Source organism: Pelobates fuscus, chromosome 5 (genome assembly GCF_036172605.1).
Source record: "Pelobates fuscus isolate aPelFus1 chromosome 5, aPelFus1.pri, whole genome shotgun sequence".
NCBI lineage: Eukaryota > Metazoa > Chordata > Amphibia > Anura > Pelobatidae > Pelobates > Pelobates fuscus.
Genome location: NC_086321.1, coordinates 175,015,206 through 175,303,563, shown reverse-complemented (window position 1 = coordinate 175,303,563; position 288,358 = coordinate 175,015,206). Strand labels below are relative to the sequence as shown.

At 41.9% G+C, this 288,358-nt stretch overlaps 6 protein-coding genes across 12 annotated transcripts; 3 read left to right on the top strand and 3 right to left on the bottom strand.

Moving 5' to 3' along the window:
- Positions 1 to 48,961: 48,961 nt before the first annotated feature.
- AP1B1 (adaptor related protein complex 1 subunit beta 1) lies at positions 48,962 to 83,555 on the top strand. Its single transcript, XM_063454739.1, has 22 exons — positions 48,962 to 49,100; positions 55,239 to 55,300; positions 55,396 to 55,501; positions 58,202 to 58,337; positions 59,339 to 59,584; positions 60,544 to 60,734; positions 64,977 to 65,198; positions 65,288 to 65,408; positions 67,529 to 67,624; positions 67,727 to 67,842; positions 68,196 to 68,361; positions 69,277 to 69,375; positions 72,850 to 73,109; positions 74,092 to 74,296; positions 75,277 to 75,306; positions 76,042 to 76,176; positions 77,033 to 77,178; positions 77,261 to 77,390; positions 78,610 to 78,694; positions 79,588 to 79,674; positions 80,037 to 80,191; positions 82,105 to 83,555. The coding sequence occupies exons 2-22, from the start codon at positions 55,264 to 55,266 to the stop codon at positions 82,177 to 82,179; spliced, it is 2,844 nt and encodes a 947-aa protein (XP_063310809.1). The 5' UTR covers positions 48,962 to 49,100; positions 55,239 to 55,263; the 3' UTR covers positions 82,180 to 83,555.
- A 27,189-nt stretch (positions 83,556 to 110,744) lies between these two features.
- RASL10A (RAS like family 10 member A) lies at positions 110,745 to 132,623 on the top strand. The gene is made up of 4 exons (XM_063454737.1): positions 110,745 to 110,864; positions 111,943 to 112,268; positions 123,848 to 123,969; positions 129,528 to 132,623. Exons 2-4 carry the CDS (start codon positions 112,053 to 112,055, stop codon positions 129,787 to 129,789), a joined length of 600 nt encoding a protein of 199 aa, XP_063310807.1. The 5' UTR covers positions 110,745 to 110,864; positions 111,943 to 112,052; the 3' UTR covers positions 129,790 to 132,623.
- Positions 130,687 to 154,187, bottom strand: GAS2L1 (growth arrest specific 2 like 1). The gene is made up of 6 exons (XM_063454734.1): positions 153,663 to 154,187; positions 151,528 to 152,183; positions 147,565 to 147,672; positions 145,590 to 145,686; positions 142,974 to 143,223; positions 130,687 to 134,739 (listed from the first exon to the last, which is right to left on the bottom strand). Exons 2-6 carry the CDS (start codon positions 152,149 to 152,151, stop codon positions 133,653 to 133,655), a joined length of 2,166 nt encoding a protein of 721 aa, XP_063310804.1. The 5' UTR covers positions 152,152 to 152,183; positions 153,663 to 154,187; the 3' UTR covers positions 130,687 to 133,652.
- Positions 154,188 to 164,335: 10,148 nt separating this feature from the next.
- On the bottom strand, positions 164,336 to 187,285 carry EWSR1 (EWS RNA binding protein 1). 2 transcript variants are annotated; one of them, XM_063454722.1, is made up of 17 exons: positions 186,947 to 187,285; positions 182,645 to 182,681; positions 182,430 to 182,481; positions 180,742 to 180,865; positions 178,414 to 178,600; positions 176,782 to 176,949; positions 175,596 to 175,882; positions 174,766 to 174,949; positions 171,531 to 171,568; positions 170,841 to 170,873; positions 168,059 to 168,177; positions 167,223 to 167,352; positions 166,176 to 166,298; positions 165,874 to 166,009; positions 165,693 to 165,790; positions 165,118 to 165,361; positions 164,336 to 165,034 (listed from the first exon to the last, which is right to left on the bottom strand). In XM_063454722.1, exons 1-17 carry the CDS (start codon positions 186,957 to 186,959, stop codon positions 164,995 to 164,997), a joined length of 2,013 nt encoding a protein of 670 aa, XP_063310792.1. In that variant the 5' UTR covers positions 186,960 to 187,285; the 3' UTR covers positions 164,336 to 164,994. The 2 variants fall into 2 exon arrangements, with proteins under 2 accessions (XP_063310792.1, XP_063310793.1); XM_063454723.1 differs by having other exon boundaries at positions 171,531 to 171,565; positions 186,947 to 187,284.
- RHBDD3 (rhomboid domain containing 3) lies at positions 187,048 to 221,198 on the top strand. Of its 2 annotated transcripts, none has more exons than XM_063454730.1 (7): positions 187,048 to 187,109; positions 212,801 to 212,879; positions 213,449 to 213,627; positions 217,613 to 217,996; positions 219,044 to 219,212; positions 219,837 to 220,082; positions 220,636 to 221,198. In XM_063454730.1, exons 3-7 carry the CDS (start codon positions 213,483 to 213,485, stop codon positions 220,820 to 220,822), a joined length of 1,131 nt encoding a protein of 376 aa, XP_063310800.1. In that variant the 5' UTR covers positions 187,048 to 187,109; positions 212,801 to 212,879; positions 213,449 to 213,482; the 3' UTR covers positions 220,823 to 221,198. The 2 variants fall into 2 exon arrangements, with proteins under 2 accessions (XP_063310800.1, XP_063310801.1); XM_063454731.1 differs by lacking the exon at positions 187,048 to 187,109 and adding an exon at positions 187,288 to 187,314.
- On the bottom strand, positions 221,159 to 276,756 carry EMID1 (EMI domain containing 1). 5 transcript variants are annotated; one of them, XM_063454729.1, is made up of 17 exons: positions 276,380 to 276,756; positions 270,983 to 271,096; positions 270,537 to 270,640; positions 258,729 to 258,818; positions 254,698 to 254,759; positions 254,483 to 254,603; positions 253,912 to 253,956; positions 253,335 to 253,424; positions 241,636 to 241,755; positions 234,072 to 234,149; positions 233,921 to 233,973; positions 233,224 to 233,277; positions 232,916 to 232,960; positions 232,717 to 232,761; positions 228,385 to 228,469; positions 224,908 to 224,998; positions 221,901 to 221,986 (listed from the first exon to the last, which is right to left on the bottom strand). In XM_063454729.1, exons 1-16 carry the CDS (start codon positions 276,532 to 276,534, stop codon positions 224,943 to 224,945), a joined length of 1,317 nt encoding a protein of 438 aa, XP_063310799.1. In that variant the 5' UTR covers positions 276,535 to 276,756; the 3' UTR covers positions 221,901 to 221,986; positions 224,908 to 224,942. The 5 variants fall into 5 exon arrangements, with proteins under 5 accessions (XP_063310795.1, XP_063310798.1, XP_063310797.1 ...); XM_063454727.1 differs by lacking the exon at positions 224,908 to 224,998 and having other exon boundaries at positions 221,760 to 221,986; XM_063454726.1 differs by lacking the exon at positions 228,385 to 228,469 and having other exon boundaries at positions 221,760 to 221,986.
- Between the last annotated feature and the right edge of the window lie 11,602 nt (positions 276,757 to 288,358).

The window sequence follows — 288,358 nt, the reverse complement described above, 5'->3', positions numbered from 1 at the left end:
GTCAGTGTGTGTTTGTGTGAATATGTCTGTCTGTCAGTGTGTGTGTATGTCTGTCAGTCTGTGTGTGTGTATGTCTGTCAGTCTGTGTGTGTGTGTGTGTGTATGTCTGTCTGTCAGTCTGTGTGTATGTCTGTCAGTGTGTGTGTGTATGTCTCTGTCTGTCAGTGTGTGTGTGTATGTCTCTGTCAGTGTGTGTGTGTATATGTCTGTATGTCAGTGTGTGTGTATGTCTGTCAGTGTGTGTGTGTATGTCTGTCAGTCTGTGTGTGTGTGTGTGTATGTCTGTCTGTCAGTGTGTGTGTATGTCTCTGTCAGTGTGTGTGTGTAATAATTTATGATAATAAATAGTGGACACATAGTCCTACAGATACAACCGGACCAAACTGCTGATGCGGCCCCCGATGAATTTGAGTTTGACACCCCTGCGCCAGAGGATAGATCACAGGCAGGTGACATCCCACAACAAACACAACTGCACAAACGCAGGTCACAAAGTCACATACAGCTCACTTATTTGTATTGCTCGATGTAACCGGTCATTTTACACCCCTGTGTCAGAATGCTTGTGACTATTTTTTTTTTACTTGTTATGTATTACGGCTGTTTCAAAAATAAAGAATTGAAAAAAAAACACATTCTAATGCTTTTTATGTAGGAGAGGCTGCCAACACGCACAATAATTTTGAACAGTATAAAAGTCAGCAACATGGACAGATAATCCAGTTAAATCATGAGTAAAGTGAGATAAAAAAAAAATGCAAGTAATATTTCAAGACATTTTCAATGATTTTGCTATTGTGTGTAAATTGTGAGTAAATTATATGAGATATTTACTATAAGATGTAAATCGCAAGCATTGTATGCGAAACATACACACTCAAAACAGCACACAAAACAGATGGGCTCACTTTCCACTTTCTATGTAAATAGAGCTGTCAGTAAACAGAATGAATTGCAGCTATATTAATTGATACCTGGGTAGGCTTTACTTGAAAAAAATAAATAAATCAATGTATAATTGTATATTCAATAGTTTCCATTCCTACTGCCTGCTATCACTTTAGACCAGAAGAGGGTGCTGAAACAATATATTTGTATTTTTACAATTTTGTAACTTTCAGGGTTTTTTAGGTTTTGATTTTAGTGAGATAATTCCTGTGTACAAAGAACAGGCTTCTTTCCACAATTACAGGAGGATATACTAATCACCTGTAAAGTAATCAGTGTTATTAATGAAAGTTCAGATATAGTCTGATTTTTAACCAAGTTTTAAACGCAAATCTGGTTTAATAGGCACATCTCAATTAGTACCGTATGATGTCTGCTTCAAAATCAGTAATTCTAATAATAAAGGGACAACCCAAGTGGTGACCCAAAGATGTATCATAGAAAAATAGGCTAAATACAATTTGGGCAGGGAATATCTAGTGAAATAGAAAAATAATGAAGAAAGTAATAAATGTAACTCAAGAGCAACAGTACTTTTCAAACAGGAGTGTAGATAATACTCAATATTAAGCCTCACAGATGAAACCGAAGATCCATGGAGGCTACGGACAATATCATGGAAAGAGAATCCTGGTAGAGTCCACTCATGGGCCAGCTCTGGGCATGTTAGGGTGTGTAATTCCTCCCTAACCCTAAGTACCACTAAATCTACAGTGTTGACCCCATGGCTACATATTTTTGCTTGTGGTATGCTGCAGAAGAGCTTTGGTGCTTTCTGGGAAGAGCTTTGGTGTTTTTTGTGTGGGAAAAGGCTGACAAACACTGCTCATCTGTCATGAATTACCAGGCAAAATATAATATAACTGCTTTCAGGCTGGTAGGGCTAGGAGCAAACAGTACATACACACCAAATTATGTTTCCTGGCTAGAGATGTCGCGAACATAAAATTTTCCGTTTGCGAACGGCGAACGCGAACTTCCGCAAATGTTCGCGAACGGGCGAACCGCCATAGACTTCAATAGGCAGGCAAATTTTAAAACCCACAGGGACTCTTTCTGGCCACAATAGTGATGGAAAAGTTGTTTCAAGGGGACTAACACCTGGACTGTGGCATGCCAGAGGGGGATCCATGGCAAAATCCCATGGAAAATTACATAGTTGATGCAGAGTCTGGTTTTAATCCATAAAGGGCATAAATCACCTAACATTCCTAAATTGTTTGGAATAACGTGCTTTAAAACATCAGGTATGATGTTGTATCAATCAGGTAGTGTAAGGGTTACGCCCGCTTTACGGTGACAGACCAAACTCCCCGTTTAACGCACCGCAAACAACCGCAAACAGTCCATTTGCACAACCGCAAACTCCCCATTTGCACAAGGTTGGATACCAAGCTAGCCATGTCCCGTTCCTTGTCCTCACTGATGTCATTGAAGGTCTCTTCCTCCACCCAGCCACGTACAACACCAAGGGTCCCCAAAAGGTGACAACAAGCCCCCTGGGACGCCTGCTGTGTTTGGTCTTCCACCTCCTCAAAGCCACCTTCCTCCTCTGACTCCTCTTCTTCAGACTCCTCTCTCTGCATTGCCTCTCTCTGCGTTATTATAAGGTGTATGAAGTAGTACTATTCCTATCAGTTTAATCCCTGTTACGTCCCCTATCAGGGGACGTGTATATGGAATCGATTTTAGGAACCGGGAGATGGAAAAATATGCTTGGTCGGTCCTCCTACTTCAAATTTGGGGCACTGCGTGTGCAATCTAATGTGCCACCAGATAGGAGTGGTGTGTTTAGTAGTACTATTCTTATCAGTTTAATCCCTGTTACGCCCCCCTCATCAGGCCTTTTTTAGTCTAATGTATCGCCCACTGTCAGTCCCTTCGGGATCCATCCCTCATTCATCTTAATAAAGGTGAGGTAATCTAGACTTTTTTGACCTAGGCAACTCAGCAAAGGAAGCAGCAGCGGGTACAACATCATCATCATCATCACACCGTACGTCCATGTGTGTAATGCTGCCTGACTGAGACATATCCCTGTTATCTACATCCTCTGGCAATAATGGTTGCGCATCACTCATTTCTTCCAACTGATGTGTAAATAACTCCTCTGACAGATCAAGTGAAGCGGCTGTGGTGCTAGTGTTGGTGACGGCGGCAGGCGGGCGAGAGGTGCCCGAAGCTAAGCTGGAGGAGGATGGTGCGTCAAGGTTCCGAGCGGAAGCTGTAGAAGATTGGGTGTCCTGTGTTAGCCAGTCAACTATGTCCTCAGAACTTTTCGAGTTCAGGGTACGTGGCCTCTGAACACTGGGCATTTTTCTAGGGCCAAAGGGAATCACAGCACCACGACCACGACGGCCCCTGCGGGGTGGCCTGCCTCTGCCTGTAATTTTTTCTTTCGATTAGTGGTACTATGCGTGCAAGCTACTGTGACAACAGATATGAGTGGCAATGTGCACTTGCAGTAGTTGGCAGAGTAGACGCTGTAGGCCTGACACACACGCTTGCAGACAACTAACTGCTATTCAATCTATTACAGTCAAAAAAATTTTTTAAATGTACACTACTGTTACACCAGATATGAGTTGCACTGGTGTGACACTGTGCCCTGGCAAGCCCTGAAACGCACACGTGTGAAGGAAACTGACTGCTATTATATTACAGTCAAAAAAGTTATTTTTCTTTTAAATGCAAGCTATTGTGACACCAGATATGAGTGGCGGCACTGGGCAAGTGGGCACAGTATACGCTGTGAGCCTGACACTGTCAGGATCGGGACAGGGATCCAACACGCAGAGTACAAACAGTAGCCAGATACGTATACCGGACCTTAGAATGGCCGGACTAACGTAAGTAGTACCGTATAGAATGGTCAAAGACAAGCCGAGGTCGAGGGTAACAGAAGACAGGTAAGCGAGAGACAAGCCGAATCAAGGGTAACAGAGATAAGCAGAGTAAGGTAAACAAGCCGGGTCAAAACCAAAAGGGATAATAGAATACACAAGCACTGAGTGACTAGAACAAGCTAGAACCACGACAGGGCAATGAGCTAATGAAGGAAGCTCTGTTAAATACCCTGTTCAGAGCAGTAACCACACCTCCGAGACGTCCTGATTGGTCCTGCAGCAATTGACTGACAGGTCGATCCGGGGGAGTGTCCTGATGATGACTTCCTGCCTAGATGGTGTAAAAGGCAGTCACTCCCTCGCGGCCGGCCTTGCATGACCGGATAGACCGCGGGGAAGGGAGTCATCAGACCGTCTGGATGGTGGAACAGCTAAGTCTCTACCTCTTTTGGAGGTAGAGACCACAGGTACCCTGACAGTACCCCCCCTCTCAGATACGCCCACCGGGCGGAATGAACCGGGACGAGATGGGAAGCGAGAGTGATACGCCCTGCGGAGACGGGGAGCATGAACATCCTCCTGAGGTACCCAACTCCTCTCCTCAGGACCATATCCCTTCCAATCAACCAGATATTGTACTCTCCCCCGGGAGATTCGAGAATCAATAATAGAGTTGACCTCATACTCCTCCTGACCCTCCACCAGAATGGAGCGAGGAGGGGCTATTGTGGAGGAAAATCTGTTACATATGAGTGGTTTCAGCAATGAAACGTGAAACGAGTTCGGAATGCGTAAGGTATTAGGAAGAGCTAAACGATACGCAACCGGATTGATACGGGTCAGCACCCTGTAGGGTCCAATATAACGAGGAGCGAACTTCATGGAGGGCACTTTTAAACGGATGTTCCTCGTGCTCAGCCATACCCTATCACCTGGAACAAAGACCGGAGCCGCCCTTCTACGTTTATCAGCGTGTTTCTTGACCAACATAGAGTTGTGCACAAGGATTTGTCGAGTTTGATCCCACAACTTCCTCAAATTGGCAACATGAACATCAACCGACGGCACCCCCTGGGAAGGAGAATCCGAAGGAAGAATAGACGGATGAAAACCATAATTCATGAAGAAGGGGCTTGAATGAGTAGAATCGCAAACGAGATTGTTGTGTGCAAACTCCGCCCAAGGAATCAAACCGACCCAATCATCCTGGTGTTCAGAAACAAAGCATCGTAAATATTGTTCAATTTTCTGGTTGGTACGTTCAGCAGCTCCGTTAGACTGAGGATGATAGGCAGAAGAAAAGTTTAATTTAATACCAAGTTGAGAGCAGAAGGACCTCCAAAAGCGGGAAACAAATTGGGAGCCTCTGTCCGATACAATTTGAGAGGGTATCCCATGTAGGCGACAAATCTCCTTGGCGAATATCTCTGCCAATTCGGGAGAAGACGGAAGTTTAGGCAGGGGAATGAAGTGTGCCATCCTAGTAAACCTGTCAACCACGGTGAGGATAACAGTCTGTCTTTTAGAGATAGGTAGATCGACAATAAAGTCCATGGCCAAACAGGACCATGGTTTCTCTGGAACCTCCAAGGGTTGCAGGAGTCCACATGGAAGCGTATGGGGTTGTTTGGTTTTAGTACAAACTTCACATGCAGCGATGAACTCCTCAACATCCCTCCGTAAAGTAGACCACCAGAAGTCCTTAGAGATCAAGGCGTAAGTTTTGCTTATACCAGGATGTCCCGCAATCTTGCTATTATGTAAACACTGTAAAAGTTCCAGTTGAAAAGCAGGAGGAACGAAATGACGACCCGCAGGGGTCTGTTTAGGTGCGAGATGTTGCAACTTAATGATCTCGGCCAGTAATGGAGAATGAATCCTGAGATTCGTATTAGCAATGATATTGCACTTCGGAACTATAGAAGAAAGAACTGGTTCAGGTACAGTAGAAGGTTCATATTGGCGAGATAATGCATCGGCATTAGAGTTTTTAGAACCAGGTCTGTAAGTCAGTACATAATTGAAGTGAGTCAGGAATAAGGACCAACGAGCTTGTCTAGAGGATAAGCGCTTAGCCTCCCCAATATATGACAAGTTTTTGTGGTCTGTCAAAATCGTAATAGGGTGTAGGGTCCTCTCCAACAAATGTATCCACTCCTTTAAGGCTTTAATGACTGCTAACAGTTCCCTGTCTCCGATGTCATATCTGCTCTCAGCCCCAGAAAGTTTCCTGGAAAAAAAAACACACGGGTGTAATGGTTTATCTACCGCTAATCTTTGTGACAGAACCGCACCTACTCCTGTCTCAGAGGCATCGACCTCGAGTAGAAACGGCAAAGTCGTATCAGGATGGACTAATATTGGAGCAGAAGCAAAAAGTTCTTTGAGCCTCTTGAAAGCAGCGAGAGCTTCAGGAGACCACGTCTTAGTTTCTGCCCCCTGTTTGGTCATATTGGTAATGGGCGCAATAATAGACGAGTAACCCTTAATGAAGCGCCTATAATAATTGGAGAAACCAATAAACCTCTGAATAGCCTTGAGTCCCTTAGGTAATGGCCAATCTAAAATAGACTGGAGTTTGTCAGGGTCCATCTTAAAACCTTCCCCAGAAATCACGTAACCAAGAAAATCTATCTGAGACTGATCAAAGCTGCATTTTTCCAATTTACAGTATAGACCATGTTGCAGAAGTTTCTGTAATACCGCTCTGACCTGTCTATGGTGAGTTTCAATCTCCCTAGAGTGTATCAGTATGTCGTCTAGGTAGACAATGACACAATCATTTTGAAACTCCCTAAGTACCTCATTAATCAGATCCTGAAATACTGCAGGAGCATTGCAAAGTCCAAACGGCATAACTGTGTATTCATAGTGACCGTACCGAGTATTGAACGCCGTCATCCACTCGTGTCCCTGCTGGACTCTCACCAAATTATATGCCCCTCTGAGATCTAACTTGGTGAAGATTTTGGAGCCCTTAAAACGATCAAATAACTCGGTAATAAGTGGAATAGGATAGGCATTTCTGACAGTTATTTTATTCAAGCCTCGGTAATCGATACAAGGTCTCAGCGTGCCATCCTTTTTCTTAACGAAAAAGAACCCAGCCCCGGCCGGGGAAGAAGACCTCCTAATGAATCCCTTTTCTAAATTCTCCAGAATATACTCCTCTAGAACCAAGTTTTCCTGAACAGACAAAGGATATACATGGCCCCTCGGAGGCATAGTCCCAGGTAGAAGCTTAATTTTACAATCAAATGGCCTGTGTGGCGGCAAAGAATCGGCATTCTTCTTGTCAAATACTGCCTTTAAGTCTAGGTAAAGGTCTGGTATCTGTCTTTCTGTGGACTGAATAGGAGTCTCAGGTATGTTAACATTAGCTAATGGAGAAACCTTGCATAAACACCTATCCTGGCAACCCTGGCCCCACGAGAGTATCTCCCCTAACTCCCAATCGATAATAGGGTTATGTTTCTTCAACCATGGGTACCCCAGAACTATGGGAACGGAAGGGGATGAAATGAGCAAAAGAGATAAATTCTCCACGTGTAGGATACCAACATTTAAACTAATGGGTATGGTTTCACGAAAGATAACAGGGTCTAGTAGTGGTCTACCATCTATGGCCTCAACGGCCAAGGGTGTCTCCCTTAGCTGGGATGGGAAATTGTTCTTAATAGCAAAGGCTTGGTCGATAAAATTCTCAGCAGCACCGGAATCTATCAATGCCATAGCCCTTACTACTTCCTTCTCCCAAGTTAAGGAAACTGGTAGCAGAAGCCTGTGATCTTTATAATTAGGAGTAGAGGACAAAATAGAAACACCCAAGGCTTGTCCTCTAGAGAGACTTAGGTGCGAGCGTTTCCCGGACGGTTAGGACAGTTCGAGAGTAAATGACCCTTGGCTCCACAATACATACACAAACCCTCTCTTCTCCTGTACTGTCTTTCCTCCTCAGAGAGGCGGGTATAACCTATCTGCATAGGTTCAGGAAGCAAAGATACCGTGGAGTCAGGACTTGGAAAAGCGGGGGCTAACCTAAAAGAAGGTCTCCGGTTCCTCTCTCGAGTATTCTGTCTCTCTCTTAAACGTTCATCTATACGAGAGATGAACGAAATTAAATCTTCTAAATTCTCAGGGAGTTCTCTGGTAGCAACCTCATCAAGGATTACTTCAGATAGGCCATTCAAAAATACATCCATATACGCCTGCTCATTCCACTTGACTTCTGACGCCAGAGACCTGAACTCTAGTGCATAATCCACCAGTGTTCGGTTCTCCTGTCTCAGGCGCAACAGTAATCTGGCTGCATTAACCTTTCTACCTGGAGGATCAAATGTTCTTCTAAAAGCAGCTACAAATGCGTTATAGTTATACACTAATGGGTTATCGTTCTCCCATAGTGGGTTGGCCCATCTCAGAGCTTTCTCAATAAGTAGGGTGATAATAAATCCTACCTTTGCCCTATCTGTAGGATAAGAGCGGGGTTGCAATTCAAAGTGGATACTAATTTGGTTTAAAAAACCACGACACTTCTCAGGAGCCCCACCATAGCGTACTGGGGGGGGTAATGCGAGAAGAAGCACCCACTGTGGCTACCTCTAGACCTAAACTGACAGGAGAAACAGGGGTATTACGTATCTCCTCTGGTGGGTTATTGGCATGAGATAATAGAGCCTGTAGCGCAAGCGCCATCTGATCCATTCTGTGATCCATGGCTTCAAACCTAGGATCAGGAGAAGCCAGCTGACTGTTTGTACTTGCAGGATCCATTGGCCCTGTCGTAATGTCAGGATCGGGACAGGGATCCAACACGTAGAGTACAAACAGTAGCCAGATACGTATACCGGACCTTAGAATGGCCGGACTAACGTAAGTAGTACCGTATAGAATGGTCAAAGACAAGCCGAGGTCGAGGGTAACAGAAGACAGGTAAGTGAGAGACAAGCCGAATCAAGGGTAACAGAGATAAGCAGAGTAAGGTAAACAAGCCGGGTCAAAACCAAAAGGGATAATAGAATACACAAGCACTGAGTGACTAGAACAAGCTAGAACCACGACAGGGCAATGAGCTAATGAAGGAAGCTCTGTTAAATACCCTGTTCAGAGCAGTAACCACACCTCCGAGACGTCCAGATTGGTCCTGCAGCAATTGACTGACAGGTCGATCCGGGGGAGTGTCCTGATGATGACTTCCTGCCTAGATGGTGTAAAAGGCAGTCACTCCCTCGCGGCCGGCCTTGCATGACCGGATAGACCGCGGGGAAGGGAGTCATCAGACCGTCTGGATGGTGGAACAGCTAAGTCTCTACCTCTTTTGGAGGTAGAGACCACAGGTACCCTGACAGACACACACGCTGGCAGGCAGGCAACTGCAATTAGATTACACAGAAAAAAAAAAGAGCAGACTGATTTTCTAGCCCTAAAAAGGGCTTTTTGGGGTGCTGTCCTTACAGCAGAGATCAGATGAGTCCTTCAGGACTGTAGTGGACACTGAATACACTAGCCTAGCTATTGATTTCCCTATTAAATCAGCAGCAGCTACACTGTCCCTCCTCTCACTAAGAATGCAGCTTCCGGGGGGCGGGGCCTAGCTGTCATGGAGGAAAGACGCACTTCATGTGAGCTCCCTCAATATCTCACTTTAAGCAGCTATCAACAAGCGAATTTCACCCCAGAAGGGGATGACCCAGCAATGTTGCTCCTACCTGACCGACCCGACATGCTTAATAGCGGTCAGCAACTCGACAGAGTCTTACTTACCTCCGCGTGGCAAGTGTGGCCTGGTGCTCACCGGGCGGGAGAGGCGGCCAATCTCCCGATCCTGGGATGCCCAGGAGCAGCTACTTCCCGGCAGGAGCTCCGTTACCCCCCACCCTCGGACCGGTGGGGGTTATCCCGGTCCACCCCTGAGAGGCTGTCTGGAGCTAATGGACGCACAGAGCACAGCCGCACAGGCTGACATACTCATCTGCGACTCTCCCAATATGGCGGCAGCCGCGTGTCCTCCTGGTACCAGCAAAGCATGGCAGGATATTGAGTCTAAGCTGGACAGACTCTTTAATCAATTTTGGAAGCAAATAACAAGCAGGAAGCCCCAACAAGCTCCACCACAGCCCCAACAACTCCACCACAGCTAAGCGAAGCAGTCCCCATTAAAATCCACCATCGCAAAAGGCGTTGAACACGGGACCGGAGGCACAAACAGAAATGCAGAGCCTGCCCCACGTCAAGCACTCACCTCCACCTTAAGCAACCACAATCCCGCACCAGACGGGAAGCACCACCGGGACAGATCCGACCACCCGACAAAACAAGCTTCCACCACCTCAAGCCGCGAACCCGGCACTCAGCCAGAGACTTGCCTTTGTTGTTCCAGGTATCAGGGACTCCCAGGGTCTGCACCTGGCACCCAGAAGGGATCGGATGAGCACAAGCAGTAAACAGCAGGATGCCAAGCGTGTCCCACTATAGCCGATCCTCCACACCATGGTAAAATGGGCCCAGTGGAACATGCGTCCCATCCAAATGAAGTTCCTAAAGGAATTCAAGAAACAAGAGTGCAACTGGGATAAGAAGATTCCTCTCACTCGAAAAACGATGGACGACCTGTGTTGGTGGATGGAAACCAAGAATCTTTGGGTTTTCCTCTGGAAGATCCACCATGGAAAACAGTTACAATAGACGCAAGTCTCCAAGGATGGGGTGCACATTTAGAAGAAAAGTGGATACAAGGTATATGGGAGTCAAAAGAGAGAAGGTTGCACTCAAACCTGAGAGAACTGAGAGCCATATTCAATGCCCTACTGGGATTTCAGCAATGTGTAAAGAATTCTTGGGTGAAAATTCAGACGAGGAAGAACCAGAAGCAAAGCTCTATTACTAGAAATATTTCCGCTGATGGAATTTGCTCAAAACAAGCTACAGGGTCTGAAAGCGGTCTACCTTCCGGGAACAGAAAATGTTCTGGCAGACTATCTGAGCAGAACTACGATTCAATCAGGAGAATGGCAATTGCATCCAGAGGTATTTCAATTGATATCGTTAAAGTGGGGCACACCTCAGATCGTTTGATGGCTTCATACCGGAATGCTCAAGTTCCGAAGTATTTCTCCCTAAAGGCGGAATATCGATCAGCAGGACAAGATGTTTTTTCCCTTCCCTGGGACTTTGATCTGCGGTATGTATTCCCTCCCCTACCTATGATTTACAGGTTGTTGAGGAAAATTCGGAAGGAACAGAAGATAGTTATTGCTATGATTCCGATTTGGCCGAGGAGGCCTTGGTTCCCACTCCTGAACAGAATGTGCCTAGGTCCTCCATGGCCTCTTCCTCAGAGAGCAGTTTTGTTAATCCAAGTTCCAGCGATCCATCCCAATCCAAACCAATTGAAGCTGGGGGTTTGGCTCTTAAAAAGCAGAGACTTTTAGAGCAAAGATTACCAGAGTCTGTGGTGGATACACTGTTAAAATCCAGGAAAAGTTCCACTTCCGCATGTTATCACAGAATATAGGATATCTTTCGCTTATGGACAGAACAGAATTCCAAGAATTTCCTCCATCCTTCGAATATAGATGTTCTTGAATTTCTACATGAAGGGCTGGTAAAGGCTTAAGCTTAAGCACTTTAAAAGTGCAGTCATCAGCCTTGTCTGCTCTGTGTAACACCTCCTGGGCATCAGACCCAATAACTGCGAGGTTCTTTAAGGCAGTGGTAAGCATAAGACCTCCTTCCAGAAATTATGCTCCTCCTTGGGATCTTCCATTGGTTCTGGATGTTCTGTCAGACACCCCCTTTGCTCCGTTGGATGAGTTGGGTATTGTTAATCTGACGTACAAGACCTTGTTCTTGTTGGCAATCACTACGGCTAAATGAATGTCTGAAATTCAAGCCTTCTCCAGTGATTCGAATCACGTTCAGGTTTTCCATGATAGGATTATCTTTAGACCGAGAATGGAATTCCTAAGTGGTTTCACATTTCCACTTGGCACAGGAAGTTGTTCTGCCTTCATTTTACCCAAACCCTTCATCATCGGAAGAAGTTAAGCTCCATCAATTGGATGTGAAGGAATGTGTAAATAAATATTTAGAGGTCACTAATCAATTTAGAAAATCATAGCACCTATTTCTTATTCCTTCTGGCTACAGAAAGGGAGAGGCGGCTTCTACCGCTACATTGAGGCGTTGGGTTTCAAACACCATAAGAATGGCCTATAAAGTCAAGAATCTATCTCCTCCAGAAAAGATAAAGACCCATTTTACTAGAGCATTGGCTACCTCCTGAGCTAACTGGGCAGAGGTTTCTCCTGACAACATATGCAGGGCAGCCACCTGGTCGTCTCCTATAACATTCATCAGACATTACAAGCTAGATGTGGCTTCTTCCTCCTCATCCTTTGGGAGAGGTGTGTTGTCCTCAGTTAACACTCATGAATACATTTATTTTGCAGCAGACTGATGGTATATATTTTTTTCACCCTCCCTTTGTTCTGAGCTTGGGTATTACCCATAAGTGATGCTGCCATGAATGGCCAGGAATACAGAAATATTTCTCCATACTTACCGTAATTTTCTTTTCCTTGCTATAATTCATGGCAGCATCAGCAACCCTCCCATGTTTTTTGTTTTTAAGCTTTGTACTGGACTGTGGGTTAGAGGGAAGAGGGACCTTTTATGCCTACAGTCTGGTTGAAACCCCTTCAGCCACTTACCTTTCTCCAGCGTAGGGCTCCCTCGGTGCTGGTGACCTCTCCTCCTCCTGCCGTCATCAGCGCCGCATGCGCGGCAAGAGCTGCATGCGCATTCAAACCGCCCATAGGAAAGCATTACGTAATGCTTTCCTATGGACGTCAACGTCTTCTAACTGTAATTTTCACAGTGAGAATTGTGGAAGCGGCCTCTAGTGTCTGTCAGGGAGACAGCCACTAGAGGCTGGATCAACCCACAGTGTAAACATAGCAGTTTCTCTCTGAAACGGTTATGTTTTCAGTTGCAGGGTTAAAACTAGAGGGATCTGGCACCCAGACCACTTCATTGAGCTGAAGTGGTCTGGGTGCCTATAGTGCTCCTTTAACCTCAAAATGGCAGTCAGATTTACTTTTGGATTAAGAAGCTGTTATCCCACCTATTAAAAATTATATCCGTGAATATTATGTTTTTGCAAGGTTTCATCCAGCTAATGATTAAACATCAATACAGACTATGATAAAACCACCTCTTCAGGCAGAACATTTTACAGCCTTAGGGAGGTGTCAGGTTTAGACAGTGTAAGCATTACATCATCGGCAAACAGGGTGATCTTGTGTGTTTTCCCCCCTATGTGTATCCCATGGACTTCGTGTGAGTCTCTTATATGTTGGGCTAGAGGTTCTAGTGCCAGTATATAAAGTAAAGGTGAGAGTGGGCAGCCCTGTCTAGACCCATTGGAGATGTGGAATGGTTTGGAGGTAAAGCCTCCATTAGCTATTTTTGCTGTCGGGTTATCGTATAGCGCAGAGACCAGTGTAATAAAGCATGCGGGGAACGCAAATCTCCGCAACACTGCCTCTAGGTATCCCCAGTGTAGCCTGTCAAAAGTCTTCTCTGCGTCCAGTTACGCAGATTTCTGGATCTTGTGTAAGATGTTGATTAGTTTCCTGGTCACATCTGAGCCCTGTCTACCTCGGACGAACCCCACCTGGTCATCCCGTATCAATGTTGGTAGGATGTCTCCCAGCCTATTTGCATAGATTTTCGCCAATATTTTTAGGTCTGTGTTTAGTAGCGATATGGGGCGCAAATTTTGGCATTTATGTGGAGGCTTTCCTGGTTTTGGTAGTGTTGTTATGTGGGCTAGCAGCATGTCTCTAGGTATAGCGCCTGTAGTTAGAATACTGTTGTATAGTTTTTCCAGTTTGGGGATTAGGATATGTGAGAAGGTCTTGTAGTACAAATTCGTAAAGCCATCTGGACCTGGCGATTTCCCTTTTGGGAGGGTTTTGATTGTGTGCGCGATTTCGCTTTGAGTGATGGGTTCTTCTAGTATGGTTCGGTCTACCTGCGAGAGTTGCTGTATTTGAGCTTCTTTTAGGAATGTGTCAATTTCCGTTGCTAGTGGTTGGTGTGTGTGTTCATCATTTGAAGGTTGTACAATGTGTCGTAATAGTCCGTCAGCATGTCGTTTATGTCGTGAGGGTTGTACATTTTGTTTCCTAAAGAGTTTATGAGGAATGGTATTTTCGCATTCTGTCTTTTCTGCCTCAGTAGTGTCGCCAAAGCCTTCCCCGCTCTGTTACCCTGGGTGTATGTTGTTAGTTTCAGCCTATGTGTCATGATGGCTGTATTTCGCAGATGGATGTCATTTAATTTCCCCTTTAGTTGGTCTATACGCTGTTGTGTGGGGGGAGAAGGGTCTAGGATTTGCGCAGACGTTTCGTCCCTAAGTGATCTCAGAAGATCAATACTCTTTATTAGCTCGCCTGTTTAGGTGTGATGCTTGACTAATCAAGAGACCGCGGATGACTGCCTTATGTGCCTGCCAAGTTGTGGCTAGTGAGACATCGGGTGTTTCGTTCAGGATAAAGAATTGGGTTATCTCTTCATTAAGTTTGGTTTTGAATTCAGGGTTGTGTAGGAGAGCGTCATTCAGGCGCCTTGGTGTCTTCCCTCGGGATTGGAATTTGTCTCTTAAAGTTAGTTGTACTAGGGCATGATCGGACCATACTATGTTTCCTATCTCACTGTGTGTAACATTCGTCAACAGATCGCCCGAGACAAATATGAAGTCTATTCTGGTGTATGTTTTATGTACAGAGGAGTAAAATGTAAATTCTCGATCATTTGGATGTCGTGATCTCCATATATCATAGAGATTGTGCTCTGAGAGGAGTTTCATAATGGCTGTGGCCTGTTTGCATAATGTTTTGCGTCTAGGGGACGTGTCTGACAGTGTAGTGTCTAGTCGTGGTTGTAGTATGTGGTTTAGATCCCCACATATGATGTGGGTGGTAGGGAGTTTGTTTAGCACCTTCTGTATGAAATTCCTTTGGTTATTGTTTGGTCCATATATTCCCACTAAAGTATACAGGGTGTCATTGAGTTTGCAGTGTAGTATAAGATATCTGCCCTGTGCGTCTTTTTTGAGGCGCAGGAGTTCGAATGATACTGAAGAGTGTATGAGAAATGAAACGCCTCGTGCTTTAGAGGAGTATGTTGAGTGATATTGCATAGGGTAATCTCTGCCAGCAAAGCAGGGTACACTGTTGTGTACAAAATGTGTCTCTTGTACGCATAGTATGTCTGACTTAGTGCGCCTAGCGTCGTCTACCAAGAGTCTCCTTTTGTGTGGTGTATTCAGTCCGTGTGCATTAATAGTCTGTATTTTCATCATTTGTGTGGGTTGTGTAGTTTAGCTGCTCAGGTCTTATAAGTATACGCCAGTGGTGTTCCCCGTGGTGTGCGAGGGGATTCCGTGTCGCTGCTGTGCAGATTGGGTCAAGTTTTTTGGTGTTGTAGAGTTGCATCATGTGGGCAAGTGGGTGGCGATATAGGTCTAATGTTTTGTAGCTCCTTTGGTGGTTCATGACCGACCATGGGTAATTTTGGATTAGGGAAAAACAACTTGGGGGGGTGTGAACTATATACAGGGTGTCTCTGTCTGAGACTTTATGTGGGCTTGCCACATCTGGGGGGTAGGAGAGAAGGATTTCCTCCATTAATGTGGCTATTGGGCACCTTCATAATCTATTATGTTGCGCTGCATCTTGTATCTAAGCGTGTAGATGCCTGAGAATAGGGACATATTGTGAGTGCTTCGATTTTGGGCGCCGGTTTAGGCCTGGTCGTTTCCACCCTAAGTAGGGATGTGACCGAGGGCTTGCTTACTAATTCGGCCTTTAAGGCCACATTTGTGAATTCTATGGGGATGCCTCTTCTAGTAACTGATGGGAGTGGGCCTGGCACATAAGGGTAGCAATGTAAAATACACTATATACATTTCGTTGTAACCAAGATATACAATGAGCCCTCACCTGGTATGTTTCTGTCCCGTTCCCCCCCGCCCCCCCCATTGCCCCGAAGACCAATTGCAGACCCGGAACCGCTCCGGTTTTCACACATTCAATTTTAGCCCGTGCTGTTGGGTCCTGGTTACCTTGCAGTACATGTCCATAAGGTATATGCGCCCCAAAGTGTCTCGAGGGTTGCAGAGTCACGGGGGTCCGCTTTGGGCCCCAGGCTATGGGGATGTGTCCCGTGTTGCTCTGGCAGTGTGTCCACACTGTATGTCTACGGCAACCGCCGCACAGGCTCCAGTGTCCATAGTCCCATGGGGAGAAGAGGGAGCGCAGAGAGGGAGAGGGAGAAGGACCTCACTGTTTTGGCTTCTTGGCACAGACCACTGCTCTGCTTGCGCCTCGTTACAGGGATGGCGGGAGGCCCTGGTCCAGCGCTGCATTCCCGAGGAGGCCCCCGGTTTGAAGGCCTATGTCCGACTCCAAGGGGAAAATGTCCCGTGTTCCGCGTGTCTAGAAGCGGGCCTCGGTAGGTGATATGTCCTCAGTTTGCGTCCAAGCATTATGTGTGTTCGAATGGGATTTCGCCTGCGAACCAGTATTCCAGCTGGTTTTAATGTTTCTCCTGGGCCTTTTTCCATTTTGGTTGAAGTGACCCTGCTTGTTGTGTGGGCTGTTCAGAGGGTTCCACCGGCATGTTCCATGCTTGCAACTTCCTCAGGCCTTCCTCAGGGGTGTTGATCACCTTCGTGACTCCGTCCTTCGTGACCACCAGTTTCGTAGGGAATCCCCACCGATATCTTATGCCATGTGACCGTAATGTGTTGGTGACTTGGTGGAAGTCCTTTCGCCTCCGTAGTGTAGCAGTCGATAGATCCGCATATATTTTGACCGTGGGGTATTTGGCCGGTGGCTTAGCTCTCATTCTACTTCCACGGAGGATGTGTTCCTTTATGTGGAAGTAGTGGGCTCGTAGTAGTACATCCCTTGGTACCGTTGGTGGGAGGTGACGGGGTTTCGGGATACGGTGTACACGGTCAACTAGCAGCATGTCCGCAGGTATCTCTGAGGCGTGAGCGTGTAGGAGGGTCCGTACATATGCCGGTAAGTCAGCGTTGGCAATATCCTCAGGGACCCCTCTCAGACATTTTTTCTTCTAATGTATTGATCTTTGCCGCCATGCATTCTACATTTGTGGCTAAGTCGTTGTGTGCGGTGGAAAATTCATCACATTTGTCCTCCATCATCACATTTGTCCTCCTGGATGTCCTTCCGCATTGAGTCTGCAGTGTGTTGCCATGTAGTAATTCATTTATTGGAGAGGGCATCCAAGGCCTCCTTAAGGTCAGCTTTTGTAATCTGCGATGTTTCTGATTGTATATCCAGGTCGCTATTATGCATGCCGTCGTCCGATTCAGGATCTCCGGCTGCTGTTGAGGCCTGCGCAGCCAGGGACGCAGGAGTCTGTTTTTGGCTGAAATAATTGAGCTTGTCCGGTTTCGCCGAGCTCTTCTTGCTTCTATGGTGGGACATTGTTGCTCTGTGTGGTTAGATGCAGCTTTAATCGTTAGGATTGTGCTGGATTAGGTGCCCTTGTGCCGGAGCAAGTTTTCATGCGGCCATCTTGCTCCATGGTTAGCCATGCCCCCCCTTCTTTGTGGATGTTCTATGCACACACTAGATTCCTTGTACGCAAACAAATACTACATTCCCCTAAACACACACTCTCTACAACCCCTACACACACTACATCACCTATACACACACACACTACAGCCCATATGCACACACTCGGTACGTCCCCCATACACACTATGCCCCCTATACACACACTCGGTACGTCCCCCATACACACTATGCCCCCTATACACACACTCTCTACAGCACCTAGACACACATACATTACATTACACCACAAACGCAACATGACTAAAACCAACCTATTGTCAGGATTACTAGTTGATCCAGCAAGTAGAATTGTGTCACACAGATGACTAATAGGTAATGTATTACCAGGCCTTAGAATGGCCGGCTTAACGTACCAAAGAGTAGTCAGGATACTTGCCAAGGTCAGGGGATACAGAAAGAGACACAACGATAAGGGAAAGCCAGAAGTCAGGGATACCAGAATACAGGGAAGTCAAAATCAAAGCCAAAGTCAAAAACCAGAAGAAACTTGAATCAGGAACGCGCTCTCGGACAACCACTAGGGAAACCACGACAGGGCACTGAGCAGGATGAGAACTGGGCCTAAATACACCTCCTCTGGATCTGATAGGATGTAATCGGCCTTTGACCCCAAAGGCAGTTATCAGGTTCCCATTTGCATAATTGCTGCTCAGCACAAACCCTCATGTGGATTTGATTGCTGCTCAGACTGCTGCTCAGATTACTGTCAAGACAGTAATGTTGCTCGGCACAACTTTTCCTGTCAGAACAGTAAATGTCATCAATCACATTTTTATATGTGGATGAATACGTGACACCTATTAACACAAAACCACAACACAATCAGCTCACTCTACACACACGCAATCCCATAAGCAGGCTCCAAACACATGCACAGTTCTCTTTCCTGGCATTTTTGTCTCCTGGTATCCCATTTATAGAGACATCAGAGACAAGTTTCAAGCAAACACAACACTAGCATGTTATTAAATTTGCTTGCGCTGTGCAGAACAAATACAGGGACTTTTTCTCATGGTAGAGCTCTTCAGCAGAGCTCTGTGCATGATCTGCCTCAGAAGAGCATTGAACCAACATGCTCACTTTGAGATGGGGCGTGCTCGTCATTGGGGATGACAAAACACACCCTATTTGGCCCCGCACCTTTTTCAGTGGGCAGCTGTAATGAAAAAAGGCCCGGGACAAAAAATGTTCCCAGTCCGGCCCTGGCGTTGGGTCATATAGTAATCGTGACAAACAGAAGCCTGCGGGACACTACTAGCCACTTTTGTCCAGCTTGAAAATTTACCACGAATGACAACTCTCTGTACTCTATCTTTAAGCCAATGTTCTACCCAAGAACAAGAACCTTCATCTAGACCAATTTCTTTCAATTTGAACACTAACCTATTGTGCGCAACCAAATCTAATGCTTTGGCAAAATGACCTAAGTTTCATAAAGTCATGCTGATCACTGTTACTGACAATCAGTCTCTAAATAGGTCCACCTTGAGAAAAAAAAAGGTCTATTTATTTTATTCCAGTGCCAAGTCTCCCTCTGCGGGGCTCACCTCTCCTCCCAAGGTTCCTTCATGAAGGAGTTAAAATAGTGTCAGCAGATCGCTATTTTAATTTACAACAATATTAATTGGTTAATATATATTTTTTTTTTATTTGTGTAGGAGCAACAGAATACAATACAGTAATAAAACTGCAAGACTAAATGTTTAATATGAGATAACCTCTAATGTGTACATTGTAGATAGTAGAAAGTCTAGCAACTGCTTTGATATGAGTATGTCTCCAAAAAAAAGGGGGCTCTAAGATAATATTTTCTCAAAGAACACAGTGTTATAATAAGAGATTAAAACAGACTGCACTAACAAAATGTTTCTTAACATAAACTGCACAGAATAGATAACAGCCAAATTCCGTCTAGCCCAGTCTGTACCAAAAAAAATCGTCACCACCCAGTCCTTTCAGACTTAATTTTTCTTGACTATATATATTTAGGATTTTAAAAATATGAATATACACAGTACAAATCATCTAATCACAGTTCAAAAGATTTTGGGGGGTTAGGAGAAGTGAAGAAAAAGGAGGAGAGAAAGAGGGATAGAAGGGGAGACCGTAAACTAAAAAAATTACTTGCACGTTCTCGGGAGTCAGAGCTAGGGGCAGTGGGCTACTGGGATATTTTCACAGCATACCATTATTTATTTTATATTTTGCAAGTGGTGTGATGGAGAAGCATCAGCTCAGGGGCTTTTGGTATTTTGAACAGGTTGGTCAGATTACCTGGAGAGAACATTTATTTTCAAAGCGTCTATTTTACTAAATTACCTTCTTTTTGTAACTCATGTAGAAATTGACTGGTCCACAACTAGACAGAGTCCTTACATGTTAAATGAATGGCAATTCCACTACTGCAATCTATATGATTAGCAAAGGCAAAACTTTTCCTGATCACATAAAACACCACACTACTTGTCTATTACGACTATTTTTATTATTATCATACTTGAAATATAATCTATAAGTGACTTGCCAAACAATGGGACATAGTGTAGATCACTGTAAAATGCATGCCCAAATAGCCAACTAATAAAAAATAAAAAAATTAAAAAAAACTTTGTTGAACTGATTTCTTTCAACCAGGCTATAGGTTTCATTTTGTCAAGTTACATCAACTGTACATACTGTATAACTATAGCACTTACTCTGCTTCCCCTCAGCACATGACCTGTAATGTGCTAAGTACTCTAAGTACTATAAAAATAATACATCCATATACTTACTTCAATTACTGTACCTTCCCTCTATTGTAATTTGAAATGTTCTAAGTACACCTGTTGTAGGTATATAACTAAAACAAACACACTATGACTTCTGGCATATAATATATCTCCCCTCTAGTGTAATCTGTAAAGTTCTAGTTACACATGTAAATGCTATACAGTTATGTAAATACATTTGTGGTTATTGACTAAAGTGAGAATTATAAAGAATTCAATGTGAATTTCACATTTAATGCCAGTATAGCTGAACTAGAAATTCTCCAAGTCAGCTATGCTTCTAGTTTGCATATATTGGTCTATAATTAGAAATTCACTTAGAACTCACTTCGAATTATTGGCAATCCTCACCATAACAACCAGTGTAACTGCAACCAGGGCTAGCTGAAGACATTATTAATATTATGCTTATTATTATTATCGCCATTTATATAGCGCCAACAGATTCCGTAGCGCTTTACAATATTTTGAGAGGGGGGATGTAACTAAAAATAGGACAATTACAAGAAAATTTACAGGAATGATAGGTTGAAGAAGATCCTGCTCAAACGAGCTTACAGTCTATAGGAGGTGGGGTATAAAACAAATTAGGAAATAGCAATCAAATAGGGTGGGAGTGAAGCAGAGCTGGAGGAGAGAGTAAACTGCTGACCTTTAGGAGAGAGCAAGAGACAGGTGTGTAAGGTAGAGGTTACTATGGGAAGCCATAAGCTTTCTTAAAGAGATGGGTTTTAAGGCACTTTTTAAAGGATTGACGACTAGGGGAGCGTCTTATGGGGGTAGGCAGGCTATTCCATAGGAAGGGAGCCGCCCGTGAGAAGTCCTGCAAGCGCGAATTGGCCATACGGGTGCGAGCAGCGGTCAGGAGGTGGTCATGGGCAGAGCGGAGGGAACAAGAAGGGGCATACCTATGGATCTGTGAAGAGATAAAAGAGGGGCTAGAATTGTTCAGTGCTTTATATGTATAGATTAGCACTTTGAATTTACTCCTATAGGATACAGGAAGCCATTGTAAGGACTGATAGAGGGGTGAGGTATGAGAGTACCGACTAGAGAGGAAAATCAGTCTGGCGGCAGCATTTATTACAGACTGTAGCGGGGTGATACTGCTTTTGGGAAGACCAATCAGGAGAGGGTTACAATAATCAATGCGGGAAATTACCGTATATACTCGAGTATAAGCCGACCCGAATATAAGCCGAGGCCCCTAATTTTATCCCAAAAAACTGGGAAAACTTATTGACTCGAGTATAAGACTAGGGTGGGAAATGCAGCAGCTACTGGTAAATTTCTAAATAAAATTAGATCCTAAAAAAATTTTATTAATTGAATATTTATTTACAGTGTGTGTATAATGAATGCAGTGTGTGCGTATGTGTGTGTGTATGAGTGCAGCGTGTGTGTATGAGTGCAGTGTGTGTGTGCATGAATGCAGTGTGTGTGTGCATGAATGCAGTGTGTGTGTGCATGAATGCAGTGTGTGAATGCAGTGTGTGCAGGGCCGGTGCAAGGATATTTGCCGCCGTAGGCAAAAAAAATTTTGCCGCCCCCTCCCCCCCCATATGTCCTGACTTCCCCTCCTCCTCCCTCAGTGGTCCTTACCTCCCCACCCCCGTGTTCCTTCACTCCCCCCCCCAGTGGTCCTGACTCACCCCTCCCCCAGTGGTCCTTACCCTCCCCTCCCCTAGTGGTCCTTACTTCCCCCTCCCCTCCCATAGTGGTCCTTATCCCACCCCCTCCCTCTCATAGTGGTCCTTATCCCCCTTCTCCCTCCCATAGTGTTCCTTATCCCCCCCCATCCCTCCCATAGTGGTCCATATACCCCCCCCTCCCTCCCATAATGGTCCTTATACCCCCCTCCCTCCCATAGTGGTCCTTATCCCACCCCCTCCCATAGTGGTCCTTATACCCCCCCCTCCCTCCCATAGTGGTCCTTATACCCCCCTCCCTCCAATAGTGGTCCTTATACCCCCCCTCCCTCCCATAGTGGTCCTTATACCCCCCCTCCCTCCCATAGTGGTCCTTATCCCCCCCTCCCTCCCATAGTGGTCCTTATACCCCCCTCCCTCCCATAGTGGTCCTTATCCCCCCCCTCCCTCCCATAGTGGTCCTTACCCCCCCCCTCCCTCCCATAGTGGTCCTTATACCCCCCCCTCCCTCCCATAGCGGTCCTTATACCCCCCTCCCTCCCATAGTGGTCCTTAACCCACCCCTCCCTCCCATAGTGGTCCTTATACCCCCCCCCCCTCCCATAGTGGTCCTTATACCCCCCCCCCCCTCCCATAGTGGTCCTTATACCCCCCCTCCCATAGTGGTCCTTATACCCCCCCCCCTCCCATAGTGGTCCTTATACCCCCCCCCTCCCATAGTGGTCCTTATACCCCCCCCCCCCCCCTCCCATAGTGGTTCTTATACCCCTTTTTTTTTTTTATTATTATTTTTTTTATTATTTTATTTCTTTTTTTTTCGTCCCCCCTCCCTGCTTGATATATGGCAGGGAGGGGGGCTCTCCTTCCCTGGTGGTCCAGTGGCAGTTCAGTGGGGGGAGAGGGGGGCTGGCAGAGCTGTACTTACCTGTTCTGCAGCTCCTGTCAGCTCTCTCCTCCTCTGCGCCGTCCGTGCAGCTCCTTCTGTCAGCTCACAGTGTAAGTCTCGCGAGAGCCGTGGCTCTCGCGAGACTTACACTGGGAGCTGACCGAGGTGCTGAACGGACGGCGCGGAGGAGGAGAGAGCTGACAGGAGCTGCAGAACAGGTAAGTACAGCTCTGCCAGCCCCCCTCTCCCCCCAGTCTGTATTATGGCAATGCAAATTGCCATAATACAGACTCTGACTCGAGTATAAGCCGAGTTGGGGTTTTTCAGCCCAAAAAATGGGCTGAAAAACTCGGCTTATACTCGAGTATATACGGTACTAGAGTATGGACACACTCCTTGGTAGCATCTTGTGGGCTATGTTTTTAAGTTGGAATCTACAGGATTTGGCAACACTCTGGATGTGAGGCTCAAAGGTGAGGCCAGAGTCAAGTATGACGCCAAGACAGTGTGCTCGCAAGGATGAGCTTATGTGGATACCACTGACTTGAAGGGAGAGCGAGAGAGGAGGATCAGTATTAGGAAGAGGTAGGACAAGGAGTTCAGTTTTGGAGAGATTGAGTTTCAGAAAGCGGGAGGACATCCAGTCAGGACGGCAGGGGAGAGGTCCAGGGAGGAGAGATATATTTGGGTGTCATCAGCGTACAGGTGGTAGTGGAATCCAAAAGAAGCAATAAATTTGCCAAGAGAGGCAGTATAAAGCAAAAATAGGGGACCAAGGACAAAGCCATTGTGCTACCTTGGTCCAAGAAGAAGCCCTGCCTCTTCCAACATGTTCCCACTTCTTTTTATGTCATCGTGCAGAGCTTTCTGGGAAAGTAAGAGTCTCTTTATTGCCTGTGCCCTACATATGGTTGCAAAATACTCTAATTTCCGACTTGTACTTTTTAAACAGGAGGGCATACATTACAGTCTCTGCCAATGTTTTGAAGAAGCGAATCAAATCATTATAGGTAACCAGAGTATTCCGATACTGTTTGCATTATCTCTCACATACCGACTTCATTGAGATGTTTGCTACACTCACATCTGTATTGTTGCCATGGATGTATATTTCACAATAGTCTAAATGGGTTTAGTCCTTTCCTGTTTTTAAGTAGCTATTAATAAAGACTTGATTATTTTACCCCATCCACAATCCTGATCATACCTAATTTAGTACAGATCGGATCTGCCTTCAGTTCTAATTTTGCTTAAGGTTTCTCCCTTTTGGCAGGTGGGGTTGCAATCCACCCTGATAGGTCTTTGTCTTTTTTGTTATTTTTCAAGTTGCATTATCTGTAACACACCTGTTTTTCACTGCTGCTGAAGAAAGTAAAGAACGACAAATGCATTACACAAGCCTGTGCGTCTTGTAATTAAACGCCAACAGTTATGGTAACTTCCTCTACTGTAAGGTTACCAGTAAAATTCTGAAAATAAATATACATACAGACATGCATACACACTGTACTCGTTTCATCTCTATAGAAAAGAATTGTGGGCAAGGTGACCCCTAAACAGCTTATGCATTCATTGTTTTTGTATCTTTTTGCATTCTTCAAACACGTTGCCTGTTATTTATTTAATAGGTTACTCCTACAAAAAAACAATGTTTTAAGAAAACACTGGTTTTGTTTAGAGCAGGGGTGCTCAAAAGGTAGATCTTAGCTTTCCTGTTATTTCTTATGTCTAAGTTGCCTTGTGCTTATTGGGGGCACAGGGTGACCGGGAAAATCATACTCCCACAAACTAATTAGCTATGAGGGCTTCATACACCTGACCAGGACAAACACAGAAACTCTGTGGAACTGCGAAGCAGATAGGAAGTTTGGCACAATCTGCTGAAACTCTAATTCGATGTACTCAGACCCCCTATGATAAGTCATGGCACTATTTTACCTGTTAGGGCGCTCGAGGATAATCTCCTCGGGAATACAAAATGTGTGGGGTTTACTAGTGTATAAATGTTTTTGGGGGTCGACTTTCCCCAACAATAAAGGGTATGACACTTGCCAATGAAGAATTTAAAGTCTCAACTTATGCGGACGATGTCCCGCTCACACTCACTAACCCCACCACAACACTGGATGGTCTGTTACAACTATTGAATGAATTGAGCTGTATATCAGCCCACAAAATAAACCTAGATAAGTCAACAGCTGCCCCTAAATGTTTTGGCTGAAGATGCGGTGTTGTTGGAGTCATCTAAAGCCTTAAAATTATGAAAACTTTTATTAACTATCTGTCAGAGCAACTTTTCTGCGTTAATGAAAGTTTTAATTGATTAAGCTGATGGCACAAAAAACATTTCATGGACTGGCAGATTACAATTACAAAGGCCACAGACTGTCCAGACAATTACTATACCGACCTAAAGTGAAGGATGGACTCTGTCTATTTTATCTATATTATCTAGGTGCGCAGTTAACACAGATTGGTTTGTAGCACTCCCAGATGTGCACAGATGAGTGGATTTGGAGTTTACCTTGATGGGACCCGACTTGCCCTAGTTTGGATCTTTGTATCTGGGTGTACAACCTACCCAGCAATTTTCAACTCAATTAGAATTTGGGATATGATAGCCAACAAATTCACAAAAAAAAGTATTACTTCCCCACTAAAGCCATACTTACACAATAAAGAATTTGTCAAGCCAGAAACTATCGTGGTGTAGAGAACTGGTATACAAAGATACATTTGACACTTCCCCCCCCCCCCCCCCCCCCCGACAGATGGGGGTTACCCCCGGTCTACCACAGCAGTAATCCTTACCTGGCTTTACTCTTCTGAGCTCCGTTGCTCGGGCACAGACACCACTGATTCCTGGAAATCTATCTCCTCAAGATGGCAGCTGCCTGCATTGTGATGGCCCCAGAGGACCATGCTGATCTGCCACAATCTTGTAATGATCTCTTAGCCCGCTTTGACCAGCTCTGTGCTAAGCTCTGGCTGCGACTACAGGGGGGCCTGGAAATCTACACCAGCAAGGCGAAATCACAGTGGCCCTCCTCTCTTCATTATAGGCACCCAGCAAGAGCTCCTATGGCGAACCCGACTGGTGTCATTCAGAAACAGGGCAGGGGGGGAAGGAGTTCTCCAGGCTTGAGAAAGCGAAAGAGTGGTCCTCCGCCTGTCCGACGGGGTCACCAAGATGGCAGGAACAAAAAGCAGCATCAAGTTGCTACCCCTGTTGGCCACTCATGGCCCCGCATCTCCACATGGAACCGGAGAGAGAGAGATTGGATCATGGCAGCTAACACACGGCAAAGCGGTACCCAGCCGAGGCTTCTGCTCGGCCCACACTCTGAGTGATTACATCAAGCCCTAAGGGTTGGAATAGGGTGATTGACTGCTCCTGGGACTTGCATTCCCCAAACCTGTTCTTGTGCTGGGCCTGTTTGACTAGATTGTGGCCGAATCTTGCTTCAATTTGATATTCGATGTTTGCATGCCTTACAGTTACATATTTAGCTTTAGTTTTCTACAGTCATGTATGCCCACACTGGGCCCCTATTATTGAGATTATCTGCCTTATACTGAGGGAAACGACATAACTAATGTGTATTAAGATGCTGTGGATCTGCACTAGCCTTTTCGTTATAATCTCTAGCAGTGTGTAGGTCAGGCCTATTTAACAGATACCCTCTCAAGTTAATTTCCCATGCACTGTGTAATGTAATATTTTACTTGTTTTTAAAAAGTGCAGTACTACTAACATGTACAGTATACACTCTTATGGCACACTGTAATGTTATTCTCTGACATGTCTTGTTTAGTTGCAAAACCAGCAATGCACCACTAAAATAAAGAATCTTTAAAAAATAAAGTATAACAGAGAGCCAACAAAAAGGTGTTATGTCCACCTGTTATACCCACCTTGGCAATCCTGACAAAGAGTCAGACAAACCCAGATATTTTGCCCAATGGGAAAGCTATTTGCAACACACACCGAAGGGCGGAGAGTGAGAGGATATCTGGAAGCCATGGAGAAATCCTCTGTGTTAAACATTGTTATAAGACCATTATGAGATGGTATGCAAATCCTGCCAAATTATAGCATATGGGAAAATCCCTGATAGACAAGTGCTGTTGGGGTTGTGGATAAAAAGGCACATACAAACACATGTAGTGGATATGTCCTAAAGTTCAGCTGAACTGGGACGCGTTGATGGAAGTCCTACATTGATATGTAGATAGAGAGCCATGGTATTTCTTACTGGATAAAACAATGAAGGACCTCTCCAGTGTGGAACAAAAACTACTAAATAAAATTATGTGGGCCGAAAGGTGGCCACTAGACCAGGTATGTTTAGGAACACAAATGCTCGCAAAAGACAAAATAACATTGAAAATAAAAGATATTTAATGGGCAAGCTTACGGCCCAAGTTTGTAACTCAACGAAAACTTTTGACAAAGTGTGGAAGTTGTGGAAGGAGTATGACCAGCGGGCTGGATAGGTCTATCACAAGGAAAAGGCTATTAGAGCACAGATGAAGAGCATGGAGGGAATCTTCCCCAGTCTTCTTTAGCATCAAGGCGATGTTTAAATAATGTTTGAGGTCAGTGAAGCTCCAGCGTCAGGTTCTCTAGTGAGGTGTATCGTGAACTGAGGACCTGAGTATCTTCCTCCACCACCCTGACATGCCCCTCAGTAGTATGAATTTCTTCTTGCACGATAGTGAGGTCTGCCGCGAATAGCTGGTGGGTATTGTGGAGTAGAGACTTAATATCCACCTAAGTGCAAGGTAGCTCATTATCCTCATACTAGGAGAAGTGATACAGTACCCCAGTAGTTGAAATATTGCCCAGTACATCTAAGGTATGTTCCTCGGAGGAGACCGAAAAGGAGTCGTCGAAGGATCCAGAGGCTTTGGCAGACCGGATAGAAAAATTTCCAATATTCTTGGTACCTGAAGGCTTTCTGGGGTCCCTGGCGTCTGGTCTTCTTCCCCATGCTCCTTTAACCCCTTAAGGACACAAGACGTGTGTGACATGTCATGATTCCCTTTTATTCCAGAAGTTTGGTCCTTAAGGGGTTAATTTTGTGGTGAGATTAAACATTAATATAGGCTAATAGATACTGTCATATAGACTTTTTAAAATTGTTGTTGCTGTCATGATTAGGTTAAAGGAAGACAGATCCAAAGAGTTGTTTTACCCAAAAACCTACAAACAGTGTACCGTAAGTAATTTTTGCTGCTGGAGCGTCCATAAAAAAAACCAAAAAAACAATAGGAATCAAATCTATCACTGTTACTATACAAACTGGAAAGGAAACACTCTCCCTGACATTATCTCTGGAAATGATGAGTTAGGAGGTCTCTAAAACACATTTCCTGTTCTGTGCAATTATGTAAACATGATAGAATATACTCTGAGTCTTCTAGACTAAATGTTTCTGGGGAAAATGTTTTGGAAGGAAAGTACTTTTTGTTTTTTTTTTTATTCCATAATCCTTTTATCGGGACAGATATGATGAAGGCCTGCTCTGCTCAGCAGATTTCAATACTGGATAGGCAGCACTGAGCCTCCGCCAAATAAGAGACTGGCCCGTACTGGCAGTGCCTCCACTTAGTGTGCTCATTTTGTGAAACATTAGTGAAACCTCTCTATATGAGAAAATATTTTCTATAACAAAAACACACAAGTCTAATTCCAAAAATATATTTATATATAATTATGAGAACATCACAATATTTTATATTCAGGTATTTAATCATCCTGATTCCAAAACATTAATTAATAATCGGGTGGCTATGATAAAAGAGACGTTTACTGCCCCGTTCATATTACCGGTACTTTCCTATAAAATTCCTGGTAAGCATTGGTAGAAAAACAGGCTATAACAAATTGGCATTCTGGCCTGTCAGTGACTGGCAGGAGTTTTTGGGACCAAATGCAAACTTTTGCAATTAACTATTTGCATGTTCCAAAAGGTAAACAAATTTTACAAATAATTAACTAAATAAATAAAGCCTATGTAAGCGATAAAAGAAAACGTCCATGAGCTGCAGGAGGATAGTTTTGTACAGTATTGATACCGGAGAAACTGACGGAAGCCAAGCACAGAGAGATGGACACAGGTTTCTTCAGGAAGGAAGAGATTCTTTATTGGATCACCGATCGGGACTCAGAGGGACTAATGTCACCAAAATACAGCAAGTTCTGAGCCCCAGACAATAGTGCAGGCTCCTTATATAGGCACATAACTCCTCCCATATTAAGCTCCACCCGCACATTCTCTTGACCAATCAATACAAATAAGAATTAACTTCCTGCTTGACCGCATGGCCTGTACAGCACAATGGAGGAGGGGAATACTACATCCTGTATTCTTGCACATGCTCCGTACACTACTGATCGTATCTTGCCTCGTGCAACCAACTGATCGATACGTCAGCATATGCACGTGCACATGCCACGTGGTAATCTCGGCCTACTGAATTTATTTTTACCGAGATTCCACCACATTCCCCCCTTTGATGCCTCTTGATATTTCACAATTACTTGAGGCATCACTTAACCTTGGTTTGCATACACCGCAAGTTACCTTAAACCAGACCAGACTTATCTTATGATGTGAATCTTCAACACTCATCTTCCTGCATTGGTTCTCCCTGATCTAGAGCCTTATATTTATAAATTGCCATTATCTGTGCAGCAGCCTTCCTCTCTGCTATATTTTCTATCAGGCTTTGCACAGACCTAACTACTAAGGGTATAAGACACGGCAGGAGTAGACACAACATTAAAATTAGTAGGACTCCACCTACCACTGCCTTAAGCCCTCCAAACCACTCATACCAGCTACCAAACCAACTACTTGGATTATACCCTTTCCATACCTGAGTAGGCACATGCGCTAGTTTAACCATATGGCTAGTAAGCTCAGCTATTGCTTGCCCTTCGTCATCTATTTGAAGACAGCAATTGCTCAGGTTAAACTTCCCACATACACCTCCCTCTACTGCCAAAAGGTAATCCAAGGCTAATCTATTTTGGTAAACGGCTGTCCTCATCCTGGTATTATGCTTCGCTAGAAGATTGAGCGCTTGTGATGTCTCGTTAGTAATGATCTCAACCACCGCCTGTAATCTTATAATACGGTTGAGCATATAAATTGGGGTTCTATAACCAAAGGTACCGTCCTCTGCCCACGTGGCTGGCCCATAGTAATCTATAATACGCTGGGGAGGCCATTCATTATCTTCCCAGGCGCCTATCTCTATGGGTCCCCTTTTCTTCCTATGATTCACATCATACACTTTAACACCTAAAGTCTCACCTGTTTCAATAGGTAACAAGAAGAAGGATGGCTTGAGCATACCCAACACACATGCCCCTTCCCAGTCCTGTGGCAACTCCGAATAGGCTTTCTTACCACAGATCCAGTACAAATTTGCTGGGGCTCTCCAGGTAGATGTGATGGATAGGTCAAACCACACATCCTTTAAATTGGCGTATCTAGCAAACGGGTTAGATGGTTCTGAGACATTTGAAGCTGACCACAAAGTTGTATTCTTTGTATCATCATCATAAGCTTTTTGCCCTAGACAAGTTAATTCTCCTACAGAAGTATTATACATCATTCCTTTCCTTGCTATGCAAACATAACCTATGATGGAGGTCTTTAATCTCCACTCAGATTTACCTCTAACACTCATATGATAATCGGCTTGTGTAGATATTAATTGGTCAACTGCCTCAGAACCGGACATTACCACCTTTGCTTCCCAAGGCCATTGGTCTCCCATGTTAGTACCTCCACACACATAGCAGTTGGTAACATTAAGACTACCGGCAATACTTTCGGCTAAATCAATAAACAGGTTTTTAGCATTATGGGGGATCTTATTATCTATGCTCATCTCTTCATAAAAGGAATGGTATACTTGATGAGTCTGGGAGGATACCGTATCAGTCTCTATCCCTATAAACAATACTGTCCCAGGATCTAAACCCGTCCCATATATTTGAAACCCAAATAAATTACCATATTTATCTAAGAACTTGTCGGGGTTATTTATAAGTATATGGACTGGATTGCATTCCATAGACTTACAATATGGGCTGGTAGGCAACTTAGTCACAATCATGTCCTTGTCTACTGTCTGTCCCCAAGTTGCCCACCCCACACAAGACCAATATGGGCAAAAGTTATAATCTCTATTTGGGCATCTAGGACTCACATATTTATTTTTACTACTGGGACAAATATATTTATCGTTAGACCCATACGTCCTCTCCCATCTAAGATCCCCACATACATTCAACGGCTTTCTACCACTTGATATCGCCTTACACGCATCAAATAGCAGAACACCCGAAGAATGTACGGATTCTAATACCGTCTTATTAATTAGGGTCCCCTGAGGATCTCCATTCCTGAGAGTCAACCAAATTGTACGAGGTTGATACTCTGGACTGAAGCACTTAGGTTCTCCTACTCCTAAATGGCACACACTATATTCTATATTTAGGTATCTACATCTTGATACATCTCCTTTACACTCGTATTGTGAATGCCAAATTAGGGTTTGGGAAATATGGTTACCTGTTCTTGTAGTCTTAATGCATACCTCACAGCTAGGAGTGTCGGTACCTCTACCTTCCTGAATATAAAAATACACATAAATAAACATTATTAAGAACACATCTTTCGTCGTCATCCTCAGTCTTCGTCCGTGCGAAGGCCCCTCAGCTTCCAGGATGTAAGGGCTGCAGGGAATGGAGTTCTGCTCGTCTTCACAGGGGTCCCTTCGGGACTTTTCCTGGCTTATATACTATACGTCGGTGAGCGGACAGGCTTTATTATGGCCTTGTCACTCACTTACCAAATCCTTGAAACAATAAAATTTTGTAATCCACAAAGTTCCTCGTCACTCCGACTGAGTCGTGCGCTTTAACCGGATCTTGCAGGGATTCTCTGGATCTGCTGTAGCTTGCCAAGAATCGACTGCTGCTGGTTTAACCCTGGAGTGATGTATCCACGGAGTCACTTCGGCTACTTTTATCGCTGTAGGGGTAGACAAAAGAACAACATAAGGACCTCTCCACTTGGGCCCTAACGGTACATTATTCCACTCTTTAATCCACACTTGGTCTCCTGGGTGGTAACTATGAACTGGGGGATAAATATTCACAGGTAATCTATCTTGTACCCATTTCTGTACCTCCTCCATAGTCTTACCCAACTCTACAACCTGCTGCCGGGTAATTCCTTCTCCCAACTGACTCAAATCCCCCCTTAAGTTACCAAGTACGGGAGGTGGTCGCCCATACATGATTTCAAAAGGAGAGAGGCCCATCCTTCTGGTAGGTGTACTGCGGATTCGCAATAGAGCTATGGGTAAGAGAACGTTCCACTTAAGTTGGGTTTCCTGACACATTTTAGCCAACTGATTCTTAATAGTTCTATTCATTCTCTCTACCTTACCAGAACTCTGGGGTCTATATGCCGTATGAAGCCTCCACTTTATACCTAGCATATGAGTCAGTTGTTGTAGGCACTGATGAACAAAAGCTGGACCATTGTCCGATCCTATAGAGCAGGGTAGTCCATATCGGGGTATTATTTCTCGTAGCAGGAATCTCACAACTTCTCCTGCTTTCTCTGTACGAGTAGGACATGCTTCTACCCAGCCTGAATAGGTACACACAACCACCAGCAGGTAGCGATGTCCACCCGATTTAGGCATCACTGTATAGTCAATTTGTAAATCGGACATGGGGAGTCCCCCCATAAACTGGACTCCTGGTGGCTTTACTGGTCCTTGCCTTGCATTATTTTTAGCACACGTTACACATCTTCGTACAATGGCCTGAGTCAAGTTGGACAATCTTGGTATGTAGAAATGTTTTCTGAGAGATTCTTCTGTGCTGTCTCTCCCAGAATGTGTCCCGTTGTGATAGTTTTGGACAATTTCTACCGCTAGTGATGCTGGAATGACTATTCTTCCATCTTCTAACTGATACCATTTGTTCTCCAAATACTTTCCAGGTTCAGTCTTTAACCACTCCTCTTCTTGAGCTGTATAAACTGGAGTCCATTGAGACAGTGGAGTTGGTATGAGAGCAGCTATATGCCCCACATACTCCTGTCTTCCCGATTCAGCGGCACGCTTAGCTGTACTGTCTGCCATCCGATTTCCTTTGGTTATCAACATCTCCTCTCAGATGCGCTCGACAATGAATAATACTGACTTCTCTCGGCTCCCACACTGCTTCCAATAGTTGTAGGATTTCAGCTGATTTCTTTGCCTTCTGAATTCAATAGTCCTCTTTCTTTATACAAAGCTCCGTGGGCATGAGTGGTTAAAAACGCATACTTGGGGGCGGGGCCGGGCCCCGAGCAGAGCGGTCGCAGGGAAGACCAGCTCCCGCAAACAACGACCCTGTAAGCCTGCCAAACTAGAATTTGCCCACCTAACTTACCCATCACTGCGACCCTCGATGGCAGAAGGCTTCCGGAACCGGGGAGAGGCTTGCTCCCCGAGTTTTAGTCCCCCGGAGGGGAGATCTCAGCTACAACTGGCGGGAACTCTCTTGGCGGTGAGTGGAGTGGACGGCCGCCGCTCCGCTATCCCGCTTTCCGATGCCTGAACGACACGCTACACCAGTGCGGACCCGGCCTCGGTCCCCCCCCCCTGTGGGCCGGGGGGGTGATCCCGGCCCTCACCCCAAGGCCGCACGCTGAGACCACGCTGTACCCAGAAGGCCCGAAGCCTGAATCCAAGATGGCGGAGGCAGTGTGTTAAGGAGTCAACTCACGGAGACCGCTGATCCCCGCCGGACAGGCATGCTTAGGGAAAATTCATTGCTTGGGAACGAGGCCTAGTGGGCGTTGTGACGGGGAGAGGCGACCGATCTACAGGCCTGACGTGCACTGACCCGAACTAACATGGAGTTCCAGCCTCGCTGCACACCCCTCATCTCCCCATGCCCCTCCAGCAGTCCCAAGAATGCCACGCATGGCCACAGACCCTAAGATGACCTGCCTCAAGAGATGTGGACGGCACCGGCAGTAACCAAAGCAGCGCATAAGTCTATACACCAGTGCCAACCAAGACAGGGGTCTCCTGGGAGGTCTACAGCTGGAAAACCACAAGCGGCAAAGGGCCTAACAAACCACCAAGGTACTACCTCACTGCCTCGTCTGACTACCGGTCCACCGAATTGCGCCATAGTAAGGGGCTGCATTTTGCCCATGGCAGGCATATGCCGAAAATAGTACAAGAGACTTTGCTTTGTCCCCCCCGGGCCTAATTTCCAGCTGAAGCGACATGTTTCTCATTTGATTTACAATTTTATGTGCAAATCCTGTTTTACTTGTATTTTGTAGTGCTCTGGACTCTCCTATCTCTCTCTCTCCTAGTGCCCTTTCGGGTGGAGCATGTTTTCTCTTATTATATATATCTTTTCCAAAAAAAAATGTGCAAAGTAATTTAGATGCCATACAAATGTCTCTATGCGTTTACTACAAAGCTTGCTCTAGCTGTTGTGGCACTGCAAACCTGTTTGTACCTTCCATGCACAACTAAAATAAAGAATTATAAAAAAAAAAAAAAAAAAAACGCATACTTGGAGTCCGTGTAGATGTTCACTCTTAAACCTTCAGCCAATTGTAATGCTCGTGTCAGTGCTATCAATTCTGCCTTTTGTGCTGATGTTCCTTTTGCCAGTGGCCGAGCTTCTATCACCTTGTCTATCGTTGTTACTGCATATCCTGCATAGCGGATCCCTTCTTTCACATAACTACTGCCGTCGGTGTAATATTGAACATCGGGGTTCTGGATGGGAAAATCACGAAGATCGGGTCTACTTGAAAATACTTCATCCATTACTTCCAAACAATCATGTTGACTTTCAGTAGGTTGTGGCAAAAGGGTAGCTGGATTTAAGGTATTTACAGTCTCTAAATGCACTCTTGGGTTTTCACACAACATTGCTTGATACTTGGTCATACGGCTGTTACTAAACCAATGATTTCCTTTGTAATCCAACAACGTCTGTACTGCATGTGGGACTCGTACATAAAGTTCTTGACCCAGAGTGAGTTTATCGGCTTCAGCTACTAGCAGGGCGGCTGCAGCTACGGCTCTTAGACAAGGTGGAAGTCCGCTGGCCACTGCATCCAGTTGCTTAGACATGTAGGCAACAGGTCTTTGCCATGATCCCAAGTACTGTGTCAATACTTCCACAGCCATTCTTCTTTGTTCGTGTACATACAGGTAGAATGGTCGTGTGTGATCAGGTAGACCTAATGCTGGGGCACTCATCAAAGCCTTCTTCACATCTTCAAATGCCGTTTGCTGTTCTTGAGTCCATAAGAAGGGGTCGTGCTCTGTACCTTTGATAGCTGCATACAGAGGTTTTGCCAGTATCGCGTAGCTGGGAATCCATATCCTACAGAAGCCTGCTGCCCCCAAGAATTCTCGCACTTGTCTTCTATTCTTGGGTATCGGTATTTGGCACACAGCTTCTTTTCTCTCTGGCCCCATAATTCTTTGACCTTCAGAGATATGGAATCCCAGATATTTGACAGTTGGCAAACACAACTGAGCCTTCTTTCTAGACACCTTGTATCCTGCCTTCCAGAGAATGTGTAGTAGATCGTGCGTTGCTTGCTGACATATTTCCTTTGTAACTGCTGCTATCAACAAGTCATCTACATATTGTAACAATACACACTCTCCTGGGATGGACTCGAAATCCAATAAATCTTGACTTAGAGCTGAACCAAATAGGGTAGGTGAATTTTTAAACCCTTGGGGCAGTCTTGTCCAGGTCATTTGGCGTTTTGAGCCCGTTACAGCGTTTTCCCATTGGAAAGCGAAGATACATTGACTTTCTGCGGCAATTCGGAGGCAAAAGAAGGCATCTTTGAGGTCTAAGACTGTAAAATAGGTAGCACCGCCCGGAATTAAAGCAAGCAGGTTATATGGATTGGGCACAACTGGATGTATACTAACAACCGCATCATTGACTGCTCTCAAGTCCTGCACAGGTCGATACTCATCTGTACCGGGCTTTTGAACAGGCAGCAATGGGGTGTTCCAGGGGGAAGTACAGAATTTTAGGATACCATACCGTATGAACTTATCCAGATAAGATTGGATGTTCTTCTTAGCCTTCTGCGGGATTGTCAGGATCGGGACAGGGATCCAACACGCAGAGTACAAACAGTAGCCAGATACGTATACCGGACCTTAGAATGGCCGGACTAACGTAAGTAGTACAGTATAGAATGGTCAAAGACAAGCCGAGGTCGAGGGTAACAGAAGACAGGTAAGCGAGAGACAAGCCGAATCAAGGGTAACAGAGATAAGCAGAGTAAGGTAAACAAGCCGGGTCAAAACCAAAAGGGATAATAGAATACACAAGCACTGAGTGACTAGAACAAGCTAGAACCACGACAGGGCAATGAGCTAATGAAAGAAGCTCTGTTAAATACCCTGTTCAGAGCAATAACCACGCCTCCGAGGCGTCCTGATTGGTCCTGCAGCAATTGACTGACAGGTCGTTCCGGGGGAGTGTCCTGATGACTACTTCCTGCCTAGATGCTGTAAAAGGCAGTCACTCCCTCGCGGCCGGCCTAGCATGACCGGATAGACCGCGGGGAAGGGAGCCATCAGACCGTCTGGATGGAGGAACAGCTAAGTCTCTACCTCTTTCGGAGGTAGAGACCACAGGTACCCTGACAGGGATGTGATATTGTCTTAGGCTCACTGGATAAACCCCAAGTTTTAGTTCGATTTTAATAGGACTAGGACTCTTCTTCCTTTGGTACGGATAATGTCATAATACCTGAAGGTCCATTAAACTTTAAGGATGTTGTTCCATTTGGTAGGAACGTAATCTGTGCTTGTAACTTAGATAGCATATCACGTCCCAGCAATTGGACTGGACATTCAGGCATATAAAGGAATTGATGTTTTACTACGTGGCCTCCCAATGTACAGAGTCGACTTTTAAGAACCGGTTTTGCAGCACTTCTTCCAGTTGCTCCTATTACAGTAATAGTTCTTCCAGATGGAGGAGCAACTAGGTCAGTCACCACCGAATGTTCAGCACCAGTGTCGATCATGAACGCACTCCTTTTTCCCCCTATTGATACATCGACCATAGCCTCCGCTCGACCAAGGGGGATGGAGCCCGGTCGGTATCAATAGTCCTCCATGACCGTGTCAGCCAATCCCACAAAGTCCCTACCTTCTCTATCGCGGGACCTTTGCGCTGCTGGATAGTACCTATCTTCCCTTACACTTCCTCTGTTCCCATTACTCCCTCTATTACCATTGCTCCCTCCGGGGCCTCCTCTACCTCTCGCTCTGCCTCTAAAGTTTCCATAACCTGTCCTAGGTCTCTCTCTCTCATACTGTTCTCTTCGCGGACACTCATTTCTCCAATGCCCTTCTTCCCTACAGTATGCGCACTGATTTCTACTCAGAGGTTCCTCATTCCACTTACTATCGCCTCTATCTGGGCCCCGTCTATCTACACCTGCGATCGCTACCGCTAGCATATCTGCCTTTCTACGCATCTTGCGCTCTTCCTCTTTCTTTGTCTCTGTTTCCCTATTCATGTATACTTTATTTGCTACCTCCATTAGTTGGGTGATAGACATACCTGCAAACCCTTCTAACTTCTGTAGCTTGCGCTTAATATCTCCGTAGGCTTGGCTGACAAAGGCGGAGTTCACCATTCGGGAATTATCTGCGTCTTCCGGATTAAAGGGGGTATACAAGCGGTATGCCTCCAATAATCGGTCATAAAAGACACTGGGCGCTTCATCACTTTTCTGAATCACCTCAACTGTCTTCGACATGTTAATAGCTTTCTTCCCTCCGGCTTTCATGCCAGCAATTATAGCGTCTCTATAGGCTCTGAGTTGAACCATATCTGCGCCATTTACATTCCAGTCGGGATCGGTATTAGGGTAATGTGTTGCGGCCCATGCTGCTGGATTGGCTTGATTCAAAGCACGGGCTCTATCCTCTAGCGCTTTAATGGCCGCTTGATTAATCCTTGTCCTTTCCTCATTATTAAACAAAGTCATTAATAACTGCTGGCAATCAGCCCATGTCGGGTTATGTGTCTGAACTATCGAGGTGAACAGATCGGTCATAGCTTGTGGTTTCTCAGTGTACGAGGAATTGTGGGTCTTCCAATTCAAGAGATCGGTAGTCGTGAACGGGACATATACGAAGACTGGGTCAGCATGTGCCATTTGACCTGCGGCATCAATATAGGCTGACCCGGGATTCAGACGAAGAGGCATCTGATAATGTTTTAATTGTTGGGTACCGGTCAGTTGTCGGGTTAGTATGGGGCTACGTGGAGAGGCGTCAGTTATGGGTTCCAGTCGGGGAGAAATAGGGCATGAGGATGTGGGAGCTTGATTTTGGGAAAAGTTAGTAAATAGAATACTCCCAGCCGAGCTAGAAGAAGCTTGACCGGAAGTTTGAAGTGGCGCCAAATCAGGATATTTAGATCTAACGGGGGTTGGTTCTGGTTCCGGAAGGGGAGGTTTAATACGAGGGGGGGTGGATTCTGTACTAGAGGAGGAAGCGGAAGTGGATGAGGGCAATGAGGGGAGGGGTATAGAACTTCCTGCATTCGCGTTACCTCTTCCTGTAGGGAAGTAAGGGGGCGGCAAAGGGATCTCGGACTCAGGGGGCGTGTCCAAAATGGGCCTAACCACAGTCCTAGTGGACAAACAAGTCCTGGCCACCATGAGGCGACATTGCTCCTCGTGGCATATCTGAATCCATTTTGGCGAGTCGTTTACGGCCTGTCTCCAACAATCAATATAAGGAAACTGTCCGTAAAGTTCAGGCCTACCTGACACAGCCACGTGTACGCGCTGTATCAGGGTTGGATCCAAACTACCACGTGGCGGCCATGCCGCAACCAAAGTAGGCCACTCCCTAGTGCACAAAGTAACCAAACGTACAGGAGACATTTTAACCCCAAAATCACATGTTTTGAATCCCTTTTTAAAATTCTTTACCATACAACCTAAGGGATCCGGAATCGTTGACTCCGACGCGCCCATACTTATCAATGGAACGTCGTTGACAACGAATACTATGCACGCGTACTATTCAACAGTCACACCCGTTTCCTCTGGCAACAGCACCACGTGGTACGGTTACCAAGTGAAACGTACACAATAACACAATAAACACTCAGGGAATTCCCGTACACACACAGCTGTTACACCAGTCACTAGATAATCAATATTATGCCCTTTGGCGAAACTATACAGTCACCCACGCTATAATTCTCTATATATGAATTACCCGTCTATAACACACCCCAGTAACATCGTCTTTTACAAATAGCGGTTACAGTACGGTTAGCATAGGTCAAAGCACAATTTAAGGTCACAATACAATTATTAGTGGTTATGGTGTTAAACATGCAATAGACGACAATGATTAGTACTTATATACAGTGTCAGTAAATATACAGGGTTTATGGTAACGTGCACTATGATACAGCAACACACTATTAACACTCTCGCTAGACGGCTGAGCTCGCGCTATCTAACAAGATATACACTTTACTAACAATCTTTAACACATTTACAATTCCCAACTAAACTATTGGCCAGTACCTTGAATGGACTACCTAAAACTATCTACATCCGTTTTGGTTAGCCACACTGCCCAAGCACCACATATAGCGAGCTAGAAGACCGAATTTACACAGACGCCTCTTAGTCGATTACTATCAAAAATCTAGTGGGTTCCAAATTTACACGCCTTCCGACTTAGCCAAGATAGGTTGAGAGCTAGCGAACCGAATTTACACAGACGCCGCTTAGTCTCCCGGTCCCTCCGACCTAGCGAACAAATTGTACACCCTAGAACGCTAGTCTAGACAAGACACCGGTGTCCGGCTAGGGCTATTTACACCAGAACCCCGCCTGACTAACCAAATCAAACGGTCTTACTAAAGAGCGTTCGATTGAGCGGTGCGCCTTCGCTCCTTCCCTCCGACAGAGGGGGCAGATTCCATACACAATTCAAACCCCTTATGGGCCTACCGCACAATCGGTATACCCCTAGTGGGTCTGCCGTCTAAAACAGCAGTTGTCTTACCTCCTCGTTCCTGAACCTGAGTTCACACTCATCGACGGGGACACCCCAGCACTTCTTACGTAGAGGCCGATGATCTCCTGGACAACAGACCAGTGGCGCCGAGACGAAGGGAGGTCCACGCAGAAGTTCAGGGGTGCAGCCGTAGAGAACGTGGGCAAAGATAGACCGTCTCACGCCTCTGCCTCTCAGCTACCGTTGAACGATGAGCTTCCCGGCCAATGCACCAAATGATACCGGAGAAACTGACGGAAGCCAAGCACAGAGAGATGGACACAGGTTTCTTCAGGAAGGAAGAGATTCTTTATTGGATCACCGATCGGGACTCAGAGGGACTAATGTCACCAAAATACAGCAAGTTCTGAGCCCCGGACAATAGTGCAGGCTCCTTATATAGGCACATAACTCCTCCCATATTAAGCTCCACCCGCACATTCTCTTGACCAATCAATACAAATAAGAATTAACTTCCTGCTTGACCGCATGGCCTGTCCAGCACAATGGAGGAGGGGAATACTACATCCTGTATTCTTGCACATGCTCCGTACACTACTGATCGTATCTTGCCTCGTGCAACCAACTGATCGATACGTCAGCATATGCACGTGCACATGCCACGTGGTAATCTCGGCCTACTGAATTTATATTTACCGAGATTCCACCACAGTATGGTAAACAACATCATAATACCAGGCCATAAAACACTTGCAACAGACAGCCTGGATGGAGGCTGGAGACGGAGAGTTAAAAGGAAATATTCTTTTGCATTGGGTCAATGCTTAATCCGGTATACATACAAGTTGTTCTGATACATTTTAGACAATAGCAAAGTTTGACCTCAAAAGCAAAAATAGAAAAACATATAATAGTGCAGACCGTCCAATAAAACAGCCAAGAAATGTAATAAAGCTGTAATGTGTAGAGGAAATGGCAACTCACATGTACCAGATCCCACAGTCTGGCTCCGGTTTATAAGCAATTGAGACTTAAAGAGACACTATAGTCACCCAGATCACTTCAGCTCAAACTGCAATGATAACCTTGCAAGACTAAGACTGCCTCTAGTGGCTGTCAATAAGATAGCCACAAAAGGCACTTCCTGGATCCTAATGATTTCCTAAATTAAAGGGAAACTCCAGTGCCAGGAAAACGATCCGTTTTCCTGGCACTGGAGGGTCCCTCTCCCTCCCACCCCCCAATCCCCAGTTGCTGAAGGGGTGAAAACCCTTTCAGTGACTTACCAGGGGCAGCGACAGGTCCCACGTCGCTGCTTCCTCCTCCCCCGCCGCTCCTCCTTCTGCATACGTCGGCCGGTGGGCGAGACTGATCTCGCCCGCCGGCCGAGGAGACCTAATGCGCATGCGCGGCAATGCCGCGCATGCGCATTAGCGCACCCCATAGGAAAGCATTGAAAATGAATTTCAATGCTTCCCTATGGGGAATAGAGCGACGCTGGAGGTCCTCACACAGCGTGAGGACGTCCAGCGACGCTCTAGCACAGAAAACCTGTGCTATGAAGCAGGAAGTGTCCTCTAGTGGCTGTCTATTAGACAGCCACTAGGGGAGGACTTAACCCTGCAAGGTAATTATTGCAGTTTAAAAAAAACTGCAATAATTACACTTGCAGGGTTAAGGGTAGTGGGAGTTGGCACCCAGACCACTCCAATGAGCCGAAGTGGTCTGGGTGCCTGGAGTGTCCCTTTAAGCTGGATGTCATTGCGCTCTGCATGAGGATATCCAGCATCAGTGAACTCCCCATAGGAAAGTATTGAGGCAATGCTTTCCTATGGGGAGGGCCTAATGCACTTGAGGCACTCTCTGCACATAAGCCCTCCCGTTGGATGACATTGAAAAAAGTGGAGCCCCGACCCAGTGCAAAGGGACGTCGGTGCTGGAATCGGTAAGTGACGAAATGTTTTTTTTAACCCTTTACATGCTGGACGGTGGCACGAGATAGGGAGGGACCAGAGGGCACTATAGTGTTAGGAATACAACATTGTATTCCTAACACTATAGTATCCCTTCAAATAGGTGACTTCCTCCACTCTTCTTACACACAGGTATCTCATCCCCTTTTCCCCCAGGATTCAGGCAGATGGTATATATGGTAATACAAAAGAAATGTAATAGTGTGAAACCTTAAAAAAAATTATAACAAAATACACCGTACATAATTTCACTCCAGTGTACAGGAGCCTTGAAGATCAGGCTTGCTGAAATGGCTCTGGAGTTTGTTTGCCAGGCAATACCCTCCCCACATGTTGCTTCCAAAGTCTGGTATATAAAATCCACAAATAATAGTCCAACTTGAATGTACTTTATTAAACAAAAAAACAAAAAATAAAGCACAATAAGTGCTAAAAGTCACAAAGCAATCTCTGAAACATGTTTCACCCTTTAAAATAAGGCTTCCTCAGCCACTCAAACGAGATCTTGCCTGGAGACAGGCAAATCCAGTAAAGGAATTCACTTGCTATTTTGCAAATAAAAAGATAGAAACCTGAACTATTTTCCCATTGGCAACACTAGCAGCCAGTTGACAAATAGTAAAAAAAAAAACAACAACCTCTGCAGCATGGTAGCTGCTTAGCTATTTCTTGCCAGCCTTAACAATAATAAAATAAAAGCTTATATATGACCTCCATCTAACTATAGGCAAGTAGGAAAATGTAATACCTCCCTTAGGCCCCAACCCTCCATGCAGCATGCATAGGCATATCCACTAATGATGACCAACCATCAAAATAATGTCCAGATTTTGCAGTTTGAATGCCCCACACAACTATATAGTTTTTTTTCTCTCCATTCCGATGGGGCCTTAGTGAACACATTGGCACATACAAACACACCAATATACACACTGGCACATACAAACACACCAATATACACACTGGCACATACAAACACACCGATACAGACATACTGACATATAGGCACAGAGATACACACACTGGCACATACACGCACATCTTGTCAAATACAGATACACACATTGTCATATACACACTGACATACACATAAACACATTGGCACATGAAAACACACTGATACACACTAGCACACACACACACACACACACACACATACACAGAGATAAACACACATAGTGACACATACACACACTGGCACATACACACACACACAATGGCACATACAAACATATATACACACAGCCTGACATACACACAGTCAGACACAGATACTGCCACATGCACACACTCAGATGCACACAGTGACACATACACACACCTTGACACACAAATACACACATACAAACACTGGCACATACACACACCTTGACACACAGATACACACATTGTCATATACACACTGACACACACATAAACACATTGACACAAGAAAACACTGATACACACTGGCGCACACACACACACACACACACAGATAAACACACACAGTGACACATACACACACTGGCACATACACACACACACACAATCTGACAAACATCCGAGCCACTCTCCTGTTAACTTACCTTGTGATCCTGGTGATGTTGGCTGAGGCTGACTGGAGTGAGCTGCTGCATTCTCACTCCAACCTCTCATCTGCCATGCATGTTGCTCCCTCTCTGGGCTGCCGTATTCAGCCTTCCTCCCTACTGCATGGCAGCAACTCTGTGAAACTGGGAGAAAGTGCTGTCACGTCCTCCCAGCCGGTCAATACTACAGGGGTCCAGTCGTGCTCATAAAGGGACGCGGCACCCAACCGGGCCCCTGTTAAGTGATCAAATCGCAGGGGCCATTTTGCTTGGAAAAATTACGGCGGAACCCCATTTGCAGGGCTGCCATCAGAAATTTTGGGGCCCCTGACAAAGCACAAGGTCTGGGCCCCCCCCCCCGACCCCTCCCTCCCGGGCCCGCCCACGCCCTACCAAGTCCGCTGACAATGATGCGGGACTGAATGTGGTGTGTATAGTGGAAGTGAATTAGAATGTGTGTAATGGATGTAGTGTTTGTGTGTATTAGATACTGTTTGTGCAGTGAATGCAGAGTGTGTTAGTGTAGCGGATGCAGTGTGTATAGTGAACGCAGAGTGTGTTTGAGTAGTGGATGTAGTGTGTGTTTGTGTAGTGGATGTAGTGTTTGTATGTACTAGATGAAATGTGTTTAGTGGATGCAGTGTCTGTAGTTGATGTAGTGTGTGTATTAGACGCAGTGTCTGTGTATAGTGAATGCAGAGTGTTTCAATTTGTGGTGGATGTTGTGTGTGTACTGTGAATACAGGATGTTTGTGTAGTGGATGCTGTGTGTACAGTTAATGCAGAGTGTGTGTCAGTATAGTGAATCCAGAGTGTGTGCATAGTTTAGTGAATGCAGAGTGTGTGTTAGTGTGTAATGAATGCAGAGTGTGTCAGTGTTATGAATGTAGTGTGTGTGTTAGTGCAGTGAATGCAGAGTGTTTGTAAATGTGTAGTGAATGCAGAGTGTGTGTTAATGTGTAGTGAATGCAGAGGGTGTGTTAGTGTGTAGCGGATGCAGAGTGTGTGTTAGTGTAGTGAATGCAGACTGTGTTAGTGTGTAGCGGATGCAGAGTGTGTGTTAGTGTAGTGAATGCAGAGTGTGGTAATGTGTAGCGAATGCAGAGTGTGTGTCAGTATAGTGGATGCAGTGAGTGTGTTAGTGTGTAGTGTATGCAGAGTGCATGTTGTATTAGTGAATGCAGTGTGTGTATTGTATTAGTGTATGCACTGTGTGTGTTAGTGTATGCAGTGTGTGTTGTATTAGTGTATGCAGTGTGTGTTGTATTAGTGTATGCGGTGTGTGTGTTGTGTCAGTGTATGCAGAGTGTGTGTTGTGTCAGTGTATGCAGAGTGTGTGTTGTGTCAGTGTATGCAGAGTGTGTGTTGTGTCAGTGTATGCAGAGTGTGTGCTGTGTTAGTGTATGCAGAGTGTGTGTTGTGTTAGTGTATGCAGTGTGTGTTGTGTCAGTGTATGCAGAGTGTGTTGTGTCAGTGTATGCAGAGTGTGTGTTGTGTTAGTGTATGCAGTGTGTGTTGTGTTGGTATATGCAGTGTGTGTTGTGTTAGTGTATGTAGTGTGTGTGTGTTGTGTCAGTGTATGCAGTGTGTATGTGTGTTGTGTCAGTGTATGTAGTGTGTGTTGTGTCAGTGTATGTAGTGTGTGTGTGTTGTGTCAGTGTATGCAGTGTGTGTGTGTGTGTTGTGTCAGTGTATGTAGTGTGTGTGTTTTGTCAGTGTATGTAGTGTGTGTGTTTTGTCAGTGTATGTAGTGTGTGTGTTTTGTCAGTGTATGTAGTGTGTGTGTGTGTGTTTTGTGTCAGTGTATGCAGTGTGTGTGTTTTGTCAGTGTATGTAGTGTGTGTGTGTGTGTGTTGTGTCAGTGTATGTAGTGTGTGTGTGTGTGTAAATGTCCAATGAGGAGGGGGAGGGGGGGCATTTTAACATTATTAAAAAAAAAAAAAATTAATTAAATTGTTTCTCCCCCCTCCCTGCTTACCTGTGTCTAGGGAGGGGGGAGATTCCATCCCTGGTGGTCCGGTGGCATGATGGTGGGGCCCCCGGCTCCCTGTTACCGCAGAGGGGGCCCAGGCAGCACACTGCTTTTCCTCTTCTCTCCTCCAATAACTCTCGCGAGACCAGCGGAGCGTTGCCATGGCAACCGGGTCTCGCGAGAGTTATTAGCCGGGAGGAGAAGAGGAGAACAGGAAGTGTGCTGCCTGGGCCCCCTCTGCGGTAACAGGGAGCCGGGGGCCCGGGGCTGCACACATAGATCGCGCTATTCGCTATCTATGTGTGCAGGGAGGGAAAGTGGGGCCCAGGACTGCCAGAGCAGTCCGGGCCCCCCAGGGCCGCCGGGCCCGTGACAACTGTCACGGTTGTCACCCCCTGATGGCGGCCCTGCCCATTTGTGTTCACCAATTGGGAAATGCTGATTTAGACAGTAGTCATGAACATAGAACAAGTTGGCATTTTTATGAGGCATTTTGTGTTCAAGGCAATCGATATACCAACAACATAACATAACCAATGTAACGGTAGTTGTTCAGGTTGTTAGAGGTTGGTCGTTGCAAATGGCCCTTATATGGTGTGTAAACAATATGGGTTAACTGGCGTTTAGGACGCGGCCCCGCTTGGTGTTACGGTGGAGGGCTAGGTTATGTAAGAGTTCGGGTGTGTGTAAATATGGCCCTCTTGGAATGCCTTTACTATAGTTCATGTTTTTCACGTTCACCTCATAAGAGTTTGGCTCAGGTCATTGTCCAGAGTGGGAGGCACCGTGGAGACTGAGCCGAGGAGGGGTCATAATTGATAAGAAGTAGTAGAGGAGAAAGAGAAAAGAAACAGGGGGGAGAGAGGAGAATAAGAGGGAGAAGAAAAGAGAAGGAGAAAAGGAAGAGAAACAAAAACATATAACGTCCCCCTCCTTTAAAGAGGGGAAGGTGTGGAAGGTGCATATTTACATTTTTGAAGCATTACTTTATATGGTTGATCAGAGCTTCATGAGCAAATGCTTTCACATATGCCAAGCAGTCTGAGAAAGAAAGCTCCTGAAGGACTCGAGTTTGGTTTTAAGGTATACTCCAAGCATCATACCCAATACAGCCCCCTGAAGTGGTTATGGTGCCATGAGTTCCCTAGAGCCCACCGAGGCTAAACTAAATGATAGTCAAACAATTTGCATATGGTTTGATCAATTACTTGGGATCCACCAGGCTCCTCATCCTCTGCTGCTGTTGGCTGAAGCACTGAGCTAAGATTTTTGATGCAGGGCTTACCTCGTTGGACCAGTCTTGCACCAAATGGCTTAGCTCAGTGGAGCTATTGAAAGCACTGAGCAATAGCTTCCAGCTCCAGAAGATGTTGCAACCAGTGACTGGCAGACCTCAGGTATGTTAACAAACTACTGTATTTGCAAATGGATTGACTACTTTACTACTTACTGTGAGAGGACAATAAGGCACTCTTGACAACATAATAACTAGAGCGGGTAATGGTTATGGTGCTTAGAGTGTTCCTTTAAACTGTTCGAAAATTCGTTAACATTTGAAAGTAATTAGGCACCATCACCAGTTGGCCTCCAAATGGTCTGATCCCCCTCTGATATATCAATAATTAAAAGTAGGGGTGCCCCGAAATATCGGCTGCCGAAATTTTCGGCTGAAAATGGGCCTATCCCGTTTCTGCCAAAAATGGGTCAAATTTAAAAAAAAATGTATTATTATTTTTGGGGGGGGGATGGGGGAAAGAACACTATGGGACAGTTTAGGGGGTAAACAACACTATGGGACAGGGGAGGGGGGGAAGAACACTATGGGACAGGGGAGGGGAAGAAGAACAATATGGGACAGGGGAGGGGGAGAAGAACAATATGGGACAGGGGAGGGGGGGAGAACAATATGGGACAGGGGAGAGGGGGAAGAACACTATGGGACAGGGAGGGGGAGAAGAACAATATGGGACAGGGGAGGGGGGAAGAACAATATGGGACAGGGGAGGGGGGAAGAACAATTTGGAGCAGGGGAGGGGGGAAGAACAATATGGGGCAGTTGAGGGGGAAGAACAATATGGGACAGGGGAGGGGGGAGAACAGGGGAGGGGGAAAGAATACTATAGGACAGGGGAGGAGGGAGAATACCATAGGACAGGGGAGGGAGGAAGAATACTATATGACAGGGGGGGAGAATACTATAGGACAGGTGAAGGGGGAAAACACTATGGGACAGGGGAGGGGGAGAACACTGTGGGACAGGAGGGGGGGAAAGAACACTATGGGACAGGAGAGGGGGGGACAGAACACTATGGGATGGGGGAAAAAACACTGGGCCAGGGTAGGGGAGAAAAGAACACTATGGAACTGGAGAGGAGGGGGGAAAGAACACTAAAAAAGAGGGAGGGGAGAGGAACACTAGAGGGGGAGAGAGGAATATTAAGCGGGGGGACCACTAAAAGAGGAGGGGAAGTTTTTCATATTAGATTAATTACATTCATTAAAAAGTTTAATATTAAAAAAATTATAGGAAAAAAACTTTTTTAAAATCATTTGGGGAAAAAAGTCATTTTCGGTTTCGGTTTTCGGCCAAGGGCATCCTGAATTTTCGGTTTCGGCCCAGAATTTTAATTTCAGTGCACCCCTAATTGAAAGTCTTTATGTTCTGTGTCATCATGTCGACTAAGTGCACGAACAATAGAACACCAATGCTTCTCTTTGAGAAGCATTGGATTAGTTTGAGATTATCATTGTGGATAGTGTTGCGGCAGCGTTGTTGAGATCAGAATTAAAAGTGAGTTTAATTTATTTAGTTTAGATGAAAGTAAATATATTTATAAACATTAGCGTGTTCCGACGGTTAGAGAAAAAGCATTAACCCCTTAACCCCTTAAGGACACATGACGTGTGTGACACGTCATGATTCCCTTTTATTCCAGAAGTTTGGTCCTTAAGGGGTTAAGGACCAAACTTCTGGAATAAAAGGGAATCATGACATGTCAGACATGGCATGTGTCCTTAACCCCTTAAGGACACAGGACATGTGTGACATGTCATGATTCCCTTTTATTCCAGAAGTTTGGTCCTTAAGGGGTTAAGGGGTTAAACTATAGTACCACACAGCAAAGGTGCCAAAAAAAGTATCAGTTACAAACTGACAGAATTTTGTATCAGACTCCGATTACAAATAGGAAGGTAATGAAATGGCCATATTTTCTCCCCTGGCTGCATTTTGCAAAACAAGCCCCCACCTCGGTTGCTTCACATATTATGGGGTTACAACTCCCTAACATGTGCCAATAATAGGGCTAGAATCAAGTTGGGGGTAGAAAAAAAACCTTATTTTTATATATATGTTCTCTATTTGTGGTGATCCTTAATAAATATAATACATCTTTTTCATCACCAAAAGAGAGAACATAAATATAAAAATGTTTTTTTTTTCTGCCCCAACTATTGATTGCTGTCTGTTGCACAAAACCAGCCCGTGTGACAGCGCCCTCTGTAGCCAGTTTCCATGACAACAGCACGCTCAGACGTGTACAGTGAGGACCGGAACTCCCTCTTAGGTGCCGTCACTTCCGGTAGCAGGTGACAGCCATCTTTGCGGTGATTTGCCGGGAGGGGGTGTCTCCGCTATAGACGGTAAACATCTGAGCCATCCGCGGAGCCCGAGCCCAGGGACCGGACAGCGCGTCTTCTACACAGGTAACGCTTCCCGCTGGCGGCGCCATTTGCGGTTTACGTGGGGGGGCTGGGGCGAGGAGGGGGCCGGGTAGGAGCCGGAAGTGGGCGACCAGCTGATGGAAGACAAGTGACAAACTCCTCCCATATGGGGGCCCTGGGGGCCTCACAGCCCGGGGAGGGGGGGTCAATACCGGCCATGACCCAGACCAGCCCCCTAACTGCCGCCAGGACCCTGTAAATCCATAGAGAGCCGGGATCTGTGGCTCCCTGTGACAGCCCGGGCAGCTGTGACCCGGTATCCATTCATCTCCAGGCAGCCATTGCCAGCTGTGCGGTGCACACCATATAACTACACTGAGTCATATGGCACATGGGGCTTGCGGGGGGGGGGGGGGGGGTAGATATCTATATTTATTTCTCCTGTATCATTGTTACTGTACTGTATGGTATTTTTATAGTAATTGTTACCTACATTTACATTAACCTGCGGTAGTTGTGCCCTGCATAATGCCCACCTGTTTGAGTGCAGTGCTAATCCTTAGAGTGTCTCTGACTGGCTGAACGATTCACTCCATGTTTTTATTTTTTTTATTTTATATATATATATATATATATATATCTCTCTCTCTGACTTCAGGCATTGCAACTTCTAATTTGCCTATAGATTTTGAATGGATTAATAGTTAACCCCAATGGATAACATGCTGTTGGCTACACTGCAGTTGCATGTGTAAAATGGTCATTAGTGGTGGGTATATAAGGTCACCATTTTACTTAGGTACTCTTTAAAAAAAATTGCAGTGACACCATACAATTCATTCAAGGTATATTTACATTTTAAATTGCTTATGCAATCTGTACTACTAGTTCTAGTATGACATGGTTTCCATCAGGAGCTTTCTGTTCTGGATTTGCGTATGACCTTGTCTAGAAGAAAAATAACTAATTCTGTCTGTACCAGCAGCCTTTTTATATATATATATATGTGTGTGAAATAGGGATTGACCAATATTGATTTTTTTTTTTTTTGCTGATAATTTACCAATATTCTGTACATTTACCATTTTGAAAAAATAAACAATTTCTAAAGGTAAATGCACAAAATATACATGCCATGTGTAGTGGATACAGTGTGTTTAGACAGTGGAGCTGTCTGTATTTGTGTAGTGTGTGTGTGTGTATAATGAATGCAGAGTGTGTTTGTGTAGTGTGTGTGTATAGTGAATGCTGTGTGTAGTGTGCGTAAAGTGAATGCAGTGTGTGTATATATACTAAATGCAAAATGTGTGTGTTTGTGTAGTGTGTGTGTATAGTGAATGCAGTGTTTGTGTAGTCTGTTTATATACACTGCATTTTATACACACACTGCATTCACTATACAGACACTACACAAACACACACTGCATTATATACACACTACACAAACACACACTGCATTATATACACAGTGTGTTTGTGTAGTGTGTGTGTGTTTGTGTTTGTGTAGTGTGTGTGTTTGTGTAGTGTGTGTGTTTGTGTAGTGTGTGTGTATATAATGAATGCAGAGTGTGTTTGTGTAACGTGCGTAAAGTGAATGCAGTGTGTGTATATATACTAAATGCAAAATGTGTGTGTGTATAGTGAATGCAGTGTTTGTGTAGTGTGTGTGTGTTTATATACATTACACAAACACTGCATTTTATACACACACTGCATTCACTATACAGACACTACACAAACACACTGCATTATATACACACTACACAAACACACACACTGCATTATATACAGTGTGTTTGTGTAGTGTGTTTGTGTAGTGTGTTTTTGTAGTGTGTTTTTGTAGTGTGTTTTTGTAGTGTGTTTTTGTAGTGTGTTTTTGTAGTGTGTTTGTGTAGTGTGTGTGTGTGTAGTGTGTGTGTGTGTGTGTTTCTGTAGGTATGTAATTTGGGGGGAGGGGGCATTTTTTATTTACACATTTTAAAAATGTTTAAGTATTATTATTTTTTTTTTAGTCCCCCATCCCTGCTTGTTGGCTGGCAATGGAGGGGGGATATGCCATTCCCTGGTGGTCCGGTGGCATGGAAAGTACAGAGGGGGCCCGCAGCAAGCGCTTGCTTACCTTCCCAGCAGCTCTCTTCAACTCCCTGTATAAAACTCGCGGCCAGTGTGCCGTGCGGAGTGTTGCCATGGTAACCAGTGGCACCGATCTGACGGCCGCGGGACTCGTGAGATTTACACAGGGAGCTGCTGGGAAGGTAAGTAGGCACTTGCTGCGGCCCCCCTCCCACCGGACTTGTAATAGGTCCGGCGGTCCCGGTATGTATTATTGGCAATATCGGCATCTCTATTGGCCGATAACGAAAATACAGAATATCGGCCAGACCGATAATCGGTCGATCCCTAGTGTGAATATATATTAAATGTGCAAATTGTGAATGAGTATTTCCAGTTCAGTTATTGTGGCCTAAAAGGGACACTGAAGGCACCCAGACCACTTCAGCTCATTGAAGTAGTCTGGGTGCTGTGTCCCTTTTGTACTTAGTGCTGCAATTTAAGACGTAGTTCCAGAGAAACTGCAATGTTTGCATTGCAGCACTAAGTCTGCCCTCTGTGGCTGTCTACCAGACAACCACTGGGGCGCTTCCGGAATCCAAACTAACTTTTGGTCCGTTATCTGACGCTGGACATCCTTGCGCTGCGCATTCAATGCTTTCCTATGGGTAGGTCTAATGTGGATGGAGCCTGACCCAGCGCTGAGGGACATCGGCGCTGGATCTAGGTAAGTGGCTGAAGGGAGGGTTGGGGGGTGGCTATTAACCCTATAATGCCAAGAAAACAGCTTTGCTTTTCTGGCACTATAGGATCCCTTTAATACATCAAAAGAACCACTACAGCTTAATGTAGTGGTTCTGGTGTCTTCAGCATGTTCCTGCATGCTTTACATTGTAATGTGCCTAGTAACCCCTCTGCTGGCAGTCACTCGGATTTCCACTAGAGGTGCTTTCTATCCCTCCATGCATGGTCCACATAGAGATGTATTCATGCAGTCCAATATGAGGAATCACTGATTGGCGCAGCGTTTTGCTGTGCATTCGCAATTGCCTCCCAATGATTTGGCTAAGATCAAGAGATCAAGATTGAGCAAGGGTAAAAGGGACGACAGTAGCATTCCTAAGACTGTGGGATCCGGTGAGGACAGGTAGGACTGAATAGGAGAGTAGATGCGGCCTAGCCACGGAGATTCCCTTCTCACGAAGGACATAACTACCGCATTGAAAACTTCACTCCCCCCCCCCCCCCCCCCCCCCCCCCCCCCCTCTCCCATCTACACTTTACCTCTTCCTGATGCTATATTTTATCTCTATTTTCTTCCTTAGAACTTTCCTTGTTGTTTTCTTTTTTGTTGTGCTTCCCTGTCTTTCAAGGGAAGGATTCTCTCTTTTATAATCTTTTAATTTTTCTTCAATTTATCCCAGGCATGATCAAAATAATGGAGGAATAAGGAAACCCAAGGGCTACTGGGCAGTTGTTAGGATAGGGCTCCTTATGTTTGTCTGAATGCCTGTTTAAAAAACAAACAAACACAAAAACCCTTGATAGGAGACATGTCTCAAAGGAGTAAAGAATTGGTATCAGATGGTTCACCTGAAGCACATTATGTTTTCCATAAAAAATACTTATGTTGGCTTCTGCGTAAGCCTAAAAGTTAATTGTATACTTGTTATTTCTATGGAGTGATAAATAATAATAATAATAAAAAAAATAAAAAATAAAAAGAGATCAAGATTGATCTTAGCCACAGAGGTGGAGCCAGCTACGGCTTTGGGAAAAAAAAGGTGAGTAAAATCACCTTTTCAATGCAATCTGAGCAGGACTAGTCACCTAAACAGCCACATCAGGGCTGTGTCAGGAGTATATGTGTTAATTACAATATAGTATCCCTTTAAATTTTAATTTCACTTTGAGTTCCTGACATTTCTCACATTAGTAAGTAATCCTTTTAGAGAGTACATTTCAATGATCCCTTCTTAAAGGAATGCTTTAAGCACCTTAACCCAGCATGCTGTGTCTGGATGCCCATCTACATATTGTAAGTTAGAATGATGTCTTCTTACCTCTGGGTCTGCTGGGTGCCGTTTCTCACCTCCACAAACTCTCTGCTAAGGAGCTTCTTTTGGCTCTCCTGAGCTAAACCAGGCAGTGTAGGGATTGCTCATTGGCTGAGAGCATCATCTGATTGCTCTTATCCAATGAACTAAGCCCTGTACTGCCGATCATAGCTCAGACAGAAAGCTTTGGGCTCTCTAGTTGATGCAGTGGAGTTGGGTAACTGCATCTGCCATGCTCCCCTGTTAAGATGTAAGTGATTACTGGGGGGAGGGTATGGTGCTTGCAGTGTTTCTTTTATAAAGGGTCATAGAAAAATATTATTAATTTTTCATAATATCCAAATAATATTATTTTTAACATTTCGTCCCCACAATTATCCCTACAGCATTTACATAGTGACTTGTTTCCCATTACATATCAGCAGATCAGCAGAATCTTTATTGCTGGTTGTGATGTTCATTGTGCAAAGACTATTTGAGTACCATGCTCCAGTATTTATTATATAACTGCTTAAAATAGTTTGACAATATACAGGGAAGGTGCACTGCACTGTGATAGTTATAGGTCTTAGAGTTATTCTTCTTTAAATTAATTTCTAGATAAAAGGACAAACAAATCTGAAAAAAAATAAAAATTTGCCTTATGTTACATGCAATATATCTAACCCTCTGAAGACTGTTCTTGATAATTTGGTGCTAAAACACTTTGTCAGCTCCAAGCCTCAAAGGCAGAAGAACAAGTGCCCCCACTGGATATATGGGTCTTACTCAGGGACAGGAACAGTGAGCCAAGAGAGATGATCTGTAAAGGCGAAAAGATTAAAGGGACACTATAGGCACCCAGACCACTTCAGCTCATTGATGAGGTCTGGGTGCAGTGGGGGGATGAAAACCAGTTTTTCGTGTTTCTCTAACGCAGGGTTCGATAAATCCCAGGCGCAATGGCGATTAGGAATTTTCTCCTGGGGATTTGTTAGCCGGTAAATTGCGGCAGCAAGGGAGCATGCAGGCGCAGGCAGATGGACAGCTGAGGAGGAGGAGGCCGGCTATCTGGAACAGAGATAGGGAGGGAGCTGTAATTTTCCTGCTCTGCTTCCTCTCACGCACTACAGTGATGACGGGAGCCAGAATATTATGTCACTACGGCCCATGCATTACTAAAATGTGCGGGAGACAAAACAGAGCAGGGAGGTTACATCAGCCCCACTGAACCCCAGGGAAAGTCTGTCTACTCCAGCATACCCAAAGGTAGGGTAGCTGGGTTGATTTAAATTGAAATAATTAAAAATATATATTTTTATGTTTGTGTGAGTGTCTGTCTGTGAGATTTTGTCTGTCAGTGTGTGTCTCTGTTTAGGTAACCGACCCACCTCTAATTTTACTCCCATTTTTTCCCTCACCATGGCTGGCCCCACCTCCATGGCTGCGATAATCAATGTTGATGATCTCAGCCAAGCCAGTGCTGTCCCTTAGGAAAGCATTGGGAGGCTATTGCTTGTGCTCTAATCAGCATCTCCTCAGAGATGCATTGAATAAAAGCATCTCTACGGGGAACATTCAGTGTCTTCATGCAGTGCGCTGAGACTCTGAACGTCACTGCTGGGCAGCACTGGACTAGGAATCACCTCTAGTGGCCGTCTACATTGCTGCCAAGTAACATCTCTAGTGACAGTCACTCATGAAAAGGCCGTCATGGACAGGCTATAGACAGCAGAAGCATTACATTTAAGCAGCAGTGGTTCTGGTGACTATAGTGTCCCTTTAAGAATTTTTTTTTTTTTTTTTATCGCTGAAAATTAAGCTTTGTTAGTTAACACCTGGCTCCTAGATTCCAAGCAAATTTGTCAAGCTGTGCTTTAATGCATTTTTTTTTTTCACCCAGTAAATGCATTTTGCCAATTGGTTTTCTATGTTTCTCACATTGTGATGCTTTCCCATTCCTCATCCTCTCCCTGCTTATTTTCCTGTTGGAAGGGGGGGAGGCTTTGCTGCTTCTTTCCTTCCTGCAGCCTCTGCTGACAAGTAAAAATATTATCCTTTCACATTCCACCCGTCTTTCCTCTCATTGCAGCTCAGTGTGAAAATCCAGAGCAAAGATGACAGACTCAAAATATTTCACTACCACCAAGAAAGGTGAGGAGAAAAGTGTTATTGTGGATTTTTGACAAATTCGAAAGGGTGTAGAGAAGTTGTAAGTTGGCAATCCTATTTATTTGATGCTTTTTCAGGTGAGATCTTCGAGCTGAAAGCAGAACTAAACAGTGACAAGAAGGAGAAGAAGAAAGAAGCTGTAAAGAAGGTTATAGCTTCCATGACCGTGGGGAAGGATGTCAGGTATGCTGGGTGTATAGGGTTTCCTAGAAAGGGTTGTGTTTCTGTTGTATTTTACCTGTCAGTCTGGGTTTTGTTTGCATTCTGTACCTGATCAGTGGAGCAGAGATGGAAAGGCACACTTTTCCATTTACACAGGATGAATGGAAAGACCTCTATGAATTGTTCATTTGAGCAGCTGTAACATGCTACCTGCTCTGACTGACAGACACAGTCAGCAGTGTGTTCTTCTGCATGCGACATTAAAATGTCGTAAAGGAAGAGTAGTCCATATAAACGTTTGCTGTACTTCCCGATTGAAGTGCGCTGTCCGCGATACTCACAGCTCCAGCATACATGAAGCTCGGATGATCAGCTCACAATATGGTTTGCTGCAGGGGAGATGTCTTGGCAACCTAAGAGCTCCAGTTCTGACTGTAGGTCAATACAGAGTGCACCACTATGGCGTTAGCTCTCCTACTTAATACGTTTTAATGTTATAAAATAAATATCTATTTCAAAGTATAGGGTAGATTGGCATTTATCTGGCACATTTTCTACCCCCACACTTTTATTTTAATTCTTATATTTATTCCTATTCATTATTTAGGCTTAGACAGTAGGTGGCAAATGATTTAGGTAAACTAGAAAAATGGTCAGAGTTGTGGCAACTGACATTTAATGTGGATAAGTGCAAGGTAATGCATTTTGGATGTAAAATCCCAAGGGCAGAGTACAGAATATTTGATAGTCCAAACTTCAATGTCTGAGGAAAGGGATTTAGAGGTAATAATTTCAGATGACTTAAAAGTAGGCAGACGGCATAATAGAGCTGCAGGAAATGCTAGCAGAATGCTTGGTTGTATAGGGAGTGGCATTTATATAGCGCCAACAGATTCTGTAGCGCTTTACAATATTATGAGAGTGGGTATTTATCTATAAATAGGACAATTACAAGAAAACTTACAGGAACGATAGGTTGAAGAGGACCCTGCTCAAACAAGCTCCCAGTCTAAAGGAGGTGGGGTATAAAACACATTGGGACAGGAAATGGGCAATTTAAATAAGGTGGGAGTGAAGCAGAGGTGGAGGAGAGAGTAGAGTGCTGCCCTTTAGGAGAGAGCAAGAGGTAGAAGTTACTCTTGTATGTGAGGCCATAAGCTTTCCTAAAGAGATGGGTTTTAGGGCACTTCTTAATTATTGAAGACTAGGGGAGAGTCTGATGGCAGTAGGCAGGCTATTCCATAGGAAGGGAGCCGCCCACGAGAAGTCCTGAAAGCGTGAGTTGGCCGTATGGGTGCGAGCAGCGGACAAGAGAAGGTCACAGGCAGAGCGGAAAGACTGAGAAGAGGCCTATGGATCTGTGAAGAGATGTAAGAGGGGCTTGAATTGTTCAGTGCTTTATAGGTATGGGTTAGCACTTTGAATTTAATCCTAAAGGATACCAATGTAAGGATTGACAGAGAAAGGAAAATCAGTCTGGCTATGGTATTAGCAGTAGAAAGACGGTAGTTCTCATGCCATTTTATAGAAGACTGTTGAGGCCCCACTTGGAGTATTGTATGCAGTACTGGAGACCGTATCTCCAGAAGGATATTGATAACTTTGGAGAGAGTTCAGAGAAGGGCTACTAAACTGGTTAATGGATTACAGGATAAACTTGCAAGGAAAGGTTAAAGGATCTTAAGATGTATAGCTTAGAGGAAAGACATGACAGGGGGGATATGATAGAAACATTTAAATACATAAAAAGAATCAACACAGTAAAGGAGGATACTATTTAAAAGAAGAAAAACTACCACAACAAGAGGACATAGTGTTAAATTAGTGGGGCAAAGGTATAAAAATTATATCAGGAAGTAATACTTTACTGAGAGGGTAGTGGACGCATGGAATAGCGTTCCAGCTGAAGTGGTAGAGGTTAACACAGTAAGGGAGTTTAAGCATGCGTGGGATAGGCATAAGGCTATCCTAGCTATAAGATAAGGCCAGGGACTAATTAAAGTATTTAAAAAAAAAAAAAAAAAATTGGACAAACTCGATGGGCCAAATGGTTCTTATCTGCCATCTATGTTTCTATGTGATACAAAGGAGTTGACATTAATTTAAAAAAATCATATTACATGTGTCATACCATAATAGATTTCTTACATCAATACATATATCTGTATTTTGCTGTTTAATAAATATTTATGGATTTAGTTCTTGTAATAATCCTACAGCTTAATTGCCTTGTACAATTTCATTAAATGACAAAGTAATTGGTTTTGTTGCCATAACCTTGTCTTTAGATCTATACATTTTTATCTCACTGAAAGTTATTTGCATTATTTATCATATGGCTGCTGTAAAGCCTCCATTTCTTGATCAACATTTTGAACTGACAAAGAATACATGCCTTGATCAGTCTCTGTATTCTACAAACCATGTTCTTCTGCAACCAACATAATTAAAATGTTGTAAAGTAAAAGTGGGCCATGGGAATAGTAATTATAAACTTTTGCTGGACTTTCCCCTTTAAGTGCACTGCCCAATACTCACAGCTCTATTATTTCTGAAACTCTGATGTTCGTAATCATTATGCATTTATTTTCATCAAATATACGGATATGGTATTATAATAATACTTCATTATTTATATTTTATTATCCATTTTGTTCACGTTAATGTATGTGATATCTTGTGTAGTACTAAGTTTGACTCTGTTTTCCATGGCCTTTCTAGTGCCTTGTTTCCAGACGTGGTCAATTGCATGCAGACTGATAATCTGGAACTGAAGAAACTGGTCTATTTGTACTTGATGAACTATGCTAAAAGCCAGCCAGACATGGCTATCATGGCTGTGAACACCTTTGTTAAGGTAAGTTTCTTTCCGTAAAATAAGGCTGAACTCTTTTTTTTTTTTTTTTTTTTTTTTTTTAACCTTTTGATTTATTCCAGGTATTGGTGGCCATTTGCTTTCCAATAATGTCATTTTTATTTTGGTAAAGTTGAATAAGGGAGGGAGGGGGGGGGACAGAAATAAAAAGGGAATGGGGATTGGGTCAAGCAGACAATACATTTTCATTGTTCAGCATTGAGGGTTTACAGTCTTTGCAATAATGTCATTTTTAAGAATGTTTGAGACCTGTGATCTGTTCCAATATTTTGGATTTTCCTATTAATTAACTAATCAGTGCATCGGATGACAAGAGTGTTATGGCTCAGCAAGAATGCATCTTGGTTATCCAGTTTAATCTGGGAATACAAGTTTTTGTTAATGGCCCTTTTGACATATAATTCGCACTTATGATTCTGTAGCTGACTCTAGTCATTTTACGGAGTAAAAATGTATAGGTACCTCAATCCCACTAAACCAGTCAGAATTTATATGGTGAAGTGTTGCTTTTGATGTTTGAACATACTGGATCGCTAGAAAAACCTTGAAGTTAAGGATTTTTTATTTCTTTTTTTATTTCAGCATGCAACCATTAAGTCCATTTTCGTTCAGTGACATCTTCAAACTGTTCTTCTAAATACCCTATGCCAGCATGAAGTACTATATTAAATACTATTAATTTAGCATTGTAAATTCTATTCTGGATGGTTACTTTTGTTAAAAGAGCAGTAGAACATATAATTAAGGATGTATATTATTTTGACAGCAGGGTGTCATTGGTCCTTATGGGTTTGAGGATTTTATTGGATGTTTTATGACTAGTGTGTTTAATGGCTTTTTACACTCTGTACGATGCATCCGTAAATATTTTTATATTGCTTTACTTAGTAATAATGACCATTTCATCTTTCCATAAATAAAATATAATCTTCTCCCATCTAGTCATACATTGTGAGCTAATGAATATTTTCCTTTTCCTTCAGGACTGTGAGGACCCTAACCCACTGATCCGTGCACTGGCTGTGCGCACTATGGGCTGCATCCGTGTGGACAAAATCACAGAGTACTTATGTGAGCCACTGCGTAAGTGCCTGAAGGATGAAGACCCGTATGTGCGTAAGACTGCTGCTGTCTGTGTGGCCAAACTACATGATATCAATGCTCAGCTGGTGGAAGATCAGGGTTTCCTGGACACCTTAAAAGATCTCATCTCGGATTCCAACCCAATGGTAATTGCACTTTAAGTATTTCAAGTGCATCACACTGTTGGTATTTATTGTAAAAGCACTTTCTTCTTAAGGATTATTGTTAGTTGTGTATTATTAATTTAATTCTAAATCTCCAACTCAGTCAAGCATTTTGTAATTTTCAGACATAAAATACTAGTGGCACAGGTGATAAGGACCATGTTGTGTTTACAGTCTAGTTAAAGGAACACTATAGTGTCAGAAATAAAAATACAGTTAAGACTTCCAGCCCCCCTTTGCTTTTTTAAAAAAAGGCATGAAACTTACCTTTATTCCAACTCTGTGTGGGTCTTGCCACAGCTGGCTCCGTCTTCTTGGCTGAGATCATAAAAATTTACAATCTCATCCAATCCAATGCTTTCCCATAGGAAAGCATTAAGAGGCTATTGCGTATGCGCAATAACATGCTGCACTGCGTCAATCAGCATCTCCTTATAGAGATGCATTGAATCAATGCATCTCTATGGGGAACGTTTACATTAAAATGCCTGCAGGGACAAGCTATAGACACCAGAACAACTACATTAAGCTGTAGTTGTTCTAGTGACTATAGTGTTCCTTTAAGTGATGGCAAGCCTTGACATTGCACCATGCTCTTACATACAATAGAATGTGCAAAATAAGTAATGCATTCCACATTCATCTGCTGTCAAGGTTTGATACCATTGGTCAGCATGATGTAATGTATGCCATATTCAACGTACCAGTGAACAAAACTCCATATAATAAAGAGGTTAGAAGAAAAAAAAACATAAACATTTTAATGGGAAAATCTTTGAAGCAGTCTCCATTTGAAAATACATAATGGAGCATATCACTGTAGGTAAATAAGATTTTGTAATCCGCACCGTTTTGTCCCTTTAATTCAGTATTGCTATAAAAGTGAGTCTTTCATCCAATTCTGCTGCTTATTTTTATTTTCCTTTATTATTCCTCACCAGGTTGTGGCTAATGCAGTAGCAGCTTTATCAGAGATTGCAGAGTCCCACCCAAGCAGCAATCTCTTGGACTTGAATCCTCAGTCCATCAATAAGCTATTGACAGCCTTAAATGAATGTACTGAGTGGGGTCAGATTTTCATCTTGGATTGTCTTGCTAACTATGCTCCTAAAGATGACCGTGAAGCACAGAGGTATGAAATATTTATTATTGATTACCCTGGATGGCAATAACCGTTTCAGTTCATTGAGCAGAGCGGAATTTGAATGTGGGGATACATGCCATGTGACTTCATAAAGAAATACCATGACCTTGTTTTTGCCAAAGCCTTTAGATATTTGTTTGGCTTTTAGAAGAGTAGTTATTGTCTTATTTTTAGAGTTGCAGAGAAAGCGTATATGTTCTTCAATTGTCTTTTTGAGTTAAGCAAATTACCATATTAAAGGGACACTATAGTCCCCAAAACCACCACAGCTTAATGTAGTGGTTCTGGAGGTCACTAGAGCTGCTTTTTAGTCTAGTGCCGCACAGTGTACAGCGTTTCTGCAAAGAGGCGCTGACAGCTCCTCACAGAGATGGATTGATTCAATACATTTCTTTGAGGGTACAGATTGGCGTAGTGTGGTTTCCAAATAGTTTCCAATGGAAAAGCATTGGATTGGCTCAGAAAAGGTACATTTAATTTCACTGCACGTAGAGGGGAACTGTTCACCTAAACAGCTACTCCAATAGCCTTAGGAATACATTTTTGTATTGCTAACACTTTAGTGTTTCTTTAAAATCCGTATATAATTGGGGGCGGGGCTAAGCCAGCGAGCCGAGCGGTCGCATGTAAGCTGGGCTCCCGTCTAATGGCCCACACTACTGCTGATCCTTGCCAAATCCGAGTCGAAAACCAAACCGGTAGGCGCTGACTTAGATAAGCGAGACCTGGTGACAAGCCTGATACCCGTTCTAAGATCCTCGGAGACCGAGAGGCTATGCTCGCCGGATGCGGCCTAGAGGTGAGGGGACTGGGGGGAGGCGGCCGCTCTCCCCGGCCCTGCATCGGAAGGGCAGCTGTCCAATCACCCTGTGCCCCCCGGACCGGTGGGGGTTATCCCGGTCAAAGCTTGACAGAATATCTACCTGCTAAAATCCCAAAAAGGGAGCTCCATCGACGGCGGGAAGAGGCGAACTCCGGCAAAATGGCCGCCGTCACACACGCCCAACCTATGGAGGGGACTGACTTCCTTGCCAAACTAGATACGCTATTTGCAAAATTCTGGGAGAAGATGGCACTCAGGGAGCAGCAAGCCCAGGCACACAAATCTAATCTCCACCCTCTCACAGCGGAGCTAGCAGGCATCCAACAAGATCGCACACCTCCCATGGCAACCAAGGCCCAAAAAGCCGAGACTGCCCGACAATCCTGAAGCGACGAAAGCCGCAGAGACTACCTTACCGGCTGAATAGGCGTGCAGCAGACAGACATCTCGCCCATCACACCAGCGCAAACACGAGCCCTCAAAAGCAGACTTACCTAAAGCACCTCGTCCAGCTACAACCGCTAAGCGAATCCCTACAACATCGCTGAAAACAAAGAGACCTGCTGAATACAGCCAGCTAAGCCACACCTGGCAATACAGAGCACGAGCACTGAGAAGACCCAGAGACCATGGTCCGGTAACTGGACTATGCCACTATGCAGCCAGAGCAAAGCGGGAGCGCACAGGCATTTGGGGCTGGTGGCTTCCTTCCATACAAAAAGGTGGACTTGGGGTTCCAGTCTTAGCAGCTTGCCATTGGGCATAGGGTGAGCAGCCACAGCTTGTTTTCACTGCTGCATGGGTTAGAATTAAGGCTCTGTGACAGGCAACAACTCCCCTGGAACATTCTTACACTCCCTTTTTTTTTCTCTAATCTTAGCCCTACCAGCTACACATACTCTGTGACTAGCCTAGGATCAACTTGCCTTACACCTGTTCAAAGCCTTGATAAGACAGTGCCGTGGTATAACAATGACCTAATGTGTTTGTTTGTATGCCAGTTAAGTTAATACAAAATGCTATCTTTTTAATGCACATAGATATCTCATGGCAAGCATAATATATTACCAGTGTGAGACTGATCAGTTAACATGATGTTTAGCCGCCCTCTCTGACAATGTTAATGTCTGCCTACCCAATATGCCTTGATAACACGGTCTTCCCAGATAATCTCTCTCCTGATGCCCATAGCAATTTGTAACGTGCCCCCTGTACCTAACCGCAGAGTTTAAGCTACCGTATTATTCTTATTATTTAAAGGAGCTCTACGTTAACATTTTGTGTTACTCATCATTATTTTATGCGTAACGGGACTTTTCAGACGCAACTAAATGGTTAAAGCTTGTTTAAACATTAATATAAAAAAATGTGCATGTTCCTCAAATGTCACATCCAGTTTTAAACGTATATTATTGAAGCCTGTTTACGATGCTGTGACCTATAGAACGCTTGTATGTAATTTTCATAAATGCACAACCAAAATAAAGAATTCAATAAAAAAAAATTAAAAAATTCATATATAGTTTACGTACAGGTATAGTTTTTATTTAAAGTGTACCTAAAATGCAACCCATCCCCGCTTCTATCCATCTAAAATTGACTGACAAAGTAGAACATGAAAACCTTTCTACAGTTGGTTCAGTTGCTCTCCAGCACAGCAAACACAGTACATACAAACGATTATTAAAAAATAACTGCCCACTAAAGAGCAGAGCATTACAAAAAGGAGTGATTAAGCTCAGCCTATGCCCTTCATACAGTGTACAATGATCTGGTAAGAGTGTGTACTTCAGTCCCGCTTATCTGCACGCTACCAGCCCCTGGCCAAGGTACAGTCCAATGTACCGGTCCCACAAGTCCCTAGTCATGCTGCAAATGGGACTTGATATAGAGGCCCTCAGCCAGGCTTATTGATATCATGATGAGTAAGGGCCACCCGAGGATGTGAGTGGTAATTAAGGGGTTGACCAATGTTGGACTGTGGCCCAGGAAGGGAGCGGTCTACAACAGGACTGAGCCGTTGGCTTTGAAGCATTTTCTGAGGCCTTGGCTTCACCTCCAGTCATGGTCTCGACCAGTAGGCTGGAGTATAGCTGTAACGACAGACCTCTTCGTTCTTCATCCGATTATACTCCAGAATTGCGCCCATGTGTTCAAAGGCCCTAGTGAGATGTTTCTCCTGTGATGCACAAGTCATGGGAGTTTGTAGTGCTGGAGACATCGCATTGGCGACCATCTTCGTTTGCAACTCGCAGGGAGACAACTCCGTGTGAACTGTCAGATCTGGTCGAGGTGAGTGGGTGGTATCATCCCAGCAGGACTGGAATAACCCCCACCAGTCCATGGGGGAGAGGGGTGGTTAGGAGCATGCTTGGTTTGTACGAGCGCGAGAAAGCGGCCGTCTCAGCCGCCCACAGGCCGCAAGTTTGTTCCACCATGCAACCTCCGGCTGCATTATTGCAAGTGTGTTGCACAATTAGGCAAAATTTAGCTGTTCTTGAAACATTCTCCAACTCTGCTCTAGTCACTGCTTGGTTATTGAAGCCTGTTTTTTTTTTTCTCAATTTGATTTTAATTTATTAAGATTGAGTTTGGTGAAGAAACGTGCCAGCCTTGTGTGGGAAATAGAACTAATGGTAGTAATATTGTATGGTAAATTATAGAGAGAATAGGATACATAGTAGTGAAGCCTGCAGTAGGGAAACATTATAAACCACAATACTAGAGAACGAGTTTCTTTTATGAATGTCTCTAGAACCACAAGATGGCGCTGTTCTTTTCTAATACATGTTTCAACAGTGTTCTGTATTGTTACACTTTTTTCTTTTTTCAATTAGGTTAAGATTCCTTTTACTCTTACTGTAGCACTTTAAAGATAGGTGGGAGGTACACTCCAGCTTAGTTCAACCCTTCTCGTTCTCTTGCTTACATACTGGGAGAAGAGCTTGAGTGAAAGTTCAATTCTCTCTTCTCACCTCCTCTAGCATCATAATTAAAGGAAGTTTAATTAACGGCGGCAACCACAAAGCTATTGCCTGGGATTGTGACTCTGAATTTGATATGTATATCACAGGGTTGAATTAAGATGGGGCAGTCTAAATGTTGAAATAAAATTTTATATTTTCAGCTGGAATTGACATGCATGGCACTTTGTCTTGTCCATTTTTCTGTAGCTTGAAACTATAATTTTAGATGTAGTATACTGTATTTGCTTTTTCTTCCTTTTCTATCGTACTTTGTTGGTTAAGATTAAGGAGTTTGTAATTCCTGAGAAAATTCTATTCGTTTGTGCTCTAGTTTTTTTATTTTTTTTATTTTTTTTTTAATTGTATTTTTTTGCACCAAACCAAGTCTTTACATGGAGCAATTTGTAATTTTCAATCTTATGATTCTTGTTGCCTCCATAGTATATGCGAAAGAGTGACACCACGGCTCTCACATGCAAATTCAGCTGTTGTTCTCTCTGCTGTGAAAGTTCTGATGAAATTCATGGAGCTCCTGTCCAAAGACCTGGACTACTATGGAACACTACTGAAAAAGCTAGCCCCTCCACTAGTTACCCTCCTCTCTGCGGAACCTGAGCTGCAATATGTTGCACTACGCAACATCAACCTGATTGTGCAAAAACGGTGAGAATAGCACCAATTGTTTCTTTACATTAAACACCTTTTTAGACGTTCTCATAATGTGTAACTTCCCATTCTGTGCTTTCTTGCAGACCAGAGATATTAAAACATGAAATGAAGGTGTTCTTTGTGAAATATAATGACCCAATATATGTGAAACTGGAGAAGTTAGATATTATGATACGCCTAGCGTCTCCTGCAAACATTGCACAGGTCAGTATGTATACTTTACCTTCCAATATATTTAGGCAAACTACATTGTCAATTAAGAGCAGCTGATAAACCATGATGATTAATGGATCTTCAATTGTTTGTGCATATCATATGACTCTAGGTAATGCATTATATCGTGTAGAATACAGCAAATAACACATAATAAATAAAACTGGCACTGGATATGCGAACTGTATGTTGTGTGAACACGTGTGTAGATCTATACAGTTTTGTGCAAAAGTTGTAGTCCTCAATAATTTAAAATCAAATAAGAACCCTCCAACACACACTAAATTTGTACATTTATCCAAAAACACATTATTGTTGGTTGACTAATGCAGAACAGTGTTATATATGGCCGACCATATGGCAGTCAAGTAATGTTAAAACATAATTCATTCAATGGTATATTTGTGTCTAAAAGTAGATTATCCACTTTTAAACAATATTTTGCCGTTTATTCCAAATAACTGATGGTACAGGTAGAATTATTGAATTTTGAAAACTGATTGTGTTCGTTTCTCGCAATAAATAGTATAGATCAGTCATCGCAAACCTATGGCACGCCGGGCCCTCTCTGTGGGCACGCGGCCAAAGGTCGCCGGGGGAGGGGGCTGCTGGCTGTCTGCATCAATTCAGAGTAGGCACCTGCCTGCCCAGAACGGCAGACTCCTACTCTGCTTCCGTGTCGGGAGGACCAGGAAGCAGGGGGAGAGATCTAGGAAGCGGCTCTCCTGTCCTCCCGTGAGCAATCTATGTGGAGCGTTGCTGTGCATTACCATGGCAATGCTCCACACCGCATCGCGTGGGAGGACTGGAGAGCTGCTTCCTAGATCTCTCCCCCTGCTTCCTGGCCCTCCCGACACGGAAGCAGAGAAGGTGCCTTGACCCCTGGGTCTGTTCAGCACTGCCATGCTGTGTCTCCACCCTCTTCATTGAGACAGTAAACTGTCCTCATAGATTCAATGCATTTCTTTGAGAAGATCCTGATTGACCGGGGCTATGTTTGGCTTGTGCTTTCTCTACCCCTGATCCTGCTTTCTTGACAAGCTCAGCCAATCTAATGCTTTCCTATGTGAAAGCATCGTGATTGGCTCAGAACACCACTTCTGATGTCAGCCAAGCAGGCATATTGGGGGCAGAGCCAGCAGCTGCAGACTGGAATAAAGGCAAGATGTTGCTACATTTAGGGGGAAATGGGTGTGGAGGGGGGAGCAGGAGAGCAAGATTGTGGTTTTAACACTATAGGGTCAGGAACACAAACAGGTATTCCTGACCCTAGAGTGTTCCTTTAAAATTTAATTAGAAGAATTTTTTTTAACTCTCAATGTTTTAAAAATAAATAAATGGTTGATTACAACCATGTTCTTCCTCCAGAATCCTCCGTGTTTTAGGTTATTTATATCCAGACAGACTTTTCATGCTGGAAACAAAAATCTGATTGGCTTTGGAGAGATTAATATATTTTGTCATCCATTTCTATAGACACACAAAGGAATGTGTGCAGGGTGTAGCACAAATCATAATTGGTAAAAGACAACAAAATTGCACTTACAGGGGCACTATAGGCTTCTAGACCACTTCATCTCATTGAAGTGATTAGGGTGTAGTGTACCTGTCCCCATTAGCCCTGCAATGTAAAACATTGCAGTGTTAAGACTTCCTCTCGTGGCTGTCTGGTAAGAGCTTCCTAGTTTTACAGAGTTTTACTCAGTGAAACAACGCTGGATGTCCTCAAGCTTTGCATTAGGACATCAAGCAGATTGAAAACCCCTATATGAAAGCATTGAGTCAATGCTTTCCTATGTGTAAGATCGAATGAGCGGCGCTCGATGCACACTAGGTACCCCCCATCGGCTGACATTGGCAGAGGAGGAGCCAGACCCAGCACCGGGCGACATCGGAGGTGAAATCAGGTTAGTTTAAAGTTTTTTTTTGTTTGTTTGTTTTTTTAACCCTTTTGTGGACTGGGCAGTGGGACTTTTAGTGTCAGGTATACATCTTTGAACTCCACCTATGGCAGCGTCACTGGGGCATCATTAGTCAGCCTGAAACTAGAGTTCTGGATGACTAATTTTTATTCTGTATTGTGTACTTATTTTATTCATCTCAACATTCAGGTTCTAGCAGAACTTAAGGAATATGCCACAGAGGTTGACGTTGATTTTGTCCGAAAAGCTGTGAGAGCCATTGGGCGCTGTGCGATTAAAGTGGAGGTAAGGGATGCCAGTCTATTACATTTTAAGCTCCAGTCTAGTAATTTATACCGTGAAGAAAAATACATTGTGATAACCAGCATGCTCCTCTTCTCCCTACAGCAATCTGCTGAGCGTTGTGTTAGCACTCTACTGGACCTTATCCAAACCAAAGTGAATTATGTTGTACAGGAAGCCATTGTTGTTATTAAGGACATTTTCAGGAAGTACCCTAACAAGTAGGAGTTCTTTTCTACCTCAATTTCCTCAAGCAATTTTTTTTTCCTTTAACTATAGGCTCTAGAATGTTTAACCTAATTCTGATTGTAACTATATTTTTTAGCATGTAATGCTGGGAAGTAATATTTTAGTTGGGCGTATCACATTGTTCTGCTTTGAGTCTAGTCACCTCACCTGTAGCTTTTGTAAAAAGTACACAATTTGTTTTAAATACATTTACATAGCAAAAATATTTCAAGGCTCGTCTTGAAAGTATATGGGGATTTATTCAAACATGGCATTATTGTGGTTAGCCCACCACTTCAACATGATAGCCTTTAAACTGACCAGTTCATCCTCCCTGTCCTTTAAGGTATGAGAGTGTCATTTCAACATTGTGTGAGAATCTGGACTCACTTGATGAGCCCGAAGCCAGGGCTGCCATGATCTGGATTGTTGGGGAGTATGCAGAGCGTATTGACAATGCTGATGAGCTGCTTGAGAGCTTCCTGGAGGGTTTCCACGATGAGAGCACACAGGTGAGTTATGTAACTGCCGTCCATATATGGAAGCATAAACGCAGTACATAGTGGGTGATGGTTTTTGAATGTGTACATGTGTATCATCTGCTCTCCTGGTTATAAACACTGTATATCTGCAAAGATTAATATGTTTAAGTTGTTGTGCTGGAGCATTTCAGTTATGAAGAAAGGTTAACAAATGTAAATCTGTTTAATTTAGAAAAATGGCACCTCAGAGGGGTATGATGTAATTATTCAAATATATTCAGGGCCAATACAAACCATTGTGTGGAAATCTTTTCATAAACTGGACTATACATTGAACACAAGGTCATGCATTTAGACTGGAAGAAAGGAGATTTAGTGTAAGGCATAGGAAAATGTTTTTTAGAGTAAGGACAAGACGTTCAATAAATTCTGATAGCCGAAAGGAATGCCCAACCATGAAAATTGACCAGGTTTATAGAATGTTTATAAACCTTTATTACATGCCATTCATTGTTTTTTTTTTTTTTTTTTCTTGTTTTATTTTGGTTTGTATATTTGGTTAAAAGTGTTTACTTGCTGGTTTAAAAAAAAAAAAAAAGATATATATTTTGTCAAGTGATGCCCTTTTAGTGCATAGTTGCTAGAATAAACCTTCTGTTATATAAAGAATGCCCTGGATGTGTACCTGACTTTGTTCATTATTGTATTCTACAATCCCATTTCTAACTCTTGCAGGTGTAGCATATATATAAATATGTGTGTGTGTATTTGTAAATATATTATTTTATTATATAAGATTTTCAGTATGTTAGAGGAAATTGCACTCTTATAAAAAGCTAGGTAAAACTTTGATTGTGTGTGCAGTGTATGCCATATATTGAGTAGGTTGGAATCATTAGAATTTACAGTTGAACATAATTTTTCTTTCTTTTTTTTCTTTTCCAGGTTCAGTTGCAACTTCTGACAGCTATTGTGAAGCTATTCTTGAAGAAACCAACCGAAACACAGGAATTGGTGCAACAAGTGCTAAGCTTGGCAACACAGGTGTGTATGAAAAATCTTAATTATGTGTCCGTGTCTTTCGATGACAAAGTGGGTTATATGTAACTGATCGACGGAGGCCGAAAATAGGTAGAACTACATCTTTGTGTCCTGTATCAATTTTCAGTATGTTAGGGATAATTGCACTCCTATGGATAGCTGGATAAAACTTGGAAATATGTGTTTTTATGTGCTTTTAGACTCCCTGCACTAATTTATGAGTTTAACCCCTTCAGGACCGCTGACGGTTCAGGACCGTCAGCGGTAAAACGTGCGTTTGGACCGCTGACGGTCCTGAACCGTCATAACGGTCTGGGGCTACTTACCTGATCGCCGTCGGTCCCACGGCGGCGATCAGTGCTCCACCCGGTCCAGGGGGACTGCCTGTCTGCCCGGGCAGTCCCCCCTCGGCAGATCAGGACCCCACGGCCATGTGATCACTCGATCACATGACCGCAATAGGGGTCTGTGTATCTGCCTGCAGGGGGACTGTCTGTGCTGACAGGCAGTCTCCCTGCAAGTAAAAAATCCAAAAAATAAAGTAAAAAAAAAAAAGAGTGTAAAATCAGTGTAAAAATAAATAAATAATATGTGTATATATATATATGATATATATACACATGTATTATATCTATATATAATATATGTATATGTATCATATATATAATGTCATATTAAGTGTATTTTTATATTTATATATACGTATATTAATATAAAAATACACTTATATTTAAATTACACACGAATATATACAATATATATATAATTGCTATATATATGGTATATATATATTATTATAAAATACAAATAATATGTTAATAAAAATAAATAACAAAAAATAAAAATAATTTTTAATAATTACATAGTTACATAGTTAGATAGCTGAAAAGAGACTTGCGTCCATCAAGTTCAGCCTTCCTCACACCTGTTTTTTGCTGTTGATCCAAAAGAAAAGAAGAAAAAAAAAAAAAAAAAAAAAAAAGAAAAAAACCCAGTTTGAAGCACAATTTTGCAACAAGCTAGGACAAAAAATTCCTTCTTGACCCCAGAATGGCAGTCAGATTTATCCTTGAATCAAGCAGTTATTACCCTACATTGAAAGATTATATCCTTGAATATTCTGTCTTTGCAAGTATGCATCTAGTAGCTGTTTGAACATCTGTATGGACTCTGATAAAACCACTTCTTCAGGCAGAGAATTCCACATCCTGATTGTTCTTACAGTAAAAAAACCTTTATATATGCAATTTTATTCTAACAGTATTTTGATATATATATATATATATATATTTATATCAAAATATACTTAGAATGTAATGATATATATATCTATGTATAAATAAATAAATAAAAACAATACGAAATATACATATGTCCATATACATAATTACATAAATAATTTCATAAATATACACGTAGACGTCAAATATATAAATATGTATATATATTAAAATTCTACATGTGTATTTATGTAATATTTTTACCTAATTAAGTAATTTTAATGATTGCAATTTGAGGGACCTGCCTGCCAACCCAGGCCGAAAGTCCAGATAATTTAATTTGCTAGCACTGTGTTTAACCCTGTAACTTTCTATGACACCCTAAAACCTGTACATGGGGGTACTGTTTTACTCGGGAGACTTCGCTGAACACAAATATTAGTGTTTCAAAACAGTAAAACATATCACAGCGATGATATTGTCAGTGAAAGTGAAGTTTTTTGCATTAATCACACACAAACAGCACTTTCACTGAGGATATTATTGCTGTGATACATTTTACTGTTCTGATACACTAATATTTGTGTTCAGCGAAGTCTCCTGAGTATAACAGTACCCCACATGTAGAGGTTTTATAGTGTTTGTGAAAGTTACAGGGTCAAATATAAGGCTTGATTTTACTTTTTTTTTAATTGAAATTTGTCGGATTGGTTAGGTTGCCTTTGAGAGCGTATGGTAGCCAAGGAATGAGAATTAGCCCCATGATGGCATACCATTTGCAAAAGAAGACAACCCAAGGTATTGCAAATGGGGTATGTTCAGCCTTTTTTAGTAGCCACTTAGTCACAAACACCGGCCAAAGTTAGCGTTTCTTGCATTTTTAACACACAAACAAATATAAATGCTAACTTTGGCCAGTGTTTGTGACTAAGTGGCTACTAATAAAAACTGGACATACCCTATTTTGAATACCCTGGGTTGTCTACTTTAAAAAAATATGTACATGTTAGGTGTGTTTCAGGGATTTATGACAGATAACGGTGTTACAAGGTCACTATTGATACATTTAAAATATATATATATTGAAACAGCAATTTCCTACTTGTATTTATAGGCCTATAACTGGCAAAAAAAGCAATAAAGCATGTAAACACTGGGTGTTTTTAAACTCGGGACAAAATTTTGAATCTATTTAGCAGTTTTTTTCATTAGCTTTTGTAGATAAGTAAAAGATTTTTCAAGTAAAAGTCCAAAAACATGATTTTTTTTTTTTTAATTTTTCACCATATTTTATTATTTTTTTTAAATACAATATTGGACATAATACAAATAATGGTATGTAAAGAAAGCCCCTTTTGTCCTGAAAAAAACAATATATAACTTGTATGGGAACCGTAAATGAGAGAGCGGAAAATTACAGCTAAACACAAACACCACAAAAGTGTTAAAACTGCTCTGGTCCTTAACGTACAAACATCGCAAAAACAGGCCGGTCCTGAAGGGGTTAAGAGAAAGTAGATAATAAAATAATAAGTAGCACTGCATGGATTTACCAAGGTATGTCATTGTGGGATAAATTATTGTGAATCCTGACAGTTAAGGTATTCTATAGTGCCAGGAAAACAAAGCTGTTACAATGAGACATTTCTGGTAGTAATAGTATCTCAACCAGAAGGTTTTCAATAATGTTATTGTAATAGCTTTCCAGTTTTTTTTTTTGTTTTTTTTTTTTTTAGAAATCAGTTCCTAGAGGTACTGAGGCTTAATGAGTTGTAGTTACTGATTTTATTTTAACTATTTTTTTATATAGTTGGCATTCTGGTGCATTTTTTTTTCTTTAAGAAACATATTCTCAGTACAAAGCCAAACAAGTTTAATACATAATCCATTTACAAATGACTACTATACAAAACAGAAAAGGAAAAGTATGGAGTAGGGAGACCTTGCTGTGATGTACCCAGTTTGTCCTACATGCAAAGATAACGTGATCAACTGGGGATGTAATTTGGCCAAGAATCCCAGGTTCTAAAAAAAAAATATTCCATACTTTTGCTGTCAGATTATCCATCAGATAATTATCTTCCATTTTAGCAAACACAAATAATAATGATCAGCCAGCCTGCTATTAATTCCTCAGATTACTAGTACATTTTTCATTAAATAGTGATTGATGGTTCTCTCCCCCCCCCCCTTATAATCTAAATTGTTGATGCTTGATATGCAAGCAGTTCATTGTTTTTTTTTTTGTCTTCTACAGGATTCAGATAATCCAGATCTTCGTGACCGTGGCTACATTTACTGGAGGTTGCTCTCAACAGACCCAGTTGCTGCAAAGGAAGTCGTACTGGCAGAGAAACCACTGATCTCTGAAGAGACAGACCTCATCGAGCCCACTCTTCTTGAGGAGCTGATCTGTTACATTGGGACGCTGGCATCCGTTTATCACAAGCCTCCAAGCGCCTTTGTGGAGGGGAGTCGAGGAATTGTTCCGAAGAGATTACCTCCACGGACAGGCTCGTGAGTATTTTGCTGAAAGATTACTTACTTGCACTACTTATTATGCTTCTTACATGCAGGCATTCTCTCTGTACATGGCAGCATTAGTGGTCCATTCTTCTTTTTAGAAGTGATACAGTTTTCTGTCTTGGACATTCTAATGACATATTATTATTTTAATTCAAGAATGCTACAGTTGGATGGTATTTTCTATATTTGCTTTAGGTATTGTGTGTTGCCTCTTCTTGCTACTGGAAACTCTTTTGGTTTGATGTTTGTGTATTCTGTCTAGGACAAGTTATTTATTATTAACGTGTAGTAAATCCGATATCTGTAATCTGTCTAAATGTAATGTATAGTTAAAATGATTGAGAGAACCTGGGGATTTCCAAAACCAGTATCCCAAGTACTGTGGCTCCTTTTTATCAGATGGTCTATGGGGTGCCCAGTCACTCTGCATCTGATGATTAGTGTTCCACTAAAGAGTGTAAGAGCAGTGAGCACGGAATCCCCTAGTCGCAAAGCATAGTGTTAAAAAAAAAAAAAAAAACTCTCTTTGTCACAGTAAACCAATACAGAAATCTGCATTAAGACTATAACCTACTTACCCACTGTTGATAACTATATAAACCCTTTGGGGAAATGCCTTTGGGATAATACTTATTCTCTTCTTCCTATGAAGGTAGACTACAAAAATATGCTAGTGGAAATTATGAACCCTGACTTGTATGCTTTTACATTTTATCTTTGTTGTGCCCTGTTGATGGCTGTATATGAACTGAATAAAGCACTCTTGCCGTTTGCAGTTATCCTAAAGTAATATGTCAATATTTTAAGTAGGTGCCCAAAGCTACACATTGGAAACATTCCTCTTCATATTTTGAAATTGTCTTTAGATGTTACTGAGAAAGATATTTGCCTCTATTTGTATAGAATTAATAATTTTCTATTGCTCCCCCTTTTTCAATATTTGCCAACTGTATAATTTTTACCTTTCCCACAGCAGTGAGAGTCCAGAGAGCCCAGAAGTTGTCCCTGTAGGAGCTCCACCTACTGAGACACATGCTTCTGTTATCCCATCACAGGGTGATTTGTTGGGTGATCTCTTAAACCTGGATCTTGCTCCACCCATCACCGGACCACCAATAACCACAAGCACTGTGCCGTTGGCAGGTGTAGATCTCTTAAGTGGTGGCCTCGACAGTCTGGTATGTAATATGTGTAGATCCGTGTTAATGTGCTTGAGTAGAGAATGGGGCATGGTTGAACTTTGTTTTCGATAACCACGAAGGGAAGAGAAGGGCTAAGAAACAACGGGGTAGAACTTAAAGCAAACAACCTATAAGGTGGGAAGCCTTCATATTACCATCAAACTAACAACATGAAAATAACAAAATGTAGTTGCTCCAAAAGAAACAAGTGGTAAATGCAACAAAATATAGTGATGAACAGTCTGTAATAAATAACTAGACATAGGTTCCTCAATTGAATTATCTTTGGTGTAAACAGATGGGCTTATTTAGATAAAGCAACAAATGTGTATGTGTGTGTCTGTACAAATGTGTGCAGTAATATTTCCATGGTGGAAACATGCATCATCTCTTAACATCTTAGTTTATTGTTCTTTGTTTTTAATTTATACCATCAATTTATTATGAAGTATGGAACTACATGGTATTGAACTTTTTTTTTTTTTTTTTTTTCCCCCTTCCTGCTTTCAAATAAGGCTTAATATCTATTATTAGTGCATCTCTCCTTTAATCTTCCCTTGCTGTTCCCCTTACTTCCCTTTACTTTTTCTTTTTCCCCCTCTCTCAATGTTCTTTCTTGCGCTGTCGCTGGCTGTCTCCTACTGCGGCTTTTGTGTATGTCTCACTTGCTTCAAGATTGTGGAAGATACAGAAGGGGTATGCCACGGGTGACTTTTATTAAAAATTGCATGGTTTCTGGGGGTTTCAGTCCTCTATTACGGACACATCTTTTGAGAGCTTCATCAGACTGGTAATCACAGTTATTAACATTACATTCATTAGTGATCTTCACTCAACAAATATACCTATCAGGTAGCAATGTGAACCAAAGCTAAAGTCTTATTTTTAAAATGACCTATTGAACAGCTCCTCCTCACCTCTACATATTATGCTCTTCCTTCCTTTCTTTTTCTTTTTTTTTTTTTATATCTCTACAGTTGGGAGGAGACACAAGTGCTGGCTTACCTGTAAGTATCTGTCATGTACCCAACTCCTACAGTGATTATTTGGCGGGTCACTGCATCTAATGTTCTGTTAATATTCCAATGATCTTATTTCTTCTTCTTCTTAAACTCAGTTGATTCCATGTTGACATAATTAGAAAAATAAATGAGACAATGTTTCTTTTCATACAGATGAAAGAAAAGGCAGGCGATTATATATTATTAGGTGCATGTCATTCTACTTAAATGATCATTTGGGGACATCTCCATCAAAATTGATCATATAAGACAAAAAAGCACTTTGTACGCCCTCAGTAAGCCAATGGTGTGAGCATTATTCCAGCCATATCCCATCTAAAAACTATTTTGCAAAGTAGTGTTCATCTCCACATTTATAACACCTTTTGTTTTGACAAGTTAGCTTTTCGTTTTACCAACCTAAGATTGTAATACAGAGGTTTTGCTGAACTGTAGATCTAAAAAAAAAATGGGGAAAAACTCTAAAATACCATTAGAGCTTTATTCGTTCAACAGCTAAGAACAATGGGAAAACTGTCACTGTTTATAAATATATAATATACAGCACAATTGAATGTTGCTTATAAGCCAGTGCCTTACTTGTCGTGTTAACCAAGCTTTCCAAGTATGTTTCCTTTAGATTTGTATAATCCCTTGCATGAATCTTGTATCTTGTAATGAATATAATCAATGTATCTACATACATGTCGCTCTTGACTCATTGCATTCTTCCTTGTTCAGATCAATTCTGGTTTTGCTGCACCCTTGGTGGGTCCTGCTAGCCTTGCCCCTCCTATCTCTGGAGGTCTTGGTGATCTCTTTGATTTGGGCCCTGGAACGGGTATGGTGACCGGATCCTTTGTGCCTCCAAAATCTGTAAGTGTCTATGCCTTCGTATTTTCATATATACTATTCAGTGCCTAGTTTCAACTGGATGTAACCATTTAAGGAGTCCTATTTCCTAATAGTTTATTTTTAGACTACAACTAGATTGTATATGTTTAATCATGTACTTCACATTGTTATACCTTAACAATTCTTAGTTGTTTAAACTTTACTTGGCCTTGAAACATACTTTTTATCTGTGTTGGACATACTGAGTTTGATTGATAGAGACTTGACTAATGGCTCAGATCAATAAAACACTAATTACTGTAGAGGTTACGGCATCCAAGAAATACATAGTACGGATGTTTGAACTATACCTTCTCTTAAAACCTGCTTGTGGTCTGCTTTTTCGTCACCAATTGGTAAAGACTACATTTCACTAAAACTTCCAAAATAAGGGATGAAGTTACAGGACTGGGGGCTATAAATAATTAAGCAACAGTGAGGTAGAGAGCAATGCATAAATGCTCAGACAAAAAAATACGACACTGCTTGATCTGTCGTAATATTGCTGTAATATTAATAAAGTGGATCTAAATTTTATTGACAAAACGGGGATTTGACTGTCACAATATCAGGGTATAATCGCTTATACTGAAAAGGCTATCTGCAGTCTCTAAAGTTAGTACAGTTACAGCAAGAAAGGGCATCAACATATTTCATCCTTGTAAAAGATTTCCTTTTGATTTCACCCTGAAACAATATGAGCCTGGGTTATAAACTGAAATAAAGGTGAGGCATTCCTGTATTACGTATGTTAAATGTGTTGAGTATATCTGGTTACAAACCGTTTACTCCAGACTAAAATGTTATTCTAAGCATATTACTGATGTTTCTATCCAAGGTATGGCTGCATGCAATGAAGGGGAAAGGCCTGGAAATTAGCGGCACATTTGCACGAAGATCTGGATCTGTTTTCATGGATCTGCAGTTCACCAATCGCGCACTTCAAGTTATGAGTGATTTTGCCATTCAATTCAACCGTAACAGGTACATAATGGACCATACCACAATCTAGTAAAACAGAATTACTTGTTTTTCTTATCCTTTAATGATGTATTAATCTTGGCAGTTTTGGTCTGGCGCCTGCTGCTCCACTTCAGATACCTACTCCCTTAGCACCCAACCAGTCCACAGACATCTCCCTCCCTCTAAACACTATTGGGTCTGTCATGAAAATGGAACCTCTAAACAACCTGCAGGTACAAAGTGTTTGTTTTGTTACTATTTATGTCCATAGGATATTTATATACATTTATGTTCATATCTCTCTATATTCTGCAATATATATGCCTATCTTTGTAACTTTATGCTTTGGTATACTATATAATTTGACCTTTTAGGCTCACAATAGCGTTTTAGGACCTTTAGCTGATATTGTGATATTTCAAAGCAATCCAAATCTAAATTTTGTCAACCACTTAAAAGCCTCCAACAGTCCCAAAGTGTAAAACTTCTAAAAGGAACACTATATGGGCAGGAATGCAAAAGTGTATTCCTGACAATATAGTGCTAAAAGCACTATTTAGTATACCATTTTGGTATGAATTATTATTTTTTATTTTTTTTAAATTTCCAATCCTTTTAGGAATTAAATTTGCCAAGTGCTCAATGGCCCTTTGAAAGTGTTAACTCATCTTCATAATGGCAATGATTTGCAAAATTTGAGTGTTTAACATATAGGGCCCTTTTTCACAAATCCAATAAGTGGTAAAGTGATCTTGAAAAGTATGAGATTTGTGGAATTGTGATCACTTTGAAATCATTATCTGCTTATATGCTGCTGTTAATGTGTCAATTTCATTTTAAGTGTATGGACATGAGCTGTTCAGTTGTTTCTTACATAATAGAATCGCATGATCACTATCTATTATGTAAATAGCATCTTTTAGCAATGGTCTCCTTCTCTGTGGATTTAGCACTAATATTAAAGCTAAAATTTCTAACCTACCTTTTTTTTTGTTGTTGCCATTTTTGTGTCATTATGGCTTATTGGCATACTAACCAGTCAGATAAGATTCACTCAAATTAGCTTTGTATCTTCCTTTATTAGTGCAGATTATTCCAGTGATGGATGCTGTAACCCAATCAGTTGGCCTTTATCTTTGCTTATCGTATTAAAAAATAATCTTTGCCAAGTAACTGGAAGAGTAGCCTTTGTATTGTTTTGCAATTTATCTTCCGTTCTATCATATTCATACATTTTCCATTATTCCATAGCATCATCTCTAAATACACTAGTCTAACATTGTCATCTCTTTAATTTGACATCAACATCCATCTCTTAGATTCACTTACCCACTCCATTCTTGTTAATTATACTTTTTAAATCTGCAGGTTGTTTATCAGCATCCAAGCATCATATAATAACTTCTTTACTAACTAACTCGTATGTATATGCCTTGTGATTATCCTCTGCAGGTTGCAGTGAAAAACAATATTGACGTTTTCTACTTTAGTGTTGTGTATCCTCTACACATCCTGTTTGCTGAAGATGGGAAAATGGGTGAGTGTGGTTTTATCATACTTGTATAGGCTGAAAAAAACTTATGTCCATCAGGTTCAACCTGTTTTTGTTATTGATCCAAAAGAAAGCAAAAAACTCGGTTTGAAGTGACTTCCACTTTTGCAACAAACTAGGAAAAGTTCATTCTTGAACCCAGAATGCAGATCAGATCAGATCTCTCCTTGGATCAAGATGCTGTTACTTGACATATTAAAAATGATATCCCTGAATAGTATTTTTTTTTTCTTTCAAGTATTCATCTAGCTGCTATTTAAACATCTGTACAGACGCTGAACAAAAACACCTTCAGCAGAGAATTCCACATCCTTATAGTTCTTACTGTAAAAAAAACAACTTTCCTTTGCATTAGATTACATCTCCATTCTTCCCGTCTAAATGCATGGCCTTGTGTCATATGTATAGTCCTGTCTATAAATAGATTTCCAGACAATGGTTTGCATTGGTCCCAAATATTCTTATATAATACTATAATGTACCCTTCGAGGTGCTGTTTTTCCCCAAAATAAAGCCAAGGGCAGAGTATAGAATGTTTGATAAAGTACTAACCTCAACTTCTGAGGAAATGTATTTAGGGGTAATTTCAGAAGATTTAAAGGTGGGCAGACCATGTAATAGAGCAGTAGCATTTATCTACATTCAATTTAATCTGCCATTTGAGTGCTCCGTCCCATAATCCATCTATATCCTTCCGCAGCAAAGTCATGTGATGCATCATTCCACACCTATCTTCCCATAAGATGAGGTGTGCAGTATCAATATGTTACATCTGTGTGGTTGAGTAATTGTTCACTTTCTCATATAAAGTGCTACTGTGAATTATTATTTTTAATGCTCTGCTTTTCATTTCTTTTTGAATTTCTATTCTCTTCCAGAGCGACAAATGTTTTTGGCCACTTGGAAGGAGATTCCTAATGAAAATGAAGCTCAGTTTCAAGTTAGGGACTGTCCTCTAAACTCGGGTAAGTCTATATTTACAGTGTGTCTAGTACAGATATAGGTATTGTTTAGCCATGCTGTGACACATCAAGAGGAAAGGACAATAAACACACTCTTGTGCATGTTCGTTTTTTTTTTTCTTTTTTTCATTGGTTATACAATTTAGTTGACTGAGAGAATCTGAATATTATTTATATAGTGCCAACAAATTCTGCAGCGCTGTACAAGAACAGCAATTGGTATAATTTTTGTGATCTATAACAAATATCACATTGTATTCTATATTTTAGCATTTGCAGATGAAAGTTTGCCTTAAAATATATGTATAACTTTAATTATTTGTTATAATTTATTATGGATTGGGATTTCTTTATTCATACCACAGATGCTGTCAGTAATAAGCTGCAAGCCAGTGACATCTTCACAGTGGCCCGACGCACAGTGGAAGGGCAAGACATGTTGTATCAATCCATAAAACTCACAAATGGTATCTGGGTATTGGCGGAGCTGCGAATGCAATCTGGAAGCTCTAACTTAGCAGTAAGATTGTTTCTTTCCGTTACTTATATAGCAACCCAGTATCTTGTCTTAATAGAAATGTCGAGAAAGAGAGATTCTGAAACCTTGTTTTATAGACTAGACCAGCGGTTCCCAAACTGTGTGGCAAAATGTTTCTCCAGTGCTATGATCGCACTGGAAAACATTTCTGCTTAACAGGGGCCGTGTCGTGGGCCGTGTCCCTTTTAAGATATAATCTTTCAATGTAGGGTAATAACTGCTTGATTCAAGGATAAATCTGACTGCCATTCTGGGGTCAAGAAGGAATTTTTTGTCCTAGCTTGTTGCAAAATTGTGCTTCAAACTGGGTTTTTTTTTTTTTTTTTTTCTTTTCTTTTGGATCAACAGCAAAAAACAGGTGTGAGGAAGGCTGAACTTGATGGACGCAAGTCTCTTTTCAGCTATCTAACTATGTAAAAAAAAAGACTGCAGCCAAACCCCTGTAGTGTCGACAGGCTGGGAGGAAGTGACAGCCTGTCTCTTCCTTCCAGCTTTGTGCTGGTAGGGAGGGAGAGGAGGCAGCATGAGGGGGGGAGAGGAGAAGGAGCACAAAGAGCCGCTCCAGACATCTCGCACCCACCAGCCAGCAGCCTAAACAGAACTACAAGCAAGCCACCCTCCTGAACACACAAGGCAAGCTAATAGGAAGGAGTCTTAAAAATATCACAAATATGCTTGTGTTTGTGTGTATATAGTGTGTGTGTATATGTCAATATGTGCATCTGTGTCCGTGTGTATGCGAACACCTCTGTGTGTCAGGATGTAAATCTGTGTATATGTATGTCAGTGTATGTAACTGTTTGTCATGGGGGGGGGGGGGGGGGGGGGGGTGTGTATATATATTTTGTTGTATGTGTAGGTGTCCGTATGAATTTGTGTGTATGTGCCAGGGTATTTGTGTTAATGTTTATGTATATCTGTGTGGCAGTGCATGTGCATAAATCCAAGCAATCAAACACCAGCACAACATACAAACACACTCCTGCAATCTAACACAAATATTATATACAAATACACCCTTCACTCATACCAATACAACACACAAATGTACATCCATATTTAAAATCGAACATTACATTCAAACGCACCTGCAATCAAACGCAAACATTACATATAAACACACCCCTGTATTAAAGCACTAAAATTATATACAAGCACCCCTTCAATCAAACACCAACTCTATTCATTATACAAGAGTGCCAGTATATGCTGCACTCTACAGTTACACAACTTTTAAATATTTTTTTGAAATTTTCAATATTAGAGGTGCCTTGAACCTAAAATGTTTGGGAACCACTGGGCTAGACAATGTTTTGTAGCATTGAGAGTTTCGATGCATCTGTTACATCCTGGATGTACTGCTCAGCTATATTGATGGCAAACATAGCCATATAGTATTTCAAAGTAAGTTTAAATTGTAGGCCAAAATACCCAAACTCGAAGCTTAGCTGCCTTGGGCCTCAATTTGATATTGTTGGATAACCTGTCCAAAACTGTTAAGATTATTGGATTAACTTTTAAAACATTTCCGTATATATTTTTATGTTTTATGATATATTTTAATGTGTTGAAAACAACATTTTAAAAGTTTATCTTAAAATGTTCAATTCTTTGGAAAGCTTATCCAACAATATTAAACCAGGTCCTTGATTTGAAAACTTAGCTAGAACTCATTTGCCATTGCTGGCAGTTCATGCTTTACTAAATAAAGGGTTATTCAAATTCCAGTCCAAAATGTAACTATAGGGTCTTACAATTTCCTGGAAATCACTTGGAATTGCTGTAGGTTCACGGTTTAGTGAAAAACTCTGATTGTGTTTCAGTGATCTCTTATTATTGGTCTTCTATAAACGTGTTTACTTAAATCTAAGCTTCAATTTCTCTTTTCCAAACAGCTCTCTATACGATGTCGTGCTCCTGAAGTATCCCAATTCGTCTTCCAAGCGTATGAGATAATCCTGAAGAACTAAGATCTTCCTTTGTGTTCTGGCTTCCAGCCATAGTGAAGATCACTATCCTTCTGCCAGAGGTTGGCCATGAAGAAAGGCGGCCACATGTGCATGTCTGTGCAACCTTTCTAGACAAGAAAAACAAACATGGACCAAATAATGAAAAGTGTTGATTTTATGCTCTTATTCCAAAACTTTCCCAAATGTAACATCTTCATTGAAACTATTGACAGTGAAGTGGTTACGCAATGTCTTTTTCTGTTTGGTAAGTTTGGTATATAGTTAGGCTCTTTTACCTTTCAACAGATCTTGGATTAAAATGTGTAAATATATATAAAAAAAAAAAAAACAACCTCTTCCAATTTTGAGTTTGACCATATTTTTGTAAATGAAGATCTTTCTCACTCTATTGATTGCCGGCAGAAGTATTGCATTTTAAGGCTGCCGAAATAGTCTCATTAGCCAGTTGAGATGCTTCAACTGTGGTTACAACAAAAGCAGGTCTCCATTTTAATTTAATTCTGTTAAAGATCATACTTTAGTTAGAAGGTTGAATTAACTTACTAACCAATGCAAATGAAGGTCTTCAAATTCAACGTCGTAAAAAAACAAACATTTTTCAGATTTCCTTTCTTTTTGTTACACTAAATTGTGCTGAAATAATTTGTAAAGGAAAAAATAATCAACCCCCTTTTTTCTAGTTGATTATCTATCACATTAATACATGGCACAATCATCTCAAAACTATTTTTTCATAAACCGCTTAAATGGAAACATAAACGTTGTAAACTCTTTTGGCTAATGCAGTGTTTTGCTGACATTATTTCTTGCATAAACCTTTGAATTGCTCTCAGCCAGTGCACCTATACATGGCTAGCAAATCTCAGAGTACCCTTTTTCTCACAGTACTTTTTTCTTTCTTTCATATTTTTAAAGGTGTTTTAAATACTGGCTTTTGTACTCTTGTGGTTTTTGCTCTGCAGTCCTTCAAAATTCTCACTGTTTAATAGTTGGGTTTCTTTTTTTGTTAAACTTGCAATCAGAAAGATGGGCACTTTTCCATCTGTGAATCATGAAAAAGAGGGCATTTTCCTCCATACTCCACTTCTGTTCTGAGTAATGATTAATATATACATATATAAATAAAAAAAAATATATTGTAAGTCTTCTCTGTGTAAGATGATGAAATTAAATAAAAGTTGTAGATGGTGTTCAAAACAGTACTTTTAATCAGATATATTTGAAACTCAGTTTGACATAGTCTTCTTATTAAGGAAAGTAGCTAGTACAGAGTTTAGGAGCATAGAGAGGACATCTGTGAACTCATTTTTCCTTTATTGGTTTAGAGATTTGCTGCCTAAAAAAATTAAAGCAATTTTCTATGTTTATGCCTTTTACTGGTTTGTATGTGTCTCCTTACCTGTATGTGTCATTCACTAAGTTTCAATTAGGCTTAAGCCTGATACCGTTGCTTCCATGCTTAAATTGGTATTAACAAAAATGGTGCAAGGGCTTGGAGCCCTCTAAATTGATTCTTAACACTGCAGCTCAACGATAGCTACAGGTCCAGACCAGGAAAAATTGTAATGAGCCCTGTCATTCATCCATAGAGGTGCAAGGGGGATACAAAGCAACCCGAAAATTATACTGTACACCATAAAATTAGCAAACCATGCACACTATAATTTTCACCAAGTATTTATTTGACAAATTATTTTCTGCATGAATGCATACTCTCAGGGGAAGAGAAAAACCATGTTACACATCATGGACTCTGGTACACAGAAAACAGGAAAAAGAGCATGTCAAAAAAAAAAAGTAAAAAAAGAAATTCAGAGGAGACTGTCCGTGAAGTACGATCTAAAAAAAAATAATTAATATCCTGGGTTACAAAACTTCACCAGTCAAATTGTAACAATGCCAATAAATGTTGGGGGGCCTTCTTTAAGGTCCAAAATTGCATCCAGGTGCAGCAATCACATCAGTTGTAGAAAATAAAGTCTGCAATGGTGGCATTCTCTAGTGCATGCACTGACCTCCAGTGTGTAGCAGCAATATTATCATCATAAGCAGCTAAAGAAGACAAATTAACAAGAATCGCACAAAGCGGTACGATATGCAAAAAATTATGCAGAGGCCAGCCTGGCAAAAAAAAAAAAAATATGAACCAAAAAAAGGGAGAAAAATACAAAAGGAAAGGTCCCCTTTTAATGATATACTTGCAGTTGGAAATAGTATGGAATCAATGGAATGGAATGGGACATTTGTTGGTGTAACAGAGCAGACGTGCACCCGCAGAGTTCTGGGCCAGACTTTGAATAATTGGCATTAATCTGCTCTTCATACGGTAGCTCCTGCTTGTTGTGTTTCCCCCAACAGAGACCATTATGGGGCATAAACACCAAAAAATTTGCCCACCAGAGACCCTGAGATTACCAAATATACGGCTTTCTTTTGAGAGTCCCGCTTCTTCAACTGCCTCCAAGATTGCTCATGCAGTCCGAAGTGAGGAGGAAGCATCCCGAGACGAGGGGGGAGATACCTACCTGGAAGAGGCGACGTATACCAAGACTCCCTCAGATGCAGCATCAAGTCCAGTCACAAAAGTAGAGAGAAAGTACCTCCTGCTAGACCTGCAAAAGCTCTAGAAATCAGATCTTCGAGAAACACAATCGGAGTTGGAAGTCCTCCACCAGAACATCACTGAGGTGGAAAAGAGGGCCAGTTACAAAACACCCATAGTCATGTAGACCAGCGTTTCCCAACTTGTGTTCCGCAAGAACAAAATTGGGGTTCCACAGCGATTTCCCCATCAGGTAGCCCATGCATGCAGGTATCGCTGAACAGTGGCCCGGTCAGACGCCATGGCCGTTTAAGAGTGGGAAGGGAGAGCATCACTCCAGCCCCTAGCAGCAGCTGGCAGCACTCCAAACAAGTAACGCTCCTACAGATAAAAGGTAACCTTAAAGTAGAGTAACTGCAAATATAAACATTGACGTGTGTGTGTGTTTTAAGGTGTGCATGTGTCAGTGTGTATATCTGTGTCCCAGGGTGGGAGCATGAGTTTGTGTATGTGTTGTTGAGCGGATGCTAGCCTTTCAGAGCTTTAAAGGACCGTGCGATGATACTCTCTGCAGGTAGGGTCCGCAAGGCAGTAACTGCTCCTCAGGGTGTGCCTAGAGACACAATAGCTGTAACTAGAGACACTGCAGCTCGATCCGCTATCGTGAACAGATCCCCAGAGAGCTTTGCACTATCCAGTTGGAAGGCTGCTCAGTAGCGTTATATGGGGACCTTCCATTTAAAAAGCAATCAGATACCATTGGGAGATGTTGGGTCCCTAATAGTTCCACAAATGTTGCATTTAATTTTATGCTTATCATTCATTTATTTTCATAGTCAGTCCTTTTTACAGTTATGTGGCACTAAGGCTGCTTAATGCATTTTCTGCTTAACCCCTTAAAGGAACACTATAGTCACCTAAATTACTTTAGTTAAATAAAGCAGTTTTAGTGTATAGATCATTCCCCTGCAATTTCACTGCTCAATTCACTGACATTTAGGAGTTAAATCACTTTGTTTCTGTTTATGCAGCCCTAGCCACACCTCCCCTGGCTATGATTGACAGAGCCTGCATGAAAAAAAAATGGTTTCACTTTCAAACAGATGTAATTTACCTTAACTAATTGTATCTCAATCTCTAAATTGAACTTTAATCACATACAGGAGGCTCTTGCAGGGTCTAGCAAGCTATTAACATAGCATGGGATAAGAAAATCTTAATTAAACAGAACTTGCAATAAAGAAAGCCTAAATAGGGCTCTCTATACAGGAAGTGTTTATGGAAGGCTGTGCAAGTCACATGCAGGGAGGTGTGACTAGGGTTCATAAACAAAGGGATTTAACTCCTAAATGGCAGAGGATTGAGCAGTGAGGCTGCAGGTGCATGTTCTATACACCAAAAATGCTTCATTAAGCTAAAGTTGTTCAGGTGACTATAGTGTCCCTTTAAGGACCAAACTTCTGGAATAAAAGGGAATCATGACATGTCACACGTCATGTGTCCTTAAGGGGTTAACTCTTAGACCTTATTTTTTTGCATTGTCACCTTAAGATCTGTTAACTGCTTATAACCATGCTTGTTGCAGAATGTTCTGTCTTTGTACTATTTTTTTCATATGTTTTAAGTGGTAATTTGAGTGAAAAAATCTCTAATAAAATACAATTTACAAAAAAAAGTTCTCATCCAAATCGTTCTTGGTAAGTGGTAAAACAGTTTGAAAGGAGGTATCCTGGCTGTAGTAGTTTAACCCCTTAAGGACACATGATGTGTGACATGTCATGATTCCCTTTTATTCCAGAAGTTTGGTCCTTATGGGGTTAAGTGCTTGAATGCAGTATCTAAATATTATCAACAAGTTCTGGAAGCTTATGTCCCACAATAAGTGAAGAAACTGGAGCTTAAAATGGGTTATATTTCCAAGTCAATAACACCTCAAAATACATAATAAACTATAAAATATTAACATTTTGAAATGACCACCATTTCTGAGACTCAAATATTATTGATAACGTGTAGGTTCTTAAACACCCAGTGCATGAGGGGACAACCTTAAAATATTTATAAAGTAGAAGAATTCTGTAAAGAAGGGTGGGGAAACGTCCTAAAGTGGTAATAGGAAGACTGGTTGGTGACCACATGTAGAGGGTGTGATTTCTGCAAAAAGTGGTTTTGCGTACTATTGATGGACAGCTATTGGCAAAAGACACTTTATTGAATAACAGAAACCTAGAATATTGTAAAATGCTGAGGAAACAGCTGACTGTTCTTACTAAAAACATTGAAAATGAGTCCTTAGATGGCCTAGTAATCCTATCCATTTGCATGGATTTACTTGTTTTTTTCCGCACCTCCTTCAGATTTTTATACCTATATTTAAATAGTTGCAACCGCTGAGGATTGTGAAACGTTGTTAATCTCGACAGCCATCTTAGAGTAGTCATAAAGTCCACTATTTTACATTAACTGCGAATGTGTCTGTTCAGCAGTTGCTATGTGGTCCACAACTGTTGTACTTTTCTGCTTTCATGAATGCAATTTCAAGATAACGTATACCTATTGAAGATTGTACGCTGATTTGAGCAGGGTCCTCGTCAAGTTATAGTTAGTGTAACATTTTGTAATTTTCTCATTTATTGTTATATTTTACCCTTTGTAATATTGTAAAACGCTGAGGAATAAGTTGGCACTATATAAACGTCAATAATAGTATTAATTGTTCCAGCACTGATCTTGTGGATTACATTTACATTTGTTTGACAGTTCTCAATTCTGATTTAGTGAATATATACTCAAAAACATTTCTGTTGTTGCTGTTTAGGAGTACAGGTCATGCCCCTGCTGCCTCATGGCTCAATTCTCTACCATTTAGGCGTTAAACCACTTTTGTTTCTGTTTCTGTTTGCCCTGGATACACCTCCTCTGGCTGTGACACATGCAGCTTTACTTAAATTGTTGTTTTTTTTGTTTTGTTTTTTAATCAAATCTTAAAGTTTGACAGCACAATGTGTTTACTTTAGACGTTATTTCCGTCCCTAGCTCTAGGGTATTAGAAGAGCAGGAACTAAATCCTAAATTAATACACTACTCCAGAAATTATGTTTTGGGGGTTGTGTTTTTTTTTTTTTGTTTTTTTTTTAAACATAAGATAGTAGTTGTCAGACACATAAAACATATTTACTAACTATAGTAAAATTAATTTTATTTTAAAATATACATAGCGATGACACAGTTAACAATTATATAACAATAGATACAACAGAAAAATTGACAAAAATATCCAAATTTGTGAACCCTATATGTCTACTTTAGATCCTCCTCTTTAAAACAAAATTAAAAGTTGTCTTTCAAAATACCTAACAAGCCTGTTTACCATGCCAAATACCCCAAATTCCATTTATTTTCTAACTTGAAAATCAGGCTTTTCCAGATGTAATCATTGTGTAGCAAAAGCAAGTATCAAATAACTTTAATGAAACAACTCTGATCGTCTCAAAGATTAAATAGATTTACATAACCAACTTTTTTTTAACATGCAACAAAACCCAAAAGAAAAACCAATCCGTATACACATGATGCCGTTTAGGCTATGCTACAATCTGTACAAATGCAGAAAGATAAGTCCTTCGCTCACTCCCATCACTGGGCGGCTGCAATGACTACAGCACACATCAGCCCCAATATATAGTAAAAAAACAAAGTTTTCTTTGGTTTTTAGTATATATTGGGGCTGATGTGTACTGTAGTCATTGCAGCCGCCCAGTGATGGGAGTGAGTGCAGGACTTATCTATCTGCATTTGTATCCATTTTTTGTATCACTCGGCCTTATTACAATGCAGCCGCCCATCCCATGTGTTCCCTATTAAGGGTTAATAATACATAGGGGTGTATATTAAAAAAAACACCCCTTTCTGTCTCAGTAGAGATTTTTGCCAGAGGCTCAAGGAAGCAAGGTGAATGGTTAGAGTTAGGACCCACCTAGGGGGGGTCTGCCTTGACGTTGGCCATTGGAGGTAACTAAAAAAAACTCCATTTGTTTAAAAATACATAGTGATTAAGGAGAGAGCGCAGGTAACTTGTTTTTCTTTGGTTTATGCTGCAATCTGTGCCTATACAATTTCTGCTAATTGGCAACTATACATAATTTTAGGGACTCTGTAGGCACTGTAACTGCTTTAGCTCATTCAAGCGGTTGTAGTGTCTGGAGTCCCCAGATGCCATTCATTGTTAAACTGTTTTAATGGTATGCTGCTAAATGAGTGTCCCCAGCTGCTCGTTCCCTCTGTTATGCTTGGACTAATGAAGTATTATAACCAAATAAAAAAATAACAATTACTAAAATTCCTACTTACTATTGGCATACACTTTCACTCAGCCGTTCATTGCACCAATAAAAAGAAAACAGTGTAATCTGGATCAATCTCTTAATATGACAACAGTGGTTCAGTGATGTACACTGACCAGATAGAGAGCCAAATAGATCTGGCTCTGAGAATTGAACAGCTGGTGTTGTTAAAGCGGCACTGTCATGCCGAACTTACCTTTCCTCAATCTCTTACTAATCTGTTCTTCTTTTCTTCCTTTCTGCAAACCTTGCTGGCGGGTGGGGCCTTTGTTCCCCCAGCCCCCAACCAGTGCTGGTGGATGGGGGGACCTATTGCCCCCCTCACCACCCCCCTCAAATCACTTAAGACCCCCACCTGCTGCTAATGGGTAGGGATTGGGGTGATTCCTCTTTTAGTTTAATAGCCCACACTCGTGGAGTATGGGTGAGGGCAGGAGGGGACCATATTTAGATAGGTGCCCTACAATGGGAGCATGGCGGACCTGTGCCAGTTCACTGTTTAGTAGACATGCCCCTACTTGCAGCATAGCAATTGGGGATAGTAAGGAGGTTTTTACCTCCCTAAAATTAATATGGGGTCATATTGACCCCCATCGTGTGAATGGAGCATAGGGGGATTTAGGTAGTCTCCCCACCACTATTTTTACATATTACAAGGAGGGTAGCTTTGGACCTAGATTCGGGCAAGAAATATAAAGGTAAAAAAGGGTAAAATGGTGGATTTTGAGGCATTTGGGAATGACTAGGAGGACAATGAAATGTAGTGGAGTCGGGAGGGTGGTTAAAAAAAACAAAGGGGGGCGGGGCCTGACAACTGAATGGAGCGGTCGCAGGTTGCGGGAGCTCCCGAGCAACAAGACAAACTTGACCATACCTACCTGAACCAAGGCAGCTTTAAGGTCCATGGGGGCCACCAACTGCCAGGGAAATTCGAGACAAACCTGCAGACACCAAGCATGTCGGGGTCCCGGACCGCGCGACCCACTAACCTCCTGAAGCCACGAGGCACGGGCACCATGGGAGAGACGGCGCAAGACTTCTCTTTTTGTATTTGTATTTACTTTGTATCACACAGCCTGGTTACAATGCTGCTGCCCATCCCATGTGTTCCCTATTAAGGGTTAATAAGTATAGGGGTGTATATAAAAAATACCCCTTTCTGTCTCATTAGAGATATCTTTGCCAGAAGCTCAAGGAAGCAGGCTGAAGGGTCAGTGTTAGGACCCGCTTAGGGGGGTCTGCCTTGACGTTGGCAGGCGGGCATTCCCTCCAATGGCCATTGGAGCAACTAAATGACCTCCATTTGTCTAAATATACATAGGGATTAAGGAGAAAGCGCAGGTAACATTTTCTTTTCTTTGGTTTTTACTATATATTTGGGCTGATGTGTATTGTAGTCGTTGCTGCTGGCCCAGTAGTAATGGGACTAAGCGCAGGACTTCTCTTTTTGTATTAATACGTATCTATGTCTCACTATAAAAACTATTGCGTTAATTGTGTAATTCAGATGTTGGATCGCTTACTTGATATAAAATGAGGCTGCTATTCATAGGAGTTGTCAAAATGTGTTAGCATGTACCCAATCTGTATATCTACCGTACACTCCCTCCTTTCCATTCTGTATCCCTAATAACGTTTGCCTCAATAAAAGAAAGATTGACAAAAAACAAAACAAAAACAAATGCAGCTATGACTGTGCAGCTTTAAGGTGAAATCACACCTCCTGATTCACCGGACTGTATTCTTATGGGGAAATTCTCAAAGAGAATGTACAGAAAATTCCCAATAGTGTAATCTGTTAGACATATATAATCTGTATACAATAAAATAAAGATATACACTCACATGAGGTATAGCCTTTTAAACTAGCTCAAAGTACAGCGTCATCATGTTATTAAAGTGTCATACCTCCCAGTAATATTAGAACTCGAGGCAGTGAGAATTTTATTTCTCATGTCGGTAGGTATACTATACAGAATATTATTACATTAAAGAAAAAAGCACAATATTGATCTAATGCTCTCTGGAGTGGCCAATCACAGTTCCCCCTTATTTAGCGTTAAAGTGCTTGAAACCAGTTTAACAATTAATGGAGGGACAGTGCAGGGGACTATAAAAGAATCACAGAGATTAAATGAATATAGTGCCTACTGTGTCATGTATTTCTTATTTGCAAGACTATTTTTACCGACAGTTTTGTTGTTAGGATTTAATTTGTTAACATTTGTTGTTAAGCAGAAGACCCTGCTAGTATAATCTCACTTTTTAAGTCCGCTTTCACTTTGCTGAGCGTGCTGAACCAGACCAAGAGTCCTATCAGCATGTATATCTATGCTTTCTTCTACACAATAGCAAGAATGTCACTACCTGTAAAATGCACCAGCTGACCGGCAAGGCGTTGTTAACACAAATTCATATATTACAAGATTTAAAAAAAAAAAAAGGCAAACCATTTTATTGCAAAATATTTTACCAATTATACCCCTTCCCTGACAGCCTGGATGGGTACCAATGGCCAGCAATCTTATATGCACTTGTCCAAATATGTCAAAGTGTTACACTACTAGAGGGTCAATAGAGAGAGATAAAAAAAACTGATAAAGATATGTTTTTCATAAAATATCCACCATTATTGCCATTTCCATTATTAAATAAACATTCAGGAGCAAAGCTGCCGTCAAGCCCTATTCTTGTTAGATACTTTGTATGAAAGTGTATTGTGCTGAACTGTATATCACCCAGCTTTGGTCCTCAATTCCCAATGTATTTCTCTTTACACAATGAACAAAATTATAAAACGCAACACTTTTGTTTTTGCCCCCATTTTTCATGAGCTGAACGCAAAGATCTAAGACTTTTTCTATCAAAACAGCTTGAATGGCAAAGGTAAATAGGGGGGTAGGGTTTATTTATATAGGGTCTTAACTCCTCCCACAAATTCAGGCCAAATGGCCTTCCAACATATATATTGTACACGTATATACATTGAACAACATTATAAACACAACACTTTTGTTTTTGCCCCCATTTTCCATGAGCTGAACTCAAAGAGCTAAGACTTTTTCTATGTACACAAAAGGCCTATTTCTCTTAAATATTGTTCACAAATCTGTCTAAATCTGTGTTAGTGAGCACTTCTCCTTTGCCGAGATAATCCATCCACCTCACAGGTGTGGCATATCAAGATGCTGATTAGACAGCATGATTATTGCAAAGGTGAGCCTTAGGCTGGCCACAATAAAAGACCACTCTAAAATGTGCAGTTTTATCACACAGCACAATGCCACAGATGTCGCAAGTTTTGAGGGAGCGTTCAATTGGCATGCTGACAGGCCACCAGAGCTGTTGCCTGTGAATTGAATGTTCATTTCTCTACCATACCATAAGCTGTCTCCAGAGAATTTGACAGTACATCCAACTGGCCTCACAACCGCAGAAAACGTGTAACCACACCAGCCCAGGACCTCCACATCCAGCATCTTCACCTCCAAGATCGTCTGAGACCAGCCACCTGGACAGCTGCTGCAACAATCGGTTTGCATAACCAAAGAATTTCTGCACAAACTGTCAGAAACCGTCTCAGGGAGGCTCATTTGCATGCTCGTCGTCCTCATTGGGGTCTCGACCTGACTGCAGTTCGTCGTCGTAACCGACTTGAGTGACTCACATTCGATGACGTCTGGCACTTTGGAGAGGTGTTCTCTTCACGGATGAATCCAGGTTTTAACTGTACAGGGCAGATGGCAGACATCGTGTATGGCGTTGTGTGAGTGAGCAGTTTGCTGATGTCAATGTTGTGGATCGAGTGGCACATGGTGGCGGTGGAGTTATGTTATGGGCAGGCTAATGTTATGGACAACGAACACAGGTGCATTTTATTGAGGGTATTTTGAATGCACAGAGATACTGTGACGAGATCCTAAAGCCCATTGTTGTGCCATTATCCACGACCATCACCTCATGTTGCAGCATGATAATTCATCACAATCTACGCTGGGATAAAGATATGTTGACATAGACACAATGTACGCTGAGATTAAGGTATGTTGAGGAAGACACAATCTACTCCAGGATTGAAAGATCACTATAGGGTCAGGAACACAAACATGTATTCCTGACCCTATAGTGTTAAAACCACCATCTAGCCCCCCTGGGCCCCTCATGCCTCCATAAATATAGTGAAATCTGACTGTATTCAAGCCAGAAGCTGTAGATGTGCATGCTGTTAGCTTAAAAAAAACAAGTAGTCTGCTGACATCATCAGAAGTAGTAGCCTGATCCAATCACAATGCTTCCCCATAGTATTGGTTGAGACTGACAAAGAGGCAGATCAGGGGCAGAGCCAGCCCAGTTCAAACACAGCCCTGGCCAATCAGCATCTCCTCATAGAGATGAATTGAATCAATGAATATCTATGAGGAAAGTTCAATGTCTGCATGCAGAGGGAGGAGATACTGAATGTTTGGATGCATTTTAGGCAGCCATGACCCAGGAAGGATCTCTAACAGCTATCCGAGGAGTGGCCAGTGAAGTTATCACTAGGCTGTAATGTAAACACTGCATTTTCTCTGAAAAGACAGTGTTTACAGCAAAAAGCCTGAAGGTAATGATTCTACACACCAGAACAAATTCAATAAACTGTAGTTGTTCTGGTGACTATAGTGTCCCTTTAAGGTATATTGACAGCGACACAATCTACACTGGGATTAAGGTATGTTGACGAAGACACAATCTACACCAGGATTAGGGTATGTTGACAGAGACACAATCTACGCTAGGATTAAGTGTTGACGGAGACACAATCTATGCTGGGATTAAGGTATTTTGATGCAGACACAATCTATGCTCAGATTAAGGTATGTTGACAGAGACACGTTCCATGTTGGGATTAAGGTATGTTGACGGAAACACAATCTATGCTGGGATTAAGATATGTTGATTGAGACACAATCTACGCTCGGATTAAGGTATGTTGACAGAGACACAATCTATAATTGTTCACAGGGCCGTCTTTAATATTGATTGGGCCCTGGGCAAGAATTTACTTGGGCCCCCTGGATCCCGCCTTCCCACACCCTAGCATGCAATCACGCCCTCCACACACACACATACCAAAAAAAAACACACAACTCGTAGAGTAGTAAACTTTAATAATGTAAACATAAAGAACTAGTTCACAAATAAGTCCTTAGCTTGACCTACTTGCCACCTGTAGCTTCTTTTAACCTCGGTCTTATAGTATATTTTTAATAACAGTTATATGTTGTTGGAAGAACAAGCATAATAACAATATCTTTCAGTAACAGTGCAAATCAACATTAGTATGTTTAAATTATAAAATAAATAACCATGTTGGCTAGCAATATCACAAAAAAAAGTAATAAATAAAATACAACAATTAACAATGCAATTAAATAAACAATATTAAACCTTTGTATAATCATACATAAACATTGTATAATCCAAGTGCACGTTTCCCATTCCAATATGGAGAATAGGGAATCAAGTACCAGTGTTAAATGGTCAACCTTATTATAATTCCTGTTAGGCACCAACTGCTGCAGTAGCAGACTATTATAAAATAATACGTAGTTTAACAACCATTAACGTAAAGTGCAGAGAACTTTTACATAAAATAGTAAATAAATATTTTAGTGCAATTTTTAAACAATGAGTCTACGCGCTTTCTGAGCAGCAAAGGTCTTTGTAATGTTTGAAAAATCAAGACCACGAAGTATATCAGATTCAGCAGACATTATAGATAGTTTGGTGAGACGGCTCTGGCTCATGGTTGTGCGTTGTAAGTTTTTTATCAATTTCATTTTTGAAAAAGATCGTTCACCTGAACTGTTAGAGATCATTAAAGTAAGGTAGATTTTTAAAGCAATTTCCGTGTTCGGAAAAGTATCTCTTACATCCTTGTCATTAATTGTACTGTACATGAATTGCTCTATGCTGCAATCGTCTGGTTTTTCATCCAGGAAAAGAGAAAGGAATGACTGAAATTGAATTAGTTCATCACCAAATGTTGTGCCCAGATCATGCTTGTAGAAAGCAGACAACTTTTCTGCTGCAATGTTAATGGATTCAGAGTCCATCGCTGGAAAGTTTATAAAGAAACCAAATAAATCACACACTTCACTGTAGGCTCCTAGGCGATGTTCCAGACACATTAAAAGTTTGTCAACACATGGGAGAAAGGCCTTAGCATAAAAGGCCTCCTTTGGCGTTAATTGAGCTTCTTCACTGTGTCCATAGTCAAGTGGCTGCTGACGGACATTCCGACGTTTAAGACGGCGGTGTTCCACAATATACTCCTCAGTATCTGTTAGACGCTTGCCAGCTTCTTCAAATGCATCAAATTTAGTACGCTGTTCATTAATAAAATCTTTTAACGATTTCAAAACACCAACAGCAGCATTTAGGTTCAGCTGAACAGACTGCAGAGTTTTGCTGCTGCTGTTGAAACGCTGCAAAACAGTGTTCCAGAATTCTGCAAAAATCCCTGTCTCAAGTTTGCTTATTTGATCAAATAATCCCTTTGCGGTATTACGGCACTCAGATTTTTCTTCAATGTCAGTTGCAAATTCAAACAAAATGTCCATTATATTGTCATAGCCATGGACTAATGCTTGACAAGCATCTGCACGACATGACCAGCGTGTGTCACTTAGCTTTTTTGGCATGGACACAGAGAGGCCTCTCTCATCAAGCTGGTCTTTAAGCTTCTTGTAGCGCCGAGTTGAACCACTAAAGAATGTATAAAGAGCTTGTACAAAATTAAAAAATCTTACAGCCTCACTACACGAATTTGCAGCATCCTTTCCGACAAGATTTAATGAGTGTCCAAAAGAAGGTATGTACTTAGCATATTTATTCATGTTAAGAATTCTTGCTTGCATACCCTTGTAGTGGCCAGACATGTTGCTTGCATTGTCGTAACTTTGTCCCCGGCATTCTTGTATGGTAAGTCCAACGCTATTAAGAAATGCTAGGAGCGCATCTGCCATTTCTTCTCCTTTATGCCCTGTTGAGGGTAAAAAAGTAACAAAACGCTCCACAGGTCGATTTTCTTCTAAGTATCGAAAAATCACAGTGAGTTGGTCAGTATGAGAAGAATCCTCCGCTGAATCCACAGAAACAGAGTAGTATTTTGCCATTTTAATTCGGTTGATGACAACTTCTAAGATTTTATCCCCAGTAATTTGTATGAGTTCCTCACAGACATTTGCTGATAAATAACTTGTACATCCTTTGCCTTTGTTTGCCTTTGTTTGGATGTGTTGTGCTAGGAAAGCATCATACTCTGACAGTAATCCCAAAATACCGAGATAGTTGCCATTATGTGGGGATCCAATAGTCTGATCATCACCTCTAAAAGCCAATCCTCTCTCAGCAAGAAAAACGATGACACTAAGCAAACGTTTTACTAGGTTTTGCCCATAGGTGGTCAGCTCTTCAATTTGCTGTTGCGTTTTATAGTCAATCCGACCTTCCAGTTTTGAAAATTTGGCTGTATCAATCACAGCGCGTATATGATGTTGAGACTGTTCATGGGATGACATTCGTTCACTGGCATGTTTCCAGTCGCTGAAGCCATCACTGGAAAATGCATTTGTTGATGAACTAAATAATTTGCAGTCAAAACAGTATATTCAGCCTCTGTTATTTGAGTAACAAAGCCACTTCCTTTCAACTTTGTCCCCATTGGGACAGTTACGAAGAAACATATCTGCTGTACAGCAACGTCCATCTTTAAATGATTTTAGAAATCCTTCATTGCGCAGTTTTTCCAGAGGTTTCCTTACTGACGAATTTCCATTTTTGGACCAATACTCCCGCATCTCAAGAGTAGATGAGTTGGGCCACAAACCAATGTCAGTTAGGAAACCTGACTTTTCCATGGATTTTGGCAGTATATCAACTGTTTCAGCAGTTGAGTCTTGTATTTCAACAGTATGGAAGCTAGGTTTCTCAACTTCCATGGGAACTGGAGTGGTTTCTAGTGACATGGGCTGATCAGAGGAATCCACTGTGTTGACTTCAGAGCCATATTCTGATACACTTTGAGGAGGAATCTCTTCCTGAGAACATGTACTAGCATGTTCTTTAGAAGATCCACACGCAGAAGGCTGTGCAGAAGATCCACTTGTAGGTAAAAGAAAACCAGTTATTTTTGGAATTCTACATATTTTTTCCTCCAACTCCTGCTTCTTCTTCCGCTTCTGAGCACCACTCAGAGATTTGGACATGTTGAGGGCAGTCAGGCTCCTGAATAAATAAACGCGATTGACACTTCCATAAACAAAAGTCAATAGAGTGAAAATGCATATCTTTTAATAGGATTTTTGCATATTTAAAATGTTGATGTTACAGCCAAGCATGCTGTTTAACTTACTACAGATGCAAAGTTCCCACAGAAGGCATCTAACGAGAGCATGCGCCACACCAATCCCCTTCCTCCTCTCGCTGTTCTTCCATGCTTTGTCTGCTCTTCCCTTCTGTAGCTGTGCTCATGACTGTTGCATGGATCTTCTCCAGACTCCAGTGCATGCATGTATACACGCAAGAGTAAATGTGCACGCCAGTGAAGCTTCCTCTTCTTTCATCAAACGATTTCGTCCAACATTAAAGGACCACTATAAGCACCCAGACCACTTCAGCGCAATGAAGTGGTCTGGGTGCCAGGTCCATCTAAGGTTAACCCTGCAACTGTAGACATAGCAGTTTCAGATAAACTAGTATGTTTACAATAGGGTTAATCCAGCCTCTAGTGGCTGTCTCATTGTCAGCCACTAGAGGCACTTCCACGCTTCTCACTGTGAAAATCACAGTGAGAAGACACTAAAGTCCATAGGAAAGCATTGAGAAATGCTTTCCTATGGACTGATTGAACGTGCGCGCGTCTCTTGCAGCGCATGTGCATTCAGCGTTGACGTCGGAAGAGGGAGGAGAGTTCCCCAGCACCGAGGGAGCCCGGCGCTGGAGAAAGGTAAGAGTTTAACCGCTTCCTCCCCTTCAGCCCGGCGAGAGAGGGACCCTGAGGGTAGAGGGGACCTAAAGACGCTATAGTGCTAGGAAAATGAGTTTGTTTTCCTAGCCTTATAGTGGTCCTTTAATACAACTCACAGTAATGTGAAGTGTGTCCGTGTATCGCACGGCTCCACAGCAATACAACTCACAGTAATGTGCGATGTGCAAGTACATCACAGATCACCTTAGAATAAAATGCATAGAAAAGTGGAGTGTGTGAGTATCACAAGCTCTACAGCAATATAACTCACAGGAACGTACAATTTGTGAGTGTATTACAGATCACCTTTTTAATACAATGCACATGAATGTCACATGTCACATATATGCACATGTATATCATAACCAACCCACTGCTTTCCCATAGAGAAGCATTGGGAGGCTATTGCGCATGCGTTGTCTCATAGAGATGCTTTGAATCAATGCATTTCTATGAGGAGTGTTTAGCGCGAATGCCAGTTTTGCACGTTGTGCAACACTGGATTAGGAAGCACCTCTAGTGGCCGTCTGATGAGTGGCCACTAGAGGTATTCCTCAACAGTAATGTAAATACAGCCTTTTTTTCTGAAAAGGCAGTGTTTACATTAAAAAGCCTGCAGAGACATGCTATAGACACCAGAACTACTACGTTTAGCTGTTGTGGTTCTGGTGACTATGATGTGGGATTATTTAAAAATCCTTATTGTACTTGTATTCAATTATTGCACTAACTCCATTTTAACCTCATACTGTGAATCCTCCATTTTGTCCTCCTAACCTGACTTCTTCATTCCTCCATTTTGTCCTCATAACCTAACTTGTTCATTTTAAAACTACCTTACATGACAGAATTTCCCAGCACATCTAATACAATAGACAAAGACTGTATTTAGTATAAAGACATGATTAACACAGAAATTGCTGACTTTCCCTTAACTTGCAACATAGTATAACTTGAAGGCCATGAGAACACAGTAGTAATGAAATGTTCTATTCATAAGAGACCTTGCACCTGGCCACGAGGCCTGAGATCACCGACCGTGTAAAATGACGCTCAAGACCCCCTTGTCCCCACCCGTGTCCAGAACAATCCCACCTCTTGGTGGGTGGGCACGGGACTAACCACTTAGTTTTTGAGCCAATTAATAATATTGATAGGTGGACACTAATCCCGACATTTAACAATTAATCCAATTAATGATGTTTATTTGCTGATATTCTAATAATCAATGATGACGTAAAATGCCTCTTAAAAGGGCCTGCGCGCCCGCTTTTTAATCACTTGCCAATAAATTTTCTCGAAGTTATTTTAACCTGAACCTTGTGTGTCAGACTTAATTACTTCAGCGTATATACGCAATTCAATTTTATTAATTTGGACAGGAACAGATAGACATTTAAACATTTTGGTTTACTGCTAAAAAGTACCATGACGCTCAAGACCCCCTTGTCCCCACCCGTGTCCAGAACAATCCCACCTCTTGGTGGGTGGGCACGGGACTAACCACTTAGTTTTTGAGCCAATTAATAATATTGATAGGTGGACACTAATCCCGACATTTAACAATTAATCCAATTAATGATGTTTATTTGCTGATATTCTAATAATCAATGATGACGTAAAATGCCTCTTAAAAGGGCCTGCGCGCCCGCTTTTTAATCACTTGCCAATAAATTTTCTCGAAGTTATTTTAACCTGAACCTTGTGTGTCAGACTTAATTACTTCAGCGTATATACGCAATTCAATTTTATTAATTTGGACAGGAACAGATAGACATTTAAACATTTTGGTTTACTGCTAAAAAGTACCATAACAACTTCTGGTAGAAAACAGAGAGGGTGAGGAGATGGTTAAAGGTGTTGAAAAGATTGCAAAAGTATGTAAAATTGCTGTACCGACATGTGGAAGATTGCAACCAGAAAGTTGGCGCAAGTTACTGACAGAAATGAAAGGCAAGCTTACAAATAATGATTTATTAAAGACTGCAGAAGCATGGTATAGAGTAGCAAAGGCTATTCAGTTAGAAGGTTGGGTTGAGGAAGAAATAAATCACAAAGGTGTGAGATTGTTTGTGTATCATAATAATTGTGTTGCTGGGGTTTACCCTCAGCCAGCGCCCCAAAATGGCGCCCAGGGGATGTCTATCCCCAAGGTTCAGTCAGCAATAGGTGATAACCAGCTGACTATGCTCCCCACTCCCAATCCTCCCGGATCCCATCCCATCACCTCCCCTGTCTGCCCGGTCCTGAATTCTGATGGATCTTTCTTTACCCCTTCCCCGTCTCTAACCTTCCCATCATCCCCATCCATCCCTACGCTACCTTCCGTACCTAATCCTAACATTTCAGCTGCCATTTCCTCCCTGCATTCTCTCTCCGTTAATAATCCCCTCCCCTCTTCATCCGCCCAACTAACTACTTCCTCCACCCTTGCTCCGGCTCCTCCTTCTGCACCCACCTCTACCAATCCCTCTACGTCCCCTCCCGTCTCCACCCCAGTCCAATACCCCACCTCCTTGAATGTAAATACCCACCCTACGCTCCTCCCCTCCCCTCCCCAGCCTGGCCCTACCCCTTCCCATATCCCATGGCCCTGCCCTATCCCGGCTACCCACAACCCCTTCCCAAAGCCACTCCCCAGGTTCCGGTCATGCCCAGTCCGACTCAGTCTGCCCCGGATGTGCCCACATCCAACATGGCCGCCACTTCTTCCCTTAATCCTAATGCAGTTCCTTTTCCGGCCACCAATATGGTGGCCCCCAGTACAGCCCTGATGCCAGTAATTCCCGGTGACTACCTATCTGGTCATGACCCGCTAGCCACCCCTGCATCTGGGACCCCCTCTCATCCCCCGGTCCTGTCACCTCACCCGGGCCCTGCACGCAGGAGAGCCCAGCTCGTAGAGATAGATGAGGAAGAGGAGGATGGGATATCCCAGGACTCATTGGAGGCTGCGGGAGCCGCAGCCTCAGCTCATCGTTCTATCGATTATCCATTTGGACACAAGGGTCGGGGAGAACGGGCCCCTCCCAAGTATGTTGCTTTTAACCCCACTCAAGCTAGTGCATTAATGAAATCGCTCCCCGACCCAGAAAAACAGCCTATGCCTTTTTACCGAGGGATAGTTCAGATTCAAAAGACTTATTCCGCCGCATGGCGTGATCTACTGAGCATTTGTGCTATTAAAGCAGGGGATGCATATTGGCCAAGCATGGCCCGTCACCTCAGTACAGATCTGCTTTCCAGTGATGTTGATTACCCCTCCGGGGTAACCTTTTGCAACCAATTAAGGGAATGGGCTAAGGACAAACTTGCAGATCAAGCTGCTGGCCTCACTGATGTTATACAAGATAAAGGAGAATCAGTGGAGAGGTTTCATGCAAGACTGTATCAAATGTTCACAGATTTGGGGTTTGATCTTACTGACAAGATTCATTCACAAATGCTGTCCGGTGCTTTTGTCCAAGGTGTTAAAGACCCAATACGCAAGGGAATTATCGCTGCCCGCCCTGAATATAAGGTTGTTCCCCTGGATACTTTACTCCTAGTTGCTAGGGGCCTAGAGTCTGCCCAGACCCCCAGAAGGCCAAGCTCTGCTCCTCTTATGGTGTCACGCACTACCCCCATTCCCAAGGGCACCAGACCAGAGGATGGTATTTGTTTTAATTGCAAGGCTAAAGGGCATTTTAAAAGTGATTGCCCGGAACCCAAGAGAGAGCCGAGAAAGCCATCCAGGCCTGCCCCGGCCACCAAGACCGAGAAACAGGTTCCAATAATTGAGGAACCCGATGAATAGGAGATTGGCAAGCCTTTGTCCGTAACCCCTGTCATGGCAGTGTCTACAGGGGATAAGGGGGGGCCACTTGCCACAGTGACTTTGCCCATTGAAGGCCACCCCACTACATTTCTAGTTGACACAGGTGCAGCCCGTAGTGTTCTGCGAGAACAAGACCTGCCAGACCCATCCTTCCTGTCCAATATTGATGTCTCTTGTGTTGGAGTGGATGGCCAGCCAAGACATAGCCCTTTAACAACTCCACTACGAGTTGGCTCTAGCCTGCTTGCTCGCTTTGTGGTATCCTCCACATGCCCAATTAACCTGTTAGGCGCTGATGTTCTCTCACGCCTGCAAGCATCCATCACCTTCACCCCAGATGGGCAGGTAGAAATGTCTACACCTCTATCTGAATCAGACACCTCAGCCTTGTGCTCCTTGCCTCTGATGCTGCATTTAGAAAAGCCCCGTGAGGAAGCAGCAGAATTAAGGTCCAATTTCCCAGAGGTATTAAAAACACAGGTGCCCGCCAAGTTATGGTCCTCAGGCCCAGAGGACATAGGTCACCTAAATGTTCCCCCTGTGGTGGTAAAGCTTATTCCAGGAGCTAAGTTACCAAGAAAGCCACAATATCCATTAAAACCAGCACAGGCTGCTGCCATTTCTATCCACATCAAGGCACTCCTAGAGAAGGGTGCCCTGGTAAAATGTAAATCTGAATGCAACACCCCACTATTTCCTGTGAAAAAGAAAACTCCAAAAGGTGAGCCAGAGAAGTACAGGATGGTTCAGGATCTCCGTGCTGTCAATGAAGCTACCGTCCTGGACACCCCTCTTGTACCAAATCCCCATACTCTGCTCTCTGGAGTCCCACCATCTGCAAAATTTTTCACAGTCATTGACCTGGCCAATGCCTTTTTCAGTGTCCCACTGGACCCTTCCTGTCAATACCTGTTTGCTTTCACTCATGAGATGCAACAGTATACCTGGACTGTCATGCCCCAAGGGGCACAAAATTCTCCAAGTCAATTTGCAAAGGCCATGGGTACCATCCTTGACCCATGGCAAGCTGAGCACCCAGAAGTTGTTTTGCTTCAGTATGTGGATGATTTACTGCTCTGTGGAGATGATATACCCACTACTGAAAAGTGTTCAATTAGTCTTCTTTCCTATTTGGCAGAACAAGGATGCAAAGCTTCACTCATCAAGCTGCAATTCTGCCAATCTTCAGTGATTTTCCTTGGACATTGTCTATCTCAAGGCACCAGACATCTTACTCGGGACCGGGTAAGAGCCGTACTGGACATTCCACCTCCAAGGACTTCAAAGTCTCTTCATGCCTTCCTAGGCCTCATTTCCTATTGCAGAGCATGGATCCCAGAAGCCTCTCTGCTTATGCAACCTCTCTATGATGCACTTAAGTCTGACCCATTCTGTTTGACCAATGAAGCTCTGGACAATTTCAATGCTCTCAAACGAGCCATTGCTTCTGCTCCTGCCTTGGGCCTACCTGACTACACCAAACCTTTCAAATTATTTGTCTCTGAAAGACAAGGCCATGCAACAGGAGTTCTCACCCAAACTAATGACTTAAGAGGCCGCCAGAGGCCTATTGGATATTTCTCATGTCAACTGGACATTGTGGCCAGAGGGACCCCTTCCTGTCTCAGGGCCGTTTTTGCTGCAAGAGAGCTCATAGAGAGAACCTCAGACCTGGTCCTTGGCCACCCTCTGGTTGTTTTGGCCCCTCATGACATTTCTGCCATCGTCAACCAAGTCCAGCTCAAGCATGTGTCTCCAGCCAGACACCTGCGCCTACAGTGTCATCTTCTTTTGCCTGACAACATTTCCATCCAGAGATGTCAAGTGCTTAATCCATCCACTCTTCTTCCACTCCCTGAGGGGGGTATCTACTATGGATTCATCACGGATGAGACCTACATTTACCTGCTCTGTGGGTGTATCAAGAAAATCATGCACCCACATTTGACATTTCAAGAAAATGAGAATCCTCTCTGTGAAGGCCCAGATTACGCCTTCTGTACCATGTGGTACAAACCAAACATTACTCCCGAACCTTGCTATGAAGATGAGCTTTACCACTGGACTGATGTGAAGCTCACTGCTCAAGATTTCTATTGTGATTCTGAAGGCAATAGCATGGTCTTGGTCCAACTACCTCAACAACTTAACTACCTCTACCGCCATTGGGATACCGCTATCCCACATATTCCTGTTACCAAGTTGAAGACAAGGTCATGGAATGATCTTGGGCCTATGGCAAAGCTATGGGCCACCATGGATGAAGAACAGCTACAGGAAAATGGTATTGCCAAATACCCAACAACTGACCTTCTAGAAGTATGGCCACGCCATTTCCTGGAAAAGGAATTTCAAGATCTGGTCATAATGAATGATTATGACCCAGAAACACTTCATGACTGTTTCGAACAGATGAAAATGGAAACAGTGCACTTACCAACTGTACATGAGAATCCATTACCAGATCCAGATTTTACCCTGTTTGTGGACGGTTCAAGATATGCTGATGAAGAAGGAAGATACCATACAGGATATGCCGTAACCACAACAGATGAAGTTATCAAATCATCATCTTTACCACCAGCAATGTCTGCGCAAGAAGCTGAATTACAGGCTCTGACTTCAGCATGCAAAATTTCCGAAGGAAAACGTGCCAACATCTATACAGATTCAAGATATGCTCTGGGTGTGGCACATGACTTCGGCCTAATTTGGAAGACAAGAGGATTTCTTACCACCGCCGGTACACCAGTCAAACACAGCACTGCAATCAAGGAGCTAATGGATGCCCTCCTACTCCCTAAAGAAGTGGCCGTTTTGAAAGTCAAGGCCCATGGGAAATTGGATACAGATGAAGCAAAGGGCAACCATTTAGCTGATCAGGCTGCTAAGCTAGCGGCCAGGGATCTGCAGGAAGTGGATGAAGAAGTGTCCGGACAAGAAGAAGAAGAAGTTCCTATTTTTGCTCTGCAAACTCTTCCTACTGATTTGCGAATTTTGCGAGAACAACAAGCTGCAGTCACTCCTGAAGAAATCCAGAAATGGAAAAAGAAAGGAGCTGTCCAAAAGGACGGAGTATATTACAACAACTTCAAATTTTGTCTTCCCAGAAAATTATATCCAGCAGTTGTCCAATGGGCACATGGGCCTGCACACCTGTCAAAAGAATTGATGGCCGCCCTCATACAGAAGTATTATGAAGCACCTGGAATTACAACATTGATCAATAGCTTCTGCAAGGCCTGTGTCATTTGTGCAAAATGCAATCCAGGAAAACCAATCAAGGTGCCTGCAAAACACCTGGCGAAGTCCATGTACCCCTTTCAGAGAATTCAAATTGACCACATCCAAATGCCCAAGAGTGGCCCCCATGAATATGTACTAGTCATAGTGGACATGTTCTCAGGCTGGCCAGAAGCCTACCCAGTGGCCAATATCACTGCAAAGACAACCGCAAGACGCCTACTTACGGAGATAGTATGTAGGTTCGGACTCCCAGAAGTCATTGAAAGTGATCAAGGCCCAGCTTTTACAGCAACAGTGACTAAAGAAATTTGGACTGCTCTAGGGGTGACTCTAGCCTTCCACACCCCTTACCACCCACAAAGTAGTGGTAAAGTAGAGCGCATGAATGGCACTCTAAAAACCAGAATGTTAAAAATGTCACAAGAAACAAAAATGCCCTGGCCAGAAAGCCTGTCAATAGCTTTATTTAGTGTTAGGCACACACCTAGAGGGAAGCATTCACTGTCCCCATATGAGATTCTATTTGGGACAGCACCCAGACTAGGTTGTTATTATCCGCAGCAGTTACAGCTCCAATCAGATGTTTTAGTAGACTATGTAACTGAACTTGCAAGTGCCTTAAACAAAATACATGCCCAAGTTTTCTCTTCAATTCCAGATCCCGATTTGGATACAGGTACCCATAACCTGCTTCCCGGAGATTGGGTTCTGGTCAAGAAGTTTGTGCGGAAAAATACCCTGGAACCAAGATTTGACGGTCCATTCCAAGTTCTCCTGATTACCGCAACCTCCGTCAAACTGGCCGGTAGGCCAAATTGGATCCACGCTTCCCACTGCAAGAAGTCCCCTGCCCCAGAGGAAGCAGATACCGCACAAGCATGTACCTCTGGTACACCTTCTCCTTAATTAGCCTCATAAAGGCCCAGCAAGTAGCCATCACCAAAGATATTAGTGGGTATACCTTCTGGTACAATTCATCATGCACCCATGTGGCTACTTATACCTTTGATTACTGTGATATTGTAGAATGCCCATTTCCCACGTCACAAATCCAGAGTATCTATAGAGATATCCCTCATTCAAAAGACCCATATGTTTGTGTAGTTGACAAGCAATGGGGGCACAATTGTGACCATTGGGGGGCGGCGGGATGGAATGCCGGGCCTGCCTGGGGTTACAAACCAAAAAGTGCCTTATCTAAAGTAGATGATCATGGTAGATCCCTTCTCCAGAGAATGACTTTGAGAAAGCCTGGGGGGGGTACACCAATGAAATTAATCCTTAACATTGAGCATCCAAGCCCCACGGATGCAGACCAGTATGTGATGGGAATGTATTGGAAAAAGGGTTCCTACCGTAAATTAGGGCATTTCTACCTCAAAGATATGTGCAACTCTTCTGAGTGGCAAGGGGCCACCCATATGGTCCCTAACCCATTGAAACCTCATATCCAGACCTTTCAAGACATGATGGCCATTGCTAACCCCACCTTTGAAGATACCATGGCCGCTGAAACAGGTTTTAATGATGTAAATTTATGGTTAGAATGGATGAAATATAATGCTAATAAGCATAACAAGACCGCATGCTATGTGTGTGGCGGTGCCCGGCCTCACCTGGGTACTGTGCCTTTAATCCTGCCAGTAGATATAGAAGAATGTGTTTTAAGCCTTTTTGCCTATCACTATGATTTTAACAGGTCCATATGTATAGCATGGACAAAGGAGTATCCTCTCCTGACCAAGGATGTCAAACCCCCAGATGGTATTACCGTGTATAAAGGTAATTACACTTGTTATGCTAATTATGATGGAATTGGTAAATTCTTGGGTAACTTCTCTAAGGGGTATTGTGCTACCTACAGAAATGTCTCTATGAACTTGTTGCAGTTTCACACCAGGTCATTAGGGGATATTTACTGGTTGTGTGGGGATTTACAGCTAAGATCCAGAATGGACAAAGAGTGGTGGGGGGAGTGTACTCTGGCTAAAGCCATTATGCCTATACATATCATCTCTGACACACACCTCGTCACCCATGAGTCCAGGCACACTAAGGTTAAGCGTGACGCCCCAGTGAAAGGAAGTTTTGATCCTCATGTTTATATTGATGCCATTGGAGTGCCTAGGGGGGTGCCCAATGAGTTTAAAGCAAGAGATGAAGTTGCTGCAGGATTTGAATCACTTTTTGCCATAGTTACCACAAACAAGAATTTAAATTGGATAAATTACATTTATTATAATCAACAGCGTTTTGTTAATTATACCAGAGATGCCCTCCAGGGGTTGGCCGAACAGTTGCAGGCCACATCCCAAATGGCTTTCCAGAATAGAATGGCCTTAGATATGATCTTAGCCGAAAAAGGAGGGGTTTGTAAAATTTTGCCCGACACCGTGACATGTTGTACCTACATCCCAGAAAACACAGGCCCTAATGGTAAAGTTACATTAGCCATAGAAAAATTAAATGACCTGTCTGAAGAGTTAAAAAGGAATTCTGGGATAAAAGATCCCTGGGAAAGATGGTTTGGTTGGATGACAGGATGGCAAAAGGCTTTAATGCATATTGGTATGGCTATACTAATTTTTCTTTTTATCTTTGCTCTTCTCTTTTGTTGTATCCTCCCATGTCTGAGAAAATCCCTCATGAAGACTGTTGACCAAGCGGCACCCACTTTTACCCATCTCGAAGTTGATGACCAAGATTTCCAAGATATCAACTCACCCTGTTTGCCGCTACACACAATCCCTTTTGTTGATAAAGTGCAGGAATTCTAGCAAGGGACTAGCTTAGGGACAGCATCTGTCAGTGAATGGTAAAGGCCCCGTGTGGAGAAGTGGTGGGTTAGCTGCCATGGGACACCCATGGGTGTGAAGTATTCGAGAGCCATGCTGACGGATGAGTTAGCCTATCAGGGTCAGATCTAGGGACAGTCTTGCACTTTGCATTAACACCTAGCTAGCGGCCACGGGGTTTCTGTGCCTTTGGGTTAACACGTCTTCCTGGTACTAACTTAATAAAGTTTTATCTCTTAGAATCTAACATTTCATAGGGGGGACTGATGTGGGATTATTTAAAAATCCTTATTGTACTTGTATTCAATTATTGCACTAACTCCATTTTAACCTCATACTGTGAATCCTCCATTTTGTCCTCCTAACCTGACTTCTTCATTCCTCCATTTTGTCCTCATAACCTAACTTGTTCATTTTAAAACTACCTTACATGACAGAATTTCCCAGCACATCTAATACAATAGACAAAGACTGTATTTAGTATAAAGACATGATTAACACAGAAATTGCTGACTTTCCCTTAACTTGCAACATAGTATAACTTGAAGGCCATGAGAACACAGTAGTAATGAAATGTTCTATTCATAAGAGACCTTGCACCTGGCCACGAGGCCTGAGATCACCGACCGTGTAAAATGACGCTCAAGACCCCCTTGTCCCCACCCGTGTCCAGAACAATCCCACCTCTTGGTGGTTGGGCACGGGACTAACCACTTAGTTTTTGAGCCAATTAATAATATTGATAGGTGGACACTAATCCCGACACTTAACAATTAATCCAATTAATGATGTTTATTTGCTGATATTCTAATAATCAATGATGACGTAAAATGCCTCTTAAAAGGGCCTGCGCGCCCGCTTTTTAATCACTTGCCAATAAATTTTCTCGAAGTTATTTTAACCTGAACCTTGTGTGTCAGACTTAATTACTTCAGCGTATATACGCAATTCAATTTTATTAATTTGGACAGGAACAGATAGACATTTAAACATTTTGGTTTACTGCTAAAAAGTACCATAACAACTATAGTGTCCCTTGAATATAGAGAGGAAAAAAAGGATCAGCACAAAAGTATTAAATAAAATGGTTGTATCATTATTATAAAAATCAAAAAAGCACAACTTGACACAAATATATAGTATTTAAAAGATTACTTTATTTTTAACAATGTGATAGTACTGTACTACTAACTAACCCCTCCATCCACCCCTCCCCCTCACAACACCCCTCCCCCTCCCCCCTAAACACCCCTCACCACCCCTCACCACTAAACACCCCTCACCACCCCTCCCCCCTCCCCTCTAAACACCCCTCACCACCCCTCCCCCTCCCCTCTAAACACCCCTCACCACCCCTCCCCTCTAAACACCCCTCACCACTAAACACCCCTCACCACCCCTCCCCCTCCCCCCTCCCCTCTAAACACCCCTCACCACCCCTCCCCCTCCCCTCTAAACACCCCTCCCCTCTAAACACCCCTCACCCTCCATAAAACTATTTATATTACTGTAATTTAATACTTACAGTTCTAAAGACTCCAGCAGGCTCAGGATCAGTTGGGCAGCTGGGCTCAAGGCTGGAGTGGGTGCCGCGCTCTGCCGTTCAGAATGGTGCCGCTCTGCATTTCCGGAAGGCGCCGCGCTGCAGTTCGGGAAGGAGGCGGAGTCACGGCAACGCTCACCCTAGCGTTGCCGTGACTCCGCCTCCGCGTGACGTCACAGTGCGCGGCACACGCAAAGGGCAGGGGAGGTCGGGAGGCGGAGCAACAAGTAAGTCCTTCACTATGCAGCAATGCCGCTCGCTCGCATAGTGAAGGTGAAGAATTAGATCGGGGGAAAGGAATTTGTGGGCAGTGGCCAGCGGGGCTCAAGAGGCAGCTGCCTTGGGCCCCCCAGGAGCAACTGGGCCCGGGGCAGCTGCCCCTTTTGCCCCGCGTTAAAGACGGCCCTGATTGTTCATGGATTGCAGGATAAAACTTACCAGGAAAGGTTAAAGGATCTTAACATGTATAGCTTGGAGGAAAGACGAGACAGGGGGGATATGATAGAAACATTTAAATACATAAAGGGAATCAACACAGTAAAGGAGGAGACTATACTTAAAAGGAGAAAAACTACCACAACAAGAGGACAGTCTTAAATTAGAGGGGCAAAGGTTTAAAAATAATATCAGGAGGTATTACTTTACTGAGAGGGTAGTGGATGCATGGAATAGCCTTCCAGCTGAAGTGGTAGAGGTTAACACAGTGAGGGAGTTTAAGCATGCGTGGGATAGGCATAAGGCTATCCTAACTATAAGATAAGGCCAGGGACTAATGAAAGTATTTAGAAAATTGGGCAGACTAGATGGGCTGAATGGTTCTTATCTGCCTTCACATTCTGTGTTTCTATGTTCCTATATGCTGGGGTTAAGATATATTGACAGAGACACAATCTATGCTTGAATTAAGGTATGTTGAGAGAGACACAATCTACTCCAGGATTAAGGTATGTTGACGGAGACACAATCTATGCTGGGATTAAGATATGTTGACAGAGACACAATCAATGCAAGGATTAAGGAATGGTGTTCTCAAAACAATGTTCAGACAGTGAATATTGTATTTCTTTACAGTTAGTGCCATGTTTATAGATTCACTGTATGTTACTTGGATAAAATCTCTCCTTGGAATGTGTATGCAAGCCATGTCTTTCGGACGGAGCATTGCTGAGGACTTGTGAGACAAGCATCATCTTGTAATGTAAAGCTAGGGGGGTTAATGCTCATTTGTATTCTACAGCATGTGCCCCTGAATCCTGCTGTGCTCAGCAGCAATGAGCAGGAGTGCATGGGGGAGGGGGTTATAAATGGATAGAGGGCTGGATGTGTTGTTGCTGTCCATGGTGCTGAAGGTTGAATTTGAGGATTGGGTACAAGGAGGCAGAAGTGGTAAGTATATGATCTCTATATGTTTATCTAAATTCACAATAAAACTCATTCAAGGCAATTGCTTATGCAGGAATTTTAGGGATCTCAAAAGATCAGATCTGTTTTATGTGAAGATGAAGTAATGCAAAGTACTGTTATCCCATGATGTCATGTGTACCTTATCTGCATCCAGTGCTGCTAATGGGATTTATTTAAGGTGACACAATATATGAATGCATACATTTTTTTTCTTGGTCCTCATGAAAAATCTTTTTTTGTTATCTGTTTGCTTTGCCGTGTGAATAACATCATCCATCCAGTCAATACGACCTTGTTTTATGACCTTTGTTGTTTTGTTTTTTTTTATCTGCAGAATATGGCTTGATCTTCAGTTTGGTAGAATGTTGCTAGAATGTTTAATTTGTTAGAATGGAATCTTCTTTTCTATTTTGTTTTCCTTTTCTGATTCATGCTTATCGTTGTTATTTATAGAGCTAGAGAGGAGGTGGATTTGCACAGGTCTACCAAATCTTTATTTGCTGAAAACATAAAAGTAATAAGCCATTCAATAAAATAACACTACCCCTCCTAACAAGAATGTATCATTTATCCCTGGGGGTCAACTGCCTTAGCCTATCAGTAAGAGAACAGTAAGCTATGCTTTGTGCTGCATTTTCTTACATCATTGACAGAGTTAAATGACCTTGCCTTATCCCTGAGGTGTAACATTGGTTAAATCATAAATATTTGTAAGCTTCTTTCATATACCAGGTCTGACTTATGAGCAATTGTGTTATTGTACATCTTATTATAAAACATCACATTTGGATAGCAGATAGTATTCTGTTTGTTATATGCGTTCCTGTACTATATATCAGAATACATTGTGTCGAAAAGAGCAATAGTTGTCAATTACATTAATTGATTGTGTCATTGTGATTTTAAAGTATCCCTTGGTCTCACAAAGCCTCTGTTTGTTATCATGCATGCTTGCCCTGGTCAATATTCTTGTCCTGTATTCAATTATTTTGAGTGACCTACTTTCTCTTGGCTACTTTGTTCATACCTACCTTTGTAACACATCTTTCTTCCATTCTAGAATCCATAATGTGGGCTGCACTATAACTTCCTGATGTTAGGTAAAAGTGGCACCAGGTTTAAATGATTTGGCAATGCTGAGTCGCAGACTTTGGAAAAGCTCTGGTAATCATGGTGCAGACAGTGCAGGTGGCAGTGCTGGGGGCACCAGCGGTTGGCAAAACCTCCATCATCCGACAATTTGTGGCACATGAATTCCATGAGGGATACATTCCGACTGAGCACCGGGAGTTGCACCGTGCCACAGCAGTCCTAAGTGAGAGGATGTATGAGCTAATAATTTTGGATCTTCCCAATATGCCCTGCTACCCAGGCACTGCAGGACAGGTGAAGTATTTGACTATAGCAAGTCTAGCTGATTGTATGTGGGGATGAACTATGGCCCAACAATGCTAATGCAAATATGAATTTGCCAAATAAACAAACAGAATCATGATATTATTGTGTATCCCATAAATTACTGCATGAGTTTGTTCCGTTCTTCCCAACAAAAATCTTTCCAAGATAGAGATTTTGTTTAGAACAACAGACATTCAACAATGGCGGGTCGGTTTGCATGAAATTTGGTAATGAAAACCAATTTGGCCAATACGAACACCTCGGCTACCAAGGTTTAATCATTTGGCACTGGCAAACCAGCCATAACATTAACACATTTAAAGGGACACTGTAGGCACCAAGACCACATCATCTCAATACAGTGATCTGGGTGCAGTGTCCCTTTTCCCTAATCCTGCAATGTTAAATATTGTGAAACAGAAACTGAAATGTTGACATTGCAGTGTTAAGAGTGCCTTTAGTGACTCCATGAAATGATGCTGGACGTTCATGCTGTGCATGAGGACATCCAGCGTTTTAAAAAAAATGCATAGGAAAGCATTGATTCAATGCTATCCTAAAGGGGAAGGTCTAATGTGCACAATGCATTAAGTTCCTGGATCACCATGATGTTGCAAGAGGAGGAGTCCGACCCAGCACTGAGAGGTATTGGTGCTGGAATCAGGTAAGTGGAAAAAAGTTATTTTAATCCTTTATATGTTGTGGGGTGGAGGCATAGGGGGCAGAGAAACACTATAATATTAGGAAAACAGGTTTTTATTCCAAAATTATAGTTTTCCTCTAATACAAAAAGGCTTCTGAAAGGCCATTATGACCACCACATTAGTACAAGGGATATTTTATACTTCCCCAATGTCGCCACTTGCCTTGTTGTGAGTGGTGGCATGTCTGAAAAAAAAAACAAAAAACAGCGACGGGGTAGCTATTGCTGCCCAGTCAATAATAATGCAGAACCTGCAAGGGGAGGCATGGATGTCTCCTCTACCACTTCCTCCTTTCCTGTGATAGACCTCCTTGCCTACCTAATGAGTGCACTTTATATATATTTCCCTCCTCACTCCCTGCCTGTCTCCCTCCCTCGCCTTGTTGGCCCAGAGCATGTGCATGCACCCTGAGCCGGTTAAATGGTCCAATCTGTGGATTCTTCTAGAGAAGTCTTTGATTGGACCTTGCGCGGCTGCTGTAATGTCATAACTAGCTGCGCTGGGAGCTTCGCACAGAATTGGATTTCAGGTAAATGAAACTTCTTCAAAAACTAATTTGTAACAATCGGGGCGAGGATGACCTAAAGAATAGTGCTCAATAGGCCATCATTCATTAAAATCAATAAAGCATTGAAAAGGGTTGGAGTAACCCTTTTTGGATGGGCTGCAAGTCTGTGATGTTATGTATTTGGTCGTAATGCCAACACAGTGATTTGAAATAATATATTTATTTAATCAGTTCCATGTTATTGACAAACATTTCATCTTGCCCTGAACTATGCGGTCTGAATATCTAATATAGGCATCATAAGCATGTACTACTTACTGTATATAGTTCTTGATAACATTAAATGCTGCAACTTTCATACATGTGAGAATTGAAAGGAATTCAACATGAATTAAAAATGGATTTCAAATGTAAAGCTAAAATTGGCATTTTTCAAGTCAGTTATGCTTCCGGTTTGGCCTTTTCCATTTTCTCGGTCCAAAACAGTCACACTCTGCTTTGATCTCAGTAAATTACAAGGGAGCATGGACGCCCTGGGACATTCACTACAAATAATACCCAGGTATCAAAACTGTGAATAATTATCTGATTGTACTCTGCTAGTTCTCAGTACCTTTACTGTATCTTCAGGATTCTCCGTTCTATACTTTAGTCAACACAGAGAATCTCATTTTGTGGAAAAGAAAATAACAGAAGGCATTCTGACTGAGATGATTGTCAAGATGTTGAACAAGCATGCCGACTGGTTGACCATCATGAGAGCTTCAGCTCAAAGTGGGATAGCTGTAGTTACCTATCCCTTTACTTAAAAAAACTCACACAAAAAACAAAACACTTATAGAAACACTCCAAGCATCATAACTACTACAATGTGTGGTAGTGGTTATAGTGCTTGGAGTGTTCCTTTAATAATATAAATTTGTTTTTTGTTTTTTTATTAAATTAAAACCACTTGGGCTTTTGAGAAAACTTTGTAAGGTCTGCTGATCACTAAATGTGCAGAATGTACAGAGGGGTTGAAGATGTTCAATACACTAAGAGGTATATTATATGGACACCCTGAAGACAAAGCTTAATGAATGCTCCTTCAAGGTTACCGCAAGTTACTTTCAGAAAACTTTCCTAACTTCACAGAAGACAGAAAAGTAACACGTGACTTGCCTCCTTTAGTATTATTTTTAGCCTACAAGATGGAACATATGGGATCCTTAAAAGAGATAAAAATCAAAGTGCACACAAACACCATAAAGACTGCTCGATCACCATATGTAGGGCGATACATCCCCTCCTACAGTTCAAACAGCCAACTCCTTCCATAAACCAGTGTGCAGATGGAGCTCCTATGTGTAGTCTCCAGTGTGTAGATTAAATCCAATGGAACAACAAAGAAGGAATAAAATACACGTTATCAATCCATTCAGGTAGTCAAGGCTTCTTCAAACACTCCGGTCAATTCAACAGAGTGTCATATGAATTTTTGGGTTAGCTGTCAAGTATTGGTTCTAAGCCGTCAACATCAAAAAGTCAACTAACTACGGCCAATTAAAACCAAGATTGCTGTAACCAACAATGGAAGCCCAAATAGTCGAATGTAAAAATAAATTAGTGAAATATAAACAAAACAAAAAACAACAAATAAGTGAAATCACACTAAAAACAATGTTTGCCTCCTGCCTCCCACACCATGTTTATCCTGGAATTTCTACTAATCAATGGGAACCTAGTACCTGGTACCCACATTGTCACACCCCCTTGAAAACCTGTGAGATATGGGATATGGGATAGTGGATAATACATTAATTGCGGTAGTGCAACATTAAAGTATGAAGCAGAGTGTTCCATTTGCCTGGCCAATAAACACCTCCATTAACTATAGAATTGGATGGATTCCCAATTATGCAGGTAGTACATAGTACTTTTTCCTGCATGAGAAGGATGAATCGACCTTCAGGTGCTGAAATGTGCCAAACAAAGCCTTTCACAAAATATGGTATTTTGGCAAGCTAGTTGCAGTAGTATGGGGTCCACTCCTGGGAATAGTTCAAGGTTAGCGGTGTCGAACCAATGCTCTTCAGCTGTTTTTGGACTGTTATGCAGGCTGGCTGATAAATGTGGGCGTTGTAGACCAACACGAGGGCCAGGATTGGACTCTAGACAAAATACTTAACATTTACTTAAGTGGTTTTATACTCACATTTGCAATGCCAGGTAGCTGCTAAGTCATCTGACATTTAGTCTTTTATTTTTATTCTTTATTTTCCAGTGCAAGAATTATAACATATACCTTGAATCTCCACAACAGCCATGACACAGTGTTCAACATTCCAACTTGGTACATATATATACAGTTTGCACGTTTTTATATCTTTTGGTTGGTCTGATAGGTGGTAACGAAAAGTGGTGAATCATTATTAAGAGTGAAAAACACTCTGAGGTTGCTGACAACGCTGTCAGGGTCTGGTGTTGGTAAAGCTAGGTGGACAAAGGGTCTAACTGGGTTGACCTCGACAGTTATGACTGGCTCTTCCACTGTGGTATGTTTGTGGTTGGCACCCCGTGGATGAGAGTGGTTGACCATCTGTGTCTAGGTAGTCGCTTAGGGTTGTAAAGCACAGCTAGTTTGTTCAGGTCTGAGGGTTGTGGACCTTGTGTATGCATGTGCGGTCTAGCTAGGTGGTCGGCTGAATTGTTGAGGTATCAATGGACAGACCGGTGTAGTGCTTGTAACAGGGAAGCTCCAAGGATTGCGATGCCGCTGTACCCTGGGGCCAGAAAGGGAAGGGAGGGTGAAGGATTTTGCACCGGAACAGAGATATATGTTCTCTGGATGCCTCACTCACATCCTATTGACCATGTGTTGGCTTTGTTAGCTGGCCCACATGAGCTAGGCAGAACTAGAGATTCTTGAAAAAAGAATAAAATCAAACCATTTAAATAACATAAAGTGTCCCAACAGGTAAACGAAATATAGTAGCGGTGAGCTTGTAGTCAAGTCCTGGCGCCTAGTTTCCCTCTGGGTGTGGAGACTTCTATGCCCTCCGTGTTCTGTGGTTGAGGGCGAGGGGTTACGGCCGCAGGTTGGTTAGACAGTCCCAATGTAGCCAACAGGGCTGGGCCGTCCTTGGGGTCTGAGGCCTTGTAGTTCTGTCCCTCATTGGAGACCCAGAGGGTCTTCGGTGTCGCCCACCTGTAAGTAATCCCTGCTTCCTGCAGTTGTGTGGTTAGTGGCCGCATTGATTTACGCCATAGGAGTGTGTTTCTACTTAAGTCCTGATGAGGGATAGTTGGCATGTCTCAAAGTTATATGGGGTCTTCCATCGGAATGCAGCTAGTAGTCCCAACTTGTCTGTCATTGTGCAGCAGCGTGAGACAGGGCCGGACTGGCCCACCGGGACACCGGGAAATTTCCCGGTGGGCCGGCACACTAGGTGGCCGGTGCGCGGCCGCCTAGTGTGCACCAGCCCAGGCCGCAATTACAGGGTGACCGGCAGGAGGGGATGCGCTCCCCTCCTGCCGGTCACAGAATGTAGCGTGGCCGGGCTGGCAGACCGGGTTGGGGCAGTGGCACTGGGCCAGCCTCTTCTCCTGGGGGCCCCCCCGAGGCTGGGCCCCCCGGCGGGCAGGCAGGCTGGCCGGTGCGCGAGGGAGCACTCTCCCCTGAGTGCTTCCTCTTCAGCTCCCTCGCGCACCGCACTGATACCGGAGCCGGAAGGTCATCTTCCGGCGCCGGTATCAGTACGCGGCGCGCGAGGGAGCTGAAGAGGAAGCACTCAGGGGAGAGTGCTCCCTCGCGCACCGGCCAGCCTGCCTGCCCGCCGGGTGACCGGCCCCCCTGGAGCCCAGCAGCACCACTGGACCCCAGGGAATCCCCTCAGCACTCCAAAAGGTAAGGAGGCTGGGGGGATTAAATTAAAAAAAAAAAGTGTTAGTGTGTGTGTGTTAGTGTTACTGTGAGTGTTAGTGTGTGTGTGTGTGTGTGTTAGTGTTACTGCGAGTGTTAGTGTGTGTGTGTGTGTTAGTGTTACTGTGAGTGTTAGTGTTACTGTGAGTGTTAGTGTTACTGTGAGTGTTAGTGTTACTGTGAGTGTTAGTGTGTGTGTGTGTGTGTTAATGTTACTGTGAGTGTGTGTGTGTTGGTGTTACTATGAGTGTTAGTGTGTGTGTGTGTTGGTGTTACTATGAGTGTTAGTGTGTGTGTGTTAGTGTTACTCTGAATGTTAGTATGTGTGTGTGTGTTACTGTGAGTGTTACTATGAGTGTTACTATGAGTGTTAGTGTGTGTGTTACTGTGTGTGTTAGTGTTACTGTGAGTGTTACTATGAGTGTTACTATGAGTGTTAGTGTTAGTGTCAGTGAGTGTGTGTCTGCTAGTGAGTGTCAGTGAGTCTGTTACTGAGTGTGTTTGTGTTAGTGAGTCTGTTTGATGTCTGTTAGTGAGTGTGTGTTTGTCAGTGAGAGTGTATGTTTTGTAAGTGAGTGTGTATGTATGCCTGTCGCTGAGTGTGTCTCTGTTAGTAAATGTGTGTGTCTGTTAGCTAGTGTGTATGCGTCTGTTCGTGAGAGTGTATGTGTGTCTTCAGCACTTACCTTTCTCCAGCGCCGGACTCCCTTGGCGCTGGGGATCCCTCCGCCGCTCAGCTCCGAATGCGCATGCACGGCAAGAGCCGTGCGCGCATTCAAACCGCCCATAGGAAAGCATTACTCAATGCTTTCCTATGGACGTTCAGTGTCTTAGAATCGCGGAAGCTCCTCTAGCGGCTGTCAGTGAGACAGCCGCTAGAGGCTGGATTAACCCTCAGTGAAACATAGCAGTTTCTCTGAAACTGCTATGCTTTTAGCTGCAGGGTTAAAACTAGAGGGACCTGACACCCAGACCACTTCATTGAGCTGATGTGATCTGGGTGTCTGTAGTGGTCCTTTAACCCCTTAAGGACATGTCATGATTCCCTTTTATTACAGAAGTTTGGTCCTTAAGGGGCTAAGTGTGTGTGCATCTGCATGCACTGGTGTACATACCGCGGTCGCAGGGGTCGCAACCCCTGCGACCAGGTGCCCGCCGCCATGTGTTGCGGCCCCGGCCTGCGCAGAGTAAGCATGCGGGGGGGGGGGGCCCAGGGATCAATTTTCGCACCGGGGCCCCATAGGTCATGTGTATGCCACTGGGTAGGGGAGCATCTGTTCCCCTACCCGGTCTGACAGGAACCTGCAAGCTAGAACGCTCCTCCCGCGAGCACGCAGGTTGGAGCGTTGCCGTGCGTTAACATGGCGACGCTCCGACCTGCCTGCCGTTCTCGCGGGAGAAGAGCGAAGTCAGCCTGCAGCCAGAGGAGCTGCAGGCTGAACAGCACGCACCACCACTGGACCACCAGGGATTGAAAAGTTCCCCCTCTCCCCTGGGCCCTGACCAAAGGTAAAGGGGGAGGGGATTAAAAAAAGGGTTTTTTATATAAATATATCAATGCTATAACCCCCCCATACACACACTACACTCCTCCCCCCACCAACAGCACCCCTCCACACACACAGAACCCCCCCACACACAGAACACCTTCACACCTTCACGCACACAGAACTCCTTCATGCACGCAGAACCCCTCCACACATAAAAAGCACCCCTTCACGCACACAGCACCTCTTTACGCACACAGCACCCCTTCACGCACACAGCACCCCTCCATGCACAAACGATTTCTTTCATGTTTGAGTGCTAGTTTTCAGTTTTTTTCCCGCTTCCATATCTGCGCACTATGCTGGCGCGATGCATTACGGGGCTGGTATGGAATTTTTTTCCAGGGCTGCTTTTCATTCCCAGTCCGGCCCTGTTCCTACACCTGGTACTAGGAGAAGCTACCACCATCAGGCCTTGTCAGTCATCCTGCCACACCACTGACGACTGCAGGGAAATTAGCTCTATCTATGGAGGATTCCACGGTCTTGCGGGATCCTCCATAGTTATTGTTGTACTGGTCAAGAGTACAACAATGATATAGACTCATGTCAGATGAAGAAACAGAAGAGGACTGGCAGGAAGATGATGGCAGCACCCACATGGGACAGGTTCAGGTAAGTAAAATTCACCTTTGCTTGCTGTCTGGCCTATGTCACCGTCATGGGTCTTTGCAAATTATACAAATTCCACTTTAGGTCTAGTTAGGATCTAGCATTATGTCTTGAAGCCAGAGCTGACCCTGGGTGAATGCACCAGGTAGCTGAGGCAGAAGGGGAGGAACCAGGTCTCCAGCCTGCATATGCATGTGTGTGGTGTAGCAGGAGCGGGATCAAGGTCACGGCCAGAGCCTGCTGAGGGTTGCCCTGCTCCAGTGGCATCCTTATCATCATGTGACCATGACGCATTTGCTAGCACCGTCATCTTGGTGTGGAGGGAGTCGGGAGGTAGCACAGGGTGCGCTGAGAGGTGGCCACTGCCACAGTATCTACCTCCACCATGTCCACTGAGAACCAGGAGAGCAAGGCGTTGATGGATAACACTTACGAGAAGGTGAGCCTGGAGACATACAGGGGTCCCCAGACTGCAATATGGAGGGTACTGGCTTCCATGATTGTACATCATGGTTTAATGATAAGGAAAAGGCGACTAACAGTACTGGATGCAGGCCTTGTACTAGTATCTGAGCATGGCCTCATGTCTTAGTGGCCTTATTGCTATCTCTCCATGTAAAACTATCCTGGTTATAGATGGAGAGGTGAAATTGTTGCCATAGAAACATGCATGTTTGGACTGGGCATTTGTATTGGGAGGAATTAGTAAGATGACAAGACCCACCTGAAACGCAAAAAAACAATTCTGTAACCAGGCATTTTTGACCCTAGGATCTGCCCTGCTTAACCCCTTAAGGACACATGACATGTGTGGCATGTCATGATTCCCTTTTATTCCAGAAGTTTGGTCCTTAAGGGGTTAAAGCTCCTTGTCATTTGGTTTTACACTGCATGCAGGAGAATCTCTGCCCTCCGACCCATCAAGGAGACTCACAATGTAGCAAGCAGGAAAGTAACATCAGAATATTTTATGGGTTGACTTACATGTCATTTAAAATCCATAAATTAAAATAAATTTGAGATGTTGAAATGGTTAGAGTAAGAACAGAATGAGTGGTTCTTAATTTTAAAGGTTTTGGTGTCTATAAACTGGTGCTGGTGTCCCTGCAGGCTAAATATTATAAAGGCAGTGTTTACATTGCTGCCTAGGGACGCCTCCAGTGATAGTCACTCAGAGGCCACTAGATGTGTTTTCTATCTCAGGGTTGCAGAACTTGCATCACCTATGTTCAGCATCTCCACGCTCTGCACAGAGGCACTGAACGCTCCCCATAGAGATGCAATGATTCAATACGTCTGTATTAGGAGATGCAGATTGGCACACTGTTTCACTGTGCATGCAAAATATCCTCCCATTGCTTTCCTATGGAAAATAACTGGATTGACTGAGATCATCAAAACTGATGATCTCAGCCATGGAGACTGGTGCAATGAGAGTGGAAAGGTAAGTTTAAATATCTTTTATTTCCCAGCTGAGGTAGACCAGGGACCTAAACAGCCACTTAGTATACTTAGCCACTTAGTTCAAATATAGTGGAACAGCACTATAATGTTAGAAAACATGTTAGTATTCCTCACACTACAGTGTTCCTTTAATGGTGGCATCTGCCAATAGCAATGCTGCCTGGGAATTTAACTCCCACTAATTTTAAGCAGAAGTGGACATCCCTAATATACCCATTGCCAGGGCCGGATTAAGAGCACACTGGGCCTGGTGCTGACAATTATGATGGGCCTAATTACAGAATCTTATTGACCAAAAACACTAAAACAGTCATACCTCCCAAAAAGGGGGCATGTCTGTCCAAAGAATTTGAAGGACAGCCTGGCATGAATGCATGTCAGGCTGCCAGCCAATCCTGCAGGCTGTCCAACTAAGGGCATACTATGCAGGCAGCACCCTGAGCTTGACATAAATGCATCTAATGATGCGCTCACTCCATGCTTTCTAAGGACTGCCCCCTAGCACTCACATGTCCACTTGTCTCCTTACCTTATTACTAGCAGGCAGAAGTTCCTGGTATATAGTCTGAGACAGAGAAAAGGTGTATGTAGTGAGTGTAAAAGAAAGGGGACATGCCACAGTGTTACAGAGACCAGCGTCTGCATTACCTAAACTAATTTTATTGTCAGCCAGTCCACACAAGTTTTGTTCCCATACATCCCTCTTAAGCTTCCAAACGTAAAGGGACACTATAGTCACCATAACAACTACAGCTTATTGTATTTGTTCTGGTAAGTAGAATCATTCCATTCAGGCCTTTTGCAGTAAACTGTCTTTTCAGAGAAAATAACTCCACTGGCCACTCCACTTCCACCACCACTTCTGATTATGTCAGCAGACAGTCAGTTCAGAGGCAGAGCCAGCAGCTGCAGACTTGAATACAAGTTATATTTTACTATACTTAAGGAGGCAAGAAGGGGCCAGGGTGGTGGTTTTAACATAATAGGGTCAGAAATACATGATTGTGTTCCTGACCCTATAGTGCTCCTTTAAACAAGAGTATGTGAAGAGTAGTTAGGGTTGCCACCTTTTGTTGGAAAAAAATACCAGCCTTAATCATTTGTATAATCACAAGGACTGACATCAGAGAAAATTCTGTAAAATCACCAGACTACTCACAGTTTGATTCTGCTGTATAGATGGATTGCTCCCAGTGTCTCAGTCTCGCAAGTCACCCAGTGTCTCAGTGTCCCTATGTATCACAGTGTCAGTGTCCCCATGTCACCCAGTCCCCTAGTCTCTCAGTGTCTCAGTGTCCCCATTTCTCCCAGTGTACCAATGTCTCAGTGTGTCCCCATGTCACTAGGATACTGGGGACACTGAGAGACCCGGGGACACTGAGAGACATGGGGACACTGAAACATTTGTGGACACTAAGACACTAGGGACACAGAGACATGGGAACACAGACACTGGGAGACTAGGGGAAACTGGGAGACTAGGGGACACTGGCTGGAAGACAGACACTTGGGGACACTGGGAGACATGGGGATAGTTGTGGACATAGACATGGGGACACTGGGACATATAGGGACACTGGGAGACATGGGGACACTAGGCACACTGAGACACTATGAACACAGACACTGGGAGACATGGGGACACTGAAACATTTGGGGACACTAAGACACTAGGGACACAGAGACATGGGGACACCGGGAGACTATGGGACACTGGCTGGGAGACAGACACTTGGGGACACTGGGAGACATGGGGACAGTTGTGGACATAGACATGGGGACACTGGGACAAATAGGGACACTGGGACACATGGGGACACTAGGCACACTGAGAGACATGGGACACAGATACTGGGAGACTTGGGGACACTGAGACACTGGATGGGGGACATGGGGACACTGGGAGAAATGGGGACATAGTGTCTCTGTGTCCCAGTGTCTCCCAATGTCCCTATGTTTCACAGCATCCCCATGTGTCTCAGCATCCCCATGTGTTCCAGTGCCCCCTAGTGTCTCAGTGTCCCCATGTTTTCCAGTGTCTCCAAGTGTCTCAGTGTTTCCAGGTCTCCCAGCGTCTGTGTCCCCAGGTCTCCCAGCGTCTGTGTCCCCAGGTCTCCCAGCGTCTGTGTCCCCATGTGTCCTAGTGTCTCAGTGTCCCCTAGTGTCTGTGTCCCCATTTGTCCCCTAGTGTCTGTTTCCCCTAGTGTCTCAGTGTCCCCTAGTGTCTCAGTGTCCCCATGCGTCCCTGCTGCCTTTCTCCCCATCCCTCTCTTACCTGAGCTGTAGAGCTGCTGTCTGGACTCTGTGCTGTATTGCTGCTCCCCCACGGATCAGTAAGTAGTAGAGAGAGGCAGGGATATGCTGTAACTTCCTATCCCTGCCTCTCTCCACACACAGTGACCCCTACTGGCCGGTGCTGGTATTGCAGAGTAATCTCCATTTATTCTGAGAAAAATACCTGCATTTGTATTGCTGGTAGTACTGCAATACTGGCACGGCCAGGCAGCCTCAAATACCAGTCAGGTGATAAACCAGTAAAATACCAGTCAGACGGCAAAGCTAAGAGTAGTGTGTAAAAAAAAAAAATTTTTTTTTTTTTTTTAAATGGGCCTATTCCATGGGCCTGGGCCTGGAGCTGCAGCTCCATCAGCCCCTATGTTAATCCGGCCCTGCCCATTGCTTCCCACACAATTCTAGCAGGACGAATCAAATTAGTCTTCAATGTATTCAGAAGCAAGATACAAATGAAGATTGCAATGTAGACACCATGTATAATACATTCAGAGATGATGTAATTATGTTATTTTAACTCTGCTTCCTCCTTCTACCAGGATTGTTTAGATCCACAGTTCTGGGGCCTCAGAAACACTAAAGTCTTCATCTTGGTCTTTGATATCTGCAATCCAGAGAGTTTCCACCACGTCAAACAGCTAAGGCAGCAGATCTTAGACAGGTCAGGTGATTTCCAAGCAATTCTATTTTTGTACTTTACACGTTTACATCAGTGGGGAAAAAAAAATACTGTCCAAAAACGTGAATATTAATGTAAACAAGCACAATGTAACTAGGTTATTTTGAGCTGTCCACAGAACACTATTTAATAGATAGCAGGATTAATAATGGATATTGATTGGTAGTTTTGGTAATGTTACATTAGCAGTTAATTGTATCCTCTTTAACATAGCAGTGTGGATGGAGACACAAAGGGGTTTATGTGAGGGGGCTGGGGGATCTGTAAGTAATAAAAGTGTAAAGTCATACCTGTTTACTCTTCCTTTTTCAGTTCTGGATGACTGATGCAGATGGAGGCGGTTTCTCCATAATAAGCACTTAATGATTTAAAGTTACAGACAAATTAGTTTTAAACTTTAGACCACAATAACAAATGGCAAAAAAATAATACTTTAAGCCATAAACACTACAATTGTAGTATGGTATCCCTCCTTCACTTTTCTTAAAATTTAGACTTGCGCACCGAGAGAAAATTTAGCTTGTCCAAATTCAGTTTTTTGGGGGGCACCGGGATGTCGTTATGGTTCTGCAGAATTTAAGTACTGTAAAACCCAGTTTGGTAACCAAATCAGATGACACAAAACTGGGACAATCGGTGAACTGAAAAATATATGCATAATTACCGACTGGGTTCCGTTCTTATGACTCGGTCTTAAAGCGGATTGGTCGGTAAGTGAGGATGCGCTAGAGAGCAGGTCTAAGTTCAGGGGAATTACCTCGGGAGATAGACCAGTTCACTAGTGGAGGGAATCCTGCAGATGTATGTTCGGGGAAAATTCCCTGAACATAGACCAAATATCAACGTAGGGAATCCCTCGCTAGAGAGCTGGTCGTAAGTCCGAGCAGTCGTTTAACAGGTAGGTCATAAAATGAGGACCACCTGTAGAGGGAAAATCAGGGGGAACAGAAAAAAAAAATCTATATATATATATATATTTAATATAGAGAGATTGATTTTTACTGCTCCTTCTCATTTTCCCTCTATTGTTCACTTCTCACTTGATCTGTGCATAATATCAACATTTAGTGACTGCCCCCCTAACTCTCAATAATTCCCCCCCCCCCCCAATCAATCAGCCCTTTTTTTTTTTTTTGGCCCCCTCCGCAGAATTCAGAATCATAAATCAAAACGAGCATGCTCGGCCATAGCATGTTTTGTTTGTTTCATTACATTTTGGCTCAGAGTTCAGTAATTTAACCGATCACCTGTCAGCCAAATTTCTGAGTAATTGTAGTTCACACTGAAACAAACCTCAAAGTCTACAGTTGACCCTCTTTAATGTTTGGCTGCTGACTACAATTATAAGAAATCCATATGCTTCAAAGAACCTTTAGGCCCTAAAAATCTGTTCACTTTGTTACTTGGATTTGGTGTCCCCAAAACACTTGTATGCTGCCATGCATGGAAAGGTGAGGAGCTGATGTCATTTGTCATCAGAGAATAGGAACAAAGTTTAGTTAACATTACTCGGAGTAACTCACTGCACTAATCATTTTGATTTGAGACTACGACTGGTCACTATGTGTATCAGGAAAGTGTGTCCTCATCAATAAAATGGAGAACCCATGTCCTAACACAAATGTATGACATGATTTCTATAATGTGAACAGACCGTGACAAAACACATTAAAGGGAACTGCATGCCTCCCTTTAAATTGAAGGGCAATGCTTACAATATGGCTATTCACATTGCATTCACTTCAAATTCCAAACAATTTTTATTTTAGTGAATAACCCTGTTTGTATTCCAGCAGACATGAGATGATATCTGCATACCTCTCAACTCTGGCATCCTCTGAATTAGGATACTGGTGGGAGGGCAGGAAAGGGGGCAAGTCAGTGATGCAATTGTGTCACTGGCGCTACCCAAAGTGAGCAGAGCTGCACAGAAAGGGGACAATTGTCAGGCAGGCTACCTGTCCATTATCCAGGCTGGCCCACTAAGAGCAGACCCTGCAAAGACACTGTTTCAGTGCTAGTACCCTGAGTATAGCGCAAGAGAGTGTAATGATGCATCCACCCTATGCTTGTTGGGGACAGTCTCCAAAAGAGGGAAAAGTCTGAAAAATCAGGACTGTTCCACCAAAACTAAGATAGTTGGGAGGTCTGTATCTGCTGCTTCTGCGTTGTTTTATTTAAGTCTCTTATAGGGACTCACTGTGGATGTGACATAACGACTTGATGTTGTGGGTAACATTATCACACTGTCCGGTGCATGTAATATTAGAATGTGTAGAGTGTACTAATAGAAAATCCTGTTTCTATTAGCAAACAAGTGCACCCTATAATTCCAAGTATGCAGGAAAGGGTGTGCCAGAATTCTCCTGAAGGAAAAAAAAACAACACAGGCTGCAGACAGGACACAGGGACCATCTAATGAGTGCTTGAATACAATGAGAGATGGCTGGGGTGGGAGACCAGGGATACAGCAGACAAAGTAATAATAAAAGACAGCTGTTTTAACTGTACTGCTTACATCATTTTAGCTTTCAATTAATTGAAATAAAAAGAGTAAAACAGGATTTTCAATTTAAAGAGGAACTATAATTGTTTTCCAATAGTGATTTCTTATTCTCACCCCATATACTATTACTGAAGTGTTTATTAGGGTCATTGTGTGCTCAGAAAGTTAGTTAAAAACATATTGCCAATATATTCTACATGCACTTACAGACTTGGCATCCCCCCAGAGAATTATGATATATGTAGTATTTGTGCCAGTATAATTCATTCAATAGAAATCTAAAAATCATAATAAGAGAAGCATTTAGTAACCAAAAGGCAAACCAATAGCTAACCTTTTGTTAGCTATTTGAATGTCCTATTGCCCCCAATGTTCCTTATTAAAGTAATTTAAAGGGACGCCCCAAGCACTAAAACCAATGCAGCCTTTTTTAGTGAGAACAGTTTGACAACTTACCTTTGGTCTGCCAGGTGCCGGTGACCTCCTTCTTTGGAGTCCAAATGTCAGTTCTGCACTCTCAGCCAAAAAGCTGAGTCCTATATCATTGGGCTAGCTCGGTGTAGGGAGCTTCTGGCCTGCAGAGGAGGAAGTGACTGGTTCCCAGTAAGCCCCATGTAAGTTGTTAAACCACCATATCTTCTACAGCGTGTTTGGCAGTGTTCCTGTTGCTTTACTTTCCTATCTTCACATTTAAAGGGAAACTATAGTGCCAGGAAAACAAACTTGTGTCAAGTGGTGCAGAAGGTGTTGATAACCCCTTCTGTCACTTAACTGGTTCCAGCGCAGATGTACCTCGGCGCTGGCTCAACTCCGCCCATGCTCCTCTCCAATGGCCGCGCTTGCATTAGGTTCTCCCGATAGGAAAGCATTATTCAGTGCTTTCCTATGGGGATTCCAGTGACGCTGGAAGTCTTCATACATAGCGTGAGGACGTCCAGTGTCGTTTGGATGACCAAAAGTCGTCTAAAATACCGGAAGTCCCTCTAGGACTTAACCCTAGCAGGTAATTATTACAGTTTATAAAAAGTGCAATAACTACATGCTCAGAGTTAAGGGTGATGATGGGAATTTCCATGCAGACCACTTCAATGAGCTGAAGTGGTCTGGGTGCCTAAAGTGTCCCTTTAACAGAACTATCTGTTGTTTTGTAATTAAATCACTTTGTTTATGCAGCCCAGCCACACCTCCCCTGACTGTGCTTCACACAGTCTCCATGATATAACATGTTTCATTTGTATTGCACAGCTTACTTTAAACGTTTTTATCTCCTGCTCTGTTGATAGAACTTTAAATGCACACAGAAGGCGGCTATAGGATCTAGCAGCAGGCAACTGACCGAGCAGGCAATAAGAAATTCTATAGTAAACACATTGTGCTATAAAGGAGGTTAAAAAAAAATCTGTAGCACAACACACATACCACAAGACTGAAGGAGCTCCAACCACCAAGACAAGAAGGGCCACACCACCGAGCCTCCAAAAAGACACACACGAGACCAGAGAGGACTACAACCCTGAGAACCCACGGGACACACGTATCACAATTTCACAATCCCGCCACGAGGGCACACACACGAGAAGACATACATGACCTGATCCTAGTATCCCCACCACAAATGCAAGACCACCTCCAAGCAACCATCAATGTCACGGCAGGACTCCACCCCACACGATAGACAATACATGCACAATGAAATGAAGTGAAGACAATGCCTGCCGCAACTGAATGGACGCGGTCTCGACCCAACCACCCTGACACACACACACACCAACACAGGACGGATCAAGGTGCCCGCACCTTATTGTTTACGTCACTTGTACTCCGGCATACGACTGCAGACACGATTAGGGACCGCATAGCGGCTGTAATCAAACAAACTCGATATGTTAAGCAACATACCGGTACTATTGTATTAGAATAGAATGTTTTTTATGTTCTCATGCTATGGGTTAGCCAACTAGGCTGTTTGGAGACCTGCGTGTCTCATTCTATACTCTTATCTCGGAAACCTGCGCATCTCACATGACCAAATATTACACAGCAGGTTGGAGATCTGCGCGTTTCCACCAACCCACTCGCATGATATGTTATGAAAAAACTTGACAAATTTTCAATAAAAAAACAAAACAAAAAACAGCAACACATGAGACATAGGCACTCCCAGTTGACTGCCTATAATACATGGGACCTGCAAGTCCACATAAGTTATAAGGGCCTGCAAGCCCAAATGCAAATTATTAACATAGTCGCTTCCAGGGACCTGCGAGTCCAACTCTTCTTTGTTGAAAACAAACAAATAAAAATCATATTTACAAAAAAAAAATTAAAAATCTGAGCTTGTTCTGGAAGTTTGTAGGGTGGGTGTGCATAATAGCCAGAGCAGGTGTGGCTTGGGCTGCATAAACAATATAATTTAACTCCTAGATGGCAAAGAATTGAGCAGTGAGACTGCAGAAGCATGATCTATATACACTAAAACCAAAAATGGCAAGAGGAGTGCGAAAACACTTAGTACCTTGATGAATTATTTTATGCAAACCAGTATGCCCTTATGTAGAGTTTGTTTCGTAAGAACAAAAACATAAATAATACAATATAGTCAGCAATGCAGCACGTCATGGCAGCCATCTTTAGCAAACTAACCAGGCGGCTGACATGCGCAGTGGGGACACTAACCTCTCCCTGGTTAGTTCGCCTCACGGTGCAAGAAACAGCTGCTGTGGGCCCTTGTACGTTATGGGGTCCACGGTAGTTGCCCCTTTTGCCCTGCGATAAAGAAGGGCCTGAATATAGTGTAGTATTAAATATAGCCTGATGTAATATACATATTCACTAGAATTACATCTCTAAACATTGTTTAATCAATGCTAAAGAATCATACATTTCACACCCAGTGCTAACATTTTCTGTGCCACATATGTAAGATTGTCTGGCAGAAATGTCTTCTATATTGTAGAAGTAATGGAATGGTTAGTATTGGCAATACAAGCAGCCAATAGCTAATATGGTGCCCCTCCCCCTTTTGTCTCCACAGTGCCAGTAAGCCCCCACTGATAGTTGTGGTTGGTAATAAGAGAGACCAGCAGAAACATCGCTTTGCCCTTCGCCATGGTTTGTCGGTGCTGGTGAAAAAGAACTGGAAATGTGGTTATTTAGAGTGCTCAGCTCGGAACAACTGGCATATCCTCCTGCTCTTCAAGGAGCTGCTGATCAGCATGTCTGCCAGAGGGAGGCGCACTACCAGCAGCATCTGCCTACAAGGAGCTCTGCACAGGGAACGATGCAGCATCATGTGATGCAAGTTTTGTAACCCACTTTTGATGGTTAAAGTCCCCCCTCTGTCAGTGTCACACACACAGGAATGGGTCTCCTTCAGTCAGCCTGTTAAAAACACTTAGGAATGAGACTCCTTCAGTCTGTCTGTTGAACACCCTTGGGGATCTATCAGCCTCATTTACATAAAAAGAGAACCCCTTCATTCTAGTCTACATTCATTGCCACATACACGAGCTAAAGGGCTAGTTACGTCTGTCAGTGTCATGCACAAGTTATGGTGGCTGCTTCATATACAAGAAGAGTTTCCTCAGTCTGTCACTTAGTGCCACACACAACAGAGGGATCGTTTGGTCTATCAGTGTCATACACCACAATAAGGGCTACTTTATGATAGGCTGACAGAGAAATGTGTGTATCTAACACACAAATTGAGTGAGCCTTTCTGTTGTGTGATCTGAAGAGACTGAACCCTTAGAGTGGATTTGTGACACAGAGATTGTCACATAGGCACACTCAGTGAATACTCTCTCTTGTCTGTAACATGGACAGATTATTGCTATAATTATTTATAAAGTGGCAACATATTCCGTAGCGCTGTACAATAGTTATGTCAGTGTCATTCACACACAAACAGGAGAAGGGCTTTCACAGTTTTCCCTAACCACAATGGAAGTGGCATCTCACATAGTCACCCTCACGGTTCTCTAAGTCTGACAGTACCACACACAGAGGACAAGGGCTACCTCAATCTGTCAGTAACACAGACACTTCCAAAAAGGGCTCCCTCCGACTGTCTGAGATTTAAAAACCTTGATCGATGTAACAACTACACAATGACGGTTCTGCTATAAATGTGCACACAGATTAGAGTGTTTCATTTAGTGTGCATTTGTCATAGTCATACATTCACAGAGATGTCAGAATTTTGAAATTAGTTTAATCAGCAGCAACAAAAAAAAAAATTACACACATTTATACTTGTCATGTTTAAGCAGACCTCTCTACTTAACACATATACGCATGAAACCCAAACCCATTTCTGTATACACATATACACAGGTCAGCAAATACTTTCAGTGTGCACAGAAACGTCCAAGAACATGTAAACAACCACAAACACTTTCAATCTACTTACACACCTCTCTCCCTCTGTAGAACTTTCCCATGAAATGCAAAGCTCAGTAATGTTTCTGCAGGGCAAAGCTAAGAGGGATGACAGTAGTTGGACCTGTAGTTAGACCTGTGCAGTCAATGCTACCATGTATTACAGAAGTTATTTTTTTTTTATAATATGTGTAGCATGCAATATGTCTAAAAATAAAACAGACTATCTGATTTCCCCATTGCCCACAATAATTAGAATATGTCTCATGTCCAGGCTCTTAAGAGGAACCATAAAACAATTATTTTTGACTCACAAACATTTAATCATCCTGCACTCCCACCCACTCTGTAAACAACAGATTTTATCCTGTCTCAATAAATAGAACTTTACTCTTAAACAAGCAACCAGGAAACACAGGATTTGTTAATCAAGATTGCTTGAAAATATAAAAATATACAGTCTGTAGCAGATAAGTACTCTGAGACGCGGACTTTCGCAGTTCCCAGTGTTCTATTCTACATGTCAAACACCTGGGGACAGTCTTTAATAGGTTCCTTGGCAGTCTATGACCTGTCATCTCCCGTTGATTAGGCTCTCATGGGCCAGCAATACCAGAAGCATACTGCCTGAGTGGAGTCCAGACTGGCAATAAGGCTGGCCAGATTGACATGCAGTCATCCGTCTATCGCTAACTTTAATTATAAATAAACTATAAATTAAGTCAGATCACCACTGCATTAACAGACATGCAAGTTATAACTGTATTACCACTCCCGCACCAATCAATATTTTACAGATGATTGTTATTGTAAAATGTCTGTTCTTTTATAGAACTATTGCTCAGTATTACATATACTTGCTATAAAGTCCCCCATCCTGTTCTATACAATCTGTACCTACTAATTCACCATGTTTTTTCCTATAATAATTCATAATGATCTTCATCAAGACTTCTCCCTATAAATCATTCTATTTCTCCATCCATACGTTCTAACACAACCGTTTCTCGTATAACCTCCCTCTGCAATTACCATATTGCTCCATTCATTCTTCTCTAACTATCAATCCAAATAACCTCTCCTAATATCTTCTATTGTTCCATAACACCTTTTCTCAATAACTCCTCCTATTGCCCATGTAACCGTACCAAATAATTCCTCCTTATTGCTCTGTAATACCTTACCATATAATTGCTCTTACAGCTCCATGTTACCTCTCCCATTAGTTCCTCCTATTGCTTCAAAGATTCCTCCATATAATGTTTCCAAATAAATCCTGCAAGTGTGCCAACAAAATCCTTCCGACAAATCTTTCTATTGCTCTAAATAACATCTCCCAGTAAATCCAGGTTCCGATCCATACAGTCCGTTCAATAACCCCTTTCCTGTGTCACTTAACTCTCAAATACTTCCTTCTGCTGTCTCTCAGCAAAAACATCTCCTATTCCAATACATCATTAAAACGGATCTGATTTATATTTTCCATATATTCACTCTACTAACAAGTGAAGTTCTTCCTATTATCTTATTTATAGAAAGCATTTTGAAAAAGGCAATAAATGGAAAATCGACTGATGTAATGCTTTTATCCTATCTAGAATTACTAAAGTGAATTTCTCGTTTGTCTTTATATATGCTGTTCTTGCCAAGGGCTCCACCTTTATTACCCTTTGTTTTTTTCCATGGCTCATTTATTCTGTACTATGGATATTTGTACTGCCTTTAAAAATAAAGCAATATGACAACAGAACCGAAACACTTGTCTAATTTTGTAGCACGTCGTGGTCATCATCAAGACAAGATTAACACTACAGATAAAGCTAGGTGAGCAGTCTTTCATACAGGTCAACACAAACTATCACACTGATAACCCAGTTAGTGTAAGGCAGCTACACATCACGGTACTGGAATGTTATAAAAGGCTTGCATATTTTAAATATGGTGTAGCAAAGGCCAAGTCAAGCATCTTACCTGTTAATTATTATTGACAACTGCCTTAGCAATGCATTTGGCTCTTTGGTACAGCAACAAGAAATGAAATGATATTCACCACGTAGTGGTGGTTAGTTACATCTTTTTCAGTTAGGGAACGTATCCGGATTTTGGATAAAATACTTATCCTGTGCACTGTACATTTCTACATTTGCAAGAACATTCCACACTATCTTTATGAGCCATCAATTTTTTTTCTGGTAAAAACAAAAATAAACAAAGATCATTATTGATTTTCAATCATTTGTGATGGCTGGATTATCATGTAGTGATACTGGACTTTTCTCAACATTCACTTTGAAATATTTAAATCCAATACATGGATTGTCAAAAACAAAGACTAAATAAATGTAAAAGGACTAGAATAACTGTTAGATGGAAGCACATAAAAAAAACTGACATACTAAATTGTGTAGTGAATTTCTGTAGTTAATAATCCCCTGATTAAATAGTATGGCATTTTAATTAGTAGTGACATGAACACCATACTATGTTCTAGGATGATTTACTTCTTTAACAGTGTCATCATGCTGCACTACGGAATGAGCATGCGTGCCTCTTCGTGCTCCCATATAGCTTAGGATTCATGCCCTGAGTGTAGAGTTATAATTCAAGGATTCTGCATAGCTTTTTCAAAAGTCATCCACTCTTAATCCCCTTTGTCACGAAAGATGGATTTCAGAGCTTAAAAAGTATATTCTGAGACTCTGGCAAATAATGGGGGTTCGGAGCTGAGAAATGAATATTAATTCTCATTATCAAGTCTCCCGTAATCCTCGATACTGCTTCATCCGCAGGGATGCTCTGCCTGTACTCCTGAATCAGAGAAGAAGACAGCTTGTTTAGCTCTCCATGTGCGCCGGTTGGGGTTAGCTTTAGGAGGCGAGCCAGCAGTTCTATAATTAAGTGGGGTAGGGATGCGGGTAGGTAATTTATCTGGCTGTATGTCAGTTCGAGGACGTATTTTAGGACGCAGCTTCAGTTTATAAATGGAAGGTACTCTGTCTGGGCGCTTTTGACTTTTCTTGGGTCTCAGAACAACTCCTCCAGTTTCAGTATCAAGATCAGGGGAGTCATAAGAATCTTCATTCTCATCTTCGTTCTCAGCCAGTTCCTGCAGTTCCTCTGGAGCAGGCGGACAGGAGCTGTCATCTGAAGAACTGGATAATGCTGGAAGCCGCCTCCAGGCTGATGTAGGCAATGTTACTGGGTTTCCATCACCTATTTGCTCCCTGCATCCTCCACCACCCCCACCTGTGATGTAGAAGTTGAGTGAGGAGGATGAAGAGCTGGAGGAGCAGTATGCAGAGTCTACTGCAGCTGGCTCAGATGAAGGAGGACTCACAAGAATACCAGCTCCGTGTTGAGGCCCAAATGACTCGGCAGTTCTCAAAAGACGTGTATTTTCCAGGAATTCCTTTTCAAGATTACGATAAATTTGCTGCTCTTGGCGCACATCCAAAGGTTCAGGTGTGTAATTTAGTTGCCTGCGAGTGTGTGTTTGGTGAGGTTCTGTTTGGGTGCGAGGATTAGGGGGCTTGGAAGTGGTTGCAGATGTCCAAGAGTGCTGGCCCTCTTTGTCTCGTGTTATGAGAAGAACTGTCTTCTTGTTACTAGGGGGACCCTGACTACGGGCCCTACGATTTTGAGGACCACCTGAGGAAGAGCCGTGTGTTCTGCCACGATCAGTAAGCGGAGACTGGGAAGCCTGTGTTCTGCAGGGAAGAGGGCCCCGGTCCTGGGACTGGCTGCGTGTTACAGAAGCACGAGGTCCAAGTCTCATGTTCTCTACCGACTTTCTTCCTCCAGGGGCACTCTGAACAGAGGAGGCAGAAGAATCACTATCACCAGAGTAGCGGCGTAAGCGAGGAGGCCTGAGAGAAGAAATTGAAAAAAAAAGTTTGAAAAGACAGGAAGCCAGAAGAATTGACTAAAAAAAAAACAACTAATAAATACAAAAAAGAACGGCAGATTATTGCAGTTGGAGGTATAGTGAGGGAAAGTAAGAAAACAATATTGGTATTGAGATTAATCCCACCTCCACTGTTCTAGAGATCAAAGAAGTCTATCACAACGCATTTTAGAGCTCCAATCAGAAGACAAATTCTGCCTGCCTTAGTTGTGAATGCAACGATACAGTATTTTAAATAGAAGTTGATCTGTCTGGTTGGAAACATCTGTGTCTTTCTAATGTCTCTAGGAAAACTGTCCTAGTAATTGTAATGTTATGTTTACTTATCCTTGTATTTAACAAGGATGTATTTGTGAGGTGTGAAACATCAAATTAAATGTTTGCATGTATTCTGTATACAGAAACTGGACGCCTCAATCTTAATTCCCTGCAATCATAATTAAATTCTGAACTTTGCACTTGACAATAAACATGGGGAAAACATACAGTTGCAAGAAAAAGTATGTGAACCCTTTGGAATGATATGGATTTCTGCACAAATTGGTCATAAAATGTGATCTGATCATCATCTAAGTCACAACAATAGACAATCACAGTTTGCTTAAACTAATAACACACAAAGAATGAAATGTTGCCATGTTTTTATTGAACACAATCAAACAACAAAAAGGACAGATGTGGTCAGATTCAAGAAATCAAATGAAACTAACCGCATCTCTGGAAATAACTATAGCGGCAGTGTCTAGGATTATAATGCTGGCTGTCGGTAACAGGTGTAGCTGTGAACCGCTAAGGGTGTCACTATAGACCCATGAGCAGAAAAAATGCTATTAAATACCAAAATGAAGTATATACAAAAAGTTACTGCTAAATGCAAAAAATAAATAAAGTATATACAGTGGTACTAGGATTCCACGCCTGTCAATAGAAGGATATGTATAGGTAGGGATATAATGAGCCAAATGGCAACAGCAACTCACCCCTAATTATCAGCTTTAATATAGTGCACTATAAGGAGATGAGAAAAAATCCCCAAGTCCCAACCATAAATACCTCCTATAGAGATAGTAGTAGATACAGGGTAAACAGAGGCTCCAAATGAGGCTAGTACAGGGGTGAAGGGAGATTGAGGAGGGTATGCAGTGTTAATAGCAGTCAAATTCGGACTGCTAGTTTTAAATTTAAACAACCTCTCTCCCTGTAAATCCTGTACAAAAAGGATTATAGGTCCCCAAATCACAACCATAAATACCTCTTACAAAAAAATACTAATGATAGGTAACAGGTGTAGCTGTGAACCGCTAAGGGTGTCACTATGGACCCATGAGCAGAAAAAATGCTACTAAATACCAAAATGAAGTATATACAAAAAGTTACTGCTAAATGCAAAAAATAATAAATAAAGTATATACAGTGGTACTAGGATTCCACGCCTGTCAATAGAAGGATATGTATAGGTAGGGATATAATGAGCCAAATGGCAACAGCAACTCACCCCTAATTATCAGCTTTAATATAGTGCACTATAAGGAGATGAGAAAAATCCCCAAGTCCCAACCATAAATACCTCCTATAGAGATAGTAGTAGATACAGGGTAAACAGAGGCTCCAAATGAGGCTAGTACAGGGGTGAAGGGAGATTGAGGAGGGTATGCAGTGTTAATAGCAGTCAAATTCGGACTGCTAGTTTTAAATTTAAACAACCTCTCTCCCTGTAAATCCTGTACAAAAAGGATTATAGGTCCCCAAATCACAACCATAAATACCTCTTACAAAAAAATACTAATGATAGATACAGAGTAGACAGAGGCTCCAATTGGAGCTAGTACAGAGGTAAAGGGAGATTGAGGACGGTAGACAGTCATAATAACAGTCACATTCGGACTGCTGGTTTAATTTATAAAGCCTCTCTCCCTGTTAATCTAGCTAGACAGGCATAGAAAAGAAAGAGTAAATCAAATATACATTAAGTGAATAACATGGTGCTAAAACCACCAGTGCCCAGTGCTCATATCCGTGATATGAGGAAAAAACAAATTGCCCAACGTACGTTTCGGTGCTAAAAAGGAGCACCTTCGTCAGGGGCTAACATTAGACTGTTAATGAGTCTCTTTTATATGTGATGTGCCAGGAGGCATGAGTACCTTTGACCAATAGGAGCAGGGGGAGTGTGATATCAGCTGTACTACATTCACTCTAATCTCCAGGGTAACATGACAGGGTAACAGTTCAGAAGGAGAAGGTATTAACACAAACCCCAGATAACCAAATAATCAACTTATCCTCTTACACTCCCACCAAAAATGAAATACAAATCTTGAGGCGGGTTATGTCCTTTGTTCCAGTGTCTAACTTTGATAAGTTCAACTGGACAAAGGACATACACCTCTTTGCAAGGAAACTGGCCCTTCACAAAATCCACCGCATTAAAGATGAAAAAAGGGCAAAAGACTTAGGGCTACAAGTTTCTGATATAGATGCACTGGATACTCTAGTGGATCTCCTTGTATGCAATGATGAGTCTATACAAAAACAACCCCCTTTCACACATCTGAAAAAGAAGAGCCGGTTCACTCCACATATGGCTGATTTTAAATATATAGACTTATTCGTGGAGCTAACATGCAAAGAAATCGATAAGATCAATCCGAAAGAACTCCCTAGTCAACCTAATAGCAATATTTCCCCACAAGAAAACATCGCATTGGGTAAACTAAGGGAAATGGATGAGGTGATCTTTAAACCTTCCGATAAGGGAGGCAACACTGTCATCCTAAATAAATCTGATTACATATCCATGGTATATAGATTAATCGATGACAGCGAGACATATGAGGTATTGACATGTGACCCTACACAGAAGTATCTAACCGAATTAAAAACAATCTTGGATTCGGCACTGTCACTATCACTCATATCTAAGGACGAATACAACTTTATGTTTGTTAAAAGGCTGGTTACTGCCACTTTTTACGCACTCCCGAAGGTACATAAGCAACAACCAATATTAAAGGGACGACCCATTGTCTCTGGCAGAGGTAATCTGACCCAGAATATAAGTTTATATGTGGATCAGATATTAAGAAAAGTAGTGTTTGAACTCCCCTCACATCTAAGGGACACCAAGCATACTTTAAATACCATCGAAGGAATTAAGATCAATGGCCACGCTATTTTGTGTAGTCTCGACGTGGAGAGCCTTTACAGCTCAATACCACACGAGGTGGGTCTAAGACATCTTAGAGCAATACTTGATAGCAAACCTCCTGTCTCACTTAGACATAATGAACTGGTCCAAGACTTGATGTCCTTCATTCTGACACATAACTATTTTATCTTCCAGGGTAAACACTACCACCAGGTGAGAGGCACTGCTATGGGGACGGCTTGTGCCCCCTCATATGCTAACCTCCACCTGGGGTGGTGGGAGAGTACAATGGTATTTAATGAACACATGACAAAATACACAGTGTATAAAAATATGGAAACGCTACATCGACGATGTGTTGATCATATGACCTCTTTCTAGAATTTGTAAACATTCTGAACTCTAACTCCATCAATCTGAGACTGACAAGTGAGTTAGGTGGTAACCAAATCAATTTTCTTGATTTAACTATCTGTCTGTCAGACAAGGGGGTACTCACATCTACCCTCTTCCGGAAACCCACGTCAACCAACAGCTTATTGGAGTGGACAAGTCACCATCCACCCTCCCTTAAAAAAGGTATCCCAATAGGGCAGTATTTGCGTTTAAGATGCAACTGCACCACTATAGAAGATTTTAAATTGAAGGCAAAAACCTTACAGCTTCAATTTAAACAAAAAGGATACCCAAACAGATGCCTTAAATCCGCATATAAACGTGCACTGTTGGTAGACCGTAAAGACCTCCTAACTGATAAAAACGTCCAGTCTAATCAAGAAACCATAAGATGCATAGGGAATTATGATGCAGGCTGGCATCAAATTATGAGTATCCTGGATAGATACTGGCCCCTATTGCACCAAGACCCACACCTACAGAAGGTGATCACAACTAAGGCGTCTGTAACAGCACGCAGAGGACGAAACATTAGGGACATCCTAGTCCCAAGTCACCTGAAATCGAACACCCAGAAAATTTCTTGGTTAAAGTCTCCAGTCCTAGGCACATATCAATGTGGAAAGTGTAAGGCGTGCAAATTCATACGCCGTCCTTCGAAAACCTTTCCAGACTCCCTAGGGACACAAGAATTTAAAGTTCGCCACTTTTTCAATTGCCAATCTAAAGGTCTTGTATACCTACTCTCATGCTCATGCAACAAATTATACGTGGGAAAAACTTCCCGTATGTTTAAACTGAGGATAAGGGAGCACGTGACCTCTATTAACCCAAAAAGATTAATTGACACCCCAGTTTCAAAACATTTGAAACTCCATCATGGGGGGTCTTCTGAGGGGATAAGATTTTGCGGAATTGAAAGTGTCACCCTGGGTCCAAGAAGGGGAGATTTAGACAAAAAACTACTCCAAAGGGAGAGTTTTTGGATTTATAAACTTAAAACATTGTCACCATCTGGACTCAACGAGGGTTTTTCATACACACCCTTCATCGAAGATTGAGTGCAACAGACTGGATACTATGTCCCCACACCCCCATTGATCTCTGACATATTTGCAATTTATATCTAATTAAGCTTATTTTTGCCTGATACACTTGTACATTTTGTAATATAGCGTGTAGTGTTTAGTGTAGATTTGTATATATTTCTTTACTTATTTATTTTTTATTTTTTACTCTGTCATGTTTTTCATCTTTATTATTAATTTTTTGTCATGAATACCTTACATAGGACCATAGGGATGCAGAATTGACTGTACCAGGTCCGGATATATCGGAACATTCATTTTCTGCATTTCTGCAGTGTTTTACATCCAGGGTTTGTGAGTTTTTAGAGCTGTCACAGTAATATATGGGGTTAAATGGGGGTTTGGCCGGCCCATCTCATCTCACGACCCGCCCACTAACTTCAGATGGATAGGGTCTGACACGTCGGACCATGTGACCGGCATCAAGCCCCGCCCCCAATAACATCTCATGTTACCCTGGAGATTAGAGTGAATGTAGTACAGCTGATATCACACTCCCCCTGCTCCTATTGGTCAAAGGTACTCATGCCTCCTGGCACATCACATATAAAAGAGACTCATTAACAGTCTAATGTTAGCCCCTGACGAAGGTGCTCCTTTTTAGCACCGAAACGTACGTTGGGCAGTTTGTTTTTTCCTCATATCACGGATATGAGCACTGGGCACTGGTGGTTTTAGCACCATGTTAATCACTTAATGTATATTTGATTTACTCTTTCTTTTCTATGCCTGTCTAGCTAGATTAACAGGGAGAGAGGCTTTATAAATTAAACCAGCAGTCCGAATTTGACTGTTATTATGACTGTCTACCGTCCTCAATCTCCCTTTACCTCTGTACTAGCTCCAATTGGAGCCTCTGTCTACTCTGTATCTATCATTAGTATTTTTTTGTAAGAGGTATTTATGGTTGTGATTTGGGGACCTATAATCCTTTTTGTACAGGATTTACAGGGAGAGAGGTTGTTTAAATTTAAAACTAGCAGTCCGAATTTGACTGCTATTAACACTGCATACCCTCCTCAATCTCCCTTCACCCCTGTACTAGCCTCATTTGGAGCCTCTGTTTACCCTGTATCTACTACTATCTCTATAGGAGGTATTTATGGTTGGGACTTGGGGATTTTTCTCATCTCCTTATAGTGCACTATATTAAAGCTGATAATTAGGGGTGAGTTGCTGTTGCCATTTGGCTCATTATATCCCTACCTATACATATCCTTCTATTGACAGGCGTGGAATCCTAGTACCACTGTATATACTTTATTTATTATTTTTTGCATTTAGCAGTAACTTTTTGTATATACTTCATTTTGGTATTTAGTAGCATTTTTTCTGCTCATGGGTCTATAGTGACACCCTTAGCGGTTCACAGCTACACCTGTTACCTATCATTAGTATTTTTTTGTAAGAGGTATTTATGGTTGTGATTTGGGGACCTATAATCCTTTTTGTACAGGATTTACAGGGAGAGAGGTTGTTTAAATTTAAAACTAGCAGTCCGAATTTGACTGCTATTAACACTGCATACCCTCCTCAATCTCCCTTCACCCCTGTACTAGCCTCATTTGGAGCCTCTGTTTACCCTGTATCTACTACTATCTCTATAGGAGGTATTTATGGTTGGGACTTGGGGATTTTTTCTCATCTCCTTATAGTGCACTATATTAAAGCTGATAATTAGGGGTGAGTTGCTGTTGCCATTTGGCTCATTATATCCCTACCTATACATATCCTTCTATTGACAGGCGTGGAATCCTAGTACCACTGTATATACTTTATTTATTTTTTGCATTTAGCAGTAACTTTTTGTATATACTTCATTTTGGTATTTAATAGCATTTTTTCTGCTCATGGGTCTATAGTGACACCCTTAGCGGTTCACAGCTACACCTGTTACCGACAGCCAGCATTATAATCCTAGACACTGCCGCTATAGTTATTTCCAGAGATGCGGTTAGTTTCATTTGATTTCTTGAATCTGACCACATCTGTCCTTTTTGTTGTTTGATTTTGTATATATGGGGTTATGCCCCTTTTTGAGACATCTGGAGTCTCTAATTGGTACACCAGTCTCTGAGTAGACACTCGGCATTACTTCCTCGGGTTATCCGGGGTTGTCGGCACAGGTGTACACCCAGAGACACTGAACTTTTTGTTCTCTGTTTTCCTTTTATTGAACACACCATTAAGTTCATTAACAGTTCTGAACCCCTATAATCTATTATGAAAACAATGGCCTTTAATCTATCAAAGCCCTTTCTTTGAGATGCACGACTGCAGCCAAATATTCTTCTCGCTTGACAACAATTAAACATGTCAAAGATCAGAAATTATACATGTTTTAGACGAAATGGTGCAATGCGGCCGGTAACATTCCATAAATATGTAAAATGTAGGAGACTAGCTTGTTATCCATTTTACTGTAGCAAAATTTTCTGCAGATTTTAAAAAAAATAAATAAAAAAAAAGATCTTGACATTTGCAGGGATAAGGAATGGAAACAAAAATAATAAAAGTTGTGCTCTGATTGGCTGTGTTGTGTTTTTCAATCATAATTGAAATCATGATCAGTGACAGGAAGATACTTAAGTGGGAATGAATGAAATACACACTTTCTGAAATAATCAAAGTAAAAGTAGGAATGATCCATAATTCTACAAACATATTCAAACTTCTCTAATCATCTTATTTTACCTAAGATCAACTTATCTCTATGTATTATTGACTTTATAGAGTAGAAGAAGTAGCGCATGTAACCAGGGTCATATTTGAACACAATCAGCCGTTACACCTTATTCAGTTATAATATCAGAGAATTGTAGGGGGAGATAATATATTTTTTAGGTATTCATTGGGTTGGCTGTAAATGTGACATAGATACAGATCCAAGTAAGTCTCTCTGAAGTGAATACAACTGTGATCCCTTATTAAATGAATGAGATTGAAAGCAAAACTGAGTTTTACAGAGTATCACTGCTTTATGGAAAATTTTCAGAAAGTTTTTAAAGAAACCATCTGGCCCCAGTTTTATCCCCCTTGGCAACAGCCTTTTCTCTTTGTCAAGTTGTTTCTGCAGCAGAGGTGTTAAGCATCTGCATATCTTGACAAATATGAGCATCATGTCACGCAAGTGAGATAAAACTGTTCCAAACTGATTAATTGCAAAAAAAAAGATAGCAAGGGAAACTTTCCATTGACAGTGTACCAGTGAGAAGGTATACTGAAAAAACAACAAAAAAAAACATACTGAGAGAAAGTGAAACAGCTATATAAAACAGGATATAGTAATGTTAACAAACAAGTACCGTATTTTCTTTTAAATACAGGGCGCAGTTTCTTACCCCAAACATACTGCATTAACTATACACACATACACACTACATCCCCTGGATACACACTCCATCCCATACGCACACACTGCATCCATGATACACTATAAGCTGACGTTTGCTGTAAATATGGTACAGGTTGTTTTATTATTTTTTTAGCTAAAATATATAGGTTAGTCTGATATTCCAAAAGAAATGGTAATTAATTCAATAAGCTGATGATTAGCAGAGGCACCTGAATGAGTTGATATTTTGTGCTCCAGGTCGCTCTCTGTTTGGAAGTGAATTCCGGGGCATATTGTGCCGTTGTGGTGTAGGTGCAGGAGTAAAACGATTCGATTTTCCCTGGGACTGTGGCTGTTGAATGTTTCTAGATGTTGCATCAGATCTTCGCACCTGAGAAGGGCTGGAGATGGGCTGTGGAGTAACACTGGATCCACGCTGAGGAGAGAAGTTTACGGGACGTGATGTCTGTACGCGATGTGCTGTATAGAGCAATTAGTAATGTTTTAAAAAGATAGGCAGCTCAGGGCAATTATATAACTATACATTATAAAATGCATTCAATTTCTACTTGCACATATTAGCTTTCTTTTCAACGAGTGTCACAATCTTCACTCAAGGGTATCTGCCAAGGAAGTAAGGTTTGCTCCAACATTAACTAAACTTTACGTCGCTTGGAGCGTCCACATTTTTGGATATGTGAACCACTTTTTGCAACTGAGTCCTTTGTATTGGTGATACAATCACACCTGGCTTAGCATTTACTAATACTAAACTAATAAAGACGATGTATGAAAGGGTGATATAAACAGGTTAAAGATTAGCAAAAGATAAAGACATGGAGTGCCCTTCTGCCCAATAAACCAACAACACAACAGTAAAGTTGTTAACTCTGACAACTAAAATAGAGATTGTCAAGAAAATCACTAGTTCATCACAAACTACATTAGTCAGTATCACTCTGTAGTAAATAATATCTAGAAACATAGATGAAAACAAGCAAAAACAAACAAAACTAATAAGCAGCTCCGAATGTAAACTGTAAATGTAAGGTTAAAGGAACACCCTGGGCATCTACATGGGTTTTGGCATCATATTAATGGATTGATCTCACTATTCAATGCTCTCATGCTACAGCTAGGAAATGCTGCCGTTGCTGATAACACTGTGATTGGTGCTGGGCAGCTGGCAAACGCCAGCACTGATGACAATCGTCAGGAGGGCAAGCAATGCAGCCTGTAATTCACCACAGCACTTTGAGCATTGCATACAGCTCAGTTGTCAGCCAGGACCACTACATATGTCCTCAGCTGACAGAGGGGATCCCCTGGTATTGATTGGTACCTGGGCCTCCCTAGAGTGAGCAGGGATGTTAGGACATGCTAACCTTGCTAAAGCCTGGGTTTTGTAGAATGTAATGACATGTCCTAACACTGTTTCTGGGTTAACAAAACTAAACTAAACGTGAAAATACAACATGAATATGGGGCCGAACACATCGAACATGCTGAAGTTGTGTTAGTGCCTGGAGTGTCCTTTTAAATATTTGCAAACAAGAACCGAAACTCTGTGCTCTGTTCTTTCTCCCAGTCTGGTAAAGTACAGTTCAGATTTTTTTGCAGGGAAGAAGATGAGATTGCATTCAAATGCATGTTTAAATGTGGTACATTTTCAACTGTTAACTGGTTAAAAAATAATTAACTATAGAAAACGTTATCTCCTACCTTACAAAATGGCCAAACAGAAGGAACAGAGCTTCTTTATCACATCTCCAAAACTAACATAATACAGTGTTTGCATCCACCCTTTGCAGAACAGGCTGCCTGCCTCTCCCCTTCTTTAAGTGTTGGTTCTGAAAGTTCCACTAACAGTATTTATTATTTTTATTAAAATGTATTTTTAATGTAGCTGCTTTTAAATGTATATTTGTAGCCGGTGACATAAGCCGTAATAATGTAAGTAGAAGTAAGCACAAGTTGGTTGTGGTGTGCCGGATCCAACGTCTAGGGTACGCCTGTAATAAAAGAGGGCCCACCCATTAAATTTTAATAAAGGGGAGAGGTGGGAGGGATGAACCCAGCAGTGACAGTCCGGTATTGGAGGGGGCCTGAGTTTTTATAGTCAGGTAACCCCTCCCACAATTGCAGGCTTCGCCTTCATATGTTTCACTAAGATGTGAAAATCAATAATGTAATCCAGTATATCAAGTGGAATTGCTCTCAAATAGATTTATCCATCTGTTTAAATATACCCACCTGTTATAATTCAGTTAAATTTTTTATGTTTAGAGAGTGACTTGATTTCCCAATCTTTGCAATTAGGGCAGTGTTTTTTTTTGACAACACAAATTATGTTAACTTCAATAGCTTGACCAACCATTACTCAATTTTAAACTGGATCAAGTAAGCCATATAAGTATGCCTTCACTGTGCTGGACAAGGCAGTGTTGTTGCACTAGATAATATTGTCTAGGCGGTTACCTATAGCCCTATAAAAATGACATGTCCAGTTGAGACTCACTAAAAACAGGCTTCCCCAAACTCCGGCCCTCCAGATGTTGCTAAACTACAACTCCCATGATTCTATGAATGAAATAGATAGGCTGAGAATCATGGGAGTTGTAGTTCAGCAACATCTGGCGGGACGGAGTTTGGGGAAGCCTGCACTAAAACAACAGATGCTCCCTCTGGATTAGCTAGTGATTTGCAGTGTTGATAGATGTGTATTACAGAGTATAGTCAGAGTTAAGTATATTAGGAGTATACCAATGATGTTAATCCACTGTATATGCTGTACGTGCAGTTTATTGAGCTCACTTTCACAAGCTTTCCGCAGGGCACATACTTACATACAGCCTGACATCTGCAAGGATCATGCTTGTCCAAATAATGCTCTAATGTGTCCCAGCCACCCCCAACTCGCACCATGACATGACTGCGCAGAACCTGCAGGACACATTGGGCGGGGATTAGAGGTATTGCATTGATTAACACAAGGATGTTGGAATGAGGGAAAAGATAAAAAGATGAACACAAAATTCCATCCAGGATAACAAGCAGTGTATGGAAAAATCTGCAAATTATATTTAAACATCAAAGACATGGTTTACCAACATCTATAAACATGTTATAACCAGAAAATGTCCAGGCCACCAATAAATGGGAATGCCACTGAATGAGAAAAAAGGTGACATTTGAGAGTACGGCAGGAGAGATGGAGGAATCTGTCACTACTCTTACATAATATATAACCTTGTATCTCTTGTTACACAAACCTGAATCTACTCATTACCATTCCTTTACAAGACTAACATGAGGGATGGAAACTAGCTATTAACTATTTCATTACAGCATATTGTGCAGGACTTCCTACAAGCACAGTACTGATTTATGTAAAGTAACAGTACAATAATAATATATATATACACACATCTACATTGAACAACATTATAAACACACTTTTGTTTCTGCCCCCATTTTTCATGAGCTGAACCCAAAGATCTAAGACTTTTTCTATGAACACAAAAGGCCTATTTCTCTCAAATATTGTTCACAAATCTGTCTAAATCTGTGTAAGTGAGCACTTCTCCTTTGCCGAGATAATCCATCCACCTCACAGGTGTGGCATATCAAGATGCTGATTAGACAGCATGATTATTGCACAGGTGTGCCTTAGGCTGGCCACAATAAAAGGCCACTCTAAAATGTGCAGTTTTATCACACAGCACAATGCCACAGGTATCGCAAGTTATGAGGGAGCGTGCAATTGGCATGCTGACTGCAGGAATGTCCATCTGCATCGGGTCTTCTACTGCAGGAGAATCTGGGAAGCACTATATGAACGCAGCCTTTCTAGAGACTTCCAGCTTCTCCTGCAGGATAAGACTTGATGAGAGACCAGAGTAAGCTGTCAAACTGTACAACAACAGTGTGCCTACTTACTGTGGGACAGTGCCAGTACTGTGGCACACCTGGCACCATAACCACTACAGCAGTCTGCAGTGTCTCATATTAAAGAGGTCTTATTGTAGCCTTAATGCAGAGTCACCATTTGGCATAGTTGGAAAAGCCCATCCTCCATAAAAGACGATACACATGTTTTCGTAATAGAAAAATGATGAATGTATTTTGGAATGTTCATTTTGGTGTCCATTCCTCAAACAGGATTATTTACCAAAGTGAGAATTGTTGGGTAATTCAAAGAGAATTCAAAGTGTGTTTCACATTTAGGATCACAATAGCCAAACTGGAAGCATAGAGGACTTTTTGAATTTTTACAATTCTGCTATTTTGACCTGAAAGGAACACTATTTAGATCCCTAGCCCGCCCTTGCCCCCTTAGCTGAGATAGTAAATTCTGATTACCTCAGCCAAGAAGGTGGGATGGAGGCAGGCCCGACACAGCCCTGGCCAATCAGCATCTCCATATAGAATCAATGCATCTCTATGGGGAATGTTCAGCGCCACACTGAATGTAAGTGCAGCACTGACCCAGGAACACCTCTTGTGGCTGTCTGGGTGACTGCCACTGGAGGTGTGCCTAGGAAACAATGTAAACAATGCCTTTTCTCTGAAAATGCAGTGTTTACAGCAAACTGCCTGCTATTACCGACTATACTCACCAGAACAACTACATTAAGCTGCAGTTGTTCTGGTGACTATAGTGTCCCTTTAAATTTGAGATTCCCTTTGAATTACTGACAATTCTCTTTTAATCTGTCAAGGTATATCACAATACCACCTTCGCTATCTATCCCTTGGTAATTTAAGGAGGCATGGCATCAGAAATCATGGCTTTAATTAAATATGCACACAAAATCTTACCCGTACAAAAATGAGGGCATTACTGTCTCCAACCTGATATTTGCCCTCTGAGATTTTTATCATTGGAAATTGAGATGGACATCGGCAGCAGCCTAATATTTCACGGACCTGGAGAGGGAGAGAGAAAAGATCTGTCAATAATCTGACACACAAAACATGGGGCCTTTATTCTGTTATCCTCACACAGGAAAGTAGGTCACTGTCTCTCTAGTGCACATGTTCCTATTCGCAAGTCAGTATCTCAGCCAGGGCTTTGCATCTGAATGCTACTGTTATGAACAAAATATGGAAAGGTTTCTCAATATCACATAGCTAGTAAGGTTCGACCAATTCAAATATATGAGAAAGTGTTCACTCAATATCTCTTAAAGGACCACTATAGTGCCAGGAAAACAATCTTGTTTTCCTGGCACTATAGGGTGATTAGGTCCCCCCTACCCTCATGTCCCCCCTCCCGCTGGGCTGAAGGGGTTAAAACCCCTTCAGCCACTTACCTTTCTCCAGTGCCGGGCTCCCTCGGCGCTGAAGAACTCTTCTCCTCATGCCGACCTCAGCGTCGAATGCGCATGCGCGGCAAGAGCCGCGCACATTCAAACCGCCCATAGGAAAGCATTAGTCAGCTTCTTCTCACTGTGATTTTCACAGTGAGAATCGCGGAAGCAGCCTCTAGTGGCTGTCAGTGAGACAGCCACTAGAGGCTGAATTAACCCTCAGTGTAAACATAGCAGTTTCTCTAAAACTGCTATATTTACAGCTGCAGGGTTAAAACTAGAGGGACCTGGCACCCAGACCATTGAAGTAGTCTTGGTGCTGGGACCCCTGTGTCCTGAACCATCCAAAGTAAAATATTGCAGTTTCTGGGTTAACTTCACCTCTAATCGCTGTCTACTTGAAGTGCTTCTTGGTCCCTAACAGAGTTTTACGCCATGAAGCGACGTTGGATGTCCTCATGCTTAGCATGAATACATATAAAGTCTTCAATATCACATAGCTAGTAATGTTCGACCAATTCAAATATATGAGAAAGTGTTTACTCAATATCTCTTAAAGGACCACTATAGTGCCAGGAAATTTGAAATCCATTTTCAGTTATCACTTTGGTGAATAAGCCTGTCAATCTTTTAGTGTCTCTTATAGGAAATTAGCTCAGTCAGTCTGCTACTGTCTCTTGCAGTGGAAAAGCCCACAAATAGTTTGTTGCAGCCTCTTACACGGGAATAGCTAATTCAGGCTGTCACAGTCTCACAGTGTTTTATAGGGGAATAATTCAGCCTGTCACTGCATTACAAGGAGTAAATTATTCAGTCTGTCACTGTCTCACTGTCTCTTTAAGGGGAATAGGACACTTAGTCTGTCACTGTCTCATACAGGATAATAAGTGACTCAGCTCTCATTGCCACACTGCATCTTACAGGGGGATAGCTCATTCAGTCTATGATTGTCACGCTGCATTTTACAGGAAAAAAAAACACTCAGGCTGTTTGTGCGTCTTACAAAGGAAGGCTCACTCATTCTGTTACATCTCTTAAGCATACAATGACTTGTTCTACTGGTCACATCCCTTTCTTCCCCCCGCATAAACAAACAGCCAGTCACACATGATGGCGCTGGGTGTAGTTAATAACAGGCATAGAGATATGTAGCTCCCATGTAGGGAGGTACATAGTGAGCTCACTACAAAGAGGGAGATAAAGGAACAACCAAAACTCAATAAAACTAATGGAATTTTATATTCCTATAGACTACAATCCAAAACATCTTTTCTAACATACAAATATATGAAAATATTAAAAAAAAAATACTGCCTGCTAAATAAGGTCTGTAGGCCATATATAGGTCAAATAATCACCATGGAAACAAAACAGTGTATGGGAAATGTATTGAGTGAACATGATTTTGACAGACCTGCAGCAACAACAATTTAAATCACAGTTTCCTTTACCCTTGAGTGCCAAAAAGATAAGCTGTATACCAGCTCGGTCCCACCACTGATGAAACACATGCAAAACCCTATGGTAAACAAATTAAGAAAAAAAATTCCCTTCAAGATACTTCGACATTTCAGCACAAGGAGAAAGACCAAAACTCTCCACATTACTTTTATAGTCTAGTTCTATCTCTAAGATAAGGCAGTGTTCTTGTTTCTGTGAATTGTGTGGTTAATGTGGAAGTCCCCTGCCTGGGTAAGTAAGGGCCTTTTTGTAGTGTAAATACTTTATTGTATGCATTACTGGGATAGTCCTCTGTTTATAGCACTACCCCAAGACATTCACAGTCCACTTCAAGACAAAAGACATTCAAACTAAACAACCTTTACAACGCAATTCAGTATTTTGAGTAGGATGCAACTAGGGATGCACCAAAATGAAAATTCTGGGCCGAAACCAAAAATTCAGGATGCCCTTGGCTGAACACCGAAACGGAAAATGACTTTTTCCCCCCCAAAATGATTTGTAAAAAGTTTTTTTCCTGTAATTTTATTAATATTAGACTTTTTAATGAATTTAATTAATCTAATATGAAGAACTTCCCTTCTCCCTTCTCTTTGTGTGGTCCCCCCAATTAATGTTCCTCTCTCCCCCCTCTAGTGTTCTTCTCCCCTCCCTCTTTTTTAGTGTTCTTTCCTCCCTCCTCCCCTGTCCCATAATGTTCTTTTCTTTCCTCTTCTGTCCCCTAGTGTTAGATGCAACCTAGACTGTGGAACTGAAAGTAACCTTGAACCTTTCAATGTATAAAAAAACTATAACAATGAAAATCAATGCATTCTAAAATACTGGTAGCAGAGTCCTCACAGACCAGGAACATGCTAAAACTTGACATTATGGTCTAAGAAGGGGTCTAATCTTAGACCATAATGCTGTTTTACACTATAAATCCCTGTCCCCATCTAGCCCTCAGTGACAAATCCATTCATCACATCCAATGAGTGGAGCTGATGGCTGCTGTATTTTAGCTGGAATTAGTATACAGACACCCCCATTCACAGTTTTATGGATAAGGATGTGCACAGAGCTTTACTGAGCCAATGACCACGAAGAGAGCCGTACAGGGGAGGTAAGGACTAACACATATTGCAAATGCTATACCAATATTTGTACAGTCAAGAAAGATTTAGATTCCTTGTTTGATGTAAGAGGGAAAAGGGGCGGGCTCACTGCAAATGGCCGCAGTTATAAGCAACTATGTGCTTTATATTACAATCACAGGTTACTACCCTGTTTGGCATGCCCCTTAGAGGAAAGAGTATACCACCTAGTATAAACACTGCTTTTAAGTTAGTAAAAACTTAACAATTTAGTCTCTAGAGAGTGTGTTGAAAAAATAAATCTTACTTTATTTTGGTGACTATTTCTTCAAAAGTTGAAGCTTGACCTATATTTCACAAACTAGTTAACAACTCAACACAACTCACCAAAATAAACCATTATATGTGGGGATGTCAAATGAATAAAAAAAACAAAACAAAACTGGACCATTGCCTCAAATATATATGTAAGGGTGAAAAACTAAATCAGAACAGACCACATTTAAATTTTAAAAAGTTAAATTGAAATCTTGAAGTTAATATGTATACTAATTAATTTTGCACGGCAGGAAATTGGCAGACGTGAAAGAACATTATTATATAGTTTGAGGTCCGCGTGACCATCAGCTTGTTACTGCCAAGAAGGCAAACACAAAACAAACAACACGAGAATAACTTCAGGGTTTTTGTGAACTTTCAATTCAAATATAAATCCTCCGGGATACTAAACTAAGGCATAATTAGGTCTACACTTACTGCCTAAAAAAGTTTAACTCTATCTAGGTACAGAAAAACTAAAATTATGATGAAGCAAACAAAAAATTGCTTCTGTCTTACAGAATGGGATAATTAAATAACAAGTATCTTGTATCTTGTTGGTGCCAATATTTATCTAGGGCAGTATAGAAAGGCTTGGGGTGTGCACAGTAAGATCTCACCAACTCATCAAGGTTCTTGAGATCACACAGTGTGCGGGGAGGCCGGGCAGGCATTTTGACTGGGGGATACCCTCTTTGCTCAGTACTTCTTCTCCCACGATTCAGTTCTTCTTCAATCTCCTCTTCCATCTGGATAAGCGTTGGTGCAGGCATTCCAAAACGTGCACCTCTTCGGGCTACCTCCAGTAAACACAAGATAAAGCTCTTTTCTCCCTTCCTTAGCACCAGATCATTTGTCTCGAACATCAGCACCTCTGGTATTCCAAGCTCCTGCCGACACCAGCTAATGAAGTTGGACACATTATCCCTGGCCAGGAATGAACCAGGAAGTGCCCCTTTCACCTGGAATGTCACATCTTTTCGTGGGAGCCTCATGTTTTTAGCAGCTTCAACGTACTGTTCTCGGAACTCTTGTGCCAAGCGGTTGAGGTTGTTAGCATGTTGGCACAGAGTGTAGCCTGTCTCTAGAGCCTCCATGAAGGTGGAAGGCGCCATGTCAAGGTCATACAACATGTTGAGCCAGTCAGTGAGATCTTCTTTCATGGCCTCCAGGTATTCCTCGCTGGAGCGGAATGGCCGGATGCTTTTGGAAGCAGATGACTGAATTTGGCTCTGATCTGCCATCTCTCTTCACTCTTCGCCTCAATCACCTTAATCTGTGCAATACATAATAAAAGGGTGCGACTCATTACAGTGATATTCTATGAACCAACAAAGCTTGCCCTTGCTGTATGCAGAGCTCAAAATGTTATGTCCTATGCTATTAGTCAGTACTAAAAGTTACTTGCCGCTGCAGGAGTAAACGTTCTACTTACCAGGGCTTTATTTAAAATAGCCAGTGGTTATTGAACAGTGTACATTTAAATAAAAAAAATAAAAAAATTATATATATATTATTATTATTATTTGATTTAGCTAGTCAAATTTCACATTTGTCTGTAGTATAGGACAGTGACAATGCATCACTTGAAAAGCAGAGTAATCTGAATTTACCTTCCCTGATTAAATACTTTGTTATTATTATTATTATTTGTTTGTTTACACAGCACACAGGATCACCTCATACTAAATGTCCTAAATATGGATAGATATAAATAAATAACTACAAGTCACAGCACGCTATAGTTTAACCCCTTAAGGACACATGACGTGTGTGACATGTCATAATTCCCTTTTATTCCAGAAGTTTGGTCCTTAAGGGGTTAAGGGTACATACAAAAACATGCACAGTAATGGTATTCTCAAAGCATTTCAATTACTTTTTTTTTTTGCAATATGCTGCTGAAAATAACTAACACAATAAGGACAGGCTTAAATTACTCTAAAACAGCTGTGTGAATCCATGTTTCAACTATAGGAATGTAAAGTTGGCTGTACATATGTTTTTCTTGAAACAAGGTATATTTCTGTACCAATGTTTTACATGCTCATTGTTCTGAATTTTACTGCAATATCTAATATAAATCGAAACCATATGTAGGATGCTCTAAAGTGCTTCAGTATTACACCGCGCAAAATAACGTCACAATTAAGATCCTTTTGTAATTATATTAATCATGCAAACATCATTCAAATATTATAAGTATTCAACTTGCTGACCGCTTCATCTAAAATATCTTTACATACGTTATTTACACTGTTCAGTATATGCATGTGACAAGTAATGGATCATGTACAATGTGAATGGTCCTATATACAACCATGTGTATTCTTCTAATCTATATAACTGTAACATATGGAATCAGCAGTCATACATTATGGTATCCATCCCTAAAGCTATACATTTTAAGGTATAGCATTATACTAAAGTGTGCATCATGGTATATAACTATGAGAAGAACATTCATTGTTCAGCATGTTCTTGTGTAACACATCTGAGCTATGTATAATCTACCTCCTAGATATGTTGGAACTTGAGCGAGTGTGGGGTGTGTGATGTTGGCAGCCTATGCAATATACATGATGGTAAGGACTCTGGAATTATCCTTTAAGTAAAACAATACAGTGGTATCTACGTGAGAATGTTGCATTGCTGTAGTAGTTATTGTTTTGAGCAGGTTGTCAGTGCAGGGTTAATTAATACAGAGAGGAAGGAGACAGGACCAGACAGTCTTTTTATAGACACTTTCACTCACCTGCAATTCAGCCTGTTTCAGTGATGGATGTATGGGGCCCCTGGGGGCCTGTAGTTATTCTACACCCCCATCTTCTCCCAGGCTGATCAGTCCATCTAGCCCTCTCCAAAAGTCACCCACACTCCTTGCCATGTTCTTCAGTCCCTCTGAAGCTGGTGATGTCAGATCCTATCCCAGTCCATATCTGGCTCCATGTGGCAGTCAGTCCTTCTCCTGGAAGTTAAGCTGTGACGTGGGGGAGCTGAGTGATCTCTCCAGTCGGGCAGGGCACCGCCAGCCGGGGGGAGGTGGGGGGGAGGAGGGAGACACTGAGCCTCGCCCTCTGCACAAGGTTAATAAGGCTGTCTAATCCTCAGTGCAGCCAGTACTCTCCCAGGCTCTCCCTCTCTGTATGCTGGCAGTATGAGTGGTCACTCAGCACCCTGTGTCTGCTGTCCCCGACTGTCTCCTTTCTTCCTTGTCAGTGAGTGTCAGAATTAGATGGGCCATGCCCCCCGCCCAGCCCTAGCTGGGAGCTCTGGGAGGGACAGCCAGCATCTAGAAGAAGAGATGTTCATTACAACTTCCTGCCAGCCTGGGGACTCCATTCATTTAGGAAAAGATGAGGGAGGGGAGAAACGGGGGGAAACTTGGGAGAAGGAAGAGGCAAAGAAAAGGAGCTGGCTCAACTTTCTGAAAGATTTGCTGTGTCCCACTAATGCATGGCATTTTATTCTCACAATGCATGGCTGGCAGCTGACGGTGAACCTTTCCTCCTGGGTGGCTGCTGATAGGGAACACTGGCTGCTGATGGGGAACACTGGCTGCTAGAAGGCATAGCTGGCTGCTGATGGGGAACACTGGTTTCTGATGTGGACACTAGCTGCCAGTAGAAATGGCTGGCTGCTGATGGGGAACACTGGCTATCAGAAGGCATGGCTGGCTGCTGATGGGGATCACTGGTTTCTGATGTGGAATGGCTGGCTGCTGATGGGGATCACTGGCTGCCAGAAGGCATGGCTGGCTGCTGATGGGGAACACTGGCTGCCAGAAGGCAGGGCTGGCTGCTGATGGGGAACACTGGTTTCTGATGTGGAACACTAACTGCCAGTAGAAATGGCTGGCTGCTGATGGGGAGCAGTGGCTGTCTGATAACATGGCTGGCTGCTTATGGGGAACACTGTCTTCTAGCCGTCTCTCAGACTGTATGCCTCTGACACATGGTGTTTGTTAAGGTGAAATTAAAGGGCACATAACCCTTCATTTAATATAAAGAATGACTTACACAACATTGTGTATAAAGTTTTGGTTTACCCTTTCAGTGTTGTCTCGATGTGCACTTGCCTGTCTGTCACTGACAATGTACACCCACTTAACATGTGCTCAGATTGCAGGTTACATACATTTTACATGTATGATGTGAAACATGGGAAAGTGCGCCAGTTTCTAACGATACCAGTGAGAAAAAGGGGTCCTACATTTATATAAAATAATAGACGCTCAGTAAAAGTGATGTCCCCTGCTCACAGCTATTTAAAGTGAGAGCAGTCAATGTGATTCATTCACTAAACTCCGAACTGTGATGAATTGACACGCAAATTGCACAATTTTAGGCAAACACGGCTATCTTTGGATGTGTTAGGGGATGTTTTCCCCTATTCAGCTATAGTTGCCTTTAATTTACTAATGGGTGTTGTGTCCCTTTAAGGATGATCTCACACAGCAGGCCAGGGAGGGCGAGGCTGGCTTGGATCAGGACTCCAGACTGTTTGGCTCTGATCCCAAGTTTAAATATTTTAACGTCTTAGCCAATGCGGAAAAAAAGGAGAATGACTGGGCTTTCAGCTGCTCACTGGCTGCAGAGGGGAATGCAGGAGATAACTTTGTATTAAAATGAATGATACACGGGATATGGACACCGAGGTGGGGATGGAGTGGATGCTAAAGAGATACTGGAGCAAGGGATTATTTTAATCCTTAAATACCAATAATACACTTGCTATCATCACAATCTGGTCCCTAAAGACCTCATGCCCTATTTATAAAGCTTTGGCAACACAAAGCCTTGCTAACATTAAGAGATTTAATTATGGAATATTTGGGGAAATGTAGCAACGTTTTCTATTTTAAAATGTGGTCTCAATACATTTGTGACTACTCCCCATTTACATTTTCCAACACTTTTTAAAAACAGAACACTTTGATAAATGTACCCCAGAATCCTTAAAGGATATATGTGGTGGTATAAATCTATCACAAATGGTAAATCATTGATCCTTAAATAGACATTTAAACACCCAATCTTAATATAGTTAATATAATGTACTGGAAGGTTTGTTCATGTCCATGACATGTTTCTGTTTACATCTGTCTGAGAACAAGCCTCCTCTAGTGCATGTCAGACTGCCAGGCATTACCACCTCATTGTAGCCAATGTTTGTGGATGCATTGTGGGTGTTGTGAGGAGACCAACAATCAAAGTGAATTTAAAATTTTAAGGGATGCCCAAAGCACCAACCAACCGGGGCTAGTTCAAGGTTAATATATCTTATCCCTTTTGTCCTCTTTTCTAACCCACCTTTGTGGTCATCTTCTTCCTCTCTTTAACGTGTCTAAATATATATATATATATATTTTTTTTTAAATACAAAATTTCTCACCCCTCCAAGGTGGTGTATATTTTTGTGTATTCCTCATTCTCAGGTCCTCTACCAGAATCCTGGGAGTCTGAGGGTTCTGCGCAGTATCTTAGCTGTTCCTGGAACTGAACTCTTTTGGACAGCGATCTCAGCTTGCATGTCACAGCCCCAAGTGCTCCAATCACAACTGGGCCTTCTACTGCCTTTACTTTTCACATCCTTTCAGCGCCTTTCAGTCCTTGGTATTTGTCCACTCTCATGTTCCTTCTTCCTGATGTTATATTCACGTGGTATTGCCACATTCACCACCACGGCAGTCTTATGTTCCTTGTCTGCTACCACGATGTCAGGTTGGTTGCCCACTATTTGCTTGTCTGTCTTGATATGAAAATCTCAAGAGGATCTTAGCCTTGTCATTGTCAACTACCCTTTATGCTATCTACCAACTAGAATTAGGCAGGTCCAGACCATATTCTGTGCTGATATCTTTGTTCACATTCTCAGAAACTTGGTTGTGCCTCTCAGTGTATGCTGTCCCTGCTAACATCTGTTAGTGCAGTGGTAAAGTCACTGTCTTGGAACCAGGAACTCCATCTTTGAGATTTACCAGTAAGTGTTCCTGGGCAAGACACCTAACAATACATACCCTACCCAAACCAATAATGAGAGTAACAGGAACCAAGAGAGTAACAAGGTCCCTATCAGATGCTAGGGAACCAGGGCAATCTGATGCCCAGTGCGCTACTGGGACAAACTATTCTTGGACACGAAGTGAGAACCTAGACCTGCTTGACTGCTACTACAACAGCAGACCCAATGAGAGAGGCTACATGAAACATATGAGGGAACTATGGAAGTAAAGGAGACCTTCATTTCCGCCAACACTAAAACAGTTAGTTACACAATGTTTGAACATTGTCAAGAGGTGTCACAACTGGATATATATAAACAATTAAAAAAAAAACTAATTTTTAATGGAAAAAAAATAGCTCACTGACCCATACTCACTTTTTACTAATCTATACACATACATACATACACATACAGGCTGTGTTTAACACTATGCCTCCCCCACACTCCCTGTGCTAGGTTCCCCTTTAATGTCTGCTCAGTGTTAAGTAGACATGCCCCATACTTGCGGCATAGCGAGAAGGGGCAGAAGGGAGAATGTAACTTCATAGATAGAGGGGGTTATGGAAGGGAATTGGGAAGTGACCCGCAGGGCCTTTATCTGGCAACACTAAGATGGTGGCACCTAGGACAAGAAATAAACAATAAAAAAAAGTGAAATGGGGGACCTTGGAGCATTTTAGGGTGACAAAATTTAAAGTGTAGTGGAGTCGGGAGGGGGTGGGGGCAAAACAAACAGATGCTGCCATAACCGTGCAGCTTTAAGTGAACAACCTCTAAAATTGTAGTGTATTTAATGTTCAATGATAATAGAATACATCAACTGAACAGTCATTTAACATTGCCACCTGCTGGCTCTGTGAAGCCACACATTTGTAAAAATAAATGGGTATTAATTACTAAAACTTTTTGGAGGAAAATTATTTTATTGCTGTCATGGTAAAACATGTACAATACATACTTCATACTAGAAATGTTACACAACTCTGATAGCCACATTAAATGCCTGTTTGTCAGTTTCCTTTGCTAGCAGACATAAAATAGGTTGAACGTTTCAGGGGTGTGCACAGACATTTGGTTGATCTCTAGATATCTCCATCAACACTTGGACTCACGCCTAAATCATCTTGTAGACTCCTTTGAAGTCTCTAAAAAGTAATAAATATTAAAGCGGTAATCATTCAGCCACAGTTGAGTGGCTCAGGTGGAAAATGTATGCGATCACTTGCTCAGCAGTCATTGGGATGGGCAGTAACTGGAAGGAAGTGTGCTGAGTGCAGACATCTGGTTTGGGATGTAGGACCATTTCCATTACTTAAGGGCGCCTATTCAGAGAGCCCATATTAATCAGGTACTACCATCTTGGTCGGATTCCAGAGCCTTCACAATAAAGGAGAACACTATTTAAAAAAAAAAAAATCCTTCATATGGCATTCATGTGAAGTTTATTGTTTTATTCTCAATGAAAAGTGCAATTTCATAATTTAATAAAGGTTGTGGGTGTGTGTGTGTGTGTGGGTGGGTGAGGGAGGGATCACAAGCGTCACTTTTTTTGTCTACTTTCTCAGGTAATTTGGACAGTTTCCTAAACAAAGTCACAGTGCTTGCACATTCACTGAGATTTTATTACTATTTTGTTATATAAAAACACAAAGAAATCTGTTGTGCTGTACCTTATAAAATTACATGATAATTCATACCTTCCAACATTTCTCATGAAGAAAGAGGAACATTTTAATTAGATACTTGTATTTGCTGCTGGATTTAATAGTGAACATGTCTGTAGTAAGCATGTATGTCTGTCAGTGAGCATGTCTGTAGTGAGCATATTTGTGTGTGTGCTAATGAGCACGTCTGTAATAAGCATGTATGTGTGTCAGTAAGGACGTCTGTAGTGAGCATGTATGTGTGTCAGTGAGCATGTCTATAGTGAGCATGTATGTGTGATGTAGAATTATTAAAAACCTGTATTGAACCTGTGTTGAATGTTTGCACTAACTCCATTTTAACCCACATTACCTGACAGATCCTCCATTTTAAACTACATTACATAACAGAATTTCCCAGCAACATTTAGTGTAATGAATAGAGACTGTATTTTCTATAAAGACATAGCTGACTCCGGAATTATTGAATCTCCTGTAACATGCAACAAAGTATAACCAAGGCCAAGGCCAAGGCCATGTGAAGCAGGCCTAATGAAATGTTCTATTCATAAAAGAACCCTGCACCTGACCACGAGTCTGACATCACTAACTGCCCAAAATGACGCTCAAGCCCCCCTTCCCACCGAGTAAGCCTCATGCTGGGAGAGATGGCGCTTGAGCCATCTGTCCACACCTAGCTAACCACTTAGTTCTTGATCCAATTAATAATATTGATGGGTGGACACTGACATAGTCACTTAACATTTAATCCAATTAATGATGTTTATTTGTTATTATCTGATATTCAATGATGATGTCATTTTGGTCTTATAAGGGCTTGCAAGCCTGTTTTTTGCCAGATGCCATTAAATTTTCTCGAAGTTATTTTAACCTGATCTCCGTGTGTCAGTGTGAATTTACTTCTGCGTATACGCAATTTAATCATCTCAGATTTGGACAGGAACAGATAGATTTCTAAACATATTTGTTTATTTCTAAATTAATCTACATCATGTGTGTGTCAGTGAGCATGTCTGTAGTGAGCATGTATGTGTGTGTGTGTGTGTGTGTGTGTGTCAGTGAGCACGTCTGTAGTAAGCATCTATGTGTCAGTGAGCATGCGTGTCAGTGAGCACGTCTGTGGTAAGCATCTGTGGTGAGCATGTATGTGTGTCAGTGAGCGTGTGTGCGTCAGTGAGCGCGCGCGCGCGTGTGTGTGTGTGTCAGTGAGCGCGCGTGTTTTTTTTTTTTAATTATTTATTTTTGCCGTGCAAATGAGATAATAACACGCATGAGGTACCCCAAAGGCAATCCTCACGCTTTTTCATAAACATTTGAAAACAGAATGGGGTATGTTAATGCATGCACAATTTTATAAGTAATATTTAGTTTGGTATGATTATTCACGCTCTGGTATCTCCTGACTGTTAAGCTGTAGTATAACATATGCAACTCAGGTAAGTAATGCTTGGACGGGGATGTTTATGTCTAGATTACTAGATGTGACTGAGCTAGTTGCACTTGAAATTATAAATACGTAATGGAAACAGTTGCTGGCATTTGAGGGTACTGCACATTTTGTTAGAGTATATCTTACATAAGGTTATGATTTGTCCTGAACTTGTCGAACTGCTTACAACTAATAAAATTCAACAGAAAGCTTTTGGCTAGGCTGTGCTTTAATGAGGTGTCTCGTTTGTGGACCTGCCCACTGTGCATTAGGTGCTTCAGCTGTGTGCTTATAGTAAACAGGCATTGTAAGAGTTAATGCTCCTGTCCCTGAACATGGAGTCTAGTCAGCTTTAAGTATGAATCCGTGTAGTTGGTGCATGCTAGTGAGTGGTTAGGGGTAGTACCAGAGCTTTAAACTAGATAGGCTATAACAAACGATTAGTTGTTGGATGATAGTAAATAATAAGAAAAATAAACAGTCCAGTTTGGGGTTGATACATATCAGTCTGTGGAGTAACAGCAAGGCACTAACTGAGATGTGCACATCAGGCTGCGTGTAGTTGGAGTTTCACCCTATCCCCTGGCTTGGCTTCTGCCCACTTCAATTTGTAAAAGTCTCAGTGGCCCCGAGCCCGTTGTTCCGTCTGCCCCAGGTTTTTGTTGGAACCCGGTTCCTGCTGATCCAGTTGCGTGTTGCTCCTTCGCCGGTATCCCGGTGGGGTTCAGTGTTAGTGTGATCCCGAAGTTTCCCCCTCCGGAGGTGTGAGTCGTGCTCTCGTGGGCTCCCCTTTGCGGCTCTCTGCCCAGGATTGCGGTGAGGAGTTTTGGTCACCTCGTGGCTCCGGTAAGTGCCAGGGGGTCGATCAGATCGTCTCCGTTGGTGCCAAGTGCGCGGCGTAGAGATTTTATGCCTAGTGAGGTGAGGCATGGGTCGGCAAGTGTTAGCGGGTAAGCCTTGCAATTAGGTGTCGCTCTTCTCTTTCTCTTCCCTTTGTTTGTGCCTGTCAGTTTGGGCCCAGGGTTAGCAGAGATTTTGTCTGGGTGCCTCTTAGCTGCCATCACCGGGTGCAGTTCGTGGCTCGGTTGCGCTTTTCGGAGCCGGTTTAGCTGGTGGGTTGCTGAGAGACCATTTGGGCTGCTCGCATCTGTGGCATTTTGGCCCACAGCTGTGTCCAAAAGTGGTCGAAGCCTTCTGCTATGCAGTCTGCGTGGGGGATCCCACTCACATGTCGCGCTTGTAGAGGCTGGGTGAGAGCAGGCCCAGGAGCGTGGTCACTAGCCGCCATCTTGGTCACAAGGTGCAGAATGCTAGCGGTCGCAGAAGTTTGTAGGAGCTTGTGGCCCAGTGTGGTGTGGACCGGGATGACCCCCGCCGGTCCATATGGGGGGGGGGGGGGGAACACGGGACAACGACGCGGGCTCTGCATTGCGTCAGCTGAGTATGAAAACGGCGGGAGAGTGCCCATCTCTCCCGTGAGTAGGCCGCATGTTGGTGCCGAGCACTTGAGGTATCCTTGTGTAGGTTTCAGTTTTCTCTGCCTATATCCAGCTTCCAATTGCCCGATTTAGGTGTCTGTGTTGGCAGATGTAGCTTAGAGTGTCGGTTGGCACAGGAGCTGTTGCTGCCTGCGTCCGTTCAGCTCAGCGGTCAGGCCCCGCCCCTCGTCAGTAAGCATGTTTATGTCAGTGAGCATGTCTGTAGTGAGCATGTGTGCGTCAGTGAGCTTATCTGTAGTGACGTGTGTATCAGTGAGCTTGTCTGTAGTAAGCATCTTGGTGTATACCAGTGTTTGTCTGTAGTTAGCTTGTGCGTCAGATTGTCTGTACTAAGTTTGTGTGTACCTGTAAGGTTGTCTGTGTTTGTCAATGATTAAAAAAAGGAACATATATCCTTTAGTGAGAATGTTAAATATCCCTTTATAACATTTAAAATATGGCTACATCTTGCTACCCCAGATTGAGTAATTCTAATTCATAAACATAGATTTTAAATATATTAAGGCCTGTGGGAGGGGCTTGAATTCCCTTTAAAAGGGCTGCCAATCCTCTACCACTTTACCATTGTTGGTCTGGCGAGTTGAGAGGATTACTTCCGGTCAAGTCGCCATCTTTTTTCATCCCCGCTTTCCCTTCTGGTTCTGGTTCCTTTTTTCCCCCACTTACCTGACAGCTCACCAAAAGTTACAAACCCGCTGCCTCCTTCAGTCTTCCTCTGAGCCCGGTCTTGGCTAGTGGTTCCAACTGTAAGTCAAGACCCTTACCGTAAGGCAGCGGTTACATCCGTTATATACCTCATCGCGGTAGGGGTCTATTCATGTTTCTTACGTTCGTTTGATTCATTGCATTTGTTTGTTTTAGGCGCTTAGGCATGATTTAGTGAGCATTGGGGTATATTTATGGTTTCAGTTCTTTGCAAACGCACAAACGCAGTCATTTCGTTTTCGTTTCCCTCCATTTGTGCGTTTAGTCAGTCACCTACTTCATACGAACCTTTCCTTTGATGTCGGTATGAAACAGACGAACTATTATTGTGAAAGCATTTATTCTGTTCGGGAGATTTCCCCTATTCGGCAGATGTTTGCTGGATTTATTTAGTTCACGAATGCAGTCGATTAGCCTTTCTATTTTATATTCCCCTACTGGTTAGACTAGTTATTACAGCTTTACACTTACTGGATATTATTTGTTGCTATTTAGATGATCGACAGGCTGTATCTTCAGGTTTTCATTTAGATGAACATTTGTCAGCATGATGTTCCCACAGGTTTCGATGCAGGAAGTTAAGCTTAAGAATTGTGACAACTTTGTCAATACTTGGCCTTATTAGTGAGAATACAAAAGGTATAAGGTTAAGCAGTTAGGAGCAAGGTGCTACAATCACCTATGTGAAGTCACTTAATCACATCAAACATACAATATTAAAAAAAAGGGTGGGTGGTGAGAGCACACTAATAGATATTGCACATTTCCCTTAATTACACGTAGAATTTTGGTAAAAAAGTGCTTATGGTCAATCCGAATTCCACAGACCAGTGGTGTATATATGCCTGTAAGTTAAAACAGGGAAAACCACAAAAAAAGTGTAATAACGTAGGAGCCACTTTACAATAAAAATTTCAAAGGTTCCACTCACATGGTCATGAGCCACTTTATAAAAGCTGGCTCAGACTAAAAGTAAATCAGGTGAAAGCACGTGGACATCAGGTACTAAGCCATTTTTCCCTCTGTGGTCTTGCAAGTTGTTTGTTGCTTAAGAATATTCCAGGATGCAGGAAATCTTGCAAACAAATTTATTAACACTTAAAGGTAGCTTGAAAAAACAACAAATAAAATAGAATGAATCTATAAAGTCCACGATATTCCCCGTGGTGGTGGTCTCTCCCTCCCCCCGTGGTGGTGGTCTCCCTCCCCCCCCTCTCCCTCCCTTTGTGGTGGTGGTGGTCTCCCTCCCGCCCACTCCCTCCCTTTGTGGTGGTGGTCTCCCTCCCCCCCACTCCCTCCCTAGAACTTAATAAATTCAAAAGGCCCATTTACAGAAGATTGGATTTATAGAATATGAAAATTGGTGCCATATTGTGACCGCTTTGATGGGATATATTGTTTCATAAGCAATCTACCTTTACATTTCATAACAGATTTGTTTTAGTCTGGAATATAATTTGGGGAAAATTTGTCAGACAGGAGGGATACAGGGCCAAATTTTGTAGAGCCTGTGAAACAATGGGTCATTCCTAAGGGGAACACCGGGTATTATTGGGAAAATTGAGAAATCGCATTTGCTCGTAGTGATACCTCTTCATAATGCCCATTACCAGGGTTAGAGTACAATTTTTTTTTTTTTAGAATTTCTGCGACATAAACATCACATGTTTTTTCTACTGTTAATGTAACCCAGAATTTGCAAAAATATACTGGCTGGCAAACTTGTTTCTTTGCTCAATCATCAGCTCAAATTAGGTTGTCTGACAAAGGCTAAAATAACTAATTGGCTCACAAACCTCTACATTTGTGACGCCACTTGTAACCATAAATGGGGGTGTTTCTGCGGGGTACCCCAAGTGCCTTCTTGTAAATGGTGGTGCATATATAATGTTAGAAAACAACCAAATAGTAGGGAGTGCAGCTTCAGCTAGAAATTCCTCAGATTTTTAATGCCCTTTACAATAATAAAATAAAAAACCTCACTGGAGCATTATTTGCAATGCTAATTCTTCAAACTGGGCAAACAAAAACAAAAACCTTTACAATCTATGAAAAACGTTCAACATTTGCCTAAAGTAAATATTGAAGAGAAACAAATTAAGAAAAGTAATTTAAATCTGTGAAATTTGGTTTTAAACAGTATTTTATTGTGGTGTTGTGTTGAACAAGTTTGTACAAGCCAGAGTATAAAACAAGACCCCTCTCTCCCTCCCTCCCCCACACCTAGTTTTTCCTCTTTTCCAGAAAATGGACATGGAATGCCATTACCTCAATTTCTGTCACAACAGAAGAAAAATAAACCTATCCAAGAAGGGGGAGGGGACATTTGGCGACCCTCAAAAAAGGGTCCAATACAATGATACAAGAGGAGTGCTAAGACACTACAGTGCTTTACCCTTACTCCTCTCCTGGCAAAATGTTTACCAACAATATACTCCACATGCTTACAAAGCCACTGCAGCAATACCTTGAAACCTTCAGAGAAAACATCTAAAAACAGAACAAACAACTTTGTGGTGGACCCTCAGGAAGTTAAGAAAAGGAGAAAAAAAAATATAAAAATAAAAAGGGAAGAGGCTGCAAAAAAAATAAAAAGGGACAATGGTACTACCATTAAACTTCCATTTTAATATCTCCACAAATTGTGAATACTAAAGTTACAGACAAAGTATATTCATAATGTGACCGAGTATAGACTCAATGCCAACATTATAAATATGGAATTATAAATTTAAAACATTTGTTTAAAAAATAAATCTGGTAGTAAATGAGGCTTTTGAACTTCTAGTAGGGTCTCTCTCTGCGCTCCTGGCGGTGCTCACCCCTAAAGAGAAAGAAGAGAGATGTAAATAATGCACATATAGAGGGGAGGGGGGTGGGGGGATGGACACATCAACATGTACATACTTTTCCATTTTACCAGGTCCACCACGTCTGCCGCCACCACCTCTGCCTCCTCCAATTGGCTCCATGAGAGGTCCTGGGGGCCCAGGAGGACCACCTCTCCTTCCTCCACCAAAACCTCTATCCATACCACGGCCTCTGAAACCCCTGTCGCCTCCACGGCCACCTCTAAACATTCCAGGTCCTCCTCGGTCCATCATTCCACGACCACCTCTCATGCCTGGTCCTCCCCTTCCTCTTTCACCACCTGCAAATATTTATATAACCAAATGCTAGTAATCAAATAGAATGATTTACCATCCCTAAATCAGGTCAATCCTGTAAGGCCAATTTATTGCACAACTTCCTACATATGTGAAGATCGAACAAAGGGTTATTTAAGACAAAAATAAAGGCAAAAGCTAATCCTGGTACTCTAATCAAACACAAATCCAAGTCGTCCACAACTTCTGCTGTGTTTCCAGTCAAAGGAAACATCCACAGGCAAATACTGGATTCCTGGATGTTTCAATTGACAAACTGCATTTACATGAAAGAACATTGATAGTTTAAAGAACAAAAACTGTTACCAAGTTTACCTGGTGGTGGAAATGGAGGAGGAATAAAGCCCTCGGGTTTTGGAGCCTTGCATTGGTTGCATTCTGTTCTCCACGCAAAGTTTTGGTTTCCACAGCCACTGATGATAGAAATATAAGATAAATTGAGCAACGCACATATAGCAGAAGATTGCAGAAAAGATACTCCAGTTTGCATACGTACGGGTTTGGACACTGCCAGTCTCCAGCTCTGTGTTGTACATTTGGACCACCAACTGGACTTCCACGTGGCCCTCTAGGACCTCTAGGCATAAATCCTCCACGTTCCCCTCCTCTACCTCCCATTCGCCCCATGGGACCTAAGAAAGCATTTATTAAAATAGAAACAAAGGTTTACAAATGGGATACAACAAATATCAAGCAAGCCAACATAATTACATTTGAACATGAAACATAGGGAATATGTGTAACAAAAAAAATAAATAATTAAAAGCTATACACAAAAAATATAAAGTTACATCTTACCTCCCCGTAAAAGTGGTGGTTGTCCACGACCATCACGCGAAAGCATGCCACCTCTCATACCCAGCAACGATGTTTTTTTGCGAGCCATTGACACCTTCAGTTTATTACTTTGAAATTCTTTTCCTAAAGCGTGACATTTCAAATACCAAGTTTTATATTAACAAAAACCACAAAAAAAAAAGTGTATAATATATACACATTTTTTTACACCATGCAGGTTGTTGGTGCCTGTTAAAGGATCACCAGGTGTACAATAGTTTCAGTTGAGCCAAAGTTTTGAAGTACTAAAGAGCTGTACTACAGAATACATCTAAAATGTTCTGACTAAGGACGGCAAAGGCGTATCCGAGGGAACAACTTTGAATGGACGCAGAAATTGGCACACAAAAACAGATCTATTAAGTCTCCTATTAACAATGGATAATCAATTCATAGCTTGTAAATCACACGTAAAATTATATGCAGCAGTAAAGATAGAATGAACAGATCATTTATTAGAGATCTGAATAAACAGCCTGCATGCAGTTTCATAAGCAGTTTTTTTTTTTTTTACACTATGGCAAAAGCAATGGGCAATTAAGCACAATATAACCTGTGTGTGAAGACATACAAAATACATTTACTATTAGACATAGAAATCTATGTGCTGATAGGTCTAAAATAAAAAAAATTGACCTTAATGCCTTTACAGCACAGCAATATACTCTAATGTTTTCAATACAAATCGAGAGCGGGAAAAAATAAAAATAAAATAAACCACGACATTCCAAATGATTTATCTACAGAAATTCCAACAGACTAATGGCATATTCTGCAGATAAGTAATTTGTAAAGTTTCTCCCAACATTGAATCATTCGGAACGCTTATTAAATTGAGACCTAAGCTAGTGAACCTTTAAACATCTGTGCCAAGTGCATATAAGCAAAAACAAACATTGAACATTTTCAAGCACAATTTATAGAAGACCATATGTTTCAGTGATCATGCCATTTGTTCCGATTACATGTGCTCTAAACCAACATTTTAAGACAAATTACAACACTCACCATCACATAATTCTACAGCAGTCTTAGCTGATGGTGGATCTTCAAAAGAAACCGTTCCATCTCCCTTTGGTTTTCCAGTCTCTTTGTCTGTAAAAATGTTCACAAGCGGAAGGCCATTCCTCTTGTTTATCTATATACACCAGAATAAAACTAGGTATCAGTAAGCATCAGTGATACAATACACACAAGCCAAAGGGGGAGGGAAAAAAAAAAGGGAAAAAGTGATGTCAAAGAAAGAAGATAATATAAAAGGGTGTAGGCAGTATTAAGCTGGAGTTTCAAATAATATGTTCATTGTGCATGCTTTTCCCCGCTTGTTTGACACTTTCTATTAATTATTCTGAACCATATACCTTTTTGCCTCAATAAAACAGATTGACAAAAAAAAAATACACACAAGCCAAAGCAGTTCAACAAGGCGCTCCATCAGCAGTGTACATCAACATACAGATTTTGAATCTGCATGGCATAAACAAATGCATGTTGCTGCATATAACCAATAATACCCTTGCTTCTCAAACATACTAGCTTTATTTATCCAAAAAAAAAAAAAAAAAAAGGTACTTTAATGCAATGAATAGAAAGGAGCCTTGTGTTGAGGTTTTATACATAAGCTGTTTTAACATAATATGGAGTATGATTTTAAGATGCTCAATGATGATACTTGTAATTTCTGGGGTATAAAGGAACAGGTAGAGTTCAAGTTACCAAGACAAGCAAAAGTCATGGAGAGAATGCTGACTAAAATCCATAAAAGTGACAGCTCTCCCAAGGCAAAACGAACTGGAAGGAAAATTAGGTTTACGCTCTATAACTTCCCCAGGAATGCCACTTACCTTTACTTCGCCACAGTGCTTGAAGAAGTCTATTATTTCATCAACTGTCACATTTTCATTCAGGCCTTGCACATAGATTGTGTTGTTCTCTGGTTCTTCTTCAGGCTCCATAGGGGGTCCTATGAGAAGGTATTCATTATTAAAACCAAGATGGCTTTAGGATGTTCTAGTTAATTATTGTATTTATATAAGCAGCTGTATATCAGTGTGGGATAATTTGCTGCGCTTCAATCCTATACCATGGTTTGCACAGAGGATCTCGTGGATTTTACAAAAATAGGCTCCTACTTAAAATATGTAGTTCATTACCAATGCCTAAAAAAAAAGATTGTGGAAACTCCGGTAAAAACATGTTTAACCCCTTAAGACCGGAGGGCGTACTATTACGTCCTTTTAAAAGCGGCTCTAAACGCCGCCGGATGTAATAGTACGCCCTCCGGTTTTTAGTAACTTACCCGGTCGCTGGCGGTCCCACGCCGGCGATCGCGGTTCGGGGGACTCCCAGGGAGCCCCCCGCGGCACGTCCGCCCTCCAGGAGCCCTCCCGGCCATGTGAGAGTGAGGTCCTTGCGAGGACCTCACAATCACATGGCCGGTATAGCTGCCTGCTGCATTGCCAGCAGGGGGACCAACTGTAATGACAGTTGGTCCCCCTGCTGGCTGAAAATCAAATAAAAAAATGATAAAACAGTGTAAAAATAAATAAATTATATACTTAGATCATATATATACACATTATATATATATGATCTAAGTATATATATACACATATACACACATACACATACACCGTCTAGGTGTATTTTAATATTAATATATATATAATTATATATATATTAATATCAAATTACACGTAGACTGATACTGATTAAATATATATAATTATTGTTATATATATATTTATAAATAATATAAAAAAAAATATGTAAATACGTAAAAAAATTAAATAAAAAAATTAAAAAATATACAGATGTGTTTTATTTCGTTCTAACTGTATTCTGATATTAATATATATATTTATATCAAAATACACTTATAACGAAATAATATATATATCTATATACATAAATATATACGTATATATCACTATATATATACCTATATATAAATAAAAATATATATATATACACATATGTATATATATACATATATTAATTCTACACATATATTTATGTAATAATTTTACATAATTAGGTATCCTAATTAATTACAATTAGCGGGACCTGCCTGACCACCCATGCCGAAAGTATAGGGAATTTAATTTGCTAGCACTATATTTAACCCTATAACTTTTGAAAACACCATAAAACCTGTACATGGGGGGTACTGTTTTACTCGGGAGACTTCGCTGAACACAAATATTAGTGTTTCAAAACAGTAAAATGTATTACAACCATGATATCGCCAGTAAAAGTGACGTTTTTTGCATTTTTCACGCACAAACAGCACTTACAGGGACGATATTATTGCTGCAATACTTTTTACTGTTTTGAAACACAAATATTTGTGTTCAGCGAAGTCTCCTGAGTACAACAGTACCCCTCATGTACAGGTTTTATGGTGTTTTCAAAAATTACAGCGTCAAATATAAGGCGTGTGTTTAATTTTTTTCACATTAAAATTCGCCAGATTGCTTACGTTGCCTTTATGACCCTATGGTAGCCCAAGAATGAAAATTACCCCTATGATGGCATACCATTTGCAATAGTAGACAACCAAAGGTATTGCAAATGGGGTATGTCCAGTCTTTTTTAGTAGCCACTTAGTCACAAACACTGGCCAAAATTGGCGTTTTTTGCATTTTTCACACACAAACAAATACAAACGCTAACTTTGGCCAGTGTTTGTGACCAAATGGCTACTAAAAAAGACTGGACATCGCTTATTTGCAATACCTTGGGTCGTCTACTATTGCAAATGGTATGCCATTATGGGTGTAAATTTATTTCCTGGGCTACTATACAGTCTCAAAGGCAACGTAACCAATCTGGCGAATTTCAATTTCAAATGTAACACGCTATATTTGACCCTGTAACTTCCCAAAACACCATAAAACCTGTACATAGGGGGTACTGTTTTACACGTGAGACTTTGCTGAATACAAATATGTGTATTTTATTGCAGTAAAAGCAAACAGTATTATGACATTGACAGTTAAAATGTCATGAAGAACGAAAAAAATAAAAAAATCTTATTTTCTCCCATTTTTTTCATATTAAATTATGTTTCATAGCTAAATATTTGATATTAAATGAAAGACCTGTTTCCCCTGAATAAAATGATATATAATAAGGGGGGGTGCATTTAATATGAATTACGGTTGGACAGACATAGCGCAAATGCCAGGTTTTGTTCACGTTTTGTTTCGTTCACAACTTGTACATTTGGCTGCGGTGTTAAGGGGTTAAGGACACATGACATGTCATAATTCCCTTTTATTCCAGAAGTTTGGTCCTTAAGGGGTTAATGATCGTTTGTTTTTGATTTTAAGGTGATAAATATTTGTAATGGTGTTCTGACCCAAACTAGAATGACGACACCACTGGTTTAATTTCCCAAACCATTAAAACAGCCATTCACATCTTAAGTAAAAAAAATAAATAAAAACCTAACACAGAAGTCCCAAAACAGAAGGCTACATGAGAAGCAGACTCATAGCACAAGACAATTTTTTGGGGGGGGGAGGTGATGAACCCTTATAAAAGAACAAACCTAAATATTTCTAATAGTTGAACTATCCTTATAAAGAAGCATCACTATTCACTACCACATAAACTACCCACCTAAGTCAATGTCTGGTCCGTCGTCCATAAGTCCTGGCAGATTGAAAGTACAAAAAGAGAAGTTAGTTTACAGGATCGCCATGCTCCTACGAAACACAAACATTAACATCAAAGCTACTTAATACCACCATGTTAAGAAGGGGCATCCAGGGCACAGTTTGTGGGCATGGGAACCATTTGGGGCAGACTTGTTCTGTATTTATACACACCTTTAAATTGCCACAGGTGTAAAGAAGCCCTCAAAAAAATGAGAGGGGCACCTTCATTACTACCCACTAAAAAGTAGTATGGTAGCAGTGAAGAAATTAAATCTTTTAAGGCACAGGGCAGGGCAGATTATTAATAACATGTACAGTATCGCCGCTGGTAAACAGTAATAGGTGCTCCAGTTTGCACTTTCAACCTCTAGCGGACAGATATACCAAAATCAGGTATAACAAAAAACCTTTTCCCCAGATTACACACACCTCTGCATAGTTTTGAATTTTTTTTCCACTGTGTAACCATTTAAGCATCCATACCCCTACAGAATGCCGGCCAGACCATTAAAAACTTCTGCACACAGGGAATTACACACCATGATAAGAAGGTGAGCAAAAACAAAATTTATATAAAATTTACACAAAAAAGGGTGGAGGATAAGGGAAATTGCTTTGTTATGCTACCCATTTGTAATACTCAAAAACTTACCACCAGGCTTACTGAAGCCAGCTCGCTCTCCACCGCTGCTGGGAGAATAAAGGTGAAGAAATGAAGGCCTTTTCCCATTAAAGAGCCATTTAGCATTCTGGGCCTCGAAGGGGGTTCAAGGGTACAGAGCCGGCAGTGGCTTAACATCTCCATACAAAGCATCTGTCTCAGCGTGGCACTAATCTTCAAGGGCGTTTGTATGTTTTTGTTTCATTTACACTTAACATACAGATCTGCATATACCTTTATGCTCTGCTTCAGGAGGTCTAACTCCATCAACAGAAGTATTAAGCGTGCAATGCTTCATGGACTAAAGTGCATAAAGTGGTCATATTCTTCTCAGATGTAAAAGGCACAAGAACAATGTACCAATAGCAAGTTCACTTTTTAAATAATTTATTTTCTCACAACCACCACAAAAATATAAAATGTGTGAGAAATGGCAGATGCGCAAGTGTGGCAGCCACTACAAGAATAACCATCAACTGGAACATTCCACTCCTTTAACTGCCAACATTTAGGATGCAGAATATTCAATGCTGGCATATAGTAGTGATAACCACAAAGAATGTAATTGGTCTGTAAGTGTGTTTAACTGCAAAGCAGTCCTGTCACTATCAAAGCAGAAATTTAGCCTATTGTGCTGCAACACTTCTATGGATTATGCAACTTATTGGTGATATTGATTAAAATAACTAGGAATTACCCGAGTGACTAAATCAAGTGGTGGTCTTCAAAGAAGAAAAAAAAAAAAGCATTGCACCTTTAATACAAAATATTTAACACATTTAAGCTGTCACTTGCAGCTTACAACCCATTTGACAATGTACAAATAAATGTCTACAAGAATAGAACAAAAAAAACAAAAAACAAATTGTTACACAATGTATTAAATTTGACACCTCTTTACACATATCAGCTATTTTAACTAACAATAACTAATACAAAGTTCTGATCTAGTTTTAGATTATTTTTGGCCTGATAAATTATGATTTTTTTTCCTCTCCATTTAGACACCGAGTCCCACTTTTCATTATGCTGCCGGCTGAGTGGGCACTTTTTAGAACTGAAGTGTATACAACGCTCTCACTTTGTAACCTGTGGCATATAAATTTGACAAAGCATGTTAAAATAAGGGATTTTCACGTACAACCAAAAAGAGCATTACACATATCCAGATATATAGAAAAATGCATACATCTTCGGAATAAAAAGGAAGCAAAATTAAATAATTAAACATTAAAATATATATACTACAACCAGGACTTACCTGAGAACTCTGAAAAACCTGCCTCTTTGAGACTAGTCACATTATGCGTGTCTGACCACTAAATAGTCACGAATGATAATGCAGGTTTACATGTAACCATCAAAAAATGGATGGAAAATTAGGAAAAATAATAAATAAGTGTTATGGGGATTTACTCCCAGGGAACACAAAGACCATGTGCTGTGCACAGAGAAAGACGCAGAGATTTTATTTTCTATAAATCACATGTAACTTTATGTACCGAACCATGTGGGCAAAAACATGAGGTAGAAATGGCAATAAAAATCTAGATTTGGCTTGAACCTACAAATACTGCAGCTTCTGACAATATGGCAAGGTCTGCTTTTTAGGAACACTATATGGTGCACAATCGCACATATTTTAACCCCTTAAGGACACATGACATGTCATGATTCCCTTTTATTCCATAAGTTTGGTCCTTAAGGGGTTAAGTTAGTGTCAATATACTTTAACATTCCGATAAACATATCTTACCATAAGGTTGTCTAGGCATACAACTGCTCAGCACCATGCAATTTTATTTAAATCAACAAAAGTGCAATGGTTAACAAAGCAGTTAGGGAGTGTGTACACTGGAAGTGGTACATTCCCACAGAAAGATACAACATTTATATAGTGAGACAGCAAATGGTATTAAAAAAAAAAAAAATCATAAATGAACAGTGTGAAGAGTAGAAATTCAAGGTACAGAGAAAGTAAGACTGCATGCACTGAAAAATTAGGGGTGGGATGCCGGTCATGTATAACTGAGCACCTCAAGCGTTAGACTAAAAGTTGAAGTTAAGTGGGTATGATTAAATCCATACAAAATCAGAATGCACACTCCAATAGCTACTAAAATCCAATGCTTTATTCAAAAATGTTAAAAACAATATAGATACCCTTGAGTAAGGCAGCCAGAGAGGTGCTAAAATGTTGAGGGGATTTTGTGGCTCGTGTCCTGTCAGGCTATTCATATGCATGCTAATGACTTTGGTATATTTACTTTAGCCTTTATACACAGTCTTTGATAGCTTTAAATATTATATGGTTGTTATGAACTTTTTTGAAAGAAGTTTTGGATTTTAGTAGCTATTGGAGTGTGCATCATGATTTTTGAAGGATTTTGTTTTTCAGGGCATTTTAGGGAGTGCATATCTAGCATCGCACCTTATTGTACAAGTAATCATATAGTATACCCTTCATGTGATACTATTGTGAAGCCGGTATGATTAGGCACTATCACGGTAATTTGTACCATTTGGAATTATCAAGGGTGCCAATACATTCAGCCTATTAAGAGAAGTTACAACCTGTTCCTGATGCAGTCTCAATTGAAGTCAGTTTCTGGATTGAATACTGCAAATTTATAAAACCAAGTACAGAGTACTTATGAAACCGGTATGCTGGCAGGTTTTCCAGAGCTTATATAAAACCAGATATCTACTATTTTCGGCATCAAAAAAAATTTGTGTTAAACACGTGTTATTCAATGGTGATTCCACAGCAGCTTTACAGGTGTAAACATTTTTTAAAATCCCAAATGAGCACAAAAAGCTGTTTTAAATTGAATCTGGAAAGATCATGCACAAGTTAATATGCCCATTAGTTGCCAATTTTGTTGTACCGATAGGTTAAGTGAAAAGGCACGAGGGAATCCAGAAACAAATGTGCTTGTAAAATAAAAATGCAGCTAAATGCTTCTTTATGATCATGGGATCTTTTTTCATACAACTGAAAATTAATGTTTATATAGTTGAGTGATATATATGAATAAAGGGCTTACCACTGAAAAGAAGGCAACTGAGGGCTTGACTAAATGCTTTGGAAGGAACAACATTTTAAAACTACATTAGATGCTATTCCTTATCTGGCCCTTAAAGTACTTGAATGAATTGCAGCTCCAGTTAAAATACTGGGTGGGGAACCTTTGGTTAATTTATAGATAAAAAGCTTTTCTCTTACCCCATGCCTCCACGGCCTCCCCTCCCACCACGGCTCATGCCGCCTCTGTCAAACATGCCCCTGCTCCTGATGCGAGAGTCAGAGCCTCCAGAGCCACGGTTCTCACTGGAGCCTCCATAGCCTTGGTGCGGTTCCTGTTGACTATAGGATCCCTTGCTGCCTGGATGGTCTTGACGATAGCCACCTAATAAAATATTAAATCCCATATAGCATTTCAAGAGGGGGAATCTTTGCAAACAGTCACCTAAAACCTATGTCAAATTATAACGCAATGGTTTTTTTTTTTCAAGTAATTTTCACATTAAAACTGACAAATACAACTGGGATATAAAGTAGGCATGGTCAGCAATCATGTATCAACAGTTTCCAGTTGGATTGTAAACATTCCAAAGACACCTTCCATGCTAAGAAGGCATACATGTACTCCCCCCCCCCCCCCCATGGAAGAGAGATGGATTTTCTTTTAGCTTTATAGTAAAACATTAGCAGGTGAAATCCCAAACCTGCTCAATTGCCCTGAAAGGGACTACTTTGGAGATACACAATATTCGAAAAAACCCTTGTATCTCTGAAAGGTCACATGTACACAAGAATACATTAATGCAGTTTAGAAAGTAAAACTGAACAATGGTTTAATATCTATTTGGCATCTTCAACTGCAATATTCATTTCAGTGTATGCCTTCTATATGCCTACCTATATTTACGGATAATCACATGATGCAAAATAGAATTTATTTGTACCACTGAAGGTTATTTGTTCTAAAAAAATAAAATAAAGGCTGTTGCAAAATGTACAAATCCTACTTTATGTAAACAAAGAACACTTACTCTGCTGTCCATAGCCACTAGTCTGTTGGCCATACTGGCCAGATGACTGACTGCCATAGGAAGAAGATGGAGGTGGGTAACTGGTGGGTGGTGGTTGCTGCTGCTGCTGCTGTTGTTGGTAGCTGCTTGGCTGTCCATATCCACTCTGCTGTCCATAGCTGCTTGGCTGACCATAAGAGCTCTGCTGTGAGTAAGAGCTTTGCTGCCCATAACTACCTTGCTGGGTATAAGAACTGGGCTGAGAATATGAGCTCTGATCATAGCTAGTTGGTTGAGAGCTAGAATAGCTAAACAGAGGGGGGGAAAAGCAAGCATATGTAATCCTCAATGTAACATAATTAGTCTTTTTAGGTTTTCACCTCACAATTCAGTCACCTTGTTAATGGCAAGAGTCTAGTTTACAGAAAACTCCAAATCATACAGCTATATTTTGTTATCCAAAGAGGACAATACAGGAGAGGAATGCAAGGCACATTACTTGTCAATAACTTCAGTCACCCTAAAGTGCAACAAATGCAAATTGATTTCTAGTTAAACTCATGAATGCACCCTACTCCAGTAACCTTTCTAAAAGAAAAATCACTTGGAGGAGTAAAATCAGTCACCAACTATAGCAGGGAAAGCTACAAACAGGATGAACCAAATTTCTCCAATTGTGACCCGAACAACTGCCCAAAACAGTATTAATATAACAAGGAGGGTCAAGCATGCCTTCAGCGATGTCCAATAACGGGTAACATTTCAGTCTGCTCCAAAAGATCACAAGTTTTTGATAAAAAAAAGATTCTGTAGTGATCCTGCATGGATCTATTTGTTCAGGAGTGTATTAAAAGGATTTTTATTCAGACAAACCACCTCAACTTTGGAGGAGACCGAAATGTTACTTGTTTTTGAATCAAAGGAATACTGCTTGAAAGAGTACTGGACTATCTTCTTAATTCTACCAGCTAGAATAGGACATGTTACCCCCTCCACACACTCAAATGAACTTTGAAGATCAAGTCACAATTTGACTAAACAAAACTAAAAAGGGTTGTTAACGACCAGCGGCTTGCCATCCACAATGCAAATTAACTTGTGTACACAGAGCTACAATACTAAAAAGAAAAATACAAAATGTGATTTGCTTTCAAAGCTACCCTGCAGAGTAAAGGAAAAAAGCATTAAAAACAAAAGTACACATTACCTGGCAGGTGGGTAGGATGGGGGAGCGCTCACTTGCTGCATTGGGTAGCTGGCTGGAACCTGAGGATAGCTGTAGCTACTCTGGCTGTAGCCCATACTGGGTTGAGCATAGGTGGCAGCACTCTGAGGTGGTTGGCTGGTATCTGCAGGCTTGCCTCCATCTTGAGGTCTAGTAAGACAAATGTGACATTTAAGCAAGTCTTACATTTAAATGTTGGCAGCGTAATGTTTACATAAAGAGGGCCCCAGATATCCCCACATGGATAACTCCATGAACATAATTGCCTTAAAAGACCACTAAAGCCTCCCAGACAATTTAATTTCACTGCAGTGATCTACCAGGTGTTTCTGCTGAGTCATTTTTGGAAACAGGGAGAAAATAAAAATGGGGGTGGGGACACACCTAAGACATGCATTCTAAATTGGTGTGCTGCTGTAAAGACAAAAAAAATACATACACAATACAGATTAAGGAGCAGCACACAGTTTTAAATTTTACAAGGTTTCACCTAAGCAACAAAATATGGGGATTCGGTTACACCAAACTGACAATGCCCCAATATCGGTGGGTACACTACACTAATGTTAACATGGGATATTAACATTAAAATGCAATACTTACTGCTTAAACAGTTTCCAGAGTCTCATATCAATTTATGCCATTATATGGTTGGCTCCAAAGGATCAGACTCCTATTAGGCAGAGAACCCCACTCATTCACTGTTGGTGCACCTTTGGAGGTGACCACAGGAAAGCATAAAACGAGAAGAGTGTAGGATCCGCCAATATTTGTGGTACTGTGATTTAGTGGTGGGCTTAAAAAAATATTGTAAAACATTGTGTGCACGCATGCTTTCCCTTAATCTGTATCTTCAGTCTTGGTAACTAGCTTCCAATTATTAGTGCAGCGCTGCCATGCATGAGCTTTTAGTTCTCAAGGATCCTCTACAAGGAGCATTTGACTGAGCGGTTAGTGTCACGGGAGGCAGGATGAGAAGCTAAAAACTTAATATTAGTGCTGGAAAAGTTAAAGGACCACTATAGTAACAGGAAAACAAACGCTTATTCCTGGCTCTATAGTGTTAATAGGTCCCCGCCACCCTCAGGGTCCCACTCCCGCTGGGCTGAAGGGGTTAAACACTTACCTTTCTCCAGCACTGGGGAACTCTCCTTCTGCCGATGTCAGCACCGAATGCGCGGCAAGAGCCGCGCGCATTCAATCAGTCCATAGGAAAGCATTTCTCAATGCTTTCCTATTGACGTCAGCGTCTTCACTGTGATTTTCACAGTGAGAAGCGCCTCTAGCGGCTGTCAGTGAGACAGCCACTAGAAGCTAGATTAACCCTAGTGTAAACATAGCAGTTTCTCTGAAACTGCTGTGCTTACAGCAGGCAGGGTTAATGATGGACCTGGCACCCAGACCTCTTTATTGAGCTGAAGTGGTCTGGGTGCCTATAGTGGTCCTTTAATCTACATCGGATATTCTACACTTCATGTACATTAACAAAGTACCAATCAAACTGTAGTTAACCTACTGCCTGAAAATACTGTTCAATCCTTCCCCTGTTAAGCAGATTAGATGGAAAATGGGCAATTTAAGCTGGATATGCATGGTAAATGTAAATATAACTACCTTGCAGGAGCAGTGGTGGCAGTCTGCTGTCCATAAGAAGGGTATGCCGGCTGTGATCCATAGGCAGATGGTGCTGCATAGGAAGTCTGAGTGGTGGTGGTGGTTGCAGCGGTGCTATCATATCCTGTCGATCCATAGGCTTGCACAGGCTGACTGTAAGCTTGAGGAGCAGCTGGAGCAGTGTATCCTGTTAACATAAATAACTTTTATAAGTGACACGCTGTGGGAGCCATACTATAAAGAAGTGAAACAGCAAAACACGAGATAACTAGGTATTGTATGCCAAATAGATACAGACGAACGGTAGACACATTAATATGTGCTTTAGCATGTGATATGCAATATAAAGACCCACCATAAAATATTTAAAAATAGCATCTAAAATCCTGACCCCCAATTTATAAATACAAAATGCTTACAGGGACATGCTTGGCACTAGCCATTTCACTCAATTGGTGCAGTCTCAATTCTGTGTTAAAGTAACACTAGTGTCAGGAATACAAACATGTACTTTAGTGCTTTAGTGGCTGTTTAGGTGACAGGCCTTCAGATCACATTGAAAATGTGTTTTTATTCACATATTCTCAACCCTCTTGGCTCTGCCTACATGGCTGAGATGAAACTTGATCTCTGCCAATCCAATGTTTAAAAAAAAAAAAAACAACAACAAAAAAAAAACATTGGAAGGTTACTGTGCATGAACTGCAAAACACCACACTGCGCCAATCAGCATCTCCTAAGATTCATTGAATGAATGCATCTCTAGTTGGGTGGCAAACGTGATGAAGGGCATGTTAAAATACTAAATCAGATTAGCAGATTACTTACAGAGCAGTTTCAGACATGCACAGGTCATGCATTTTTATTGAAAATTAAAGAATACCCAAAATAATGAAGTGTGAAATCCCACCTCCCAATTAGAACATCACATTCAAATACATGGGATCTGATCTTGGTGGTCAAGAGACAAATCTGAGAAATCTATCAGAGCCTGCTGTCTGTAAAGGACATGATCCAAATCAGTGGTAATACATAGCCCCCAAGTGTTGATGTAAAATTTTACTTGCCATTAAAGGAACGCTTAAGTGCTACATATTTGTATTTCGAATGCTACAGTGCCTTCTAGCCGTTAAGCTTAGCTCCCTGCCCTACCTTTTCACCCAGGTCAGGGTGCCCTTTCCACAGCTGGTCTTTCTTCCATGGCTGACCGAGAGATCAATGAAAAGCCTGGAAAGCTTTGGGATACTAGAGTGCATTCACAGCAATATACTATGCAGTGCCAGATGTCTGAAGCCAACTGATAGAAATAGGCATAATTTACACTGCTTTTCAGTAGGACAGCCACGCATTTAGACACTGCACTGTAACCATTGCCGTACCTTCAGAATGTTCAGTTGCAGTGTTGAAACTAAAGGGACATGGCACCCAGACAACCTCATTGAGAAAGGCAAGCACAAAAACCACACATTTGATTTAGGTGCAATCTCCTTTGGTTTTCTCATCTGTTGGAAACTGCATGAATCCGCTTGCAAATGCATATTGATCTATACTTCGCTGAAGCTTCTGCTGATTCAATTAGTGCCCCCCCCTCTAGGTTTTCTTGATTCACAGATTTACAGGGAGCAATATAAAAACAGATCAGAAAGTGTATTTTTGGAGACAGCTGCTTAAGATGGCTCATATTAATGAACCCTGTTTTTTTACATTACAAAAATCCCACAATGCTAATCATGTAGTCACATAAGGAATTGTGAGAGGGAACCAATAATAAGCATCTAATTATGTAGTATTTTATAGTACAATTTAGAAAAAGATTATGTAATAGCCGGGCACAATGTATTATAAATAAAAAAAAGTCTTTGTGCAAGACACCTTACAGTAACATTCTAAAAGACAAGCCAATTCTAACTTTTAGATGGAGACAAGAGAGTACCCAGTTATACAACTTAATTTAATGGTGAATGTTCAGCTACAATAGCTAGGACAGTGAGATTTCATGAGATCACACAAGACTGCAATCTGTTTGCACGGTTGCTTTAAAGATGGCATGCTAAAACAAGAAAGTAGAGAGAACCCAAGGCTTAAACTCATGCATGAAGCAAACCTGTGCTGGTCCTTTCTACTGTAAGCACAATGCAGAAAAGGAAATCCAGAGGGCAAATTACAACTGTACACAAATGTAACAGGTCCTCCTATGACTTAAATTTAAAAAAAAGTGTTCTAAATAATAAAAATGTCAGATTAATATTTTCAATGTTACAGAAAGTGAGTTCCACTAACTTGAATACCTAATTAACACATATCAATAGTTAGCTGCTACCATCTTACCAGCTGGTGGTTGACCATATGATGCTGCATAAGACTGGCCATATGCTGCTGTTGCTTGTGCCTGTGTGTAGCTGGAGTCAGTGGGTTGGGCATAGGTTCCATAACTTTGCTGCCCATAGCTTGCCTGGAAATAGGAAACAACCACTATAAAAACACAATTGTAGTAACTTTACAAAATGATATACAATGAAACCCATAAGTAGCACATACACAAATGCAAATAGGAAACATGTCAAGACAAAAAGCATCCAAGTGCCAAGAAAGGGGTATTGGTAATTCCCAAAAACTACATATGGTATTCTGAAAGGAGTCCAGTCTGTCTTTAGGTTTTCATTATGTTCCCTGTAATCTTTATTATAACCCCATTCCTTAACACCTGCCTTTATTTCCTTGTGCTGTATTGCAGCCATGTTCTACTCTGCCTAGTATGAATGTTTGTCCTTCTGTTGGATTGCTTTTATTGATTAATTGTGGGTATATTTTATTTGCAAGTAAGACAGACCCTTACTTTAAACTCCACACATTTTTAACTTGTCAACTTGACTGCTATACGGAAGAAAAAAAAAAAATTGTTCCTACGTTGTGTTTTATCAAGACTATAGCACTCCACAAAAAAAAAAAATGTTCAAACAGATTTAGAGACACGGAGCTTTATAAAAGTATACTGCACTTCAGCCACTTGGAAGTACTCTTTGGTTGTCCAACAATTTGTCTATTTAAATGGACACTATAGGCACCCAGACAACTTCATCTCACTGAGGTAGTATGGGTGCCATGACCTTGTGGTGTAAAATACTGCCATTCTGCAGAAAAGCAACGTTACATAGGTTTAAATGTCTCTAGTGGCTGTCACTCAGATCTACCAAAAGTGCTCCAGACAAAAAAAAATATATAGTGTTTCACAGAGACCATCTGATTGGTGTAGCATGGTCTTTTGCTGCGTATTCGCACTACCCAATGCTTTTGGGGGCTGTCCTTTAAACAGTAACTAGGCATTTGTATTCTTAAGGCTATGGCATTCCTTTAATTATGCAACAATAAATTTGATATAACCATAATCAACACTTTCTATTTTAAGCTTTTGCAGCAAACACTATTTTCAGAGAAAATGCAGTGTTTACATTATAGCCTAGGGATAACTCCACTGGCCACTGCTCATATGGCTTCTAGAGGTGCTTCCTGGGGCAGTGCTGCACAGTGAGCATCACTGCCATTTGGTGTCTCCACCCACTGCATGTAGACACTGAACTTTCCTCATAGAGATGCATTGATTTAATGCAGCTCTATGAGGAGATGCTGATTGCCCAAGGTTGTGCTGGCTCTGCCCCTGATCTACCTCTTTGACAGTCTAATCAAATCCTATGGGAAAGCGCTGTGATTGGCTCAGAACAGCACTTCTGATGTTAGCCAAGCAGGCAGATCCAGCAGGTGCAGATGAACAAAAGTAAGATTTTACTAAGTTTACTGGGGGTAAGGGTGTGGGGGGATGGTGATTTTAACACTATAGGGTCAGGAATGCATTTGTGTACCTGACCCTATATTGTTCCTTTAACTATCTCAAATATCCCCGCAATGTAACAGGGAAGAGAATTTTTTAACCTGAAAACCCTCACATAAATGGTTAATTCATAACCAAACTATGTTTTGGGACTTATAACATGTTTTGTTTAAATGCTTGAAAAACTTACCTGGGCAGTCTGTGTGTATCCTTGCGCTGGCTGGGCAGCATATGCAGCATAACTGTACGTAGAGAAGGGAAATTAAAAAAAATATATATATATATATAAATTAATAAAAAAAACTTTAATAAAAGGGAACATAATCTACCACAGGTCCAATCTGACAATATAGCAAACTTGTAACTAAAAACGTTTCAATGTCTTATGACAAATGTACATCTCACCTTTGCTGGGCTCCAGCCTGGCTGTAGGTGCTGTAATCTAAAAAGAAAAGAAAAATTAAAACATGACATTTTAAAAATTAAATGTTACATTTGATATATTAAAGGAGCATGCTTTAACATTCATAAAATACATATTTTCTGTTTTAATTCATGAATATTAAAAGACTTTACAGAAATTCCTTTTCTACCTTTCACACTTGCCTTCAGCACCCAGGGTCAGAATGTCAGTTATTTGACCCCCATGCTCACCATTTTGCAACTGCTTTTCAAAATAATATGCACTGCATGTAGTATTGCCTGCCAGGCGATTTTGAAAAGCAATGTACAGTCACACAATAGTAAGCATTGGGTCAGATAACTGAAAGTCTAGCCATGGAAAAGGCAACATTTGTCACACTAGATGCTGTGGACCAAATCTCCCATAATGCTTTTTACAGCCATAGTTGGCAAATCATCAGTGGAGATTTAGTTCATAACATCCGGAGTGCTGAAAGTTGCTTACCCCTGAAACCAATGCTGCATTTAACTCAAAAAGGAAAACTAAAGAATAAAGTTATATGCCAATATCAAGGTGTTGTGGTTATTGACCATGTCACTTAAACAGCTGCTAAAATTGATATAGGGTTGTTTATCTACATCAATACAACCTCACACCAGCTACACGTATGGGGAGGGGGGGGGGGGGGGAAGGATTAAAATAAGAGGGAAAACACACAAATCACTTGTCAACCTGCAGGATATGGTCTTTAATTGGATGACACTGCTGCTTTCTTAGGAAAATGATGAAGGCTGTGTTCCTATTGAAGTCAAACCATTGGCAATTTTGTACATGCGATAAAGACCATTAGAAGCCCTTCCCACTGACAAGAGCTATAATTATACAAGATCTCTCGGAACAAGAAGCATTTCATGTTGAAAATCTGCATAGACCAGATCCATGCTCCGTAATAACAAAGTTAAGGGATTAGAGCAATCACTAAAAGGATATACCACAAAACACAATCTATATAGTGCACTACAAAAACATTTTCTTACAGAACCATAAATATTAACCTGTCAGCATCTAATCAATTTTTGCAAGTCGTCAGACTTCTGCTAAGAATCAAGGATCAGGAAGGGCAAGAGAAATATCCTACAGAAATTGCTATGGCTCTCCATCAGAGCATTTGGTACTGTAGTTGCTGCTATATTTCATCAAGTGTCTTTCAGATGTCAGTTCTGAAGACTTGCAGGCAACTTTTCAGAGTCATGGAGAAGAGAGCCTGCTTCAGAAACTGTACCATGCACGGCTAACAGATGTGGGCAGCAGGTAGGGGGACCGGATACACTGTCATCATCATCATATATGATGCCAATAGCGCACAATGCAATGAATATGCCACGACAGGGTTCCTTAAGCCTACACAAACTGTCATCCAACAAAACTACAAAGAACACATGAAAACTAGCAGTTTGAGTTACAGTGGTGTACTCTCTGGAACAAAACCCTTTCTTTTCAGTTGGTCAGTTAACCTTTGAACTTTAAGAAAAACAACAAAAAACGCTGACTATTAAAATTGCTGACCAACATTGAGTGTGCAAAAAAAAAGTAAAGAAAAATGATGGGGGTGGGGGAGATGCAGTTTTGTAAAGGCTTTATTGGAAAAAAAAAATGCACACTAATAAAATACATAGTCATTAGTGGCAAGCAAAATGTTCATATTTCTGAATTCGAACCATTCGTTCTCTAGAAGTTATTCACAAAGCAAATTTCAATACTGCTATACAAGAGTCACTCCATGGAAAGCAGGCATCTTAACATTTGGACAGATTCCTGTCCTCACGTGTCTTATACCCCACCTCCTATAGACTGTAAGCTCGTTTGAGCAGGGTCCTCTTCAACCTATTGTTCCTGTAAGTTTATTTGTAATTGTCCTATTTATAGTTACATCCCCCATCTCATGATATTGTAAAGCGCCACAGAATCTGTTGGCGCTATATAAAAATGGCAATAATAATCATCTTCCTTGACCACTTTGCTGCAAAGGCTTCCATACTTCCTCTCCTAATATTCCATCCCTAATTCTCAGGGACTTCAACATTCCCATTAACCCACCCCTTGACCTCGGTAGCCTCAAAACTACTTTTGATTACTTCCTCACTTGTGGTTTATTGTATATGTGGGAGGTTCCATCGTTAGTCTGTGCATAGTTGCTTGTAACTTCAATTAGATGAATTGGTCTGGGTGCCTATAGTGTCCCCTTTAATCACAGAGCCTCTCTAGGGGACCTTGTGCTGAACAATGAATACATAGATTTGCACAGGCAAAGAGACATTATTTGTAGGGACAGTTACAGGTGTTGACATTTTTACAGTTAAAAGCAACTATGCACAAAGATTATGAAACCTCCCACATATATAATAAATCTATGTTATGATGTGTCAGACTCACCATTGCATTAACCACAAGGGTAAAGGAAGAGTGGATGCAGACGTGTTGAACGTTAGGACAACAACATCTGAATTAAACCATTGGAATCTGTTTATGCCCTGAAGGCAACGTGCTCAGACACTGCTGCCCCATAAATTCAATGAATACACCAAATCTGGCCGAGCAAAACTGCCTGATGAATCTCACTAATCTTTAGTTGAAAGACATCAATAAGTATTAGTAGTAGCAAATGACCCAGGGCACTAACTGAAAATGACATGGTTTCATGCTTATATCTCATAATGCATTATTGATGTAACGCATAAAGAGCTGGCACATCCCCCTTAAGTTGTGTCCAATACCAATGAATAGCCCAAGAATGATTTGCTGTTTTCAGCACACAGCAAGTGTGTGAACAGAATGCATGTACGTTTGATCACAACAAAGCAAATCTAATTGTTGTGTAAAGTGTGCGCGTACATATATATCTATATCTATCTTTTTATTTCCAGTACCCCACACTCCATCAATTCACAATAACTGCCTGATGAAAGTTTTGCTGTTAAATATGAGCAGTTGGCGATTTTATTTGATCAAAAAAGCCAAGTAAAATACTTCCGCTGGTGAAAAGTGTGTGTGCGTGAAAATATGAATAATATATATATTTATTCACACACACAAAAACTTAAGCATGTTCAGATAAATCAAACGAATTTTATGTTTCATAGTAGATACAAACTGAACTCAACTATCTCTACTTCGGTATCTAGCCACATAAAATAGATCACTCACTCCTGGTTGGAAGAAGGTAGAAAAACAAAAACACATCAAGGGTTAGCAGCATATAAACGTTATACAATTCACTAAACATCTGTATAACAGATTCTTCCTCTCTAAAAATATATTCAACGGTATAACAGTCCACAATCTGTTTGCCACTTTGGAGTCTAGTCGTATATCCCCCCCACCCCCCCTTAGGACAAAGTTAGAAATTGCATCAATGTGTGTGTTCTTCGGGATCATCAGCAATAAGACTTATATGTGAATTTCTGAAATAGTCTTTTTCAGCATACATGGCTATCAACATGAAATACTGTTTAATAAAAGTTGCAATTACGGTTCTGTCTGGGTAAAATAAGAATACCAGCCAGAAGAAACACTCACGCAACAACAACAACAAAAATTACGTATCCAGACTAAAAGTCAAGGGACACAAAATAGTATTTTAGGACTCATCCTGCCACGATGAATACCTTGCACCTTCATCTACATTTTGATGCTAAATGGGATTAAGGCAGGATTCAAGTGGTTTTCTTCCAAGACATATATCAGGCCTGAACATCGCTGCCTCAATGGTTGGTTTCAGAGGAACAATTTCAAAATGGCAGGCTAGGCATAAGAGGAAACATCCAACACGTGCAGCCCCCAAGGTTACGGATTACTAGCCTCTAACAGCCTTCAATATCTCTCACTATAAACAGTGAGTGAGCACGTGTGGCTCCCGGAGTCCGTGTCCTCCAGCCTGCAATACGCAGATACTGCCATTGTGTGCCAATACAATACCTGGGTTGTATGCGGACTGCTCCATGTTAGCCGGCCGGATTCCCCTACACGTGCTAAATATTACAGGATATACAGTCACACAGCGCTACCCCCGGTAACCGCGGCCCTAATACCGTGTTGGACCCTGCGCTCAGTCTGAATGGGATCGTGCTGAGGCCTAGCACACAGGATGTGACCGGAGACAGAGCGAGTTGGAAACAGGGGAACTAATAATAAAATAAATACCAAGCACCCAAACCGCCCAACATCAAGACCGTAAAAACCTGGTCACAGCCTGATAGAGACTGGGGGATATTAATGTAACTCAGGGCAGAGAGTCCGTTACTCACCGGTGGAAGCCATTTTGTGTACCTCACCCGCTCTAACGTCTTAGTGAGGAGAGCGCGCTGCGCATGCGCAGTAATCACCCCAAGCGGACCGTACCACTCTCAATACAGGAAGGGGGGGGAGTCGATTCCAATTGAAGGACCAGGCGTATTTTGCAGGAGACCGGTGAGTAAAAGTTCGCTGTATATAGGTTATAGTTTATCAGCGCAGTGTGAATTGCTGTATATGTGAATTGAGACAGAGGGGGGAAAAATACCACTCCACCCCCCCTATACAGGTGCTTGTGGTGGAGTGATCCGGTGGTGTTAGATTGTTCAGGAACATCAATGGGAGGGGAGGGGGCGTCACGATGGCCAAATGGGCAGACAAGGTGCGTTCCTTTTGGGGTTGGGTTGCGATGATTGCAGGGGGCGCGCGCTGGCCGTTATTGTGTTTCCGTCACCGAGACGTTGAATCGCGTGCTGGAGCTGTTCCGGCATGCATTGCGCTGCACGTGTTACCAGCTGTGCTGGCAGTGCATCCATATGTTAGTGTAATGCAGTCCAATGTATATGGTTATGGTTATAAGGGCATGCTGTGACTGTAACTGAGTTGGAGAATTGGGATTTTGGGTAGAGCAGCACTTGTGTTTGTCTGCTTCTCCCCCCATTTAACAAATAAAATAAAGCGAAAACTCACCTTAATCCATGGCCAAGGTCTCCCTGCAGCCCACCTCAACGGTGGGAGCTGGCGTCGGTCGACAAACACGCACGCTGTATGTACATGCAGCTCCGAATATTTAAAATCAGTGAAGTGGTCATGGTGCTTACAGTAATCCTGCAATGGATTTTAATTAACTAGAATTAAGATTTTAATTTTTTTTTTTAAATTTTTACATTTATATATATATATATTTTTTTTTTTATGGAAGATTTCATACAGGTTAGTGGCTGTCTCCCTGACAGCCGCTAGAGGCGCTTCCGCGATAAAAAAAAAATCAGTTAGAAGACGCTGGATGTCCATAGGAAAGCATCTGGCTGCGCATGCGCATTCGGATCTGACGTCGGCAGGGGGTGGAGAATTCCCCAGTACAGAGGGAGCCCGGCGCTGGAGAAATGTAAGTGGCTGAAGGGGTTTTAACCAAGGAAAATCAAGAATTGATGCGCAAACAAGCCATCATAGAGATTCTGACCCATACCCCGGGTTATGTCAATCTCTTCATAGAACCCAAAAAAGGTGAAGGGGTGAGACCAGTCATAAACTTTAAAACAGTTGAACGGTTATGTGTCCTACCACGATTTCAAGATGGAAGGCCTACATTGTCTACGCAACTTACTCCAGCCAGCGGACTAGATAGCCAAATGAGACAGGACGCTTATCTCACAGTCCCTATAGCAGATCAACATCAAAATTTTCTCCAGTTCACATGGTAAGGATGGAAATGGAGATTCAGGTGCCTCCCATTCGGCCTGTTTTTGGCGCCGTGGTGTTTCACCAAGATCATGAAACCCCAAGGAGTCGGGGCATTCGGATTTTCATCTATCTGGACGATATACTCATTCTAGCTCAGTCAAGCATCCTTCTCCACACACACCTGATGTGGACTCTGATGTTGTTACAAAACCTGGGTTTCCTTATCAATTAGGAAAAATCCATTATGGCACCTTCTCAACGTATTGAATTCCTGGTATTATAAATAGATTTAAAGGACCACTCTAGTGCCAGGAAAACATACTCGTTTTCCTGGCACTAGAGTGCCCTGAGGGTGCCCCCACCCTCAGGGACCCCCTCCCGCCCGGTTCTGGAAAGGGGAAAGGGGTAAAAACTTACCTTTTTCCAGCGGTGGGCGGAGAGCTCTCCTCCTCCGATCCTCCTCTTCTCCCCGTCGGCTGAATGCGCACGCGCTGCAAGAGCTGCGCGCGCATTCAGCCGGTCACATAGGAAAGCATTCATAATGCTTTCCTATGGACGCTTGCGTGCTCTCACTGTGATTTTCACAGTGAGAATCACGCAAGCGCCTCTAGCGGCTGTCAGTGAGACAGCCACTAGAGGAAATAGGGGAAGGCTTAACCCATTCACAAACATAGCAGTTTCTCTGAAACTGCTATGTTTATGAAAAAATGGGTTAACCCTAGAAGGACCTGGCACCCAGACCACTTCATTAAGCTGAAGTGGTCTGGGTGCCTAGAGTGGTCCTTTAACTCTTCAGCCTCTACATCTACCAGCATCAAAACTGCTAAATATCAAAAAGGAAATCAGACACACATTGACTGTTTCGCAGCTCTCCCTCAAACACTTGGCAAAAGTCATCGGGCTCCTAGCGGCTTCAATCCATGCCATATTCCCGGGTCCTCTCCATTACTGGGGTCTTTAATGGCTACCAGCCTCTTACTTCAAAGGCGGGGCATCTTACGAAGACATGGTGAAGTTAGCCAAAGAAGTGAAAGACGAGCTTCATTGGTGGCTTCTTCACATGGAAGCCTGGACTGGACACGCTATATATTCGGAACAACCCCAGACCTGATCATTAAATCGGATGCAAGTGTACTAGATTAATTTAAGTAAACCAATAAGTTTGAATGACTATCTGTTCCTGTCCAAATTAGAGATGATTAAATTGCGTATACTCAGAAGTAAATTCACACTGACACACGAGGTTCAGGTTAAATGAAAGAACTTCGAGAAAATTTAATGGCATCTGTTAAAAAGCGGGTGCGTAGACCCTTATAAAGGCAAAATTACATCATCATAGAATATCAAGATAACAACAAATAAACATTATTAATTGGATTAGGTGTTAAGTGGTTAAGTCAATACCCTCCCATCAATATTATTAATTGGTCTAGGTGTTAAATGGCTAGTTAAATGTCCTCCCATCGAGAGGTGTCGTCATCTTGGACACGGGTGTGGACTTGATGGCTCGGGCGCCATTTTGAGTAGCACGAGGCTTACTTGATGGGAAGGAACTCTGTCGGACATTTTGAGTGGTTAATACTGTTATATCCAAGGTTATGTTCAAGGCTTTTAGTAAATAGACATTTTATTAGTGCAATTCTCATGATCTCATTATGGTATACAATGTTTCATACTACAGGAACTTGACTGTTCCGGTTCTGCTCATAACCTTCTAGAAAAGCATTCTTTTCCTAATATTCTAAATGCTGTTAGGTAAATCAATGTTTTAGGAGTTTAATGGGAAGTTTTAATAAGGATTTAAGGACTTTAATAATTCTATAACAGTCCCCCCTATAAAATGTTAGATACTAAAAGATAAAACTTTATTTGTTAGTTCCAGAAGACTGTTAGCCCAAAGGCACAGAAACCCCATGACCGCTAGCTAGGTGTTATTGCAAAGTGCAAATCTGTCCCTTCCTGTCCCTAATAGGCTACAGCTCATCCGTCAGTACGGCTCAGGAACTCTCTTCACTCCGCTGGTATCCCGCAGTGGCTTGCCCACTACATCTCCGCACGGCAGTCTAACCATAAAGACGGACGCTGTCCCTGAGCTGGTTCCCTTCCTAAAACTCTTGCACTTTATCGGTAAAAGGGATAGTTTGCAGCGGTATACAGGGTGAGGTAAGATCTTGGTCATCAACTGTCAGATGTGCAAAAGTTGGTGCCGTTTGGTCTGCAGTCTTCTGTAGGAATTTTCTCAGGCAGGGGAGGACACAACAAACGAGAAGAGCGAGAACAAAAAGGAAAATTAGTAGAGCCATTCCAATGTGAATTGAAGCTTTTTGCCACCCTGTCATCCAACCAAACCACCTTTCCCAGGGATCCTTTACCCCAGAATTCCTTTTCAACTCTTCAGAGAGTTTATTTAATTTTTCTATGGCCATGGTGACTTTACCATTCGGACCTGTGTTCTCTGGGATATAGGTGCAACAGGTCATGGTGTCGGGTAGTATTTTACATACACCCCCCTTTTCAGCTAGAATCATATCTAAGGCCATTCTGTTCTGGAAAGTCATCTGGGATGTGGCCTGCAATTGTTCGGCCAGGCCCTGGAGGGCATCTCTGGTATAGTTGACAAAGCGTTGTTGGTTGTAATAAATGTAATTAATCCAATTAAAATTCTTATTGGCTGTAACTATGGTGAAGAGAGATTCAAACCCCGCAGCTACTTCATCTCTTGCTTTAAATTCATTAGGTACCCCCCTAGGCACCCCAATGGCATCAATATAAATGTGGGGGTCAAAACTGCCTTTTACTGGGGCTTCGCGCTTGACTTTGGCTGGTGTGTGTGTGTAGGTTCATGTATGTCAGGGTGAGTGTCAGAGATAATGTGTATGGGCATGATGGCTTTAGTCAGAGTACACTCTCCCCACCACTCCATGTCCATTCTGGATCTTAGCTGTAAATCCCCACACAACCAGTAAATATCCCCCAATGACCTAGTATGGTGCTGCAATAGGTACAAAGGGACAGTTCTGTAGTTGGCACAATAACCTTTGGAAAAGTTACCTATGAACTTACCAATTCCATCATAATTGGCATAGCAGGTGTAATTTCCTTTATAGATCGTAACACCATCTGGGGGTTTGACATTCTCGATCAGGAGGGGGTATTCTACTGCCCATGCTTTGCAGAGGGACCTATTAAAGTTGTAGTGGTAGGCAAAAAGACTTAAGAAGCAATTTTTCATTTCTAAAGGCAAAGTCAAGGGCACGGTGCCGAGATGAGGCCGGGCACCACCACACACATAGCATGCGGTTCTATTATGTTTGTTGGCGTTATATTTCATCCATTCCAGCCATAAATTAACATAATTTAAACCTGTTTCAGCGGCCATGGTATCTTCAAAGGTGGGGTTAGCAATGGTCATCATATCTCTAAAGGACTGGATGTGCGGTTTCAATGGGTTCAGGACCATGTGGGTAGCCCCTTGCCACTCTGGAGAGTGGCACATATCCTTTAGGTAGAAGTGCCCCAATTTGTTATAGGAACCTCTTTTCCAATACATTCCCATTACATACTGATCTGCATCTTTTGGACTGGGATGTTCAATATTTAAAATCAATTTTATGGGTGTACCTCCTCCAGGCTTCCTTAAAGTCATTCTTTGGAGGAGGGATCTACCATGATCATCTACTTTAGATAAGGCACTTTTGGGTTTGTAACCCCAGGCAGGCCCGGCATTCCACCCTGCAGCCCCCCAATGGTTACAGTTGTGCCCCCATTGCTTGTCAACTACACAAACATAGGGGTCCTTTGCATGTGGTATATCTTTATAAATGGTTTGAATTTGTGACGTAGGGAAGGGGCATTCTACAATGTCACAATAGTCAAAGGTATATGTAGCCACACGGGTACATGATGAATTGTACCAGAAGGTGTACCCGCTGGCATCTTTAGTAATGGCTACTTGTTGGGCCTTAAGAAGGCTAATCAAGGTAGTGATGTACCAGAGATACATGGTTGTGCAGGATCCGCTTGTTCTGGTGCAGGAGTCTTTTTACAATGGGAAGCGTGAATCCAATGTGGCTTCCCAGCCAACTTAACGGAGGTGGGGGTGATCAGAAGAACTTGGAAGGGTCCGTCAAATCTTGGTTCCAGGGTGTGTTTCCGCACAAATTTCTTGACTAGGACCCAATCTCCGGGAAGCAGGCTGTGAGTGCTTGTGTCAGAATCGGGATCTGGAATTGAAGAGAAAACTTGGGCATGGATTTTGTTCAAAGCACTTGCAAGTTTAGTTACATAATTTACCAAAACATCAGTTTGAAGCTGTAGCTGTTGGGGAAAATAGCAGCCTAGCCTGGGTGCAGTTCCAAAAAGAATCTCATATGGGGATATTGAATGTTTCCCTCTGGGTGTGTGTCTGACACTAAACAGAGCTATTGACAAGCTTTCTGGCCAGGGCATCTTTGTCTCCTGTGACATTTTTAACATTCTAGCTTTTAGGGTACCATTCATGCGTTCCACTTTACCACTGCTTTGTGGGTGATAAGGGGTGTGGAAAGCTAGGGTCACCCCCAGAGCAGTCCAAATTTCTTTAGCTACTGATGCTGTGAAAGCCGGGCCCTGGTCACTTTCAATAACTTCTGGGAGTCCGAATCTACATACAATTTCTGTAAGTAGACGCTTTGCTGTTGTCTTGGCGGTGATATTTGATGTCGGATAGGCTTCTGGCCAGCCTGAGAACATATCCACTATTACTAGTGCATATTCATGGGGACCACTCTTTGGCATTTGAAGGTGGTCTATCTGAATCCTCTGGAATGGGTACATAGGCTTAGCCAGGTGCTTTTGAGGTGTTTTGGTTGGCTTCCCTGGATTACACTTTGCGCAAATGACACAGGCCTTGCAGTAGTTGTTGGCCAGTGTAGTAATTCCTGGTGCTTTGTAATATTTCTGTATAAGAGCAGTCATTAGATCTTTCGATAGATGTGCTGGCCCATGAGCCCACTGCACAACTGCCGGATATAGACTTCTGGGGAGGCAGAATGTAAGATTGTTGGAATACACCCCATCCTTCAGAACTGCTCCTTTCTTTTTCCATTTCTGTATTTCCTCAGGGGCAACTGTGGCTTGTTGTTCCCGTAGGATTCTTAGGTCAGTTGGAAGAGTCTGTAAAGTAAAAATAGGAATTTCTTCTTTTCCGGACACTCCTTCATCCACTTCCTGCAATTCTCTTGCTGCTTGCTTAGCAGCCTGATCAGCCAAATGGTTGCCCTTTGCCTCATCTGTATCCAATTTCCCATGTGCCTTTACCTTCAAAATGGCCACTTCTTCTGGGAGTAAGAGGGCATCCATTAGCTCTTTGATTGCAGAACCGTGCTTGACTGGCGTACCGGCAGTGGTAAGAAATCCTCTTGTTTTCCAAATTAATACGAAGTCATGAGCCACGCCCAGTGCATATCTTGAATCCGTGTAGATATTGGCGCGCTTTCCTTCAGAGATTTTGCATGCTGAAGTCAGAGCTTGCAATTCAGCTTCTTGTGCAGACATTGTTGATGGTAAAGATGATGACTTGATAATTTCATCTGTTGTGGTTACGGCATATCCTGTGTGGTATCTTCCTTCTTCATCAGCATACCTTGAGCCGTCCACGGACAGAGTGAGATCTGGATTTACCAATGGGTCCTCATGCACGGTTGGTAAATGTGTTGTTTCCATTTTCATCTGTTCAAAACAGTCATGAGGTGTTTCTGGGTCGTAGTCATTTACTACGACTAAATCTTGAAATTCATTTTCCAGGAAATGACGTGGCCATGCTTCTAGGTGGTCGGTTGCTGGATATTTGACGCCTTTTTCCTGTAGCTGTGATTCGTTCATGGTGGCCCATAGTTTTGCCATGGGCCCAAGATCATCCCATGATTTTGTCTTTAGCTTGGTAACAGGGACATGTGGAATGGCAATGTCCCAATGATGATACAAATGTTTGAGTTCTGGAGGTAGATGAATCAAGACCATACTGTTGCCTTCAGAGTCACCGTAGAAGTCTTGTGAGGTAAGTTTCACCTCAACCAAATGATAGAGTTCATCTTCATAGCAGGGTTCAGGGGTGATGGTTGGTTTGTACCACATGGTACAGAAGGCGTATCCTGCTCCATCACAAAGAGGTACTTGTTCATCATGAAAGGATAAGTTGGGATGCATTCTCTTGATGGTGCCAGCGAGAAGAAAAATATAGGTTTCGTCCATGATAAATCCATAGTATATACCCCCCTCAGGGAGTGGCAGAAGAGTGGACGGATTGAGAACCTGACACCTTTGAAGGGTGATGTTGTCAGGTAACAGAAGATGACATTGAAGACGAAGATGTCTGGCAGGAGTGACATGTTTAATTTGGACTTGGTTGACTATGGCAGAAATGTCATGAGGGGCCAAGACAACCAGAGGGTGGCCAAGGACTAGGTCTCCAGTTCTTTCAATGAGTTCCCTAGCTGCAAAAACGGCCCGTAGGCAAGAAGGGGTCCCTCTGGCCACTATATCCAATTGACACGAGAAAAATCCAATAGGCCTTTGGCGGCCTCCAGGTCCATGGGCTTGAGTAAGTACTCCTGTAGCATGGCCTTGTCTTTCAGAGACAAATAGTTTGAAGGGTTTGGTATAGTCTGGTAGGCCAAGGGCAGGAGCAGAAGCAATAGCACGTTTGAGAGTACAGAAGTTGTCATGGGCTTCTATGGTCAAGCAGAATGGGTCTGACTTAAGTGCATCATAGAGGGGTTGCATGAGTAGTGAGGCCTCTGGGATCCATGCTCGACAATAGGAAATGAGGCCTAGGAAGGCATGTAGAGACTTTGAGGTTCTTGGAGGTGGAATATCCAGTACTGCTCTAACTCGGTCGCTTGTGAGATGTCTAGTACCCTGAGATAGACAATGGCCAAGGAAGATAACAGTAGGTTGACAGAATTGAAGCTTGAGGCGTGAAGCTTTACATCCTTGTTCTGCTAAATAGCAAAGGAGATTAATTGAGCATTGCTCAGTTATGGGTAGGTCATCTCCACATAGCAGTAAATCATCCACATATTGAAGCAGGACGACCTCAGGATGGTCAGATTGCCATGGATCAAGAATAGAGCACATGGCCTTTGCAAATTGACTTGGTGAATTTTGTGCCCCTTGGGGCATAACAGTCCATGTGTACTGTTGTTTTTCATGTGTGAAAGCAAACAGATATTGACAAGTTGGATCCAGAGGTACACTGAAGAAGGCATTAGCTAGATCAATGACTGTGAAGTACTTTGCAGAGGGTGGAACGCCTGAGAGGAGAGTATGTGGGTTTGGCACAACTGGAGTGTCCAAAACTGTGGCTTCATTTACTGCTCTGAGGTCCTGGACCATTCTGTACTTCTCTGGTTCACCTTTAGGTGTGTCTTCTTCTTGACGTGAAACAACGGAGTGTTGCATGGTGATTCACATTTGACCAGAGCACCCCTCTCCAGGAGTGCTTGAATTTGAATTGTGATAGCTGCAGCTTGCGATGGTTTCAAAGGGTACTGTGATTTCCTTGGTAATTTTGCTCCTGGGATGAGTTTTACCATCCTCTGGGCCTGTGGACCACAGATTTGCAGGAACATCTGTCTTTAGTGAATCAGGAAAATTACTCCTCAGTTCTCTTGAATCCCCATGGGGTTCTTCAAGATGTAGCATCAGGGGTAGGGAGCACAAAGCTGAGGTGTCTGAATCAGATAGAGGGGTGGATAATTCCACTTGTCCATCTGGAGTGAAGGTGATAGATGCCTGTAGGCGTGAAAGAACATCAGCCTCTAACAGGTTAATGGGACATGTGGAAGACACCACAAAGCGAGCAAGCAAGCTAGGGTAGTTGCCAACCCGTAAAGGAGTTGTTAGAGGACTTTGTCTTGGTAGGCCATCCACTCCTACACAAGAGACATCAATATTTGATAGAAATGATGAGTCTGGCAGGTCTTTTTCTCGCAGAACACTTCGGGCTGCACCTGTGTCAACAAGAAATGTAGTAGGTTGTCCTTCAATGGGCAGAGTCACAGTGGCAAGTGCCCCCCCCCCTCCCCTTGATCCCCTGTAGACACTGCCATCACAGGGGTTAATGACACAGGCTTGCCAATTTCCTAATCTTCCGGCTCCTGTACTATTGGAAGTGCTTTTGGCGTTTTGGGGGCAGGAGCAGACTTGGTCACTTTCTTGGGTTCGGGACATTCACTTCGGAAGTGGCCCCTAACACACAATTAAAGCAAACTCCATCTTCGGGCCTGGTGCCTCTTGGTATAGGTCCAGGGCGAGACACCATGAGAGGAGCTGAGTTGGGTTTTCTAGGATTCTGTGCAGACTCCAGACCTCTGGCCACTAGGAGTAGTTTATCCAATGGAACAACTCTATATTCAGGGCGTGCTGCAATGATACCCTTGCGTATAGAGTCCTTGATGCCCAGGACAAAGGCACCAGAAAGCATTTGAGAATGAATCTTATTTGTAAGATCAAATCCCAAATCTGAGAACACTTGAAACAGTCTAGCATGAAACCTTTCCACTGATTCTCCTTTTTCCTGTACAATATCAGTGAGGCCAGCAGCCTGATCTGCAAGCTTGTCCTTAGCCCAGGCCTTTAGCTGGTTACAGAATGATATCCCAGAAGCATAATCTGTATCAGTTTCAAGCAAATCTGTGCTGAGGTGGCGGGCGATGCTAGGCCAATAAGCATCCCCGGCTTTTATGGCACAAATGCTTAGTAAATCTCGCCAAGCGGCGGAATAAGTCTTCTGGATCTGAACTAACCCTCGGTAAAAAGGCATTGGTTGTTTCTCTGGGTCTGGGAGTGATTTCATTAAAGCACTAGCTTGAGTGGGATTAAAAGAGACATATTTTATGGGAGACTTTTCTCCCCGACCCATATATCCAAAAGGATCATTGAGGGAACTTCGAGGCTGGGGCTCTGCGGCATCTTGTGGAAATCGAACACTAGGATTACTATCCGCATCATACTCATCCTCATATGAGACTTGGGGCCCCGTGGGAGGGGGAGCCGTTTGAGGCATCAGGACCGGGGGATATGAGGGGATCCCGGACGCTGGGGTGGCCATTGGGTTATGAGCATGCGGTGAAAAATCATTAGGGAGTACGGGCATTAAGGGCGCTGGGTGACTGGGGGCCGCCATATTGGAGGCCTAGAAGGAAGCTGCGTTAGGGTTAAGGGAAGTAGTGGCGGCCATGTTGGATGTGGGCACATCCGGGACGGACTGAGTTGGGGTGGGCGTGAGTGGGGCCTGGGGTGTGGTTAAGGAAGGGGAGTAGGGATTGATTGGATAGGGCAGGGCCGTGGGATAGGGGTAAGGGTATGGCCAGACCATCTGGGCAGGATTTGGAGCGGAACCGGGGAAGAGTGGGATAGTTGGATGGGGATTGGGTACGTAGGCAGGATATCCGGAATATGGATGTGGAGGTGAAGAGGCGGATGTCTGGGCAGCGGGAGGAGTAGGCGGAGAAGGTGTAGTAGGAGGAGGGATGGGTGGAGTGAGAGGAACGGAAGCAGGTATAGTAGGAGGGACTGGGGCGGGTGTAGTAGGAAGGGTGAAAGCAAGAGAGGAGGGGTTAGTGGACGGGGCAGGAGCAAGTGGGAGGGAAGGGGAACAGGCGGAGTGAGAGCGTAGAGAAGAAATGGCGGATGAAAGAGATGGATTAGAAAGGGAAGATAGAGTAGGAATGGATGAAGGTGATGATAGTTGTAGAGATGAGGGGGGGGAGAATAGGGATCCATCAAAATTCAGGACTGGGTAGACAGAGGCGATGACAGGGTGGGGGTCGGGAGGGTTAGGGGTGGGGGCCATGGTCAGTTGAACGTCATTCATTGCTGGATGAACCATGGGAGTGGACATCCTCTGGGCGCCATGACAGGGCGCTGGCTGAGGGAACCCCCCATCCACATAATTGTTATGATATACATACAGTTTTAAACCTTTGTGATCAATTTCTTCCTCAACCCATCCCTCTTGCTGAATAGCTCTCGCTACTCTGTACCAAGCTTCTGCTGTACGTAGCAAATTATGGTCTAACAGCTTGCCTTTCTTTTCTGTCAATAACCTACGCCAGCTCTCTGGCTGCAATCTACCACATGAACTTCGAGAAAATTTAATGGCATCTGTTAAAAAGCGGGTGCGCAGACCCTTATAAAGGCAAAATTACATCATCATAGAATATCAAGATAACAACAAATAAACTATATTAATTGGATTAGGTGTTAAGTGGTTAAGTCAATACCCTCCCATCAATATTATTAATTGGTCTAGGTGTTAAATGGCTAGTTAAATGTCCTCCCATCGAGAGGTGTCGTCATCTTGGACACGGGTGTGGACTTGATGGCTCGGGCGCCATTTTGAGTAGCACGAGGCTTACTTGATGGGAAGGAACTCTGTCGGCCATTTTGAGTGGTTAATACTGTTATATCCAAGGTTATGTTCAAGGCTTTTAGTAAATAGACATTTTATTAGTGCAATTCTCATGATCTCATTATGGTATACAATGTTTCATACTACAGGAACTTGACTGTTCCGGTGCTGCTCATAACCTTCTAGAAAAGCATTCTTTTCCTAATATTCTAAATGCTGTTAGGTAAATCAATGTTTTAGGAGTTTAATGGGAAGTTTTAATAAGGATTTAAGGACTTTAATAATTCTATAACACAAGCTTACAAGGTTGGGGTGCACGTTGTAGAGATACCTCCACAGGAAGCAGATGATCAGACCTAGAATGAACGCCACATATCAATTGCCTCGCCTTCTCCATTGTGAGATTCTCTCCTCCAAGACCCGGACAAACCATTTAACCCACTAATCCTCCGCTAAATCTGCGACTTATGGTTTTGGCTGATTTCAGGGAACTTTGGTCAATCTCTGGTGTTCCGCATTCAACTCTCAGACCTCTCGAGAATGCATGGGCACCCAGCATGAGACAAGCTTATAAATCTGCTTGAAATGCATGGAATGGTTGGTGCCTGGGAAGAGATCTCTTATCGGTTCCTTTTAACATCCATGTTGCATTTATTTACTTTTTTTTTTTTAGGCAGGGAAAGTGTATCGCATGGTTAACCTTTCTGAAGGACACCTGGGCGTCTATGGTGTCCCTATGGGACGACACCCCTTTGTCTGTTGAATCCTATGCGGGTTTCTTTTTTTATCACCCACCTTTACCACGTTATTCTTCACTTTTTCACGTTTCTCTTGTCCTCAAATTTCTGGAGTCAGGGCCAGATAATGTTTCGTTATCCCTCAAACAACTTTCTGCAAAAGTAGTCATGCTTTTTTGTCTCATCTCATGCAAAAGAGTCTCTGATGTACGAGCTCTTGACACGGGCGCTCTTTCCCGGAAGGCATTCTCTTTGACATCTCTAGAAGGACCAAGACCTCTTACAAGTCTGTACTCTACCTGGCTTTTCTAGAGAGACCCCTACTTTGCCTATGGGAATACACATTTTGTACAGCTTCATTACGGAATCCTCTGATGCCTCAACTGCTTGTCCTTTTCCTTTTTTGGCCAAATGGGTCAGATGGATTATGACATTAACCAGCATTGATCCTTATGTATTCTCACCACATTCGGTGTGGTGCTATAGCTTCTAAAGCTTCTGCAGTCAGCTGCCGACTAGATGATATTTTACGAGCTGCTGACTGGTCATCGGAATCTACATTTCGAGATTTTTATTTTAAACTGATTCAACATTTTGCAGGAGCGGTCATTTCACAGCTTTAAACTAGCATACTAGGAGCCACCGCTTCTAAATAAAATTTCCAGATTTTACTATTTACATTACTTAAAGTCATGGTTTTATTAATGACATGGAAGCAAGTATTATCCCTCCCTTCCATTCCCAGATGATTTTCTGACTGGGTACGTTTCTTCATGGTAAGTGTGAATATACATTATCGTATGTGGGCTAATCTTCAAGTTTACAGAAATAAGAATTTGTGTGTTTTCAAGGCGCTTTCAGTTAATAATTGAATAGAATGATAGCAGCTACCACACAAATAGGGACTCTCTACCCTATAGATTAGTACAAAAAAGATGAAGTGCACACTCAGTATTGGAAATTAATAATAAAAACCACCACTGGTGTTGTAAGTGCTCCACATGCACACCAGTGGTGGTTTTTATTATTAATTTCCAATACTGGTGTGAGAGAGAACAGTTCAGTAGTCAATAGAACCAGGTAAAACCAGAACGTAGAAATAATTCACTTGATCTTTCCAATAGAATGAAGGAGACGTATAGGAGAAAATCCAACCGGACCAGATGTCAAATGCTTCACACTGAAAAGAACAGAAACACGTGTAAGGTGAGCGTAATGGTGTCTTGTCAACATAAACGTAATTTTACCACATGGCAGGAGGCTTTATATTTTGCATGTTAATTCTAACGAAGTAAAGCAAAGAAAGTATGAGAAGTAGGTCAAAAGTAAAAGAATTGAAAAGTATATTTATGCGACCAGTTGGTGGAACACATAATATCAGCCAACGAGGCACCTAACGAAAAAACCAGCACCACAGTGGCGCCCCTAATCAAGTGCGCTCTGAAGCAACAGTCTATCCTGGCTAATGATAAAAACCATCTAACCCATCTCACAAGGGTCATAGGGGAGACCTGTTTATGTGGTTGCACATACAAGATGAGAAGTTGGCTAGTCGGATTACTCCTAGTGGAGTAACATCAAAACTATTCAGATATGTAGATCCAATGGACCAAACGGATGAAAAAAAACTTAGTTTAAGTTGTTTTAGTCCGATGCAAGATAGTAAACAAAACCCCTTCTGGTGAAATGAGATGCCTTTAATATCAAAGGCCCAAATGTCCGAGACGAAAAGAGACTAGGCAAAGTAGGAGGGTCCGCTTTGCAGAGAGTGCCGCAAAGACAACGATGGATTATCCGGCCAATCTAGAAGAAAACAAAAAAACACATACACGTCCCAGAGTCAAGAGTATTTCGGAGCGGATGGACGTGATAACCGATTACTCCAAAGAAGTTGACAGACAAACTAGCGGATTCTGCCCTACCAGCAAACCTAGAACCGGAACATGCACGGCACAAATGGCCAAATGTGTAACATTAATGGAAAGTTCAGTATGGTTGGAAGAGGTGCAGTAAAAGGATCGGAGTCCCTCTCCACACACCAGCTAGTCCATTTGTTCCTGACAGCGAGATAACTCCTTCTAGTGCTGGGAGTCCATGAGTCCCACAATAGGTCTTTAGTGGCTTGCGATAAGCCGTCAACATTACAAGACCCCCTGAAACCACCCAAGCCATGAGTTCCAGGCAAACCTGTAGGATGAGAGGATGTGGTTCCCCCATGGGGTTGGACAATAGGAGCGGAAACATCAGTAGTGCTTAGAAGCAATTGATGTATTGGATGGCTGAAATGTTGTCCATGCGGAGCAGTATGCAGCAGTCAGACTTGTGTTTCGCTAGACTACGCATCGCAAATGAGCCTGCGATCAGTTTTTGGCAATTAGTGTGTAATCCTGTTTCCTCCATTGAGCATGGACCCCCAGTGGACGAGTCCGCTTTGGAGAGTATGAACAACACCGACAGATAAACGTCCTTCAAGTCGAGGCGTGTGAACCTATTGTCCTGTAGGAGCAGATCTCGTAAGAGATGGATACCTTCATCTTTAAATAACGTCATACCACTAAAAGGATGTTGCTGAATATAAACCGGATGAGTCATTTTTATTCCTGTATGGAACAAAACTTGTTTTCTGTTTATTTTATTGTATTTTGTTTTGTACATTTTAATATATTGTATTGACAAAATCAAAGCAGTGTTTGGTGAATACTACCCTGAGTCCTTGAGAACATCTTTGGTGGGGAGTCAACCACTGAATTGGGGTCAGTGTCATGTGTGCCCAAGGCTCATTGATGCATGTGGGGAGCCTCTCACTCAGAAGAACTACTGTAGCTCAAATTGCTAAGTATGGGGCGCAGACCAGCCAAAGTGCCCATGATGACCCCCGTCCACTGCCGAAAGTGCCCTCAGTGGGGAGGTGAGCGTAGGAACTGAACCATGGAGCAATGGAAGAAGGTTGTCTTTTAGGTAAGGTATATGACCAGGTTCGTGTGCATCACTTACCTGAGGACGAGATGGCAGCAGGATCCACTGTGGGAAGAAGGCAGGTTGACATATATAGTGTTATGCTCTGAGCAATGTTTTACTAGGAAACCTTGGATCCTGGCATTCATGTGGATGTTACTTTGATACATACCACCTACCTATAGACTGTTGCAGACCACGTGCACCTACATGGCAATGGTGTTCCCTGGTGGCTGTGGCCTCTCTCAGCTGGATAATGCACCCTGCCACACTGCAAAAATTGTTCAGGAATGGTTTGAGGAACATGACAGAGTTCAAGCTGTTTACTTGCCTGCCTAATTACCCAGATCTCAATCCAATTGAGCATCTGTGAGATGTGCTAGAACAACAAATCCGATCCATTGGCCCAAGCCAGCTCTGAGGGACATCGGCGCTGGACTGAGGGAAGTGAAAGAAGTGGTTTTAAATGATTATTTGATTGCTAGACAGGGGGTGTAACCACATTAATTTATTAAACTGACCATTTATTTTGAAACCTGTACTTGTAAAATGAAAAAATAGGACAAACTCTTCTAAACACTCAAAAACTTGTTCGGCACGTAATGATGGTTTCAGGCTGACATTTTACAACCCAATAATGATGCTGGAGGTGGAGTAACACCTCCAGCCACAGAGGGGTTAATCTTTGAATGTTCAGTGTTTAATACTCAACACTGCACAGACAGACTCCAGGCGTTCATGGTAATTGCAGTAACTCTTAACTGCATCTCAAAGAAATCCTTTGTGTGCCCATAAAGGACAACTTATGTGATGTTGTTTGCATTATTTTTTAGCCTATTATTTGCATAATTTAAATTTTTTATATATATGATGCTTTAAAACAATATGTGACTAAGAAAATTAAATTGAAATAATAATGATCCCAAGGCACACCAAGGTTTTGCACATAAAAAAGCGTTTATTCATGCATAAAGAATACATCAAAATATCTTGACAGAAAGAAAGTGCATAACCAATTTATAGAACCAAAACCACAGTAATAATAAAGTGCTACATACAAACAACCATTAGAAAGGTATACTGACCAAGAGCAGGAGAAATGAAAACCCCAACGTGTCGGCTATGCAGCCTTCATCTGGGGGACCTCTCACTGACTGATCTATATTCCCACTTATATATCCTATAAATTAAAAGTAATTAACTTAAAATCAATGAGCTGGATAAAGGGAGGTACTTGCTAATTATATAATGTGTGTAATCCTCTGCACAATACCGGGAGTTACTTCCGGGGTTCGATGACATCATGACGCACGTGCGTCAAGTGACGTAATTGCGTATGGGCGTGGCCACATGTTCTGGTGGTGCAGAGTAACTACAGGAGAATGAAGTGGCCAAAATTATTATAAATCAAAGGGGAAAATCCTTCTAGTGCATAACGGCTATTTGAAGATTTATCAAACGAATGGTACATTCCATATCAACTGTAGCACACCATATGGGCATTGTGTATATGCAGAATGTCAGCTATATATAAAAATGATGCAGTCTAAACCAGATTACCCCAGAATGTCTGCAAACACTATTATACAAAATACCCCACATTATAATAAATCCATAGTACACAGTGTAGGACAATATACATACATAACATAATTTCAGCAAATTACATATTATACATCTTCCATAATACACCATTACAGGAAATAGTGGAATAAACAATATTAGCATGTAATAATATATAAATAATTCACATATTATACATAGTGAACATATAGGGCCCCACATAAAAAGAAATAAGAATAAAAATAATAAGAAAATATAATGATAAAAAAATAAATATAAAATATGAAAAGAAAAATAATAATAGCAAAGGAGAGTGTGGGATACCAGACCCATGGGTTCCGGGGAAATTCCCCAAGATCCATGGATGTGTGCATCAACACCCTCAAAAATAGAAAAAAGAGAAAATACAGACCAAAAATAAAAAATACAATATCGATGTAAATTTGATGACCGTTGTTTTATAACCTCATACACTGGGTGTGCAACTCAAATGCCCTGTTGGAGTGCTTTTCTCATCTGTATAGTATTTCATTGCTGTGCTTAAGGGATAAGAGGACAGTGATTGTCTGTGAGGCAGAGCTATGTCAGCAAGTTATAATGACCTCACTGGATGAACTAACGTATTCTCAATATATCCATTAAAGCGGCTCTGTCACTGTCTAAGGTCTTGCATAATTTGACCACTGATGGTGACATCACCATCTGGGCTCTGGTAGCCATAGAGGGCAGGGAAAGGTAGCTTTACTTTCCTGAACCTGTCCCTTCTTGCACCACCATCCTTTTCAGTCCAGTCCTCTTAAGGGCTTTTCAGCTCCTGTCACTTCAGCTCTCAGGAGTCAACAACAGCTCTGTACAATCACCCATGAACGAGTGTGGATTTATGGAGGGTCCCATGAGGCCACAGGATCTTCTGTAGACAGAGATTGTTTTTCCCTACAACCATCACTGGTGACGTCTGGGGGAAATGGAAAGCTTGACAAGCTTTGTCAGGCGGAGGAAAAATACTGAGACAAAGTAGTCCCTACTTTGTCTTAGTATATCTTTTGACTGAGGAGAGGATGACAGAGCTGTTTGTTAAAAGATGGAGTGTAGCTAAAGGGGTAGAGTTACACAGCAGAAAGCTGCAAAACTTTTTCTTTTTTTTAACAAAATTAAAAAAAAAAATAATATGGAAAAATAATACAGCATGAATAGGAGGCCAAAACCCATCAAATGCAATTCAGTTGTTTTGGTGACCATAGTGCTTCCTTTTAAACTGTGATTCTTTTAGCAGTTTCTGTGAAAGTGTATCGGCTACATATTATAACCTAGAAAAAGTAATTCTACCAGACAGTCACTAGAAGTGCTTCCCGCTGTTTAATGGAGTATGACTCCAAGAAACGATGCTGGACGTCCTCACGCTTTACATTTGGACATCCATCGTCTTCAAATTCCCCATATGAAAGCTTTGAATCAATGCATGCTCATAAGGTTCTCCCTCGGCACTGATGGAGGCGGAGATGGAGCCAGCACCAAAGGACCTCAAGGAATAAGGTGAGTGTAAAAAAATAAATAAAAAAAGTTTCTAATCCTTCATTTGCCGGCATAGAGGAAGGGGGCAGAGGAACACTAATGTTAGGTATACAGTTTTCTTACACCTCCCCTGGCTGTGACTTACATTGTCTGCATGAAAATAAAAATGGTTTCATTTTCAGTCAGATGCAACATACATAATGTTTTTCTCTCCTGTTCTGTAAATTGAACTTAAATCACACACAGGAGGCTCCTGCAGGATCTGGCGAGCTATTAGAGCAGGGAATAAGAAATTCTAAATTATTCAGAATTTAATTTGCAATAAAGGAAGTGTAAACTTTAGATGACCCTTTACAGGAAGTGTTTAGGAAGGCTAAGTACGTCACATGCAGGGAGATGTGTCTAGGGCTGTATAAACAAAGTGATTTAATTTCTAAATTGCAGGGATTGCAGACTGCAGGAATATGATCTATACACCATAACTGCTAAACTTATTTTGGTGACTGTAATGTCCCTTTAAGCTGTATTTGTTCATGTGACAATAGTGTACCTTTAAGTTGTTGTAGTGACGATAGTGTCCCTTTAATATTGTTAAAATTTTTTTAAATAAATGTCTATTGGAAGCAATGTTTAGGTTTATTTTGCCTTACTAAAGTTGCATTGATATCATGCCCTGCATGTCTTCTAAATCAGTGAAAATGTAAGTAGGTTAAAAGGATTTTTAGAATTTCATAAATAATTCATTAGATTGAAAAAAGATTCAAGGGACACTTCAAGCTGAAAACCATACATAAAATTTGAATACATTATGCATCCATACTTATTCTATAGACGCAGGCTCTCATTATAGTAACCATCCCATTTTGCCTTATCTGACCATTACCCTATGTTTAATATGTTTTTTTTATCAAAGCAATATAACAATATTAACTTTGTATTATTGCACATAGTTTGACAACTTACCTGAGGTCTGCCGGGCACCTGTTCCTTTGTCTCCTGAAGCACCTACAGGGCTGGATTGTCCCATCGGGATACTGGGAAATTTGCTGGTGGGACAGCATATATTTGGGTTGGTGAATGGCCACCCAGGGCACACCGGCCCAGAGAGCGCTATACAGCACCACGTTCCTCCTCCTGCTAAACATGTCTTGTAGCATGGCTGAACGTACTTCAGGTAGAGGATCTTCTGTATTCTCTAACCAGCCTGACAGGAAGTGCTCACTGAGATCAACAAACAACTTCCTGTCAGTTCTCTACTTGCAGTACGCTCAGCCATGCTACATGGAAGTCAGCAGGCACAGAAGGGGAGGGGGGTGGGGGAGAGACACAGAGGGTCTTGAATGAATGAAATTCCGATCCGATTCATTCCGCGGCTGCAGCCGCTTAATAGATAGCTCTCTAATTCCCACATTAATCTTTTGCCCCTACTCACTATGCCGCGAGTAGGGGCATGTATACTAAACAATGAGCTGCCTGTGGCTGTTCACTGTTGAAAAGAAAAAACAAAAGACTCCCCCACTCCAAAAATGTGCCCCATGGTGGGGCACCTATTCAGGTAATTAACACAGTGTCCCCTGCAAGCCTTAACCTGTGCCCTGCGAGTGGGGGCTACTAAACTAATTGGGGGATCTACCTAAAAATACCCCCCCCCCCCAGGTGACTATGGGTCCCTAAGCACCTAGTCACCCCTTACCCCCAAATAAAATAAAACCCTACCTACCAACTCACCTCAACACGGAGGGGGGGAAGCAATAAGCTAAATACCTATAAATAAAAATAATAAAAATCATACTTGGCACTAGATGTCTTATTTTTTCAGCCCCCAAAAAAGGCCAAATAAAAATCCATAAATCACAACGCTCTGACAGGTAAATCTCGAGCCTTACCTGCAAGGTTTAAGACTTAGCTGTCAGTGCACTCTGGTTGGTCTGATAGTTCGCCTCCCCCCCTTTTGTCACTGAGGGCACCCACCCACCGCTTATTGGTGGGGAGGCGGGACAATAGATGTCGTCCCCCACCCTCCCCCTTTGTTACTTAGGGCCAACAGCCGCCGCTTATGGGTGGGGGTCCAGGGGAGGAAGCAGTTGGTCCCCTCCTTTTGTTACTTAGGGGCCCCACCGACCGCTCATGGGTGGGGGGTGGGGGAAGGCAGTAGGTCCCCTGTTTAGGTGAATAGCCACCACTCACAGGGCATAGGCGGAGGTGGGGGCTGGGGGAAAACACTATTTCCTCCTTTTTTATTATTTTAATAGATGCCCCACCATGGGGACATGGGGAACCTGTGCTGGGTGCCCTTTATTGAACTCCAGGGGTGAGGGTCAGCCACTGGCTGCTTACTGTTTAGTAGACATGCCCCTGCTCACGGCATAGCGAGTATTGGCATTTGGGAGATTTTAATCTCTCTTATGCTGATATGGTGGTCATATTGACCCTCATAGAATGATGGGGGCATGAGCATTCTATTTTGAAATATTACAAGAAGGGAGCCTCGAGCCGGTATCTCCCTCCTTGTAATAAACGCAATGAACGAAGAGGTCTTCTTCGTTTGTTTGAAATTTCTATTCATTCGTCTTTCTGATGAATGAATAGCCGAAATTCCCGTCTGAATTTCGGACAGTATCGAATGTCCAAGTGTTCTAGTGTGGGCAGATGACGTGCCCCACAGGGCCTTCATCTGTTCATCTGCCCACACGGGGACGGCAGCGCCGGGGACCTAAGTCCTGGCATAAAATAAAGATCTTAAAAAAGGTAAAATGGGAAGTCTAGGGTCATTTGGGGATGGCTAGGGGGACAATAAAATGTATTGCAGTCGGGAGGGGGTTAAAAAAAAAAAGGATGCGGCCATGATAGTGCCGCTTTAAATGTAAAATTCACTTTGAATTCACCTTGAATTCTCACTTTAGTAAATAACCTTATGTGTGTCTGTTGAAGCATACTAAATGTGGAACGTAATCCAGGCACTCCAAAGTGTTCCAAAATTGGAGATCCTGGATTACTTTCCACATTTAAACTCTACAATTGGTTCTTGTAGTACTGGGACCGATTTCGGTCAGCACCCAAGGATTCCTGGGAGAAGGGTTTGAGTGCAGTTCCACTAACCTGTATATGGTGAAGCATACTGTCAGACTATCCCATATTTCCAGGTACAGCTCCATTATTATATTGTCCTGTATCCTCAAGTCTTTTTTTTTTTGCATTGATAATTGTTACAATTTCATATTTTAGCATCATTTATTGTGTCAGAGCAGCAATAGTTAACCTAAGCAATTTCCTGCACGATAAGTAATAAACCTAAGCAATTTCCCTTCTATAACCAGGCTTATTCACTAAAATCCGAATAGTCCTATATGTAGCCGGATGGTTTTGCCCCATTCGAGGCCATTTGGACTTTAGTGAATAACCCTGTTTGTATTAGGGAAACCTCTTAGGTTTATTACTGCAACATATTGACATTGTTTATAGAATTCATCAATGCAGATTGTGTAAATCAGTCTCTGAATGGGCCTGAATTTGATCCAGTTTTCAGCTGGACAGAATGCAGCTGGACGGCTGAAATCTGGACATAATTAATTAAATCTGGGCCTAGATTTAAATACAATCCAAACTGTTTGGCCACTGGCAGATCTATAAAAAACAAACAAACCGTAAAACCGTCGGCAGTGTAATATTTTCTTTGTGCAAAGAGAGCAGGAACAAGCACCACTGCACAGTAGGTACCCAGAGCAGTTCTGTTTTCATCTCCAATACAATCAAGAAGGAAACAACCGGATAACCAAAACTACATTTAAAATGGCCACTGACCATAGAGTTCCCCCACAAACAGTTCCAGTGGTCCTTTTTAAAGTAGCAGTATAGTAACTCCCTCCCTTTAACATACAACGTTGCCTAATAATTGAGAAGCTATAAAAATATGGTTTGATGGTTAGTTATACTTTATCCTATGTCCTATGACATAATCTTTCAGTTTCTCAGGACAGCATATCACCCTTCCAGTTTATGATATTTTGCATCCAGCTTCTGCAAACTCTGTAGGGACCAGGTCTCCTTCTGAATTAGTTACTTCAGTCTCTGAATCTGAAGTTAGTGTGATTGTTGACTCTGCTCCTCTTTCAATTACAAGAAATTTTGGGGTCCGGGGCTTTAACCCCTTAAGGACACATGACGTGTCTGACACGTCATGATTCTCTTTTATTCCAGAAGTTTGGTCCTTAAGGGGTTAAGGGTATGTCCAGCTTCTGAAGCTGTGTCCTTAAGGGGTTAATGCTGCAGCCACAACTGGTATCTTGGTTCTTAGTATCTGACCCATCAAAAGTTGTACTGGGGAATATCATTCCAGTGTTTGAAGTGTTGTGCAGCTCCACGAGCCATATTTGAGGATCTTTCCCGTAATTCTCATGTTTGGAGCATGAGTTTAACAATTCTTACTGTTCTTTCTGCCAGTCCATTGATTGGGAGTAGCAAGGACTAGAAGGAGTAAACTATATACCCCATTTTACAGCAACTGTCTTCATCTCAGCGTTGGCAAAGGGTACATTGTCAACGACTTCTGTTGGGATGCCATGTCTCCTAAAGGTTGCTTTCAGTTTGCCAATCACTGTCATTGCAGATCTATCTGATACGTTTAATACTTCAGGGTACTACTAAAATTAGTTACCTATTACAAGGCATGAGCACCCTTTCCACTCAAAAATGTCAAAATACCAGCTTTTGACAAGGAAGGTGAGGAATTTTGTGTGAGAGTAACGGTTCCTTTTGATTTACTGGTATGTGACTAGCACAAATCTTGTACAAATCTGCAATATTTCACAGGCCCTATGCTCATGGGATTGGGCCTTTGGTAGCGTCACTAGTTTTAAAAATTTAGTAGATATGCCATCAGGCAGGTGGAAGCATATGGAGCTTTACAACATCCATTATAGTAATATATCCATTATACCCCCATAGGATTTTTTTTTTTTTTTCAAATGGCCACATAATTAACTCTTGCGCTGCTGAGGATTTTCAACTATTTGCCCACTGGCTGTTAGCGCTACCAGTGGGCAAATAGTTCTTCAAATGATCAATTCACTTGTAAGTGAATTCTAATTTCCGAATATACATTTTGCCGGATGCATTCGGTTTATCTTCATTTGCCATGCAGTTGTTGACAAATCTCCGATTGCAGATCCATCTTTAGTAACTTGTAAGGAAAAGGGACTACCCCATCGGTAAGAAACACTATTCTCCATAAAAGTGCCAGTGACTGGACGGAGAGAGCGTCACTGCAGAGTAGCTCAAGATAAATTGGAGTAGAAGGTAAGCGTGTTTGATTCAAATTCACAGGTAAAGGAGCTTAGAACCGTCATTTTGTCTAAAGATGACACAAATTGTACAATGAGATCCCTTGTGCATCCTGGCCTCGGGATGCAGTAACAGCCATCTAGGTCTAGGATAATAGCCTTGGCTCTATTAGACGGTAGCAGGTTGAAAAACAGGTGGCATAAGTAGTGAGGCAGTTCGGCTGCAACCAATTGAACCCCATATTTTAACACTGTTGCATCGGTTCCTGTCCTTCTGCTCTGCTAATTTTACGGTTATGCCTTCTTGGGCTTGTAATACCATCGTTTGGGAATCTTGTATTGTGGCCTGCATGGTCTTAATCTCTGTTGTGGTTATTGTGCTTATAGTGTTCCTTCAGTTCTGGAAGGTTCATCCATATTGTGAAGTTATTATGCCTTAGCTTGGTGGATATCACAGTATTCACATGCCACCTACTGTTGGAAGGATCAAATAGCAGTATAGACCTGAAATATTAACATGCATTTAATGTTTTGCTATATTTTTTGCATGCTCAAATCTTTGCTCAAATTGTTGCAACAAGAAAAAAGGTTTGCAGAATACTGCTTCATAAACCTGCCTTCTCATACAGGGAAGAGAAAAGGCATAAAGAATGTGGGTCCATCCAGCAAAAGAATTGATCCACCAATCAAAGGGAGCAGGTCTGTCCATCAATGGGCTGAGCTTGCCCCACCTATCAAGGATGACCATGCTGTCTGATGCCTGCAGACCATGCATGCAGTGCCCCTCCAGCAGACCATGCATGCAGTGCTGCTGAAGCTCTTTGTGCATGTTCCTACTGCCCAGTCCCAATCGCAGATTTTAAAATGTGGTACCTATATAGGTGCCTGGGATCCCTGGACAGGATCCCAAAATGCGTTACTGTCCCAGCAACTTGGGAAATGTTTGCATCTATGATTCTTAGCCGTGCCTTATCGGTGTATGTTCACTACTTAGCCTCTGAGAGTACTGAGTTAGCAGAATTGCTATGAGACTAGCAGCCGACATTAGCAGGAAAGCATACACACAAACAGACAGATAGCAGGTATGTAAGTATAGACAGGTGGATAGGGCACCTTAACAGATAGAGAGTGCGAGGAAGCAGAGAGAAACGTTCATTACATCTGTCGCCAGCACACCGTGCTTGTGACAACGAATGTAATTTTTGCACGAAATTGATATTAGGCAGCCTGGAATCGAGAACTGAGCTGCCAAAGTCATCTTTGCCAGAGGTGCAACCATATCGTCTAAATTTTCAAATGGACATAGAGGGACACTTTAATTTTAGGACTGTGGTGTGTGGCCATGTGCAGACTGTTATGACAAATTTTATGTGACTCGCTAATAAGAATTTATGCAAGTAAAATGTAATGTTGAACCATAACAACCAATTTTTAAACACTATTTATTGTTGTTTAAAGTCATATTACTGCCCTTATCCTCCCCTTGCATTTCTACACTCTTGATTTTTATCACCTACAGCCCTCCCCCAGCCACTCCCAGGTTTCCATTCCCTCTTTACTGACTTCTCTCATCTGTCAACTATCCTTTTTTGGTTCACATATGCCATTTGGAAGTGAGGTTGAGAAGTATGACTACATAAGCTTATGCTATCACCGATTGACTTGTGCACAACGTTACAATACATATCCATCTATGGTTAGTTCTGTTTGGATGTATACTATCCACTACTTGTACTGCAAAGTCTATATCTCCAACTGCCTTTCTGTCACTTACCTTGAGATACCAGTAATGTTTTTATGTCTCAATAAACATTAAATATATAACTTTTGCGTATTATTTTATTGCTATTGTTCTTTATTGTTATGTTCTACATTGTTATTAACATATTTTTTCATCAACATTGTTGAATAAAAATAATTGGAAAAGAAAAAGTATGTTAACGCAATACTGTTTGTTATTGTTGCTGTGGAGTTATGCTAAACATTTAGACACACCTACAATATGGCCTTTTTTTTTTTTTTTAGAAAAGAGGTACATGTTAAAAGTACATAGGAACACAGGGATTTGGGCCCAAAATGAGTGCAACTAGCCCCTAGCACAAAGGTGAATATGTCATGATATGCTTAGCGTTTGAAGCAGAAGTGGTCATTGTGGTTGGAATAACCCTTTAATTGGAACCGAATGCATATTATTATTATTATTATTATTTTATTATGTATATAGCGCCATCAGATTCCGTAGCACTGTACAATGGGTGGACTAACAGACATGTAATAGTAACCAGACAACTGGACGTACGGGAACAGAGGGGTGGAGGGCCCTGCTCAATGAGCTTACATTCATATGCTGTGTATCAAGTTTTACATTATGGTAGTACGACTTTAACATATAACCTTCACCTTCCCTGTTATAAAATAAATGAAACTTTTTTATATTGTTTCAGATTGTGTGTTCCTATGTAAAGTTGTGTGTACATTTTTTTTATAGCACTTTTAGATGGGCATTCTTGCATTTGAACATCAAAGCTAATGTAAAATATGAGGGAACAGAAAATAAAAAGCAGAATATGAGAATTCATACTCTGGAGAGGAAGTTATTGCTTGAATTATTTCCTCATTTCTAGTGAGGTGATGCACAGGACATATATCTAAAAAATATATTTTTTTGTATAGGTAATAGTGGGAACTAACGATTTCAAGTCCCCTTATGGACATATTGAGATGGCTGCCGATGGGACGAATGCCTCCTTTAGGCTGCTGCCTCTTAATATTGGTGATGACTTGTGGGGGACTATTGACAACATGCAAACAAGTGGAGCTACATCTGGATAGTATTCAAGATGTTTGGGATGGTGAGTACATCTTCTGTTTCATACATTCCTAATTCCCTTCCGACATCCAAATACCATAGTCCAAGAATTACAAACTCAAAGCCTAACTCGGGCCAAATAAACAAAGTTTAGGTCTATGTGGGCCGCCAAAAAAAAAAGCGTTCTCATGCAAACAATATGTAATCCTGGGTACATATATATATATATATATATATATATATATATAATCCACTCAAAAGCTTCACCTTAAGGTACTTACTATCTCAGTAGTAATGCCACTATCTGGAGCGTACGCTCCTCTCGCTCCCTTAGTCCCTCTGCAAACTGCTGTTTCAGCCAGGTAGGTAGCTGCACGGGCCGCTCTGTTCGCTCCCTAGTCCCTCTGCAATCTCCAGGCAGAGTACTGTGTGGCTGCACACTCCATTCTGCTCGCTTTTACCCCCCTTCCATCCATGTCTCTGTTCCCCTCCCTTCCATCCATGTCTCTGTTCCCCTCCCTTCCATCCATGTCTCTGTTCCCCTCCCGTCCATCCATGTCTCTGTTCCCCTCCCGTCCATCCATGTCTCTGTTCCCCTCCCGTCCATCCATGTCTCTGTTCCCCTCCCGTCCATCCATGTCTCTGTTCCCCTCCCGTCCATCCATGTCTCTGTTCCCCTCCTGTCCATCTATGTCTCTGTTCCCCTCCCGTCCATCCATGTCTCTGTTCCCCTCCCGTCCATCCATGTCTCTGTTCCCCTCCCGTCCATCCATGTCTCTGTTCCCCTCCCGTCCATCCATGTCTCTGTTCCCCTCCCGTCCATCCATGTCTCTGTTCCCCTCCCTTCCATCCATGTCTCTGTTCCCCTCCCTTCCATCCATGTCTCTGTTCCCCTCCCGACCATCCATGTCTATGTGTGTTTCCCTCCATGTCTCCCTCCTTTCCATCTCTCCCTCCCTTCCATATCTCTCCCCCCACATCTCTCCCTTCCATATCTCCCCCACATATTTCCCTTCCATATCTCTCTCCACATATTTCCCTTCCATATCTCTCTCCACATCTTTCTCTTCCATATGTCTCTCCACATCTTTCCCTTCCTTATCTCCCCCACATCTCTCCCTCAATTCCATATAATTTGTTTTGTGTCTAAACATTTTAGCAAACGTTACGAATTCCTTCGTCCTGTATACTGCCAATTATAGCGTTAATATAGTATTGTTAGATACGTTTTTCAAATTATTTAATATGTTTGGATAAACTGCTACTCATTGCAAAATGTAAATATTTTTCATGATATTAAATCATTTTACAATTTTATAAAAAAATATTAAATGTGGCATAACATGTTAAAACATTATAAGCAGCATCAAATCTATAAAGAGTACTTACTCCTCTGGCATACAACTGTCTGGCCCTTCTCATGAAAAACGCATAGTAAAAGGTGTATACCCAGAACCATAGTTTTCACTTGAATACAGTTAAAAATGTTGCCTATAATATACCACTCAGGGGCGGACTGAGAACCCTCAGGGCCCCGGGCAAAATAAATCAAGGGCCCCCTTACAGGCCCCACCCATACTCCGCAGCAAGCGCCACCCATGTCCCGCCTCCATGCACCGCCTCCAGCCACACCCTACACAATCTTTAGACACAAGGAACAAAAGTGCAATAATCCCTTCAAGGCCCCAGTAGAGACTACAATTGAGGGCTAATGGGCCATGGAGGGGGGTCTTTCTAGCAGAGGCTATCTCAGTGTCCTTTAGAGAGTGTGTTAGAAAGAATCCCCTCCAGGCCCTATTAGAGACTACAATGGAGTCTAATAGGCTTGGAAGGGGGTCTTTCTAACAGAGGCCATCTCAGTGTCCCTGCTGGAAACAGTCGCCTCCAGGCCCCAGTAGAGACTACAATTGAGGGCTAATGGGCCATGGAGGAGGGGGGGGGGGGAGTATTCTAGCAGAGGCTATCTCAGTGTCCTTTAGAGAGTGTGTTAGAAAGAATTTCCTCCAGGTCCCATTAGAGACTACAATGGAGTCTAATGGGGCCTGGAGGGGGTCTCTCCAACACTCTGGTTCCTATTCACAATATAGCAACACAACATAGCTCGCTGATACCTAGGCCAAGTTGGCTCCTCTTACCTTAATTACTGTTGTTGGCTGGCAGTCTGTGGGCTTGCTGAAAGGCTGTGGGCTTACTGGCTGCGGCTAGCAGGCTGTCGGCTTGCTGGCTGTGGCTTGCTGGCTGGCCGGCTGTGGCGTGCTGGCTGCGGTTGGCAGGCTGTGGGCTTGCTGGCTGTAAGCCTAACTGGTGGCCTGTGGGCTGGCTGGCTTGCTGGCTACTGGGGCACTTGGAGATTATTTAAAGAAATAATCCATGCACAATAACCACTACTGCTCTGTGTAGTCGTTATGGTGCAAGGAGGGCCGGGCCCCCCTCCCAGAGTAAGTAGTCAAACCGTTTAAGAACAGTTTGACAACTTACCTGGGGTCTGCTGGGATATGAGGCTGTTGTAGGGTATAGGAGCAGTGGTGCAATGTGTAAGGGGTGCAGTGTGTGTGTGAAAGGTTCAGTGTGTGTGTGAGGGGGTGTAGTGTGTGAATGTGTAGGGTGTGTGGGGCAATGTGTGTATGAGGGGGCTGTGTATGTGTGTGGCAATGTTAGTATGGGGGGCTGTGTGTGTATGGGTGGGCAGTGTATGTGTGTGTGTGTGAGGCAATGTGTGTAAATGTGTATGGTGTGTGTGGGGGCAGTGTGTGTGTATGGGGGGCAGTGCAGCTTGGTCACGCTACAGGGGAGGTGAGAAGCTGCAGCCGCCTGAGGCTCTTAAGAGAGCGCTCAGGCGGCTGCAGCATTTAAAGGGGCAGCCGGGCCCCCTGATGGCAGGCCCCCCTCCCGGCCGGGCCCTCGGACCATGTCCGAAGAAGTGCCCGACCGGTCAGTCCGCCCCTGAATTACCACTTTATTTAAAAACCCACCGGATAAAGTAATATTGTATTCTAAGACACAAGTTCACTTTGTAATACTATTCATATGGATGTCAAGTTGTATAATGTATGCCAAAAGGGGATGTGTCTGTTGTACCTTTTTAATAAATTATCTTGTATTTGTGAACATGTCAAGTCCATATCCGGAAACCAAATCAATAAAAATTAGCAAAAAATAAATATATATATATTGTATAGACACTACAATTATATGCAGGAGAATCAGGTATACAATGTCAATTAAAACCAGCAAAGCGGTTCATGTTGCAAAGTTCTAAAAGTTAGTCCATAGCTAACTTTTCTGTAAGTTGTCATTTTGTGCAAAAATCTGACATCGGAACGTTCCGCATTATACAAGACAAAGTTAACGAAAATTACATTTTTGTAGAATCTACTCATTGCAGACAAGAGTTAAAACTGGTGGTAGTGACATACATAAGAGATCACTATATAAGCCTTATGGAGCTTATGTTATTGATTTACCTAAGTGAATGTGTGACTGCATGACCCTTAGGGCTTTATGTATCACATTTTAACATGGTCCAGGTGTGCTGTACGCTGGGATGGCAGCTGGAAGAAATTAGAGTTGATGTAAATATACCAATTTCTTTTTCTGTCAAACGTATTACGTTCTCATAAGCATTAAATAGAAATATGTTTTCCCACAGCTGAACAAGAGCCTGAGTAGGTGACACTCTTACACTTCTATACCTTGTATACCGTCTTTAAGCAGTGTCATTTGGCTGGTGACACTGCACTCCCTTGTTTAAGAATTTTCAGAATTTTCAATAAACGGAACTCTTTCCTAATTGATATCAAAACTGCTGTATGGCACTGAAACTCTGATCTGACTGATGACTTACTTGATGATTTATTTCCCAGATTTGTATTGTGATTTGCCTGGGTTAGCAGAGCTACTTGTACCAATCCTGTTATACCTTTCCCCATCATTTTCCATATTTATTACTTATGTTATGACTAATAAACAGATTATTGTGAAATATTACAATACCCTAATCTTATGTTTGTTCATTTTCCTAAACTCAGGTCATCGGCTGCTTACACACATTTTGTGTGCATCCGACATCAGTCTTTTCCTCGTCTCCCTGTTTATTATCCTCCTGCTGTGTTGGCAACTGGAGGAGCAACTGGGCACGCTGTGCTACCTGTATGTGTCCTGCATGTGTACTCTGTGCTGTGCCACGCTTTATCTACTGATGTCCTGGTTGCTATCTTTGTCACCTGCACCCGCTTTCGGCTACCTTGGCACACAGTTGGCTCTGTTGATGGTGCAACATCCACGACTGCCATGTCGCTTTGGCAGACAGATGACATTTTTCCTGCCTTGTGGTATTCTGATTGTTACCCATATTTTGAGCCCACAATCTCCTCTACTTTTTCACACAGGTGGGGTAATCAGTGGCCTAATCTGTATCCTTACACATGAGGTGCCATGAGGACAGTCATTGTTATCCACATCTCAATATGACCTGTGTCATTATTAATTGCAGTCAGTGCCAGGAGAGTTCTATTTAATATCTGGAGTGTGCATCCAAATGAACGATCTTAGTTGTTTGTTTATTTTTACCTAGTATTACATGTGTGGATAAAATGCATTTTAAAAAGCCTAGATATTATAGTCCTCTTTCTCAATATTATAATCCTTTTATCAAGTTTTAAAAGGAAATAGGTTTTGTAAATGAAATGTATGTAAAAAGAAGATACACATTAACCTACATATATTAGAGGTAGGTATGGGTTATTATAATTATTTTTTTTTACATGTTATTTGTTAAAAAATTATCTATTAAAAGCACATACTAGACTGGGGACCAACAGTGCAGCATGAACTACACAATGTTAAATTAAGACATATTTTCAGAAAGAGGTTGTAATTTTGTTGCTATTACATTTGCCTTTCTAAATTCCGCTAGTACATAATGTGGTCTAAGTTTCTCAGTTGATCTAAATCTTCAGTTTGTGCTATTGATCAGTCTCTTGCACTTTTCACATAGTTTCTATAGAGTACCACAGGGAAGTGAGATGTTCCTTATATCTCCAGCTCATCACTCCTGTAACTCATTAGATCAGAATCCAGTTTCATATTCAGGATTTTCCAAAGCTGTACATCACCAGCGGAGCACAGCGTTTACCAGTGCAGTTGGCAATTACAATGTTATCTCAATGTTTGTTCAATTTATCCCTCTGCATGCATTTATCTTCAGTCTCTGTGTTGATTTTAGGAAAGACAACTGGAAAAACCAAAGTGCCCTAGCAGCTCGCAGATTCCAGTATACTAGTACCTTCTATGAATCTGTAAACTTAGCCAAGAGTAGTCTATCCAAATACATTCTACACTCTTAGTTGTGAATCTGTGTGACTCTGCTTTCAAAACCAATCAGCAATACTTGTAGGTCTGTGTCTGTGTCTTAGTAAAACAAAATTTGCAGTTGGTGTTCCTTTACCTACAATTTGTAGCCCGATCAGTACTGCTCTCAAGTGTAGAGTGGTTAGAACCTTGGAGACGCACATTGGAGAGAAGTCGTCTATGTGGTACTCTTCAGTCTGTTGCTCTTGCATCGTTCATACCATCGGGAAACAGACAAACCGTGCCACCAGGTACAGATGAAAGAGAAAAAGTAGAAAGGTGAGTGATAAATGTTATTAACCCCATACCCCAAATAAACTCTGTTAGTCAGAAACAATGCAAATCATGGGGACAGATATGAATCAACTGGCTTATCTCATGTGCACTTTATTCTCCGATCTATTTTACTTTACTCATAAGGTCTTGTGGAAAGCCTTATATATATCCCAATCTATTTTACATTTCTTTGCTAATTTAGCATTTGCTTCCTCAATTGAAATGTTGCAGACATCTATGTAAGAAGTAGCATTCCCCCACCATTACTTTTAAACATTGTCCCTTTTTTTTCGAAAAATACTGTATTTACAAATAATTCCTTCCTCAACTGTATCTCTTATTGTACTTGGGTTTTTAATTTTGTCCCTTCTCTACTTAATGAACATTCATTTTAAAAAGAAATATGAATGGTTTTCACGATTCTCTTTACAAAGCTTGTCAAGTAGCCATTGTTGTGTCTAACGTTTTTATCTATTTTGAAACATTTAGTTTAGATTATTACAACACAATGTGACACTAATAGAATGGGAAAAATACTTCCGCAAGCCACTGTGCATTACAAATCGCTGCAAAAGGCAAATGGGCAAGGCAAATTTATAATAGTTTGTGCATTGTATTCCTTCTCAGGCTTCCATTCTTCAGTAGGGATGTGTCTGAGACAGTTTTCCATCCAGATGTGCCTTTGGTGAACGTTTCTATCCATGCTCCACTCTTTGCTGAACATAGAGATATTCCTTTATCTGTTCTGTTTGAGGATCCAGAACAACTGGAAAATGAAATGCTGAAAGCTGGGATCCAGGCATCTCTACAGGACTATGAGCAGCAGAGGATGAGTGAACCCACTCTGCACAAGTCCAGCGTTTCTACATTCAGGTGCGCAAGTGGCTGCCAGTAAATTATTGGAAATGCGCAAACCAACTATGACAAAATCAAACCCTGCATTAGTCTCTAACTTAATTACTCCTCAAAATTAGATATTTTAAAAGTAGAACCATTGGGATTGTCATATTTAAGACAGTATAGCAGATAAATAAATTGCAGATTATGGTATATCGATATTGCTATCCTTGTTAAAATTTCCATAACTTCTGTCTAGTAGAAACTGTGGCTGGCTCAAATACAATCTTGTATGACAGCAATTTGTAAAATGCTCTCTCCATGAGTACCAAACACTGGAAAACTGCATGAAGTTAGAAGATTGCTGAAAATAATAAAAAAAAAAAAAAAAAAAAATTGGTTGCCATTAGCAAGTTCCCAGGAACAATATTGCTAAAACAGTGACCTGCCCCTAATATCTGTTTGGCTATGTTATTTGTGACATGTTATACACTTTGTCTGCACATTATTTGTATCTCTCTTTCACCATCTTCATGTTTCCTGTTTAGTTTTGACATAAAATTTATTCCATTTTCTTTTTTCCCCCCAGGCTTCAGCAATTGGAGCGAATGGGATTCCCTACAGGTCCTGCAGTGGTGGCATTAGCAGCAACTGGCAAGGTGGACACAGCAGTGTCCCTGCTTGTAGAGGGGAGGGTCGGGGAAGACATGAAGGTAACCAGTGAAAGACAAGGTGACTCGTTGAAAAGAGAAACAACGGCCCTGAAACCAGAGTGAGCCATTTACACATCTTGCCTGTGTTGTAAAATTAGGATCTACTCTGCTAACAAGACTTTATCCAACCCAAGACAAAAGGGGTGATTGGATGGGACACTTATTTTTAATAACTTGGTTAGAGTAATGTTTAACTTTGGCACAGAACAGATCCATTCAAAGACTCAAGTCTGAGGTGAGATCTAGGTTTTTAGATAAGCCTTGGTACCTTCTGTTACCTCATTTTAAACAAAGCATTGGCTTTTTCATTCCCACTATTATCCCAGCCTCAGACACCAACATTAAGAAACAACATATTTAGTACAAATTAATCTTGGGGAAAAAAAGAATTAACAAAGATTTCAATTTAAAAAGAAAAAATCTTTTTATTTATACAAAGTGTTTTTGGTCCTCACACAGAGGATTCATATAATAAGACATGTACAAACAAATAATACAGTTACATATCCTCTTATGATAACCACACCAACTCATCAGCTATCATCTTTTACTGGCGCTAATGTGTTTTAAATCCCAGTCCCACAACTGAGCAGGGGTTATAGCAGCAATCTCCTTCTGCTGCCATTTTAAGTGCTCACAACTGCCAGAAATGAATTGCGGGATGCCCATACTTTGCAGTGATTAACATTACGTCTTACATATTACTCATACAGATGGCATTGGAATGTCCACTAATTAGGAATGTGGCCATACTGAGTCTAAGTTTACAGTGCAGCACCTGTACTACAAATGACATTATCACTACCTTTTTATAAGAAAAACATGAACACAAGAGGGGGGTATCAAATCCATGTTAAATAAGATCATATCTCCATAATAAAACCAATACTTTTATAGAACAAACCGTCATGTAAACATTTCTTTTGCCAGTGGGAGGTTTCAATTAAAGAGGTTACTGTGAAAAGATTAATCTATTCCAACAACCCACTTGGCAATCTTTGATGCTTGGTAGTTAGAGTAACAAGGCACACATATGTGAAGACTGGGTACAGCCAAATTTGTTTGGACAATGGCTTTTTGCTGGGAATCATCAGAAGCTCTCATCTTCCTCATCCTCATTGTGCTGTGATTGTACAACTCTGTAAGGTGAAGGACCTTGGCGCCTTCCACGATAGAATCCAGTGGAACTTGTTGGGGAGGGTCCACTTCCTGAGCCAGAGTCCGCTTCTGAAATCCAAATAGTTGTAAATATGTTAGATATTTAACTCAAATACTGTCAATATAGTACTAAGGATGAACATAGCCATACGCATCATTGGTCCCTTCAACCCATCTAACCCCTGCCAACAATCCTAAATTATTCATAATCCCCATTTACATTATATTTACTATATTAAACCTGGTGAACTCTTGGAAACACCCTTCCTATTACATCTAACAATTCATATTAAGCATGCCACACAATCTGCAGACCAAGTGTCCAAAGTTAAATGAACTAACTGGAAATAATCATTTGTAAGGTTAAGTTTTTTTTTTTTAGTATGTTCTAAATCTGTGTGTCTAAAATTATATAATCCATTTTCTATGTACGTCACCCAACAATGCATTTCAGATGGGAAATAGTAACTAAACAAGAAATAAGCAGAGAACATTATATTATCAGAACTATGGATAGGTCTTCCTTCTATACACCACTAACTCAATATTTTTAAATCGTCCCACTTCAAGAATCATTTTATAGCACAGATGTCTTCCTTGAGTTTCTAGTCTAAACAAGTAAAAAGGAAAAGTACTGAATGTGCTGTAGCAACTTCAGCTGAATGTCAGAGTTTCCAAGGAAATCCCTGATCCAGACGTGGTGTAATGGATTTATGGAATTTTAAAGACAGGGAGGCTGGAGGATGGCAATTTGATTGTGGTTGTTTTAAAACTGCCAATGGGTTCGTAGTTAGGTTAGGGAATAGAGGAGGAAGTTAGGGTTAGGAACAGGGTAAGTAACAGGGTAAGTAGTAAGGGTGAGAAATGGAGTTCTATAATGGTTAGCATGAGGAGTTAAAGTTAGGAAAAAGGTGAAGGCTTAAGGTCAGCATAAGAATTTATGATTAAGTGTTGACAATATGGTGTGGGTTAAGGTTAGGAATAGAGTAAAAGTTAGAGGTAAAGTGTAGACTGTCGTTACATTTAGGGATAGGGAATAAAGTTAGGCATTAAGGTCAGAGGTTATGATTAGGTAATAGAGTAAAATGGTACGGTTGGGGTAGGTTGCTTAAAGGGACTCTCCAGTGCCAGGAAAACAATCCGTTTTCCTGGCACTGCAGGTCCCCTCTCCCTCCCACCTATCATCCCCGGTTGCTGAAGGGGTGAAAACCCCTTCAGTGACTTACCAGAGGCAGCGACGATGTCCCTCGTCGCTGCTTCTTCCTCCGCCCATGCTCCTCCCCGTCACCACGTCAGCCGGCGGGGGAGACCTAATGCGCATGCGCTGCAATGCCGCGCACGCGCATTAGACCTCTCCATAGGAAAGCATTGAAAATGCTTTCCTATGGGGATTTTAGCAACGCTGGAGGTCCTCACACAGCGTGAGGACGTCCAGCGACGCTATAGCACAGAAAACCTGTGCTATGAAGCAGGAAGTGCCCTCTAGTGGCTGTCTAGTAGACAGACACTAAAGGAGGAGTTAACCCTGGAAGGTAATTAGTTGGCACCCAGACCACTCCAATGGGGAGAAGTGGTCTGGGTGCCTGGAGTGTCTCTTTAAAAACGTTATACTATAGAAGAATGGAAAAGAGCCAGCCCCCCAAATAAATCCTTTAGAGAATGCTTTGGAATGCAGCCTCCCATCCAGCAAAGTCCCTAATGTCTACATGTGTCCTTTCATCAAACTCATTGAATGAGATCAAATGATCCAAAAACAGAATTCAAGCAAATCTGGTGCAGTCAGTTTGTAATATTTGTTTTCTAGAAGACTACCTAGTACTTACATGTTTGTTATATTCATAATGTATAGAAGAGAAAATTCAACCAATGATTGCAGTTTTTTAAAAAACCACAATCATAGACAAAGACAACGTGCAGTTCTCTCTACAAATTCATGCCTCGTGCACATTTGCTGTTCATGCACCACTAATGCACAGGTAGCATGCACACTTTTACATCTAGCTTCTAGCTTGGAGAGGACTTTATAAGGGCTATAAAGGTAACATGTTCTAGTCCTATTGTTATAGTGGGATTCAAAGGCATTAAACAATGAATGAATGATGATATGGAGCCTCAAAGATGTCACATTATACAGTGCATTCATCCCAGTAAACACTTTTTTTCCAGAATTTTTTTTGAAGCATGGAACAATATAAAGCGGTTCAACTTAAAATTAATGATTGAACCGAGCAGTGCTTATAATAAGCAGTCTAATGTGCCCACAATTCCTCTTTTTTCCCCATAAAATGGTGTCAGCAAGATTGTAAGGTTGCCAGAGATGAGGTGAGCAACAGACTTAAAATTGTCAGAAATGTAAATTTTACTGGATGTAGCCGAATGTTCATTTACCAATAATACAGTTTAACTGTGCAGGAAATTTAAGGCGATTTGCCTTAATCAACACATCTGTCATTTCAGAAAGAAGATGGGATGTCAAAAGTAAAATGAATCAAATAAATGAAACACAGACATGTGTAAAGATAACATGACTAATAGTTACCGTTTTTTTTTTCCCCGAATGGATTACAAAATGCATATTAAATGTGACAACTCTTTAAAGCAGTAATGATAGTCCATTCCACACACAGCCTTTGGGTTAAAGCTGCAGGAGGGTTAAGGTCTTTAATATGTACATTAATATTGCCAAAACCCTGGACCATAAGTAATTACTCTATAGGTAATAATTTGGCCAGATTTAATACATTAAGTGGTAAATCTTCATGAGGTATTGGTTGTTCCTATAATCTTAACTGTGCAAGACCAATAGGATTTAAAGTGTATCTGATTACAGTTGTAACTATATAACAGAACAAAGTGTTTTGGCCTTCTCCCATAGAGCTGTTTACTTGGTGCTGTTGGGAACATGTTACATTCACAGCCCTGTGGGTACAGGGGATTGCTAGAGAAGCCTTGCTTTTGGACAGGATGAAGCAGTGTAAGACTATTGTTACCTGGCCACATAATGTACTCAAGCAGAGTGACCCTTCTAACCAGCAGCTCCAGCTGTTCTTGAAGCTGGAGAAAGGAGGCTAAGCTGACCACCTGCCAGACCGAAAATAGCAGAATGGGACAGTGGACCAAAGGGAATGGAATGAAGGGCGTGATGGCAAAAACAAAATGGACAACAATTAGGATAAGAAATGAAGGATGGGGGGGTTGTAAAAAGAAAATTCATAGGTAAGTAGTACAAAAGACATGGAAATACTGAAGGAAGATAAATATATGCGAAGGACAATATACAGTCAATACATAGGAAGATACCTTAAGAAAAAGGAAAAGAAAGAAATGGAAACCTAGGAATTTGCCAAAAATAAATAATATAAACATTGTTCTCAATTCCATTCTTTATATTAGACAATGTGATACTGAGCAACAGACATGATCATGGTAAAAAAATAATAATATCACTTCCATTTGATGCTCCAATATGTCCTGCACTTCAAGGGGAAACCTTAAAATAACAGTATAATAATTTAGAATGTAATGTGCACTCATTTCACTAGAGGGCACTGCAACAAAAGTGTTGATTTCGGTACTAGCTCACCAGCCAGTGGAGTTGCTAACCTCGTGCAAAAATTTACCAGTTCATTGTTGCATGCCCTCTAGAGGAATGAGTGCAGATTACATTCTAAACTCATCCCTTTTCCAGTATTTCTTAATATTTAAGCAATGTTTAAATATATTTTTGTTTCAGAATACATACATAGCACATTATTTATTCCTGAATAGTAGCAGAGTATTGCAGTATGCAACAATACCTTTTTTATTGGACTAACATAATACATTAATACTTGAAAGACAAGCGTAAGACCTTAAGAAGAGGGGAAAGCTTTTTTTTTTTTTTTTTAAGTATTAAAGTATTATGTTAGTCCAATAAAAAGGTAGCACTGCATACTGCAATACTCTGGGATTTTGTCTACTGGACTAATACAATCTATATGCTGCCATATTACCAAGACATTTGGTGTGGTGAGGCTGTATTTCTTACCATAACTACGGTAACTGCTGGGGAGGGGGTGCTGGTTTACTGGCGAAATAATGAAACCGTGGCATGCAGGGCTGATCCTGGGCAGGTACACGGGGTGTACTGCACCTAGGTTCAAGAAGGTGCGGAACATCAAGAGGAGTGGGCCAATGGTCTATCACAGAGGGCCCAGGATAGGGCTGGCTGGCCACCTTATGGCGCTCCTGAAGCGCTGCAGGGTTTCAATGTAAATGCTGCCTTTTCAGAGAAAATGTAGTGTTTACATTGCTGCCTAGGAACACCTCTAGGACTCACTGCTCACGCTTCCTGTCTCAGTGCTTCCTACGTTTCCCATAGAGATGCATTGATTCAGTGCATCTCTATAAGGAAAAGCTGTGCTGAATGGCGCAGCATGGTGTTTTGACACGTATTCACAATATCCTCCCAATGCTTTCCTATGGGACTACATTGGATTGGATCATTAAGATTGTAAACTCACCTTCTAACACCACAGACGGGGTATCATTGATTACATTCACAACATGAGACAAATAAGTAATATCAATAGGAAAGAAAGACACATTTACCATTTGAAGGATTTTTTATTCCTTAAAAAAAAAAAAAAAAATAACAACAACAACAACAAAACACTCCTGGGTGACACCAGTTTCCAAAACAACTTAATCTCCATGAAGTTGTTATGGAGGCTAGTGTCACTAGGCTAAACATCAAGGTATAAACCATTTTGAATGGTTTAACACCGGCACTGCCTCCTGTCACAGGATGATTTGCCTAGGCTGCTGGAGGAGGATCAAGGGAGGCAGTGCTGGCAGCGCCAGGAGACCAACTTCACTCCTGCCAACATAACTTCAATGAGATGAAGTTATTATGGGGCGGACACATTCCTTTAACCCCTTAAGGACACATGACATATCTGACATGTCATGATTCCCTTTTATTCCAGAAGTTTGGTCCTTAAGGGGTTAAACAAAAAGGAAGACCATGGATACTGCTTATCTGTGTCAGAAAATCCACCACTCTGGCAGTAGCAAAAATATGGCAAATAAAATAAAAAGCTCACTCTTGCACCTCCTTTTTTTTTTTATACATAGGGAGCATCACATTTGTGAACTGAAAAAGAACCAATTTGGAACAAGAGAATAAAATGAAGATAAGCAGTAAGGAATATATTGGACCAAATAATGGAATAAATTGGCAAAAACAGCACCAGAAAATGCATAACTCCCAATGTGTCCTATCTTACTCATTTGCATTGTGTGTCCTATCTGTAACTGGACTGAACTGGATTGTGATATCTATCGCTAAAACTGGAATATACATGTTTAAAAAACAAAACATGGGATCACATAAAAGTAACATAATAACAAAGGGAATTTCAATGTTTTATTCAGCGGTACAATTCCAAGGAAAGTGGCAGTTACTCTTTTAAAAAAAATACTTGTGTGAAGCTGACTGCTGGATACAAGCAGTTTTGTGCCTATCCTTTTGTATAATTCCTCTTGAAACCGACTTTTCCTGTGCTGTGAAGCTCATTAGTTTAGCCCAGTGGAGTGTACTGTTAGGTACAGTAGGGAAAATAACTGACCAGCACAAAAGCTTAAAGATAAAATTACTATTATAATAATTAGCATTACCAAATAAGCCTCTGTCATGATTGTCATGGAAACGTCTTATTAAAGGACCACTGTAAGCAGCATAATCTCTACACTTAGGTCAATTAATTTGAGTCACACTTGATAATGTGTTATGCTGAAGAGGGGGTGGCTCATAGATCCAAAACACCTTGCAAACAGGGGACTGGACCCCTCGACATATAGCACAGCGACAATGACCATTACAATGGTAGGTAATGATTATGGTATTTAAGAGTGTTCCTTTAAATATCTATCTATGATTTTACTATGGATTATCTTTTGTTTACACTTTTTCATAGCTGTACTGATCTATTAGTCTCTTGTCAACACTCACAGTGATAGATATGTAACCCAGTAGCTATTGCTATACAAAACCATCACGCTTTGGAGCAATATCATAATAGCAAGGATTACTGCCAGGGAACAAAAAGCTGACAGAATTATCACTTTACTAGTCATGCCCCATAGTGTATCATCTTAGAATGGATGATGGTTTACATGTATAGTATTGTGAACTCATAGAATGCAGATTTAGCAATGCTCTCATTACTGCTAGCACTGAATTCAAAATTTTACTCCAACAATGCACATGTGTATATCTATGGCTGACACACACCTTCATATATCTCCACGTATTCTCTAAAACTTAGCTATAATTTATTCTAATTGCTTGTCTTGATTCCCCCCACATCTCTGCCTTACCCAGTATTATCATCCATATTTGCCTGATGGCAATCAAATAATTCTGCTTAATTACTGCACCACTCCCCCACTTTTCTCTACATTCCCAATCTCTCCTTGATACGTACCATGTATTCCAATCATTGTCTCCAATATTAAAACTCTTTCTGCTAAAATCTTCAGTGCTTCTCTGATCTGCAGCATTCTCTCCCCCTGTTCAAGCAAGAGACAGACACAGCTGTAAGGGATTAACCCCCTCCCACCCTCATAGAACCCATCAGGGGTTAACACATCTTGAAGCTGACATACTAAGAGTTAACAGGTCAGTTGTAAAGGATTCATGCATAAGGTTGATATGAGATCAACTTCATTTAGAATTAATTATAGTAATCCCATTGATGTTGAGTAAATTAAAACAATGTTTAAAGAAAAAAGTGTAATTAATAACTCTACCGTTCTGGTTTTATAATTGTGCTTTTTATGTGAGTAGTACTAGTGAATACGCTGATTTTAACAGTATCATCTGAATCTCATAGGGACACAAGCACAAGGTGGTTTATTCGCTAACCCAGGGATTGAGGAAAATTGACACAGCAATTACAAAATGTATTTCTGAATAGACTAATTTCCCAGAGTTAGCTATATATTTTTGTTCATTATTAGTTAATTAATTTCACTAGAGGTTAACCCCCACTCAGGAGATAAGCAACAGCATACCTTCTATCTTTATGTTTACAGAGTTAGCTATATTTCCATCTCAGCTATCTTGTGCTAAAATTTGCAATTCCCTTTTGCAGTTCTCTAGCTATAGAGCAGCGTTTCCCAATTGGTGTAGGGGTTCTGCCAAAATGTTTCAAAATAAAATGGCCGCGGGCGGCGAGGGAGCGGTGAGCAGTGATATCCCTGCTCAGCTCCCTCACCCGCACAGCAGTGATGCTGGAGCCGGAATATGACGTCACTCTGGCTCCGGTTTTACTAAGAGGCGCGCTAGGGAGCTGAGCAGGGAGATCACTGCTCCCTTGTCGCCCGCACGCCAGCCACCTCACTGGATCCCAGGGACCACTCGCCAGCCGCCCAGCCGCCCAGCAGCCCCACTGGACCTCAGGTACTCCATGCCAGCACTCCTAAAGGTAGGGGGGCTGGGTGGAGTAAAATGTAAAAAAAAAATGTATATGTGTCTGTTAGGGAGTTTGTATGTCTGTCAAAGAGTATATGTGTTTTTGTCAGTGAGAGTGAACGTGTGCTTGTCAGTGAGTGTGTGAGAGTGTATCTATTATTGTCAGTGAAAGTGTATATGTGTTTGTATGTGTGTCTGTAAAAGAGTATGTGTGTTTGTCAGTGAGTGTATGTGTGTCTGTCAAAGAGTGTGTGTTTGTCAGAGTGTATGTTTGTCTGTCAAAAAGTATGTGTGTTTGTCAGTGAGAGTGTGTGTGTTTGTCAAAGAGTATGTGTGTCTGTCAAAAAGTATGTATGTTTGTCAGTGAGTGTATGTGTGTCTGTTAAAGAGTATGTGTGTTTGTCAGTGAGAGTGCATGTGTGTCTGTCAAAGAGTATGTGTGTCTGAGCGTGCCAGTGTGTGTATCTGTGTGTCAAGGTTTGTGTATGTGTCACTGTGTGTATCTGTGTGTGCCAGTGTGTATCAGTGTGTTTGTATGTGCCTGTGTGTGTGTATCTGAGTGTGTCAGTGTGTTTATCTGTGGGTGCAAGTGTGTGTATGTCACTGTGTGTATATGAGTGTGTGTATTTGTGAGTCAAGATGTGTGTGTCAGTGTGTATCTGTGTGCCAGTGTGTGTGTGTATATCTGTGTGTCAGAAAAATACACACACACACACACAGATACACACTGACACAGAGATACACACATGCAAAATAGGAGATAGTGAGTAGGCGCTTCTCAAAATGAAGCAAAGGTGAATATAGAACAGTGATTGATACAGCAGTGTTTCCCAGACACTAAATCAGAGTAAATATTGGTAAAGAGTGGGCTATCCAAATATTTGATTGTTTTTTATATTTGTTTTATATTACTCCTATGGTTAATACTGTTCGGGTAAGTGGATACCCCCTTTTTTTTATTACTTACATTTGGGTTCCACCCCCTTATAACCAGGAGTTTGCTTATTTTACCTTTATTTAAATAAATATATACTTTTTTCACTACGGAATTTTTCCATTCATTCCTTGGAGTTTCGTTAGCCTGAATTGGCACCTTTGAGCCTGCTATACAGAGCCTGGTACGGCTCTGTTAAATGTGAGTGGTAGTCCATTTTTATTCAGTACATATATGTATTACACAGTATACACTATGTTATGTTTTATATTTATATCTTGTAGATAAGATTCTGCCATCTGCCTACGTTCAGGTTGTATTTTATGGTTGTTTACTACCACTACACTTGTTTTTGGGACTATCCCTCCCTATGTGGTTTTGATACACACTCTTTACCAATATTTACAGAGATACACACACTGGCGCATACAAACACAGATTTACACATCTTGACACACACCGGCACATACAAACACAGATACACACACTTTAAAACATTGATACACACACCTTGACACACAGATACACAATGTATCTGTGTCAGTGTGTGTATCTGTGTGTCACTATCTGCCAGTGTGTGTATCTGTGTGTCAGATTCATACACACTGGCACATACAAACACAGATAGACACACCTTGATACACAGACACATACAAACACAGATACATACACACACACACAGGTTCCACGATGTTGACACACTATGTCAAAGGGTTCCACGGGAAAAACTAATTGGGAACCCCTGCTATAGAGTAACAAAGGCCAAGTGCACAGACGTATCTATGATGTTATTAAGATACGATGTATTAAGGCACTGTTTAAATAAATATATTCACCATTGAAAGGAAAATTCACACAAGAAAAACCTATATATAATAGAGCACATTAAAACATATCTTTGTTATTTTCGAATTGGGATAAACCCCAATGACTTGTCTAGATTAAAACCTTTTAATCAGATCACAAAAAATATCAGATTTTGGAACTGCCATTCATCAACAGATTTATTTTCCATACACACAGGAAATTGCCACTTTGAATATCCCAGTGTGTTTCATTCTTTGTTTTAATGTGTATCTCTGTCTTTTTCTATATACATTTTGTATTGTTGCCTCTCCATCCCATAACTGTGCTGGTGAGGAAAGTTTGAGTTCAGTCTGGGATGTAGATATTCCTACTGATACACAGTCAAGGAGTGAGTAGGGAGAGCTCTTTTTATCAGAGCTCTGCAGGGGAATGAATAAAGTTGTCTAACATGTTGTCACATCTGGTGAATGTATTTTGGAGGCCTGTGAGGAAAAAAGATGAGGTCTTGCTCTTCCCCAACAGTAAATCACCTTGATCACCACGAAAGGGAGTTTCAGGGGACACAGTACCACCAAACCTATGGAACTTGGTGTTTTTAAATTCTATCTAATTCATGTCCAATCCTTACTGAAGGCAGAACCATCCCATACCAGACTTTTTAATATGATGCCTACATCTAAAACGGCACTACAAGAGTACATGCTAATAGTGATAACCTACTAATCCCATCTAATTCAGAAGAGTATTTTTTTTGTTAAACATCTGTGTTCTCAGAGTTAATAATATTAACATGCTGCTGCTTATTAAGAAAAGGGTTACATGGTAAGGTCTGAAGAACATAGAAAGTGTTAAATAGGAGGCTGTGGGGAGGAAGAAGAGGGTGAGACGGAGAAAATCCCCACAGCTGTATCAGTCCATACTTCAAAGACCTATTAACCACATCATTTATGGGATCTACCCCAAACATTAGATTTCACATCAACCAGTTAATAAAAGTAATAGCAAGGTAAACAGACACTATTGTGTACTGGGAGTGTAAAGTTTTTCCTGAGAGGGTGTTTGTAGCTTAGTACTTGGGGTCATGATGTGAGGAAAGCAAGATAAAAGATACAAGAGAGAAATGGGGAGAAACACTGAAGAGAAAAACAGTAGGCATTTACAAAGAACGTGATTCGGGTAGTCGAACTTAAAAAGAACTAAACAGATAGAAAAGGCATAGAGCTAAGACATAGGAAAGGATGGGAAAATAGAATATGTTTAGACTGTCTGAAGGTGGATGCAGGTATCATCTAGAACTGAACTGTCCAGCCTGCACCCTCTATCTGCTGTTGGAGAACAATTCCACAAAGACTGTGTTAATAAGTGACTGGCAGTGATATGGAGCTTAACAGCAACTGGATGGTAAAGATGGCATGCATCTTTGGTGTACAAAGACAAAGCCATGGCATAGGCTTGTATTCCTCTGTTAGACATTACTGTATACTGTTACAGTTCATGAGAAGCTGGGTTGAGGTAAAGGCATAGGTTGAAGTTATCCCAAGGTGTTACTGGTTTTGTAGTGGGGGCGGGTGTCATGTACCAGGAAATAGTCTTTATACTTACAGGTTCTCCTCTCTCTCCTTGTTCACCTTTTTGTCCAGGAGATCCCTGGCAATCGAAAGAGCATACATTAAAAGAAAATGAGGAGGGTAAATTATAGCAAGGATACAAAAATGTAAATAAGAAAGTGAAAACAGAAAATATCAGGACAGACAGAGATAAGAAGAGTATGATGTATGTATATTACATCAAACACACTTACCATTTCCCCTTTTGCCCCAGGTTCCCCAGGATGACCTATTGGGCCCTATAATGCAAAACACAGCCTTTGTTTTACACTTTGTATCATTACAAAAAACACTGTGGGCCTTACAAACCTTGTTATACATTGCAAAATACTATCTGTTATTCCACCAACTGATATACAGTGGAAAATATGTAATTGTAATATGGTGTAACATTGGGATGGCAATGTAAAATAATTATTTTTAAACACTGCAAGATAACAGCTGTGATTTGTGCTACACTATTATTAAACATTATAAGGTCATAGTCTAATATATCACTCACGCTGTCTCCTTTCTCTCCTGGGATGCCATCTTTGCCAGGAGGGCCCGGCAAACCCTGTGCGAGAGAAAAAATATTGGAAAACAATCCAAACAACGACAATGCATCACAGCTGTGTGGGAAAACATAGCTAGAAAACATGACAAAGCAAACTGTTTACAATCCATCACTTGCTGCAATTTCTCAATATGTGACAGCTGAGAAAACAAAAAAATGGATAAAGAACAGGGATGTTCATCTGCAGGTCCATGTATATTTTTTAGACAGTGGAGATACTGGGTACCTCACTAGCTACAAAAACCTACAATGATTGAAAAGAATAATTAATAATTCTGAGATTAAGCGATTGTTCCATCTCTGATATGAATGTTAAGGCTGAAAAGCTCACAGAGACATAGATTAGAGAGTGGATAATTGCCTATTTATTAGCTTGGACAATTTGACCAATTTCCAATTTATCTTAAATAATTTTGCAGATTGAAAAGAGCTTCTCACACCCACTTCACTATTAAGCCAATTTCAAGGCATATTAAAATTGCACTGATTTCAGTTCAAATCCTGAGATCATTGTGACGTTATCTACTGCAGCAAGGAATAATTACATCTGGTTGAAATAAATGGCTGCTGGATTAACATCTAATAACATTGTAGTTTGGAGTAGATTACAAAACAGGACTGTGAGATCATGGAACAAACATACATTTTGTCCTTTGAGTCCTGGAGGCCCAGGTTGCCCTTGAAGTCCAGGTGGTCCTAAAGAAACAACCGGTATATATTAATATAATTAAGAACTTTAAAAATGGTAATTCACCAGAGATGTTATAATGCTCATGAATTATTTTGCAACTTACCCATTGGTCCCGGGGGACCCTGAGGTCCCTGAATTTGGTGTCCCCCGTTTTCAGCAAACCGATTTGAATTAAATATGTCTGCAAAAAAAGGTATGGTTAAGAAATAAAAATAAACAAAAAAGGTGAACAGTGCTAGAAAATGGTAACAATATACAAACGAAGAAAGGACCAACTTCTAGTTTGTATATCTTAAAAACAAAACGAGACAAATAATGGTGCAATACAATAAATATTTTTCTAATACTTTTAACAAGTCTTTTGAGTACTTACCTATATCCAGTTCCTGCTATTTATCTCGTTCTTGCATTCATCCTCAGGTTAGGATTGTTCCACCTAAAGTTCTTCATACTAGAACAGGTTCTTGCTCTAAGTTATGTAAGTAGGATATTATCCTTTTTTTAAATTAATTTTTATATACATACCATACCACTGGATTTTTTTATGTTTCTCTTTTTATATGATGGCCACATCCACTTGAAAATAAGCTCTGCTGACCTGCACTATATCCATAGACGGGGAATTTACCATCCAGGCCTACAAATATAGAGCTTATATTGCTCTATAAAGTGTGAGTGTTCCATTGACTCTTATCCATCACTATTTCTATTTATTTACTGTATTGCACCATTATTTGTCTCTTGTTTTCAGTTGGTCCTTTTTTTGTATGTATATTGTTACCAGTTTCTAGCGCTGTTCACCTTTTTTTGTTTATTTTGGTTTATATGTCACAAGGGTGAGGGAACTCATTGTTGGTGATGTGCTGCTACATTTATTAATAGTGAGCGCCTACCTCTATATTATTTTGTATTATGGTTAAGAAATGGCTATTCTGCTAAACACAGGATTAGTAACAAAAATATTTTATAAGGCAATCCAAGGTACATTAACCCAAATTTTGGTATTTGTAATTTGTATTTCTGGGCACAGTAAGAAAGCAGTCTACAACTATGTACATGCACAAGATTTAGCAAGTAGCACTCATAAATCTAAAATAATAAGTGGACAATCACATCATTTGAACTCTCAGTCATAACATTTGATAAGGGCTTGATTTCTTATCAAACCTGTGATACCTATAAAGAAAGGAATCCTATAACACAAGGCAGCAATTCTTCTAAAGCAATATACATTTTATATGTTTTGCTAAAGCAATCTATTCACCCGATTGTATGGATCATTAAAGATGTTGAATGGAATGAATGGAAGATAGGAGAGTGAGTGCCGTCTGCCTAGTGCTCCATTAGGTGACTCATTCAATATTTTAACAATTGGAAAAGTTTTGTTTTTTTTTGTGATGAAACCTGCAATGTTAAAGTAAAAAACACAATAATATGCTAGAATTCACATACTTTTTCATTTATAATCACCAAGGAAGGCAATGTATCAGCCAAGATAAGTTGCATTTTTAAAAATAGCTATGAATTATGATAAAATAAGACTGGCACACATAGCAGAAAGTCATATATGTTATTTATTTACTGGTGGCCTACTACTTTTTAATTTTGTTGATAAATTAGGCAGTTTTTAGAGCAAATAAAAGTCTGGGTATTTTCGTTTCACAATGATTTGCGGGTCATCACCCTACAATACCCCATAAAGAACAGCATGCAGCCACCATATAAATGGCAAAGTGCTTAAATACATCACATTGGCAATGAATCATTAAACTATAATGGGTCACAGGTGATACTGTACTCACTAGCTGTAGTCTGTACAATAGTTTTAAAGGGTCTCTTAACTGACCAAATACAAAATAAATAGAAATCACTGTTTAATAGATATTCCCCAAATGAAAATTTGCACACATTTAACAATGCACTTTTTAATTGGGGTATATCTAAAAATAGTTCTGTCTGCAGCCTTTACAATACCTTCCCTTTTAACACCGCCCAGACTTTGTGTGGCTGTCCAATCACAGACTTCCCAATGCAGCTCAATGAGAAGCCTTTGCAAGACAGGTGATTTGGGCAGTTACTGCCTCTTGAGTTTAGCTCCACTGAGCAAAACAACCAGGAAGTAAGAGACCAGTTGTCTGATTTACTGCCTGGGGGGGGGGGGGGGGGTGTAACCAAGTTAATTTATAAAAGTTTCAATTTCTATTAAAATCTGCACTTTAAAAAAAATGAAAATAATAAGCAAGCTAATAATAATAATATCAAGCTAAAGTACGTTAGGGATCTAAAGTGGCCCTTTAATCTCATCTCCTCCCTTGTCTTTTACTTACATCTCAAATAATTGCAGAGTCTGTTCTGTTTAACCCCTTAAGGACCAAACTTCTGGAATAAAAGGGAATCATGACATGTCACACATGTCATGTGTCCTTAAGGGGTTAAATTGGTTAGAAACCTCACTTCATAAAGACAAATGTAAAAAAGTTTTTTTTAATTTGTTTTTGCTAAATGGTATAATTGTCTCACTTTAATGCGTACTTACCTCATGGGATCCAAAACAGACAATGGGCCTCATTTTAACGTACTGAATGATTCCCATTGAAACATCTTCTACCACATACAGGAATCAAGGAAGAAAACATGCCTCTCTCTATTAACACATTTGGATATTATGGCTCTAACACAAGAGGATAGATAACAACCCCCTATGGTGAGTATATATTCTAAGGGTGACCTTCCATAATTGCATTATTCTTTTCTGGTAGACTGATATATAATGTACAATACCATACTGTCTTATTGTTGTAAGAAGTGGGATTTTAAAGTGAATTCAAAATGAATAGCAAATTTAGGTCCAAAGTAGAAAAACTGGAAGCATAGTTGACTTAGAGAATTTTTCTATTTGCTACTTTGACCTTAAATTTGAAATTCCCTTTGAATTTTCACTTTAGTAAATAAACCTATTAATGTTCTTTTTTCCCCCAAATGTGTGTAAGCTACCATATGAAATATACATTTTATGTACGCCTTGATTTTATTGAACCTTCTCTAATTGTATTTTGTATTTATTGGTCTATTTATGTCTTTACCCTGTATTGTAAAAAAAATAAAAAGTACAAGAAACCCAAAGTATAGTAAAAGAAACCCACAAGAAGTCCTTACTTCATCCAACAGGAAAAGCTCCACAAATGACACATCATTTAGCTTGTTTTTATAACTAGTGACACTTCCCCTTTAAATCAACCCAATGAAAGAAAAAAGAAAAAACTATTCATGGTCAAGACTCAAGTGATTTTACTTCCTATTCATTTCAATTGTTTGACCTAATAGTTCTTTTAATCATTGGCTTCCAGTTAATAATTGTTTTGAAATGAAACAATTGCATAGCTTTACAAAACTGTCTTAATGCAAACACTTTGACAATAATGTCGTGACCGAAAATGAAAAGGTTATCAAAAGGACACTCCAAGCACCATGAAGAACTTACGTCCCTTACTGTGGTTATGGTACAAGGAGCTCCCGTGTACCTGTCTGTGCTTTCTGTTCTTACAGCTGCGTTTGATACATTTTAAGAATTGCAAAATACAATTTCAGACCTTGGCACAATACAAGATAACAAAAATTGTATGTTTTTCGGTAAACTTGGTTGAAGCATTCCTACATTACACTTCTATTTTATGTTCTTCCTCTGCATTTACAAGCCGGAGGATGCTGTGACATGACAGGAAATGAAGTGTGCAGAGGAAATTGCTTTCCCTGGCCCTACAAAAAAAAATGAATCACATGCAATTTGAAATATGTGCCAGTATTGGAGTTTCCATGTAAAAATAAATAAATAACCAAACTGGTTTAAATTATAAGAGCAAACTGTGTCACTATAGTTTCCTTAGAAGACGTACAATTTCCCATCCTCATTTATAACAAAAGTAGGAAATGGCATAAAGGAAGCAGAAAGAACTGGATTACATTGCCTACGGGAATATTCTCTGTATATTACCACAATGATTTACAGCCTTTGCAGAATACATAGAAAACAAACAGTGGTACCATTTATCCCAAGTAATCGAGTCCAGCTTGAAATGGCCAAATTAAAAAAAAGGGCTGCATTTATTACCTGAGATAGGTTTACACATAATTACACAGTTAAACCACAAACGTACACCATGTTCACCATTTACACAAGTGTCTTTATTCTTGAACTATAAAAAGGAATAAATATATATTCTCTATATATTCATTTTCATATGCATATATACAATATTATATCCAGAAGCAAAGATTTTTGTTTTCTTTGCAACAACTGTATTTGATCATTATTTTACTGTATATACCCTTTTCTATAAACATATACAATCCTTTATATAGGGTATTGTGGAATCTGCCAGAACAATTGCTTTTACATTATAATATTTATCTGTCTGTCTATTGATCTATTTGTCTAATTCTATTCTGGTTTAATATACAGTTGCAAGAAAAAGTATGTGAACCCTTTGGAATGATATGGATTTCTGCACAAATTGGTCATAAAATGTGATCTGATCATCATCTAAGTCACAACAATAGACAATCACAGTCTGCTTAAACTAATAACACACAAGGAATGAAATGTTGCCATGTTTTTATTGAACACACCATGTCAACATTCACAGTGCAGGTGGAAAAAGTATGTGAACCCTTGGATTTAATAACTGGTTGAACCTCCTTTGGCAGCAATAACTTCAACCAAACGTTTCCTGTAGTTGCAGATCAGACGTGCACAATGGTCAGGAGTAATTCTTGACCATTCCTCTTTACAGAACTGTTTCAGTTCAGCAATATTCTTGGGATGTCTGGTGTGAATCGCTTTCTTGAGGTCATGCCACAGCATCTCAATCGGGTTGAGGTCAGGACTCTGACTGGGCCACTTCAGAAGGCGTATTTTCTTCTGTTTAAGCCATTCTGTTGTTGATTTACTTCTATGCTTTGGGTCATTGTCCTGTTGCAACACCCATCTTCTGTTGAGCTTCAGCTGGTAGACAGAGGGCCTTAAGTTATCCTGCAAAATGTCTTGCTAAACTTGGGAATTCATTTTTCCTTCGATGATAGCAATCCATCCAGGCCCTGACGCAGCAAAGCAGCCCCAAACCATGATGCCCCCACCACCATACTTCACAGTTGGGATGAGGTTTTGATGTTGGTGTGCTGTGCCTCTTTTTCGCCACACATAGTGTTGTGTGTTTCTTCCAAACAACTCAACTTTGGTTTCATCTGTCCACAGAATATTTTGCCAGTACTGATGTGGAACATCCAGGTGCTCTTGTGCAAACTGTAAACGTGCAGCAATGTTTTGTTTGGACAGCAGTCGTTTCCTCTGTGGTATCCTCCCATGAAATCCATTCTTGTTTAGTGTTTTACGTATTGTAGATTCGCTAACAGGGATGTTAGCATTTGCCAGTGACTTTTGTAAGTCTTTAGCTGACACTCTAGGATTCTTCTTCACCTCATTGAGCAGTCTGCGCTGTGCTCTTGCAGTCATCTTTACATGATGGCCACTCCTAGGGAGAGTAGCAGCAGTGCTGAACTTTCTCCATTTATAGACAATTTGTCTTACCGTGGACTGATGAAATGCAAGGCTTTTGGAGATACTTTTATAACCCTTTCCAGCTTTATGCAAGTAAACAATTCTTAATCGTAGGTCTCGTTTGTGCGCGGCATCATTCACATCAGGCAATGCTTCTTGTGAAAAGCAGGGCAGCTGTAAACAACACCTCCAATCTCATCTCATTAATTGGACTCCAGTTGGCTCTCACTCCAATTAGCTCTTGGAGATGTCATTAGTCTAGGGATTCACATACTTTTTCCACCAGCACTGTGAATGTTTACATGGTGTGTTCAATAAAAACATGGGAACATTTAATTCTTTGTGTGTTATTAGTTTAAGCAGACTGTGATTGTCTATTGTTGTGACTTAGATGTTGATCAGATCACATTTTATGACCAATTTGTGCAGAAATCCATATCATTGCAAAGGGTTCACATATTTTTTCTTGCAACTGTATGTCTCATAAACATGACCTGTCCCTTTAGCCCTGTTGTAGTTTTACAGAAAATGCAATGTCTCCTGACAGCCACTAGAGGTGCTTCCTGCAGTCGTCTTCTTCTTATTATTGGTATTTATATAGCGCCAAATTATTCTGCAGCGCTATATTAATAATAAATGAGACGTTCACGAAATGATACAGAAACAATAGGTAGATGAGGACCCTGCCAAAACGAGCTTACAGTCTACAGTTTGACTCTGTACATCCTCAAGCTTTGCATGAAGATGTCCAGTGTGTAACCCCAGTGGAAAGCAACAAGTCAATGCTTTGCTATAGGCAAGGCCTAATGCGTGTGCGACACTTGCTGCATGTGCATTAGTCTCCCCCATTGGCTGATGCCAAAGGAGGAGGAGCCTAACTCAGCATAAAGCGACTTTGGTTTATTAGTGTTTAAAGGGTTATTAACTCTTTATCTTCCAACGGGGGTAGGAGAGTGCGAGGGAGGGAGAGAAGAGGGACACTACAGTGTATACAGCTTTGTATTCCTAACACTACAGTGTTCCTTTAAATTGTTTTGTCAGACACATGTAAGAGTTATGGGGGAAAAAAACATATAGGTAAGCCGTACATACTTGGTAAACCCTTTATGTGGTTAAATGTGCAAAAAATACATACGTATATATAATCTTGAAATTCTTCAGCTATGATTGTTATGCATAGACTGAGTTTCAAAATGAGAAGGTACAACGTAATGTTATCATACCAAAACACTTTGAACCAAGATGGATTTTTTTCCGGCAAATTGCAGCTGCTGACCAAGAGTGTAACTACCAACATTTTAATACTTGCAGGCATGTATGCGCCAGTGCTGCCACTAGATAAAAGGAACTAAAAAAAAAAAATCACAGCATGTGAATAATACATAGAACTTAAGGAGCTAAAAACATAAGATCTTTGGGGATCAAAATCATAGTTTGCTTCACCTATCCTTGAGTTAAAAATTGGCTACCATGCCACTTTAAAGGGACACTATAGGCACTCAGACCACATTATCTCAATAATGTGGTCTGTGTGCAGTGTCCCTGTCTGTTTAACCCTGCAATGTAAAACACTGCCATTCTGCAGGAACACCAATGTTTAAATGCCTCTAGCTTCATCTGAAAAAGTAAAACTCGATTATTTCTATCAGATGGTCTCTTTCCTATTGGAGGCGGGACGGCAGCACAGAGACCTGTGCTGCGAGGGAGAAAAGGTCAGTCAAAGTCCTTAATTTCCTTCAGACAGAGGAAGGGACCAGGCACCTATACTGCTAACATGGCACTCTAGCATTAGGAATGTACATTTGAGCTCCTAATGCTATAGTGTTCCTTTAAGTAAACGCAAAATATTATTTTTCATCATATACAAATAATCATAATACAGCAGTAATTGATAATTATAATACTACAAGCTCACACTGCGATTCTACATCTGCCACTGTGGAAATGATCATGTCATGTAAACAAGTCTAATGTTAAAAATTGAAATAAGCAGACTGTAATGATTTTAACTGCTTTGGCAAAGGGTAACCAGTTACTGAACTCAGCTTTGACATTTACATAAGCAATACTAATAATGATATCTGTAATTACTTCGTGCATCAGCTGCGCTCACCTTGATCTAACAGTCTTTGCATCACGGGTGCGGGCAGACTTGAGGGACCAGGAGGACCTCTTTCACCAGGTGGTCCCACAGTTCCATCTTTGCCAGGGGGGCCTGGAGACCCAGGAGGACCTATAGGAAGAGGCAAAAACAGTGAGAAGGCATCACAAAGAATGAAAGGGAACATACCTGACGTAAAATAGGAAACTTAAGATAATCCAGATACCCATGGAGGAAAATGGCAATAAGGAATGTGAGAGAGATACTGGTGAAGGAAACAAAATAAATGGTGTTAAAAAAACAACACTTTTTCAGAAACCTGCAATGCTTGTATCAACTCATAGTAGAAAGGAAAAGCCACACCCACATTTCTTATACTCTGTAAATTGGTTCATTTTAATAGAATAAGCCAAACAAAAAATAAATAAAAATCTGACATGATCAACAAACATAATCAAGTTTAAATAGCAAGGCACAGTATAGCGCTAGTAATTGTGCACTTTTCTTTGTTAAAGAATACACGCATGAGCCATCCTGTAGCTTACTATGACAAATTTGGAGGAGAAGAGGAGACGTACTATATGGCATGGTGTTGAAAATACATATGAAGTCTATTGTAACGGTGACAAATGATATGTGGAATGGTATGTCAGATTGCCATATATCGTAATGTATTGGAAATATCATTAATGCAATGATTAAGACGAGTAACTCTTATTGATCACTGTGAAACCTAAAATAAAAGAATGGGCCAACCAGTGGTTTATTCAGGGGAATAAAGGCCCCAGTGCTCTTTTAAAGAAAAGTTAATGAGGTATTTTTCTTATTAGGATGTTTACACAAACTCTGTTTAATAAAAAGAATATACTTATTTAGAATCACTTTACTCTATGCGGATACTGAACATCAATTCATGGCATTAAATAGGATTTTGTCACCAGAAGAAGGCATTAAATTCCCCAGCTGATATACGTATCTAGAGAACCGCTCCACATCCTAAAATCAGATACTTGTTGGAAGAAACATTTTATTGCAGTGACGCATACAGCAACACCTGAGATTTACACTCTATGGTACAGCAGCCTATCCTGGGTGGACAGATAGATTGTGTTGTAACATCTACATAAAAGACAATTTGAAAAAAGTGTGAAGTAGCTCTGAAAGACCGCGTTGCCAGACTTCCATTTACAGTGAGCTGCTTTATAACACACATCTGATTATTGCAGGGCATAGTTTAGGATTTCATGGAAGCAATGCCAGCTGTGGACAGCTGTTCCACTCTTTTGGACTCTTTTTCATTGTACTGGCCTAGGCTCAGTGTTGGAATTCTGTCTGAAAGCATCAAGCTAAGTGTTAATGGTCTTCTTGGTAGATCAAAAGGTGACAACAACTCCCTACTGAAACATCTACATATAACATGACACATTTAAAGAAACAGCCCCTAGGTGTAGCTAATATAGAAAATAGAAAACAAAGACAAAAAAACAAACGCTGTTTAAACAGTATATCTATAATGGTGCCCTATTAAACAATTGGATTTTATAAAAGAAAATAAAAAATCAGAACAATGACTTCCCATTAGCAAGAAGACAGAAATCTTCCCATGGCAAGTTTAAAGAAACGCTGGGAATAGCAGATAATTGACAAGGAAATTACATATTTTAGGCCAAAATAACCAAACCAGAAAAGAGCTGAGTTGGATATATTTTACTATTAGGCTATTTTAGACTAAAATTTGCAGCCCTACTTGTAAATTATCTACAATTAATTCCCCAATCTGTCTGCCATTAGCCATGCAGTGGGAAAGGCAACTCTGTCTGCCATTAGCCATGCAGTGGGAAAGGCAATTATGCCTGCCATTAGCCATGCAGTGGGAAAGGCAATTCTGTCTGCCATTAGCCATGCAGTGGGAAAGGCAATTCTGTCTGCCATTAGCCATGCAGTGGGAAAGGCAATTCTGTCTGCCATTAGCCATGCAGTGGGAAAGGCAATTCTGTCTGCCATTAGCCATGCAGTGGGAAAGGCAATTCTGTCTGCCATTAGCCATGCAGTGGGAAAGGCAATTCTGTCTGCCATTAGCCATGCAGTGGGAAAGGCAATTATGCCTGCCATTAGCCATGCAGTGGGAAAGGCAATTCTGTCTGCCATTAGCCATGCAGTGGGAAAGGCAATTCTGTCTGCCATTAGCCATGCAGTGGGAAAGGCAACTCTGTCTGCCATTAGCCATGCAGTGGGAAAGGCAATTCTGTCTGCCATTAGCCATGCAGTGGGAAAGGCAATTCTGTCTGCCATTAGCCATGCAGTGGGAAAGGCAATTCTGTCTGCCATTAGCCATGCAGTGGGAAAGGCAATTCTGTCTGCCATTAGCCATGCAGTGGGAAAGGCAATTATGCCTGCCATTAGCCATGCAGTGGGAAAGGCAATTCTGTCTGCCATTAGCCATGCAGTGGGAAAGGCAATTATGCCTGCCATTAGCCATGCAGTGGGAAAGGCAATTCTGTCTGCCATTAGCCATGCAGTGGGAAAGGCAATTCTGTCTGCCATTAGCCATGCAGTGGGAAAGGCAATTATGCCTGCCATTAGCCATGCAGTGGGAAAGGCAATTCTGTCTGCCATTAGCCATGCAGTGGGAAAGGCAATTCTGTCTGCCATTAGCCATGCAGTGGGAAAGGCAACTCTGTCTGCCATTAGCCATGCAGTGGGAAAGGCAATTATGCCTGCCATTAGCCATGCAGTGGGAAAGGCAATTCTGTCTGCCATTAGCCATGCAGTGGGAAAGGCAATTATGCCTGCCATTAGCCATGCAGTGGGAAAGGCAATTCTGTCTGCCATTAGCCATGCAGTGGGAAAGGCAATTCTGTCTGCCATTAGCCATGCAGTGGGAAAGGCAATTCTGTCTGCCATTAGCCATGCAGTGGGAAAGGCAATTATGCCTGCCATTAGCCATGCAGTGGGAAAGGCAACTCTGTCTGCCATTAGCCATGCAGTGGGAAAGGCAATTCTGTCTGCCATTAGCCATGCAGTGGGAAAGGCAATTCTGTCTGCCATTAGCCATGCAGTGGGAAAGGCAATTCTGTCTGCCATTAGCCATGCAGTGGGAAAGGCAATTCTGTCTGCCATTAGCCATGCAGTGGGAAAGGCAATTCTGTCTGCCATTAGCCATGCAGTGGGAAAGGCAATTCTGTCTGCCATTAGCCATGCAGTGGGAAAGGCAATTCTGTCTGCCATTAGCCATGCAGTGGGAAAGGCAACTCTGTCTGCCATTAGCCATGCAGTGGGAAAGGCAATTCTGTCTGCCATTAGCCATGCAGTGGGAAAGGCAATTCTGTCTGCCATTAGCCATGCAGTGGGAAAGGCAACTCTGTCTGCCATTAGCCATGCAGTGGGAAAGGCAATTCTGTCTGCCATTAGCCATGCAGTGGGAAAGGCAATTCTGTCTGCCATTAGCCATGCAGTGGGAAAGGCAACTCTGTCTGCCATTAGCCATGCAGTGGGAAAGGCAATTCTGTCTGCCATTAGCCATGCAGTGGGAAAGGCAATTATGCCTGCCATTAGCCATGCAGTGGGAAAGGCAACTCTGTCTGCCATTAGCCATGCAGTGGGAAAGGCAATTCTGTCTGCCATTAGCCATGCAGTGGGAAAGGCAATTCTGTCTGCCATTAGCCATGCAGTGGGAAAGGCAATTCTGTCTGCCATTAGCCATGCAGTGGGAAAGGCAACTCTGTCTGCCATTAGCCATGCAGTGGGAAAGGCAATTATGCCTGCCATTAGCCATGCAGTGGGAAAGGCAACTCTGTCTGCCATTAGCCATGCAGTGGGAAAGGCAATTCTGTCTGCCATTAGCCATGCAGTGGGAAAGGCAATTCTGTCTGCCATTAGCCATGCAGTGGGAAAGGCAACTCTGTCTGCCATTAGCCATGCAGTGGGAAAGGCAATTATGCCTGCCATTAGCCATGCAGTGGGAAAGGCAATTATGCCTGCCATTAGCCATGCAGTGGGAAAGGCAATTGATGTTACTTTACACAAGAGAAAGCCTGGTAACCTGGAAACTTGAGATGGCAAGAGAGGCGATAAAAGACATACTGTTTGAGACTAGGAACAAGATTTATAGGAAAAAAGACAAGCACTTAGAAGAAATCGTATCCATAGTACATCTAAATAAACAGATCAAAGAGAGATCTGATACTCCTGTATCTGATTGACCACTACTGGAAAACTAAACTGTTCTCACAAATGACTACATTAGCCTTTTTTACAGCCTGGTGTGTGGAATTAATATCACCTGATGCCCAGGGACGTTTTAGCCGTGAGGCAAACAAGGTATTTGCCTTGAGCGGCATTTTCCAGGGGGCGGCAAAAACCGCCGCCCCCAAATGCCCAGGGCAAATGTCTTGTTAGCCTTGCGGCTAACAGACATGCTGGGCGGGCTGGTTGCAGGGCGGGCTGCTGGGCTGGCGGGCGGCACTGGCGAGGGAGCTCTTCCTCTGAGCTCTCTGCTCAGCTCCCTCGCGCGCCGCCCGCAGAGTGAGGCTGGGAGCCGGAATATGACGTCATATTCCGGCTCCCAGCCTCACTCTGCGGGCGGCGCGCAAGGGAGCTGAGCAGAGTGCTCAGAGGAAGAGCTCCCTTTGCCAGCGCCGCCCGCCAGCCCAGCAGCCCGCCCTGCAACAAGACCACTGGACCACCAGGCAGCCACTGGACCACCAGGGAGAAAGAGACCCCCCCCCCCCCCCAGCATTCCCAAAGGTAAGGAGGCTGGGGGGTAGGTTAAATAAAAAAATATATATATGTTAATGTTAGTGTGTGTGTGTGTGTGTGTGTGTGTCTGACTGTGTGTGTGTGTGACTGTATGTGTCTGTTAATGTGTGTCTGTTAGTGTGTGTGTGTGTCTGACTGTGTGTGTGTCTGTGAGTGTGATGCCTGTTAGTGAGTGTGTGTTTCTGTTAGCTAGTGTATGCGTATCTGTCAGTGAATGTGTGTGTATTTAGAAGGCGGGGCGGGGGGAAGGGTTGGGTGGGGGGAGGGGGCGCCTGAGTTTTGTCCTGCCTAGGCAGCACAAAACCAGGATACACCACTGCTGATGCCCAGTACATGCAGTTCCGGGCACTTGGCAAGAAGTTTTTTAGTTATTATTTAGCCATGATATTGGGGTATCAGTGCATGGGAGGTAGCATAAGGTGTGTACCTCCAGTAGGTGTAGGGCCAGATTGGCTCTCTGGGGGAGTTGAGCGTAGTATATAAACCTTTAAGCCAGTAAGTGCTATCCTTGCTGCATCATATGTCTGTGGAAGTATGGAAAGCATACCATTCAGAAGCTTAAAGGAACACTCCGGTCAGCATAAGAATTTAATTGAAATGAAATTGTTATGGTGCCAGGAGACTTCATGTGTTTTGTTTTACCTGAAGGGGATAAACCATTCAAGGACGGATTAACCACAAAGGTTGCCTCTAGCATACCCTTTCTTATGAATGGGGAGCTTCTGATTGGCTTAAAGCATAAGCTGACTGCTCTAGTCAATAAGTGGCACCCCTGCTTGGCAGCACTGCACACTTACTGATACTCAGTTTTAGAAGCTGGATGCCACTGGGGAAACTGAAGATCTGTCTCTCAAGGCAACTTTGGGAAACGGATTAACCCCTTCAGGTAAGAAAGTGTCTCCTGGCACGATAACAACATAATTTATCTGCAGTTGTTATGGTGACTGGAGTGTTCCTTTAAAAAGGACAGAAAAAAAGGGCATGGAACAGGCTGCACACCCACTGCTGAACAATAAAAAGACACCAAAGCAGCTGCTGATACTTAATGGGACTGTGCTGTTTGTGAGTGTCAGAGAATGTGTGCTTTTTGTGTGTATAGATCAGTGAATGAGTGTGTGTTAGCGTGCAGTATGTCTGTGTATAGGTCGGTGTATGTGTGTTTGTATCATAAATTCTATCATAACCTAATCACAATCACATACAGCCAACACACACCACACACATATGACATACAGCCAGGACAGATGACATACAGACAGCACACACACATTACATATAATTAGCACACACCACACACATACATTCATACAGCCAGCATTCACGACACAAGCACATTCACTTTACACAGCGAGCACACACCTCCTGCACTTTATCCACAGCCCCCACACACCAAGCACAGCCAGCATGCACTACACAAAGAGTGAGCACACACCGCACACATTACACACAGCCAGGACACACCGAACACACACATGATACACAGCCAGCACAAACTGCACACAGGTTGCACACACCAAACACACACTAGGACAAAGGGAGAAACTATGGGAGGGCAGAGGCTAATTCATAAAACTAATTTTGCAAAATGAATCCAAATGGCAAAACTAAGGCCGACATTGACATGTTGTGATTATAGCAGAGTTAGGTAATTTTTACAGATCAGCTATTTTTGCCTCCATTTTGCCATTCAGGTTTAATTTATAAAATTACTAGTTTAGCAAATAGCTCTGTCATTGTCCAGGACTCTTGGCATTTAAATCTTTGTAACTGAAATTATTTTGTGTCAAGACAATTAGATTGTCATGAAAAAATCACTCCTGATATTGAAGCCTGACAGCTGTTTTTACACAAAGCCTCTACATACTAAAAGCCTCTAGATATTAAAAATGTAGGGAAGGAGTCAGTTTTTACAAATTAAAACAGAAAGTCATACAGCACAGGGAAAATACACAATTTCAATAAATAAGAGGCATGCGTTTGCCATATAAAGCTTGTGATAGCATATGGTCCCTGTCAAACAAGCCGCAATGAGATGAATGGCTTCTTCAAATTATTGGTGATGCTCCCACCAACCTGGAACAATGCTCTGTACGTGGTGGCAGGGGAGAACTGACAAAGGGGGCAATTACCCTCCATGCTACTTGTATACAGTGCTTTTGGGCTACAGTTTCACCCCATACTTATATGTATTAAAATAGTAGGAAATGTTTTGGGATGTCTGTTGACAGTGGCAAGAACTGTATGAGTTTGTGCATGGGCTGGTGGCCCTCAGTCTCAATGTTTTCTTGGCCCACTGTGATAATTCAGGGCACACCACATTACAGCACACCGGTTGGTGCCAGTCAGTCATGAAAAACAGTTTGTATCTGGACATGCACAGATTTTGAATGCTCTGTCATGCTGTGCAGCTCATAGTAATGGAGGTTGCAGAGATCTCTGAAGGCACAACATGCAACTCCAGAAGTCTCGATCTGCGAAAACCATATATTGCATGTTCGATGTGGACATCTACTACGTAGCTTTTGGCATACCTACCATCATTTCATATGAGCAAATAGGGGCACTTTAATTTTAGGGATCTTGGGGGTGGGGGGGATGTGGCCAGCGGTGTGACTGTTCTGACAAATTTTAGGTGACTTAGTAATAACCATTTAAGTAGCTAAAATTTAAAATGGTGCAAGAACAATTATCTAAATTACACAGATTTATTGTAATTTAAGGACATATAACTGTTAGTATTATTGCTGTAGAGCTCTTTTTTTAATTGTTTTCAGTAAGTTGGTACAATAACATGCATAACTATGACAAGAAGTGTTCAGTAAGTTGGTACAGTAACACAGATTACAGTAATAGGATTCTCAGGCGTGGTTACAGAAATTCCCAGTACATTGCAGAGTAGGACCATGGATGCGTCAGTACCTTAGTTCTCAGGTGTTTTGACGATATCTACTTGTCTAATATATAGGAGTAACAGTTGCCGGTACTGGCTAGTATATAAAGTTGAACACTTTTTTGATTTTGTTTTTTATTGTAAATAACAAATCTGTGACATTTGGGTGCAATAATAGTGTCCCGATTGTGAAGGACTGAACGTGGTTGCATCCATCATAGAAGCGAGTGATCGGTGGTTATGAACAAATCATATATGTTGGACAAAACGGGTCCAGGAGAGTGCAAGAGGGGTCGGTTGCTGCTTTCGCTCTGGGGCTCACAGGAGGGGAGAATCATCATAATGTGTGTTGATGTAGTAATTGTAAATTGTCAGTGTGCGTCCTGTTGTCTGTCAAGAAAGTGTAGCCAGGGTTCCTAAATTGCCCTATAGAGGGGGTATTTGTTAGATAGTGATGCTCGTATTTCTTCCATCGTTCTGATCGAGTTTACCGTTGTTATCCATTCCCAGATAGAGGGTGCTTTTGGGGTTTGGTGAGTGGATGAGGATGTAGTAGGAATAACAACGTCTCTGGAATATGGGATATGTGGAGGCCCATAATTGCAGTGAGAAGTGTTACTTTTTTCTTTCCAATTCTTTTGGATGGTCGGGTAGGTCCACCACATTGGTCTGAGGTGCCTCCCGTCTCAGTGCATCTCCAGCATTTGTCGGAAGAGGAAGGGAATAGGTTTTAAAGTTTGGCCGGGGAATACTGCCACCTAGAAATTATCTTATAGTTACTTTCTTGTATGTTGTTGCTGATAGACGAATTTTATGTGTATGCGAAGATCCTCTGCCAGTCTCTAGATGTAAGTGTAATGTGTAGCTCTTGAGCCCAAGAGGATGTAAAGGTAGGTACGTTATCTTTGGGGTCGAGTTGTAGTAGTCTTTAAAAGGTAAATAGGTGTTTGGTCAAGAGTTTGTGTGTGTCACAGTGTGTTTCAAATATTGTGAGTGGGCAAGGTCCTTGTAATAGGTGCGGTTCGGCATTCAGAAAGTGCAATAACTGAGCGTATCTGAAGTGCTGTAGGGCAGTGGGTCATTCTGCTTGTGTTAGCTTGGCAAGTGGGACCAGGGCATTAGTGTCTACGACCGAGCCAAGCTTGAAGTATCTTGTGTCTTTGATGGAATGGAAAGAGCAGAAGGAGTCATTGTGTAGCCCCAGAGGGAATAAGGGCTTGTATTATAGGAGGTATAAGGGTGATGGGTGTGGGGAGTGTGGAGCTCTTTTATACACTAGACACACCAACCATATGGAACTCCTATAAAATAGGGATGCTAGGATAGAAAAGAGGGACGGAGGGATTTGGATCCAAAATAGTGACTACCCTCCTAAATAAGGATACTTTAGGTGTGATGTGAATTTGCTAATCACTAAAATATTTAGATTTACTATGCCACATAAACCCAAGCACATGCCTATGCTTAAGTTTACTTAGAGTATGGCATTAAATTCCAAGAATACTACATATGACATTTGTATAACAGTATTGCACCCAATCTCTACACATCACATACAGTAGGCACACACCACACAAATATAACATACAGCCAGAACACACCACACACAACACAACATGTAATTAGATGGTCAAGCTCCTCTGTTTTCTATTGTGAATCATGGGAAAAATGCACGAGAGATTGCAATTCACCCTAATAAATGACTGGTAGTTCACATGTGTTTATAATCATACATATATATTTAACTGATTGAAATCACATGTGGAATATCAACGTAGAGGCAAGATAGCATGATACTGGACCACATATGTTTAATCTCAGCATGTAATCTGCCATCCAAACCACTGGACCTATTGCTTTGTCTTGTAGCCCCAATTGTTCCATTCTTTTTTTGTTTTACAACCTTCCTTTTATATTGAAAATAAAATATATCAAATAAAAAAATGTGCATGCTGCTGAATTAGCATGTTAGTAGAGCTTTATAAATAGGGTGTTGTGTCATTAACATAAAATGAAGTGGAGTGAGAGGAAAAAAGCATGCAATTTTTGGCACAAAGTGTTAAATAAAAGCATAAAAGAGGATATGTAAACTGGAAGTAAAGTGGAAAAAATAGTATGTGCGATATTATTATTGTTTATTATACTAATACAAAAATAATAATTAATAGAAATGGAAAAAATAACGCATAAAAAAAGTTACATAAAGAGATTAATTAGGGGCGGAGCCTGACTGCCAAGGCAAGCAGACATGCACAGCTTGAGCTCCTGCATGAAAAAGAGGAAAACTGTAATATTGAGCTTAAATACTGGGCTCATACACAAAAAGTTTGGCAGAAACTATACTCAGGAGACTCCGGGCACACAATATCACACTTACCATGAAACCAATGTTGATGACAGCCCGAGAGCCTGAAGGCAACCTGTTGGGGCCTGGTCGAGGGAGAGGCTCCCGGAGCTCAGACCCTGCAAGCGGACCGACTTCACTCCGATTCCCCCCCCCTGGACCGATGGGGGTTATCTCGGTCCACCAACTACCCACGGAAGGGGATACGAACACGCTGAACCGGAAGGCAGATGTGTCTTGCAGCATGAACCTCGCGGCGAGCCCAAGATGGCCGCCACGCGGGAAGCCAGGCATGATAGCCCACACACTCAATGGAGGGCCCTATTTGAAGCCAGGTTTGAGGCCGTCTGCCGCAAATTCTGGCACCGAATCAACCAGAGAGCAGCCATGGAAATCTGCTTACGTTCCAAACAGAGGACCCACACTGAGAGACACCTGATAGTCAAAACTTCCATCCGAAGGGAACTCTGGAGAGACAAGAAGTCTAGGCCCCACGCCTATGCTGAGGTGAAAGAGAGGCGGAATCGGAAGGGGAAGCATTCAGGCACAACACATGGAACCGCAACTACCCCACACTCTACAGGCCATCCTTGGCCGAGGGCCAACCGGAGAACATCTCCAAGGCGCCGTCCACACTGCCCGAGGCCCGACCGCCGCTGGCGGCGGCAGAACAACCAGGCACTCCTGGGCACCCAAAAAAGGGAAGACTCGGCCTCAAAAGGAACCCGAGTCTGTGGGCTGCAGGCGCCGACCCTTTTCACGGCCTGGGGCGAGAAGGCGGCCCCCAAACATCCGCATCCCACAATGCCCCAGAGGTCACGCCAAACGCATGGTACCCCCACATCTCACCTGGGCATTGGCTGATTAAGGACACAAAGGTCGGGGGGACCTACATACAGCCGCTTCCAGCCATGGACTTCACTGCTCAGCGGAAATCCCACCCTGTCCACCCTGCCGATCACAAACCCAGCCTATATTGGCCTATATTGGCTGCACCCTGTTGGACTAGGGTTCTCCATACCTTACTTAATAGCCCGTTACAGCCTACTGCTATGTAGAACTCTTGTAGTGTATAATAAGCTTAACTTTCTTTAGCATGAAAATAGGAAGCTTACCTGTTCACTATGACCAATCTATTACATGTGCAGTAGTAACTAGCCTCAGCTCAGCCTAAAACGTCTGACCAGATAAGCCTATATCTCAGCCTGTGAATAGAATGTCTACAGGGTTATATTCATATGTCCAAGCGAGCTGACCAGATTAGGTAGAACCACAATAAATGTTATGAGAGAGTCCTTAACACCATACCTGGCGATAGAGCAGTCATTCAGCGCGAAATGCCAATTTAGAAAGGCTCTCTGCCCAGCTAGACATGGACACATGCCGTACATCCGGTGAACACGAACAAAGATTACATACCGTATACCTTCCATCATGATAAGCCTGTATAGTTAACTACACCATAAGCGCTAAGCGTAATAGTTCAGCATGTTCATGTTACACTCACCCTTAAAAATGAGACACTTATCTAGGAAATGTTATTTGCAGTTGTGATATGACTAACGTGTACTTAATATTGCACATTTCCCTCCCTTTTATTTTTGTATCCCAATTCATTTGTCTCAATAATAGAAAGATTGACACAAAAAAAGGGATTAATTAAAAAGAGAAAATAGTAAAGTAACAAACTCTAAAATATTTTATGAAACTTTATCCCACCTGGAGGTCCAGCTGGACCTTTTACTCCTGGTGACCCTTGCCTTCCAGGTCCCCCAACTGGACCTTGAGGGACATTTCTTGGAGGAATACCTGAAACAAATGTCAGAGCTTAAATATGGAAACATGGTAGTGCCCAGACCTTAAAGTAGAACTGTCAATTTTTAAAATTTTTAATCTATCAGAGTTATTTACTAAAGTGTGATTTCCAAAGTAAATTCCAAATTTAAGGGCAAAATAGCTGAACTGGAAAATGATCAATTTCAGATATGCATCCAGGTACAGGCTGCTTTGGCCTTACATTTGAAATTCACTTTGAATGCCTTTGGAATTCGCACTTTCGCACTTGTCAATCAGCATGGAGAACATACAGAGAAAAAGAGACACAGAAACAATGTTTTGGTTTATTGTCTTCCAATGCAATGTGTACTTTGACTGTACCTGGCTGAACTGCATTGTGATGTCAATTGCTAAATCTTTCATGCATTGCAATATCTTATTCAATTATATAAGCTCCAGAGAAGTCACAGTTCACCTTTAAACATGAACCACAAAGCTAAGAGAAACCAATATCACCTACCATCTTGATTTAGGTAGGAACCTTTTGCAAGCTGTGTAGCTGAACCTGCAAAATGAGCAGAACGATCAATGTTGATAATATGATAGTAACAGGATACTGAGCACTGATTTGAAAGCAAGCAGCCTGTGGAATCATTGAATAACCAGAAATGACACATGCAGGCTACTCTGCCAGTGAAACAGTTAAGAGACAAGGGTGAGGTCCTATAACTTCTGAGTGGCGTCACAGGATGGACAAGGACCTCTCCTGTCCCCACTTCCTTCCCCTATCACACATGCTGTGTCCTGTGACACATATGCCTAATAAATCGAAGTCATACAATACAGGTTAAGATTCCAAAATGGAATAGACAGAATAGATCCGAATCACGTAGAAAACAAACGAAAGCACACGAGATTGGCATGGCATATAGGGCACAATGGAAATGAAAACGAGATGGACATAGAAACAAATAAATGAAAAAGAACGAGTGTCACAATAAATAAGTGACTGATGCCAACAGTATCAAATTAAACCAAATGAGACACTATTAGCAAAAAAAGCGCAACTGTACAAATTGCATATTTCTCACCCTTTATGCCAATCTCTCCAGGGCTACCTCGTGCTTGTGGGCTTCCCCATAGCGGGGAGGGGGGGAGATGAGAACCAAAATCTTCACTCAATGATGAGTCAAGCTGTATGATCCTTGCCACCTATTGGTAAAAAGAATCAGAGTGAATTGTGTAGACAGTTGAATGTAGGTACCACTATAAATCACCCATTCTGATAGTCTGTGTAGCACAATACCTTAGCCTCCAATGAGTTCAGCCGCTCAGTCATTTCGGGAATGCGGCTACAGTTCAAGCATCCTACATCAACATGGATAATCATGGTTAAAAAGGTGATCTAGAATGTAGTGTCATGCATCTTTCCATTAGTTATTGGAGTTATATGTAGCAGAAATGAAATCATCTCTATAACTTTAAATCAACTCAAGTGAAAATGTTCAGTTTCCAAGCACAGGCTGGCTGTGGGTTAAAGGTGACTTACTCACATGCAGCTATTCACGTTAAGGCATGACATATAATCCCAGTCGGTAAGTTTAACACACTGTTCTTAAAGGGACACTGTAGGCATTGACACAGGGTTATTCACTAAACTGAGAATTCAAAGTGAATTTCAAATTTAAAGGGACACTATAGTCATCAGAACCACTACAGCTTAATGTAGTGGTTCTGGTGTCTATATCCTGACCCTGCAGGCCTTTTAATGTAAACACTGTCTCTTCAGAGAAAAGGCAGTTTTTACATTGATGCCAAAGAACATTTTTTTTTGCAGTGCATATAAACTTAACACATGCACATGAGGTACCCCAACGGCAATCCTCATGCTTTTTTCAGACATCATTAACAATAAGGTATACGTTAGTGCTTGCACCATTTTATAGTTAGGGTAAGTAATAAGACACAGGCTAGGCAAGTAACGAAATTGAATAGGTAAGTATGTAAGGAACACAAAATACTGATTCTGAACAATGCATGTTATAATCCTGCACAGTTTGGTTTTAAGCTAGGAAGTAAACAGGCCAAGCAGACCCGGCTAGGCGCTCATATCTTTGGTAATTGCTAGGTACCAAGTGGGGGCAAGTTTGGCGAGGGATACAGTAGAGTATGTCTCCCCATATAGCCCCCAGCGCACCTGAGTAACACATTGTATGTATGGTAGTGTACATGCCAGGTTTACTGATTAACGGTCTATGTGCTAGGTAAGACAACAATGAGAGAGTGTGCTGGACAGCTTATAAGTGCTGCTGGGTACTGCTTTAGGTAGGTAGGGAGTGAATGCAGGCATGGAGTAATCTAACTCTGTGGTGCCTGTCTGCTAGGGTGTCCTTTAGGAGCTTTCAGCCCACTCCACATAGAGGCTGTGGGGGAGAGTCCTTCTCCATGGCGGGTGGCACCTGTGTGTGAGTAGCCAGGTAGTGTTTGGGGCTGACTTCCCTCCAGCCCTGGATCGTTGTAGGGGCCAGCACCACTAAGCCATGGACTCGGGTGCTCTGTGAGTCCAAGTCCTTCTCACACGTGGGGCTGCAGGAGGTCCTGATGTTACGACGCCGGTTCGGGCCGGCGAGCCTCCTCTTCCGTGGATGGTGCATCAGGGGTAGTCCCCTCATGGCCCTCGATTCAGGAGGGCATTCTCTGCGTGGTACAGAAGTGTGCTCGAAGCTGGTGTCTGGAGGGGGCCTTTCCCGCTTTCTTTTTCTGGCTCCGTTTTCCAGGCGCTGCGGGTGAGTAGGTAGTTGGGTGGGAGCAGCCATGCGTTCCCTCAGTTTGGCCCAAAATGCATCAAATATAGCCTCCAGTGATGTCGCTGTGCAGCGGAGGCCTCTGGAGCAGTCGGTCTGTTGCCACTGTATGTTGCTGGGTTGAGGCTTGGACGCGTCCGCCATTTCGTCAGGATCTTCGCTGGAGAGGCTGGTGATTTCCTCCTTGCCTTGCCGCTTCCAGGTAGCAGGTCAGCGGGGACCGGGATCACCCCCACCGGTCCAGAGGGGGGGGGGGGGGTTGGAGCTTGGCTGACACAGGGTAGGTTGTGGAGTCAGGGGATCAGCCGGCTCCTCTGAGCTCCGTCTGTGGTAGGCCGCAGATTTCCGTTGCAAGCTTTCTGACACGGATTGGGTCGGGATTGGTGTCGTTCGGTTCAGCGGGTCTCCCCCCGGGTGATAGGGGCATAAGTAGTTGTGTTCAAGCTGAGTACCCGGGTGGATCTCCCTGTTTGTAGCTGACCGTGCCAGAGCCTGTTTACTACACGTCCAGTCGGCTTGGCGGTCAGGCTCCGCCCCCAAAGAACATTTCTAATAGCAGTCACTCAGACGGCCACTAGAGGTGCCTTCTGCGTCTCTGCGCTCTGCATGGATCTAAGCCATGGAGGCAGAGCCAGCCGCAGCGCGACAGGCAAACCATGAGGAAAAATTTGAGTAAAATCACAGTTTTACTAAGATCTAAGAAAGGCCAAGGATCCTAATAGTTAGTTTATTACTATAGTGTCAGCAATACATTTGTTTCTTTAGGGTCAAAATATCATAATTTAAAAAACTCTTTAATTTTACTTTGCTTCCAGTCCAACTACTCTTACTTTAAATTGGAAATTTTCTTTGAATTCACGTTGCATTTAGTGAATAACCCTGTAAGTGCTACGTCTCATTAAAGTGGCTATAGCAATACCTCCAGTACAGGTTGGTCTTGGACAGTGCCAGGGTACTCCAAGCCAAATTAATGCCAGTTTAATGAGATGAAATGGTTATAGTGCCTACAGTGTCCGTTTAACATAACAAAGCTTTAAAAACAGGTCTATGTTAATCTATGAGTACTATAGATACAATAATACATCAGACCAGACACCAGGCGGCTGGCTATATATACCTGTGGTACAAGATTACAGGGCTATGTGCACTGCTGGCATTGCAAACCGATAAATAGAAGCCATTGTAATTTTGCCTGTGTGATATAAACATAATTACAGAGCTGTGTAAACCCCAGTCTCTTTGTCATACAGTAACACATATGGTTTTAATTCCATTTCTCTAGCCCTCTTTTTTTGTGATTTTTCCACTCTTTCTATTTTTTTTTTCTCTCTACTACTCTTACAGTCGATGCTTGCCTCTCTGTTACACTGTACTTTTCTCACTTTATCTATCTAGTCTTTTCCCAAGCATCCATTTTTATATTTTATCCTATTTTAACAGTTTTCTTTTGTTTATGTGGTTCCCATCCCACTGTTTATTTTTAATTCATTCTGTTTGGTAAGCCTCTTTATTGCATATTCCATGGCATTTATATAGCATACTACCTATTTTATTTCTATTTTGCAACTTTGACGCAATCTCTTTTTTTTTGCCAATAATTTATTCTATTGCTTTGTTCATTAATCTGCCTTATATCATTTCCATGAATAACAATTTGTCTTTCATTTAAAAAAAAAAAAAAATAACTATCAACATATGCTTATAAAATACATTCTGCCTTTTTTATTTGCTATATTTTCACCCTCACCCCTTTTCCCTTTTGTTTCTTGCAGGCCACATTGCAGCGATTGCCATGGTTACAAGGCGATCACACTGTGCAGTGACAGCACTGGGAGGGAGTCTCCTCACGCCAACCCTTAGAGGGTTATGGGTAACAGCCAAGACCTATTTTATGTTGTGATGTCACTAAGCTTTTCTTGCACTTACTTGTTATTGGATAGCTCTGTGAGAATATGCAAATGAAAGTCTAAAAAGATAGCATAAATCTTCAATCTCCCATCTGTTTTAACCTCTTTCCAGCTACGGAGGTTACACGTAACTACTGAGAAGAGGCATGTGTCAATGCCAAATTGGTATTGAAAGAGTTACTATAGGATTGGGCTTCCCTGCAGTAGTTAAAGGGTTAGTCGTTGTGGCAGCTGATTCCCACACAGCTGCCCGCTCTCTCCCAGCTGGCTTGGCACAGTTTGTGAACTCTGCATTTAACCCCCCTGACCTAAGGAAAAACACTGAAAGCAGGGAGGGTAAAAGGAGGACACGCTCCCATAACCTACAACTAGAAACACAAGAACACACACTGCACTTATACAGGGATTGGGAGCTTCCAGTGCCAACTTTTTTTTCCATTCTCAAAAATGATGTGTTTTGCATCAAGATTAATTGCAAGATCTGCTCTCACTCATTCAAATACACGCTAAGTACACACAACTGAACAGTCTTTGAAATGTACCAGGCCAGCTTATTAATTTTATCCCAAACAGGGTAATAGAGATTCCTGCGCCCACAAACATGAACTTGGGCAAGTCTAGGTTACCTGAGAAGCTCCCCCCGGCCCTCTGGGGCAATTTCCGAATGGAAGCACTAACTCTTGGAGCTTCCTGTGCCTCTGCCAAGGGTCCTGTATCTGTAATAGGAGATAGATGCTCAAGCATGTCTATAGATTGTATACATAAAACACATTATAAAACCAGCATTCACTGAAACTCTGAACGGTCATGAATTGAAAATTGAATTGCAAGTTAGGCAAAAATACATGAGCTGAAAAAAACTAATTATTCTAGTTGGCTATAGTCACAGATTGGCTATTTTGGCCTAAATTTTTTAAACTATGTTTTCCGTTCACGACAATTTAATGTTTAGAGAAAAAACTGCTATGATTTTGTTTTTATTCTCACTCACTTAAGCAGGTAAGGGAGTTGTGGAAACTGATGAACGTGTGATTGGATAATGTGAAAAAAAATGTTTACAGCATAAAATTCTATGCTCTTTTTTGATTCACAAACTTTTGTGATTCATTTCCCTATGTTCAGCGAGCTGAACTACACATCTGTTACATTGCAGATTGAGTGTATGAACAAGATAGAGTGTATGTGCAAGAATGAAAGAATTCAGAAGAGCAGATGAATACAGATTAAACCATCAGTTGGATCATGTATATGAACAGTCATTAGGAAATTACAGGTCACTGATCAGTTATTTGAGAGTAGAAGGAGGCCACACATGACCCATCTACCTGAAAGCTCACATGTACTCCTTAGGAATAGACTTGTGCATATCATTGTTAAATCTGAATTCATGAACTGTGATTGCTGCTATCACATCCACTGGGAATCTCTTCTAGTTATTTACTACCCATAAAATAGTATAGAAAATATGAATAAAAAGAGACAGTTAAGAAGAACTAAAAATAGATAGCCCAAGATGGCAACAGGACAGATATATTATTGAGAGTTTCTTTCTCACGCTTGTCAGTGCCATCTATTAAGAGGCTAAATCTGCTGGGATGGAGACAAGGGAGGTGCTTCGGCCTATTTAATAATATAGGCTGTTCCTCCGTGTTACTGGGGGAGAGGTACACATTTATAATCTTATTAAAGTGCACAATACCCTCTGTAATCTTAGCCTGTAGTATATAATCCTCCAGAGTAGCTTTAATGAAGCTGTTGTTACATATATCATATTTTACTTATCAGAGGCTGTCAGCTCTCCCTCTCTATTAAACTCTTTGTATAACAAGGCATATATTAAACATTTAGGAAAAAATGAGAAAATGAGAAATAAAATGCAAAGTACAACTGGTGACTTTTTTGTTTAGTAAAATACATTTTAACAAAATGGACAAAATGTAAAAAATGAAATATAGTTTTATATAGGCATAGGCATTAAAAGGGTATTGCCAGGTGTGTAAAGGCACAACCTAGTGGACAGTCAATTAATCCTCTATGTCCCTATCTAGATCCCTACCTACATTTCTAAATATTTTTAGTTGCATAGACTATTGCCTCCCTCCATCATAGTAGCAGAATTTCTAGGAAATAAAGAGATTTTTAATAATAACTAAATTAATGTATCGGCCATTCCTTCTCATGCCCATCAGTTCTCTGCGTATTAGCTCTCTATGTCAGAAGCATAGCATGTATACCAAGGATTATTAGAAACTGGAGTAGCAAAAGTTCTTTCTTTCTTTTTAAAAACAACAGAATTTCTATTTTAGGGTTAAGTCCCGATTTAGTTCCCTAATTTCCTGCATCTAGGTCGCCAGGGAACTGTTCCTTGGCAGAACTTCACTAGCGCATCTTTAGTGAGCACGACTGCCACTTCAGTGGAGGGGCACGTCCCCTTCCCAATCAGGCCTGTCAATTACAGGTGTCATAGCAACAACCCCACCCTCCTATCCCGATTCCATACCTCCTAATGTTGGGAGGCAGCAACTACAGCACATGTGGCGTCTGTAGTTGTTATAATTCCTCTGGCACTTTGCTAGAGTAACATAGGAAGGGAATGTCACTCATGTTCAGGGCCACCATCAGAGCGTGACAACTGTGGCGGATGTCATGAAGCCCATGGAGCAACGCAGTGGGGAGTGGGCCTTGACAGGGCCAGAGAGTGGGCAGGTGAAATTAAGTTCAAGAGGTGTGGTTAAAGTGATAGGCAGTTGGGGGGTGGAGAGTAGGGGTTTAAATAGCAGCCATTTTAGAAATGTGGCCATCTTAATCAAAATCACTTACTTGTTACTTGTCCCTCCCACCCTCCCTTTTGGTTGTAGTAGTTCCCGTTTGGTCACAGCGGCGGGAATAGGGCGTGGGTTAAATTGGATTTAGGTGGAATAGAATGGGGATAGGCCAAGGTCTAGGCTGGAATAGGCCGGAAGGAAAAAGTGGTTGGTAGGTTCTAGCTCGTTGGTGGCTACGAACCTGGGGGTGTAGGTGTGTCTGGGGTACACACCTACAGTTAAACATATGGTTTTGGGGCCTCTTTGGTAGGCCACGTGTAAAAAAGTTATGCACTATTGGAATGTTCATTATTGTTATTTGGTAGGGTCATTGTCAGGGGTATTGGGCAAGAAGGTTGGAAGTAATTAGTACTTGTGACAATGACCCTAAATTGTTAAATTATATATTTATATTTATAATTAATAAAGCTGTGGACTTTATAATCCAACAGAAAAATTGGTGTCTGAGTGTCATTTAATTACGGGTTAGCACATGCCGAATAACGACTGTGCACATGTCATGGGCCTGGTGGTTCTGGGGAGCCCGGACTGGTTGTTTCCCTCTAATCTTGTAATCTAACCAGGGCTGCCATAAGGGGGATATGGGGCCCTATACCCCTAATATGTGTGTATATATATATATATATATATATAGATAGATAGATAGATAGATAGATAGATAGATAGATAGATAGATAGATAGATAGATAGATAGATAGCAAGTACTGCTATATATATATATATATATGCAATTGAAGGCATTATATGGCATTATATTGAAACCACAACGAACACAACAAAGCATGTTAAACTATAGGAAAAAGCAATAACACATTTTTAAAAAGCCAGACACATGATCTACAACATAACATTATTCTGTATATAAATGAATGTATGTGTCATTTAAATGAACAATTATATATCGGAAATTCACATAAAAATTACATAAATATGTATCTGGCATAGAACAAAATCACAGTTTAAAGGGACACTATAGTCACCAGAACAACTACAGCTTATTTAATTTGTTCTGGTGAGTAGAATCATTACCTTCAGGCTTTTTGCTGTAAACACTGTCTTTTCAGAGAAAATGCAGTGTTTATGTTATAGCCTAGTGATAACTTCACTGGCCACTCCTCAGATAGCTGTTAGAGATTCTTCCTGGGTCATGGCTGCCTAAAATGCATCCAAACATTCAGCATCTCCTCCCTCTGCATGCAGACATTCATTGATTCAATTCATCTCTATGAGGAGATGCTGATTGGCCAGGGCTGTGTTTGAATCATGCTGGCTCTGCCCCTGATCTGCCTCCTTGTCAGTCTCAGCCAATCCTCTGGGGAAGCATTGTGATTGGATCAGGCCACCACTTCTGATGATGTCAGCAGACTGCTTGTTTTTTTCTGAGGCAAACAGCATGCAGATGTACAGCTTCTGGCTTGAATACAGGAAGATTTTGCTATATTTATGGAGGCATGAGGGGCCCAGGGGGGCTAGATTGTGGTTTTAACACTATAGGGTCAGGAATACATGTTTGTGTTCCTGACCCTATAGTGATCCTTTAATACACTGTCTCAATCTCCCGCTAAGGCAAATCGCAGGTTGAAGTACGCAGGCTCAGTATGAGCCTTTTTCCTGGTTGCTGTGATCTACCAGGACAATTTAGCAGTTGACAAATAAGAATTATATGCAATCTTAATCAGTCTGTATCCAATTGAATTCAATAGGGACATGGCTTAGGATCTCATCCTGAATGAAACTTATCAAACCTAAGGAGCTATATTTGAAAAGAGAAGATAAGGAAATTTAGTGTTATCCGAATATTCTTGGGATACATACATCTTAACAGCAATAGAGGAAAGAATGTGCAGTGAAATTGTTGGTGTGATGATTATCTCTTGTACTAATTCTTCACTGTTGGCAGGCACGTAATTAAGGAAATTATAGTCCAACAATAGCTTGAGGTTCCAAGGTTGGACAACCTTGAGCTACCAACTTGTTTCTCTCCAGGAGAAATTAGAGTTTACTTGTGTTTGTTAACAAATTCTACATGGAATCCAAGAAGAAGGGTGAAGGTCAAATACTAGAGAGGCCTATAACCTTTGCAGATTTACATCTTCCTTCTGTCAGATACAGAGTTACAGATGCTGTCATTTAGTGTACAACTCCCATTTTTACAGTACAAATCCCATTCTCTCGAGTATTTTGCTGTCTCAAAAATGAATAATTAGTTGTTTTTTGTCCAAAATAGATATGGTTGTTTCCAAAACAAATATGTGTATATGATCCAAGACACTGTGTATCACTTTTCACATAGTTAAAAAAGTGAGGTAACAAAACTTGTTGAAGATCATGTCAATATATTAGTTCTTTTAAGTGCATAAGTTCCATCCCAGATAATTTTTTGGTTACAGTTGCTTATTGAGCAATCACAAGGGAAACCAAAGGAATGTTCACAATGAATGTTCCACGTTTACAATTTTGGCACCAGAATAACTCTTTTTATATAACCCCCTCAGAGTGTGAGTTTCTATCATACATACATTAGCATTACTGAGATTCCATCATGCATACATGTGTACTAAATGATAATGTGTTTGCACATATGTATCACTAGAAAAAAAACCTGAAAGTGAAGTTTAAGACGCATAATGCCGATAATATATTAATAAGTATGAAAGTTGTGGGGTTATGGTTTGTTCAGAGTCAGGGACAGATTAACACCTTGCTCCTGGCTACAATTAGGCTTCAACTAAATCCCCAGCCACTTTAAAGACGTATCTTATCAGGGAGCTCAAAGACATGAGCACACCAAGCCCATAGTTCATGTCAAACCACAGATTAAAGAAATCACATAATCCTAAAGTGTCCTTGCACATAAGTACAAGTCTGCAAATAACCAGCATCATGATTGAAATCATCGTATGCAGATATTTCCCTGATTCTGAAATACACTCTTACTCAGGCAGGTCCGTATCAGCATATCCAATGCAACGACATCAGAGTAAAAACTACTCTATGCAACAAATGTTGTGTTTAATACCACCGGAAGATTTACTGAAAATTGAAGTGGGTCTCTTGTAGGAGATTTGGTTCACACACTGACATCCTAGAACACAGAGAGATGCTCACAATGAGCTTGTTAACAGATTTAATCATCTCGAAGGAATCAAAAACCTACCCTATTGATTTGGAAGGTTGGGAGTGATGCAACAAAGTCTCATATGGGACTTCACTATATACTTGCAAGTTTTTTTCACATCCATTTTGCCTCATGCAATAGATCATAATTTACTGTTAGATAAGACAAAACGATTGCCTATGACAAAATTGTCACTGAAAACCACACCACAAGATGATTACTTGATTCCATTTTTAGTATTTCAACCCTGCTCTTAGCTTTCATTATATGCTCATCACTCAACGACCACAATGCTTAAAAATAGTTAACATGTCTTGAATATTAAAACTTTAAGAGCTCAAAACTCATACAACTCCCAGAACCTTTGAATCCAGAGAGCATGCTGGTTTCTTCTTATTTATGTACATTTGCTTTAAAAAGTGCATCTAATTTCAACATTTTTCTTTATATACTGATCTTTTACCTTAGAACATCCTACTTTTTTTTTTGTTTACCAATTTACAGACCTCTTCACAGATCACACATAAATGTGAGGTCATTCTATGCCATATCCAAGGGCCTATCACCAGGCTCCATAATTGGGATCCAACTCTATTTCCTACAATGTTTTCTTGTCTTTTTTTGCTTTGGTTTTTCCATAAGTCTAATGACCACAAATCTTGTCAGATCCTTACCATAAGGTTTGTGTTAGGGAAGCTACGAGTCCTTTACTTCATTATACATTATAGTGTTAATGCTACATTCTTTGTAATTGTTTATATATATAATATAATTTAAATATTTTCTAGGTAATGATAATAGTGAAGTATCTATGAGTTTCTTGAAAGTCTTTTTGAGAGTATTTTCCTGATACAATAGTGCTCCCACCATCAAATTTTTTTTTTATCCAGAACCTCAATGAAATTCCCACTTCCTTACAATCTGCAATAAAAAAATATTGTTTGAACAAACCAGGTAGAACGATTACTAATATTCGATTAGCTATAATATCCTTGATGTTTCAACATCGTGAAAAGACATTATGAAAGCACAAACATGTATTCTATATTAAAGATAATAGAGCTGAAAACTTCTTGCTAATAGACTGAGGGCACAACAACTATAAAATGTAAAAACCCAAAACCCCCACATTGTTGTACATTAGGTTGGGGACCATTCTTCATTACCCAGTTGATATGGTAAATTAATTAGCACAAGTCTACAAGTATCCATATAATCTGTCATTAAATACAAACACATCCACATTCAGAAATAGATTTGCAGATGTCTTTAAAAAATACTATCATCCTCCTATCTCACAATAAAAGATTGTTATGGCTATACATTAACTTCAAAAAACGTAAATCTCTGAGCCCTGATTGTTTCTCAGAAATTACTACTTAACTTAGGAAGCTATATTGACCACTTACATTAAATGTTATATAAATCTATCATGGGCACTTGCACTTATCCCCTTAGCATCCCATCTTAACTCATTGTTAACCTCTTAACATGCTAGCATCCCATCAAACTCATTAATGGCATTTCTGATACATACAGAAGAACTGGGACAATACACACAGATTTATATTGCTAAGCTACCTAAACCACATGCCGTCTTTTGGTGCTTGAAGCTGAGAAGGCCTTTGATCGCTTGCATGTCTTACATGTTAGCTACTCAACATAACAATATAAATTTATATTGGCCATAGCTACATTATTATTATTATTAATATTGCCATTTATGTAGCGCCAACAGATTCCGTAGCACTTTACAATATTATGAGAGGGGATTTAACTATAAATAGGACAATTACAAATAAACTTACAGGAACAATAGGTTGAAGAGGACCCTGCTCAATCGAGCTTACATTCTATAGGAGGTAGGGTGTAAAACACATTAGGACAGGAATTTGCAATCAAATAAGGTGGGCTGCCCTTTAGGAGAGGGCAAGAGACAGGTATATGAGGTAGGGGTTAGTCTTGGAGGCCATAAGTTTTCCTAAAGAGATGGGTTTTAAGGCACTTCTTAAAAGATGCAAAACTAGGGGAGAGTCTGATGGCGGTAGGCAGGCTATTCCATAGGAAGGGAGCCGCCCGCGAGAAGTCCTGCAAGCGCGAGTTGGCCGTACGGGTGCGGACAACGGACAGGAGGTGGTCACGGGCAGAGCGGAGAGTCAGAGAAGGGACATACCTATGGATCTGTGAGGAGATATAAGAGGGGCTTTATAGGTGTGAGTTAGTACCTTGAATTGACTCCTATAGCATACAGGAAGCCAATGTAAGGACTGGCAGAGGGGTGATGTGTGAGAGAAACGACTAGAGAGGAAAATCAATCTAGCAGCAGCGTTCATTACGGACTGTAGGGGTGCAGTATGTCTATTGGGAAGACCAATCAGGAGAGGGTTACAATAATCCATGCAGGAAATTACTAGAGCATGGACAAGCTCCTTGGTAGTATCTGGTGCAGTATCTGGTGCAAGAAAGGGGCGGATGCGGGCTATGTTTTTAAGATGGAATCTACAGGATTTGGCAACATGCTGGATGTGAGGCTCAAAGGTGAGACCAGAGTCAAGTATGACGCCAAGACAGCGCGCTTGCAAGGATGGACTGATGTTGGTACCACAAACTTGAAGGGAGAGCGAAAGAGGAGGATCAGTATTAGGAGGAGGAAAGACAAGGAGCTCAGTTTTTGATAGATTGAGTTTCAGAAAGCGGGAGGACATCCAGTCAGAGATGGAAGAAAGGCAACCAGTGACACGTTGCAGGACAGCAGGGGAGAGGTCCGGGGAGGAGAGATATAGCTGGGTGTCATCGGCGTACAGGTGGTAGTGGAATCCAAAAGAGGTAATAAGTTTGCCAAGAGAGGCAGTATAAAGAGAAAATAGAAGGGGACCAAGGAAGAGACACTGAATGAGCGTTGGGAGAGATAAGAGGAAAACCACGAGAGGACAGAGTCACAGAGACCAAGCGATTGAAGAGTTTGAAGAAGGAGAGCATGATCAACGGTGTCAAAGGCCGCTGAGAGGTAAAGAAGAATTAGTATGGAGTAGTGGCCTTTGGATTTAGCTGCGATTAGGTAGTTAGTAACTTTGATAAGGGCAGTCTCTGTAGAGTGGAGAGGGCGGAAGCCAGATTGAAGGGGGTCAAGGAGAGAGTTGGAATTGAGGAAATGAGACACACGGGTAAAGACAAGTCTTTCCAGCAGCTTTGAGGAAAAAGGGAGCAGGGATATGGGACGGTAGTTAGAGGGGGTGGATGGGTCGAGGGATTTTTTTTTAGTAAAGGTACTACAGTGGCATGTTTAAGGTCAGCAGGGACCTTGCCAGAAGAGAGCGAGCAGTTGAAGATGTGTGTTAAAGAAGGCACGAGACAAGTGGAGAGAGATCTGATAAGGTGAGATGGAACAGGATCGAGTGGGCAAGTGGAGGGGCGAGAGGAGCAAAGAAGAGCAGCCACCTCTTGGTCAGTAGCTGGGGAGAATGTCTGAAGGGTAGGAAAGGCATGATCTATGTGTGGTTGAGAAACAGAAAGGCAAGGAGGGGAGAATTCTTTCCTTAGCTGTTCAATCTTGTCAGTGAAGTAACATGCAAAGTTATCAGCAGTAAGGTTAGTTTGAGGGGTGGCCACAGCAGGGCGAAGAAGAGAATTAAAGGTGTCAAAGAGACGCCTGGGATTGCGGGAACATGAACATACACACCCTTCAGCAAAAGAATATAATTCTGGTTTCCTCTTCTGGTCATCCTCAATAACAAATAGTACTGGCAAGGGTGCCCTTTATCTCCAGTGATTTTTGTGTCCTTACTTTAGAAACCTTGGCTGTTTTGAAATGATTCTAAAATACCTGGCCTGAAATCACTTTAATCAGAGCACAAACTTGCATTATTTACAATTGATGTCTTGGTTAAGGTGCTAGGAATGGTTCTTTAAGTTACTCTACACCATGACATCTTGACAAACCATGTCTGCATGAAACTTGCTTGTGTATGAAACTGAAACAGGAAAGGGACTCCCATTAACTGTTCCAGCAACATTAGACATATAGCATACAATTGGATACAGAATTGTTAATCTGTCCCTCCACTGGAACTAGGGAGCCAAGACTGAAGCATTAGAAAATACACGAGAACAGCTACTGTACTAGATTCTTTTATGCAAACCAATAAGTTTGAATGACTATCTGTTCCTTTCCAAATTAAAAATAATAAAGTTGCGTGCACGCAGAAGTAAATTCACACTGAGACACAGGGTTCAGGTTAATGAAAGAACTTCGGAAAGTTTTAATGGCTTGGCTTAAAAAGTGGGTGCGCAGACCCTTATAAAGGCATTATTACATCACTAAAGAATTCAAGATAACAACAAGTAAACATTATTAATTGGTTTAGGTGTTAAGTGGTTAGTTAAATGCCCTCCCATCAAGAGGTGGTGACATTCTTGACACAGGAGTGGACACAAGATGCAGGCACCATCTTGTTAGCATGAGGTGCTCACTCGATGGGAGGGGTGCTTCGGCAGCCATTTTGAGTAGTTGGCACTGTTAGTTTCAAGGTTAGTTTTCAAGGTTTTTAGTAAATACACATTTTATTATTCAGCTGACACATACTTTCTTAGGGCCTACATGTTGCTCAGTGGCCACAATGTTTCATTCTACAGGAACTCATTGTTCCGCTGACGCACATTTCCTCCTGACAAAGCATTCTCTTAAAGGACCACTCTAGTGCCAGGAAAACATACTCGTTTTCCTGGCACTAGAGTACCCTGAGGGTGCCCCCACCCTCAGGGACCCCCTCCCGCCGGGCTCTGGAGAGAGGAAGGGGTTAAACTTACCTCTTTTTCCAGCGCCGGGCGGGGAGCTTTCCTCCTCCTCTCCATCTTGATCGCGACGTCATCGGCTGAATGCGCATGCGCGGCAGGAGCCGCGCTCGCATTCAGCCGGTCGCATAGGAAAGCATTTACAATGCTTTCCTATGGACGCTTGCGTGCTCTCACTGTGATTTTCACAGTGAGAAGCACGCAAGCGCCTCTAGCGGCTGTCAATGAGACAGCCACTAGAGGATTTTGAGGCTGGATTAACCCTCATTATAAACATAGCAGTTTCTCTGAAACTGCTATGTTTATAAAAAAAAGGGTTAATCCTAGAGGTACCTGGCACCCAGACCACTTCATTAAGCTGAAGTCGTCTGGGTGCCTAGAGTGGTCCTTTAAGACAATTTTTATGAAGTCTAATAATTCTACAACAGTACCTTTTCTGCCTTTTGAAGATTCCTTGGCAGTATCCTCAGGAATTGCAACCAACTTTGCTCTGTAGGAAACCAGCTGATACTGAGTTTCAGCATTTGGAAGCTTCTGGTGGAACTCTCTCTGGGTGGATTAGCGGCCCATGTGGTAACATGAATGTGAGTGAGGTGTCCATTCTCTCCACCCATAGTTCTCCTATAGTCTGTGGCCTTTGCTATAATCTCCATGCCCCCTTCTGCTGATGAGGAATATCCTGGTATATAATACTCTAACTGCCAACTCTCTTTTCCCCTAGCTCCACCTGGATGTGACCATGTTTTGTGGCATCTAAGTGCACTACTACTTGACCATGCACAAGATGGCACTTATGCCCATATGCCTGATGCCGAAGCTCCCGAGGAACCTGACAGGCCCTCTCTGCACCACTGCAATTTCCTAGAAGTCTTTGAAGGCCTCTGCGATCAATATTAGCAGCAACTGTAGGTAAAGATTTGTGGCTGACATTTCTCCCTGATGTGCACAATCTATCCCTCCCACCTATAGTGTGCAGTCAGCCTAAAGTGTCAGGCTCATGCCTCTTCCTGGATTGAGCAGTGGATGGAGGTGACCACTATGTTCCAAGCAGCAAGCATGTGAGGGTAAAATTCCACGGCATCACCATCTTTCTCGATATCATGGTATATGCCAGAGTCGCTCTGGTGGGAAACGCAATCTACCTACCTCTCATCCTCGGCCCTCTGTCGGGTCTTATCTCTGCATCTGTAACATCTAATATGTTGTTTGCCTTTATACGTGGATGCTGGGCAGTGGTTGCCCTTCTCTAAATAATACTCTGCACTGTCAGAGTATCTGGCATTTTACCTGCTCCAATATAAAGCCCCTGCAATGGGCATTAGCTGATGGTCTGGTTTGCTCCATGGACATGCACGTGTCACATCCATTCCCATAGGGATAAGTTAATAAATCAAATGGCATTGCCTCTATTAGCTTTTTTTCTCCACTTCTGCTTTCCCTCTTGCTTTCCTAAATGGGGTCTTCTCATGGTCATAGCAAAGTTTCCAAAGTGCCACTCTACTTGCTAGTTAATTATGACTTTTCCTAAACCAGTTAAATTTAAAAAACAAACATTGTTCTACTTGCTTTTCATACTACTGCATTGTAATGTTTGACACCTGCTTGATTTTTTTTTCTTCCATGTAGTTTTGGCTATTGTGATCTAATCTGGAACAAGTTATAAATAAAAATGTAAATAAATAAAATATTATGATTCTTACCCTCCTCACAGTTAAGCCCCCTGAATCCTGGACAGCATCTCCATTCCAGCGCTGTTACCATCTTGTAGCTGAGTCTGTAAGTTGGTCTAACAACTGTCCTGTAACTGAAAGATGCCACCAGGAGCTGAATGTAAGAAAGGGCCCAGAGACACTCAGTGCAAGAAACAGAGACTGAATAAGAAAAGTGGGGTTCAAAAAGATGAGTAAAACAGTGCCAGGGTCTACGGGTCACTGATATATAGAAGAAACTAAAGCAAAGAGACTGACAAAAGCAGATAGATGTTTACAGAGCAACTGAGCACAAAAACAGATGTATGAACACCAGAGTCTCAGAGATAAGGACAGCTTTACAACATGGTAGAATAACGACTAAATACACTGAAACTGAATATGAAAGAGAAAAAGGTGACAGAGAAAAATAAACACTTAAGACATTTTATAGTCACCTTCCTCCGGAGCAGCCTGCTGCCCAGTGACAGGTCTGATAGACTCTCTGCAAGAAGGTGCCATTTTGAACTTGGCATGAGATGGTCCGACTCACAGGCATTGAGCACCAGTTTCTGAAATATAATATCTTGTATTTACATGCGTAACTTTATATATTACAACACATTAAATACATTTTGTCCAGGGACATTCTAGACCTCTGACTGGAACGAAGGTTCACGTTCCAACAGGACAATGACCGCATACACACACGGCCATGACAACGCAAACCCTGCGAATATCTTTGAAAGGCCTAGCAAGAGCCTGGGCTTGAACCCAATGGAACGTCTCTGGAGAGACCTGAAAATGGCTGTCCACAAAAGTTGCTCTCCCACCTGACAGAGCTTGAGAGGAGAGGATCTTGAGAGGATCTTGAGAGGACGAATGCCAGAAACCCAAAATCAGGTGGACATAGCTTTTCGCATCATACCAAATAAGACATGAGACTGCAATTACTGCTAAATGTACTTCAACTAGCACTGAGTCTAGGTCTGAATACTTATGTCAATGTGATATAAAATTTTCTTCTGTTTAATACATTTGCAAAGGTGTCAAAAGTCTGTTGTTTGCGCAGTTATTATGCAGAACTGGAAGTAAATTTTAAAGAATTGCAGCATAAGGCTACAACACAAAAAAAGTCGAAATAAATACATGTATATATGTATATTTTATATGCAATCTTTTAATTATATTTCCCTGCTTAGCAGGCATGTAAAAACGATCAAATACTACAAGAGTCTATGAGAATTTCATGCAAATTTTGCCTCAAGGGAACAGGCCACTCTCACAAGAGGGAGGGAGTGCCAGAGACAGACAGACTAAATCTGAGACTGCTCCAGGGGTAAACAGATAGTTACTACAACTAGCTGTATGCCAGAGACCCCTGCAGTTACAGTGTGTGCGTGTGTGTGTGAGCAAGGTGAATATGTAGAAAGAGGTGGGATGGGTGGCTGCCAGAGATGGTAAACAGTAACTCCATAATTGCAATTAAATGACTTTCATATACATGAAGGAAACAGGCAGCAAGTAGTAGATTACAGGCAGATACAAAAAACTCCACTACAAGACAACTATCCCTAAAATAGAGATATACAGGGTTATATACTAAAGTAGGAATTCAAGGAGAATTCAAAGTAAATCTCAAATTTAAAGCCAGAGTATGTGAATTGAAAGTACAGCTCACAGCTGTTTCCAGGTTGGCTGCTTTGACATTGAATTTGAAATTCACTTTGAATTTGTCTTGAATGCCACACTTTTGTGAATAACCCTAGTCTGCATACTATAGCACAGGAATGTTGCTAGGTACCTGGGGTTTGATCCCAAAGGAAACCTGTATGACCCTTACACTAACAGACAGTTAGGGATATATCCCCATCTTCTTTATTAACCCTCCTCTCTAACCAGGAACAGTATGCTACTGATGCAGAAACAAGCACATGCTGCACAACCAGGTATTCGATATGATGCTCAGGGTCAGATTAAGAGCCCATTGGGTCTGCTGCTGACAATTACGATGTATATTGCCATACCTCCCAAGTGTCATGTATTGATGGAGAGGGTGCTGGAGGGAAACTCATAGGATGCAGCTATGAGAAAATGCATACCCTATGCTAATCTCTCTCTAATTCATGCTTTCATCTTTCAAGTAAATCCATACCCCCTAACAGCAGTGTCCAGTGAAGCAGGAAGTCAATGAGCCGTTGAAAAGGGTGTGTAACCAAAACGGCCGAAAGGGGCGAACATGCCCAGAAAGGGGGCATGTCTGCCCAAGAATTGGAAGGCCAGTCTGGCATGAATGCATGTCAGGCTGCCTGCCACTCATGCAGGCTGGCCAACTAAGGGCATACTATGCAGACAGCACCCTGAACTTGACATAAATGCATCTAGTGATGCGCTCGCTCCACGCTTTCTAAGGACTGTCCCCTATCACTCACATGTTCACTTGTCTCCTTACCTTCTTACTAGCAGGCAGAAGTTCCTGGTATATAGTCTGGGACAGAGAAAAGGTGTATGTAGTGAGTGTAGAAGAAAGGGGACACGCCACAGTGTTAGAGAGACCAAAGTCATCATTAGCTTAACTAATTTCATTGTCAACCAGTCCCCACACGTTTTGTACCCATACATCCCTCTTAAGTTTAGAGTATGTGAAAAGTAGTTAGGGTTGCCACCTTTCTTGGAAAAAAATACCGACCCTTTTCATATGCATAATTATTTATGTATGCGTGACATCACATTATGTAAATCACAAGGAGTAACGTAAGAGAAAATTCTGTAAAATCACCAACAAACTACTCACAGTTTGATTCTGCAGTATAATTGGATTGCTCCAAGTGTCTCCCAAGTCACCCAGTGTCTCAGTGTCTCCATGTCACCCAGTCCCCTAGTCTCTCAGTGCCCCCATTTCCCCCCATGTCCTCATGTCTCAGTGTCCCCTAGTGTCTGTGTCCCCAGGTCTCCCAGTGTCCCCCATGTATCACAGTGTTCCTATGTATCACAGTGTCTCAGTGCCCCATGTCTCTCAGTGTCCCCGCGTGTCTCCATGTTGCCAAGTGTCCCCTAGTCTCCCAGTGTCCCCTAGTCTCCCAGTGTCCCCAAGTGTCTCAGTGTCCCCATGTCACTAGGATACTAAGGGACACTGAGAGACATGGGAAAAGTGAGACACTAGGGGACACTGGGAGACTAGAGGCATTGAGACACTAGGGACACTGGGAGATATGGGGACACTGGCTGGGAGACATGGGGACACAGAGACACTTGGGGATGGGTGAGAGACATGGGGGCACTTGTGGACACAGAAATGGGGACACTGAGACACAATGGATACTGAGACACTGGTAGACATGGGCCACTGGGAGACATGGGGACACTGAGAGACATGGGGACACAGACAATAGAACATTGACTGGGAGACATGGGGACACTGAGAGACATGGAGACACTGGGAGAAATGGGAAGAATGTGTCCCTAGTGTCTCAGTGTCCCATGTCTCCCAGTGTCTCAGTTTCCCAATGTTTCAATGTCTCCTAGCGCCCCCAAGTCTCCCAGTGTCTCCATATCCCACAGTGGCCTCGTGTCTCCCAGTTTCCCCAAGTCTCCCAGTGTCCCCCAAATCTTCCCAAGATTCTTAGTGTCCCCAAGTCTCCCCATGTCTCCCCCCATCTCTCACTTGCCTAAACTGTAGGCTGTCTGTGCAGGCTGGGAGCTGCTGTCTGGACTCTCTCTGCTGTGTAACTGCTCCCCTGCGGATCAGTGACTAGAGAGAGGCAGAGATATGCTGTAATTTCCTATCCCTTCCTCTCTCCACACACAGCGTCCCCTATTGGCCAGTGCTGGTATTGCAGAGTAATCACTATTAATACTGTGAAAAATACCTGCATTTGTATTGCCGGTTTTACTGCAATACCGGCACGGCCAGGCAGACTCAAATACCAACTGTGCCGGTAAAATATCGGTCAGGTTGCAACCCTAAGTAGTGTGTAAAAAAAAAAAAAAAAAAAAATTCTATTATTTATTTCTTTTTTAAATCAATGGGCCTTTTCCATGGGCCTGGGCCTGGAGCTGCAGCTCAATCAGCCACTATGTTAATCCGACCCTGATTATGCTGTAATACTACTTTTCTGATAGAGGGTACCCAGCACACTTTCTGACAGGCATCTAAGAGGAATCACCTTATCCTTCAATGTAGACTGGCAGAACACTATATTATTAATCTTCTTTTTATAACAGGTAGCTGCTTTGAATTAAAACACTAATATCCTTCTGCTCCCTCACCAACTAGAGATCTGGCGCCAAAGAATCCCAAATCTATGGCTTCTGCCGCCAAGTCCCCCCATGGTAACGCCCAGTTTAATGTAGTGGTTTTGGTGTCTATAGCTTGTACCTGGAGGTTGAGCACTGTAAAAGGCAGTGTTTACATTGCTGGCAAGAAACACCTAGTAACATCTCTAGTGGCAGTCACTCAGACTGCATGGAAGCGCTGAACATTCCCCATAGAGATGCATGATACAATGCATCTCTATGAGGACATGTTGATTGGAGCATTGCAGTGTTTTGTAGCGCATGTGCAATAGCCTCCCAATGCTTTCCTGTGTGAAAGTACTGGATTGGCTAAGATCATCAAAATTTATAATCTCAGCTATGGAGGCGAGGCCAGCTGCAATGAGACTGGCATAGCATGGGGGAAAAGAATGCGATTTAAGAGGGGCTGTGAACCTAAATACTTATTTAAGTACAATAGTGTCAGGAATAAACTATAGTGTTCCTTTAAGTGATTGTATATCATCTCTAGAAATCCACCATAATGAAGCAGTACATTTTCTCATTAATTACGCTTATTGACATAACTGCACAAAATATAACAATAGACTAAAAGGAACGTGCAGTGAAGCTGTATTTGGCAAGGCAATTGTAGAGAAATGTATAAAAACAGTGATCACTGTAATTGTGGCAATATTACTGGATAAAATGAGTGTGGGTACTGTAGTTATAGCAATTACATTATATTGCTGGGTCTAAGGAGGATGGTGAGCACTGTAATGTCAGTGATAGGGCAGCTTTCTGAGTACGGCTTGTTTATCTCTCTTCTTCCTTTGTTGATTTTCCCATATAAATTGTTAGTGTTCCCCCTTCAATATCCTCAGGCCACAAATATCCAGCCAGTAAGCTCAATCTAGCCACAGTGGACATACTTTGCAATACAAGTTGCATACTCTCAGCTCTTGCATGGGGGCGGGGGGGGGGGGGGAGAGTTGCTGCAGCTGAAATCATGCACACATTGGTATTTTAATATGAAGTTAACAGAATTTTAACTAATCCTCACTAATGGGGCCTGACAATGTCTTTCTGGCAGTGAGAGGGTTCTTTTTTGTTTCTGCCATCCCATAAGCAATCATAAGACCACCACGGATTACATATGCATAGCAATTCTATACAATAAGCCTGCAAAACTAACAGAGTCCGTGACAACATTTAGAGTGCAAGTTCCTAGGGTTTTGTTATCACCTGGCAGTGGCACATGAAATCAGTGCAAATGCCACTACAGTAATATGAGATGAATTACTTGGCAAATACAAGCACTGTCATTACAGGATATATTCATTAATAGTTTGGATGACGGAACAGTTAGCAAAATGTTTGTCCTTTTAGAAACAAACTAATAACACATGCTATAATTACATCTCTTTTCATAATCAGGGTGTTCTCAGTGTAAATCAGTTAGCCCAAATATAGCCAGCAATAGAATTTAAAAAAAAAAGCAAATTTAACACTTGCTTGTCATAATGGCCCTAATCCATCAAAAACAGTACAATTACCTTTATCTATAACATTCCCACCAGCTCCGTAACACCATTGGTTACCTTTTTGGGGTGGTGAGGGTCTCCCTGGCTTTTAATTGCAGTGCTGGTGTATATCGGTGGTGATTGCTGGATGTCCATGTGCAGCAACCTTTATCCAAAAGTACCCAGAGGCAAAGAAGAATATGCCAGCAGCAGCAGGGCAACCACAAGTTCATGGCTCAATGACAGTCAGTTCCACTATCTGTTCCCTTTTGTGGTCCTGATCTACCAATACAGAGCAGTTTTTGTAAGGAAATAGTTAAATGTTAACTGGTGTTCTCTCTTCCATAAGCATGGGGTAATAATCAGCATGCATTAATGTCTTGTGGGAAAACCGGTTGATGATCCTCAATAAACTCCCTCAAAGTCACTGAGGACAAATCCGGCCTCCAGCCAGCCCCTAAATTACAAATCTCACTCCCCCTACCCCCTGCCTCTCTCAGAGTCTGCCCCCCAGACTGCAGAGAGAACATAGAAAAGAAAATCAGCACAAACTCTGCTTGCTTTGGATCAGCATAGAAACCCTAAACAATTGAGTGTTTTTAAATGTCTGGGTTAACATCCCCCTCCTCACCCTCTCTCCTCCTCTTACCTACCCTTCTTTCCTTCCCCTCCTCTTCTCACTTCCTAGCTCCTTCACTTTTTCTGCCTCTCTCTTTACTTCTTTTGCTTTCCTTTTTCCTCCTCCCCCTTTCCCTCTTTCTTACCCCCCCTTACTTTTTATTCCTTTCTGAAACATCGAGACAATTCATGTCCTTTGTGGGCTGTTTTAAAATGCACAAGATCAGCCTGTCTGTCTAATTTTTGCCCCTTGCTTCTCTCACCCACACTCAGTGTCTCCTTAGTACCTCTCATTCTTTCTCTCCTTTTCTCTTGTTCTTCCTTGCCACTCTCTTAGTATATTTAAATCCAAAGCCCTGTAATTATTATTTCTTTCCACAAAACTGTAAAATCTGCTTTGAGGGAAACTGTGGTTTTAATCAACATTTGTGTCTCAAAATAAAATACTTGAAATACCAAAAAAGCCACAAAAGTATAAACGTGGTTGCTGAGTCTGAACATGAGTTACATACACTCCTTTAGTATGTTTAGGACATATGCATGTAGGAGAGCCTTCCATAATCTGTAGAATCATATATAATGTTATAGACATACATGATTGTTTCAGAATAGTATCCCTTATTCTGAAAGTGACATACAGGTAACAATCTCAGGTGGTCCATACTGACTAAAGTTCCTTTCATTAAGACAAACTCTATGTATGTGCTACAGACTTCGGGAGCTTTGCACCTGTGTGTATCATTGAAAAGCTGAGAATCAACCTATCTGCATGACATTGCGACACATTGGGGCATTACTACAGTAAAGATTTTTGAGCAAGGCTCTAAAGTCAATTGCTTGCTGTTATATACCCCCACAGTATAACTGGAAATCACAGTGCAATATAATTGAGCCATATAAATTATAATAGTAGTAGGGAACTGTTTAGAAACATCAACAAGGACATATCATGTTTCAGGACAAAACAGCTGAATTTGAAAAATTTTACAACTCACACTTTTTGTTTTACTATTTGGTAACTTTGGACTTAATTAACAATTAGGCATGTGCATGGGGAAAATTTTCGGTTCAGTTCGGCATTCCGAAATTCGGAATTTTCGCAATTCGGGACTTCAGCAATTCGGCACTTCAACACTTCGGAACTTCGGCAACTTCGGCACTTCAGCAGTTCGACACTTCGGAAATTCGGCAACTTCGGAACTTCGCCAACTTCGGAACTTCGGCACTTCAGCACTTGGGAACTTCAGCACTTCAGAACTTCAGCACTTCGGAACTTCGGAACCTCGGCAACTTCGGCACTTCGACACTTCGGAACTTCGGAATTTCGGGACTTCTATTGCAGCCGCTTAGTAGATAACTCCCTAATTCCCACGGTATTAGGGAGTTATCTACCAAAAGGCTGAAAGACCTAAATTGGTCTTTCAGACAAATTTACTAATACTAAGTAAAAATGACTTAGTATTAGTAAATTTTGCTCCTACTCGCTATACCGCGAGTAGGGGCATGTCTAGTAAACAGTGAGCAGCCTATGGCTGTTTAAAAAAAAAAATAGGCCCCCACCTGGGGGCCCTTAAGTAAAATGATGGGGGGGACCTATTGTCCTCCCCCACGGCCCCCACCCCTGAGCGGTGGGTGGGGGCCCTAAATACTAATAAGGGGGGGACCTAATGTCCTCCCCCCTGGGCCCCACCCCTGAGCGGCGGGTGGGGGCCCTAAATTGGAATAAGGGGGGGACTTAATGTCCGCCCCCCTGGCCCCCACCCCTGAGCGGTGGGTGGGGGCCCTAAATACTAATAGAGGGGGGGACCTAATGTCCTCCCCCCTGGCCCCCACCCCTGAGCGTCGGGTGGGGGCCCTAAATACTAAAAAGGGGGGGACCTAAGGTCCTCCCTCCTGGCCCCCACCCCTGAGCAGCGGGTGGGGGCCCTAAATACTAATAAGGGGGGGGACCTAATGTCCTCCCCCCTGGTCCCCACTCCTGAGCGGTGGGTGGGGGCCCTAAATACTAATAAAGGGGGGGGACCTATTGTCCTCCCCCCGGCCCCCAACCCTTGAGCGGCGGGTGGGGGCCCTTAAAAAAAAATGTCCTGCCCCCCCAGATGACTAGGGGTCCCCAAACCCCTAGTCACCCCCTCCCCACTCCAAAAAAAATGATCCCCCTACCTGCCCCCCTCACCCTAAAAATAATGAGGGGGGGACCTTTAACTAAGAACCTGTAAAAAAAATAACCATTCGATGTTTTCTTTCTTCTAAAATCTTCTTTTTTCAACCCCAAAAAAGGCCAAATAAAAAACCATAATAACCGACGCAATTAAAAAAAAAATCCTTCTTCACCCATGGAGGGCTCCGCGCAGACTGAGCTCTGCAGGGCGGGGGAAGGCTTATAAAACCTTGCCAAGCCCTGCAATTAGGCTCAGAGCACTCTGATTGGTGGGTTTAAGCCATCCAATCAGAGTGCTCTGACAGGTAAATGAAGAGACTGACAGGTAAGTCTCTACATTTACCTGTCACAGCACTCTGATTGGTTGGTTTGAAATCCACCAATTAGAGTGCTCTGTGTCATTTTACACAGTGTGGGAAAGTTCTTGGAATTTTCCCACGCTGGGTAATTTAAATCATAACTCTCTGATTGGTGGATCAATCAGTAAGGGTTAGGTTAGGGGTTGGAGTAGGGTTTGGGTAGGGTAACCCTACCCTACACCTACTCCTAACCCTACCGTAACCCTACACCTAACCTTACCCTAACTCTACCCCAACCCTTAAACCTACCCCTTACCCTTCTCCGAAACCAACCCTAACCCTACCCTACCCTTAACCCTAACCCTACCCCTAACCCTACTCCTAAGCCAACCCTAACCCTACCTCTAACCCTAACTCTAAGCCAACCCCAACTCTACCCCTAACCTAACCCTGCCCTAACCCTACACTTACCCGAAGTCCTGAAGTCTCGAAGTCCCAAAGTGTCAAAGTTCCAAAGTGCTGTAGTACCGAATTTTGGAATGCCGAACCAAATATTTTTCCCATGCCCATCCCTAATAAGCAATACTGATATACTGAGCTGAGAGAAATACTGTTGAGAGAAATATTCTGTGTGTGAGACTTTCAAAGTAAAGGACTCTGTCACCTGGCCATTATAATGGCATGCTGATAGAACACAGCCCTTGTGTAGGAACCTGACATACTGAGAAAGCCCAGCTACTGAGAGGACCAAAGACAGACTAGAGGAAAGCTAAGACTTTGTGTGAAACGCAAGCAAACTGGTGGAGTGCAACGTGCCTGTGTGTATGTGTGTGTGTATGACAGCGAAGAAGCCTATCATGTGTGTTTGACACTGAATAGAGGCAGCCCAATTCCCGTTCTGTGACATGCCAAACAGAGGATGCCCAGCTCCAATACTGAATACTGACAGATTTTAGGAGTCCAGCTCCTGTTTGTCACTAAACACTGTCTGACTTAGCGAGTCTCTCCATTCTAACATTGTCTAAAGCAGTTCTGTTGTATGCACGGTATGTCATAGCGGCATTGTGCTGAGGGGCTGCTCAAAGGGGATCTTTCACTTTTTGAATAAAACATTGAAAGCCACTGTAACGGATCGCCTGGCACCCCGACTGGGTACTTCCGTTGACGGATGCTCCTAGTACTTTCCTGAGGGCTCCAAGCACTCCACTAGACACCATAACCACCACAGACCCCACAAACCGCCGCAGCTTGGTTGGGGTCTCGCCGTCTTCCACCCACTCTGGACCCAAGACCAGGATCCAGCTTCCAGTAGGTAGACCTCTCTTAATCCAGATAGCAGGAACAGGAACGAGCTCTTACAATAGCTTAGTGATTATACTCTGGGGAGTATAGTGATTATAGCAATCCCCAGAGTGTAGGTAGTTCTCCAATCCCCCAAACATGAGCCGAAACTTTGTGAAGGGTAGAACAAGTCTGAGGCTTTATTGGTACAGGTTTGCTTATATACAATTCCTCAGGCCAGAGGCACACCCCCTGGACCTGATGGAACACAGGCACACAAAGGACACAAACCAATCAGAACAATACAACAATGTCCGACACTTACAGCACACAATCCCTCCCCTCTGCCTGTGATACAATTAACAAAGACAATGGGCTAACTCAATTAACTCTAAACAGAAAAAAACATAAATTTTTACAAACCCCAAAAAGTACCCCAAAATACAACATAGCCCCACCGTGCACATGGTCCCATGCCCAAAACAATTCCATACACTCAACGACAAATCACCGCTGGACCATTCAAGATGGCCGCCGCCACATGTTTGAATCTGTTCCAGTTAAAAGTCCAAGGGGCAGAAACAGTACTTTTGAACATGGGTTATCACATAGTCCCAGAGTAGGAGGCTGGCAATCAGGCCCCTCCAAAAACCAGTGGCGAAGTGGATTTCATCACACACCTTCCCTTTCCAGGGGAGACTAACCACGTACCTGACCTTCTGTCGGTCGGTGCCTGAGTTAGTCGAGCAACCCACCCACAACAAGCAAGAACTGGACCTGGTAGCCTATCTCTGTCCTGTACGTCCCCAGTGATCAAGTGGGCATCTGGTCCTTCTGGTCTCCATTGCACTTCCAGGCGTGGAGCTGTAGGTACTTGGTGGGCAGAGGCCAACTACTCTCTAACCTGGTGCCAGCGCTTCTGCTGGGGGAACGGGTACATAGTCCTGCCATGTAACAAGGGGAGAGTTAGGGCAGGGACCCGCAGCGCTCTGCCCTGATGCCAGCTCTTCTGCTGGAAGGGGGCCAGTGGGGTTTTCAGTCTCATTCACTGATCCCAGTACCTGGTTGGGAGTTGGCTGTGGAGGGGAGACATCACTTACCCCCTCCTCCTTGTATTCAGGCATGGTGAGTTGGGGCTTTGGACCAATCGTCCAGCATCCCTGTAACTCTGGTGCAGAGACCGCGGTCCCATCTGCATCCTCGGGGACAGGAGTGTCTCCCCTCTGTAGCTGTGGGGAGGGACCGGTTGTCTCCTCTCCCTGTAAGGTAAGCGGCCGCTGGGGAGAGAGAGTGATATGCTCCTCTCCCTGTAACACACACTGCCGCTTGAGAGCGAGACCGGCCGTTTCCACTCTCAATAACTTGTCCTGTCGCTGGGGAGGGAGACCGGTTTTCTCCTCTCCTTGTGAGATGCACTGCCACTGGGGAGAGAGACCGGTTGTCTCCTCTCCCTGTTAGGTAAGTTTCTGCCTGTTCCAGTTCCAGTTAAAAGTCCAATGGGCAGAAACAGTACTTTTGAACATGGGTTATCACAGGGCCCATAGTCCCAGGGTAGGAGGCTAGCAAACAGGCCCCTCCAAAAACCAGTGGTGATGTGCATTTCCTCACAGCCACCTATAATGTATGCAAATGTTTTTTTTCATGTGATGTTCTCTTTTTTTATTATTTCAATTTATACAGTTTTTCCCTGAAAATAAGACAGGGTGTTATATACATTTTTGCCCTGAAAAACGCACTAGGGCTTATTTTCGATGGATGTCTTAATTATAGGGGAAAACGGTAGAAAGCATGTGCAAGAAAGCAGGTCTATGTTCGCGGGAATATCCCGGAACATAGACTAGTTCACTAGGGCATAGAATCCCGCAAATCTATGTTTGCATAGATTAACTTACTAGCGAACGGAATCCCATGAATCTATGTTCAGGGAAAAACGGTATTAAATATTTAGCAAATTACATCAGAATTCCTTTCATTCTGAGCACAGCCTAGGACATCCCTTGCACATGAGGAGGTGACATGTGTCCTGTAAAAAATATCCAAGATGGAAAATGAAAAAAGATGTGTGAGGGTGTTTTGATGTTTTTGTTTTTTCCAATTTAGCTATTCTAGCCTAAATTTAGGGTTTCCCTTGTTAGTTTTTAACAATTCACTGCTTGTGAATAAATATTTCAAAGCTTTCTACTGATTAGGATTCATGCTTATGTCTTCTGTACTGTCTGATCTTAGATGTATGGACATCATGTCAACACTGTAAGGCTCACCTGCTTTTGTTTAAAACACATCCCAGCTAGCAGCTTCCGGGGAAACCTCACTGAGCTTGCAAGTTCATCCATCATTCTTTGTTGCCAGGGAACTCTTCAACGGAAAAAGAAGTAGAACATAATGAAAGACTGTATATATGGTGCACTGTACTGTAAATAATACAAAGTAAAAGCATAGTAATTAAATCCAAGTGCTGCTGATAAATAAATATTTCATTAAATAGGTTCAACAGATAAGTTAGTGCTGCCACCAAATGGACATTTTTTGTATTCTCATTGCCCAAAATGGATCTGATTTATGAAGACATCGACTGCCTTAGAGATATGCACCTGCTCTCATCTTTTCAGATGTGTTAGATGATTCATTGTGCTGATTAACAAGAATAAAAATGTAGACAGGTGAGAATTAAGCACAGTGAAAACAGCACCACACCAAGTTAAGCATAAATCCAGTAAGAAATAATAGCAGAGGAATACACTTGTAGTGGCAACATTTCTTATACAAAATTATCTTATTACATCTCAAAAGCTCCTAAACTCATACATTAAGTTAATATGCATGGTTTTTGGATTACAGTGGTTTCTCTGAGTTTATTCACATCTAGCTGAAGGTAATCTCACAAATTGCTTGCCATGGTTCAGGCTCTCTACAAAGCGGGAGATGTGCCTAAAATGTACCCACCCAGCGTGCACTCAACACTCAAGATGTATGGAGAATGGCAACTAAAAACTAGGTTTAGCAATACAATAATATTTCATTCACTTTTTATTGGAAGAGCAGGAGGTTGGGAGGGAATTCACAAACTGTATGGATGTAGATCTGCTTCAGGTAGAACAAATTATTTTAGACACTGAGCTAGCTAAAAGGACTGTTTTTGCCACTTCCAAAATGGTTGCCTCAGTGGCTGTATTGGAATGCCTTCTTGCACATCTATATGATCCCCATAAAAAATATAGCCACTGCATTTTCTTATGTATAACTAAAACACTAAGATGAAGTAAAAAAAACAAAAAAAACCTGGGGAAATAGAGGATAAAAGGGATTTATTCTGAAGCAAAACCTGCAAAATGACAAAGCTGTATTATACTGTGAAGTTTATTTACTAACCAGCATGGCCGGATTTGCCATAGAGCCACCGAGACCACAGCCTTTGGGTGGTAGGCATTCTCCTGACGTGTAGCCGAGACCTACTGGGGAGATCTACCCAGCTGGCCACTGCAGGGCTGATACTTGAGTAGAGAGTGGGTTTAATGGCTGGTGGGTATATCAAATATCTCAGTTACCGGACAGGCCATCCAGATACAATGGTAAAGCCCTTTTGGTCCTCTCCCTTTTCGTGACGCTGGAGTTGGGATGTATGCACTATAGACACTATTCCCCCACTAAATCCCCTATCCCCCATACCACAGACCCTATCACCCAAACTACAGCAACTATCCCCCTACTACATATTCCTCCAATACAGATTTGTATTCTTAACACTATAGTATCCCTTTAACATTTATTGTGATCAACATTTCAGTTTAAAATCATAAACTTTCATATACAGTGGAACCTGTAATCCGTTCCAGAAGGCTGTTTGAGTTCCGATTTGTTCAAGAACCGAATCAACATTTCCCATAGGAATTAATGTAAACTTGTTTAATCCGTTCCAGACCCCCAAAATTACAAGGATGGGAATATGTAACTGTTCTTCTTGCATTACATACAAAAGCATATACACTGTCTGTATCAGGTTCAAAATATCTAATACCCCTCTTTCCTCTGCTTGTATCCTTATGTCCATAGTCCCTCTTCCCTTACTCGTGTCCCTTTGTCCTCTGGTATCCTTCTCCTCATATTTTCCTCTTTCTCCTTGCATAATAATTCTGCCCATATTAATTCACCCTTTACTTGTGTCCCTCTGCCCTCTGGTTTTCCTCTCCCTATATTCCCCTCTATCCCTTTACATAGTTTATCTGCCCATATTTCCTCATCTCACACTTGTATCCCATGCTTCCCCACACTTATGTTCCTCTGTGAATGCCGCGTGATGTGTTTGGGTACCAAGGATCGTTCGCGTACTGAGACATTTTTTATGCAAAATTTTTCTTTGACTTCCGAACTGTTTGAGAACAGGGAAAGTTCAAGTTCCCTATATATATATATATATATATATATATATATATCAGGGGTCAAGTCCTGGGGAAAAAAGTGTGGGAACTCACCCAGGATTCCGCCTCCTTCCCCCCCCCCCGCCTTAAAAAAAATTGCACTCCTATGCATATAGTGCAGTGCAGGGTGTGTATAATGAATGTAGTGTGTTTGTAGTGAATGCAGAGTATGGATAATGAATGTAGTGTGTTTGTAGTGAGTGCAGTGTGTATAATGAATGTAGTGTGTTTGTAGTGAGTGCAGTGTGTATAATAAATTTAGTGTGTTTGTAGTGAGTGCAGAGTGTGTATAATGAATGTAGTGTGTTTGTTGTGAGTGCAGTGTGTGTATAATTAATGTAGTGTGTTTGTAGTAAGTGTAGAGTGTGTATAATGAATGTAGTGTATTTGTAGTAAGTGTAGAGTGTGTATAATGAATGCAGTGTGTTTGTAGTGAGTGCGGATTGTGTATAATAAATGTAGTGTGTTTGTGGTGAGAGCAGAGTATGTATAATGAAGTGTTTGTAGTGAGTGCAGTGTGTATAATAAATGTAGTGTGTTTGTAGTGAGTGCAGAATGTGTATAATGAATGTAGTGTGTGTGTAGTGAGTGCAGTGTGTATAATGAATATAGTGTGTAGTGAGTGCAAAGTGTGTATAGTGAATGTAGTGTGTTTGTAGTGAGTGCAGTGTGTATAATGAATGTAGTGTGTTTGTAGTGAGTGCAGAGTGTGTATAATGAATGTAGTGTGTTTGTAGTGAGTGCAGAGTGTGTATAATGAATGTAGTGAGTGCAGATTGTGTATAATGAATGTAGTGTGTTTGTAGTGAGTGCAGATTGTGTATAATGAATGCAGTGTATGTAGTGTGTTTGTAGTGAATGCAGTGTATGTAGTGTGTTTGTAGTGAATGCAGAGTGTGTATAGTGAATGTAGTGTGTAGTGAGTGCAGAGTGTGTATAATGAATGCAGAGTCTATATAATGAATGCAGAGTGTGTATAGTGAATGTAGTGTGTTTGTAGTGAGTGCAGAGTGTGTATAATGAATGCAGTGTATGTAGTGTGTGTGTAGTGAATGCAGAGTGTGTATAATGAATGCAGAGTGTGTATAATGAATGCAGAGTGTGTATAGTGAATGTAGTGTGTGTAGTGAGTGCAGTGTGTACAGTGAATTTAGTGTGTTTGTAATGAGTGCAGAGTGTGTATAAGGAATGTAGTGTGTTTGTAGTAAGTGCAGATTGTGTATAATGAATGCAGTGTGTGTGCTGGATTATGTGTGTGTGTGTGTGTGGGTGCTGGATGATTGTGTGTGTGTGGGTGCTGGATGATTGTGTGTGTGTGTGTGCTGGATGATGTGTGTGTGTGCTGGATGATGTGTGTGTGTGCTGGATGATGTGTGTGTGTGCTGGATGATGTGTGTGTGTGCTGGATTATGTGTGTGTGTGCTGGATTATGTGTGTGTGTGCTGGATTATGTGTGTGTGTGCGCTGGATGATGTGTGTGTGTGTGTGTGTGTGTTGGATGATGTGTGTGTGTGTGCTGGATGATGTGTGTGTGTGCTGGATTATGTGTGTGTGTGTTGGATGATGTGTGTGTGTGTGTTGGATGATGTGTGTGTGTGTGTGTGTTGGATGATGTGTGTGTGTGTACTGGATTATGTGTGTGTGTACTGGATTATGTGTGTGTGTACTGGATTATGTGTGTGTGTGTGTGTGCTGGATTATGTGTGTGTGTGTGTACTGGATTATGTGTGTGTGTGTGCTGGATTATGTGTGTGTGTGTGCTGGATTATGTGTGTGTGTGTGCTGGATTATGTGTGTGTGTGCTGGATTATGTGTGTGTGTGCTGGATTATGTATGTGTGTGCTGGATTATGTGTGTGCTGGATTATGTGTGTGCTGGATTATGTGTGTGCTGGATTATGTGTGTGTGTGTACTGGATTATGTGTGTGTGCTGGATTATGTGTGTGTGTGTGCTGGATTATGTGTGTGTGTGCTGGATTATGTGTGTATGTGCTGGATTATGTGTGTGCTGGATTATGTGTGTGTGTGCTGGATTATGTGTGTGTGTGCTGGATGATGGGGGGGATGCATTTGCTTTTTAACTTTTATGTGTTTTTTTTTTTTTTTACTTTACTCCCCCCTCCCTGCTTCTTACCTTGTCAGGGAGGGGGGAGATCGCCTGGTGGTCCGGTGGAGGGTAGCAGCCGCTGCACACAGGAACCCATCACACGCGGCGTTCTTCTCCAGCTCTCTCAGCTTCAACTCTCGCGAGACTCGCCTGTGCGGAGCGTTGCCATGGTAACCCGTGGCAACGCTCTTACAGCTGCGGGTCTCGCGAGATTTGAAGCTGAGAGAGCTGGAGAAGAACGCCGCGTGTGATGGGTTCCTGTGTGCAGTTAGCAGGGCAGGTCCTGCAGGACTGGGAACGGCGTTCCTGCTTTGGAAAAAGTGCAGGAACGCCGTTCCCATGCGTTCCTGCAGGACTCGAGCCCTGATATATATATATATATATATATATACACAAAATACACAATCCAGCGCACTCGCTTATTTTGAATAAAACTAATACAATCTCAATGATTTTAAATCATTGTTTAGTGAATAAGCAAGTGCGCTGGATTGTGTATTTTGTATATTTTGGCTCCAGCAGCACCCTATAATGTATGCATGTTCAGGTGAGTACAGCTCTTGGTTTCATTTATATATTTGGGAGTCCAGGCTAACTCCTTGGTTTTGCACCCCTCCCTGTCTCAGGTGCCTCATTCCAGGACCCTATTTAGCCTTGACTTGCAGAGTAGTATTTCCCAAGTAAGTGGATTAATCTCATAAGAGCAAGCATTAGGCTGCTAGAGTAGTTCAATTTAGTGTTTTGCATTTTTCACACGCAAACAAATATGAACGCTAAATTTGGCCAGTGTTTGTAACTACGTGGCTACTAGAAAAGACTGGACATACCCCATTTGTAATACCTTGGGTTGTCTACTTTTGCAAATGGTATGCCATCATGGGGGTAATTTTCATTCCTGGGCTACCATTTGGTCTCAAAGGCAACATAACCAATCTGGCGAATTTCAATGTGTATTAACTGAAAAATGTAACATGCTATATTTGACCCTGTAACTTCCCAAAACACCATAAAATCTGTACATAGGGGGTACTGTTTTACATGTGAGATATCGCTGAATACAAATATGTGTATTTTATTGCAGTAAAAGCAAACAGTATTATGACATTCACAGTTAAAATGTCATGTAGAACTAAAAAAATAAAATTTCCTATTTTCTCCCATTTTTTTATATTTTAT

Bases quoted from the DNA above. Each gene is read 5' to 3' on its own strand.
- AP1B1 (XM_063454739.1), top strand. From the start codon at position 55,264: ATGACAGACTCAAAATATTTCACTACCACCAAGAAAG. The intron at 65,409-67,528 runs GTCAGTATGTAT...CTCAACATTCAG, and splicing joins CTCCTGCAAACATTGCACAG to GTTCTAGCAGAACTTAAGGA. The intron at 76,177-77,032 runs GTAAGTGTCTAT...TTTCTATCCAAG, and splicing joins CCTTTGTGCCTCCAAAATCT to GTATGGCTGCATGCAATGAA.
- RASL10A (XM_063454737.1), top strand. From the start codon at position 112,053: ATGGTGCAGACAGTGCAGGTGGCAGTGCTGGGGGCACCAGCGGTTGGC. The intron at 112,269-123,847 runs GTGAAGTATTTG...TCCTTCTACCAG, and splicing joins ACCCAGGCACTGCAGGACAG to GATTGTTTAGATCCACAGTT. The intron at 123,970-129,527 runs GTCAGGTGATTT...TTGTCTCCACAG, and splicing joins AGGCAGCAGATCTTAGACAG to TGCCAGTAAGCCCCCACTGA.
- GAS2L1 (XM_063454734.1), bottom strand. From the start codon at position 152,151: ATGGCAGATCAGAGCCAAATTCAGTCATCTGCTTCCAAAAGCATCCGG. The intron at 147,673-151,527 runs GTGAGATCTTAC...CTCCCTCTCCAG, and splicing joins TCAAGAACCTTGATGAGTTG to GTCCGTGAAATATTAGGCTG. The intron at 145,687-147,564 runs GTAAGATTTTGT...TGTGTCCTGCAG, and splicing joins ATGCCCTCATTTTTGTACGG to GTTCTGCGCAGTCATGTCAT.
- EWSR1 (XM_063454722.1), bottom strand. The intron at 178,601-180,741 runs GTAAGATGGTAG...TTATGTTAACAG, and splicing joins ATATGGTCAACCACCAGCTG to GATACACTGCTCCAGCTGCT. The intron at 176,950-178,413 runs GTAGTTATATTT...TTGTCTTACTAG, and splicing joins GCCACCACTGCTCCTGCAAG to ACCTCAAGATGGAGGCAAGC.
- RHBDD3 (XM_063454730.1), top strand. From the start codon at position 213,483: ATGGACATATTGAGATGGCTGCCGATGGGACGAATGCCTCCTTTAGGC. The intron at 217,997-219,043 runs GTATCCTTACAC...TACAATTTGTAG, and splicing joins GGTAATCAGTGGCCTAATCT to CCCGATCAGTACTGCTCTCA. The intron at 220,083-220,635 runs GTGCGCAAGTGG...TTTTCCCCCCAG, and splicing joins TCCAGCGTTTCTACATTCAG to GCTTCAGCAATTGGAGCGAA.
- EMID1 (XM_063454725.1), bottom strand. From the start codon at position 276,534: ATGAACTTGTGGTTGCCCTGCTGCTGCTGGCATATTCTTCTTTGCCTC. The intron at 258,819-270,536 runs GTAAGAATCATA...CTCCTATTACAG, and splicing joins GGGGCTTAACTGTGAGGAGG to ATACAGGACCCTTGGCAGAG. The intron at 254,760-258,728 runs GTAACCTAGACT...ATGTTGATGTAG, and splicing joins GGCCGGGGGGAGCTTCTCAG to GATGCTTGAACTGTAGCCGC.